This window comes from Cavia porcellus, unplaced genomic scaffold (genome assembly GCF_034190915.1).
Source record: "Cavia porcellus strain 051 isolate PalLab524CR breed Dunkin Hartley unplaced genomic scaffold, mCavPor4.1 scaffold_1, whole genome shotgun sequence".
Lineage (NCBI taxonomy): Eukaryota > Metazoa > Chordata > Mammalia > Rodentia > Caviidae > Cavia > Cavia porcellus.
Window position 1 is genome coordinate 211216299 of NW_026947484.1, and position 288358 is coordinate 211504656.

Below are 288358 nucleotides of genomic sequence, written 5' to 3' on the forward strand. Positions count from 1 at the left end.
ATCCCTGCATTCCTGGGATGAATCCCACTTGGTCATGGTGTATAATCTTCTTGATGATTCGCTGCATTCTGCTTGCCAAACTTTTATTGAGAATTTTTGCATTTATGTTCATTAGGAAGATTGGCCTGTAGTTCTCTTTTTTGGTGGGGTCTTTCTCAGGTTTTGGTATTAAAGTAATGTTTGCTTTCAGGAATGAGTTAGGGAGAACTGTTTCCCTTTCAATTTCATTGAAGAGTTTGAGGAGTGTCAGCATTAAATCTTCTTTGAATTTCTTGTAGAATTCCACAGTGAATTTTCTGGGTCTGGGATCTTCTTTGTAGATAAGGGCTTAATTGAATTTTCAATTTCATTGATAGAAATTCAGTTATTCAGCAGTTTTACATCTTCTTCACCCAGCTTTGGTAATTTATATGTTTCTAGGAATCTGTCCATTTCTTCTGTTATCAAACCTATGAGAGTAGAGGTTTTTGAAATAGGTATTGATGATCTTCTGTATTTCCACAGAGTCTGTAGTAATTTCACCCTTTTCATTCCTTATTGCATGAATTTGAGTTTTTTTCTTTCCTTTTTTAAAAATAAGGTTGGCTAGGGGCTTATCAATTTTATTTATTCTTTCAAAGAACCAACTTTGTGATTCATTGATTCTTTGTATTGTTTTCTCAGTCTCTTTTGCATTGATTTCTACTCTGACCTTTATAATTTCCTCCCTTCTTTTGGCTTTGGTCTTGACTTGCTCTTCTTTTTCTAGATGTTTGAGGTGTAGCGTCAGGTTGTTTATTTGTATTCATTTTGTTTTCCTGATGTGGGAGTTCACTGCAATAAATTTTCCTCTGAGGACTGCTTTCATTGTGTCCCACAGGTTCTGCTAAGATATGTTTGTATTTTTGTTTGCCTGCAAATATTGTTTAATTTCTTCTTTAATTTCCTCTGTGACCCACTGATTTCTCAGGAATGTATTATTCAATTTCTATGTGTTTGTGGGGTTTTTGCAGTTTCTTTTGTCATTAATTTCTAGTTTCGTGGTGCTATGATCTGATAACATGCATGGGATAATTTCAATTCTTTTGCATTTACTTAAGCATGTTCTGTGGCTAGTACATGATCTATTTTAGAGAACATTCTATGTGCTGCTGAGAAGGATGTATATTATTCTGATGTTGTTGGATGGAACACTCTGTATACATCTACTAAGTCCATTTGTTCACAGGTGTGATTCAGTTCTGTTATTTCTTTGCTGATTTTCTGTCTAGTTGATCTGTCCCTTTATGTCAATGGCATGTTAAGGTCTCCTGTTATAATTATGTTATTGCTTATTCAATTTTTCATTTCTGTTAATATTCGTTTTGTATAGCTGGGTGTTTCCAAATTTGGTGTATAGATATTTAAGATTGTTATCTCTTCCTCTTGAAGTTTTTTTCTAACTAGTATGTAGTGACCTTCCTTATCTCTTTGGATCATTCTTGGCTTGAAGTTCACATTGTCTGCAAATAGAACAGCTTCCCCTGTTTTTTTGTGGGATCTTGTTGCTTGGAGTATTGTTTTCCATCCTTTGCATTTCAGTCTATGAGCTTCCTTTTGGGTTAGATGGGTTTCCTGTATACAGCATATGGTTGGATGTTGTTTCTTGATCTATTCTGCCAGTTTGATTCTTTTAATTGTTGAATTGAGGCCATTTACATTAATGGTTATAACTGATATATATTGGTTTACTTTTGACATGTTCCCTTTCTGCTCTTGATTCTTTACCTTTCCACTCTGTTTAATTGTTTACCTTGCTTAGTGGTTTTTTCCTATGTCTGTCTAGAATGTCTTTCAGTATTCTTTGCAGAGTTGGTTTGGTGGTCATGAAGTTCTTTAGCTGTTCTTTGTAGTGGAAGTTGATAGAACTGTGGGGGACTGGCGGCAGCTGAAAAGATGAGAAGTATGAAATATAAATGACCTTTATTTTGAGAATGTGGGGAGAGACACCCCCATCCCCTGGGGCGCGGCATCCCCCCCATCTCTCCGTGGAACACGTGGAGTGGAGGCATATAAGTAGCCTCCGCTTGCGGTGGAACCTAAGGGGGCATTAAGAATGCACGGGTAAGGGGCTGGGGATTTAGCTCAGCGGCATAAGCGCCTGCCTTGCAAGCAGGCAGTCGTGAGTTCGATCCCTGGTACCGATAAAAACGAAAAAGACAAAAAAACAAAAAGTTCTGAATTCTGTTCTACACTGAATTCTGCACTGAGCAAGAGAATCACAAGACTTCATCTCAAAGTAGAAGTAAATAAGTTGAGGATGTGGCTCAGTGGTAGAGTGCTCTTGGTTCGATTCCCAGTACCACAATCCAATCAGTCAATCAATTGTCAAAGTTGGCCCAAAAGAATAGGTAATTTAAATATACCATTATAATTTTTTATTGTAAAATATAATTAAGCCTCTTCATTTTAGAGGCAAATAAGCTTTACAACTGAGCTAAACCTAACCTTTAAACAGTAGGTGACTCTAGTGCCATTTAAAGTATGTCAGACTCCTCCCCACAAAAGCGTGCAGAGCTGAGTAGCAGGAGCAGAGCTCCGGCCCCCCACCCCATGCACACAGCGGGTCTCCACCAGACACGGCCCCTGATGCGTGTCTGTGACTGCACACCAGCTCCAAGCGGTTTCTGCATTTTGCTTCCCCACAGTATAGAGCAGCAGAGATGAAGATTAATCAACTGACCTGATTCTAGAAGAGGATAATGCTCGAGAAGAGATGGGAGAAATGAGATCCCAGGACTGGGGACATTAAATCCAACAGCCTATTCAAACCTCCAACCTGCAAGTTACATACAGCAGAGCCCAGAGGGTCTTGTTCCCCATCTACCAACGGGAGGGAGGACGTGCTTTGGCATGGACAGAATCATGTCTGGGGGAAGGAACAGAGGGGACCTTGAGTAGCGAAGGCACATCGTAAACTCACACGCCCTAAACCCAGGCCTGGAAAATGGTCTCTGGCTGAATCCCAAGACTGCAGATCTAGGAAAGAAACCACTCCTTCACTGACGTGACTTTTTTTTTTTCTTTGACTCAATCTTTTTTGCTATTTCCATTTTGCATTAATTTTATCTTTCACTGAGTTTTGGTGGGGTGCCGGAGGGGGTTGTCTGCCCTTTTTTCCTCTTTAATTTCTTTTATCTCCTTTTCTCTTTTTTCCATTGCAATTTTTCTCTCTTCTTTCTTTCATTTCTTGTTTTTGCTCTTTTCTTTTTTTTCTTCTTTATTATTTCTTGCAACTTTTCTCTCTTACTGTTAATTTCCTTTTATTCCTCAATGAAAAATCCTCTCACTTTCCTCTTTCTCATATGCCAAAGATAAATTTTTCAAATTTTGGTTTTTTCATTTACTGGTTTTCTACCTTCCTCAGCCTTTACTAGCATAGCTATAAAGCTTTGTGAATCTAAATAGCTAAATTTACACTATTGCTGTTTGACACTATTCTATTGTTAGTAAAGGTAATGCTCCATTTAGTGACTATTTACAGTATGTAAATAGTCAATATTTGATTTCTCTTAGTGTTCCTACGACAGTTATAGATCTCTCTTCTATGGTTAAAGGTGGTACTTTATTGGTCCTTAGAGTTTGTCAGTATTCAGTTTGTATTTGATTCTGTAATTCGTGCTGATTTTAATACCACAACTAAGGTAAACATAGCTGTTGCTATTGATTAGTTTTCCTGAGATGCCAATGTCTGAATTGCCTGGAATCATTAACAATACTGTGGTCCATTCCTGAAAATTGAATAATTGGACAAATATGCTGTAACTTCCCATTCAAGTAAAGGAAAGTGGTGAGAAGATGGGACAGAGGCAAAGGCTAATAGTTATACCCAAAAGCCAGCACCAAAAAGCAGACATTAACTAAGAGATCTCCATGGTAGAAGCAAAGCTTTCCACTACAATCTACAATCCATTACAAAACCAGACCAAGCCCAAATAACTGGCACCCAGCATCCTGGAAACTCGAGGTCAGTCCAAAACCAAAGAAAGAAATTATGAAGATCAGAGCAGAAATCAATGAAATTGCCTTTCAAAGAGTTGGTTCTTTGAAATAATAAACAAAATAGACAAACCCTTACCCCGTCTAACCAAAAAATAGACCCAAGTGAATGCAATTAGAAGTGAAAAAAGTACCAGTGCAGGCTGGGAGAAGCACCCTCCACATGCCTGCCACCGTCAGGGGAGTCTCGGTGTAGCCACGTGTGTCTGGAGAAGCCCACCCCATGCCCCACCATCTCCTGGAACCTAGGATGGGAGCAACCAGCATGCCTGGCCCATTCGCATACACCTTGGATGGGCAGCCAATGTGGGAAGTGTCTAGGACCCCAGAACCAGAGGAACCCAGGAAAATGTCAAGATGATGGAGCAAACGGCAATCTCAGACCTCCAGCCCACAGAGAACGTCTAGGACACATAGATATGGAATACATTAGAGGCCATAAACCTGAAATTTCTGTAAGAATAGCAACTGAAGTGAAGAAACAACTTCATGAGGCTGTAAAAGTAATCAGATCAGAAATAATATCTCAGGTAAAAGAAGAAATGATAAACATAATGAAAGAACTGCTGAGCATATCTAAAGCATAGATTTAAAAAAGATGAGCACAGGAAAATGATGGAAACCTTGAATGAGCAGTAGGAAAAGAATTACAATCCATGAAACAGATTCAAAGAGATTACCAGGAAATTTAAAACTCCATTGAAAGCTGGCAAAACTGCTTGAAAGAAACTGAAGAGAGACTTTCAGACCTTGAAGACAGAATTGTAACTGGCAATCATGAAAGGAAAGATCCTTAAAAATAACAAGGAGCCAGGAAATAATTCAATGACTGCAAGATGATGTAAAGAAAAATAATTTAAGACCAATAGGTGCCAGTGAAAAAGCGAGGGTCAGCATAATAACATCAAAAGACTCTTTATAAAGTAATAGTAGAAAACTTCCCAAGCATGGAAAAAGGACGTGACATACAGATAAGTGAGTTATATAGAACTCCAATTACCCATAACCAAAACAAATCTACATCCAGACATATAATAATCAAGATCCCAGAAACTCAGCACAAGAACACACTATTAGAGGCTATTAGAGAAAAGAAACAGATCATCTATAAGGGAAAAAGCATCACAGCATCATCAGAATCATGGCAGACTTGTCAACACAAACCATCAAGTCAAGAAGATCTTGGAGTGAAGCATTTCAAGTCCTGAAAGAAAACAACTTCCATCCCAGATTGATGTCTCCTGCAAAACTATCTCTCAAAATTAATGGAGAAACAAAACACTTCCATGACAAAGAACAACTGAAGGAATTGACATCCACCAAACCAACCCTACAAAGAGTGCTGAAGAGTATTCTAGAGAGAGATAAAGATGACCGTGATTCTAAGAATAGCAGCAGAGGGGGATCACTGAGCAGGGCAGGCAATTGAACAGATAGAAAAAGTGGTGGGCCAACAGCAGGCGGATAGCATGGTAGAGATGAGCTAGTGCATGTCAGTCAAAACCGTTACTGTAGGCAGACTCAATTCACCAGTAAAAAGAAACACAGGCAAAGTGAATCAGGAGACTGAATCCATCAATATTCTGTATACAAGAAACACATCTGACTCAAAAAGAAATTCATAGATTGAAGGTTGGAGAAGAAAACACAATGCTCCATGTGATGGGGACAGAGAAAAAAGCAGGGATAACTTACCCATAAATGACAGCTATTTTTAAGATAATAAGAAGCATTATGGTAGCCATTGTTGGTTTCCTATTACCTTATTTTGAGGTTCTGCAATCACTTTCATTGTTTTGTTTTGATTGGTTTTATTCTGTTTCATTTTGTTTGGTTTTATTCTATCTAAAATAAAATAAATAATTTTCTAAAGGGGGAAAAAAAAACGGGAAAAGTGGCCTGTGAGTTCTTTGCTCCAGGTTACAGCAGAGCTCCCGCTCTTCTGTCTACGTGCCCCACCCCCCCATGCTGATTTCAGATCACGGGAGGAGGACTTATTTACTGTCCATAACTAAGAATTTTAACTCCAGGGACCCAGTCAGTGGTCTAAGGGCCACCTGCATCAACGGGAGTGGACAGGGGTCAACCCAGCTACCCAGACACCGGAGGTTCTCAGGGGCAGGTTCTCCCTGCTCTCAGAAGACTGCCCGCGTCCTTCTGCAGAAAAGTAATAATACAACACCGAGATTTTGTCTTACCCCAGAAAGAATACATATCAGCAAGAAGTTAAAGAGCAACAAATGTGGGTGAGGCTGCAGGGAAAACAGAGCCCTCTACACTATTGGTGGGAATGGAAACTAGTACAGTACTTTGGAATCAGTGTGGAGGTTCCTCAAAAAACTAGAACAAAGAGTTCCATTTGACCAGCTATTTTTCTTCTGGAATCTTCCCCCCAAAAGTTAAAGACAGAGTACAGTGATACATGCATGCTTATGTTTATAGCAGCACAATTCATAATAACGAACTCTTGGAACTGGCCTGTATATTCATCAGTAGAGGAATGGATAAAGACAATGGGCTACTACCACTTTGCCATAAAGAAAAACTTGAGTGATTTGTGCAAAAATGGATGCACTTTGAGACTACAATGTTAAGTAAAATAAACCAGACACAAGTTCAAATATTGAATGCTTTCTGTTATATGAAAAACCCAACTATAAATAAAGAGCAAAATTAAAGATAGACAATAGGAATTATGAAGATAGATCTTTTTCAAGGAGGAAAGGATTGAAGAGATGGAGGGGACAGTAAAGAGAGGAAAGGGGATTAAAAAGAAATTAAATGTGTTATGGACGTGTACCAACTCCTTACAAGGAATAAGACAAGGTATTGCACACATGTACAAACCAATGATGAGGATCAAAGGATGAATGGAAGGGAAGAGAGGGAATGGAAAAATGAGAAATAAGATGTATTATATACATGTACCGATTCCCTTCAAACAATGTAAGCATGTACTAGAAATATGTACAATTAAAAAATCATGAATTATCTCAGATCATTTCAAATATGTAAAAGTCATTATTCATGAAAGTAATATAGTTTTATTAAACTTCATACAGTTAGAACCCCCATCCCCAACAGAGTGACCATAGTAGACCAGTCACACTTCTTTTTTTTTTTTTTTTTTTTGGTCTTTTTCATTTTTACCAGTACCAGGGATTGAACTCACAACCGCCTGCTTGCAAGGCAGGTGCTTATGCTGCTGAGCTAAATCCCCAACACCCAGTCACACTTCTGATGATTTTAAAAATCTAAATAAAATACAAAAAAATCAATTTTATTAGTGTCCCAAAAGGAATGGTACACCATCTTAGGATAGGCTGATTCCAATAACTCAAGACTGTTCAAATATAGCAAGCCTATCAATATAATTAATGGTTTTAATAAGCAAGAGAAAAATAGTAACATTTCTAATAAAAACAAAATTTTTTCTTAAATAAGATACTTTCTACTTACTAAAACTAATAGCAATCACTGTGCTAAAAGATGAATTTCTAGGCCATTGCTTTAAAAGCAAAAAGAGATGGAAACCTTGATATCATCACTACTAAACAGTATTTCAGAACTCCTAACTAGTGGAATAAAAGATGAAAAAATGAAATAATCAGTGCAAAGATTTTTAAATAAAGGACAATAGCTCCATGAAAACAGAAAATAGCTGCTCCTAGCTCATAAATTGTTTTTTGTTTGTCCTGAAAAGTACTTTTAGAAAACTTAAATCAACATTTAAATTAGGACACTTCATATAAGTATTCCATTTTTCTGGTTTCTTTTAAAGATGGGGAAATATAGCTACTTGGGGTTACATTCTCTGAAGACCCAAGAAAGATGGAAAGCAGGGAGCAGGAGGCAGGGAAGGAGAAGGGGGAGAGGGCAGAATGTGTTAAGGGGACGTTTCTCAGATATACCCTCTTCATTAATTGACATATGGCTCTCCTGCAACTGTGCTCTGCTTTTACAATTACCATAAAGCTAATGCATCAAAAGAATATCATAAAGGTCCAAACGTAGGCAAGTACACACCTGAACAAATTAGAGACCGGAACTGGAGGGCACCATATATAGGAACGTAATGCACCACAAAGATAGAATTTCAGCTTAACAGAGGAAAATAATTTATTTACAAAAGTGACCCAATGGGCTCACCATCTGGAAGAAATGCATGTCACATACAAAAATAAATTCCAGCTGGCTCCAGATTAAATGTAACAAAAATCAAATAAACCTTTTAGAAAATTTAAGTGAACAAGCAACCTTGGGATACAACGGGTATTTTTTTTCACTAGTTGATAAATTACATATTGTCCTTTTAGAAATAGTTGTTCAAGTTATAAAAGTAAAGGATACAAAGTGAACATTTAAACAGTGAGACAGTTCTGTTCAACTATCCAACAAAAACTTAGTAATATGTTTATCAATGCTACACACTTAAACATACATGCAGTTATATACTTTAGAGCACTTTCTTTTCCTCTCTTTTTTACAATAGTGATTACACATTTGGGGTTTTATTACCCTTACATTTCTTATTACTTTTTACACTAGAGATACAAAGTGATATTTATAAATATGATTCTTATTTATTTCACTAATGAGGATAGCCTCAAGTTGTCTCCATTTGCCTATGAAGGCCTCAAGATGATCCTTTTTATAGCTGAATAATAGTCCATTGTATAAAATACCACATCTTTTCATCCACTCTGCAGTTGATGGGCATCTTGGTTGTTTCCAAGATTTAGCTTTGTAAATCGTGCTGCTATGAACATGGGTGCACATACAACAGGTATTTTTAAATAAGATAGAAAACTCAGATATAATAAATGAGAAGGTAGACATATCCTTCTTTATTTTTTTATTTTGAAAGTAGTAAAACACAATAGAACAAGACAGAATAAAGCCAACTGAAACCTTGTAGTGAAATTGGTACAGAACTTCACAGCAGGTTACAGGATAACAGTAATAGGTATCACAGTATATTTTGTTATCTTTACAATAGTTGTTCTTTCAATCACATATATCATAATAAAATGAAATACAGAACATTATAGAACTTATCAAAACAGAATATTGAATAGAGCAGTACCATTAATCAGAATAAAGCAAAACAGTAATAAAAATATGTGACTTCAAAGAGATGGTAGAATGAAATCCCCCTTATTTGCTATGGTCCACCTCTCAATAGATGCTCAGATTTCTGGTTCCCATTTGCTAACGGGGGAACAGGAGAAGGAGGGTAGGGGAAGTGGGATATTTGCCTCTAGGCCATGCACCAGTAGGTTCACTATTGCTTAGCAGGGAGGCAGGCTGGTTGCTTTGTTTCCCAGGGTCCTAAGTTCCAACATGGCACAGATCTCAGGAGACACTGGTGGTTCTCCCCCTGGAAGGGCTACAGTCTGCCACACCACAGCTGCTTACCAGGGAGGCGAGCTGCTTGCTTCAAAGGTAGACATATCTTACAATATACAATTTAACATTCTTATAAACCAAAAAAAAATCATTAGGAAAATTAGACAAAGATTTGGAAAATATTTGCAACACATGCATGCAGTTATTTGTTTAAATACTTTTTATGTGGTAGGTGATACCAGATGCACTGATGAATAAAATAAGAAATAGCCTTGCATTTGTGAGCTTATATTCTGGGGATAAGATGACACATGTGATTGAGAGCAGAGTCCTTACAAATGATAAACAAACAACCCAATAGAAACATAAGGAAATATAAATAGATAATTCTGAGAATTCCAAATAGCCATAAAGATACGAAATGATGCCTGTTGCATTATAACATGGACATACAGCATGTCTCTTTCCAAGTTGGTATGCAGTGACCTCGCAGTGGCGGTTTGAATGCAATAATGATGGGAATATTTACACTACAAATCAGTGTGTGGTTTTTTTATCCTGTCAATTGTCTAAATTTTTAAAACATGTCATAAAGAAAACTGTTGAAAATGCAGATTAAATTTGAAAGTGTGGCTGACCTGTGCCCATTATGTTATGAGTTGCAGAAAACATTAAGGAACTATTCTTCCAGAACTTGAAAACTATTATCCAATTTAGCAAGGAATTGATAAATGATTGAGGTTCCACTAGGTAATGCTGAAGCTGAAATTTCAGCTAGCAAGTATAATTTATACAGAGATGAGAAATAATTTAATAGTGAGATCACATTACACATTTAATGACAATACATTTATTGGGAAAGGAGTTAATGAATTGGAATGAAACACCATTTGTCAAATCATAGTTGAATTGCAATCATAGATTACATACGGATATGAGTTTGGCAAAAATCAGCAAAAATATTTAGTAAGATGTAACTGGCTACATGAAACTTATGATAGCTCTGCATACTGTTTGTATTTGTAAACTGTATATCTTGAATATCTATAGAATTTACAATAAATGCATATGTGAATATGCACATCATGTGTGTGAGGGGGCACACACACGTGTGCATGGCCTGTTTAAAATTTACCTACACTGCTTTTATCTATATCTCTTTCCCCAGAATTTATTTACTTGGTCAAGGAAAGTTTGCTCTGTCCTGGACATCTTCATGGTCTGCTAAAAATTCTGCTACTATAGTAAAGAAGAGATTGGATTTGGGGAAAGAACTTTCGTTTAAGAGGAAACTGAGATTCAGCAGAGAGGAGAATGAGACTTGGAAAACTGCATTAAACCAAGTGACTAGTGACTCCCTTAACATGATGAATCGGCCTCTGTGTACGAAACTTACCTACCAGACTTTAAAGCCTCTGAAGGCAGGAACTGTATATTACTACATTTCCTAACAGTATCTTCGTGTTTTCAGTAAGCAGCAGCTATTGGTTAAGTGAATTATCACAGGAGTGAACTGTGACTACATACATCAGTACTTAGGTAACATATGTCTTGTTTCTTTTTGACTGAAGCCATGTCTTCCATTAGGAACCAAGGACTTATTTAAATATTTATCCATTAAATTCTTGGACATAGTAAAACACCATAGAGTGTTTTGGCCACATATTGGCCTTATCTTTACCTTGGACTATGAAATCCATGTAGTTGTGAAACAATTCCTTCCTTGTTTTGGAATTTCCAGCCAAAATTTGCATAAATTGAGAATGCAAAGTTCATTGTTAAAACGCTTTCTATTTATTAGATGTTTAGTAGGTGCTGGCACTGAACCAAGTGTCTTACATTTATTATCATATTTAATTTCTATAGCAGTCTAGGGAGGAGTTATTATTCTTCCCACTCTATGAACAAGGAAGATGAAGCTTAAGACATTAAGTAGTGAAAAATTACAGCTATGAAGTGTCAGCATCCCTGGATTTCTAATTCTTAATCATTGCCTTTCCCTGGATTACTGGCTGTGCCAATTGTTGGAGGCAGCCATTAAATAAAACCTAACTTTATTTAGTAAGTCAGGCTTAAGGATGAGTTATTAAAAGACCTGACTTTAGAAACTAGCTCAGTGGTACAGGCCCTACATAAGTATGCTAGGCCTTGGGTTCAATCCCCAGCACTGCAAAAATGTTCAAAGTATTAAATTTTTTTAATTTAAAAGCTTAATTCTAACTCCTTTATGAACACTAGACTCTTTCCTTATTTCCTCACCTTGTTAGTCAGACTTAAAGATGAAAATTTAGGAATCAAGTTTTTAAACTAGGTACTTGTAACAGAATCAGTAGTAAACACCACTTCTGCCAGGTGTTTTGGTTTGGTTTTGTGGTTTAGATTATAGATGACTTGGATTTGCCCCTGTCAAATTGAAAAAAACAGAGAATTTTCTTGTTTGCTGAAGCCAGTTTCCATATATATATATTTGCTTTTTTTTTTTTTTAGACAATATCTCACTATGTAGGTCATGCTGGACTTAAACTTACCACTCAGTCCAGCCTGGCCTCAATCTTTTTAAAAATTCCTACTTTGTCAGGCCCAAAACACATGTCTAAACTCATGCATTTACATTCCTTTCATCCAAATTTTTACTCAAACATAATTAAAGGTATACAAAAGAGAACTAAAGGGAGAAACCATGAATAAGCTAGAGAATTTGATGACATTCTGAAAAGAAAAAGTAAGAAGACCTTATTTTCAGGTAAAAACCCCAAATGCATGCACATTTAAAAAATGTGGCAGAATTAAGTGAGAAATAATGGAGAAAAAAGAAAAGAAGGAAGGAAGAAATGAGATTAAAAATGTCAGAGCTGAAAAGACTTTGTTAGGAAGCTAAGCTCCACCTATGCAACATAACTTCTAGAATGTGATATAGTATAGCAAAATACTGCTTTGATGCTTGAACAGATTTCTTTGAGCATTATTATAGCATCTCTAAAGATTCAGCAGAATTTGGGCACACCGAGAATATTACTTAACAAGCCACAATATGAAAACATTGTTAGAAGTTTTCTGATTTTTAGAGTCAGAGAAATCATGGAAGATTTAATTATAGTTGTAGAACAGAATGCACAATTTATAACCCCATGTAATAGAAAAAGTCACGCTGTAACTGACATAGGTTAGGAAGAGAGCAGAGTAGGAAAAAGTATTAATATTAATGCCACATTACTAAATAAGGGGAATCAAAACATATTGTCTGGGCTGGGGATGTAGCTCAGTGGCATAAGCACCTGCCTTGCAAGCAGGCAGTTGTGAGTTTGATCCCTGGTACCGATAAAAATAAATAAATAATAAATAAAAAACATATTGTCTAAAGTTGACTGTATAAGAGCTAATGTGTAGACTGAGGATATCTTGCAGGTTCCAGAGACCCCATGGCCTGTGGTAAGTGCTCAGCGGACTCTTCCCAAAGCCCAGACTGTTCGGTACCCTCCAGGCTTCCGGGTGCAGTGAAGTGGATAAGTGGGTTTGAGGCATCTACATCTGTCTCCCCATCCCGGCTGTGCTTGGAGAACTGTGGAGCTTCCAACAAGCAGGGGGGCGCACAGTGTCCCTGAAGCCCAGCTTATCTGGAACTACGGAGTTCTAAACAGGCAGAAGAGGGCCATTGGTTCTACAGGCCCAGTAGCTTGGAGTAACAGGGTGCCAGAGTCTCAGGAGCTGCGAACATAGAAGGGGATTACCAACAGACCTTGAAGAAGCTTTCAAATAACACTTGAAACACAGAAATATAGGACAATGACAAAACAAAAGACCAAATTACAACCTCAAACCTCCAGGCCATCTCAAGAAACCCTAGGAACAATGTATATAGAAGAAAATATATGCCATCCACCTCAAATATCAGACACAATAGCTACTGAAATTAACAAGCAACTCCAGGAAGCTTTAAAGAAATTCAAACTCGAAATAATCTCCCAGGTAAAAGAAGAAATGATAAAAGAAATGAAAGAGATTCTGAATATATCTAAAGAAAATACAGTTAAAAAATTGGAGGAACTAAACAAAAAGAATCCCTAGATGAGCAATATAAGAAACAAACAGAATACATAATGCAGATGCACAGAGCTATACAGGAAATAAAAAACTCCACTGAAAGTTGTAAAAACCGCCTCAATCAAAGTGAAGATAGAATTTCAGACCTTGAAGACAGGATTGCAGCTAGTGAACAGGAAAAGAAAGATCTTTTAAAAATAACAAGGAATCAGGAAACAACAATTCAACAACTGCAAGATGATGCAAAGAAAAATAACATAAGAATGATAGGGATTAATGAAAAAGAAGGAGACAACATAAAGGATGTCAAGAGGATATTTAGAGAAGCAATAGCTGAAAATTTCCCAAGCATGAGATCAGAAACTGACATCAGGATCAGTGAAGCATATAGAACTCCAAATAGTCATAACCAAAATAAAACTACACCCAGACATATAATAATCACCATCCCAGAAATCCAACACAAGAATACATTATTAAAAGCTGTCAGAGTGAAAAGACAGATCACTTATAAAGGAAAACATATCAGAATCACAGCAGACTTCTCAGCACAAACAATAAAGTCAAGAAGAGCATGGAGTGAAGTATTCCAGATCCTAAAGCAAAATGATTTCCAACCTAGACTGATGTATCCTGCAAAACTATCATTCAAAATTGATGGTGAAATACAATACTTCCATGACAAAGAACAGCTGAAGAACTTCATGAACACCAAACCAACCCTGCAAAAAATATTGAAACACAGTTTAGATACACAAAGGAAAAAACCACTAAGCAAAGCAGATAATTAAACAGAACAGAAAGATAAAGATGCAACAGCAGAGAGATAACATGTCAACAATAAACCAGCATTTAACAGTAATAACCATTAATGTAAATGGTCTCAATGCACCAATCAAAAGAAACAGACTAGCAGAATGGATCAAGAAACAAAATCCAACCATATGCTGTTTACAGGAAACCCATCTAACCCAGAAGGATACTCACAGACTGAAAGTCAAAGGATGGAAAACAATACTTCATGCAGCAGGAACCCAAAAAAAAGCAGGAGTAGCCATTCTGTTTGCAGACAACGTGAACTTTAAACCAACAATGACCATAAAGGACAAAGAAGGTCACAACATACTCGTTAGGGGAAAACTCCAAGAGGAAGAGATAGCTATCTTCAATATATATGCACCAAACTCCAGAGCACCCAGTTATATAAAACAACTATTAACAGAAATGAAAACTCAAATTATCAGTAACACAATTATAACAGGAGACTTTAATACGCCATTGACACCAACGGACAGATCAGCCAGACAGAAAATGAGCAAAGAAATAACAGAACTGAATCACACCTGTGAACAAATGGATTTGATAGACATATACAGAATGTTCCACCCAACAACATCAGAATACACATTCTTCTCAGCAGTACATGGATCATTCTCTAAAATAGACCATATATTAGCTCACAGAACATATTTAAACAAAAGCAAAAGAGTTGAAATCATCCCTTCCATGTTATCGGATCATAGCGCTCTGAAATTAGAAATTAATGATAAAAGATACTGCAAAAATCCCACAAACACATGGAAACTGAATAACACACTCTTGAGTAATCAGTGGGTCACAGAAGAAATTAAAGAAGAAATTAAACAATACCTAAAAGAAAATGAAAACGCACATACAACTTACTGGAATTTGTGGGACGCAATGAAAGCCGTCCTCAGAGGAAAATTTATTGCACTGAGTTTCCACATCAGGAAATCAGAACGAATACAAATAAATAACTTGATACTACACCTCAAACAGCTAGAAAAAGAAGAGCAAGTCAAGCCCAAAGCCAAAAGAAGGGAGGAAATTATAAAAATCAGAGCAGAAATCAATGCAATAGAGACTAAAAAAACAATCCAAAGAATCAATGAATCAAAGAGTTGGTTCTTTGAAAGAATAAATAAAATCGATAAGCCCCTGGCCAACCTTATTTTAAAAAGGGAAGAAAAAGCTCAAACTCATGCGATAAGAAATGAAAAAGGTGAAATCACTACAGACCCAATAGAAATACAGAAGATCATCAACACCTATTTTGAAAACCTCTACTCTCAAAGGTTTGATAACACAGAAGAAATAGACAGATTCTTAGAAACATATGAAGTACCAAAGCTAGATCAAGAGGATGTAAAACTGTTGAATAACCCAATCCCTGTTAATGAAATTGAAAATGTAATTAAGTCCTTACCTACAAAGAAGAGCCCAGGCCCAGATGGATTCACTACAGAATTCTACAAGAAATACAAAGAAGACCTAATGCCAACACTCCTCAAACTATTCAATGAAATTGAAAGGGAAGCAATCCTTCCTAAGTCATTCCTGGAAGCAAATATTACTCTAGTACCAAAACCTGAGAAAGACCCAACTAAAAAAGGGAACTATAGTCCAATGTCCCTAATGAGCACAGATGCAAAAATCCTCAATAAAATATTGGCAAATAGGATGCAGCAAATCATCAAGAAGATTATACATCATAACCAAGTGGGATTCATCCCAGGAATGCAAGGATGGTTCAACATACGTAAATCAATAAATGTAATCCACCATATCAATAAAGCCAAAAGTAAGAATCACATGATCATTTCTATAGATGCAGAAAAAACCTTCGATAAGGTCCAACATTCATTCATGATAAGAACTTTACAGAAAATTGGAATAGATGGTCTTTACCTCAATATAATAAAGGCTGTCTATGACAAACCAACAGCCAGTATCATACTAAATGGCCAAAAATTGAAAGCCTTTACTTTAAAATCAGGCACAAGACAAGGATATCCTTTATCACCACTCCTATTTAATATAGTAGTGGAAGTACTAGCGAGGGCAATTAGGCAAGAAAGAGAAATAAAAGGGGTAAAGATAGGAAAAGAAGAAGTTAAATTATCATTGTTTGCAGATGACATTATACTATACATAGAAGACCCCCTAAACTCCATTAAAAGACTCTTAGATACAATAAATAAATTCAGTAGTGTAGCTGGATACAAAATCAATACTCAGAAATCAATAGCATTCCTATACACAAACAACAAAATCACAGAGAGGGAAATAAGCGAAACCACACTCTTCATATTAGCAAGCAAAAAAATGAAATATTTAGGAATTACTCTTACAGAAGAAGTGAAAGACCTATACAAGGAAAATTATAATACACTGAAAAAAGAAATTGAAGATGATCTCAGAAAATGGAAAAACATCCCTTGCTCGTGGATAGGAAGAACAAACATTATGAAAATGCCCATTCTCCCAAAACTGTTATACAGATTCAATGCAATCCCAATAAAAATACCATCAACATACCTTATAGATCTAGAGAAATCACTCCTAAAATTCATCTAGAACCAGAAGAGACCTAGAATAACAAAGGCAATTCTAAGCAGCAAAGGCAATGCAGGAGGCATCACAATCCCTGACTTGAAGTTATACTACAAAGAAACAGTAGTAAAATCAACATGGTATTGGAATCAAAACAGAGCCGAAGATCAATGGAATAGATTAGAAGATACAACCACAACTACAAACACACTCAACCACCTTATCTTTGATAAAGGAGCCAAGCAGGTTCACTGGAAGAACAACAGTCTCTTGAATAAATGGTGCTGGAAAAACTGGCTCTCCATTTGCCAAAAACTAAAGCTAGACCCATGTCTATCATCATGTACTAAATTAAAATCTAAATGGGTCAAAGATCTGAGTATTAAAACAGAAACACTAAATCTATTGGAAGACAAATTGGGTAGAAACCTTGAAGACATAGGAGTAAGTAGAGAATTCATGAACAGGACTCAAACCACACGGGAAATACTTCCCAGAATCAATAACTAGGACCACCTCTTATTAAAATGTTTCTGCATGTCAAAAGAAATCTCAAGCATAGTGAAAAGAAAACCCACAAATTGGGAAAAGATTGTAGTGAACTCTCTCTCAGACAAGGGACTCTTGTCTAAAACATATAAAGAATTAAAAAAACTCAGACCCCCAAAATTCAAAGATCCAATCCAAAAATGGGCATCTAAGATGAATACACACCTCTCAGATGAAGAAATACAAATGGCAAATAAATACATGAAAAAATGTTCATCATCATTGGTCATTAGAGAAATGCAAATTAAAACCACACTGAGATTTCATCTCACTCCTGAAAGAATGGCCAGGATCAAGAAAACCAACAACAACAAATGCTGGAGAGGCTGTGGGGAAAAAGGAACTCTCCTACACTGTTGGTGGGAGTGTAGACCGGTACAACCTTTGTGGAGGTCAGTCTGGAGATTTCTCAAAAAGCTGGGATTGGAAGTCCCATTTATTCCAGCTATTTCACTTCTAGGCATATTCCCAGAAGAACTGAAAGCATCATACCACAGTAATATATGTGCACCTATGTTTATAGCAGCACAATTTGTAATCGCCAGATCTTGGAAACAACCCAAGTGTCCATCAACTGAGGAATGGATAATAAAGTTGTGGTATTTCTATACAATGGAGTATTACTCAGCTATAAAGAAGGATCACATTGAGATATTTATCAATAAATGGGCACAGCTTGAAACCATACTCATAAGTGAAATAAATCAATCTCACATGTGTGAATACCAAAGTTTCCCTAATGTAAGTAATGATTCAAATATATAAAATATGTGGTAATCATGATTCCCCATTATGTGGCCTTGAAGTCTTATAAAGTTTTCACTTATTAATTGGAAAGGCTTTATTCTGGGCTTCTTGATATGGAAATATTTGAAGCTATAGTATATGAAGTTTTATTCAAATATTTCAAGGAAAAAGACAGACACTATGGTAACTACTATTAAGTCGGGTTATTTGGTGGTGAAGCACTAGGTTGCTGAAACAGTCATGCTTTGACCTGTATTGTTATATTGTTATGTCCTATTTTATCTCAATCTCTCCCTTATTCATTAAAAAAATTATTTAGTTATTTTTATGGTATTTTTTAATTAAGGGAAAAATTTTAAAAATTAGGATATAAAATAGTAACTTTTTTTGATTTCCTCTTAACTTGTTTTGAAGTCCTGTAATACTCCCACTATCTTGTTTTGACTGATTAGACTCTGTTCCATTCTGTATGATAGTATCAAGTTTGAGGGTATAGGCAACTACTTTGAAGGCAACAAGATTCACTAAGATGCCCATTCTGGTTTGACTATTGTCTCCTTTGGAAGTCCTGTAATGTTTACAATGCTTAAGTTTTATTGGTCTTGTTCTCTACTGTTTTGTTCAACTTTATAATACCTAATGAGATAGACAATTCTTTTTAAGGAAACAAGAGACATTATGGTAACCATTGTTGATAACCTTGTACTCTGTTTTTCACATCATGTGCTATGTCTATCCTTGGTTTTGACTGACAGCTTTGTTTTGCCATATTTGACTTTATTCTCTCCCAAAAAAAGTAATAAGAACTAGACAGTAATAAAACCCAAAATGTGTACATTTTGTTGCAAAAAAGAGAAGGAAAAAAAGTGCTCTAAAAGCTACAACAGCAAGTGTGTTTAGGGGTGTTAAATAGCTGACCATATTAATGTTTTTGGTTGGATCATTGAACACAACTGTTTGCAGTCTCACTGTTTGAATGTCCACTTTGTGTGCTTTGATACTGTGACTTGAGCAACTATCTCTAAGATGATAATATGTAATCTATTAACTGGTGATTTCTTACTGTTTTTTTTTTTGTTTTGTTTTTTCTCTTTTTCCTTTTAAATAAAATTTAAAAAAAAAGAGCTACTGTGTAAATAAGAGCTAGTGTGTATTATATTAAATTTTAGAGGCAATCAGAAGAACCAATAATAAAAATATAACCAACAAAGTTTGAGAGCAGAAGAGAGATGATGAGTCAACATAAGTTAGCTAAATTCCTCATTTTTCATAGCAAAAATTCAACAGAGATCTAAACTTTACTAAGTCTAGAAATAAAGTCAGCACCAAGAAGTCATTAGCATTCCTGTACATAAACAACAAACTCACTGAGAGAGAAATTAGGGAAACAACACCCTTCACAATAGTATCCAAAAAAGTGAAATACTTAGGAATCTATCCAGTAAAGGAAGTAAAAGATCTATACATTGAAAATTACAATATTCTGAAAATGGAGATTGAAGAAGATATCAGAAAGTGGAAAGATATCCCTTGCTCATGGCGAGGAAAAAGCAACATAGTGAAAACTGCCTCCCTGAAGTTTTGTTGAAGTTTTCTTTTCTTCGTCTTTTTTAAAATCTTGTGCTTGAAACAAAATGAATTTGGACTTCCGGGAGAATATGGCGGATAGATAACAGCAGCTATGTAGGCTCTCTGAGATAACCAGCTTAGAATCCAGAAATGGTGCGGTGTGAGGAGTCCTAAGCAAGGGGAGATATACCCTGATGACCCAGGAATGAACTGAGCTGAGAGAAACCAACTGGCAATGCAATCTCAATGCTATGACCGGAACAGATAAAATCTCAGCACCGAAGCTGGAACCCATGCCTCTGGAAACTGCAATTTGAATTTCCTGCCTCCACTGCTGCATCTGAATTGGCACAGCAGGGAGAGAGGCACAAAAGCTCTGAGAGCAGGAATCCGAGAACGGAGTTGAGAGTGGGACTGGCGGGGAGCCCTGCATCGACCTGCGGTGAGTGAGAGGAACAGGGACCCTTCCATAGACTAGGAGGCTCCAACAAAGGACATTCTGGGATCAGACAGACTAGCTGGAACAGGACCCTGCAGTGACTTTAGTCACATATTCCCCTCTCAAGCGGGATTGGAGGGGAGCGCCTGACCTGGGTGAAGCCGCAGACTAAGACCCAGTAGGCTAGCCCAAACCAGGTCCCAGTGCCTGGTGGTACACCCTAGCAGTGAAGCCTTCAGTAGGTTGACCTGGAGGGGCAGGCCCAGCAGAGGTAGTCCAGGTCTGTGTCTCCCTAGTACACTGCAGTGGGTAGGAACACCTAGCCGGTGGATTCAAACGAACTGTAACCAACAAAGAAAAAAACTGGGCCTCCTATATACGCCTGTATGGAAGGAACAAAAAATATGAGAAGAGGAGGCAACAAGAAAGGGTCTTCAGCCCCCAATCCTGAGAACACTGATCCAGGAAAGGTAAATGCAAAGGAGAATGAGGACAGAAAACATGCAATATCAGACACAGCACTAATAGACATAAAGCAATATCTCCAGAGCCTCATAGACAAGTTCAAAAGTGAAGTATTTAACCAAGTAAAGCAAGATATAAGTAGAATAGTTAGAGAAATGCTAAGCACCACCCAAGAAAAAACAGATGGTGGAAGGGAGAAAAAAGGGGAGAATTGTTTGATGGAGAAAATAGAGAAAACATAGAATACGTGAACCAGGTTCAAAGAGATTACCAGGAAACTAAAAACTCTATTGAAAGCTGGCATAACACCTTGAAAGAAACTAAGGATAGATTATCTGAAGTGGAAGACAGATTTGTAATGTGGGAGAATGAAATGAAAAACTTCTTAAAAATAACAAGGAAACAAATGGCAATAATACAAAGGCTAGAAGATGATAAGAGGATCTATAACTTAAGAATTAAGAATGTAAAGGAAGAAGTAGGGACACAAACAAATGAACTACAAAGCCTATTCACAGAAATAATCCAGGAGAATTTCCCTAATTGAGCAAAAGGTAAAGATACTCAGGTGTATGAAGCATACAGGACCCCAGCCATCTACAACCCAAACAGAGCTATACCCAGGCATATAATAATCAAAATTCCAGAAGTCCAATATAAGAACAGAATATTAAAATCCATCAGAGACAAGAAGCAGATCACTTACAAAAGAACACCCATCAGAATTACAGCAGACTTCTCAGCACAAACCATCAAATCATGAAGAATGTGGGGGGAAATAATTCAAGCTTTGAAAGATAATAACCTCCAACCAAGATTGATATATCCTGCACAACTGTCCCTAGAAATTAATGGAGAAACAAGGTGCTTCCAGGATAAAGAGGAACTAGGGGAATTTGCAATCACCAATTCAACTCTACAGAGAATACTGCAGGACATTCTAAAAAAGGAAAATACCAAGATTCCAGAAACAGTGGCAGAGAAGCCACAATGAATGGAGCAGAAAGCGAAATAAAGAAGACAAACTGACAACTAATGACAGAAAAAGAGCTCAACAGAAATGAGGCAGAGAAGGTTGGATGGTAGGGACAGCTATTTTGGAGAAAACAAGACATTATAATAGCTAGTGCTGATTTAATATCATCTTGTTTTGAACTCCCATCAAGCTTTTGTTCTTCTGTCTCCATCAGTCTTAACATGTTGTATCTTATTAGATATTATTATATGTGATAATATAAACAAAAACTTTTATAGACAAGGAGATTATAGAAACCATTGTTCATTTTATGTTAGGTGGTTCTAAATACCCTGTAATACTGTCATTCTCTTGAATGGTTTTACATTATCGTGTTGTGTTTGATGCTACGGTATATGAAGTTATACTCAAAGATTTAAGGAAAGAGACACTATGGTAACAACTTTTATGTCGGAATATCTTGTGGTCAAACACTATTTTGCTTAAATGGTTGTGTTTTGACTTGTGCTGTTTTGTTGTTATGTCCTCTTTTATCTCAATCTCCTTTTTTATTATTCACTTTTTTATTTTTATCTTTTTAATTAAGGGAAAAATAAATAAAAAATGGCAGGATATATTATAGAAACCCACTTTGATTTCCTATTAACTTAATTTGAAACCCTGTATTGCTTTCACCATCTTGTTTTGACTGATTTTCCTCTATTCTGTTTTGCTTGACAGTACCGAGTTTGAGAGTACAGGCAATAACTGTGAAGACAATAAGATTCACTATGACACCCATTCTGGTTTGACTATTACCTTCTTTTGAAGTCCCATAATGTCTCCAATGTTTTGGTTTTATTGGTTTTGTTCTTTACTGTTTTGTTCAATTTTATTATAACTGATGATATAAGCAATTCTTTTTAAGGTAGCAAGAGGCATTATGGTAACCATTGATGATCACCTTGTATTCTGTTTTTACATTATGTATTATGTCCATTCTTTTGATTTGACTGACTCTGTTTTGTTATGTCACATTTGGTTTTATTCTCTTCAAAAAAAAGTAATAAGAACTGTGGGAGTAATAAAACCCAAAATATGTAATTGTCATTGCAAAAAAGAGAGGAAAAGAAAGTGCTCTAAAGGATATAACTGCGTGTATATTTAAGTGTGTATAATAGATGACCATATTACTGAGTTTTGTTGGATCATTGAACAAACTGTTTGCAGTCTCACTGTTTGAATGTCCACTTTATATGCTTTTTTTTACTTGCACAAAGCACAGTTCCAAACTTTATATGCTTTAATTTTGTAACTTGAACAACTATTTCTAAGATGACAATATGTAATCTATTAACTAGTGATTTCCTACTGTTTTTTTCTGAAATTCTGTATAACTTGTACCCTTTTTCTGTTTTTTTTTTCTTTTTCTCCTTAAATAAAAATTTTTTAAAAAAAAGAAAAAGATATAAAATGAATTTGGGGCTGGGGATTTAGCTCAGCGGCAAAAGCACCTGCCTTGCAAGCAGGCAGTCGTGAGTTCGATCCCAGGCACCAATTAAAAAAAAAAAGAAATAAAATGAATTTGGGGGGAAAAAAGAAAGAAAGAAAACAGCCACATTCCCAAAACTGTTATATAGATTTAATGCAATCCCAGTGAAAATACCATTAGGATATCTCACAGATCTAGAGAAATCATTCCTAAAATTCATTTGAAATCAGAAGAGGGCTAGAAAGGTGATCCTGGGAAACAAAAGCAAGGCAAGAGGCATCACAATCCCTGCCTTGAAATTATACTACCATGCTGATAAAACCAGCATGGTACTGGAATAAAAACAGACCTGAGGATCTGTGTAACAGATTAGAAGATGCAGACACAACTCAAAACACACTCAGCCAACTCATTTTGACAAAGGGGCCAAATATGTTCACTGGAAGAAAGATAGCCTCTTTAATAAATCGTGTTGGAAAAACTGGCTCTCCACATGCCAAAGACAAAAACTAAACACATGTCTAACATCATGCACCAAAGTCAAAACTAAAGTTAAAAAAAGACCTAAATATTAAAACAGAAACACTAAATCTACTGGAAGACAAAATAGGTAGAAATCTTGAAGACACAGGGATAGGCAGAGAATTCATAAATAAAACCCAAACTTCATGGGAAGTACTTCAGAGAATCAACAACTGGAGCTTCATTAAAAAGTTTTTGCACATTGAAAGAAATCACTAACAGTAAAAAAAAAAAAACACAGAATGGGAAAGAATTTTAGCCAACTATCTCTCAAGAATTCTATCTAGAACATACAAAGGACTTCTATGTAGAACATACAAAGAATTGAAAAACATCAAGCTTCCCAAATTCAAAGACCCAACCAAAAATAGGCATCTGAGGTGAATATGCATTTCTCAGATGAAGAAGTACAAATGGTGAATAAATATATGAAAAAAATTTTCAGGATCACTGTTCATTCAAGAGATACAAATTAAAACAACGCTGAGATTCTATCTCATTCCAGAAATAATGGCTATCATCAAGAAATCGACCAATAACAAACGCTGTTGGGTAAGGAACCCTTCTCCACTGTTGGGGGGAGTGTAGACTGGTGCAATCCACTGCAAAAATCAGTGTGGAGAATCCTCAGAAAACTAGGATTACAGGTCTTACTCGACCCAGCTATTCTCCTTCTGGGTATTTTCCCAGATGAATTAAAAACATTATACTACAGTGACATATGTACATCCATGTTTATAGCAGCACAATTAATAGTAGCCAAATCTTGGAAACAATTGAAATACCCATCAATTAAGAAACGGATAAAAAAGATGTGATATTTTGATATAATGGAGTACTATTCAGCTGTAAGGAAGGGTAAACTCTAGGCTTTTCTAGAGAAATGGATACACCATGAGACCATAACTATAAGTGAAATAAATCAGACTTGCATGTGTAAACATCATATTGTCTCCCTAGTATAAGAAACTGAAAGAGTAAATAAGATCCAAAATCTACAATAGGTAATGTAAAATAAGACGACACTTCTGAAAAGGAAAGAACAACTAGGATGAGAAAGGGAAAAGGAAAAAAAAAATATATATATATATATATGATAGCTAAGATAATTATACTACTAATTTCTATTAAAAAGAATAGTTTGTGCTTATATTGTTTGATCAATTTTTCATGCCTATATCTTGTAATCTGAGCAACTACTTGAAAATAACAAATGCAGTGTATTAACCATTGTTAATCTCCTATTATTTTGTTTTGAAATTCTCTTATCATTTTTATCATTTTTTCTCTACAAAATAAAATTCTAAAAAGAAATGATTAGTATATTTTTCTGAATGATCATGGGAACCAACAGGAGAACAAAAATAGATACTTTTTCATCTACTAGAGAGAAAAGCTATATATATTTTTCAAAGATATATATAAATATGTATGTATATGTATGTGTATATATAAAACAAGGAGATATATGTGTGTGTGTGTGTGTGTGTGTGTGTGTGTGTGTGTGTGTATCAGACAAGAAAGGAAAGGATGTTCATGGTAGCTCTATGCTATAATACTGAAGAATTGAAACATCCATTGTATTTCAATATTAATTATCATGTAGTCACACTGGGAATTTAACAAAGTAACATGGATATATACACACTGGCATAGAAAGATATCCAAGAAATTGGGCTGGGGATTTAGCTCAGCGGCATAAGCGCCTGCCTTGCAAGCAGGCAGTCGTGAGTTTGATCCCTGGTACCGATAAAAAGGAAAAAGACAAAAAAAAAAAAGATATCCAAGAAATATTGTTAAGTAAGAAAATCAAGCAGTCGGATAACAAATATGACCATTGTATAAAACAAAAGCCAAAACAAGCTTACCTTCAAAAATTACACAATACTTGGAGAAAACCAACCACTGTTAGTGATGTTTTCCTCTGAGGAAAGGTATGTAACCAAGGCGATGATCAAAAGAGACTGTAGCTTTATCTGTATGATTGGAAATTTTTCCAAGGAAGTGTGCATGGTTTGTGCCACCTAAAACTGGTCATTTTCAAGTGGTCACTAGAGGGACAAAGAAGCAGGACACACAGCTTTTTCATTAAAGCCACTCTATGAAATATTAATTTCTTTTTTTTTTTTTTTACTGTGTGTATGAGTTACTTGAAAGTAATAATTTTAGACAACAACAAAAGTCAATGTTTGCACTCCTGGAGTTGCAAAAAAACTTCACAGAGCAATGTGGCTGCAGGCAATTCTGTAAGCCCAAAGGTTGCCCTCCCACCAGTCTCATAAATGATTGTTATTTACGATCACTCTGTGACATAGATGTGTACAGCTATTTACCATTTCTGCTGGGACGATGGATGTTCACATTCATATGAGACAAAAACAAATCAAGATTCAACCAGACAGGCTGTTGTGGGCTTGGGGATTAGAAGAGCAAAATAAAAATAAAAAACAAACCCGGCATCACATTCCAGTAAATCACTTCTTCTTTCTGTCTTGTTCTTAAGGAAGAATTCAACAACCTCATCTGGGTTGCAGACATTTTTATGTACTCACCCCTGAGTTTTAAAAAGCATGAACAAAATATTTGGCAGAAGTAGCCTCTGAACGGGAAACATAATTATAATCATGGTGAATTTCTTTGTTTAAGGCTCAGCAGTATGGAGTATATATTTCACTTCAGCAACGACTGCCTTTTTTTCTTACAGAACAGGTTTTTTAGCAATCTTTCAGAAGATTTCTGAATTTTACCAAATACCATAGATTTTACTTCTTAATTTCAAGTGAAATCATTTCAACATTAAGGAGATGAGAGTATATTTCTTTCCATTTTTATTCAGATCCTGACCTTCCAGAAGCTTCTTTCTGCCTGCATCTCACCATTTTATTCTTCCTCAACCTTGAGAACCAGGCTGACTTTAACTCCCTTCTTACACTGCTTGTGTTTTAGGGATGATTCGCGAGAGGGGAAAGAAACTTAGGCTTTCTAAGCAAATCCTGCAGATTTTGGTTCAGAAGGCAATTTTGAGCTTTTTTTTTTTTTAACATAAGAAATTAATGTTAGCGAGTGCCATTTTAATCATGGACTTTGTTCATGGCAATATTATTTAAATCTTCCATGTCCCAGTGAGGGTCAATTTTGTTACCACCATTTTTAAGCAGATGTAACAGAGATGAGAGAGATTAGGAATTGTACCGTAGGAGAGGAATCAAACCATCCTCCCTTCCAGACCTTAAACAAGACTGTCCTGGTCCAGTTATCTAAAGGGATATCTTTATTAAAATGGCTCCTGGGTCTGTTCTTATGAAAGCAACTTTATGTAGTTTAGTAAATGTCCAAGGACTTTGATGAAATCACTTGATGAATCTCTTTGAAGTGGCCAGCATCTTTGAGATATATTTGCAGTGATACCTGCTTTTCAACTGCAGAAACAGTGTTCTGCCTTTGTTCTGAATCATAGGTTAGGTTCTGAATCCTAACTTCCATTTCTACCTAGGGAATCAGATTTAAAGTGGACAACTGCCACTCAAAGATAGGCCCCCACGTGTGTCTCCTTAGCACACTCCTGTCCGAACCACTTGTCTTCCACCTGACGTTTGCACCAGGAAACTCTCCCTACCCAGAACCAAGCGAGAAGATGAAGAATTCAAAGCTCAACAACGACGTGAGCAGAACACTGCATGATGCTCCTGTCCTTCCTTATGCCACAACGCAATCAATCCATGCAGTCCCTGACATTACATCCCTTCCTGCTCGGACCACGCAGTGAAGGGCTCAGAGCTTGTTTGACCATCACAACAAGCCTGAATTTCTCCATTCATTTTCCCATCTGCCCATCCCATTAACTAAGCAGCACTGTTCCTGTGCATTCTCAACCTGCCCTACGAGCCGAGCCATCTTCCCTTCCCAGGCTGAACTGTATTCATTCTCTGCCTCGTTCCCATTGGTCCAAGACAGCTGCATCTTCCGCAGTGAGCTAACTGATAAACCAATCCATGCAATCCTCAAAAGTCGAGAATGGGATCCCTCTTCCCCTCTCAAATAAAGCTCACATCATTGTACCAAGTCTAAAAATATCCAAAGCAAACAAGAAGAATTACACATGTATAACATTTCCCCTGCTTTATTTTTCTAATTTATCATGAACATCTTGCATCAATAAATTTTCTGTGCTGCATCTTCAAAATTTGGAGATGCTTCCCTGTCTTCCCACAGTGGGGCACTTAAGCTCTCTTCAGTTAATATAGTGAGCCTCTATCTTAAACCTGTACACACAAGGCATGATTTTTTAGCATAAGGAAACCCATAATGGTCAACAGGGAGGAAAGCCCAAAGGTCTGTTGATAGCATTACTTTCTGTGTATGCCGAGGTGGGGGTCACCTTCCTTTTGCAGTATCTGTTGTCTGTGTTTTGCGGTTGTCACTCTGAAGTCCCTTCATAAGAAATGGACTTAGGGAAAGAGTTTGAGAGCTAGTGAGCGTGACATTTGTTTCTTAAAATTCACTTTTATTATCTATATACCTCTTCTTATCAGCTTAAGTAAGAGTGGTAAAATTTAACTAAAATTTTTATGGCCAATTCATGAGTATTCTTTCTGAATAATAGAAAGGCAATTGAGTTTCTACATTAAACTTGGTGTTTGTAGGGCCAGCAGTTGATTGGTTGCTTTTTCTTCCTTTGATTTCACTGCCCTTTATTCTCAGTTACAGAAGGTCAGAAAAGGTAGCGATTGTCCTTTACCTCTAGGATTATATTGGTGGATTACAGGCATCATCATGATGATGAGTTCATTGATAACATAAGAATTTAATGAGTGAGCACTGACTTTACCTAAACCACTCATTAATGGGCAAAATATTCAAGTCCAGAAACAACACCACAGAACAGAGGAACGGGTCAGTTGAACTGGAGTCTTCTTTTCCCAGAGGAAACACAGAGACTCAGCTTTCCCCGTCTCTGTGTCCACTTTGCTCTTTCTATTTCCACAAAGGATAGATGCTACACACTTTTGATAATCGTAAGTGTAAATAAGGACCAAAGTGTAGGGCCAGGGATTTAGCTCGGTGGCATAAGCACGTGCTTGGCAAGAGCGAGGTTGTGAGTTCAAACCAGAGTACCAAAAAAAAAGAACAAAAGGGATTAAAATGTATAACAGATATTGTGAAATAGGAAGAAAATGTTCAAATGGGAGGGGAAACTAGGGAAGGAGGAGGAGAAAGGAAGGAAGGGAAAGAAAAAAATGATGAGAAAAGAAAGAAAAAATAGAAACAAAGCTTTTGTAAACAAGAAAGGGAAGAGGGGTAAAGGAAGGGAAGAAGAATGGGGAAAAAGGAATCAAGTTATATCATACACAGGTACCAATTCTGTATAATGAATGTGACTATTACGTATCCCTAAAATATACCAGTAAACTTAATAAAAACAAATTTTTGACCATTAAAAAGCCAGGGATTAAGTCAGAATTGAGGCAAGGGTTAACAAATCTTCTCTTAGACACAAGAAGATGGAAGACTTTGCCTCCAAATCTCACAGACAGGGATGGTACACTATCTGTCACTTTGATAGGTCCAGCATCAGGTTATATAGTGCCGCTCAAAGGAGTATCAGAGAGCCTGCTGGACAATCAGGTGAGTTATCACAGAAGGCACATATATTCTGCGTTGGAAAGATGGAGGAGCTTTCCTTGTGACCAGAATCAAACACTTTTCCAGCAAAAGATTTCTGAAGGCAACTAAACACTACCCAGAGGCACCTGCCAGGTTCTTAGCTATCCCTACAACAGTATCAGCCATTCTAGATTATAGTCCGATCATAAAATTTTGGTCTGTACTCTAAAGTGTGAGTTGCTTTTATTAAAAGTCTACTTTCTTTAGTGAGGCATAGACAATGGTGTGAATGGGAGGTAATCATAGATTTGGGGAAAATAGGAGAGTTCCCATGTTATGTGGCTGGGGAGGAGCAGAAAGAGTTCACTCTGCCTCCCATCAGCTGAGCCCACTGCTTGCACTAAAGAACCTTCCTTCCACTGAGATGTAAGATCTTGCTGACTTCCAACCTCTCCAGTTATGATAGGGTTGCAAAATCAGTTAACATTGTAGAAAGACTTTATCATAACATTCATTTTATATTTTATAATATTCATTTTATTTTTTAATTAGTGTAATATTTTTCCCAATGAAATCTTACCTAGATGTCCAATATGCAAAAAGCACAGTGGCTCTTGTTGAAGCAGAAGTAGGGAGCTAGGATTAGCTTGATTAGCTCTAAGAAAATAATAGTTAATTGCATAGTTTTAAATGAAACATGAATTAAACGTTTCCAGGGTCTCTTGAAAACTCCTGTAGAGCCTCAGGATTCCTCAGTATAGTTTGGATAACTAAAAACCAAAGAATGAGACGCTAGGTGCATCTCAGTGTAATGCAGTAGGAAGGAGGATAGGACTCTATGACGTGTACACACAACAACAAAAATGAATCTACTCAAGCCTCCAGTTCTAAAGCGTCTAATTCCTGGAATTAGGAATACAGGAATAAGTTAAATTATACCACGAGGAAGCAACCAAATGCAAAATGTGGGAAATTCTGTAAGATAAGTAATCTGATTCGTTCTGCAAGTAACGTGGAAAAGTACAGGGAGTGGGGAAACTGTTAGATTTTTAAAATCTTACAACCATAACAAAAGAACTCAATTTAAAAATGAAAAAAAGAAGCCAGGCACAGTGGCAGTGCTGTAATCCCAGCACTCTGGAGGTTAAGGCAAGAGGATTGCCATGAGTTCAAGGCCAGCCTGAGCTATCGAGTGAGTTCATGGTCAGTCTGAACTATATAGAAACAAACTATCTGAAAAGAAAAATGGGAAAAAGACTTGAATACACGTATCTAAAATAAGATATGCGAATGGCCAAGAAGTACATGAAAAGATGCTCAATAATCATTAGTCATTGGAGAAATCTAAATCAAAACCCCAATGAAGTACCACGTCATACCAAAGAGGGTGACTATAATCAGAAATACAGAATGCTAGAGAAAATTTGGATAAATTAAAAGACCCAAATTGCTGGCAGGTATATAAAATGGTACAATCCCTGTGGAAAATGATTTGATGGTTCTTAAAAAAGGAAAAGAATCAAGTTATATTATGTGCTAGTACAAATTCCCTGTAACAAATGTGATCATTATATGTACATAAAATGTACCAATAATTTTAACAAATAATTAGTGTCTATTTTGAAAAGTTAAACATAAGATTATATTATGGCTCAGCAATTGTACTTCTGGGCATATCACCCCAAGTAACTGGAAACTGGCCGATAAATGAATGCATAGATGTGAGTATATACCCACAGTTAGCAGTGTACCCTAACTTCTGTTAAACACATGATGCCTACAAGCTTTCCCTTAGCAGAACTCTCTACTGGTCTCTTGACCACAAACATCAAGAATTACTCACAGTAGGGGTTAGGGATTTAGCTCAGTGGCATAAGCACCTGCCTTGCAAGCAGGTGGTCGTGAGTTCGATCCCCGGTACCGATAAAAAAGAATTATTCACGGTGCAATAGATTGGAGGTGTGTTTGGAGGGTGCATGTGTCAAAGGCTTGGTTAGCAGCCTGTGGTGCTATAGGGAGGTCATGGAACCTTCAGGAGGCGGGGCTCAGGGAGCGAAACTAGGTTACTGAAGGTGTGCACTCTCCCTCTCCCCCGCTCCTTCCTGACCACCATGAGGTAGGCAGCTTTGCTCCCCTGCGTGTCTCACCCCCACAACCATATCTCACCACAGGCCCAAAATTTAATGGTGCAATCACCATGGACTAAAACTGTGAGCCAGAATAAACCTTTGCTTTGCATATTGTTTATCTCAGTTTTTGTTTTGTTCTATGTTTCTGCTGACAGAATGCTAACATGTAATGCTGCTCTAACTGGGAAAACCTCAAAAAATATTTTTCTTAACCACTAGACAAAAGTGCCTCACCATTAGAGCCTAGTACTGCAAAGGAGTAATAGCTTTGTTTCACAAGTAACGGAAATTAGAGGGTTCTCCTTGTTTCTTTTCTCTTCATTAAAAAAAAAATACGAAATGCTACCCACCAGAAGAAAACCTCTGTTAACATTTTTTTCTGTCTTTCCAGATCCCATTTACAAAGATGTTATGGAATACCATTGTGTGAATATGCTATAAATGACTTTTTAAAATCTCTATTTAGGTAGTTGCCTGCTACAAAAATCCTGGGTGAACATCTCTATCTGAACACCTGTGACTAGTCACTGAAGAGATTTCCATAAGTGAAGTTCCTATGAGAGGTCAAAGGAGTGCACAGTTAAAGTTTGGTAGAACTGCTTAATGTTCATAGTAATGTGCACTGCTCCTGCCACCTGAGTCACCACATCCTGCCCAACATGAATGCCAGCATTCACTTCGGTCTGTGACAATGAATCCTTCGTGATATCTTCCACGCTCTCCAGGCCTTTGCATCTTGGTCTGTGCCTGAAAGGCTCTGGGACACCAGCTGCTTCCTCCCTGATACTAAGGAACAAATCGACCACAGGACCGAGCTTCCTGGCTCTCAAAGCGGCAGCTGGAAGAACACAGACAGTCCAAGCCTCTTCTCCATCCCGCTGCTTAGTGTTCTGGATTTCCATTGCAATGCCATGCTTCCAGCCTTGGAAAATAGTCACTCAAATTTTCTGTTTCATCACAAGCAATTGAAAGCTCATTTATCATTGCTTCTATTTGGGCTGTATTATTTTTTTTGTTAGTTTTTTTGGTACTGGGGATCGAACTCACAACCTTGCAGTTACCAGGTGAGTGCTTACGCCAACTGATCTAAACCCCCGGCCTTTGTTTGGTCTGTATTAAACAAAGCTTTCCTGCACCGCTATTCTGCAATTAATGCCTTTTTTTTTTTTTTTTTTTTTTTTTTTTTTTTTTTTGTATAGTGTGAGCTTTACTAAGCATCCCTGAGTGAGAAAGGGATTCTAGTTTATTTGGGTTCCTTTCAATTATGGTTTCCTGGGCTGGGGATTTAGCTCAGCAGCATAAGCACCCACCTTGCAAGCAGGCAGTTGTGAGCTCGATCCCTGGTACCGATTAAAAAAAAAAAAAAAACTACTCAGTGGCTGCCTGACACGTAAGAAACACATCACCACAGGTAACTCTGCTTTTATTCCTTAAAAGATTCTATTGCATTGATAGTCATTGGCAAGGCTACTTCTGGGGATGTTCTGTCCCAGAAAACACCTGAGTTTTAAGCCTTTGATCAATCCTCTCTACTACTCCTCCCTCATACATGGGGCAGTTAAGAAGTTAGGAAAACATACAAAGAGAAATTCTGGGGACCAGTATGTCTGCCAGCTTAAGTTGCCTTTGCGAACACATACAAATTCCTGGTCCTGTTTTCTCGGTGGAAAACAAGCCGGTACAGACTGTTTTGGGCGGCACTGTGAGAACACTCTCTCTGTCTTCCAGGCCTCTCCTCCTGAACACAAGTCCCTCAGATAGTCCACTGGTCCAGGTCGTGTTCCTAGCCAATCCACTGATCTATGAAATGAAGATGTTTTACTCCCTTTGACGAAGACTGGCTGTGAAAGGCAAGCTTTTTAGAAGGGTTACAGAGGGCTATGGATTTTTTGCTGGTTGTAAATCAAGCTGTTGATAAAAAGCAATGAGCTTTCCCGGAAGGTGCATTTTAAAGTAGCCCTGACCCAGGACACAGTGAATATACAGCACATTAAATAAGAGGCAGTGGTCACCTGGGCTACAGCCGGGTGGCTCCAGTTATTTTTAAAAGTTGTATATTGAAGACTACAGGGAGTTCTTTTCAATTATCTTTCAGAGGGAGCACTTCAATTCCTGGGCACAAGAAGCAGCTGGGGGAGCGTGTGGCCAGCAGAGGATTTCCCTCCTCCTGCTTTGCTTTCAATTCGCACCCACTCTCCCCCAGAAAGGAAAAACCAGTGGCTTAAGGTTATGCTACCTGGCTTTCTTAAACACATGTCTCATTCAAATGAGTATAAAAATCTCGTACATACACCCCAGAGGAACGCTGATGGTGTGCACACATGTAGGACCTAGAAATCACTGCTTCCTGCATATCCCATCAGCCTGGGAGATTTTATCCAGTTTTACTTGTAAATGTTTTATTACGAGGGATACTTTTATTTGCCAAATATCTTCAAATACTTAAACTGATCTTTTTCAAACTACACAGATCTCCCACAAGTGAACAACAGGGATCCCAGACGATCAAGAAATGCCATATCCCTAACGTTGACTGGTCTGAGCTCATTCTCCTGTTCTCCTATGCACCTCGTTTGTATTCAAAGTCCTACCCAAGGCTCTGGGCATCATTTGTGCGTTAGTGTGAATCGACGTCACTCTCTTGCTTCTCTGGAGCCATTTGTAGATAAACTTTGCCATATTTGCAATAATGTGGGGTTTACTAAGCAGCTGTGAATGATAGAAAGAAATTGTTTGATTTTTATTCCTTCCATGTGTTATTTCCTGCAGCAGCACCGTCTGACACATAGTAGCCAAACTCAGAAAGAACCCCTCACCATAGGTAACTCGCTTTTCTTTCTTAAAAGATTCAGCTGGATTCATAGGTGTTGGCAAGGATTTAGTCTATTAGTATGGACAGGTGGTGAAAGGCTTCTGATTGAGGAGCATTTCTTCACAATGGGAGAGTGAATTCACGAAAGTCCCAAGCCTCCCTGTATCCAGAGCCCACATAGACCACTGAATCAACCTCTCCCAGTGTATATCTGGGGACTTATACTGCAGAGTTCTCCAGATGCACATCCACATTTGTAAGCGGCCAACTAGCCTTACCTTCCTTTGTTGTTTCCTCACTCTTCTGGGAAAAAAAAATCCTCTCTTATTATCTCACCATATTTTAATAGTTCTTCATACTGTAAATCTTAACTTCTCATTGAAAAACCCAAACATTTTCCAGGTTCCTTTGCTGCTAAGATGCCTGTATGTGACTTTGATTCCAAAAGAGTTATCTAAGTAAACAGCCTGAGCACTGGTGTCCATTGTCACCAGCACTGATGACTAGCGGGACAGTTGTCAGTGGTGGCTGCAGGTTGTAGGTTATGGCAAAGGCTATGTTGTTCTGGGATACATATTGGCACAGCTCCCTCATCAGCCCAGTTCAGCCCTGTGGTTCTAGGTGTTATCCTAAGTGCTCAGTCAAGAGTACTGAGTCTCAGTCTTACGTATGCTTTGGACTTCAATGAAAATCCATGGATACTATCGCACACAATCTAATTTGTGTAGCAAACTCTGGTGATTCCAATTGATAGCCAGGTTTGGGAATCTTTGAACCTGAACCTCTCTCTGCCTCTTTCCTTCCAACAATAGTTTAATAAGTTTTTCTCAGTTAAAATAGCGAGAGTGCATTCTGCTGACCATACAGATTCCTGAGGTCCTTTCCAACTATGAGAGTGGATTTTATCATATTTTGTCTTTTTAAATTGTTGGAGGCATACCAAACCAATTCAGTGGGGGAAGAACAGTCTCTTTAAGAAATAGTGCTACAACCACTGAATAACCACACGTAAAAAATGACGTTGGACCCACCTTGCACCATATACAAAAATGAATACAAGATAAATTATGTATAAAAGCTAAAATTATGAAACATTTAGAAGAAAGCATAGATTTTCTTGGCCTAGGATTTGCCAGTGGTTTCTTACGTATGACTTCAAAAGCATAAGCAGAAGAAAAAAGTAGGTAAATTATAACTAAACACAATTCTTTTTTTTTCAGATTTTTAAAAAAATTTTATTTAAAAGGAAAAAGAGAAAAAACAAAACAAAACAAAGTGGTGTAAAGGTACAAGTAATACAGAACTACAAAAAAAAAAACAGTAAAAAAATCACCAGTTAATAGATTACATATTATCATCTTAGAGATAGTTGCTCAAATCACAGTATCAAAGCATACAAAGTGGACATTCAAACAGAGAGACTGCAAACAGTTGTGTTCAATGATCCAACCTAAAACATTAATATGGTCAGCTATTTAACACCCTTAAACACACTTGCTGTTGTATCCTTTAGAGCTCTTTTTTTCCCTCTCTTTTTTTACAACAAAATTTACACATTTTGGGCTAAACACAATTCTTAATAGCCAAGTCTTGGAAACAGCCCACATGCCCATCAACTGATGAATCAATAAGGAACATGTGGGTTTTTTGTACATTGGAGCACTACTCTGCCAATAAAGAAAGAAAAGTTTGAGACGTTTCTCAGTAAATAGATGTACCTTGAGACCATACTCTTAAATGAAATAAACCAGACAGACACATGTGTAAATACTGCATTATTTTTCTGGTGTGTACCAGTGAGATCTGATTGTAATAAATAAAATACTGGAAATTTTTAAAAATAAAATGTGGCATATTCATACAATGGAATATAATTCACCAATGAAAGAGAATGAATTGCTATTATTTGCTACAATGTGGACAAATTCTAAAACATTACACTTAGTGAAAGAAGCTAGTCACAAAGGACTACACGGTGAATGAATTCACTCATATGCAATGTCTAGAATTGGCAAATCCAGAGAGAGAAAGTAGCTGCCTGGAACTGAGCAGCTCATGGGGAAAGAGACAGTGACTACCGATGAATACAAGGTTTTTCTTTGAGGTGATGAAAACGTTCTAAAATTGATTTGAGTTGTAGTTGTACAGCTTCATGAACATAAGAAAACTTCATTGTATTGAATTGCATACTTCAAAGTTATGATATGATACATAAATTACAGATCAATAAAGCTGCAATTAAAATTGTGGAGGAATTCCAAACCTCAGCCTCTAGCAGAAGAAATATTTTTTATTTTGAAGAGAATAAAAGCAAAAGAAATAAAACAGAATACAGATAATCAAAACAAAACAAGGAACATAATACAAAACTTCAGAATAAGACAAAAGGAAACCAACAGTGGCTACCATGATGCCTCTTGTTTCAAAATAGCTTCCTGCACAATAAAATCAAACAAAGCAGAACAGAATAAAACCAATCAAAACAAAACAATGAAAGCAATACAGGACATCAAAACAAGACAACAGGAATACAATAGTGAGTCCTATAATGCATCTTGTTACCTTCAAAGTAGCTGCTTATACCATCAGACACAATAAAATAAAAAAAAACAAAATAGAATAAAATCAATCAAAAGAAAACAAAGCAATATAGGGCTTCAAAACACCATAATAGGAAATCAATAATGGCTACTATAATAATTTTATTTTTTAAATACCTTTCCAGGTCATCAAATATGAAAAAATCAATCAAAACAAAACATGATAAAACCAAACTAAACAGAACAATGAAAACAATACAGGGTTTCAAAACAGGATATAGATTAACAATGTCACTGCTTTCCCCTCTAGACATCTCTTCCCCTTTCACCTTCGCAACTTCTATTGTGCATTTTGGATCCACTAATTGCTTTAGCTTTTATACTAGGGCGACACCACGATGTTCACCCATGTGACTGAACCATTTCACCCATGAGCATGATCTCATGTTTCATCCATTTAACTGCAAGAGCCTCGAGATTATCTTCCTTTATAGCTGAGTAGCTTCCCATTGTATAGAAATGCCGTTTCTTTCTTATCCATCCTGCAGTTAATGGGCAAGCTATCCCTACTTTTTTTCTGATTCCCTGTCACATAGAGCATGGTTTTCTCTCTTTTGACTTTTAGTCTATGAATTTCCCTTTGAGTTAAATGTGTTTCTTGTATAAAGTATATTGACTGATCTTGTCCACTCTGCCCGTGTTTCTTTTTACTGGTGAATTGAGGCCATCTAGCTTAATGGTTATGGCCAGAATGCCCTGACTCATCTCTGCCATACTACTTTCCTGCCATTGGCTCCCTACTCTTCCCCTCCATTCAATTGTCTGTCCCACTCGGTGATCCCTCTCTGCCGCTGTTTTTGGAACCATGGTCTATTTTATCTCACTCTAAAATATCCTTCAATATTCTTTGTAGGGTTGGTTTGGCAGTCATGAATTCCTTCAGATTTTCTTTGTCATTAAAGCATCTTGTTTCTCCATTAATTTTGGAAAATAGTTTTTCAGGGTACGTCAATCTGGGTTGGAAGTTATTTTCTTTCAGGATTTGAAACACTTCACTCCAAGTTCTTCTTGACTTGATGGTTTGTGTTGAGAAGCCTGTTGTGATTCTGATGAGTTTTCCTTTATAGATGATCTGTTTCTTTCCCCTAACAGCTTTTAGTACTCTATGCTTGTGTTGAATTTCTGGAATCTTGATTTTGTTATGTCTGAGTGTAGATTTATTTTGGTTATGGGTTCTGGAGTTCTATATGCCTCTTTGTCTGTATGTCACATCCTTTTCCCAAGTTGGGGAAGTTTTCTGCCATTACTTCTGTAAATAGAATGTTAATGTCATTTGTGTTGCCTCCTGCTTTTTCACTGACACCTATTATTCTTAAATTGTTTTGCTTTGCATCATCTTGCAGTCATTGAATTATTATTTCCTCATTCCTTGTTATTCTTAAGAGATCTTTCCTTTCATGATTGCAAGCTGCACACCCTTGAAGGTCTGAAAATCTCTCTTCAGTTTCTTCCAAGCAGTTTTGTCAGCTTTCGGTGGAGCTTTTAATCTCCTGGATATCTCTTTGAATCTGTTTCATGCATTCTAAATCTCTCTTATATTGTTCATTCATGGTTTCCCTCATTTACCTACGTTCCTCTATGTTTTTAAGTATGTCTTCTTTAGAGATGCAAAGCAATTCTTTTATTATGCTTTTCATTTCTTCCTTTACCTGAGATAATATTTCTGTTCTAATTTCTTTTATAGCCTCATGAAGTTGTATCTTACTTCCGTTGCTATCACTTCTAAAACTTCAGGTGTGCAACTTCCAATCTCTTCTGTGTTTTCATCCCCTGGACTTGCTCTGCTTGAGTCCAGGGTCTGCCTTTTGTTTCTCTGTCTTGACATTGTCTTGGGTTCTTCCAAATAAGTGGGAAGTCAGGTCCCAGGCACTTCCCCTGTTGGCTACAATTTGTCCAGAGTGTGGCTGTTTGGTTCTCCTGGGTTCTTTTGGTCAGTGTTGCTTCCTGGCTCCAGAGGAGAAGACACGTGGTACTTGGTCTCTAGGATGAACTCGCCACACTGGCTTCCTGGCATGTACTCAGCTGTGCTTGTTGGAGGAGGAACTTGGGGCCTTCATGTCACTGAGGATGGCTGTGGTGCTTTTCAGGACAGCCCTGGTCTTTGTTGTGTGACTTCTCAGCTCCAGTGTAGAACCCTCAACCTACCAGCATAGCTCCTTCACCCTGCTGGCATAGACTTTCTAGCTTCCACTGCTGACCTTTGGACCTTCCCAGCATGGATCCACAAAAGAGATTAGCATGAGTTCTCATGGGCTCTAGACCTCTAATTGGACTCATGTCATGAGCTGTGGGTTTTCACCTGCATTCATGTGGCACATTGCTGTGGGATTCAGGTCCTTGGCTAAATATTCTATGTTAGTGTTGTGGGTAGATTTCCTGCATTTTCTTGTGTTAATTCTGGGTGACCATCATAAAACAATATTATAAACTCCATGTCCTGATTCTAATTGTTCTCCTCACAACTCCTAACTACAACAGATGTTATAGTACATGTCAGTATTCCACTATTTTAATGGCCAAGTAGTATTCCATTCTATGAGTATACCACATTTCCTTTCCATTTATCAGTTGATGGACATTCATTTGGTCACTTCCTTTTGGCTATTGCAAATACTGTTGCTCTGAGCACTGATGAACAACTTTTGTTAGAATACCTGTTTTCAGTTCTTTTAAGTATATATGTAGGAGTAGAATAGCTAGATCATAAGATAATTGTGTTTAACTTTTTGAGAAAGAGCCGATTTTTTTCCACAGTGATTATACCAGTTTACATTCTCAATAGTTTTGCCAAAACTTATTTATTTTAATAGTAATTATAGCCATCCTAGTGGTGCAAAGCAGTATCTCATTGTCGTTCTGATTTCCATTTCCCTAATGACAGTGTGCACTTTTCACACATTTGCCAATCATTTTCATACTTTCTTTTAAGAAATGTCTCTGTGGTCCCATTTTGGTAATGAACTGTTTTTCATTTTGTTGTTGAGTTGTAAAAGTACTTCATATATTGTACATACTAGAATGACTTTCAAATATTTTCCTCTATTCTGTTGGCTACCTTTTAATCATTGGTGATGTCCTTTGAAACACAAAGTTTTAAATTTTGAGGATGCACAATGTATCTGTTGTTCCTCTTATTTGTGCTTTTGCTGTCATATGTAAAATTCTACTGCTAAATCTAGTGTCATGATGATTTACACCTATGCTTCATTCTAACAATTTTATAGTTTTAACTCTTATGTGCAGGTCTTTAATCTATTTTGGGTTCATTTTTGTAAATGATTCAAAGTAGGGGCCCACATGGTAGAACTTAGATGGCTGAACAAGAAAGCAATTTGCCTACCTTCCTGGTAAGTGCTCCTGGCGCGAGCCAGGAGGAGAATCAGTCAGCATCTCCCATGAGCCTATTGGCGTGCAGGCTGAGAATCAAACATCCCTTCCCCCACCACCAACACCACCACCCCTGTTTGCAACTGGGGGTAGAGGGCTGAGCATCTCTTGGGAGGATGACCATATACAATATAGGAAATATGGGGGATTTTCTTCTATCTCTGTTTGAAGGCAAATGTTTTTACTGTTTTGCTTTGTTATAATTAATTGTTTGCTCTATTCAATATTCTCTTTCAATTGGTTTTATAATGTTCTGTTTTGGTTTGATTTCACTATATCTAATTGAATGGACAACTATTGTGAAGATAACGAGATATATTATGGAACCTACTACTGTTATCCTGGTATCACAGTATCCTGTACCAATTTCACTGCATTGTCTTGATAGGCTTTGTTCTGTCTTGTTCTGTTGTATGTTCACTTCCTTCAAAATAAAATTAAAAATAAAAAACAAAGTAGGAGCCCAATTTTATTCTTTTGGATTTGGCTATCCTTTTGTTCCAGCATCATTTGTGGAAGAAAATTACTTTTCTACTTTATGCATGAGAGGAGTGGTTTAAACCTGGGATGCACAGTCATGGTGACAGTGCTGGCTGTTGACTCCAGAGACCACTATAGAGAGACACAGCAGGGAGGGGAGCAGCAGAAATGGAGGACTGCACTAATTGACAGTGAGTGCAGAGGTCTTAATCCTCAGGAGAGATTGGCCAGGAGCCATCTTGAAGATGGGCCAGCTGGGCTCAGAACCCAGAACTGCTGCCAGCTCCATCTAGCAGATCCCAGCTGGGCTCAGACTCTCGGAAATTGCTTGGGCAGTGGCAAGTGCAATGGTTGGGTCTCTGGGAAGACCTGCTGAGATTATCCACTACCCCACCAAAAAGCTACTGCTGGGTTGCTAGAATAGATCAGCACAATTCAGAACTCTCTCCACAGGCTGTCTACTAGTAAAACTAAGAGAATCCTGGAAGTGAACTGTTTGTCTTTCTTCCTTTTTTCTTTTGATTTTTTTCTCTTTTCCTTCATTGTTTTTACATGAGTGTAAACATGGCTCCTAGCTTCTTTGTGGTTGTGGTTCTCTTCTGTTCTTCCTTTTATCTCTTCCATCTTTCTTTTCCTTCAGTTTTCTGCACCTGTTTCCCAAAGTTGACATGATCCCCTTTGTCTTCCAACCTTACTTTTAATCTCTTCCTCTTCTTCCACTTCTCTATTTTCTCCTTAATCCATTTTAAATTTTAAACTTCAAGGGCAAACTCGACACATTAAAGACTTACATACTGCATATAATTTTCTGATTTCTTTTACATTTTGTTTTATAATCACACATCTAGTTCATATGGTAAAAAGTGGCAAGTTAATGGTTAGCTTGCAGTTTGTCATTTTCTGGACTGCATTTGATGCTATTGGTACCACTATAGCCAAAATTGACATAATTATTCTAAACAGCTGTTGGTCCTGGTATTCCAGGACTGAGATTGATCAAGGGTCACAGAAAATACTGTGGTACATTGGCAAAGAATCAGGGATGAGGCCAAATAAGCAAAAACTTCTCATCTCCAACAAACTGAAGAGGTAAAATCTTCCAACAGATTCAAAACCCAAAAACCAGTTATACCTGCAAGATACCTCAGAGAAGTAGTCATCATGTAAGGGTCCTAAATACTACCAATAAAGCAATCCATCATAGGCAATCTACAAACATCACCCCAGTAATTAAAATTTAAAAAGAAAGAAAAAAAATGAGAAAACACTTAAGTAAAATACGACCCCAGACATCCAGTTAACCAAAGGCAAATCCAAGGAACAGTGAGGTGGGATAGTTCCAAAGCCCCCCACTAGGTCTCTTTGAAGTGGTAACAACAAAGCAATTGAATGTCAAATATGAAATCAGAAATAATTTCTCAGATAACTACAGAGATTACCTAAATATACACCATGCTGAGCAACTTTAAAGCAGACACAAACAACAACAACCAAAAAAAAGATAAGCTTAAGAAAATTACAGAAGCTTGGTATAGGAAAGAAATGGAATCCATAAAGCAGGTTCAAGAAGATATCCAGGAAACTAAAACTCCACTGAAAGTATTCAAAACAGGTTAGGCCACTGTGAGGACAGGATCTCAGATACTGAAGGCAGGCTTGCAGTTAGTGACCAGAAAAAGAAAGATTTCTCACAAATAGCAAAGAACCACAATAAATAAATCCAGAAACTGCTAAATGAGACAAAGAACAATAACTTAGGATTAATTGGAGTCAGTGGAAAGGCAGGAGAGTCCACAAATGACATTAAAAATTGTTCACAGACATCATGGTGGAAAACTTTCCTGGTAGAGAAAAAGAATTTGACATACAAATAAGTGAAGCATAAAGAACTCCAATTAGAAATGATCAAAAAAATCTACATCCAGGAATATCATAGTCAAGATTCCAGAAATTCAACAGAAGAATAGAATCTTAAAAGCTGCTAGAGAAAAAAAATCACCTAAAAAGGAAAGCCAATCAGAATCACATCGACTTCTCAGCACAAACTCTCAAGTTAAGGAGAACTTGGAGTGAGGACAGGATCTCGGATACTGAAGGCAGGCTTGCAGTTAGTGACCAGAAAAAGAAAGATTTCTCACAAATAGCAAAGAACCACAATAAATAAATCCAGAAACTGCTAAATGAGACAAAGAACAATAACTTAGGATTAATTGGAGTCAGTGAAAAGGCAGGAGAGTCCACAAATGACACTAAAAATTGTTTACAGACATCATGGTGGAAAACTTTCCTGGTAGAGAAAAAGAATTTGACATACAAATAAGTGAAGCATAAAGAACTCCAATTAGAAATGATCAAAAAATCTACATCCAGGAATATCATAGTCAAGATTCCAGAAATTCAACAGAAGAATAGAATCTTAAAAGCTGCTAGAGAAAAAAAATCACCTAAAAAGGAAAGCCAATCAGAATCACATCGACTTCTCAGCACAAACTCTCAAGTTAAGGAGAACTTGGAGTGAGGACTCCAAGTACTAAAGGAAAACAACTTTCAACCCATACTGATGTACCCTGCAAAAGTATCTTTCAAAACTGACAGAGAAATAAGACACTTCCACTACAAAAATACCTAAGGAAATTTATGACCACCCAACCAGCACTCCAAAATGTTCTGAAGGACATTCTAGAAAAAGATAAAAAGGACTACAGATATGTGAACCCCAACAGAAGTAATTCATCGGGGAAGGCAAATAATTGAAGAGAAAAAAGGGTGAGACAAAAACAGAAAAGTAACATGACAAGGATAAATCGATGCATATCAGTTATGACCATCAATATTTTTTTTGTGGTTTTTTTTTGTTGTTGTTTTTTTTTGTTGTTGTTTTTTTTCATTTTTATCGGTACCAGGGATCGAACTCACGACTGCCTGCTTTCAAGGCAGGCGCTTATGCCACTGAGCTAAATCCCCAGCCCCTATGACCATCAATATTAATGGTCTCAGTTCACCAATCATAAGACACACACTGGCAGAATGGATCAAGAAGCAAGATACAACAGTATGCTGCATACAAGAAACACATTTATTTCAAAAAGAAATTCATAGACTGAGAGTCAAAGGATGGAAAACAATACTCCATGTAACAGGAACCCAGAAAAAAGCAGGAACAGTTATTTTATTTGCACACAAAGTTAATTCCAAGCCAAGACTGAGTAATAGAAATAAATAAGGCCACTACATCCTCATAAAGGAAACAATTCAAGAGGAAGAGATAACAATCATAAATATATATGCAACAAATACCAGTGCACTCAACTATACAAAATAATTACTAAAGGACATGAAAAGTCAAATAAACCCTAATACAATTTTATTGGGAAACCTCAATAACCCACTATCACAAAAAGATTAACTAGACAAAAAAATCAACAACTAAACATTAGAACTAAGTCAAACTTTTGAACAAACAGACTTAGTAGGTGCCTATACAGTGTTCCACTCCACGAAGTCAGAATAAATATTCTTCTTAGCTACACATGGGATGTTTTCCAAAATAGACCATATACTGGCTCATAGAACATGCTTAAGTAAATACAAAGCAACTGAAATTACTCCATGCGTACTATCAGACCACAGTGCAATGAAACTGGAAATCCATGCTAAAGGAAACCACAAAAATTTCATAAACACATGGAAACTAAATAGCATCCTACTGAACAACAAATGTGTCAGAGATGAAACTAAAGAAGAAACTAGACAGAAGAAACTAAAGATGAAACTAAAGAAGAAACTAGTTTTTATAGTTGAATGATAGTGACAATACAACATACTAGAACTTATGGGACACAATGAAAACAATCTTAAGAAATTTATAGCAGACATCTGGGAGAACATGGCAGACAGATAGCAGCAGCTACGGAGGCTCTCTGAAACACCCAGCTTAGAATTCAGGCATGGTGCTGAGTAAGGAATCATAAGCAAGAGGAGATATGCCCCGGTGACCCAAGAACAAACTGGGCTGAGAGAAACCAACTGGGAATGCAATCCTGGTGCTATAACAGGAACAGATAAAGCCTCAGTGTGGAAGCTGGAGCCCGTGCCATTGGAAGCCGCGATTTGGGTTTCCCGCCACCGCCACTGCGTCTGCTTCGGCTCGGCAGGGAGAGAGACGCACGGAAGCTCTGAGAACGGGAATCGGTGAATGGAGTTGAGAGCGGGACGGGCTGGGAGCCATGCATCCACCTCCGGTGAGTGAGGGAAAACTGGGACTCTCCCATGGTCTAGGAAACTCCAACAGAGGACATTCTGGGACTGGGCAGACTTGCGGGAACAGGGGGCTGCAGTGACTTCAGTCACGTATCCCCCTCTCAAGCGGGATTGGTGAGCAGTGCCTAGCCCATGTGACGCTGCTGGCTGAGACCCAGTAGGCTGGCACAGCCCAGGTCCCAGCTCCTGAAGGTAGATTGACCTGGAGGGGTGGGCCCTGCATAGGCTACCTGGTCTGCAACTTCCTGGTGCGCTGCGGTGGGTGGGAACACCTAGCTGGCGCAATTCAATCAGACTGTGGCTGACAGGGAAGGAAGCTGGGCCTCCTATATACGCTTGCATATATAAGGAACAAAGAATATGGGAAGAGGCAGCAACAAGAAAGGGTCCTCGGCCCCCAATCCTGAGAAAGAGACAACAGCAGACACAGCACCAATAGACATAAAGCGCTATCTCGAGAGCCTCATAGACAAGTTCAGGAATGAAGTTATTAATGACCTAAAGGTAGACATAAGCAGAATAGTTAGAGAAATGCTAAGTACCACCCAAGAAAAAACAGATGGTGGAATGGAAGAACAGAAAAAGAGGGGAGAATTGTTTGATGGAGAAAATAGAGAAAGCATAGAATACGTGAAGCAGGTTCAAAGAGACTACCAGGAAACTAAAAAGTCTATCGAAAACTGGCATAATAGCTTGAAAGAAACTAAGGACAGATTTTCTGAACTGAAGGGCAGATTTGTAATATGGGAGCATGAAATGAAAAACTTTTTAAAAATAACAAAGAAACAAACAGCAATAATACAAAGAATAGAAGATGATAAGAGGGTCTATAACTTAAGAATTAAGAACATAAAAGGAGAAGTAGGAACACAAACAAATGAACTACAAAAGCTACTCACAGAAATAATCCAGGAGAATTTTCCTAATTTAGCAAAAGGTAAAGATACTCAGTTATATGAAGCATACAGGACCCCAGCCACCTACAACCCAAACAGAGCTACACCCGGGCATTTAATAATTAAAATTCCAGAAATCCAATACAAGAACAGAATACTATAAGCCATCAGAGACAAGAACAGATCACTTACAAGGGAACACCCATCAGTATTACAGCAGACTTCTCGGCACAAACCATCAAATCACGAAGAGCGTGGGGGGAAATAATTCAAGCTTTGAAAGATAATAATCTCCAGCCAAGATTGATATATTCTGCACAACTATCCCTGGAAATTGATGGAAAAACAAGGTGCTTCCAGGATAAAGAGGAACTAGGGGAATATGCAACCACCAATTCAACTCTACAGAGAATACTGCAAGATATTCTAAAAAAAAAGAAAAATATGAAAAATCCAGAAGTAGCTGCAGAGAGGCCACAATGAATGGAGCAGAAAACAAAATGAAGAAGACAAACTGACAACTAATGACAGAAAAAGAGCTCAACAGACATGAGGCAGAGAAGACTGGATGATAGGAACAGCTATTTTGGAGAAAATGACGTCTTAAGAGGTAATACTGATTTAGTATCATCTTGTTTTGAAGTCTCATCAAGCTTTTGTTCTTCTGTCTCCATTGGTCTAAACAGGTGGTATCTTATTGGATTTTATTATATATGATAGTATAAGCAAAATACTCTCCTTTATAGACAAGGAGATTATGCAGAAACCATTGTTCATTTTCTGTTAGTTGATTCTAAATACCCTGTAATACTGTCATTCTCTTAAATGGTTTTACATTGTTTTGATATATTTGATGCTACAGTATACGAAGTTATACTCAAAGATTTCAAGGAAAGAGACAATATGGTAACTATTTTTATGTCGGCATAATCTTGTGGTGAAACACTATTTTGCTTAAATGGTTATGTTTTGATCTGCGCTGATTTGCTCTTATACCATCTTTTATCTCAATCTCCATTTTATTATTTACTTTTTTATCCTTTTAATTAAGGGAAAAATAAATTTAAAAATAGCAGGATATATTATAGTAACCCACTTTGACTTTTCATTATCTTGATTTAAAGCCCTGTATTGCTCTCACCATCTTGTTTTGACTGATATTCCTCTATTCTGTTTTGCTGGATAGTACCAGGTTCAAAAGTTTAGGCAACAGCTGTGGAGATAGTGGGATTCATTATGACGCTCATTCTGGTTGACTATTATCTACTTCTGAAGACATATAATGTCTCCAGTGTTTTGGTTTTGTTGGTTTTGTTCTTTACTGTTTTGTTCAAATTTTATTATAACTAATGATATAGGCAATTCTATTAGAGATAGCGGGAGGCATTATGGTAACCATTGTTGATCACCTAGCATTATGCTTTTACATTATCTATTACATCCACCCTTTTGATTTGACTGACTGTTCTGTTATGTCACATTTGGTTCTACTCTCTTCCAAAAAAGTAGTAAGAACTGTGGGAGCAACAAAACCCAAAGTGTGTAATTGTCATTGTACAAAAGAGAGGAAAAGAAAGTGCTCTAAACGATATAACTGCATGTATATTTAAGTGTATAAGATAGATAATGATATTACTGAGTTTTGTTGGATCATTGAACATAACTGTTTGCAGTCTCACTGTTGGAATGTCCACTTTATCAGCTTTAATTTTGTAACTTGAACAATTATTTCTAAGATGACAAAATGTAATCCATTAACTAGTGATTTCCTACTGTTTATTTTTTTCTGTAAATCTGTATAACTTGTACCCTTTCTCTGCTTTTTTTTCTTTTTCTCCTTAAATAAAATTTAAAAAAAAAAGAAATTTCTAGCAGTACATACCCAAATCAGGAAAACACAGCAAGCACATATAAACAACTCAATGGTAAACCTCAACTTCTAGAAAAAGAAAAGCACATTAAGCCAAGAGTTCATACAAGGGAGGAAATTACAAAGATCAAAGTGGAAATTAACACACTGGAGACTAAAAAATAGCACAAAGAATCAATGAATCAAAGATATTGTTCTTTGGAAGATTAAATAAAATTGACAAATCCTTAGCCTTCCTTATCAAAAAAGGGAAGAAAAGACCTAAATCCATGCAAGTAGGGATGAAAAGGGTGAACTCTCAGTAGACTTTGCATAAGCCATCTATATCTACTTTAAAAACTTGTATTCTAATAAGATGGAAAATACAGAAGAAATAAACTTCTAAATACATCTGAATTACTAAAGCTGAATCAAGAAGATAAAAAAAATTTAAATAACCCAATATCAATAAATGAAATTGAAGATGTAATGTAAAACATATCAACAAAGAAAATCCCAGGCCCAGGATTCACTGCTTAATTCTACAAGAAATTTAGAGAAGTCAACAGTACTATTTCTAAAACTTTTTAATGAAACTGAAAGAGAAGCAATACTTCAAATTTGTTGCTGGAAGCAAGCATTACTCTGATTCCAAAACCAGAGAAGGACTCAATTAAGACAGAATTACAGGTCAATCTCCCTAATGAACAATGATGAAAAAATCCTCAGTAAGATACTGGCAGACAGACTGCAGCTAATCGTCAAGAAGATTGTACACCATGATCAAGTAGGACTCATCCCAGGGGATGCAGGGACGATTCAACCTATGTAAATCCATAAATGTAATACACCATATGAACAGAGCCAAGGACAAAAATCATATGATCATCTCAATAGATGCATAAAAAGCTTTTGACAAAGTCAAGCACCCACTCATGATTTTAAAAAAAAACCCTACATCGGAATAAATTGGAATAGATGATCTTTTTCTCAATCTGATAAAAACCATCTACAACAAAGCAAAAGCCAACTTCATACTACATGGACAAAACCTAAAAACTATCCCTCTAAAATCAGAAACAAGACAAAGATGTCCATTGTCTCCACTCTTATTCATAGTGCTAGAAACTTTAGCTGGAGCACTTAGACAAGAAAAAGAAGCAAAAGGAATAAAGACAGAAAAAGAAGAAGTTAAACTATCATTATTTGCAGATGACATGATTCCCTACATAGAAAACACCAAAATACTACTAGGTTTAATAACCAAATTCAATAATGTAGCTGGATACAAAGTCAACACTCAAAAAAGCAATGACCTTCCTGTACATGAATATCAAACTCACTGACAGAGGAAGCAGGAAAGCAATACCTTTTAAAATAGCATCCAAAAAAATGAAATACCTAGAAGTCAATCTAACACAGGATTAAAAGACCTCTGTTGAAAACTACACTACTCTAAAAAAGGAGATTTAAGAGGATATTAGAAAACAGAGAGATATCCTGTGGTCTCGGAAAGGAAAAACCAATATAGTGAAACTGGCCACACTTCCAAAACTTTTATAAAGATTCAGTGCAATTCCAATCAAAATTCCAATAGCATATCTCACAGAATTAGAGAAAACAATCCTAAAATTCATCTGAAACAAGAGAGACCTAGAATAGCAAAGGCAAGCCTGGGCAACAAAGACAAGATGGGTGGCATCACAATCCCTGACTTGAAATTATACTATAAAACCACAAAGCTACTGTGTTAAAAACAGTGTGGCACAGGCAAAAAAAAAAAAAAAACAGACCAAAGATTGATGGAGCAGATTAGAAGATATAGAAACAACTGCAGACACACTCAGCCACCTTATCTTTGACAAAGGTGCCAAACACGTTCACTGGAAGAAAAATAGACTCTTTAATGAATGGTGCTGGAAAAATTGGCTCTACACATACCAAAAACTAAAACTAGACCTGTCTCTTTCACTATGCATTAAGCTAAAATCAGAATGAGAACCAGGAATTTAGCTTAGTGGCATAAGTGCCTGCCTGGCAAGTAGAAGGTCGTGACTTCAATCCCTAGTACCAAAAATAAATAAATAAATAAAAATAAAAATGGATCAAAGATCCTAATATTAAAACAGAAATATTAAATCTGCTGCAAGATAAAATAGGTAAAACTCTTGAAGACACTGGTATAGTCAGACTTTATGACTAAAACCTGGATCACACAGGAACTATCACAACAAATCAACAACTGGGATCTCATCCTACTGAAAAGCTTTTGCACAGCAAAAGGAACCACCAACAGAATGACGAGCAACCCTCAACATGGGAGAAAATGTTTGCCAGCTGTATCCCAGACAAAGGATTAGTATTGAGAACATATAAAGAACTCAAAAAAATCAGTCCTCTCAGATTTAAAGACCCCATCCAAAAATAGGTATCTGAGATGAATACACAGTTCTCATATGAAGAAATACGGACAGCAAATAAATATGTGAAAAACTGTTCAACATCACTGGTCATTCGAGAAATACAAATTAAAACAACACTGAGATTCTACCTCACCCCTCAAAGAATAGCTATTATCAAAAAATCAAACAATAACAAATGTTGGAGGGACTGTGGGGAAAAAAATGCTTTTCCACTGTTGGTGGGAGTTTAGACTGGTATAACCACTCTGGAAATCAGTGTGGAGATTCCTCAAAAAACTAGGACTAGAGGTTCCATTTGATCAAGCTTTTTTTCCTTCTGGGTATTTTCCCAAAAGAATTAAAAACATCATACCACAGCAATATACATATACATATATATATATACATATACATATATATATATGCACGCATGTTTATAGCCCCACAATGTGTAATAGCTAGATTTTGGAAACAACATAAATACCCATCAACTGAAGAATGGATATAAAAGATGTGATATTTTTATACAATGGAGTAATACTCAGCCATGAGGAAGGATGACCTGAAGACTTTTATAGGTAAATGGGTGCAACTTGATACCGTACTCATACATGAAATAAATCAGGCACATATGTGTAAATATTGTCTTGTCTCACTAGTGTGAGCAGCTGAAAGAAATAACATATGTATATGTATATAAAAATAGTTAAGATAGTTATACTACTGATTTCTCTGAGTTCATTGATGAGAAAGATTTGTGCTGGTATTGTTCAGACAATTGAATGCAGATGTCTTGTGCTCTGGTGAATGATTTGGGGATGACAATGTATGATGCATGTATCATTGTTGTCCCTGGATTGACATGTTTTAAATTTCATTTTCTTTTTTTTCCTTTCTTTGAAATAAAATGGATTTTTTAAAAAATCACATCATTTTTACTTAACTCATACAGTTGTGTAACAACCACTGTCATTCAATTTTAGAACACTTTCATCATAGGAAACTTTTTAATGTTAAATTTCTTTTTAATCTTCTTTCCACTCTCATGATTTTTAATTTTACTTGAATTGCGTTTTAACCACTATCCAGCTGTTACATATATGTATAACTTTAAAATTCTCATAAGAATCCATAACATTTTGAATATGTTTTTTGCCTTTACCTTCAGACTGTTGAGACTGAAAAAGAGAAGAGAGGAATTTTGTTCTAGAGTGGAGGTCAGGTGTCAAGAGGATGAATTTGGAAGTATAGGGGATACCCTAGAAAGTGTCACAGAGGGGACACCGAGGACATGACAGAAGCCCATTTTCCCCAGAAGTCTGAAACAGGGGCAGGCGCCTCGTGCCCAACCTCTTCTAGCCAGAAATCTTTTGTGAGTCAGTCTTTGGGGGACAAAGTGTTCAAATATCAGACATCTTCTCTTCCCCCTGCCCCCATCTAAGATGGCACATGGTCCAGCAGAGCCAGGCTATAGCTTAAATGACTGCCAGCAGTGGAAGTCTTACTGGGACCCCTAAGCTGTCCTTTGGCTCTTTGCTGGTCTTGCTGACTAGACCAGATATTTTCATGGCACAATACTCTTGTCTGACTGTCATGGTTAGCATACTCGCAGTCATAATGGACCTCCTGGTCCCATCCATGTATCCGTGGTCTAGATAGCCTTACCCCCGAGCTGTCTGCATCATCCCCTTTCTTCTCCAGTCTACAGGTTCCCCGCCCTCTTGCCTCTCTCCATTTCCCAAAATGCCAGCATTGGTGTTCTCTGGGTCCCTCGCTCTAGGAAAGCAAGGATTGGGGAGATGTGTCTTTTGCATTATGAAAGAAGCAGTATGGTGTGAGTCCTTCAGATTTTGTCATTGAGGTGAAAAATAATTTGGAAATGTTTCTCTTTTGATGACATCAGGGTTTTACCACGAATTCCTTCCTGGAGGGGTAAAAAAGCTAAATAAACACTTTTTTAAAATATAGGTATTTGTCATTCTCTGAAGCTCTGGTAGTGCAGTTCCAATTCCCTCTGTACACTCTCTCTGTCACACACGCTCCACACATGAAGGGCCAGCAGTGCCTGGCTTGCAGCTGCACCCCAGCTCCTAGCACAGTGCCTGGCTAGGTGGATGGACACCCATCCCGGGATAGTTCCGAGTGGCTGGGAAGGCCATCGGGCTGCTACTAAAACAGTACAAAACCAAGCAGGCACGAGGTTCCCACCACCGTGTTTGTGTTTCCTTGTGCCACTGTTTTCTGAGTCTAGTATTAACTTTGATCTGATAACTAAATCCTACTATGTAAGGCTGACGCGGCTCATTCCTCAATCTTCACCCTCACCAGACAGAACTGCTATACAGATAATTCAGAATATCAGATACAGTTGTATCTAAATGCACATCTGTGTTAGGCTGAGGGATTTCTGACCTTACGGTTAATGTCATCGTACAGCCCAGGCTGACCGCAAACCTGCGATCCTCCTACCTCAGTCTCCACTCCCAGCTCCTGAGGTTCATTCTAACCAGCCACACTTAGTCTTTAAACTACATGTTCTTATGACTATTGCTGCTGCCTAGAGAGTAATTTCCTCCTCGACTCTGTAGAGTGTTTTCAAAGTGTCTATTCTGAAAATAATGTGAATTTATTACAGAAAACTTGAAAATTGCTTGTGACAAGAATTTTCGTTTTTGCTGAGAGGGATAATGGAGGTATGCAAATTTGGAGAAGTGAATTGCTCTTTATTAACAGAGGGAGAGAAGTGTGAGGGCTGGGCTGGGAAGCCGTAACCTAGCCATGCGGTTGCTGCCCACAAGGACAGTGAAGGGGAAAACTGTCTTGGCTTGGGGCTGGGCATGGTGACGCATGCTTGTAATCCCAGCACTTAGAAGGCTGAGGCAAGAAAATCACCGTGAGTTTGAGGCCAGCATGGGCTACATAGTGGGTCTAAGGCCAGCCTGAACTGCATGGTGAAAACTTGTCTCAAAAAAAAAAAAAGCTAAATTTTGGAAACAACCCAGATGAGAGAGGAGGCACAGCTGAAGGAAATATACAAGAATCTGGGGATTGCATAGTGTAAAATCTCCATCGCTCTTCAGTACAAAGCAACACTTGCTCCTTATGGGAAAAGAGGTATTGAATCTCATTTAATGATAGACTCAAGGCTACAGCAGTCTTTTTTAAAATTAACTTTATTCTAGGTACTCTTTTGATATATATATAATGATCACATTGATTATAAGGACTTTTTTTTTTTTTTTTTTTTTTTGAGACAGGGTCTCGCTATGCAGTTCAGGCTGGCCTTGAACTCACTTTGTAGTCCAGGCTGGTCTCAAACTCACAACAATCCTCCTGCCTCAGCCTCCCAAGTGCTGGGATTACAGGCGTGAGCCACCACGCCTGGCTTTATCACAGGACTTTGTACCTGTACATGATATGTCTTGATTCTTTTTTTTTTTCTCCATTCTCCTCCCTTCCCTTCAACCTTGCTTCCTTGTTTACAAAAGTTTGATTTCCATTTTTCTTTCTATTCTCTTTTTTTTCTTTTCCCTTCCTTTCTTACCCTTCTGCTTCCCCTCCCTTCTTTCCCTTTCCATTTGAACATTTTCTTTGTATTTCCCAATATTTACCATCCATTTTGATCTTTATTTACACTCTCGGTTTCTCACACCACAGAAACAATGGAATATTTGCACATTTGTATCCAATTTATTTCACTTAAAAGTATATAGTGCACTCGTTTACCTAAAAATGTCTCAAATTTATCTTTCTTCATGGCAAAATAGTACTCCATTATATATAAAAACCATTCATCTATTGATGGGCATCTGGGCTGTTTCCAAAATTTAGCTATAACTTGTGCTTCCATCACCATGGGTGTGCATATATCACTGTGATATGAGGGTTTTAACTCTTTCAGGAAAACACCAAGAAGGGAAATAGCTGGGTCAAATGAAACCTCTAGTTTTAGTTTTTTGAGGAATCTCCATTCTGATTTCTGTATTGGTTGTACAAATTTACACTTCCACTATGAATGGAAAAGGATTCTGTTTTCCCCAAAATCCCTACAGCATTTGTTATAGGTTGATTTCTTGATAACAGTCATTCTTTCCGGAGTGAGATGGAATCTCAGTGTTAATTTGCATTTCTCTAGTGACCATTGATGTTGAAACTTTTTTCATACATTTATTTGCTGTCTGTACTTCTTCATCTGAAAAGCCCTATACATTTCAGATGCCCATTTTTAATTGGGTCTTTAAATTTGGGGTGTCTGATTTTATTTTTAGTTCTGTATATATTTAGATATTAATCCTTTGAGCAGCCGTAGATAAAAATATTTTTCCATTCTGTGAGTTGTGCTTTCACTCTGTTAGTGGTTTCTTTTACTATGCTAAAGCTTTTTAATAAGATGAGATCCAAGTTGTTGATTGTTTGTAGTATTTCCTGTGTGGTCACGGTTTCATTCATACAGTCTTTGCCTGCACCTATGTCTTCCGGAGTTTTACCTGTATTTTATCTTCCAGCAGATTAAGTTTTTCCACTTTAATATTTAGATCTTTGATCCATTTCAATTTCAGTTTAGTACATGGTGAGCGACATGGGTTTAGTTCATCTTCAGTGTGTGGAAAGTCAGTTTTCCCAGCACCATTTATTCACAGGATTTCTTCCAGTGAAGGTGTTTGATCCCATTGTCAAAGTTAAGGTAGCTGAGTGTTTTTGGAATTGTTTCTGCAGTTTCTATTCTGTCCCACTGGTTTGGGGTGTTTTGTTTTTCTGTTTGTTGGTTTGGTTTGATTTGGTTTGGTTTTTGCTACTACCATGCTGTTTTTATAACAGTAGCTTTGTAGAATAATTTCAAATCAGGGATTATGATGTCCTGTACCTTGCTTTTGTTGCCCAGAATTACTTTTGCTATTATAGGTCTCTTCTGGTTCCACATGAATTTTAGGATTGTTTTCTCTAGTTCTGTAAGGTATGATATTGATGCCTTGATTGGGATTGTATTAAATCTAGGTAACAATTTTGGAAGTATGGCCAATTTCGCTCTATTGGCTCTGCCTATCCAAGAACAGGGGCTATCTTTACATTTTCTGATACCATATTCATCTCCTTTTTCAGAGTACTGTAGTTTTCAACATAAAGATCTTTTAATCCTTTGTTAGATAGATTCCTAAGCATTTCATTTTTCTTGGTATTATTGTGAAAAGTGTTGTTTCCTTAATTTCTCTTTCAGTAAGTTTGTTATTTGGGTACAAGAATGCTAGTGATTTTTGAGTGTTGACTTTGAATCCTGCTATATTACTGAATTTGCTTATTAAACCTAGGCGTCTTTTGGTGGAGTTTTTGGGGGTCTTCTATGTCAAGTATCCTGTCATCAGCAAATAATGATAATTTAACTTTTTCCTTTCCTATCGTTATTCCTTTTGTTTCTTTTTAAATTTGTTTTCATTTTGAAGGTAGTGAAATACAACAGAACAAGACAGAACATAGCCAATTGAGACAGTGCAGTGAAATTGTTACAGAACATCACATCAGTTTACCAGGATAAGAGTAATAGGTACCATAGTACATCTTGTTATCTTCACAATAGCCGTTCTTTCAATCAGGCATAACAAAATCAAACCAATACAGAACATTATAGAACTTATCAAAACAGAATATTGAATAGAGCAATACAATTAATCAGAACAAAGCAAAACAGTGATAACAATATTTGCCTTCAAAGAGATGGTAGAAGAAAATCTCCCTTATTTGCTATATTGCATAAGGTCAACCTCCCAAGAGATGCTCAGAACTCTGGCTCCCGTTTGCTAACAGGAGAGGGAGGGTGGATGGGATGTTTGATTCTCAGCCCGAGCACTGGTAGGCTCACGGCCGCCTACCAGGAAGGCGAGCTGGTCGCTTGGTTTCCCAGAGCCCTAAATTCCAGCATGGCATAGATCTCAGGAGACGCCTGGTATCCTTTTTATTTCTTTCTCTTTTCTAACTGCTCTGGCTAATGTTTCCAGAACTATATTGAATAAGAGCGGTGATAGTGGGCATCCTGCGCCAGAGCCTTTGAATCAGCCCCAGGAACTAACACTAGCCCAGGGAAAAGTCCAAAATTGAGAAAAGATAAATGCTGTATAGTTCTACCTCACAGAAATCATCAATTTTAACCTGATATATGTTTCTTTTCTTGTATTATGTATCTATGTGTTGTGGTGAGTGTATATAGAAAATAAAGCTTGGATTGCACTATATAAATGATTCTCTATTCTGTACTTATCTCCTAACATTAAATCATAACTATTGAATGCTATTAATATTCTTTCAAAAATGATTTTTCCTTTTTAGCAGTGACAGTACTGGGGATTGAACCCAAGGCCTTCACGCTAGCTAGATCCTATATTTTTATTTTTCACTTTGAGACAGGTTCCTGTTAATCATTAAATTGCCCAGCGTAGGCTCAAATTTGTGGTCCTCCTGCCTCAATCTCCCAGAGTACTAGGATTATAGACCTGCACCACTAGGCCTGGCTCAAAAACATGATATTTAATGTGTGCATAATAACTCACTCTGTTAGTCATGAGTATAACAAAAACCTAGAACAAATTTACAAAAGAAAACAGTTTTACTTCGGCTCACTATTCCAAGATTATAAGGATGCTTTTCTCTGATTTCCTCTAATAATTCACTGCTTACTACTTCACATTTAAATCTGTAATTCACTTGGAATGTTTGCACATCACATGAGGTAGGGATCCAGGTGTGGTTTATTGTAAAGATTGTCAGTTCACCCAACAGCACTCAATGAAAAGATATCTCCTACCCTCCATTCTATATGTTTGTTCCCCCCACATAAACCTGGTGACCACATACAACTTGTGATTCTGCTTCTGGACTCTCCGTCCTGTTATTAATAGGTTTTTGTGTTCTTATGCCAGTGTCTCAGTGTGCTGGTTACTATGATATCTCAAGGTCTAAGTCCTTCGGCTTGTTCTTCAACTCCTTTTCCTTATCACTGTGTGAGAATTCCTTACTGGCAAGCATATTCATCTTTGCCTTTCACTTGTGTTGTATTTTTTCTTTTTGTCATTTGGCTTTTGATTTCTTTAATACTCACTTTGGCAGCACACATACTAAAACTGATTTATTTAGTTTCTCTTGCCATAGAAAATATTAAATTCTTACAAAATGAGGTCTACTGATATTTTATTATTTTGGTGACTCCCGTTATTTTTATGCATAGGAAAATTTTCCCTAATCCCCATGAAGTTTAATTGTAATGCTTGTAGTCACAATTTAGAGAATGTGTGAGTACATGAACATAAATATCTTTCACTATAAGGTAATTGAAAATCCTACTATAAAATAGTAAGGAAGTTGGGGTTTGCGTTCAAAAGCAAGAGGAGAATCAGTCCTGAATGAAATTTTGAAAATGTGAATTCTTACAAAATGATTTCTTACTCTCCTGAATCCCTAATAGAAAATAATATCCTTGCTATTTCATTTCATTCGTGTGGGCAGCGTGGGGCTGTGGTGTTAGGGTTAGAAGTTAGGGAGCTTGTATTTCAAAGTCTAGAGGCCAGCTCACCACCTTCACCCTGCTCTGCAAGTTACCGGTCCTCAGAAGAAACCCACTGGGACCAAACTGTGCCAATCACAGGAGTTGCCAGGCTGAGTTTGCTGCTGGCCAAGCTGAGTTTTATAAATATGCCTGACCAATGCGGCAGTGAGGTTTCCGCTCACAGAATTCCTTGTTTATTGTCTCCTCTGGAAGTGAGGTTGGGGAAGATAGTAGTTTGGTTACTTAATTTCTTTTTGACAAAGCCAAATCCTTGCAGGATTATTAACAGGCAGGACAGAAGCCCAACTGAAGACAGGGAAATGTCGTTTTCATTCTAGTTTTATTTTGATTCAGTGTTTGGGGTTTTTTGTTGTTGTTGCTGTTGTTTTTGGTTTTTTGCAAGAGAAAAAAAAAAAGAATAAAACCCCTTTTGGCACTGTGTGTGTTGTGCTTAGTTCAAGGCCAAAGAGAGTTTCATGGGAAAGTTTGCTGGGTGTCATAAAACCATTTTTTTCCTTGATCCATAGTTTTTAAAAACAAAACATTAACTGAAATAAAATCTCCCATAACTCCAGATAGAGATAGATAGATAGATTTTTAAAAAGGAAAGAAGAAAGAATAGGAAAGAAAATTAAGCTTAATGAGTCACTTGCTTTAATATGAAAGTTTTCATAATTTAATCTTTCCCTAAAACTAATGCATAGGATTCATTGCAGCTATAAAACATTAAAAACTTTGGCTTTTCAGTCACTTAACTTCCTGTTCAGATGTCTTCAGAGGAAAATCAATGGCACTGAAATCTTTTGAAAAACTAAAAGATGACTGTCTCCTTTGGCTCTACTCTTTGACACTAAATTCCTAGCTTTCAAAAAACCTAAGATAAGCCAGTTTGGACGACAGCAGAACATTTTTTCTTCTCCTTGAAATTATGTTACATTATGTTCATGTATTCACATACAATCTCATATTTGAGGTTAATTGCAATAAACAGCAGCCTTTGTAGATTTTTATTTTAATGGTGCAAGGGATCTCTGCTGCCCTCAGATGACTCCTCTACCCACCAGAACCTGGGAGTTCTACTGCAGCTTCATCTTTTCATGAGGTTTTCCTAGGGTAAAATGCAAATAGTGTCAATGGTTGATAGTAATCATACATTATCCCTAAATAAAGTGCTTTCCCAGGCCTTCTCTTCAGAGATAGGTTTAACAGGAGAAAGCCACGTGCTCTACTGGGACCCAGGCTCGATTGAGGGGCAGGAGGAGGCAGACACAGAGCCGGTTCAGAGCCTGTGACATAACTAGAAAGATACAGCCACTAAGAAAACATTCTTTTGTTTTATACTTCCTGTCTTCTTCCAACAAGATGTGTGGATAATTCTCAGCAGCGATCTGTGGGACGAAGGAGAGAGAGTTGTATTTTAGAAGGGGGAAGACTGTGTTATGGGAGATGAGGAAGCGTGATCTGGTTGGGCATGCACGTAGGGTCCTAGGGTCCAGGATGTCATGCCATGCCTCGTCAGGAGAGGAAACCCAGGGCTCCAGAGACCTGGACCTGGTCACTCAGTTCATCCCAGAGCTCAGCAGAAGGTTAAGGGCTGAGACCACTTTGTCTTAGAACCTAGACAGAAGTACCACTCACAGCACTTCTGACATTGCAAGAGCAATCTTCATTACATCTCAGTTTCTATGAAACAATGGATGCGCTATTTTTAAAAATTGACTTCCAATCAAGTCTGTCTTGGAGAAATCAAGATGACAAGATAGCTTCATACAAGATTAAAAGATTTTAGTTAAATATATGCTAAATAAGAAGTAAATACATTTAGTCTTCTCTTGAAAACAATATTAAGAAACACTTCAAGGCTTTCTTTCCAAAACTCTGAAATAATGACTTTTAAAAAGGTGAATTATGAGTATACAGCTACTGTAGTTTTTTGCGTGTAAGTTTGAAAAGTCTCTGGGCCTATATGAAATGCATAGAAAAACACAATGATTTGTATATGGCAGCAATCCACGTGGAATTAATCGATCAAGTACCTATATCGATTCCATCCCCCCCCCCCTTCCTCTGCAGCGTGTTTCTGAAGTAAAATGAGACCATTCCCAGAGGCTCAAATTCCTAAGAGTCAAATCAAGCAGAACGATAGAAAGGGGTGTATAAACCTCTGGTGTTTTAGATCTTTAACCTCAGTTGTTTTATGACCACTTCCTTTGGGTTCCACCTGATTTCTTTGAGGGACTGGAACTGCCTGGTTTGGTTTTTTGTTGTTGTTGTTGTGGTTATCAGGAATCGAACTCAGGATCTCATGCTTGCCAGGCGTTGCTATGCTGCTGAACTGTATCACTGGCCCTGTTTTTATTTTTAACAAGATTAATTTAGTTTAAAAGTACTATAACTCCTAAAGCTCGCACCCTCTGCTAAAGAAGCAAAGTCAAAACAAAAGCCCAAGTAACTTTTCAAAGGACTCAAATGTGAAGAGGAAACCTGATCTTGGCTCACACTCAAGCAAGCAGAGAAAATGTGCCCTTCCTCTGTCTTCCTTGAAAATCCTCCTCTATCCCTTGCCTCCATCCATCATTGCAAGATAAGAGATGGGCAGCAAATGGGCAAAGGACAAAAAGAAACAGACACAACACGTATTTCATTGTACAATGAATATCACACGTTCACAGAGGGCTTTTTAGTCTGAGACTGATCTCAGAGTTCACTGGAGATTCCTGTCCTCAGCACCCTCAGCTGAGATGGGGACTTCCTTCACCCCTCACAAATGCCTTGAAAAATTTGTGATGTACAATTCCTTCCTGGGCTATCAAGAAGTGGTTGAAAATGTTAATATCTTTATATAAAGCAAAGGTATTTAGACAACTTAGTGACAAACGCAGGCTAGGATTCAATCGCCATTTAGGCCAAATGTCACTAAATTTGCTCTGCAGAGTCCAGTCGTTGCTGCTAGTGAACTCACCTCTGCAGTCTGGAATCAACCGCAGATGATCCATACCTGGGCTGGCATGGAGGTGTATGGATAAAACTTCACCTACATAGATTATAAAGATGGGGCAGTTCTGGGTTTAACGTAAGAATTATACTTTGTGAGCCCCAATTTAGGCTGTACTAATAATAATAAATTTAAAATAATAAATACATAGCAATAATAAATGCTTACCTCACTTAATTATCACAAAGACCCCATGAAGTAAATACTATTATTTAAAGATGACATTCAAAGTAATTAACTAGTTATATGTCCAATCAATCAGAACATAAATATAGATATATAGTGGTTCACAATCAAACAACTGTGCCACCCCAGAGTTACAGATTTAAAAGAGGGGAATAAATTGCCTTCCATTATGTAAACCATAACTAGGAGAGCTGGGTTTCCATGCTTGTGATCTGCCTCCAGAGCCCACATTCTTAGCCACTTGATCCGTGCGTCCGTAGACCAGAGAGACTTTGCTTCAGTCGCATGCTGTTTACCACCAGCACAAGAACGAACTGCTTATAACACTTCTAAAAACATTCCTAACACAGGTGAGCTATGGTAGTTTAGAACTATTTCAACATGTTAATGTTTAGCATTGAAAATAAATTGACAGGAAATGTGAATTTCTTTGGCTGGGCTCTAAATCTTTTCCCTTTTTATTTCTTTCTTTATTATTTATTTATTTGCTCTTTTTAGAGCAATGGCAAGCAAAAACACTGAAACAGCCAGGATTTGGAGGCAGATTTATTTACGTTGATGGGCACTGATTTTGATCATTCCCAGAATATCAGGCCCTGATCTCTGGTGGTCTGGAACTTATATTGGATAAGCAAGCAGGAAGTACAGAGGCAGAATGGCTTGTCAGCTAGAGATTGGTATCTATCGTGTGTGTCACAATATCCAGCTGTGCATCACAGTGACAGCCATTTCTAAGAGACAGAAGCAACCAGAACTTGAATAGGAACTATCACCTGGGCAACTGAAGCATACTGATGGTGGGATGGAGGGGAGCATTTCCTGCCACATTAAGACCGAGTCTTGCTATGCAGTTCAAATTGGCCTTAAATTTATTTCGTAGTCCAGGCAGGCCGGCCTCAGACTCACAGTGATTCTCCTGCCTCAGCCTCCTGAGTGCCAGGATTTTAGGCATGTGCCACACACCCAGAGTTTTCCCCTTTTCTTATCCCTATGGTTTATTCTGATACTTTCTTCTCGGTTCAGGTGTTGCTCACGTCTTCTCCTTTTTCTTTTCTTTTCTTTTTTTTTTTTTGGTTTGGTCTGTTGTTGTTTGTAGTACTAAAGGCCTTCCCACCAAGCTACATTTCTAGCATATATATATATATATATATATATATATATATATATATATACAGAGAGAGAGAGATAGACAGACAGACAGAGACAGAGAGACAGGGAGACAGAGACAGAGAGAGAGAGAGAGACAGGCAGACAGACAGAGAGACACAAAGAGAGAAAGAGCTTCTTACTAAGTTACCCAGGCTGGCTTGAACTTCCAATCCTCCTGCCTCAGCCTCCTAGAGTACTGCAATTTCAAGTGTGTGCCACCATGCCCACCTTAGGTGCCTCCTCATTGTGAGATCTCCTGATCACCAGTAGATTAATAAAATGGCACATTTCCTAACTCTTTTGTTGTGCTTGATTTTTCTCCATAGCACTTAAGCCATTTGATTCAGAATGATTTTAATTGCTTTATTGTTTATCTTCCTTAGTTAGAATGTGAGCTCCACAAAGTTAAGGACTTTGTCTTGTTAGCCAGTGTATCCTGAACCCTTAGAGTAGCATTTGTTAGAAGATTGAATGAATACTGTTTACGTGATACAATAATAAAAGTGCTGGGTTTACAATCAGAAGTGGGTTAGAGTCCCAATTCTGCCACTTATTAGCTGGGTGATGTTGGACAGGTAACCAGGTAAAGCCTCAGAGGCTGCAGCAAAACCATCAGATGGGTGCCAGGGCAGGCATCCAGGGTACCCACAGTGCAGACAGTGCTGATGCTCAGTGGACAGAGGGATGGCATGGTCTGTTTGAAGTATTGCAAAGACTGTACAAGAGCAAGGGCTGGGGCAGAAAGATCAATTCAAAGGTCACTGTAATAATTCAGGTGGTAGATAAATGGTGGCCAGGTTCGTCACAATGAAAGTGGTGAGAGATTGTTGCATTCTGGATATACTTTAAAAACACAACCAATGATTTGGCTGTAGAATATAAAGGAAGAATCAGAGTGACACTGGCATCTAGGGGGAGGACTATGGGGGAAAAAAGTTGTGGGGTGGAGAGAGCAAGAATTTTGTTCTAGCCCAATTAATTTGGAAAAGCCTAACAGACGTCCAAGTAGAGATGTCAAGTTGATAATTGGGTAAAAGATTCTGGTATTTATGGGAGGGGCATGCAGTGGAAGAAGGGATTGGGCACTAGTACTTTTTTTTTTTTAACTAAACAATCTCAAGCATTTTAATAACGCTGTAAAGTTAACCTAAGCAGAGAAAAATTTTAACAACTCCATCTCCTCACCATCAGATAGGCAATCATTCGTCGTGTTTTGCACATTAGGAAGCACCCAGTGTTTATGAGGGAAAAGTCATCCCTGATCCTGTGACATGTGTCACAGTGCTGCAGTCTCTGCCAACACAACTCAAGCATCTAAATCTTGGCAATTCATTATTACATAAATTTTCTTCTGTATTATTTCAACTTAGAAAACACATAAAACTTACCTTTTTTCACTCAGCCTTACAAGGGCTGTTTAGAAATGTCTGGTCAAATCTGCAACACAGAAACAACCAAAAGAACTTTCTAGCAAAGAATTAATTATAAAGTACTCTTTGGACTTTTCTCAAACAGAGAAGCAATGGGCACTAATATTTTTTATAAACATACTGAGTATGTAGACGGGGAAGACAAGGAGAAATCATAAAGAAATAGAATAGGAACCATCTAAGAAAGAAACCAGACAAGTGGGATATCCTTAAAATCATGTACAAAATGTTTCAAGAAGGTAGCAAAGCCAACTATGTCAGATACTATAGTAAGGCAAGTAAATAAGGACTCAGGCATGATCACCGAGGGCTGGGGATACGGTTCAGTGGCACAGCACCTGCCTGGCAAACACTGATTCCCAGTACCAAAGAGAGAGAGGGTGGGGGAGAATGATCACCAAACTTAGCAAAATGAAGACCAATGTTTTTCTTAACAATCCCTCTTCTGGTAGATTTAGGAAATTTTATACTTATGGACACTAATTCATACTAAAATGTCTACTAATTAAATAGCAGCTTGCACATCACAGTCCACACGAAGTTTTCGGTGCTGCTGTATCTTGCCCAGGCATCACCTGTAACTCAGGACACAGAACAAGGCCATCTGACCCTGCCAGTCCTGCAGGCGCTACAAACCTGGCGGACTCTTCTATGAGATCTAATGGACAAGGACTCTTTCAACCTGATTACCAAGGAGACGGGGTACTTCAGACACTCGCAGGAACAAAGCCGAAGCAAGGCAGTAGAGAACTAAAGAGAAATAGGGCAAATCAAAGCAGACACAAAGAACACAGAGCGCCCTCCTCTGTTTTCGCTTGAGAAAATGCCAACTCTTCCCTACGACAAAACCAAACGAATGTTTAACCAACATAATGCTTTAAAGATGAACACATTTGAATTTTGCCAGACTTGAAATAAAGGGTATTCAAAGACTTAAGCTGTCCATTGAGAGAGCTGCTGCTGAAGTCCAGATTCATGTCTTCCAGATGTTTCCTCCTGTCCTCCAGGGTCATTTCCTTTTCTCTGACCTGGAATCTGTGGCTCAGTTACTCATGAATCTAGCTAGAAGCATCCACGGCTGACCAAGAGCATTCTACAAGCCACACTAAAGCATTAATGCTCTCCCACCACCGCAGTCTACAGGCAAGGGCCATAAAGTCTGCTGAAGAACAAGAATGAAATCAGGGTACATTCAGAACCTAGTGCAGCACATATGGAGGGTGATGTCCAGGGCTCCTCCTCCCCGCTCTTCTCTCACTTCCTCCTTTCTCCTCCATCTGCATGGTGGATTCTGATGGGGCAGCATTCGGTGGGAGATACATAGGGCTCCCTGCAAAACCAAGACATCTTCACAGGCTGTGTCCTCCCACCCAGTTCATCAGAATGAGAGACAAGATTGGAGCCTAGAACTAAAACTCTAAGGGGCAATACAGAGGAAGTTTCCTAAAGCAGAGGTTCTCAATCTGGGGGCTACTTGTTCTATTGACTGAATGTTTGTACCCTTCCAGAGTTCATAACTTGAAGCCCTGTTCTCCAACATAATGGTATTCGGAAGCAGGGACTTCAGAAAGTAAGCACAATTTAGCGTATTAGATTAGATTAGAATTCAACACTTATCATGGCATTTAGTAACTCAGAAGAAACCTCTCTTTGTCTGTCTCTGTGTGTCTCTCTGTCTCTGTGTGCCTCTGACTCTCTCTCCATCTCTCTGCCTCTGTGTTTCTCCATCTCTCTGTCTCTCTTGTCTGTCTGTCTCTGTCTCCCCTCCCCCATTTGGAGGAACAACGGAATGTCAGAGTGTTAGGCGTCTGCAAATCAAGACGAAGTCCTCAGTATATACCAAATCTGACAGCATCTTCATCTTGGACTTCCCAGTTCCTAGAACTATGAGGAACAAGTGTGTTATGGCTTATATCTAAACTGTCCCCCAAAGCCTCATGCTTCATATGTGGGCTTTTGGAAGGTGATGGGATCATGGGAGTTTACTAGTCATCAGTGGCCCACTAGTGAGTTTACAACTAAATGTAATGCTGGGAGGTAAAGCTTGTTGGAGGAGGTGGGTCGCTGGGGTTGTGACCTAGACGGGTCTCGCTCACTTTCTCTCCCTTTCTCCTTTGATCGCTCTGCTTCCTGATGCCATGCCATAAGCTCTTTCTCCTCAGCCATGCCCCTCTGCCAGGCCACCAGAAGCTTCTACAAACTGTGAACCAAATAAACCTTTCCTCCTTAGGGTTATGGGTGTTGAGTATTGTGGTTCAGCAAGAAGAAAGTAAGACAAAATGCTTGCTGGTAAGTCACTCAGTCCATGGCATTTTGTCATAGCAGCCCAAGCTGATTCAAGGCACTGTGAATAGCTTGAAGGGTTTAAAGCACTTGTACATTACTAAAAATTATATTTTTCAGCAAAAGGGCCAAAATTCTCATCATAGATTCAGAGAATCAAATCTATGATCGTCAAAAAATTTATAGATCACTAATTTAGAGTAACCCTTATATTTTTATTCTGTAAGAACCTTCTGGACTGGAGAATCATGGTTTTATTTCCTTTCCTACCTAAAGATATAATCAACATGTAGCTGTTCGGTATTGTTAATATCTACCTAAGAAAATTTGTTATCTACAATAAAAAGAATTCAGCTTGTTTACAGACTGAATAATGTAAAATGCTAAGCATTCACCTGTGCTCTGCCCCCTATAAGCTTTTACTCATATCAGCCTTAGATCCCAGGAAGACAAAATCTTCGAGCCTAACCTCAAATCTGCTTTTCTCTCCACCCCTATTCTCATATTTAATGCACCCCAAAGCTAAACATATGTTAGTGATGGCTCAGTGGGGAGAGTGTCTTATTGCATGGCACAGGCGAGTGCAAATTTGGAGCAAAATGTAATCTGAATGGGGTGCAGAATGTGTAGGCTGTACAGCAAAAGTCCAGTGGATAGTGCATTATTGCAAGACTGAGGGGAAAGATCTTCATAAAAATAGATCAAGAAAAACGTGACTCAGCAGAGATGAACCTTGAAATATTTATGCTAAGTGAAAAAAACCCACTAAAGACCATATAATGTATGATTCCATTTATATGAAATGTCAAGAATAGTCAAATTCATAGAAAGTGAATTCATGGCTGCCGGGCGCTGGAGGAGGAGGGAGATGAGGGTGACTGCTAATGGGTGTAAAGGTGCCTTCGGGGGTGAGGAAAAGGTATTGGAATCAGCAGAGACGGTTACGTGAATATACTGAAAACCACAGGAGTGAACACTTAAGGGTCGATTTTATCACATATGAATTATATCTCAATTAAAGAAGAAGAAAAAAGAAACGTGACTAAAAAAAAAAAAAAAAAAAAAAAAGGACTCATTACATTTAGGGCCAAATAGCCAAATCTAATGGTACATACTCGTAATTGCAGAACTTAGGAGGCTAAGGCAGGAGGATTGCCACAAGTTCGAGGCCAGCCTGGGCTACACAGTGAGTTCAAGGCCAACCTGAAACAGATAGCAAGACCCTGTCTCAAAAAAAAAATTACAGCTGAGTACCTTATTTGGCAATTAATTTGTGGGTATAGTGGTGAGATAATACTATGCATAGTTTTATGCTGTTTAACCTCTAACACCACCCACTTCCAGCCAATGGGTATCATTTCTTGGCTTTTCTGTTTATAAGAGTAATACACATGGCAGGTCTCAGGGCCTATTTCAAGGTGCAGGGTGTCCCAAACAAAAACTGGATAAGACACACAGAAAAGGCAGTATACATTTACTGAAAGTAGAAAAAAAGCATATTCTACAGAATACCAGTAATAAGGCTCACACTGACCCTGAGGATAAAATAAAAGAGGTCTTTTGTCAGTAAAACCTTGGTTTGTGAGCATATGCTGGAAACATGCTTGCAATCCAAAGCACTTGTATGTCAACATGAATTTCCCCAAAAGAAATAACGAAAACTCAGATGATTTGTTCCACAATCCAAAAAATTCATATAAAAATGATTGCAACAATGTAATATAACACAAAATAATACAGAAAATACAAAATATAAAGAAAAATAAACAAATTAACCTGCAATTATCTCTGAAAACCATTGTTTAAAAAAATAAAATCATGGTAGCTGTGAGAGAAACAAAAGAGAGAAGGGTTATAGTGTAAGAGGACTTTCACTGTCACTAACAAAATCACTGCTATTTATTGGCTCAATGAAATCTTTCTCTTTTCATGCGATTTTAACAAAGAACTGTTCAATGACACTTTCTTTTGCCTCCTTTTGAGGATTTTGCAGAAATGTGACACTGCGTTGCTGTTAGATTCCTTTCTCACAGAGCCTTGTTTGGGTAGTGGTTTTATAGAATTTTGTACTATTCCCCACATTTTACACATCTCCCTAGTCCTCTTTGAAGCAAGGAATTCCTCCACCTTTTTTTCCTCTTCCTCTGCAGATGTAATCTCTTCTATAAGCACTTGCTGTTGGGGAAGGATGATCCACAACCCCTGAGTGAGAGTGGGAGAAGGAGATAGAGAAGGAGGGACAAGGGGAGAGGAGAAGGGGAGGGAGAGAACAGAAGAAAGAGAAGGAGGAGAAAAGGGGGGGAGAGGAGAGAGGGGGAGGGGGAGGAGGAGAGAAGAGAGGAGAGAAGAGGAGAGGAGAGGAGAGGAGAGGAGAGGAGAGGAGAGGAGAGCAGAGCAGAGAGGAAAAAATTGCTTTTGTGATAATGTGACATTGGGCATCACATACAACCCATATTGCAAGATGTCACTTGTTTATCAAGTTCAAGTTTATTATCAATGTTTGCTTATCTTGCAAAACAAGTTACTTGCAATCCAAAGTTTTACTACACATGGATGGATCTCCATTTCAGGCAAACAAAGCATTGGGACATTTGTGCTATCAAAAACTCACTTGTGGGGGGGGAGGGCAGCCAGGGAGCAGTGTAAGGAATCTGGCAAGCGCAAGGTAGTGAGTTCGATCCCAGATACAAAAAACAAAAAACAAACAAACAAACAAAAAGCTTACTTGGCCTCATACCAGATGTGAATGAAGGATCAAAAAAGTGCCTTTTGATTGGTCATGTCTACATGTAAATGAAAGACTGAAAATAGCGTCTTCCAATTGGTCCTGAGAACAGCAGGAGACTCAAATGAAGGTTGAAAACATTCTTTTTTGATTGACCCACAGGACTTGGAAGCTGTAATCTGATATCATTTTGAGTTCTGTGTTCCACGGCCTCTCTTTTTTGGAAACATCTCGCCCAATCTGTTAGCCAGGGTTTTTATGATCTTGACCCATTCCATCTATAGTCTGTGGTCCAATTTACCTTAATCTCCTATGTACTTTTTAAAAATCAGAAAATAAGAGATAATATAACTTAAAGACTCCTTCTTTGGTGGAATTCTTCAAGTGTATTTTGTCCAGTTTATTTTTTTCTGTCTATGTAACAAGGAAAATATTTTTGAACTGTATTAATGTTACTTTCCTTTTTTGCACTTCCTTGGAAGTCACCTTTTTTCTAGATGACAAGGGTTCTTAGAGCAGGAATCCCAAGAGTGAGGGGCGAAGCCATTGTTCAATCTTACTTCGAAAATAAGATTTTTGTTAAGTAAGAATTTTGAAAGTCAGACTTTGAGGACAGAGAAACAGAGAAGAGAGAAAGTAATTTTTAATGATTTGATATTTCACTTTAACATAAGAAGCAATGGAGCCAAAGAATTAAATCATAGAGTTTTCCTAAAAGCCAGAAACAGAAATTTGGAGTGTACTTTCAGGACATGCTTTGGGGATTGCAGTCTGGCTCAAGGGATTATAGGGAAAAGAAAAATGTGAAGCAAAAGGAAAATGAGATAGACAAATATATTGTGACCACGCTGAGGACTAAGTTTCTGGAGGGGAAAGGCTTGTTGGACAGGTCAAGGGGTAAACTCAAAAGGAAAAGCAGCCTTTGCTCTGCTGCTCAGAAAAAAAACCTGGAAGGAGACACAATTTAGGAAGATTCCGCTCTACAACAAGGATAGCATGCAACAGAGTGACAGTGGGGACAGACCCTGGGGGCAGAACAGCAATCTAGCTACCCCGTCTTCACTGTGAGGCACAAGGGACCGGTGTGGGGTGTCTAGAAATTAGCCGAGCCTCAGGTGGGAAGCGGATGACACATGTGGGCCACAGGCGGGGCTGGCTGTGGAGACCACCCTCACTCACACTGCTCACTGTCCCCCGGTGACCTTCAGAGGAGAAGGAGGAGATGCAGGGGAGAAACCACCTGGGTAGGAAGACCGAACTTTGAATTGACTGAATATTTACCCCATAGAGACTACTTGAAATGAAAAGACTGTTAGATCAACAGAGATTGTTTAATATGGAGGAGGTAATCTTAACTGGAAGGGTTTAGAAATTAGAACCATTTCTAAGAAATTAGATCGATTAAGGGAAGAAGCCACATATTCTGGCTCTTGAGTAGAGAAGTAAAGAATTTATGTCTCTATTATAAATCTTACACATGTTTTTAGCAAAATAAAGTGAATAAAAATTTATATAAATATTTTCAGCATACATGCACACTTGTACAATCTGAATTTTTTTCACTTTATGATATTGTTTAAAGTTTCTGTTTTACTTCTTCCCAACAAGGCTCTAAAAACCTGGAGGACGCGGAATGTGTTTTATCCCTCTTTGTATGTTTCTCTGAATCAGCCTCAGTGCCGAGCACAAAGCAGACATCCAAAACACTGCTGGCTGGCTCCCTACCCATACACAGTTCCAACCAACAAGCAAGCCAGCAACACAGAAGACCTTGAAGCAAGCAGGAGGCAGTTTGGAAGAAAAGGCCAATGATACGAGGAGACCATTAAGCAGACCCCTGAATTCGTGTCCTAAGCAGGCGCTGACTTAGACAAGTCACTCTTTACTACATCCATGTCATAAGACACAAAGAAATCCATTGGAAGTCACTCAAAAGAGAACGCAAAACAGTCAATTAAAGTGTTGACAAATGACTCGCAGTTAGAATACAAGTGCTGGGGCAGGCTTTCTTTGCACCTCTCTCCCTGCTTAACTCTCCTTCCAAATGTGTTGCTGCAGCAGCCCCCTCCCACCCCAAACACCGGGGCGCTCTCCCATTGCAGCAACCCAGTCACTGTCTCCCAGTAAACGCTTGTTTTTAAAGAACAACCAAAAGATTTTAGTTAGCTGACCTGTGAGTCTTTCCTGGACATAAATAGAGAAAGGTTACTTAGAGATGGAAAAACAAATCAGGACAGGTTTTCATTCCAACAATGATTAAAATCTTTAAGCCCTTTCACTTAACCAATTAGCAGGTCTCATCAGTCTTGATTGAAAACAAAGAAAGATGGGATTTTCTCTGCACACCTGTAAACTTCCTGGGTTTTTTTAGTATGTGTGTACAGTACCTGATAAATACATCATTATGGAAATTTGCTACATACACACATCACATCTTGATCACTTGTGACTTCCCCTCCGCTGCCCTCTTCCAGCCACCAGATCCCATTCCCATCTGCAGTGCCACCTCCCACTTCCTGTCGCCCGTCTTTCACAGATATTCCCTGTTTAATGACCCACCTGTTTCGCACATACAACCAGGGCACGTTGTTCAGACTTATAAACCGTCACTTGGAGTTACCCATCCTTTGGAGTTACGACCTGCTTTTTGTGTGTGTGTTTTGGTACAGTTTGTACATACTATTTCTAAAACCCAATGTCTTTTTTTGTACACTGCACCTTATTTATACAGTTGTAATTTTTGCTTATTTTACCACACAAAACAATATAGGTTTTTTGGGTGTGTTTTTGTTTGTTTGTTTTGGTCTTTTTGAAACAAGGTTTCACCATGCAGTTCAGGCTACCCTTGAACTCACTTTGTAGGCCAGGCTCACAGCAATCCTCCGCCTCAGCCTCCTGAGTGCTGGGATTACAGGTATGCACCACCAAGCCTGATCTACAATACTATAGTTTTATGTACTGTTATACATTACAATACTGCATGTAAGAGTTACGCAAATAAAAGCAAAGTGATCATTTTGGAGTTTCCTTTGATTATTTTGTGGTTCTGAATATTATAATGTATACCATATACAACTCCTCATTTAACAGACTTCATTTAATGACCTAGTTGCAGGAAAGTTACTCGGTTATTAAATGAGGAAGGTCTATATTTGTACTATATATTATTTATACTTTGTGTTCCTCCTATGAGAGAAATCACAAGCTATTTAACCTTCTGTGTCTGATTTCACTTAGTATTATGAACTCAAGATGCATCCATTTTCCTACAAATGACTGAGACTTATCTTTCCTTATGGCTGAGTAGTACTCCATTGTGAATATATACCACATTTTATTTATTCACTCATCTGTTATGGCATATAGACCATTTCCAAGATTTAGCTATTATAGTTGTGCTGCTATAAATGGGTATATCCACATATCACTGTAATAGGATGCCTTTTTTTTGTACCAGGAATTGAATTCAGGACCTTGCACTTGCCAGGCAGGTTCTGTGCCACTGAGCTGTATCCCGGGGCCTATATGATGTTTTTAACTCTTTGTTTATTTGTCTGTTTTTGGTGCCAGGGATTGAACTCACAACCTTGTGCTTACCAGGCAGGCACTTGTGCCACTGAGCTAAATCCCCAGTCCAATGTCTTTAACGCCTTGGGAAGATGCGTGGCAGGGAAATGGCTGGGTCACATGAAATTTTTAGTTTTTTTTGTTTTTGGTTTTTGAAGCATCTTCATACTGGTTACCATAGTTGTTATATTAGGCTATATTTCTAACAAAGTAGAGTTCCTTTTCCCCTACAACCTCTCCAGTATTCATTTTTTGAATTCTTAATGATAGCCATCCCTTCTGGGGTAAAATTGACATTTAGTAGTCTTACTCTATGGCATTAAACAAGCTGTGTAAAACACAGTAACCCTTGATTCCTGACCAGGAGGCCTTTCGTATCATGTTTTGTGATATGTGGAATACGGTTTTAGGGCCATCGTACAACCCAGTCTAACTTGCACAGTCTGAATAATTTGGTTGTTGTATTTTTAATCAAATTCCAGTAGCATCCAGTATTTGAGCAGATCTCTGAGAAGTATCTTTTTAGGAATGTTGCTGGGGATCAAACCCACAGGCCTCAAGCATGCTAAATAACCATTCTATCGCCGAACTATACTCCCCACTCCGAAAATCATCTGCTTAAAAATCAAAAATACTTCTTTCAGTGAACAATTATTCATCCACTTAGGAAGCATTAAGTGAGCATTTGCCCTGTGCCAGGGTCTGCACTAGGCCCCTGGATACAAAAAAAGAATCTAGCGCAGATTAGTAGGGGAAACTGACGCGTCAAGACCCTGATCTGCATTGGGGCGGAGCAGTAATAAAGATCCGTCCGCACAGAAGAGGGACGTGACTCAGCTTGGATGCTGCAGCAGTTTCATGGAGAAGGAACATTCTCACTCATGGCTTCATTCCCCAGTTGCCACACGCTTTCTACGGCTGATAGCGTCCCAAGTACTGCGAACACAGCAGTGAGCAAAGCACAGGAAAATCACATCCCCGAATGGACAGTAAACAAGATAAGCAAGTATATTACTAGTGATAAGTGCCAAGAAAGGAAACTTAAACAGGCAGTGTGCATGTGATATCGCAGTTAACAAGGTCTCGGAAACCTCACTAAGGTGACTCTTGGGCCTAGGGTGTAGCTCAACCAACACGCCTGAGGCCTTGAGTCTGATCACTGCCATGGCGGGGTGGGGTGAGTCTTAATACCTGCGCACTGGGAGAGCAAGGCGGGGAACAGGAGGGATGAGATGACAGAGGAACAGCAAACTCAAAAGCCCCGAAGCAAAGTCCACGGTCTGGTTTAAAGTGAGTGAAGAGCAGCGACGAGGGAGAACCTCAGAAGGCTGGGAGCCACGAAGGACAGTCATGCGTCACACATACCGTGTCACCCTGGTCTTGCCTGTGGTCTGTTGGCAACTCATTACATCTTTTACGACGGGAAAGGTGGTGGCCTTACAGAGCTACGGTAATGGGAGTGAACCGGGTATATTCTGAGCATCAGGGTTTTTTTTGAGACAGGGTCTTGCTCTGCAGTTCAGGTTAGCCTTGGACTCACTTTGTAGCCCAGCTCTTGGTTCTTTTTTTCTTTTTTCTTTTTTGGTTCTTAGAATTTAACTCAGAACCTTACACTTGCTAGGCAGGCACTGGGGCACTGAACTATATCCCCAGCCCTTCTGAGTAGCTTTTGAAAGCACAGCCAACATGATCTATGGGGAGTCTGAATGTAGACTGTGATACGAAGAAAGGAGTAAGAAAATCACCAAGTTTCTTGGCCTAACCAAACGCAAAGGTCAAACTGTCATCCACTGAAATAGAGCAAACTAGCAAAACTAGGATAATATCTTAGACTGTGTAGTTCACAACATCTCCAACCACTCAAATCCACCATCATAGCATGAAAGCAGCCACAGACAACACCCGTGTTATTCAGGATTCTCCAAAGCAGCAGAGTTAATAGGAGATCTATTAAACGGAGGATTGGCTCCTACAATTACAGACATTGAAAAATCTCACCATTTGCCATCTGCAAGCTAGAGCCCCAGGAAACCAGGGGTATAGTTCCAGTCCAACCAGAAGGCCCAACAACCAGAGGAGCTAGTGGTATAAGTTCCACCTAGAGCCTATGAGCCTAAGGAGGAGAGCTATGTCCAGTGGCAGAAGGAGACAGACGTCCCAGCTCAAGCAGAGAACGCATTTTCCCTTCCTCCGCCTTTTTGTTCTATTCAGACTCTTAATAAGTTGATTGTCATTGTCATTGTCATTGATACACTTGTCTTCTTTATTCAATCTACAAATTAAAATGCTAAATCTCTTTCCAAAGATCCTCATGGACATACCCAGAAATAACACAATCTGGCACCCCTTGCTCGTCAAGTTAACACACAAAAGTAACCATAGTAACACCTAAATGAACAAGAGGGATTGTGTTCAAATAAACATTTGAGGCTACTGGAAACTGAGTTTAATATAACTTTCACATGTTACAAGTATTGCACATTTTTCAATGATTTTTTAAAATGTAAACATCATTCTTAAGAGCCAGATGTGGCTCTATAATCCTAGCACTTGAGGACTCTAATCCTAGCACTTGGGAGACTAAGAAGGAGGATAGCTAGCTTAAGGTTGGTCTGTGCTGCACACCAAATTCAAGTCCAGCCTGGACTATAGCAAGAAGCCGTTTCAAAAACAAAAAAAAACAAACAAAAAAATTCTTAACTTTCAGGTGATACAAAAAATGGGCAACAAGCTAGATCTGACCCACAAGCTATGGTGTGCTGACTTCTGAGCGCTAATAAAAGGTGAATTAGGGTGCAGTGGAAAATAAAGTTTCAAAAGTGGTCAAAGTGTAAGTAATGGGGTATGAAATATTAGGTATCTGAAATGCACTCAGGAACCGGTAGACACTGGTACTGGTTTGATATGACATGTTATAGTGAACTAGAAACTTGAAGGAAGTGAGATTTATAATCAAAACTTGGATGACAGTCACAGGACTTAGCAATAGCTAAGCCCATAGACAGAAAAGGATAAATAGAGCCTTACTTGAAACAGGATGGGAGACTCCACAGTTACCAGCAAGACATTCTACGTGTTAGGTTCTATAAAAATTGTATACATGAATGACTTTAATTTTACAAAACATGCATGAAAATGCTTCATGGTTTTAGCATGGTTCATTTATAGCCCATGAACTAAGATCTTAAATCACTAAAACAGAAGATCCTACAGAGCAAATAAACTTTATTTCTATAATATAGGAGTCTCTTCAGTTATACGAAAGGTCGTCTAGCCACATATAATGGTGCACCATTGTTTGAGGGTTTTGTTTTGTTTTGTTAGTTTTTTGAGACAGGGTCTCTCTATGTAATTTAGGCTGGCCTGGAATTCACTATATAGCCCAGGCTGGCCTGGAATTCATGGTGATCCTCCTGCCTCAGCCTGCCTGCTGAGTACTGTGATTACAGACCTGCATCACCATACCAGGCCTGTTTGAGTTTAAAGTGCTCACTGTAGGAAGCCCTATAATTGGCTGCCACCTTATATCTGCAGGCCGCACCACCTTAACATCTGTAGGCTGCACCACCTTAACTCCCTCTAGGAGTTAAGTTTGGTAGTTAAGCAGCTCCTGGCCTACCTAGCTTGTTTGATCTTTATTCAGGGATTATGTTAATCAGCCCACCTTATGAGCCTGCACCCCAGAAATTTGAATTGACCTATAACCCTCGGTCTTGCCACTGTTGCTAAGTTACCTGCTGCCGTCTCAGAACCCAAATCCCTCCTCCTCAATACCCTATATATTTGTTACTCCTTCCTTGAATAAATGAGACTTGATTGGACTTCCTCATCTTGTCTCCATCCTTTGTGTCTCTTGTCCCCTCTTCATCCCCACTCCCCCTCTAGAGTCTCCGTGGACTTACCCACAGGCCGGGTCAGCTCACAGCATACTCTGAATTACTAGGCAGATGGCAGGCTCCCTCCAAGGCAGAAGTTTGGGTTTGCTTCCTGGTTTTGATTTGTTTGTTTGCTCTTTACCTGCCAGTTTGTGCTAACCATTTCGATGATCTTAGCCCAAGTCCTTCACTCTTTGAGGCTCCATACTTCTTATTTCTTAATGGAACTAATAATATACAGTAGTTACGCATTTGGAAGTTGTGGAATAAATAATTTACATTTTGGGCTCCTTCCGTTGATTTTAGTTTAAGCAAACACACACACACACACACACACACACACACACACACACACACACACTTACCGTTAGCCTGGCATTATGGTTTAGATGGTAAATGGTTTCCTAATGAACATGTGTTGAAGGTGTGGTCCCAGGCCTGTGGCCCTGTTGGCAGATGGCGGAGCTGCTAGCAGGTGGAGCCTAGGGAAGGCAGCTGGATGGCTGAGGGCTTGCCTCTCAGGGCATGCTGGGGGCCTGGGTGCCCTGTTGCTCTCTGTGCCTCCTGGCCACTGTGAAGTGAACACATGCCCTCTGCCTTGTATTCTCACCGTGACACTGTGTCAGAGCAACAGGGCCAAGTGCCTGTGGACCGAACCTCTGAAACCGTGAGCCAAATTAAACCTTTCCTCCTCTAAGTCAATTTAGCGCAGGTGTTTGTCATAGTAATGAAACCCAGCACACCTGGCCTGTGTGAGTCTCTAATTATTACTTATTTTTGAAGTGCTGGGGATCAAACCCAGAGCGTGCTAGGCAAAAACTTTATCCCTGAGCTCCAGCTTTAGCCCTTCATGATCATTATTTTAAAATCAAGTTTATCTTATTCCATTACAGTTATAAGACACACTCATTTAAAAAACAATGAAAAGGAGAAGTGGTCAATGGGGCAGAAAAACACCTCCACATTCCAAGAAAATTTTGAAGTATTTTTGTCCTTGTATAATTACTTTCACATTTTAAACTTCCAAATTCTTTGCCACCACAAAATTTTAACTCTCAGTCTACCATAAAAATAATTTGAACACTCCAGAACATGTTAATATTATATGAAACATTTTCTTCCTTAGTACACAAAGCAAACCTCATAGTCCATCAACAATATATGCTTATGGATGCACTCTTGTGGATGTGCTTTAGAACTGCTTGTTAGATGCTTAAAAATAAAAACCAGTGTTCCATTTTTAAAGAACAGCTGGCTGTGACTCCTCAGCAGTTTTTGCATTATGGTCCCTTCTGATTCTTAGCTGTAATTAATACACTGGAAAGATTTTATGAGACTAAATTAACAATGCAGGCACAGTTGTATGATAAAAGTCTATTTTGTTATTCATCGTGTCTCTATTTTCAAAGTTGTAACTTTCTCAAAGAGGGGATCAGACATAGATCCAATTATACTATATGACAAGTATAAAACTTCTTTTTAACCTAAATAAAAATATTGTCAAGAATCATGTAACAGGGTGTGATGGCACATGCCTGCTATCCCAGCACACTCCAAAGGCTGAGGCAGGAGGATTGCCATAGTTCAAGGCCACCTTGAACTACATAACAGGAACTTGTCTTTAAAAAGAAAAGTCATCCAACAGCCAATAGCCTACAAATGAACTATAAGGAATATTTGACAAAAATTTTAAACCAGCATGATTGTGCTTCTTAAAAAATATTTAAAAGGAGACAGAGCCCTGATAATGAATTGACAAATGGCTGGTGGGCATGTCCTAGCTGTGTCCTAGCGTGTCTTCATTCTGTTCACACAGTAACATCACTGTTGTCACGGGGAAGGTACATCTAGTTCACAATTTCTGCGCCCGTTGTTTGCTCATGTTCACCAGAAAACCCTTTCAAGATGTTTCCTTAAAATCAGGGTGCTGGGACTTGGGGGACCAACCAAGAAACTCACCAGCCAGCCTTCCTGGTAAGCTGCACAAACTGCTCGAGGTCCAGGGAGAGAATGGTCGGACAGAGTCTACAGGCGGGCGGGCTGAGAATCAAACACCATCCATACACCACCTCACCCCAACTCCCACCGCGCTTTAGCAACCAGATGGATCCAAGGTCAGCCTGAGTTGATAGCAACTAAGGCACTAAAGCAACTAAATGCTTGTATTGTTTGGTTGATTATGCTGACCTGGGGCCAGAGGTCTGAGTATCTCTTGAGAGGATGACAGTACGCAATATAGCAAATATGGGGGATTTCCTTCTATCTTGTCTTTGAAGGCAAATATTATTTTCACTGTTTTTGCTTTGTTCTGATTAATTGTTTTTGCTTTATTCAGTATTCTGTTTTGATTGGTTTTACAGTGTTTTGGTTTTGGTTTGCTCTTACTATACCTGATGGAATGGACAACTACTGTGAAGACAACAAGATATACTATGGTAGCTATTATTGTTTTCCTAGTTGAAGTTCAGTACCAATTCTGCTGCATTGTTTTGATTGGCTTTGTTCTGTCTTGCTTTGTTGGATTTTATTATCTTTAAAATACAAAAAAAGGACTTCTGGGAGAACATGGCGGACAGATAACAGCAACTACCGGAGGCTCTCTGAAAGACTCGGCTCAGAAGCCAGGAATGGTGCGGACTAAGGAGACATAAGCAGGTGGAGATATGCTCTGCTGATTCAGGAACGAACTGGGCTGAGAGAAACCAACTTGGAATGCAGTCCTGGCGCTAAAACAGGAACAGAAAAGCCTCGGTGTGGAGGCTGGACCCCACGCCATTGTAAGCCGCGATTTGGGTTTCCGCCGCGCGGCGGCTGGCTGCCTCTACAGTGGCTCGGCAAGGAGAGAGACGCACAGAAGCTCTGAGAACGGCAATCTGCGAACGGCAGGGAGGCGTGCACTGACTTGTGGTTAGGTGAGTGAGAGAAACTGACACTCTACCACAGTTTGACTCCAGCAGAGGACTTTCTGGGCCCGAGCAGTCCTGCGGGAGCAGGGCGCGGTGGCAACTCCAGCCGCACATCCCCCTGTCGGGCGGGATTGGTGAAAAGTGCCTGGCCTGCGTGATGCTGCTGGCGGACCTGGTAGGCTGTCCCAACCCAGATCCCAGAGCCTGACAGTGGCCAGGAGGGGAGACGTGTAGGCTGCCTGGTCCGTAACTCCCTGGTGCGCAGCGGTGAGCGGGAACACCTAACTGGCGCAATTCGATCAGGCTGTGGCTGACTGGGAGAGAAGCTGGGCCTCTTATATAAGCTTGCATATATAAGGAACAGAGAAGAAGAGGCAGCATGGGAAGAGGCAGCAACAAGAAAGGCTCCTCGGCCCCCAATTCTGAGAATCAGGCAATAGCAGACACCGCACCAATACACATAAGGCGCCATATAGAGAGCCTCATAGACCAATTCAGGAATGAAGTTATCAACGACCTGAAGCTAGAAGTATGCAGAATAGTTAGAGAAATGCTAAGTACCACCCAAGAAAAAACAGGTGGTGGAATGGAAGAACAGAAAAAAAGGGGAGAATTGTTTGATGGAGAAAACAGAGAAAGCATAGAATATGTGAAGCAGGTTCAAAGGGACTACCAAGATACTAAGAAGTCTATCGAAGACTGGCATAACAGCTTGAAAGAAACTAAGGACAGACTATCTGAACTGGAGGGCAGACTTGTAATATGGGAGAATGAAATGAAAAACTTCTTAAAAATAACAAAGAAACAAACAGCAATAATACAAAGACAAGAAGATGATAAGATGATCCATAACTTAAGGATTAAGAACATAAAAGAAGAAGTAGGGACACAAACAAGTGAATTACAAAAGCTACTCACAGAAATAATCCAGGAGAATTTTCCTAATTTAGCAAAAGGTAAAGATACTCAGATGTATGAGGCATACAGGACCCCAGCTACCTACAATCCAAACAGAGCAACACCCAGGCATATAATAATAAAAATTCCAGAAATTCAATACAAGAACAGAATATTAAAAGCTGTCAGAGACAAGAAACAGACCACTTACAAGGGAACACCCATCAGAATTACAGCAGATTTCTCTGCACAAACCATCAAATCACGAAGAGCGTGGGGGGAAATAATTCAAGCTTTGAAAGATAATAATCTCCAGCCAAGATTGAGATATCCTGCACAACTGTCCCTGGAAATTGATGGAAAAACAAGGTGCTTCCAGGATAAAGAGGAACTGGGGGAATTTGCAACCACCAATTCAACTCTACAGAGAGTATTGCAGGATATTCTAAAAAAAGAAAAATACAAAGAATCCAGAAATAATGGCAGAGAGGCCACAACGAATGGAGCAGAGAACAAAATGAAGAAGACAAACTGACAGCTACTGACAGAAAAAGAGCTCAACAGAAATGAGGCAGAGAAGATTGGATGATAGGAACAGCTATTTTGGAGAAAATGACATCTTAATAGGTAATACTGATTTAGTATCATCTTGTTTTGAAGTCTCATCTAGCTTTTGTCCTTCTGTCTCCAATGGTCTAAATAGGCTGTATCTTATTGGATTTTATTATGTACGATAGTATAAGCAAAAACCTTTTAAAGACAAGGAGATTATACAGAAACCATTGTTCATTTTCTGTTAGTCGATTCTAAATACTCTGTAATGCTGTCATTCTCTTGAATGGTTTTACATTGTTTTGATATACTTAATGCTACAGTACGAAGTTGTACTCAAGGATTTCAAAGAAAGAGACAATATGGTAACTACTTTTAGGTTAGGATTATCTGGTGGTGAAACACTATTCTGCTTAAATGGTTATATTTTGATCTGCGCTGTTTCGTTGTTATGCCCTCTTTTATCTCAATCTCCACTCCATTATTTACTTTTTTATCTTTATCCTTTTAATTAAAGGAAAAAAATAGCAGGATATATTATAGTAACCCACTTTGACTTTTCATTACCTTGAATTAAAGCCCTGTATTACTCTCACCATCTGGTTTTTAACTGATGTTCCCCTATTCTGTTTTGCTGGATAGTATCAGGTTCGAAAGTTTAGGCATCAGCTGTGAAGATAATGAGATTCATTATGACGCCCATTCTTGTTGACTTTTATCTACTTTTGAAGACCTACAATGTCTCCAATGTTTTGGTTTTGTCGGTTTTATTCTTTACTGTTTTGTTCAATTGTATTATAACTAACGATATAGGCAATTCTATTAGAGATAGCGGGAGGCATTATGGTAACCATTGTTGATCACCTTGTATTATGTTTTTACATTATCTATTATGTCCACCCTTTTGACTTGACCGATTCTGTTCTGTTAGGTCACATTTGGTTTTACTCTCTTCCAAAAAAGTAGTAAGAACCGTGGGAGCAATGAAACCCAAAATGTGTAATAGTCATGGTACAAAAGAGAGGAAAAGAAAGTGCTCCAAACTATATAACTGCATGTATATTTAAGTGTATAAGATAGAAAATGATATCACAGAGTTTTATTGGATCAATGAACAGAACTGTTTGCAGTATCATTGATGGAATGTCCACTTTTGTTGGGAGCCACCACATTGCCGAGCCGCCGCATATAGCGATCATGCGGCCTGTGGTAAAGAGTAAAGCCTCAGTTAGATTACCCCTCCCATCGAGTGTGCTAAGATGGCGCTTATCTCCTGCTTCCTGCTTGGTAAACAACCCGCCCTGTAAGATCTCCTGCTTCACAACCCGCCCTGTAAGATAGTCTGCCTAGCAACAACTGATGTTAGCCAATCAGCCCGCATCGCGCGCTTTGAACTGATTGGCCACTGTAACCCTATAAAAGTGAGTGCCTCTCCCGCCACGAGAAAAGAAGCAGAAGAAGCACGCAAGGAGCCGCGGAGAGCGGACCGGTAGAGGCTTCGGGACAGACTGTAGGAAGAAGCACGCAAGGAGCCGCGGAGAGCGGACCAGTAGAGGCTTCGGGACAGACTGTAGGGAGAAGCACGCAAGGAGCCGCGGGGAGCGGACCAACAGAGGCTTCAGCCGGGAGGATTCCCGGGGCAGGCTGTACGGAGAAGGAAAATAAAAGAAAAGGTTGTCCACTGCCAGACTTTGTTGTGTGTCCTTCCTGCCGGCCGGGAGTGACACCGACATCTGGTGGCCCGTACGGGGAGCTGATCACCCCCGAGACGTGGCAGTGGACAATGCTCCAACGCAGAGCTGCAAGACAGGTGAGTAGAGGATAAACCTGGGCCCTGGGTGGCGCGCACCTACAGGGTTTGTAGACTCCTCTCAGGCTCACGCGTAAGTGGCGGATTCCTTGGGCCTCACGCGGTGAGTAACATATTAAAAAATGGGAAACATGCTAGGTAGCGGCACTAAGAGTGAGGGTGGTTGCGGGGAAAGCTCTCAAGAGCTTACAAAAGTACGCAGGGTATTTGAGCAGGCCCAGTCAGGGAGCTCCCGAGAGGGTCCGTCAAGGGGAACAAAGATGCTAAGGAGGAGGACGGGGCTCAAGCCTCGGAGTCGTCTGACTCCGAGGACGAGGGAAGGTTGAATGGTGAGGAGGCCAAAGAGACCAGCTGTCAGGGGCCTAAGTCGCTTGATGGGGAGACGCAAGGCTCTTTCGCTGCGTTGCGCCACGAATTGCGCTCCGCTCAGCTAGGCTTATGAAAAAGCAGAGAGCTTCTGAGCGCCCCCTGGCAGGGGAGGGAGACAGAACCTTCTGCTCCGCCCTGGAACTCGTTCCCGGAAGTGGTCCCTCGCCGCGATGCCGCCGCATGGGAACTCCCCCCTCTTCCGTCAGTACAGGAAATAACGCACAGGCCGCCATTTTCTGTTCAGCCACGGCCGCCATCTTACAATGCTCCGCCACCGGCGGAACGTTATTTCCACAGACAGCTGTGGCATGGGGGTCGTGTGTCTAATGAAGACCACCCGTTCCCAGGGATAGATAGCGGCCCCTATGGGATATATCCTGTACAGATGGCCATGGGTCAGGGACGTAATGTGTGGGAACCCTTTGAAATAAAGCAGATTAGAGAACTTAAAAATGCAGTTACAACCTTTGGGCCGACTGCGCCTTACACCATTGCCATGCTGGAGAACCTGTCTTCTGGGCCCCTCACCCCCGCGGACTGGACTCAGCTGGCAAAGGCGTGTCTGCCCTCGGGTAGTTACCTGGATTGGCGAGCCTGGTACGCCGAGTTCGCTGCCGAACAGGCGGAAAGAAACGCTAACCGAGGGAACCGGGGGTGGAATAGAGACATGCTTATGGGGGAAGGCCAACACGCTGATAATCAGGCTCAGTTCCCTGGTGCAGTTTATGAGCAGATCAATACCATTGGGCTTCGCGCCTGGAAGCAGGTGAGTGGTGCCGGAACGGCATCCTTGTGCCTTTCTAAAATAGTCCAGGGCACAACAGAGCCATTCGTTGATTTTTACCTTACTAACACCAATCGAGCGAGCCCGTGCCTTCCATGATAAGTTTCATGTCAATGCCAGGACACTAGCAAACCATTTCCATGTTCCCAGAGCAGATGCATGAGATATCGTGCGACTATGTGACTCCTGTGCCACATACAAACCTGCCATACCAATGGGAGTAAACCCTCGAGGTTTGATCCCTGGTGATGTTTGGCAGATGGACATCACACATATACAGGAGTTTGGGACTCTTAAATATGTTCATGTTTCCACAGACACCTGTTCTCACGTCATATTTGCAACAGCAGAAACAGGTGAAAAAGTGTCTAATGTGATCAATCATTGCCTGGCGGCTTGGGCCACATGGGGCAAACCAAAAATATTAAAGACTGATAATGGACCAGCCTATATAGGCAAAGCCTTCAATGAGTTCTGCAAAATGATGGAGGTTCAATTAAAACATGGTATCCCATACAATCCCCAAGGTCAAGGAATCATCGAAAGAGCCCATAGAAGTCTCAAAGCAATTCTAGCTAAACAAAAAGGGGGAGTAGGCCAAGGCCTGGCCCCACAGGCATGATTATCCATGGCACTATTCACACACAATTTTTTAAATTTAAATAATGATAATTGCTCCCCAGCTGTGGAGCACTGCAACCCTTCCCCCAACCATAAAGGGTGGGTTAAATGGAAAGATGTCCTAACAGGACAATGGATGGGCCCGGATCCGGTAATCAGCTGGAGCCGAGGCGCGGTTTGTGTTTTCCCACAGGAACCGGGACGAGAACCACTGTGGGTACCGGAGAGACTGACACGGGCGACAAAGCCCTCGACTGAAGATCAGACCTGCCCTACCGGAGATCCATCACAGACCAACCAACAAGATGAATAGAAATAGCGGTAGCCCGAAATGGACAAGAAGATCCTCAGGCATATGCATGGCTCGCTCGCCTAGCCTACGACCGAGTCTAGGGACGGTGAGCTTCCCACACTCCTCCTCTAAAAAATTATGATATAGCAGGGTAGATGAGTCAATGACGGGTAAGAGCATGCCTCCCCAGCATGACTCAACCTAAGACAGGCCCTACCCCATACCGCACGAAAGCCGCTGAATTACTAGGTTCCGCCCAAACCAAATGTCGCCCCGGGGGGATCATGCGGAGCGACATGAGTGTATGCCTGTGTGCATCCAGGTTCCGTCCGGTTCCTTCCTGGCCCTGGAAAAAGGACGAGGGCCTCGGGGCCTCGGCAGACTCGGGGACGGCCGACCCGGGCCGACGCCTAGAGCCCTTGGTGGGCCTCCTATCAGGGCATAGGCCTCTACACTCAATTCAGGACGGGCTGCGATGCGTAGACTTATTTAAAATAAAAAAGGGGGAGATGTTGGGAGCCACCACATTGCCGAGCCGCCGCATATAGCGATCATGCGGCCTGTGGTAAAGAGTAAAGCCTCAGTTAGATTACCCCTCCCATCGAGTGTGCTAAGATGGCGCTTATCTCCTGCTTCCTGCTTGGTAAACAACCCGCCCTGTAAGATCTCCTGCTTCACAACCCGCCCTGTAAGATAGTCTGCCTAGCAACAACTGATGTTAGCCAATCAGCCCGCATCGCGCGCTTTGAACTGATTGGCCACTGTAACCCTATAAAAGTGAGTGCCTCTCCCGCCACGAGAAAAGAAGCAGAAGAAGCACGCAAGGAGCCGCGGAGAGCGGACCGGTAGAGGCTTCGGGACAGACTGTAGGAAGAAGCACGCAAGGAGCCGCGGAGAGCGGACCAGTAGAGGCTTCGGGACAGACTGTAGGGAGAAGCACGCAAGGAGCCGCGGGGAGCGGACCAACAGAGGCTTCGGCCAGGAGGATTCCCGGGGCAGGCTGTACGGAGAAGGAAAATAAAAGAAAAGGTTGTCCACTGCCAGACTTTGTTGTGTGTCCTTCCTGCCGGCCGGGAGTGACACCGACACACTTTACAAGCTTTAATTTTGTGACTTGAACAATTATTTCTAAGATGACAATATGTAATCCATTAACTAGTGATTTCCTACTGTTCATTTTTTTTCCTGTAAATCTGTATAACTTGTACCCTTTCCCTGCTTTTTTTTTTTCTTTTCTCCTTAAATAAAATTTAAAAAAAATAAATAAAATAAAATAAAATACAAAAAAAGAAATTAGTTTCATATGTGCAGGCCATGTTAACATTGATCATTTACTACTGAACTGGGGTCAGTATTCATTGTCAGAGTCCAGAACACTTCCGTGAAAGGCAGTTTGCGATAAAGGAGAGAGACTGGGACTTCTAATTCTATTGAATATTTTTTTTAGCTCTCTGTGTCCCTTAGTGATTCCCTTACTAAATAAACTTCCAGTTGCTCATGCATAGAATGAAGATAGTAATAACTGCTATGCCGACCTCCCAGAGTCATTGTGAGGAACAAACAAGATAATACAGCCAGGTGTGGTGGTGCATACATGTAATCTCAGCACTCAGGAGGCTAAAGTAGGAGGATCTCTACAAGTTCAAGGCCAGCCTGGGCTGCATAGTGAGACCCTGTCTCAAAAATCAAAAAAATAGGGCGGTGTGGCAGACTGCGGCCCTTCCAGGGGGAGAACCACCAGCAGCTCCTGAGATCCGCGCCATGTTGGAACTTAGGACGCTGTGAAACCAAACAACCAGCCTGCCTCCCTGCTAAGCAATAGTGAACCTACTGATCCACAGCCTAGAGTCAAATATCCCACTTCCCCTACTCTCCTTCTCCTGTCCAACCCACCCCCATTAGCAAATGGGAAGCAGAAATCTGAGTGTCTCCTGGGAGGTTGACCAGCAAATAAGGGGGATTTCCTTCTTACCATTTCTTTGAAGGCAAATATTTTTATTACTGTTTTGCTCTATTCTGATTAATTGTACTACTCTATTCAATATTCTGTTGTGATAAGTTCTATAATGTTCTGTATTTCATCTCATTTTGATATATGTGATTGAAAGAACAACTATTATAAAGATAACGAAATATACTGTGATACCTATTACTGTTATCCCGGTAACCTGCTGTGAAGTTCTGTGCCAATTTCACTGTACGATCTTAGTTGACTTTATTCTGTCTTGTTCTGTTGTATTTTACCACTTTCAAAATAAAATTTAAAAAAATTTTTTTAAATAGGGCTGGATATATAGCTCAGCAGTGTAAGTGCCTGCCTGGCAAGCACAAGGCCCTGAGTTTTATTCCTGATACAAAAAAAATAATGTTAAGTGACAAGTGCTTTATAAACTTTAATGTTCTAAGTAACAATCAAGCACTTTTGTTGTGATGAAATATAGTTTTCTGTATTAACCATTTTTAGGCATACAGTTCAGTGGTATTGTATACTATCATGTTGTAATGCAACCATCACCACAAACCATCTCCAGAAAATCTTCCTGTTCCCAAACCGAAACTCTGAACCCATTAAGCAGTAGCATCCTGTTTTCCCCTGCCCTGTCCCGGGAACCACCTTTTTACTTTCTGTATCTAAGAACTGGACCACTTTCATTGCTCGTATACGTGGAATGACACATGCAGCATTGTCCTTTTCTGTCTGACTTATTTCAGTTATCACACCATTTTCACAGTTCATCTACAGGTAGCAGATGACAGAATTTCCTTTATTTTTATTTTTAAAGTTTTGAAAACACTATGTTGCCCAGGCTGGCATTAAACTCCAGGTTCAAGCAATCTTGCTTCAGCTTCTCCAGTAGCTGGGTTCTAGGAGAGAATTTTCTTTTTTTAAGACTGAAAAATATTCAGTTGAATACCACATTTATTTTTTCATTCAGCTGTCAGTGGACACTACGGTTGTTTTCACCTTTGGGTCACTATGAATAATGCTGCTGTAGACACTGGTGCACAAATACCTGCTCAAGTCTCTGTCTTCAGTTCTTCTGTGTACTTACCCAGTAGTAGAATTGCTAGGTAATATAGTAATTCTCATGTTTAGTATTTCAAGGAATTTCCCAAACTGTTTTCCATGGCAACTGCACAATTTTATTTTATTTTCTCTCAATCTCTACCAATATCTTGATTTAAACATTTTTAATTTTATTAATACACGTTTGCAGTTCACAATTGTCTTGGGGAGTGGTTATGTGCGCAGATCACGGTGCAGTTATTTAACTGCACCATTTTAAATCCCCATCAGCAGTGCTCAAGATTTTAGCTTTCCACCCCGTCGCCAACACTTGTTATTTTCTATCTCTATGTTGGTTTTAATAACAGCCACTCTAAGGGTTGTGCAGCACCTCATTGTATTGTTATTTCTTTTCCCTAAAGATACAAGCTGGTGAGCATCCTTTCAAAGTCCTTTGCTTATTTTTAAATTGGGCTTGTTGCTGTTGTTGATGTTCTTTACATTTTCTAGACATTAATCTGTTGTCAGACACATGAATTGTAAATATTTTTTCCCATTTTATGGGTTGCCAAGTACTTATTTTTACTCTGTAGTTAGGTCCTATGAAAATACACTCAACCCTTCATCATGGAGCTTTAAGAGCCGAGAACACCACACAAGCATGTGCGCGGGGACACACACACCCCTGTATAAAAATTATATCATAATTTAAAGACCACATGTAACATTTTCATTTGCAAAATTTTAAGTTGTGAGAAAAAAATACTGCAAATTTTCCCTATTCATAATAGATCTCAGTAAGATACAGTCATGCACGGCATAAAGACTGTTGGTCCGAGACAGACCACATATGCAACAGCGTCACATCACCTAGCAATCTTAGTTTCCTAAGTATGCTCGACGATGTTTGCATAATGACAAAATTGCCTGACAACACATTCCTTAGAATTTATACCCGTTGTTAAGCGACAACTATATTTAATTTATTAACAAGCTAGAAAGAGGCTTGTTTCACATATACAATAATTAGAAAAATTAGCAGATGTGACAGAAGAAAGCTAAAGCTGTACATGCCTGAGGGGAAAATATAAAGCCACCTTTTTACAATAGCATTCATTGGTTGTGTCTTGCAATTCACCTTTCACAAAGGAAAAGCCAACAAGCCATATTACAGGAGAGAATAACTGCCTTCTTCAGAGGTCAACCATTAAACAGTATAGGTGTAAATAACATTGCAAATAGAGAGTACCTATGGGCTTTGCATTGTTTATTTTATAAACTTGATGGGCTTCACTCTGGGTTAGGCACTAGAGACCAAAAATTAAGTGACCATAGTTCCTTCCTTTCATAAGAGCTCTTACTCCTGTTGTAAAAAAGTGATCGCATAAACAGACAACTACAATAAATACAGTGTGGAGCTGCAAGGAGTGTTTTCTTTATGGATAATCCACAGCCAACTGCTGTGAGGAATTCCTCAATAACTAAAAGTCCATTGCTGACATGTAGGGGCTCAGGAAATGCAGTATCAATAGTAAACCTTAGGAAATGTTGATTACTATTACTAGATTCTAAGTTCTTTTAGTATTTAGATAGGGTACATAAACCACATGAGATTTTTGTGTCAAATTTTGAAAAATTTGTCATTTTTAAAATAATGTATTCTCAAGGTCAGGGATTAGCTCAGTGGCACAGGACCTGCCTGGCAAGCACAAGGTCATGAGTTCAATTCCCAGTACAAAAAAAAAAACCCCTAAAAGTAATGTATCCTTATAGGAAATGCAAACAATACAGAACTCCTTAGAGGTAACCACTATTAACAGGTCACTGTATTCTCTTTCATCTAAGGTGCTGCTGACTGTAAGGTGCATTTTAAATTCAAGTTGTACTAAAAAAAGAGAAAAGGGGATTTTATGTTAACATTAAATAATCACACACAGAGGTTAAATATCATGTGGCTCCTCTTACACAAGAAACCCAAAGTGTAAATAATTTAAAGAGCAAAATAAGAGCGAGACAATAGGAAACACGAGGTCGACAATTTGCAGATGGGCAGGAGATCTGAGGTTGGAGGGGGAGGGGAAAGAGGGAGGGGAGGGGGAAATAAAAAGGACTAAGCTGTCATGTGTACACGAACTGACTGCCTCTAGGGAATGTATTCGTCAGGTATTGCTATACTACATACTAATACATGCTAATAAAAAGTGCATTCTTAAACTTAAAATTTTTAAAAAGTATTTTAGTAAGCATCTGCAGTCTTGGATCTACGTGAGCAGAAAACATGGAAAACAAGGTGGACCTGAGCAAACTAGAGGAAAATTATGTGATTAAAAGAGAATGGATTATCTGATTAAAAGAACGATATTCGTGTGCATACTAATGTTTCATTCTTCTAGGTGAACTTCTAGGTATATTGAGCTAAGGCAACCATTCCCAAAAGCTCTGGCTCTTAGAAGATGCTGTTTATATTCCCTGAATTGAACATAGTACCATAGGAATAGGTAAAGAACTATGTCCCACACTCTTTGGAAAACTTTTTCTGTGTTGCTCAAACAAAACTTTGCCTAGGAGGAGATAAATCTCTAGTTTTTGAAACCTTGGTCTATATGTATATATTTGTCCTGCATAGCTGATACAAGCATAAAAGAGCATATGGCTTTCTAAAATTCATTGCCCTGTCTTTAATTTCTATACTAAAACCCAAAGGTTTTAAGAAGCAAAAAGTGTTGGAATGCAATCTGACAAACAGGTTATTTTGTCTCAGAAAGTTTGAGGAGGCATCATGGCACCCCAGTGTCAGGAAGGCCCCTGTGTGTGTAGGTACGTAGGCTCCATGCTGAGTTCTACCACTAATTAGATGTGTAATTTGAGATAAATCACTTAACCTCTCTATACCTATCCCTCTCATCTCTAATTACCCTATCTAGCCCACAAGTTATTAGGAAGATCAAAAGAAATTGTAAATACAGAAGGCTTCAAAAGTGTAGCACATGCATATTATAAAGTATTATCGTGTTAATACTTACATTTGTTATTGGTCTGCAAGGCCACTCTTAGACTTTAACAAGAAGAGACTATGCTCTGAGTCTTATATTTCAAAGGGCTCTGTAAATCAAAATACACAGACACAAATTTAAAAACACCTGTTAACATATACCTAGGAGATATGGCCTCAGCTCTGATAATAGCATTGACATCCTTTGGAGTGATTGAAAGATTATATACAATATATTTTGGATCATCTTGACTAAACACACATCAAATTTGACTTTATAGACATTCTCAATTAACAATGGATGTGCCATTAAAAAAACTGTTATAGCAGTTAGATTTAATTTAGACAAGATAGTGAGTTGTATCAGGAGAGTAAAGAGAAGCAGCAGTGGATTCTTATAAGTAGATAAGGAATTGTGATCTCTAATGGTAAATACTTTGGATTTGTGTGAACCACAGTTATTTGGTATGGACTCTCTCTTTTTATTAATAGTGTTAACAAAGGCACACAGAAGGTATGGACTGGTCTAGAATTGAACTCAGGGCCTCATGCTTGGCAGATAGGTGCGGCACCGCTGAGCTACATCCCTGCCCCTCAAAAGAAATTAGAAGAAGCTGAACTACATAGTGCTAAAACTTTTGTTTTCTTTTATGATACACATCCCAATATTGAAAAGAACTGAAAAAAATTTAAGCTGTGGGTAGATACTGCTGTACAGGCTGGTGACAAGAAATCTATAGAATATAATTCATATGATAAAATTTTTCTCATAGGTTAAAATTTATATTTTCTCTGGTAATTATCATTATTACATCCTCATAAAAAGGTCTGAACATGATACATAAAATTGATACTCTACTATCTACATTTGTAAATGTATGAAATTTTCCATGATAAAACGTTAAGCAAAAATCTAGGGAATACATAGAGGAGGAAAAATATTTTCCTGTATTTTTGGAGGTTCTGAAACTGAGACCTGCAAAGTAAACTGACAATAGATACATGAACAGAAGAAAAGGCATATAAATCTTATTTGTTGTTAATCATTCTGTTGCTAAATTCTCAGTAGGTAGTCCAGGCCGGCCTCCAATGCACTATGTGTCTCAGTTTGGCCTCAAATTTGAGATCCCTCTGCCTCAGCCTCCTGAGTGCTGGGATGGCAGGTGTTCACCAGCATTCCCAACTGATACTTTTATGTGCACAGAGGACATCATAGGAAAAAAGTAAAGAACTAAAGTGCTTAAAGCCTGGGTTTTCTATACCATTTAACAAAGGGTGATGAATTGTGGAGAGAGAAGACAATGGAAAAGGGCTTCTAAAAGCAGTAACTGTGGCCATGGGAGGGGCAATCCTGGCAGGAAGGATGACTTCACTACAGTCAGTGCAGACCTAACTCAGTGCTGGCTTTCTGTCTCCAGGGATAACACTTGTTCAGGAGGATAAAAGCTTCTTTTGTGCAATATCTGCTACTTTTGTTTTCCAATTCTGGGGATCAAACCCAGGTCCTCATGCATACTAGACAAACAATCTACCACTGAATTATAGCCACAGTCCCTAAACTGCCTTCAGCTCAAAATAACGTTGTGTCAAAGTAGCATGTTTCGGGATGATTTATTCTGATTCCCTTCAAGTACAGTATTTGAGTGAAGTTGTTTATTTTGCTATTTTATTGTGCCCAGAGCACAAATTACATGAAGATCTAATTAACATAATTATTTTGCTGTAAAAAGAAAATGTAAATGCAATATTTTATGCAATAAACATAGCAATTTATGAATTATGGAATTACATATTTATTTCTTAAATATCACAAATCCATCAATAGAACACTCAAATGCACAATAAAGTCCACTCTTAGCTACATGAAAATCATTTTGCACATCTCAAAAAATATTATCAAAACAACAGCATATCTGACAATTTGTCAAAGAAGGTGGATATTTAATAGTATGATAGCTTGATATATAATTTTAGATGATTTAAACCTGTTCTGTGTAGCCTTCTTATTTGTACACTTGTCCTGGGTACTGCAAACATCAGTGACACAATTGTTCTCAGAATTTCTCTTTTATTTTTAATTTTAACAACTAAAAATGTTTTGATGAGGACCCTTAGAATAATTTTTATCCCATTTACAATCTTGTAATATTTTAGGAAATTGCTCTATAAATTTACTAAATATCAGAAATGGGGCTCAGATATTTCAGCATTTTATGCTCAGCAGAAAGTATGTATCATATATTAATGTCGAGCTGGGCATGGTAGCACATGCCTATGATGATCTCAGCACTCAGGAGACTGAGGCAAGAGAATCTATGCAAGTTCAAGGCCAGCCTGAACTGTGTAGTGAAACTCTGTCTCTAAAAGACAAAAAAAAAACTAAAAAAAAAAAATATATATATATATGACTGTGTTGAAATCCTGTTTCCAAAAACAACCATCCTCTCATTAGTAAAAATAGGAATAGATGGGGTCAAATTATAATTCTTTCATGGAAGCTGGTCATTAAGGACACTTTTGTGGAGAGTTCTGTTTAAAACCCCAGGCTCTTGCACAACACAAATATTAGGCCTTACTGTCCTTACTGTACAGAGAGAATTTGAGATCCTTTATATCTATATGATGAAGACATTTAACTTCATATTTCCTTTGTATTTCATCCCCAAACTAGAATGTCCAAAGCGATAAGGTGATCATGTAACTTAATGTCAGACAACAGACAACCAACAATTTGTTTTGCATAAACAATTCATATATAAAGTCCTTCTGCTACATATAACTCAGATCTCCAAGACCAGCAACATTTTCTGACTTGTACAAAAACTGTTCAGTAAAGCACACTAATGCCACATTTCTTCAGTTCCAAGATAATTTTGATGATAGGACTGACCAAAAATGAAGTAATTGCTTTTTAAGGAGAAAAAAAGAAAAAGACTATAAGGTTAATTTCACAAACATTGAAATGTGGAAAAAAAGTGTGTATGTCTTCAAATTAAGAAAAATGTTCCCTAAGTGTTCTTTAGAATTCGGAGAGCTCTTATTCTCTAGAGAGGCCCTAGAGAGTGAGAGGAAAGTCCTGTGGGTCACTCTGCTGGGAAAGCCCAAGGGCCCTCGGGTCTGGACAGAGTTCAGTCAAGCACAGGCCATGGAGGGAAGGACCGAAGGGTAAAGGGGCTTTCACAGCAGCCACCGGTCCCACGGGGGCGGTGAATAAAGAGATTTTACCTCGCAGAACTCACCTCTGTCTGGTTCTGACTCCAAATACCAGAAGTCTACACGAGATTATTCAAGTGGCCCACACTTGTGAAACCTGTTCTTATAGCTCATTTTCAAAATCTAGCCACCAGGCAAAGCACAGGATCTTTCTGTTAGCTTTCTTAAAAAATCGGGCTGTGTTCTACCTCCCTGAACATTTTAAATTATATTTAATTTCTTTTGAGTGTGGCGTTAAAATATTTTTAATTCTATGTGGTAGAAAAATACAAAATGTTTTGAGGCTAAACACTGAAGGGCGTAGTCATCAGGTGTGACTGTGTTTAGGCGGTAATTGACGCCTTCCCTGTGATGGAGCAATCCATTTCCATCAGAGTAGAAAAATAATTAAACAAAAAGCAGATTCCCTACATACACGTCAGATGAGCTCTTTGTAGCCAGGAATGAGGTATTACATGGAGTTTACTGAGCACCTGGTGTTTAGTTCAGGAGCTTCACTCTGTAAACACCAATAACTAGCGTAAGTCTGAACAATTATAACGGGCACTTTCATATAATAACTTCATCCTTATTTTCTGAAGAATAAACAACACAAAATTGTAAGCAATCTGTGGCTAAACAAGTAAATAAATACCTGTTGAGAGTTTGGGAATAGAGACAGTGTTTAAAGATGGAGGACAAAAAAAGTGGACATTTGAATCCTCTTGGCAGTCTGGATTGTCATCACCACTTTCACAGATGAAGTGGATACAAACTGCTGTGCCTCGCTTTCAACTCTTATCCCAAGGTGGATTACCACTGGGTTGTGAAACACTGGTGTGTTTATGTCATTCTATTTCTTAAGCTCTGGGGAAGCCTTGTTTATTGAGCACCTAATATGTTCCCCTCATTATGCTGGGCATCGTGGAAACAAAAATGACCAAGCCTAAGTCTCTACTCTCAGAAGCTGTCCTGTGGTGGGGGAGGAGAGGAGTCCAGGGCTGGCGTCAGACAGGAAAACCACTCACTAGGCTTCTGTGTATTGATTCGAGGTGAGTAACCCCACGCAGCATTACTCAAGTCAGCCTGTGGCGTGCGTCCTGTTTTCTTTAGGGGGGAAGTGAGGTGGAAGTTGCTAGGGTTATTTCCAAAAGATGAAATATATTAACAAAAGATGAGAAATATAAAATAAAAAGTGGCCTTTATTCTGAGAACACAGAGAGAGATGACCGGCACCCCCACCGCTGGTGTCCGGCGATCTCTCAGGCGGACACGTGGCGTGGGGGCCTGTAAATAGCCTCGGTTTGGGGTGGAACCTAAGGCGGGCATTAGGGATGCACAGGTAGCCCATTGGTCCTAGGTTTGGTGCCATATGTAAATTTCCAGGGGCGGGAAGATGGCATCACAGGTAACTCCCTAGGGGCAGGGGAGATGGGGCTTCCTGCTTCCGGTTGAGGTTTTCCTGGCTACAGAATCCTGTCTGGGCCAAAACCCTTTCATATCCCGTCTTATGATTATTATTATGAAAAGGGGTGAAGATTTCTCTCTTTAACTACTTCCTGCTGGAAAAGGGCGCTGTACTGGAGCCTAGGGGAGTCGATGGGATGAAGGTTGATGCCCAGGTAGACGCTGCTGCCAGGTGTTTTAGCCAGGACAACTTCACTGGTGAATGCACGTATGTCAGACTGGAAAAACAAAGAGACAAGATGTTATGAGGAGACATGGCACTGTCATATTTAAGGACCCAGGTGAGGTAGAGGGAAAGGTGCCTTTGATTTAGACATATCATTCTATCAGGACCATGTTGAGGTAGAAACATTTCCACGGTAAGGCAGAATTCTGACAATTAAATGTGGGGTTAGGAGGAGTGGAGTTATGAGAGGTGATTACTCCCCCATCTGAAAGCATAAAAGTTAAGATGGTATGTGGGAAGCCGCCTATGATGGCGCCCATTTCCTGCTTCCGGGTTCTTCCCGGCCTGAACAAGCCCGCCAAATTGTCATGTCTGCCCAGTCACCCGTGACGCTAGCCTATCAGCTTGTTAGACGCGCTTCTCTGTGATTGGATACTGCTTCCCCTTATAAGAGGCTGTTCCTGCCCCCAACGGGCGGAAGAGGAACTAACGTTGAGGGTGGCGAACCTTGTTAGGTCCGGTTCGCTGTACGCAATAAACTTTGAGAGCTGATCCTGCTCGAGTTTGGTCTCCTGTCTCCCGTGGCTCCGGTCAATGGTAGGTTGGTAAGGCTTGTCTCTGGTATGCATAATGTTGGAGTCTGTAGGCAATACTGTTAGAGTCCTGCCATAAAAATGATCATTAATAGAATGTAAGAAATTAGAAACCAAAGTGGGTAACAAAACATGACTTAGCCTGTTAACTGTGGCTGCAAGGCCTTTGTGAGACGGAGACGGGTAGGCGACAGAAGATGAGATGACCACTCAGAATGATCACATTTAGGGCTGGGAGGGCACCTTTTAGCCTGAGTGATGTGAAACCAGAATGGCAGTCTAGCAACTTTGATTTAGGCATGGGTCGCTGTAACCTGGTTGTAGTCCTTGGAATGATTTGCTGTAACAGAACTTTAGCAAGTATGAGAAAGGCTTTTATGTATCCTGAAAAAGTATAAACCAAGTGAGAAGACTGGAAACTGCACAAAATAGGCCCTGTTTGTAATGTAAATGGCATAGGTTGACCATCAATACCCTGTCATAGAGATTGAGGACTTAATATAGCAGCCTAAATACTCAGGAAGAACTCTGTATACATGGCCTCTATGTCCACAAATATAGAGAATGTCTTACCTGAGACTTTAGTGCGACTTGGAATCTGAGACAGACACCTTAAAGGGGCTGTTGTTGCCCTGAACCCCCTCAGTCTTCAGCAGCGATTTTCTGTCGGTGACGAATCTGGCAGTGTCGACATTTCCTATGAGGGCTAGAACTTAGGATGACTTACCCACTCTCTGGTGGCTAGGACAGTCCAGTAGCCCTGGAGTAAGGTCTCAAAGAATGCCAGGAAGGGGCATTTTCTTGTCCAATGTCTTCTGCTACATTTGAGCATGGTCCATGGAGGGGGCAGGCAGCTCCACCTTGTGTAGGTTTACCTGTCTCAGAACTCCAAGTGTCACAAGTGTTAAAAGTATAAAAAAACATATTAAGAACTCTATAAGGTTTGAAGGTCAAGTTTTGCCTTTTTGTTTGGGATTTGGACTACAGTAGAATTAAGTAAGTATGCAGGAGTTTAATATTGGCATTTTGGATTAGAGAGCAGGCTTTATCTGGATGGCATATCACTTTTTTTTATAGGGTGACACATAGAATTAACCAAAAAGCTTTAATCTGCCCAAAAAGGCTTTAATGGAAACATTTTTCAGTAAAGGTATAGCAATCTGATGAATAAATCTATCAAAACTGATCTAATACTGTCAAATTCTGAACACATTTACTTTTAAAGTTGTTATTTGCAGTAGTATAAACCAAGACAAATAAAATAAAACTTTGAAGAAAACCCTTGTCTTGAAGTAGAGCTAGTGATTCCCAGCAAAAAGGAATTTATAACCTTAGTTGTTAAACAGGAGAATGGTGAAGGCTTTGATTGATAAACAAGGCTGGTAAAATTATCAGGTGGCCAATAACCTTGATTAAATGGTTTGAGAATTGTAATAAAAAAAAAAAAGCATCTTTTGAGCAGAGCTGAATTGTAAAAAAGCATGCCTGAGCAGAGCCGCTGAGCTGCTGTTTCGCGACACTGCAGCAGAGCACACCCAGCAGGTGGGGCAAGCGCTGGGACGTAGCATGCAGGGGTGGGCTGGGACTGCCCCCGAAACGTGTAAGATGGCGGCGGTGATGACGACGGCGCATGGGGGAGGGAGGGGCTGGGACGGCGCATGGGGGAGGGGCTGGGAGGCGGCCTGACACAGTGAGCAAAGCTGGAACTGCTTGCAGGGTGCGAGGATTAGAAAGCCAATTTAGGAACACAGCTGGGTTTTTATTAGCCTCCTGGACCTGTTTTAAAAGTTTGTTATAGTTAGTATGCTTGTCCTGCTCTGGCACAGCTATAGGCCCAGGGTCATTACCAGCGGTGTTTACCTCATGTCTGTGATCAGCTTCTTTTTGAGCTGCTTGCCACAGCTGATTCCGTTCTTGTGAGCTGAGAGAGGTATTTAGAATCCCATAAACATCCTTAAAATGTAAATCATAACAATTAGTAATGAATTCAAATTGCCTGATATAATTCTGTGGGTCAACAGAAAAGCTACCTAATTGATGGGTAATCTGGGATAGATCAGAAAGGGAAAAAGGCACATGGATGTTAACAAGTTCCTTGGGGCCAGCTTGCTCCCGAAGCGGTAGCAGAGCCTGAGGAGATTTCGGAGCAGAGGGCCATTGAGCAGCCATCCTTCCAGTAGGCGCATGTGAGCAATCATCTGTAGAGCGGCTACAGAGCTGCTGCTGGCCACCCTGGGAAACACAAACAGATGGCATCTCACTGTGTGCCTTGCAGTGAGAAAATTGCTGTCGGCAGCTCAATGAAGCATCATGTGCACTGCAACAGGGCAGCTGTTGCAGTTCACAAGAGGAGCCACAAGGAGGCGCCCATTGACAGTGAGGTCCTGGGAATGTGGCGGTGCCCTGTCACATGACCCAAAACATGGCGGCGCCCTGTCGCCATGTGGCCCTCCTGAACATGGCGGCGCCATGCCATGTGGCAGAGGGTTGCAACATGGCGACTGTTCCCAGCGCAAGCTGGAACAATCATGCGGCCTGCTGAAAGGACATAGCGACCGAGACCTAGTATGGTGGGTGGGCGGTGAGAATGCTGTAGGGGATAGAGAATTCTCAGGAGAAGAAGTTGGAGACTGCGAGGAAGCGCTAACAGAGGGATCAGAGCCGCTGGGAGAGTTATGGATCCCAGGAGAAGGAGGGGGAGAGGATGGAACATCGGGAGATAACTTCGACACAGAGGGATTAGAGCTGCTGGGAGAGTTATGGGTCCCGGAAGGTGGAGAGGGAGATGATCGAACAGCAGGAGGTATCTGCGACGGAGAGGGATTAGAGCTGCTGAGAGAATCAAGCATAGGGGGAGGGGAGAGCGGTCCGGCGGGAGGTAACGGCAGGGAATGAGTTTGGTGGTAGGCGGTGGCCGGGAAAACAACGGAGGGCAGGACGGAAAAGTTTGCGGCGCGGTAGAGTTAGCTAAAAGTATCTCAGTGGGAGCACAAGACTTAATGAGAGATGGGCGTGTTCTCAGAACAAGAAAGGCCTGGACATAAGGGAGTTCTAATAACTTGTTGCCAGCTTGACAAAAATCATACAAGTTCCTGAGAATGCAGGGGTCAAACGTTCCTTGTTGGGGTCAAGGCTTGCCGATAAGCAGGTAGGTTGGCCAGACCTCCTGGCAGTAAAAAGTTAGTTGTTTAGTTTTTATGGTACCTTTAATTTTTAGAGTACGTAAATTGGAAATTAGGCATTGTAAAGGCATCTTTTGGGAGTTAGAAAATATGTTCCCCATGACTGATTCAGGCAAGAAAAAAAACCGGAGGTCCAGAACAAGTCGTCACTTATTTGTGGCACCACGCAGCGGCTACGGTTCCAAAAACTCGTAAATTCCAGTCGTCACTGAGAGATTTAGGAGTGGAGCCTGCGTGGGATCAGTAACAGTTTTGCCCTTGAAAGCGCAAGGCTTTAAGGGAAGTGAGGCGTTCTTTCAGTGTGGGCGGTCCCAAAAATCCCTGCTTTGGGCTATCCGAACCCAAAGAACGTGAGAGATTTTGTGGACGCAGGTTTGCCCAGAAAGAACCCTGCCCTGGGAGGTCCTAAGGACGTGAAAATGCACAGACCCACGCAGACGGGGAGAACAGTTGACTGGGGCTGCCCAGTACCAAAAGTTCCCCGGGGAGTGCTCACCTGAAATCAATCTGGCCGATGCGGAGTGCAGGCGGCTGGCGACAGGAACGTCTTGGGAGAGGAAAAACCTCAGGATTAATCCAGGATGTTATCTGGTTATCGGCTAGGAGACTCAACTGAGTGTGTCCCAGGAGTCAATCGCCTGCCGATCGAGTCATGGCACCAAATGCTAGGGTTATTTCCAAAAGATGAAAAATATTAACAAAAGATGAGAAATATAAAATAAAAAGCGGCCTTTATTCTGAGAACACGGAGAGAGATGACCGGCACCCCCATCGCTGGCGTCCGGCGATCTCTCTGGCGGACACGTGGCGTGGGGGCCTGTAAATAGCCTTGGTTTGGGGTGGAACCTAAGGCGGGCATTAGGGATACACAGGTAGCCCATTGGTCCTAGGTTTGGCGCCATATGTAAATTTCCAGGGGCGGGAAGATGGTGTCACAGGTAACTTCCTAGGGGCAGGGGAGATGGGGCTTCCTGCTTCCGGTTGAGGTTTTCCTGACTACAGAATCCTGTCTGGGCCAAAACCCTTTCAGTAGTGGTGTACAGGAAGACTTCCCCATAAAGAACAGACCAGAATTTAACATCTTAACCAATGGATATAGCCAGATGAAATGAGGCAAAGGAGTGTGGAAGAGGCTTTTTGGCGAACGGGATGAAATAAAATTGGCAATGACTGGTGACTCATCAAGTGGGGGCTGGGGCAGAAAGAAAAGAAAATCACTTAGGTGGGCAGAGGAGAGCTGCACAGAGCCAGGCAGGAGTCCACACGAGGTTTTAATGAGCTCTTTCTCCTGTCGGCTCTGCTTTGGGGACTGTCCCTGCCCTTTGTTGGGTGATCCTCTGCCCTATAGCATAGCTAGCCTTCCTCTTGGTTTGGCATGTTGGTAACCTGCCATCTGCCAGCCCCCTCCCTGCCTCCCTGACCCTGGCATTCATTCTTGTTGAACTCCTTTGGTCAATGCTTTTTTGCTGCTTGTTTGGTTGATGTTACACATACTTAACACCCAAGTCATTAAACTTACTTTTATACTCACTGATCTTTCTTTGCTAGAAAGGCCATGATTACTTGAAATAAGAGCTCTTAGATTTTTTAAAAAATGATTTCCAAAGAAGTAGCCAAGAGCTGAAGGCTAAGAGCCAAGAAAGCCAGTAATACTGATAATAGCTATTAAAGCATATATTTTCTGGTTGCCTACTTCATGCAATAGCCTGCCTTCTCTCACCGGTAGAACAGTAGCTTGACTGCCCTTTGGGGAAATCACTCCTCCCTATGTAGCTTATTCCCTGCTTACCCAGAAGCCGAACCATTCCATGGTTAGTTGTCACCATCACATTCCATCTTCTTCATCCTTGCCACCATGCTGGGGACTGAAGCCAGGGCCTCACATATACTAGGCAAGGCTCTACTACTAAGCTACACTTCCAGTTTCCTCTAGCATTCTTCAAACTTTATTTTGAGATGGAGTATCAGTAAGTTGCCTAGAATGGCCTCTTGGAACTTTTAATCCTCCTGCCTCAAACTTCTGAGTAGCAGAGATTACGGGCATGCAACACCATGCTCAATACATTCTATTTTCTTCTGCACGGCTTTTGATTCCAGGTGCCAGAGCAGGATACTTGCTGGAATCCTAGGACCAGGTAATCCTAGAAGTCAGACAAGGGAGCATGCATCTCTTTGGAGCTGTTGGCAGCCATCTTGTGATCACGAGGGTTGCTAACTGTGGGATAAAGCTGACACTGGAGTAGGGTGGAAAGGTAAAAAATAATTGAGTCCTTAGTGACACACTGGAATTGCTAATGACAGCTTAGAGAACCTGAACTAACCCAAAATTCTGTCCTAGTTCTGGGCCATTCTGTTTCATACATCAATACATTCTCTTATTGTTTAAGCCAGTTTGTTATTTTTTGTTATTTGCAGCATAAAATGTCCAATGCTATAACAACTACTACTTGTTGAGTGACTATTATGTGCCAGGTATTGTAATGGGTATTGCACAAAGACTAATTCTCACAACCTAGCCAGGTATGGTGGTGCATACCTGTAATCCCAGCACTCTGGAAGACTGAAGCGAGATTACCCAGCCTACACAATTTAGAGACTTAGGGAAAGCCTGTCACAAAATAAAAAATAAAAAGGCTGAGCATGGAGCTCAGTGAAAAGCCCTAAATACCACCAAAAACCAAAATGAAACTAGTTCTTTTAGTACATATTTTTATTTCATACATATATATGAATATATACAATATATATGCTATCTGTATTTTATTTCATATAAAATTCCCATTTTAGTCATTTAGTTAAGTACATAATTCTATGTCATTAAGTATATTCACAATGTTGTGGAACCAGCACTATGATTTCCTACAATCATTACGATTTCCAACCATATTTTGATATGGATCCTTTTTCCTAAAAAGGAAGATTCCTCAGAGAGTTCATTACCCAAGTCAGACCACCAGTTAGTGTTGCAGTCAGGATTTAAAACAAGTTTTCTCAACTACAAAACCTGTGTTTTTCTACTTCATTATAGTGCCAAATTAAATTATCAAGCAAAGAAACAGAACATCTTAGTGAAGCTACTAAGCTCCGGGCCCTCAACAGGAAGATGAAGCGCTCAAAGGGAAAGGGGGCAGTGAACAGAAATCAAGATCTGAGCATTAGAAAGGGGCTCAGTCCTGGAGACATCACGAGTATCTGCTTGGATGACCCTACTCTGGCTTGCAAACAATCCTTACCCTGCCCCCCTCTCCAAAGGATCCTGACCTAAAGGCTAATAACTATATTTTAAAACAAAAATACCCTCAATTTCATCAGAAGCATTCATTAACATAAGAAAGTTGATGTGTATCAGGAGGCAGACGCATCCTGTGGGGAGCCAGGCGCAGTGAGCCAGGCGGGTGTGTCTTGAATGACTGGGGAGCTCCAGCTCCTTCTCCAGGATTTCAGGTGGTGCCACCCAGCCACATCACAAATTTCTGCACTAAAGGCTATCCACCTTGATGAGTATCTCTTAACTGTTTACTTTTTAAAGTAAGGGTTTTTAATGGAGGCTATTAGAATACTAAGCAGGTGTTTAATCTGTTGATCTCTTGTTTTTGAGTCTGACTCCTTTCCTTTGTGATCTTAGGTAAGAGGTAGCTTGAAGGGTTTTACTTACACAAACAGATCAGTTTTCTAATTTTCAATTTCCAAAAGTAAAAGTTTCTGCATGTTGGAGGTTCTCTTGAAATGCTGGGGAGGAGGGCAGGTGGACAATGGACTGGGTAAGACACTCCATGCCTTCATACCTCAAAACCTGCACCTCCGCCCAAGCCCCTTTTCCAGCTGTGTTCTAAAAGAGATACATTTTCTAAAAATTATTTTATATATAAATCTTCATGTCTGTCTTTATTCACTTATTGCCCATTGAACAGAAATGAAGTGAGCAGGAATGCGTGGAACCAGTGTCATTTGACATGGTTGGCTCGTGCGTAAGGCTTATCACCCTTGGTCTCTAGAGAGCAAATGCCTATCATGTGTTTGAGTAGTTCAGTAACACACGATTTTTTTTTTTTTTTAAACAGAAAAGCGGACTTCTCCCTCCTCGTCTTAGTTCATATCCTTACGCTCCTTTCCACACCTGCCTCTCCGTCAGTGGCCTCTCTTTCCAGGAGGCTCAGGGCAGAGGAGGGCAGGGCCATGCTGTGCAGCAGGTAGCAGGGGACAGAGGACAGGGTGGAAAGAGGCTGAGAAAGGACCAGGTCAGGTCACATGGGGGCCTTGGGAAAGGAGTCATCTGGCACCTCTTCAAACCAGTATTCTTTAAATAACTAAGGACAAAAAACAATACAATTGCTGTTAGCATAGAAGGTATAGCTCCTTAGGGTCAAAATAAGAATTTATTACATGCGTTGACTATAACATTGTTTTCACTTCTTTGGAATTGTCTTTCACAGCTTTTCATCACTTATAACTTGAATGGCAATAGTTATTCACTTACCAAGCCTAGAGGTAAATTATAGTTGCAAAATCTTGCTCAAGTTATATTTACAAATTCTTGTCTTAAAAAACTGGTTTTTAATGTCATAAAAAGTTCCAACATTTCAAAGTTCTTGTGCTTCATTTTTCTTTTAGGAATTTCTTAATAATGCAACCTCTTATAAGACATGTCCATGGCTTTAAAAGCTAGAAAATAATAATCTGTCCTCAAAAATAGTGTTTGGTTTAAATTTCAAACCAGCTGGCCACAGTGATGCATGCCTGTAAGCCTAGCACTTGGAAGGCTGAAGCAGGAGAACTGCTAAGTTCCAGGCCAGCTTGGGCTATGAAGTGAGTTCAAAGTCAGCCTTAAGTACACCATAGCTTTCTCAAAAAGAACAAACAAATAAAAAAAAAAAAAAACCCTCAAATCCAAACCCTTCCAGCCGCCTTCTCCCAGTCAGCTCAGTATGTCTCCAGTGAAATCCTCAATCTCAATACCATTTTATTAGTAGACAGACAAATGGCCAAATTTAAAGTAAAGTTTGGATCATAGCTGGGTAGAATGGGGAGTCAAAATGAGGCCTCTTACTTTTCTAAGTAAACCTTGGGACCCCCCCAGGGGCTGGAGGTTTAGCTCAGCAGCATAAGCGCCTGCCTTGCAAGCAGGCAGTCGTGAGTTCAATCCCTGGTACCAACAAAAAGGAAAAAGACACACACACACACACACAAAAAAAAAAAAAAACCTTGGGACCCCTCGAGTGTGCCAAAACGTAAGTCAGACCAGAGATTAGAAACCACTAAAGTACAGAGGTACCAATTCCTAAGCACAAGTCCATCTGACAAGGCCAGCTGCCAGCGTGAGGCTGGCCTATTAGAACATGAAGTTAGAAATAGAGGGCAGAAGAGGAAAACAGAGACTTTTCAAGAAAACTAATCCAACACCCCCTACCTCTTGATTTGCTCCCACCGGCAGGAAATGTGCAAACCAGCCTGCCGTTCCTAGCAGTAGGAAATTAAAAACAGGCAGTAGGGCCTGCAGGGAAAAAACATGTATGAATACCGAATAGTTTCCCTAATGTAAGTAATGATTCAAATATATAAAAATGTGATAATCATGATTCCCCATTATGTGGCCTTGAAGCCTTATAAAATTTTCACTTATTAATTAGAAAGGCTTTACTCTGGGCTTTTTGATATGGAAATATTTGAAGCTATAGTATATGAAGTTTTATCCAAATATTTTAAGGAAAAAGACAGACACTATGGTAACTACTATTCTTTAAAAAAAAATTATTTAGCTATTTCTTATGTTTATTTTAATTAAGGGAAAAACTTAAAAAATTAGGATATATAGTAGTAACTCTTTTTGATCTCCTATTAACTTGTTTTGAAGTCCTGTAATACTCCCAAGATCTTGTTTTGACTGATTAGACTCTGTTCCATTCTGTGCGATAGTAGCAAGTTTGAAGGTATAGGCAACTAATTTGAAGGCAATAAGATTCACAAAGATGCCCATTCTGGTTTGACTATTGTCTCCTTTGGAAGTCCTGTAATGTTCACAATGCCTAAGTTTTATTGGTCTTGTTCTCCACTGTTTTGTCCGGCTTTATAATATCTAATGAGATGGACAATTCCTTTTAAGGAAACAAGAGACAATGTTGATAACCATTGTTGATGACCTTGTACTCTGTTCTACATCATGTGCTATGTCTATCCTTGGTTTGGACTTACAGCTTTGTTTTGCCATATTTGACTTTATTCTCTCCCCCCCAAGAGAGTAATGAGAACTGAGGAGTAATAAAATCCAAAATGTATAAATTTTGTTATAAAAAAGAGAGGGAGGGGAAAAAAAAAAAGAGCTCTAACGGATATAACAACAAGTGTGTTTAGGGATGTTAAATAGCTGACTATATTAATGTTTTTGGATCATTGAACACAGCTGTTTGCAGTCTCTCCAGTTTGAATGTCTACTTTGTATTCTTTGATACTGTGATTTGAGCAACTATTTCCAAGATGATATTATGTAATCTATTAACAGGTGATTTCTTACTGTTATGTTTTTTTTTTGTAGTTATGTATTATGTGTAACCTTACACTGCTTTGTTTTGTTTTGTGTTTTTCTCTTTTTCCTCTTAAATAAAAAAAAAAAAAAAAAAAAAACATGAGTGCCTTGCAATATTATGTTCCCTCCCTCCAGTGAAATGTCACCAGTGTCTCTGATCAGACTAATCAATGCTTCCAAGTAGAAGATCTCATAAGAGGGCAGAGAAATGGACAGAAGCTTAGGTGGAAGTTTTCTCCCTCATAAGATCTGGCAGAAATGCAGAAAGAGGTGCTGAATAATTCCTTAACATCCAAGCCGCATTATTTTGTCTTTATCAACTGGGTCTAATAATCAAATACTTGTTCAATGAAGACTGTTCATCTAAGAGATTAGCAGCTAATTCAGTTATTACATTTGATCTTGACTGTAACTTCCTGAGACCACTGAGACACAAACTGTGTTGTTCTTCCCAAGATTCTCTGTAATGCATTAGAGCGATGGGGTCATTAAATAATGTAACTTCAAGGCCACAGTGTACCCTAGGCCAAATATTCACTCTCTAGTCTGTCTGAAATCACATCTATTCCTATTGCCCAAAATTGGTCAACAGGGAAGCTTACTTTTAAAGGGCCAAATGAAACAACAAAGAATAGCAGAAAGCTGAACAAAGTGAATCCCTTCACATTATTAAATTTCCAAGGTAATTCAAGTCCAAAACAAATTCCTCTATGTTGTAAACTAAATTCCCAAAATCTTAAAACTTGGTATTCTTTTCTGTAGTTTCTTGATTTTTTTCATCCAGTGTCTTCTCCCTCAAACACCTACGGTTTTGGGGTCCTTGGGCTACCACATCATCTTCTACTACAGCAGATTCAGAGCAGCAGAAAATGCTCAGCCCAAACAGTATACTTCAGTTAGTTAGTTGCCCAGGTAATAGTTCCTGTTCTAGTTCCAGCTGTTCTTACCTCTTAGAAACAGCGGGTCACTGTGATGCACACTGTATAAACCAGTTCCCAGTTGACAAACCATTCTGCCTGTATACTTCCTGCTTGCTTGCCTCGTATAAGCCCCAGACCACCAGCGATTGGGGCTTGATAGTATAAGAATGATCCCAATCAGTGCCTGTTGATGATAAATCTGCCTCCAAATCCTGGGTGTTTGTCATTACATCTGAAATGCTGGCCAGAAAGACTGACTGTGCTAACCTCTTTGGTCATGGCCCTCGTGTATGGAGCAAGGACTTCTCCAATTCCAGACGGGAAGGAATGTCCTTAAGATTTCTCAAGTCCCCTTGGAAGTCTGGAGGATGACTGGCTCCCCCGTCAAATGGCTCAGATCAGACCCCAAAGGGTGGAGGACACAATCTGTCTGTCTGCCTGCCCTGCCTACTTGCCTGCCTGATTCTGGTAAGACCCTTGGGCATCCCAGTTACTCAAGTCTTTCAATCCTGCTCAGTTAAAACAGAAGAGCTTGATCAAATCTTGTTGGTTAAAGCTATCCTCAAGGGAAGGGGGGTTGGAATGTTTAGCCTCTAAGTACTTGCTTGTTGGAAGCAGCTAAGTGGAGTGCCCCAGGCAAACAGGTGTTCCAGCCCCAAGAACACAGGCATGAGAGGCCAGCTAGTTAAGCAAAGGGTGTCATGTGTCATATCTATAAACACATAGCTATAGTTGCAGTTCCTTTCCTCCCATCTGGAGAGAGGGCTCCACACGACCTCAGCTTTCTATATATTGTCTTTATTTCTCCATTCTCTCCCCACCCTTCTCCCCAGGAACTCTGAGACTTATGCAGGATGTGGCACCAGCTGAATGATGTTATGAGAGGCATGGACAGCATAAGCAATAGGCTGCTCTGTCTGTGCACCAAGACTGGGAAGCACTGGTCATGGTAGCTGACTGGGCCCTCACCTGCAGTTCCGTGGCACTCAACATATGGCATAATGGAGGCCTCGAACCCTCCTTAGCTAGGTTGTGCCTAAGTCCCCATGAGGGGCATGATCAGGTGGGCATATGAATGGTCTCTCTTGAGAGGTACCTCCTTTGTTTGTTGTGCCATCATTCAAGGATACACAACACACATGTGGGGAGCCAGAAATAGGAATTAGTCAAAAACTGACTCCAGGAAACAAAGCTTTTATGGAGTTCAAAATGAAACCAAACCACTCCCTGCATCTAAAAGAAAAAAAAAAAAAAAAAAGGAAAAAGAGGTCCATTCTTCTTGAGAAGTCTACCCTGGCATCCTTGTAGGCTGCTATGGTTGCTACCAACCCCTATAGCTTCACTCCCCACTCCAAACTCTTCCGCTTTCAGCCAACTGAACTGGTTCCAGCTATCCATTGCCTACATTCTGCCACAGAGCCCTCCCTCCAAAGCCTTCTGCTTACACACCAATCCTGGTCAGATAGCATCTAATGCCCACCGAGATGACTATAAACAATTTCTTCTGAGTTCTGTATTTTGACTGAGAAAAATTGGACTGTCACCCCTGACAAATAAGTTGCATCCTTTTGGGCCTGAATGGACAGGACAGATCAAGCTCTATCAAATTGGGCCCCTGAGAGGCCACAGTCATCACAGAAGTTGGAGGCAAAGCTGTGACTTTTCTGGTAGACAATAGAATGGAAGGACTTTTTGCCCTCAAAAGTTCCGTCTGTTAAAAAAGTTACCATAACCAGGACAACTGGGACTCTTGCCTCTCACCTCTCACTCTTTTTTCCAGGCACAAACTTACAGCCTTGGAGGATATCTCCTTTGAACCAAGCCAGTTAGCATCCCTCTAGTTTAACCTTGCACTTTCGACCTTGACTGTTCCCTGAGACAAGGATGATACTCGCATCAGCCTAAGACAGGTAACAGCAACACTGAAGTTCTAAAAACTCTCCTCCCAGAGGTATGGGCTAAAGACTTACCTCCAGGCTCAGCGGCACAGCATCTGCCTGGTAAGCAAGAGGTAGTGAGTTCAATTCCCAATACCAAAAAACAAAACAAAAACAAATTCATGAATATCTTTGGGCCAGGGATTTATCTCAGTGGTGTAAGCATTTGCCTGGAAAGTGCAAGGTCATGAGTTTGATCCCTGGTACCAAAAAAAAAAAAAAAAAAAAAAAAAAAAAGACTTGCTTCCAGCCTGGAGATCAACCATGCCACCTAACCATGACACACACTGCTGTCAGCAGTCACAGAAAACACAAACAGTCATCCAGTCACACATCAGCCTGGCAGACTATTAACTACTTTGAACAAGATCTCTATGCCATCAATAATGGAGCCATCATGTTAAATTCTGCAATTCCCAACCCATACACCCTTTTTGCCACAAGGGTTTAGGAACTCCCCCACTATTTTCAACATGGCTCTGACACAGATTTGGCTGCTCTGAGATAGCCTGTTTCTCTCTTCCTTCCAGCACCACAATTCTGTTACTGTAAATCCATCCTGGGGAAACTCTCTGCTATACCAAACAGTACCCCATGCTGCAAGAGACTCAGCTAAAAATTCAACCACACATCCAGAGCTTTCAAAATCACAAGATGTTTACAGATTGTCAAACTGCTGAAATATATCTCTCCTGCCTATAAAGCCAATTCAAGATCTCCAAGCTCCAATGCCATCTAGATTGTCCTCTGTATACACTGCCTCAGTCTTTTTGCTACCCACTGCCTGCTGGTACACCTATATGGACCTAAAGAATGTCTTATTCTGCCTTTGGTTGGCTTCTTTCAGCCAGACCCTCTGTGCAAACACCTCAGTCCTGGACCCAAAAGCCAACTCCTAAATGCAACCTCCCAGAGGTTCAAAACTTATTTCTTTTTTGCTGTACTTTTGATAGATGACACCTAAGCTGCCTGCTAGAAAGGCATAAAAGTTCTGCTACAATATCTGGCAAAAACTGTTTATAAGAAACTAACTCTGAAAATTTCTTAGATTGGCTTCTATAAAATCTGGATCCTTAAGTTCACAAAAATAATGATGCTTATTATAACTGTCAGGCCCTGGGGGTGCCCACTGGCCTACCTATGCAAATACTAGGATTTGGTTGACAAAGTCGCCTCCCCTCTTTGCCTCAGTACTCTAAAGCCACTGTCCTTCTGATCAAGAAAACTGATGAGCTCAGTCAAGAAGCCCGAGACCTAACTGTCCAGGTGCTACATGCTATACTGGGATGAACTGTTCTAAAAAATGAAATCCCTGAGAGATACTGAGTGCACCCTTTTACGGACGGAAATAGCTCTATTAAGAATGAAGTTCAATAGGCTAGATATGCTGTGGTCACCTTGGACAAAACCATTTAGGCCAAAACTCTCCTACAGGGATGATCTGCACAACGAATGATTCCTGATATTATTTGGAAACCTGCCACAAATGATGCAAAATAATCTGGTCCAGAGGCCTAAGCCTCCTCCAGGGATCCAACTGCCTGAAATATCAATCCCAGTTAGAAAGTTTACCCACATCAGAGCCACATCTTTCCCCACCATTTATTCTACAAGCTCAAGTCACAACACTGGCACCTGTACCCCTATAGTCAGCTTGGGCTTCAGCATCTGTGTCACTGGTCCTGACTTCATGCAGGGATGCTCCCCTTTTAAATATATATAGATCTATTACACAGAAATAAAACATAACCCTATAGAAACATCTTGTAACCAGTGAAACGACCAGCTATATCTAGACATTCCTGCAATCATATGCAACCCAGGTACATATTAACCACCTCTACGTTTCAGAAATCCAGCCTTAGATCTGCTGGAAAATTTACCTGGACAGTTCCTCTGAGGTTCACTTTAAAGAGACAACACACTCAAAGCCCTGCACTGGTCACTCTGAATGCAAACCAGTCCACACAGCGCTGAAGCTGGAGGACACGATTCACAAGACTGCTCCACACCTATTCCCTTGAGTTTTGTGTCTTTTCAGGTTATTCACTCTAGTCCTTGCTTCCCTGCTCCCGACAGAGATGGTTTTTGTTAACTGACATGGAATCTGTTTACCCCAGTCCTTACCCACTCTCTACTGTGTTTTTTGCCTTACACTCTATGGACAGTTGCCCCCCAAAAATAGAACAATCAAACACTTGTAACTCCCTTGCCAGAGTAACGTTATAGAACAAAGAGGCCTAAATCATGTCTCTTCCTAAAACACAACTCAGGAAAAAACCGTAATAAGACAATATGGGGGACTTGGGCTAGCACCACTAACAAACCCTAACGTTACTGCTTCTAGTTGGGCCTTGTCTCAGAAGATCACATGTAATATGCCCAGCAAAGAGTTGCAGAAGAAACTAAAAGAGGAAAAGTAGCAGAAAATGAATTCCCCCAGCCAGTATACTTCAGTTTGTTAGCTGCCCCAGTAATGTTCCTGTTCCAATTCTAGTTGCTTCTGTGTCTTAGAAATGGCTAGTCACTATGATGCCCATCATATAAACCAGTCTCCATCTGACAAGCCATGCTGCCCCAGTACTTCCTGTTTATCTCATATAAGCCCTAGATCACCAGATATTAGGGTCTGATATTCTAGGAATGATACTGATCAGTGCCCACCAATATAAATAAACATGCCTCCAACTCTTGGGTGTCATTTTGGTGTTTCTGCTTGCCACTGCACCAGCAATGAGGTTACCTTTCAGTAACTTCAAAACTGAAATATCCTATAAATGTAGTACCAGACATGATTCTTGTAGTAACAGCATTTTGCTAGAATCTAAAATATGGAAATTGTTGCTATCATGTATGGTGGCCCATATCTGTAGTCCCAGCACTCAGGATGCTGAGGAAGGAGGACAGCCATGACTTCAAGGCCAGCCTGGATGACATAGTGAACTCAAGGCCAGCCTGACCTACACAGCAAGACCCTGTCCTCAACTAAATATAGAAAGAAAGAAAGAAAAAAGGTTGGGTTGGTATTACCTATCAAATATTGTATCAGACCCAGTGTTCTCTGGAGGAAAAGGAGAAACACAGAGGGAACAAAAGATGAAGAAAGAACATCTTGGTTTCTGCTTTGCTGACATGCCAATTTGAACATGTCTGTTTTCCAACTACTACTTGTGATTTTAAATTCACTTGGGATAAACTTCTCATCAAGCAGTGAACTGTGAGACTACACTGTCAGGCAGGACATGGCTGACTTTCTGTAAAACATGCCCCTCCACTCGTTTTTCCTCCCTAGAGACTTACATTTTTTCATCCATCTCACCCCATCTGAAGCTACAACTGCAAGTCCAGTTGGTCTAAGAGTGATCTCCTCAACCTTGCCAGAGGATAATTCAACAACAGGCATAGGGCCTGATCTATTCCAGAGACCCAAGGAGTTTGCAGGGGAAGGATCTCCATTAATGTATCCACCATTCCCAAGCCTTCCTTTTCTCAGTATCCTTTCCACATTCTGAATAGTTCTTTTACTATTTCCCTTTTGATTTTGGTGTTTCAGGCCTAGAATCACAATACTGAATTGATCCTGAGTTCCGTCCAAGAACACAGAACATAGCTGACCCTTCCATGTGTGAGCTCAGCACTTCACACTTAAAACAGGCAACCCTGCAGTATCTGCTTATGAATGCTTTATTCTAGGATTTGTCCATCCCCAGTAGGAACCCAAGACTTAAAAAAACAAAACAAAACAGGGTCTTACTATTTAGTTCAAACTGCTCTTGAATTTACTACATGGCTGAGACAGGCCCTGAACATTGTGGCTCTCCTCCTGCCTCAGTCTCCTGAGTACTGGAATCAGGTGTATGCCACCAAGCCCAACCCCAAGACTTTTTAAACTTATAGCATGGAGGCTGTCTCTATTTCCTATTCTAGAACTCAACACATCTATCAATGCTTCTCCCAAGTGTATCTTAGCCAGATAATCGCCTACCATAGATTCCTGAGTCTGAAGGTGCTATGGATGCTTTTGAAGGCCGTCACCTCAGGAGCATAATGGGAGCAAATGTGTTTTCTGGTATGTGCTCTTCCTCTTAGTTTTGAGATTCCCTGGCCCCTAAGAAACTTGTGTGCCTGGAGTGATGGTACAGGCCTAGAACACCAGTACAGTGCAGCCTGAGGCAAGAACACTGCCACAAGTTCAAGGTCAGTCTAGACTACATAGTAAGACCCTGTCAAAAAAAAAAAAAAGAAAGATAGAAAGGAGGGAAGGAAGTTGTGCTGCCATCTACATTACTTTCTGCCTCTTCTTCTTTTTCTAATGCCTATTACATTTTGTTCTATACTTTACTGCATTCAAGGAGGCCCAAATGAGTATTTAAATTTTAACCTGCTACCTTCTTAAGGAGGTCCAATTCTGCCCCTAACATAAATAAACCTTCAACTGGAGCCTTTTTTTCCCCTAGGTCTGCCAATGCATTTGTTGCTCGTATCTACCACAAGGCTCTCAGTTGAGGATTGCTTGAGCAGATAAATCCTGTACAGGTCTCTCCCATCAGCTCACATCTAATTGGCAGCAATTATTCTGACTCCTTCCGTAGTAGCTGTATTTCCTGTACCTTGTTTTAAAAATCTACCACCACTCATTTTCTAGGCACACTCCCTTACAAATGCATACCTGCTTCCCTATGTACAATATCTATGGAACCTTGAAAGTCTTCAAGTCTTCAACACTGCAACCAGCAGAGGCAATAAAAATGGCTAACAGCTTACTAAATCCTTACTATGCATCAAGCCCTGTTTTAAGCAATCCATAGTATTAATAATCATGACAATTGCATAAAATAACTATAATGACTCCATTTTACAGATACAGAAATAAGCACAAATTAAAGAATTTGCCCAGATAAGTGGCAGAGTTCCCCCTCGGTCATTCACGCTCACATCTGCTGACATTTTTGTCCCCTACCAGAATTTCTATAATCCTAGGCTTTTATTATTTCAGCCCAGTATTCTCTCAACATTTTAGAAATTGGGTTCTCCTTTTAAAAAGCAAAAGATTTCCAATCGTCTATCATAACCCACCCTAAATATGGAACCTAATTAATCTCTTTTTAATAGTACTATGTCTGGCCAGGCCTGGTGGTGCATGCCTACAATCCTAGCACTTGGGAGGCTGAGGCAGGAGGGTCACTGCAAGTTCCAGGCCACCCTGAATTACATAGCAAGTCCCTGTCGCAAAAATATACAAACAAACAAAAAACAGTGCTATATATTATTCCAAAGGGAAAAGGTATTAAAGTTAGATTCTACACTTCTCTAAAGATAACTGCTATTATGAGTATCATTTGAGTATGCTTACCAGGTTTTTCCTCATATACATTAAATTTAAATCCTTAATTCCAAGTTAATTTTCACTACCTGATAAAATATTATCTTAGCATGCACTAAAGAATGAATTTTTTCAGCCTGGTGAGATAAACCATTCATACTCTAACATGGATATTTTAAACAGAGCTGGTTATTCCTGCAGGGAAACCATATTCAGATCACACTAATTTCTTAAATGACATAAAAGGAATGAACAGTGGTGAGCTATCTTATGTAACTGAATGAGTGCTGATGGCCTGGGAGTTGACAGAATGATAGAGGAAAGGGAAACTCAACCTTTGAAATGGCAAAAATTGTAATTTAAAAATCACAGTAAATATCACCTGCCAGGAATTAAAATGATTAAAGTTTATTTTTGCATACTCCTATTGTGATAGGTTTTATAAACAAATAATTTTAAATACACTAACCTGTTAAACACTATTAATTAGTTGGGGAAAACAAACATAAATGTTCTTGAAGAGAGAGCAAACCCTGAGGGAATGCAGTCCTCTGAAATTATGCTAAGTGCTAGTGAAATAAATCTGGAATACTATTACCTCAAATATAAAATCTTTAAAAATTTTTTTCTTGTATTCTATCATATATAATTTTCATGAGCACTAATTCACATGCTTGGTGGATAAAATGCTTAGCAATATTTTGAGTCACCAGAAGAATTAGGGGTGTAGAATACCTGTGAATGGAAATAAATAGATTGACAGACAGTAGCTTTGCTACTAAATAATAATGGGATTTCATTTTGTCATCTCACTTTTGGACTTTAGTTTCCCAGTCTGTAAAATACAGAAATGAGATTAAATGAGCTCCAAAGCCCATCTTAAAAATTCTCAGGTTCCCCAATTTCATGTTAAGATGGCTTTGAATACTTTTGTACAAACAAGACTATCATTTAACCCTGAGCTAAATTAAAAATACGTAGGAACCAGTGACATGAGAATAGCATAATATTTGTCTAAATATCTCCCAATAGATCCATTCGTTAAGCTAGTTTCTCTCCTGCACTTCATCAGCCTTCATAGCTTTAAGAAAGGAGACAAAGCAAATGGTGACTCAACAGTAAATACAGCCCTGGGGCTGGGGATTTAGCTCAGTGGCATAAGCACCTGCCTTGCAAGCAGGCGGTCGTGAGTTCGATCCCTGATACCGATAAAATAAAAAAAAATAAATTAAAAAAAAGAGTAAATACAGCCATAAGGAAAGCTCTTGACACATAAGGAGAAAAACCTACCCCCTGTATTCCTGGAGGATAATGGAAAGAAGAGGACAGAGGAGAGGTAATGAGACTCAGGTGATTACTTTCCATCCCCTTGCAGGGTGGAAAGTAAAACTGGAGGCACATAGTTGATATATTCACATAAATACAAGGAAACTCAAGAAACCCGCGGCTCAGAGTTTGCTTCTCTGGGCATGCTTGTGAAAAGTCAAGATCTCTAGGAGCTGTGCTTTCAGCTGGACAACATGTTTACAAGGACACAGGTGTAGAAAAGAACATTAGAGAAGGGAAGTGGCCTGTAAAACCAAAACAAGGCTCCTGGCATATCAAGGCCCAATAGGATATTCAGGAAATCCAGAAGTGCCTGTATCTCTGAGAAGAGGCAGAGGATAAACAGAGAAGTTTCAGAAAGTGGATAAATGGTCCCATTGGGCCAGTACAAAGAAGTTGTACTATGGGAGGATAAATGCTTTGGTATGGACATCAGCAAAAGGAAACTGTGGTACTTCAAAAGAATAGAAACGATCTGTTCTACTCTTGAGGCTCATAGACCTGCTATTAGAGCATACCCTCTGTCATGCCAGAATACCACCTGAGGACTGGCACATGCCAGTGGCTCACATGCCTTTCCTTGCTCATACGACAGTATGAGCCACCCTATCCTTTCCGTCTGCTCCCAGCACACTGGCCATTGTGAATTAAAAAAGGTTTCTAATCTCAAGATACTTTAATCTATCAGAAATTTGTCATTACAGTACAAGAAGTGCTATGTTACTGCCACAGGCTGGAGAATCATAGATTTAGAAATCTAGGATATGACACTTTCTAGATATTTTATATATATATTTTATAAACACATTACATATATTACATATAATATAGGAGTAAGAAGACAAGCAAATAAAATCTAAAGACAAAAATTTACTTGACTATGTAGTTTTAGAATTAAAAATTACAGAAAATAAACAACTGTTTTAATTGCACATCCCAATTAGTGTAAGTAAAACTCTGCCACATCAAAATACAAACCGTTTATGCCCAAGATTTTGCCTTTTGTTTTATTGCTATTTCTCACAGCGGCTTGCATACATGGAATGAACCAATTATTATTGGCTGAAGAAGAAAGTAAGTTTTAGGAAAAATCAAAATTATAGACACTAAGTACCGTACCATGAAATTTTCTTTTACTAGTACTTTTTCTATATTTATATGAACTAAATATAAAATTTTATTCATTGGTACCTAGCTAACAACCATAAAAATCTTGAGTTTTTCAAGCTATTTTATAACTGTCCTCCAGTATGTTTTCTGTTGTTGTTTTGTTTGGTTGGGTTTTGTTTTTGAGTCATGGTCTAGCCCAGGCTGGCCTCAAACTTGGCAATCCTCCTGCCTGAGTCTTCAAGAGTGCTGCGATTACAGGTGTGTGGCACCAAGCCTGACCCTCTGTTTTTGAACATCAAACAGATCCAGGTCTCACCATCTTTGGGCCAGAAAGGGCATCTCAATATCACAGAACTTTTAAAAATTGCATTATATAGTGCAAAATATAGGGGGGGGGGAAGACACTACATCTAGAAAGATGAGGAATTTGCCTAGATTCAAATCTGGGACTCAAACTACACAATACTGCTTCACATCTCCTCTCTCTCCTATGTCCCTTCAAAATACACATTTTTTCCCATCCCAGTTAATCGCTTTTCTGTCTCAAACCTAGACAACAACTGATGAAGCCCAAGTGAGAGAAAAGTCATAGAAAGATCTGAAAACAAAATCCAGAAAACCGCTAGTTATACCACGTGCAAAAAAGAAAGGAAGGAAGAAAGACTTGAGTAAGTATATTTTCAGTCAACATAACAGCACCTAGGGAATGAAACGAATTCTCCTTGGGGAGATATGCTCAAGGGACCAGCTACAGGTAGCAATGGCAGCCCCTCTTGGGGGGGGGGTCTTTTCCTTTGAGTTTAAGGAATTAAAACAAAAACAAAGCACACACACAAGTCAGAATCACAACCCCAACACAATTACTTTTCTCCTTCTCTCATATATTATCTTCCCGAAGATACACTGGTAACTTCTCCAAAAAGCAGAGCAAATGATCAAAGGTCAAAATCTCCCGAAGGTTTAGATGACTGCGATTTAAGAACCGACTCTAAACTCACCAAACTCAAAGCTCCGTAAAATAGATCTTGCGATTTGCTAAATACTACTATACCTGGGCTAAAGGGCACAGGATCTCTAGCGCTCCCTACAGCTCAGATTTTGAAACTACCTACCACAGAAAATCCGAGTTAGCAAAGATTGGCTTCCGCGCTCCACTTTTTTTCCGCTTAAAAAATCGGGTGAAGGTTGGAGTGGGTGGGGAAAGCTGAAAGGGCAAAACGAAGGATTGATCACTACTCCCCATTACATCAGAAGCCCCCGCCCTTTCCTCCAAGAACCTCCCCTCCCGGAGTCGTCGCCACGCACTGGCGCTCCCTTCGCCTACCCCCAGCTCTATTATATGCCCTGGTACCTCCCCATTATCACCCGCCCCGCCACACTCCCTCTCTTTCCCCTCCGCGGCAAGGGAGGGAGGAAACCAGAGCGAAGAAACAGGGCGTTAAAGACTGCGCGACAAGAGCAGAGACGCCATTGGCCCGCAGGCTGTGTGGGCGCTCCCCATTGGCCTCCATGCCGGAGTCCCGCCCTCCAGGCCCGCCCCCATGCCGCCACTCCCCTCCCTCCCTGCCCTCCCTGCCCCCCCCCCGCGCCCCCGGCCAGCCCAGCGGCGGGGAGGGACCCACTGGACGAGCGCGGAGCCTCCGGCGGCGTCCATGGCTCCTCCTGCCACGGAGCAGCAGCCGAGGCGGCGGCGACGGCGCTAAGGAGGCGGAGGGAAGGCTCCTTTAAGGAGGAGGCACAACGACGCCTCTTTCCCCTATCTCCTCCCTTCACACTCATTTCCCTGTCGCCGAGGAGAGGGGGAGGAGAGCGGAGCGGCGGAGGGGAGAGAAAATTCCTCGCAGGAACCTCTTTGAGGGGGTGTGGGGGGCAGGGGAAGAAAGAGCTGGGCGCTCCGCTCCCCGCGCCGCGCTCCGCTCCTCGCCCAAGACGCCGCGCGGGCCCGGGGCGGACGCCCGCCCTCCTCCCCCGGCCTCGGCCTCCCTCCCTCTCGGACTCGGGGTCTCCGGCTCCGGCCCTAGTTCCCTCCCTCCTCGCCGGTCCGGCCCCGATCTCGCCGCGCGCTCCCGCCTGACTGTGTCCCTCCGCCGCCGCCGCCACCTCAGCCCGGCAAATGAACTCCGTGCGAGCCGCCAACCGGAGACCCAGGCGAGTGTCGCGGCCGCGCCCGGTGCAGCCCCCGCAGCAGCCCCCGCAGCAGCCACCGCCGCAGCCGCCCCAGCAGCCGCCGCCGCCCCAGCAGCAGCCGCCGCCGCCGCCGCAGCAGCAGCCCCCGCCGCCGCCGCCGCCGCCGCCGCCACCGCCGCAGGAACGGAACAACGCGGCCGAGCGGGGTAAGGCCGCGGGTCCCCAGGGTGGAGAGACGCGGGGGAAGGAAGGGGGACGGGGACGTTGGCCCGCGGTGCCGCAGCATCGGCCCGGCAGGAAGCGCCGCGGCTCCGGCCCCGCTCAGGCCGCGCTTTGTCTGTTCCGGGCCGGCGCCTCCTCCCGCCCCGCCCGGCTCCCGGCTCCCGGCTCCCGGCTCCTCGCGGGCCCACGGGGCTGTGGGCCGGGGAGGCCGCGGAGGGATCGCCAGCCCTCGGGTGGCGGGGGCGGCCAGGAGCTCGTTGACCCGCGCTCGGGGGTGGGGGGGGAGGGACCGGGACCGGGACCGGGACATGGGCGGCCGGGGGCGGTCGGGAACTTGCTCCCTACCTCTCCCGGTCACGGGGTAGGGCAGCGGCGACTCCCCTCCCACCCACGACGCTCGCTGCGCAGTTGCCCCTTAGTTACAGAGCCCCCGGGAACGACCCGTTAAATCCAAACCTCCGAATAAATAAGTACAGAAGCCATCGGCCATTTCGGGCCCCCTCCCTCGCGTGCCGTGCGGTTACCTTCCGCCCCCCGCCACCCCCGCGACACCTCCCTGCCCTCGTGGGGTTGGAACACCCGTTCCCCAGAACCGGCCCCTGGGGATTGTGTGTGTGAGCGCGCGCGCGCGTGTTTGTGACCAAGGCCTAGTGAAATGTGTCATTTGGACCCAACTGTGTAGCACTGTCTGGTAACCACCATTGTCTAAGGGCTGAGGCTCCCCGGGGTTGGATTCCTGCTTTAGCAAAAATAATATTCAGTTATACTTGAATGATACGATTGTTTTGAGAGGTTTGTGAGATGGAGGTGTTGCACCTTGATCTCCAAACAACTATTCTCTATATTAATTAGCTGCTTGTTGTGGAGGTGGAGGTTAGTACCTTATTTTTTGTGTATGATTGTTGTTCTAAGGAGAATTGTTAGGAGACATTTTGCGTGCTTTAGTTAGCGGATTAAGGTTAATTTTACATGCGTTGGTTGTCACGCCTCCTTTTATGAAGGGGATTTGAGTTTAAATGTATTTTTAAAATTATACATTCTTTCCTTACAGACTGTTTCATTGTTGTACTTGATCAAAATATTTGACGAAGATGTTAATCTGAAAATAGTTCAAAGGGTTTGCATTAGTCACTGTAAGTCTGAGAAAGCAGTTTTGCTGTATGTTGCTTGAAAGAAGCTGATGTTTCAAGCTTGTCTTGTGCAACATAATTGGTAAATAGGTTTTAATGATTCCATGATACGTTTGCCTATTTAGGGTTTTTTTTTTTTTTTTTTTTAAATGTGTAGTCTCACCATTTCCTTTTCTATATTGCATATTAGAGTTCTGGGGTTCTATTTAAATAATGCTAGTCTTTTTCTAAAATTGGCACTGTATATTCTAGAGTTCACAGTTTTTTGAGAAAATAATAACACAAAGTTGAAATGCTAGTATTATTAAGGATTCTGTTGCTACTGTAAGCTTTTTTAAGATGTACTGATTTGTTAATATTAGCACTGAATAAAATGTGCCAGCTAAACCTAATTTCTTCTCATTGTGTATTTTTAAATATCTATTCTGCATCTCCATTTCACAGTTTATGTATTATTTCTGACTTAGTTGAAGTAATTCTTGGACAGTTTTTTTTTCTTCACTTACTCAAAATTGTTAGCTACCAAAGTTTATTTCTACATATATTTGAAGTGACTAGTTTATTGGCAGCCACATGCCCGTGTCAATTTTCTTTTTGTTGCTGTTCATAAACTGACAAAGATGTTCATGAATCAGAATTTCAGAGTGTAGCTAAGCAAATGGTGAATGAAGTGCACTGTAGGATTGTTGCTTTGCTATCTATAGCTAGCAGGAGTCGTTCTAGAGGTTCAGTGTTGGCACAGAGGGGAAAACAACTTGCTGATTAGCCTTCAGGGAAAACAGTGTAAGTCTTTCAGAGGGCAAGTAAATGGTATCAAAATGAGTAAAACATTAAGATGAATTAGACTAAAAAATTTTGCTAGCCTTATGTAAAAACATCATCCTTTGAAAATTTGGCATTTTAATTACTTTTTTAAATGTGCAGTTCATATAATCAGAAATTAGCTAAGAAGAACATTTTTATCTTAAGTTTTATGGAGCATACAGTGTCATTTTTTTCTAGTTTGGAAAAGAAATTTTCCTTTTTTTTAACCCTTTTATTAACTCTTGATAAATATGTTGCAACTTTAATTTGTCTTGGGCAGTATTACATAATGGGTTAGGCAGTTTCCAGGTAAGGAATCAGAGTGAGACTCCTGTTTTAAGAGGTTAGTTCAATCTATAAAGTCACTTATTTCATATAAAGATGCACTTTAAGCTTTTTAGTGATAATAATAATCATAACAGTTTTCCAAACAAAAATTCTGCTAAGCTAGTTTTTAGAACCTTCATCTATAGGTTGATTGGAATAAAAATTTCCTTGATAACAGTATATTTACCTGTATGCATGTATATGTGCACACACATGCGCATCTTTTTCTCTTATACATAATGGCCAATGTTTGATGAGAAAGAAACAACCTTGTAGAGTGAAATGTTAGACCTACTCAGAGCCTCCCTGGAGGAAGATCTCTTATAGAACACTGGAAATGGTGGCCTGGGGATTCATGTAATATTCTTTTCACTCTTTTTATCTGAAATGGTCCATTGTTGTTATTTGTGGTTGTGGTTTTGTTTTTGTTTTTGTTTTTGTTTTTGTTTTTGTTTTTTGAGTGTTTGGTTTGGTACTGAAGTGGAACTCAGGAACTTTACACTAATCTACATCTCCAGCCCTTTTTATTTTTAATATTCGAGAAAGAGGCCTGCTGTCAGTAAGTTGCCCTGTCTGGGCTTGAACTTGAGATCCTCCTGGCCCAGTCTCAGTACTAGGATTACAGGTGTGTTCCACAACTCCCAGCTCCTAGCCCTTCTGTATGTTTTCATTTCGGACTTAATGTCACTAAGTTGACCAGGCTGGCCTTGATTTGTAGTCCTGCCTCAGCCTTGCAGAGGGTAAGGATTCTGGACTTGCTCTGGGGATATAGCTCAGCGGTACAAGCACCTGCCTGGCAAGTGCAAGGTCCTGAGTTCAATTCCCAGTACCCCCACCCGTGTGTGCGCGCGCGCGCGCACACACACACACACACACACACGCACGCACGCACGCACGCACACACACACACACACACATACACAAAGCCAGTATCAATCATGCTTCTCGGCCTGACTGTTCCACTGTTTATGACAATATTATTCACTAGCTTTTTGCATCTTATATTCCCAAATTTGGGATTTCAGTAGACATTTCAGGCTAATGAAAAATGATTTGTGTTCCATACAGTCATATTACACATGTAGTAAGTGTGTAATATATATAGTGTGTGTGTATATATATATATATATATATATATCTCATATTCAGTCATCAGTTGAAGGACACTTAAGTTATTTTCATTTCTTAGTCATTGACAATACAATCTATGACTTAGTGAAACTGAAAGTAGTATGGAGTTGGGTTTTTAATATCTGTTTTATTTGTACATTTTGTGTTTTTTAATTGTCACATAAAAATTGTACATATTTATGGGGTACTGTATGATGTTTCAGTACAGGTAGATATCGTGTAATGTTCAGTTTAGGGTAAGCTTACCTGTCTTCTCGAGTATTTATCATTGGTAAGTAGTAAAAAGATTTAAAGTTCTGGCTTTAGTTTTGTGCAGTACTAAAGATTGAACCTGAGGTGTCATGTGTGGTAGGCAAGTGTTCCTCTAAGCTGCATCCCATTCCATTTAACTTTTTTAATTATGAGAAGCTAAGTTGCCCAAGCCGGCCTTGAACTTTGGATCTTCCTGCCTTGGCCTTCAAAGTAGCTGGTATTAGAGATGTGCATTGCCACACCTGGCTCTTTTAACGTTTTGAAATATATTTTACTGTTTTCTTTAGTTACCTTACTGTGCGACAAAACACCAGAACTTAATGCTCCTGACAACTATTAGTACTGTTAACTAGTCTTTCCCTATTCCTCCCTTCCCCAGCTCTTCCCAGCTTCTAGTACACATTACCCTATTCTCAACTTCTGTGAGTTCAACTTTTTTAGATTGCACATAAGAGTGAGAGCTTATAGTATTTGTCTTTCTGTGCCTGGCTTATTTTAATTAACATAATAATGTATAGTTTCTACGTTGTGACAAAATATTGATTCCATCCTTTTCAGGGCTGAACAGTATTTTATCATTCATATAAATGTGTATATATTACACATATACATTTATATATTATATATTATATATACTATATAGTATATATTACACATGTAATATGTGTGTAATATATAGTATATGTATATATGTGTCTCACATTCAGTCATTAGTTGAAGGACACTTATTTCCATTTCTTAGCCATTTTAGTGCTGTGTTAAACATGGGATATAAATGTCTTTTTTTTTTTTTTTTTATAAATGTCTTTTCAACATACTGATTTCAGGGACTAGAGATTTAGTTCAGCAGCATAAGTGCCTGCCTGGCAAGTACAAGGTCATAAGTTTGATCCCTGGTACCAAAATAAAATTTAGGAAGAAAACATACTGATCTCATTTTCTTCGGTTTTATGTTTTGTTTTAAAATTCTAAAAGAATTTAGCTTTTTTAGTTTGTTCTGCTAAATTTACCTTCTTTGTTTTTGAACTCTGTACCCTTTCTGGAAATACACATGGGGAAAACTGTTAAGTGTACAGAGAGGTGCTGTATATTCTGATAAGTAGTTTTTAACTGTGAAAATTAATTTCTTTGAATAGGTATTAAATGTACATAATTTAAAATTAGAAAGTCTTATATCTGCCTCCAGCTACCAAATTCTTTTACATAAACAGTCATTATTATTAGTTTCTTGTTTGTTGTACTTCAATAAAAGATGAAATTTGAATACTAAAACTAACCGTTACATGGGAGTTTTTGAAATTAAGTGTAATTTTTTTATAAGTACTAAGGAAAACATGGTTCTGTTAGAAGCGGTGAGAATTTAGTGATATAATTCAAGAAATGTAATGAGTTCCATATATTCTTATATTTTACTATGACTTTATAGTTGAAACAGTTTGAGTTTAATTTCCTAATTGTAGGATTTCTAAAAATATCACCTGTGACTCTAGAATCTGGTTTTGGTTTTTGTTTTTAATTTGAACTTGTTGGAATAATTCAGTACATAGTATTAGTTAAACTATTCCTGATGGCCTGAGGCAGGAGGATCATTTCAGCCCAGCTTGGGCAATATAGCAGAACCCTGTCTTGAACCAACACGGTATTTCTGATGGAGCTTTATATTAATATTTATGTGGTAACCAGAACACTCCTTAGTGTTCTAGTCAGGTATGCTCTAGTTATGTGTACTAGTTATACCTTCCGGGGGATTGTTTGAGCTCGTGAGATTTTACCAGCATAGAGAAAGGAATAAGGAACTTTTTTACTGCTCACACAATACAGAACCTCAGCAACCTTAGCAGGTACAAGAATTTTGAGCAACATGATTTTTCCTGTTGTAGGAATTAAATGCTGGAGGGCACTACTCTCCCCCATATGGTGTGGGTTAATCTTCAAATCATATCTTACAAAAAAAGTGTCAATTGATTTTCTTTCCCTGTGGAAAGTCAGTTTTTTAAACTTAGAAAATATTTGCGAGATACAAATGGGCTAATAGCAGTGCTAATGTAGAAACAATGAGGCTGATAGCCATGCTTCTTTGGTTGCTTTTATCTTTTTTTACTTGAAATTCTGTGAGCCTATGGAAAGGCCAACTAACTTGGAAACCTGTCAGAGAAGGTAACGTACCCATAGATCCTGACCTGTTAACGAGGATTCCTCCCTTCCTTAAATTGGCAGAATTGAAATATAGTGTAGCAGTCCTTTAGTATCTTTAGGGGAGTCAATCTCAGATCCCCCTGGATGTTGGAATCCCCCTTAGATGCTCAAGTCCCTTACATAAAATCACAGATCAGTAGCATAACATTTACATATAGCCTGCACAGATGCTCCCATACACACTGTAAATCACCTTGAGATCATTTATAATACCTAATACAAGGTAAATATTGTATAAGGAATTGTTATACTGCATTGTTTAGAAAATATTGGGGAAAGTTTGTACATGTTCAGTAGTTTTTTTCCCTCAACATTTTTAATCCGTGGATGATGGTTGAATCCAGGGACATGGAGCCCATACACAGAGGCTGACTCTGTTTTCTCAGTTTTCCTCCTATATGTCTTGACTTTGAAAATAACCAATCTGCAAAGAGTTATTTCAGTGTGGGATGTCATACTATCTGCCTATTTGCCCCTAATGTTTCTCTTACTTTGTGTCTTTCTCATCTGTCTCTGAAGTACAGTATTACTGAGTTTTTTTGTTTTGTTTGTTTTTTTATCTTTTTGAGACATGGTTTTGCTCTGCAGTTCAGGCTGGCCTTGAGCTCACTTTGTAACCCAGGCTGGTCTCAAACTCCCAACAATCCTCCTGCCTCAGCCTCCCAAGTGTTGGGATTGCAGGCATGCACCACCACACCCTGCTGGAAATGAAGTTATTTCAAAAAAGAGATTCACTCAGCTATATATAAAACTAAACTTAAGATTTAAAATGTGTTTGAGTTATCAGAGTTTCTGGCATACCCCAAAATGCTTGCTCTAAACTTACATTTCATACATGGTGGCACTCACCTGTAGTCTCTGTACTTTAAAGACTGAGGCAAGAGGATTGCTACAAGTTTGAGACCAACCAAACTACATAGTGAGTTTAACCAGCTACATAGTGAGTTCAAAACTTCTTCTCAGAAAACCTAATAAGCAAACTGAGACTGATTGTAATTGTTAATGAGTAATCTTACCTTTGATGAGTTGAAGTATTGTTTGAAAAAAGGACTGAGGAAATAAAAGAAATAGGTATTTGGAATAATATACATTAATACTGTTTCTGTTATATACTAAAATCTGGGCCAGGCACCCTTTCTCATATAATACCTCTTTTAGCAAGTTTGCAAAGTGATTTTATCATGCGTTTTGTTTTGTTTTAAGATAGTCTCACTATATAGTTCAGGCTGGCCTTGAACTCAGTATGGAGCCAGTGTTGCCTCACATTCCGATTGAGTGCTGAGAGTATAGGAATATACTACCATGCTAGGCTCATGTGTTTTTAAACAGATGAGTAAACCGAGGCTCACAGTTAACATCAAGGGAAGAGCCATAAGAAGTAGCAGGAAAGAATATCAATTTTCATAACCTCCAGTGTTTCCATAAACAAGGAGCGACACCAAAATACATTCAGCAGAAAGCCTCCATCACTGTCAGAGGAGAAAATATTCTAGCATTTACCGATGTGTCCTCTATTCTATATCATCTGTCTTTTGGAGATAGGCAGATCAATTTGATGACATTGATATTTTTTCTAAGTAGTGGGGATTGAACCCAGGGCCTTTGCACTGATCTGCTGTCCAGCACTTTTTTTTGTGTCATTTTGAGACTAAATTGGGTGAAGGATTGTGGGTTACATCACCGTGCCTGGATATGCTACTGAGTTGAATCATCGGGCTCCACATTTTCCAAGTCTGATCATAATTGTGCTTCTCATGTAGATGTGTCTCAAAAGAGACTGCACTGATTGACCAGCATGTTTTTTCCAGTGTATTGATGAGATCATTAAGCACTTACTATACAAAGAAGGGTAGACTTCCCCTGAATTACTCATAAGTTATGAATAAAGAATGTTGTCATTTTTTCTCATGCTCACAAATGGAGTGTTTTAGGAGGAGAGAAATGATAGTATGAGACTTCAATCGTAATGGTTAAATACCCTTTCCTTACCAGTGTTTTCTATGTTTATTATATGTATGGCTTTGGAGTTTGTGTATATTTAGCTAGCATATGTGCTTAAACTTAATCCATAAAAAATAGAGAAGTGAAACTAACTTCCTTTACATTTATTTTGGTTTTAGGCAACTTCCAAAAGTATTTATTTTACTTTGAAAACAAATGTATTAATTGCTTTTTTTTTTTGGTGGTAGTGGTACGGGGGATTGAACTCAAGGCCTTGCACATGCTAGGCAGGGCTTCTATTGCTGAGCTACATCCCCAGCATTTCATTTTAAAATGAAAAATAAGATGGTATTTTTTAAGTATAGATTTGTAAATATGTTTGTATGTTAATTCTTACTCTCCTAATTTCTGAAAATCCTGTTGTCAAGTGTTCTTCCATTCTAACACGTAAAACATTAGCACATTGTGAAGTTATGTTCAAAAGGGAATAATATACTAAAAGCTATTTTCTCACTTCGTGACTAAACGTTAAATACCATTAAGACATGCTTAGACATTACATGAGAGAAAAGGACGGAAATGGCATTAGAACTCAAGCTTTAAATTGTTTTTCTGAAAATAATGATTGTAGTTTCACTATTTTCCTCTAATGAACAGCAAGGCTGATTTTTCCAGGTGATTGAGTTGGGTTGCACCAAAGTCTTCGTTGAAAGATTAGGGGTTTGTTTTGTTTTAGTAATAGAGAATGAACACAGAGCCTTTGCACTGAGCTGCATCCTTTTTTAATTTTTTCTTTTGAGATAGGGTCTTGCTAAGTTGTGCAGACTGGGCTTCAACTTGGGTTGGGATCATTTTACCTCAGCCTTCCAGTGTTGCCACTGTCCCTCTTCTTTAGTGAGGAATTATATTAATGGGCCACTAAGGAAGCTCAGCCTTTGGCATTAGTTTCTTTAGTACCATTAATATATAGCCACCTGATATGAGACAGATTAATCTTTGGTGTTTTGCCAGTTCTGCTAAGGTGTAGATGCTTTCTTGCTTATATTTAGGGAATGCATATGAAACTCCTATTTTCTATCCCCAAGCATTGACTTTGTATCTTGAATCCATAGTAGCGCATATAGCATAGTGTATATAATAAAAACATTTCGCTTTGTGGGAACGTAGAGTAAGAGGAACAAGCTTGTAACTGTTTTCATCCACCTGTTATATTTTGAGAAGACTACATGTGGTGATTAGTGTTGTAAATATGTCACTAGAAATGTTCTTTGCACCCAACTAATCATATTCTTTTAGGAGAAAAAGTACAGGCTTTAAGGAGAATTAAAACTGAATAGAATTAAACAAAAAAAGGAGTCTTTCCAGGCTTTCATCATTGCATTGATGAAAGATAAAAAAAGTCTTGTTTGAATGAAAGAAAAAGGAATAGAGGCTGGGGATTTAGCTCAGTGGCGCAAGCACCTGCTTGGCATGTTTGAGAACATGAGTTCAATCCCCGGTACCAAAAAAGAAAGAAAGAGGAATAGAAATAAGGCACAATATTTTGGAACTTAATATTTTTCAGAGTGATCTTAAAGGAAGTCATGGAACATTTTTCTCTTTTTCATATAAGGTCAAATATATATTAAAAGTGGACACAGAAATTCATAGTTATATATGTGAATTGTAGATGCCTTGGTAATCCACTGAGAGACATTTACATTTTTAAGCACTTGATCATGGTTATGTCTCAAATTCTGTAATTTTTGGCCCAGTTAAAAGAGATAAGGTATCCTCATTTGCCCTCCTTAAATATTCCACGTGGGCCTTTTAGTTGCCTTGCTGGGGATGTTTCACTCCCAGACTCAGGCTCAGATTTGCAGAAGTAGAATAAAAGTGAATATTTAAATTTTCAGTAAGTAAATTTTAAAAAGATAAGTGAAGTGATGTTTCTTTTTGTTTTTCTTTTTCTCTTTTTCCAAAAGAGGTGTACATATTGGCGCATGCCTATACTCCTAGAACTTGGGAGACTGAGCCAGGAGAATCAGAAGTTCGAGGCCAACTGTGGACTACATAGTGAGTTCAAGCCCAGCCTGAACTACTTAATGAGACCTTGTCTCAAAAACAAAAATGAAACAAAAGCTTTTAATTGAAATAAGTGAACAAATCATTGGCATACAGCTTGGTTTCTTTTCATAAAATGAACATAGCCATGAGTCCAGTGGAACTGGACTTGATGGAGAACTACCGTTATCTAAAGGTTCCCTTTTAGAGTTCTCCTAGTTACTATTCCCAACTCTGACAGCTTTGATTAGATGTACCTGTTTTTGAACTTTATGTAAATGTAATTACCCAAATTGCTCCCTATGTACCTGGCTTCTTTCCCTTAGTATTTGTGAGTTTTGTCTACATTGTTGCTTGTAGCATTAGTTTGTTCATTCTTTTTGCAGCTTAATATTAAATTATTAGTACTGTATACAGTTCAGCCATTCTACCACTGATAGATTTAGACTTGTGTGTGTCTTTAGTACACACTGCACACTTCCTTTTGGATTGTATTATCTCAACATACACAATTGCTTGTATTTCCCAAAAGCTGAACTTCAGTTGCTTTATACAAAATGGAAGGTAAGACAACTTTAAGACAGGGGAGGGCTGGGGATTTAGCTCAGTGGTTTAAGCACTTCCTTGGTAAGCACAAGGTTGTGAGTTCGTCCTTGGTACCAAAAACAAGCAAACCAAAAAAAAAAAAAAAAATAGAAGACACAGGAACATGACCTCTCATAATTACGTTGTTAAAGCAATGACTGGAAAAGATGATTCAGTTTCAGATGTTACTGCCCCAACACCCGGCCCCCATGTCTGCTCTTTTACCCTTTAATAGTTTAGTCTTGGGACTGTTCATCCACAAAGAGCAGTGGAGCACACTGCCATGTTCTTTTCCATTTCCATTTTTGCAGATAGCCACATTGTATTCAAACCTGCTGAGCTATGGCACAGACATGCTATTATAAACTTTACTTTTAAGAGATAAAGTCTCACTATGATGCCCATTCTGTCCTTGAACTGTTGGACAGAAGCAGTCCTGCCACAGTCTCCTGAGTTGCTGGGACAAGTACAGGCTACTGTACCTAGCTTACATACCAAAAATTTTATAGACGGCTTTTACGCTTTTAAACTTTGGAAGAATGACTTTAGTCATTTTTATTTATTTTATTTTTGCAAACAATACAATATGTATTTTTTTCAAAAGTCAGAAAGCTTATCAACTTAGTATATTTAAAGTTTCCCCAAAGATCGCAGGGTTTCAGTTATTTCATTTGTTTCTGGTTTTCTGTTTATGCTTGATTACCCTTTATTACACTATGGCTTTATTTTAAAGTTGTGGAACTTTCACAGAAAATTTGAGGTCCATTCCTGATATATATGGGAGGAAGATGAAAAAATATCTTAGCCAGTACCCTTGTAAGCTCTTCAAGTGAGCTCTGGTGCTAAGGTGCTATAAATCTGGCATGTAAACCTGTACTCCCTCGTAAACAGGTGTCCCCTGAGGCTTGAGAGATGAGGCTCTGTTCTGAAGAAACTGCTTGCTTGAAATTGATCGTTTGGTAGCTTTAGATACCAAAAGAAGAAGGTCTCATTAATTTTGTAATTGCTCTTTCAGCACTTGCCAGTCCAGTGGTAATGTTTGATCTTTTTTGTCCACAATAAGAAATGTAGAGAAAACAGCTATCTTTTTCATATTTATTTTATTTTTTACACAACCACATTCAGTTAAGTGTTTACACTTAAGTTTGAAGAAAAGGAGCCTGAGCTGATTTAGAGTGGCTTCCTGCCCCCTTCATTTACTCCTCCCCCGGAGTAATTTCTAGTGGCCTTTTGAATAAGATGATTCCTTACATGCTCTGAAGTTTTTTTCTGTGTCATTGGAGTTACCTAGTATAAATCAGTAAGGTTTGAATTTGTTGGCTATCACTGCATAGTTCTTGATTTAATAAAAATTGAAGCTAAGTTTAAGTAAAATTTGAGATAAGGATGATTTACAAATAAGATTCTGTTTTTATTGTCTTCCATTTTGTGCTCATTTTTTACTTATGCCTTTTTTCCTAACAAGAAAATATCAGATGTTTCATTGATTTGATCAGCAATTTATTTCCTAAGTTAGCTCATATTTTTCTACTTACACCAAATATATATATATTTTCAAAGAAGGAGATAGACAGATACAAACTTAACTATCTCCCGTTGAACATAAGTAACTGGAGTTTTTGTAACTTTAATCCTTAGACTCTTGGCAAGACCACAATCTGTTCGCTTTCTGTAAAATGTTACGATGACTGTGACCTCCCTACTGTTCCATTATCTGCCCTACGTTTTAATCGTTTACTGAATTATCTTTGTGCTGCACATCAAAAATTGTTTAAGCCCAAGAGTTAAACTAAGTTTTAGCATTTTTATGAATATGATTAAAGAAACATGCCTAGCTGAGGAAATCCCTGTGGAGCTGAGGTCACTTACAGATATAAGGTTCCTCTTAGCATCTGTAATCTTACATACACAGTAGTCATAACTCTCAGAGTTCCTTTATGAATCTTACTGTCTCCATTGTGACATTTTACAGGGAACCTTGTTCTCTAGTTTGGTGTTACTTGATTAGAGAACCTCTTTGCTAAATCCCTAGAGATGAAAAACTGGAGCTGGAGATTTGCAGGGAAAAATCTTGACCAGGACTTGTAGAGTCAGACATTTTATGGAGCTAGAAAAACGTTAACAGACCAAACTGTAGATGTGGAGAAATGTCTGAGCATTTTTCATGGGATGTTAGGTAACATCTTGTTGCTTTTAAAGTTTTTTAAGTTTTCAAAAATGTGGAATCTAGAGGGTAGGAAGCTTTGTGACTTGATCTTGGAAATAATTTTCTGGTATGACAACAGAAGGAAAAATAGAAAAAAATAGAAGCTTCTACACAGCAAAGGGTTCACCTATGGGAGAACCTATGGGAGAAAATATTTGCAAATGCTGTATCTTACGAGTTTTCTAAAATATGTAAGGAACTCCTACAACTCAGTAGCAGAAAATGAGTAACTATAGAGCTGAGGTTGTACATCAGTGGTAGAGCTTCAGCATGTGCAAGGCCCTACCTTCAGTCTCCAGTACAAAAACAAATCAGCCAAGTATGGTATAATCCCAACACCCAGGAGGCTAAGGCAGAAGGATCACTGCAAGTTTGAGACCTGGTCTCAAAAAAATAAAAATAGGATAAAGACTGGAGTAATTTCTCCAAAGAAGAAACACAGAAAGTTATTGCAGCATATGATTCTTTTTGTATTAATTGTAATAGTATATGTATACAAATAATATTTTCCTTATATGCCTGGCTGAATGATAGAAGAGTTAAGTATAGGGCCGGGTGTAAGCCCAGCATTTGGGAGGCTGAGGCAGGAGGATTGTTGTGAATTCAAGACCAGCCTAGGCTACAGTGTGAGCTCAAGGCCAGCCTGAACTGGGTAGAGAGACCCTGTCTCAAAAAGACAAAAAAAAAAAAAAAAAAAAAAAGGAGTGATGTATAGTGTGTAAATGAACTGGCTAGAAAGACAAGAGAAATTTGTTATTGATCACAACAGCTAGCTTTTCTCTGGGATACTCTGGTGGTACAGACTATGTCTGTTAGAAAATTTTGTGTTGTACTTACTTTCTTTTTCAAAAACTGGGTCAAATTCTAAACAAATTACTGTCATTTTATGCTAAGGGAAACTGTTTCATCATTATCAGTCTTAAAAAAAACCACACCCCTTGCTTTCTAAAGTATTTTAGGATGTTTTGAATTGTGGTACCTAATGTATTTGGGGGATAAATAAGAACCATTTTCAAAAACTTTGAAAGGTAAATCTAGTTACTAGAGTTTGAACTGCCTCTGTTTCGTACTCACTTTATGAGTACCATCTGACCATCTTATAGGCGGTATTTAAATTTAAATCAAGAGAAAATAAATATTTTTCTATTAGTAAGTACACTAAAAACCTTCAGGAAGAATTCTGAAATAATTCTGGTTTGGTTTAAAGTAGAGGCTACAGGCTGGGGCTATAACTCAGAAGTGGAACAACTGCCTAGCAGTGCAAGGTCCTGATTGTGATCTGGTACACACAGCCCCCAAAATAAAATAGGGGCTGCCCTTTCAGGGAGAATCAGTAAGAGGAGATTCTAAAGCTGGCCATGGTCACACATACCTGTAACCTCAGCACTCTGGGAGGCTAAGGCAGGACAGTCAAAAGTTGCCGGCTTAGGCAGCTGAGGACTTTGGTGAGACCTTGTCTCACACAATTGGAAAAAAAGAAAAATGCTGGGGGTGTAGCTCTCTGGGTTTAGCTTTCAGAACCACAAAAACAAGCAAAAAAGGGATAGATTTTATTATTTTCTTTTAATCTTTTTGAGACAGTTTTGCTATGTGGCTCAGGCTTGCCTTGAGCTCACTTTGTAGTCCACGCTGGCCTTGAACTTGGAACCATTCTCCTGCCTCAGCCTCCCCAGTGCTGGAATTATAGATGTGTACCACCCCACCTGGCAAAAAGGGTAGATTTTAGACAATGATGAACATACATTTGACAGAGTTCTCTGAAACAGTAATTCTTTGGTATCCAAGGGAGAAACAAGAGGAACCAAGATTTAAATAGAGCTTTTAATCTTTTTATACAGCAGTCATTGGTATTGTATCAGTTAAGGGGGTTAAGTGTATTGCAGGAAACTATAACTTTTAAAAATAATGCTGTATGCAGAGAGACCCTTAATAAATAATTGTTTCTGTTTTCCTTCAGCTTTTTTTTCTGGATATCAGTCATCATTGGACATATTAAATATCTTTATAGATAATAAAATTGAGTGAGATTAAGTAATTAAAAAATAAGAATAAGAATCAAATTAATTTGAGTAGCCTGTTTAAAAAATAAACTTTAGTTTATATGGAAACAAACAAAAGAATAAACTGTTAGAAATCTGAAGCCAGGGGCTGGGGATTTAGCTCAGCGGCATAAGCGTGAGTTCGATCCCTGGTACCAATAAAAAGGAAAAAGACCAAAAAAAAAAAAAAAAAAAAAAATCTGAAGCCAGAACAGTATGTAGCTAATATAGCTGAGATCTTTCAGTGCTAACAAATGGCTGGCTGCAGCCCGCATGTCCTAGGTTCGGCACCACTGCAAAAAGTGTGGTATACGTGGGCGTGGATGTGTGTGTAAACTCATGATATTATGAAGATTTGAAATTGCCGAGGATTTAGCTCAGTGGCACAAGCACCTGCCTGACAAGTGCAAGGTCTTGAGTTTGATCCCCACCCAGGAGTAGGGGGAAAAAAGTTGTCTCTTATGAACTTTTAAATGCTACTTTAAAGAGGAACAAAGCTTAGGGTGGCTTAATCTTTCATGTGGTTGAAAGTAATTGTTAAAAATAGTTATCTTCTGTGTGCCAAAAAGATAGAGAAAATAAATTATTAGATTGGGTTCAGTTGATATGAGTACTTTCTTATTCGGTAAGTGACAGAAACGGGTGAGTAATACTATAGTTTGTTTCTTATTTTTTGATTTTTTAAAATGGTGCTGGGACTGAACATGCTAGGTAAGCACTCTTATCACTGAGCTACATCCCCAGGACTTGTTCTTTTTTAGCTGTTACTGCAGTAGTTAGAAAAAAAGGAATTATATTCTGTATATGGTGAACCGTGTTGTTGATGGATTCATGTAATGATTCCCAATGGAACTGACTTCAGGTACTTAAAAACTTCCCCAAGTTGAATTCAGGTATCCATTTATGATGGAATTTACCTTTCAATAAATGATATTGACAGTATTGATTATTCATTTGGAAAAACAGTTCATTCCCTTTCTTACTCAGTACCCAAGAATGCGTTCCAAATGACTAAAGAGATCAGTATCTTTAAAAATTACAAAAGAATTAGAACCTTGACAAAGCCAAAGAAAAATTCCATTAAAAAAACATAAGAACTTGATAAATTGAAAGTCTATGCAATGGGGTGCTGGGGATTTAGCTCAGCGGCATAAGCGCCTGCCTTGCAAGCAGGCAGTCATGAGTTCAATCCCCGGTACTGATAAAAAGGAAAAAGACAAAAAACAAAACAAAACAATCTCAAAAAAAAAACCAAAAAACGAAAGTCTATGCAATGAAAGGCACTATAGGGGCTGGGGATTTAGCTCAGCGGCATAAGCGCCTGCCTTGCAAGCAGGCAGTTGTGAGTTCAATCCCTGGTACCGATAAAAAAGAAAAAGACAGGAAAAAAGAAAAAGAAAAGAAAGGCACTATAAAAAGTTAAGGCAGATGACAAGCTGAAGAAAAATAATTTGCATCCTATTAACATGAGTTTTATTTTTAAAATTTTAGACAAAAAATATTAGAATTGAATTTTCTTGTTTTTAAACTAGGGATTGGGGCCTTTAATATGCTAGGCAAGCACTCTACCGTAGAGCTGCATCCCTCTCGTGTCTGAACTCTTTTTTTAAAGAACACCTTTTGTCCCATTCTTTACTTTCAACCTTCTTAAAAACAAGCAGTCATGACTTTGATACAAATCTGTTCATCTCACTACAATCTGTTGTACTTTTTTTCATTGGAGGGAGGAGTTAATAGTAATTGAACCCAGGGCTTTTGCACTGAATTACAGCGTCAGGTTGGCCTCAGATTCATTCTTTCTGTGTCACCCTTCCAGAGTGCTAGGATACAGTCATCTGCCCCTGCACCTGCCTAAGCTCCATCTTTTAGTATTTTTGTAAATAAATGTGCGCTTGTAAACTTTTTGTGTATAGAAGTTTTGTGGTTGTTGCTATGGGAAATTCAGAACTTCGCTTCAGGGTGTTTGTGTTTCTGAAGGCTAGATGAGAACATGGGATAGTCTTAAAAGATACTTAATGTGTAAGTGCCAAATGATTAGTACAGATCATGAGTGCTTGACATTCTAGAATTCTTAAGTCAGTACTAAATGAATTAAGGAAAAATTAAAGGAGAAAATCATTTGGGTTTATTTGTGTGTCTTTTGTTTATTTTTGAATTTTTAATGTGCATATATAACTATCATTTAAATCACATTGTATGTATTAAAGATTAATGAGTGAATGCATAAAATACTTCAATGTAGAGGGATAACTAGTCTTAGGGTTAACATGACTTGGAAAGACTGTACAGAGAAAGTAGATACAGTTTAAGAACCGTATCTTAAAGAATGAGCATACCATGAAGAGAGGAAAGTGGAGAGAAAAGATATTCTTAGTAAAAGTAAATGGGCTAAAAGGCGTGTACGAGTCATTAGCATGACAGAACTTTTTACCCTGTTATCTGTTCATCTCTGAACTCTTTACATTGAAATCTCTCTTCGAGATTTTACCACCACGGAACAATCTAAATACTTTAGCCAAGAATTCAGTCATCCACACTTTTTTTAAAAAACATGATTCTTGCTCAGCCTAATCCACACATTGTTGCTGAGTGAGCTGCACACAACTGCTGCTTTTTTTTGACACTGTTGTAGAACTGTGAACTGAGCACTTCAGTATCTAATAATATTTAATCATTGCCTGTACATGATTATGCCTTACCTACATGACGTTTTAATTATATGTTACGTTCACCAATAACCATAATCTCACGTGAAGATTTTCTAAGATACTTCAAGGAAAAACAGACTATTGTTACATGAAAAGGATCACTAATCGCACTGCAGTTGTATGTTTGGGAAGCCAGGGGAAATAATGAGCCATATATTATACTGCACACTTATAAAACATTTTTGAAAACTCAGTAAAAGCATTTAAAATTTGAAAAGAAGCAGTAGTTGAATAAACTAGAAAAAACGAGAAATTTCTTTGACTTGTATAAGTAAATATATAGAAGTACGTAGAAATTACATATGGTACGAGAATCATACTGATTGTATACTTTTATGTTCTCCCTTATTTAACGTGTTATTTTCCTACTATAAATAGATCTGCATATATATTCTTTGAAAACAGTTCTCAGTGGGTGCATAATTCACAAATATATGGAGGTTAAGTTTTTAGTCATAGGCTAGTGGAAACCATCAGAAAGGTGCTATGAATTTCAGGATTCAGATTCTCCACTCTCTAAAGGTAACAATAGGTTAAACATACATATAGTTAATAGTCTTTTTAAAATGAATGCATTTCAACAAGTCTATCTTTCTCCTCTAGAAATTACAGGAAAAGAATAAGAAAAAAAATGCCTTACCCTTCCTTTGCAGTGAATTAAAAGATTGTTTATCAAAGTTTACCAAAGCATCTGAGAAGGGCATTCTGTCCGCTTACTTACTGCAAGTGAATGTTGCACTGTGAAAATCAAAAGCTCAGTCTCATTTGTAATGGGAAGATCAGTGGCAGAAATACCTAATTTGATTTAGGAAACAGTGGAAAGTAGAGTTGTATAAAACCATACTGGTGCACCCCAAACTGGGTTTTTCTGTATTCCCTATAGCAGGGGTGGTGAACCTATGGCATGTGCGCTTTTATCGTTGAAAGTTCTAAAGGGTTTGCCATAGAAGCCCTATAGCACCAAAGGAATAGAGTTTTGGGCTGTGAAATCTGTAATTTCTTCCCTTTCCATCTTTATCATTCAGGATAATCCAGATTATTTGCAATGAAAATAATAAAAGAAGCTAAACGAAAAGATAAAGTGGCAGCAAAACTTGGCAAAGGATATAAATTAGAAAAATACTTCTACAGAGTAGATGAAAATTATGATGTAGCATTTTACCATATATTTTTTAGAGATGGAAAAATTATAAAAAGTTGTACAAGGAAAATCACAGGCAAAAATGCAGGACTAAAGAAAAAGAGATGGCAGAGTAACAGGAAGAGACGAAATGTGAGTTAAGAGAGCTTGTGGAAGAAGTAGAAAAAGAAAACAAAAAACTCACAGAAATACAGATGAAATTGGAAGAAGCACCAGGAGCCCAGGAAAGCAATAAATGGATACAGAGTTTAAAATTAAAATTAATAACAATCTGGAAAATAGAAATTTTTAAAACTTTAGAAAAACGATAGAAAATACATATATTTTCCAACACCTATAAAATTGAAATCTCTATAGAAGATGATCATAAAAGTATAAGCAAACAAATGATTGAAGATACAGTTGCCAGCCCTATGGGAGGCTGAGGCAGGAGAGTGGCAAGTTTGAAACTAGCCTGAACAACTTAAAAACTTAGGCCCTGTTTCAAAATTTACAAAAGTAAAAAAGGGCTTTGCGATTATAATGTATAAACAAAAATGCAAAAATACACAGGAAAAACTAATTCCTCCATCAGCATGTTCATTAAAAAGAAAAAAAATGCTTTCTATTTAGTGATTAAAAAAAAAAAATCTCTAAGCCAGGTGCACACCTGTAACCTTGCACTGGGGAGGCTGAGGCAGCAGGCTTGACTTGAGTTCAAGGACAGCCTGGACTACATACAGCATTCAGGACAAACCTAAACTATAAAGTAAGACCCTGTCGGGGCTGGGGATTCAGCTCAGCAGCATAAGCACCTGCCTTGCAAGCAGGCAGTCGTGAGTTCGATCCCTGGTACCGATAAAAAGGAAAAAGAAAAAACAAAGTAAGACCCTGTCTCAAAAAAACAGAAAAAAGCAAAGATAATTTTGCTTAGTGGACAAAATCATGCCTTCTGGTACTGTGTTATGTTATGGTTCCATTTCTGCAGGATTGAAAGTATAATTATGTTGTCATTTAAGTGAACCCATAGTCTGTGAAATGTAAATAATAGAACAGTTTTTAAATGTGTATTTAAAATCCTCCAGGAAATAAAAGAAGGAATAATGGCCATAAAAGAGAATCAAAATTAAGTGGGTGTCTGTGCAAATCATATCCTGTCTAGTAGACTAATCATATCATGAGATGTACTATTCTGAACATAGCAAAAGAATTAGTGGTTAGGAACAGAGTATTAAATCTACCAAAATATAGCAAGAGAAAGTGGAAAACTTTTTTTTTGAGTACCAGGGATCAAACTCAGGACCTCACATTTGGCAGACAAGCACTTATGCCACTGAGCTAAATCCCCAGCTCCAAGAAAGTTATTGAGAGATTCAGACATAAGTCAGATGTCAAAGAAATTTTAGAATAGTAAAGTATTATGGAAACAATATTCAATGACATAATTAAAACTTTCAGATTTGAAATTTTCATACTCAACTGTTCCAGATTGAACTTATTTGTCATATTGAAATTGCATGTGCTGAACAGTTGCTAAATAGGATATATTTTTAAAAATCTTCTAAATATTTAGTAGTGAGATTGCAAAACAAAAGATACTTAAAATGAGGAGAAGACCACAGTATCTACACCAAAGCATCAATTAAACTGACAACATATTTACTAGAATAATCTTTAAGAAGAGAATGGATTCCTCTTTCCTGAAAATGTTGCTGATGTACTGTTTACCTAGACCTCTATACCCATTTAAACTGTTAACTATCAGCAAGAATGAGACCTGTTGTAGTTAGGGGTTGCAAGGAGCACAAATATATGCATATATATTTTATGATGGTCACCCAGAGTAAATACAAGACAGTGTAGTAAATCTGTCCATGACACTAAAGACCTAGAAAATCCAGCCAAGGGCCTGGATCCCACAGCAGTGTTCTACATGAGTCCAACTGAAGACCTAAAGCCTGTGACAATGCCTCCCACGAGTCCAACTAGAGGTCCACAGCCCACGACAATGACTCATGCAAGTCTGTTTTACGGATCTGCACTGGGAAGGCCCAGAGGTCAGCGGTGGAAGCTAGAAAGTCTATGCTAGCGGGATAAAGGATCTGTGCCAGTAGGTTGAGGATTCTGCAGTAGAGTCAAAAAGCGATACTCAAAATAAGGACCAGGGCTGCCCTGAAAAGTACTACAGCCATCCTTAGTGACAATGAGATCCTGAGCTCCTGCGACAATGAGAACAGTTGAGTACATGTCAGGAATCCAGCAAGACAAGCTTCTCGAGGAGATCAAACAGCACACATCTTCCCCTTCAGAGCCAGGAAGCGATGCAGAAGGACGAGAGCTTTTCCAAAGTGAACAACAACCGTTCTCGGCCGCAAGATTCCAAACTGCTTCTGTGAAAATGACTAAATTCACACGGGGAAGCCAGCTATGACAAGCTCCTACAGGAGAACCAACAGTTCCAAACAACACCACTTAGTAGATAACCCACAATGCCACACTTTCCTCTGCATGTCTCTTTTTATGCTGACAACTTTCCTCAGGCGGACCATCTACACTCAGCACCCTGCTGATTTAATTCAACTGATGTTAAGTTGACCACCAGCTTTTAATCCATAACAGAACCCAAAGTAAGGATATACACAAAATTAAAAAATCATCACTTACCAGAGCTTGATTCAAGAATGAAAGAATGTATTCTATCAGAACAGTAAGCTTGAAAAAGAAAAACTACAGTGTGAACGAAGAATCGTTAAAATATGTTAAGTGAACTACTTTTGCAAATATATAATTTTTAAAGTTGAATCAATATCTTAAACAACAACAAAGTGAAAGAAGGTACAGCTAAACAGTTCATTAAGTCAAGAATGTGTTTTTCTGATTCACAAGAAGTACAGAGATGCTAACTTTAGAGTATCTTACAAAAGCAAATGCTCTTCTTGTGATTCTTATATGCACACTCCCTGAATGAAGTCTTAGCATATTCCCTACTAGCTGTGTAACAGTAACAAGTTACTTCACCTTCCCATGTCTCAACTTCCTTATCTGTAAATGGGATGACTGTCATACCTTCTCAAATGAGGAAGAATAAGTGAAATACCTATAAAGCCATTAGAACCCTACTTAAGTCATATGAGTACTCAATACTTGTTTGCCACTACTGCAAAAAGAATAAAAATAGAAATCTATATATCCCAGACCATCAGAACTAAAATAAAGGGAATGAAGAGAACTTAACCCTTAGTAGCACACCATCTGGGTTGGCTGAGTAATTTAAATTTCAGGGTTTTTTGTATAGCTGTGTGTGGTACTGGTAATTGAACCTAGGGCTTCCACCCTGACCTACCCCTTCAGCATACCACTAAATTGTCCAAACTGGGCTTGATTTACAATCTTCCTGCCTTATCCTTCCAGAATTCTGGGTTTACACTGCATGTACTTCTGTATCTGACTTTAGCTCTCTTTTTTGAACAGTTTTAAGAGTTCATACTGTCTTGGTTATTTTTCTATCACTGCCAGAAAAAAATACCTACACTCAAAGTGAAAGAGGGAAAGTTTTATTTAGCTCAAAGTTTTATCTAGTTTGTATAGATTTCAGTGCCAAGGTGCCAGGGCAAGGTGGCTTCCCAGAGAACAGTTCATGGTGGGCAGAAAGTAGCAAAGTAGCGAGGGGCAGAAAGTAGCAAAGTAGCGAGGGGAAGACAAGCCTCTTTCTGTGCCTTATACTGTGTCCATTCTAACAGGATTAGAGTGGTCCCAATCCATTCAGTGGACGGATCCAGTGATCACCCCCCCTTAATCCTAGCATTGTGCCGTTGAGTCAGTCACACAATAGATTCATCCACCTCTGAAAAAGCCCCACCTATAATTGCATAAGGGTTTGGAGGGACATCTAAACACAAATCATAACAGTATTTATTACTCTTGTTATTTATTAGAGATCTTCCAGAGAATTAATGAGAAAGTTTACTTTGTAAAAATAATTCTGTCTTGCAGTTACCGTCAAACATATAAGCTAAATACATTATCAAATCTTAATGATCTTACTCTTCTGCATGTTGAATTATTTTGCTATTGTTGGAATTTTTTTTTTAGCAATCACCAATTATTTCATACTGTGCTAAAATAATGTAAAGATGATAGTTTCTTAGAAGGAAGATACAATAGTGAAGTAGTCATTTTGCAATTTTCTCATTGGCATTACTCAAATATTGTATATTCCTTCAAGAAGATAAAGAATTTGGGAGTCATATGGATCACTAGACAAATGCAAACAGAAGTTGCACTCTAGACGAGAGTTGTCATATACTAGCCTCTTGCCACATTAGTATTTAAAGTTAATAAAATTTAAAATTCATTCCTTAATCACACAACATTTCAAGTGGTTATGTAGATTGAATATTAGTGTCAGTTATATCTGTGTCATTCCTCATTGTGGCTACTGTGTTCGACTCCACACCTAACATTTCATCATTATAAAGTTTTGTAGAGTATAGCTGCTTTTAGACTTTATGCTGGATATTGCTGCTCTGTACTCTAATATTGAAAGTAAAATTGGTCATATAGCCAGGCATGATGGCACATGCCTGTAATCTCAACACTCAAGAGAGTGAAGCAGGAAGCCTGAATTACATAGAGAGACCCTGTCTCAAAAAAATAAAGATTTGTTAAGGCTCACAAAATCAATTACAGGACAACCTCTCTTCCCGCACCCTATGCAACTAGGCATTTAACTCCTCACTTTGAAGGCAGGATGCTGAAACTTACTGTAGATGTTTTATTAGATACAGATGAAAGACTTCACACCTAAAATAGTGATTAAATGGAAAACATATATATCAAATGTTGAGAATTCCAGTACCTTACCCTTTTTTCCGTATTATGTACTGTCTTTTAGATGTATGTCTTTCAGGATGACTTTAGAAAGTATTCTCTATAAATAAAACTATAGATTTACCAGTATTTACATTGAAAATTGTATTGCTACTTACAGAATTAGTCCAAAGTAGCTGTTCTCAAACTTTTTAACTTCAGGACTCCTTTAAAAGTTCTTAAGACATCTCTACTAGCTTTTTTTTTGAATGAGCTGTAGCTGTCAATATTTACTATAGTGTGAGAACACAAAGGTTAAATATTACTTTATGCTGTATGTTAACATGGCATACTTTCAATGAAAAATAACCCTTCCCACAAAAAGAATAGCAGGGCCAGGAATTTAGCTTAGTGCCTGGTAAGCACAAGGTTGTATGTTCAGTCCCTGGTTCTGGTGGAGGGTGGTATGTAGAAAAAAAATAACACTGTGTTTTTCTCCGTGTATGAATCTAATTCCAACTTAACAGAGATTGACTGAATTTAAATTTTTTTATTTCTTCATTTGGTCTATTGAGGTACCTCATATCATGGGTGTAGCCTTAGAAAAACCATGTATTTGGTAGTAAGAGTGAAAAAGGCAGTGTGTCAAATATCTGTTAATAATAAAATAGTTTTGATCTTAATAGTCTCTGAAAATCATCCCTTGACTCCTAGAAATTCATGGTTGCTATAACACATGCTCTACATTGAAGCCCACTAGTCATAAACCACCAGAGAATTTCTAAACAGCATTTAGTGATTAACTGTAATACATGAATGGACAGCTGGAGATAATCAGATACTTGAGGAATACTAACATGAAAGTGAAAACAGTAAGATAGAAGAAGAAAATACCTTGGAAGAAGTAGAGGAGAGGTTTTGTACATGTCCCAATTCTCCACCCACTACTGCAAACATGTATTAATAATTATTTTTAAATAAAGGAAGAAGCAGAAAGGGTACAGGGAAAAAGAAACTCAGATTCAGAACTGGAAATTTTAAATAAGGAACATCAAAGAGCAAAAATGAGGTCTCCCTAACTAAAAAAATACAATTAGTGGCCAGGCGTGGTGGCACATGCCTGAATTTCTGCACTTAGACTAAGGCAGGAGGATTGCTGTGAGTTTGAGGGCAGCCTGGGCTTACATAGTGAGGTCAAGCCAGTCTGAACTGCATAGCAAGGCCCTGTCTCAAAACACACAAATAAAAAGAAGGTAAGAAATGTGGGTTATTGACAGATTCTTTTTGTAATGAGTGGAGAAGGACTTTATATGTAAAACTTCAAAAGCACATTGCTGTGTAAAAAGGGGAATCAGTTTGTTTACATCAGAACTAAGAAATTCGGTGTGTTGAAGGGACATCATGATGGAATGGGAGAAAATATTTGTAAAATGTAAAAACTAATAATGAATTTAACATCTGGAAAATTCAGAGAGCTCATGAAAATCAAAAGGAGAAAAAATATTAACCCAATATGAAAATACACAGATTCTGAAGAGGGAGTTCATAGGAAGAGAAGCTTCAGAGCTAATAACCCTATGAAGACATATTCAAAATCATTCAGTTTAGGGAAAACTGAACACATTGGTTATATCTCTTTGTAACAGATCACCCTCACAATATCTTGAAGCAGTAAATATTTATTGTCTCATAGATGCTAGGGATCAGGAATCTGATAGGCACTTAGCTGTACCAAAGACTTGGTGTCAGAGGCACTGGTAGGTTGCAGTCATTTGAAGGTTTGACTAGGCCAGGAACATGTACTTCCTAGATGGCTCAGTCAGCTGTGCTGATCAGAGACCTTAGTTCCCTGCTGGTTGTTGGCAGAAGATCTTAGTCCTTTAATGTGTGTACCTATTCACAGAGCCGCTTGAGTGGATACGTAAGGCTGCTTCTGATGACATGGTATCTACCTTTTTCCGTAGCAAGTGTTCTAAGGGAGCAAGCAGGAAGCAACTATGGCTTTTGTTTGTTTGTTTGTACCAGGGATCTAACCCACAACTGCGCGCTTGCAAGGCAGGCACTTACACTGCTGAGCTAAGTCCCCAGCCCCCACTGTGCCTTTTATGACCTACTTTCACAAATTGTGCATTGTAACTTCCTATTTAGGACAAGCGAGTCACCAAGGCCAGACATTCATAAGGGGAGGAGAGCATCATTTTTTACCTCATGAAGGGGGAAGATATTTGTGTCTATAAAAATTATTAGAGTTTCTAAAACTCCTATACTGGTTAATGTCAGGTGTTTATAAGAATGTAGACTCTCAGGCATTCTGGACCTCAGTTTAGTTCTCAAGTGTTTGAATGCCCTATATCCCAGTAATTTTATTTCTAGAGAGATGCTTAATGTAAGAGTTTCACAAGGGGACGTGGTTATTCATTGACATCTTATTTGCAGTGGCAGTAAGTTGGAGGCAGTCTAATTATCCCATGTGTCAATCTGAGTGTGCAGTGTATTAGTTTCTTAGGGCTGACGTAACAAAGTACCACAAACTGGGAGCTTAAAGCAGCAGTAATTTGTTCTTTCACAGTTCTGAAGGGATGGATGGAACACACATTTCTGTCCAAAATTAGAGTAACAGCACCACCATTCTTAAATCCTTCAAGAATTTGGGTAGAATCCAAATTTGGATACAATCTTGCCTGTTCTTAGATTATAGTTGTGGGTGGTGGTTATTAATCTTTGGCATCCTTGTCTTGTAACAGTATCACTCCAGTCTCTGCCTCATTGTCATATGGTGCTCTCACTGGGTATCTTTTGTGTTTTTGTGTCTTTAACTCATGACCTTGAGCTTGCCAGGCAAGAACTGTGCCACTGAGCTATATTCCCTGCCCCCATGTTATTTTTTTTACAAAGACATCAGTCCTATTGATTAGAATTCACTAAGTGATTTCATCTTAACTTGACTGCATTTACAAATGCCCTATTTCCAAATAATGTCCCATTCACAGGTACCAGAAGTTAGAATGTTGACGTGTGTTTTTGTTTTAGTTTTTGAGATGGAATCTTGCTATCTTGTCTAAGCCAGACTTGAACTCCTGGATTCCAGGGATACTCGCACCTACAATGTGTCTTTTTGAAGGATGTACTTTGTCATAAGACACATGCTCTGTTATGTCCCAATCAGAAGCAACTGATTAGATGTTCAAATAGTACATAGCAAAAAGTATAAGAAACACGATAAGAAGAAAGTAATAGTAAGAAAAGAAAGTAGTATTATAACATATAAATTAAAAATCTCTGTTATATAGGTCTCCAGAGAAACAGAACCAACAAGGAGGTAAATACATATATATTTTTCTTTTTGGAGACATAAACATTATTTAATGTTATCATAGTGACCACCAGAAGAACTGAAAAGCAGAAATGGTAATGGGGATCTTTTTTTTTTTTTTTTTTTTTTTTGTGTGTGTGTGTGTGTGTGTGGTTTTCATTTTTATCGGTACTGGGGATTGAACTCACGACTGCCTGCTTGCAGGGTAGGTGCTTATGCCGCTGAGCTAAATCCCCAGCCCCTGGTAATGGGGATCTTGAGGAAGATGAAGCAGGAATCTGATGTTTCATGTTACACGTTTTGTTTTTTGGAGGGTTTTTTTTGTAAATATGTATATTAATAAATATGTTTACTATGAGAAATTGATTCATGCAAAATTAAGAAATTCTGCGGCATCCACATTCTACAGGGTAGGCTGCTAGGCTTTGAGACCCAGGAAAGCTAATGTTGCAGATGAACTCTGAAGCAGAAGGCTAGAGACTTCTGATGCTTGAGGCAGTTATTTTTTTTGTTGTATTCAGGTCTTCAATTTATCAGGTAAGACCCACTCACTAGCAACCTGTTTACTTAAGAGTTCACTGATGTAAATTTTAACCTCCTCCAAAAACCCTCTCCAGTTGATATAAAAATAACCACACAGGTATGCCTCCTTGCAACTTGGAACCCATAGGCATCTCTTTAAACCTTACTTAATCTCCAAAGTAAAAAGTACGGGGCAGAGGATGTAGCTGAGTAGTAGAACACATGTTGAGCATTTTTGAGGCCCTCAGTTCATTCACCGGTATCCCTTCCTCTCCTCCTCAAATAGCAGTCACCCTTGTACCTAACATAACACAGTGTAGTACATCTTAGCAGTGTATAATTGAAAGTATATTAACCTTTTCCCCAGAAAAGGATATAGAAGGCCCTTGGATTGATGGTTACTTTTCTCGATACATTGTAACTTAAGTGCTAAAGTTACCAGTACTTATATACAGTGATAAGACAGCTGATGTACATCCTGTTACCTGATAAAGAGGTTAAGAGAAGGAAGAACAAAAACATTTGCTCTATAATGTGTACACACATGTTCATAACAAACTAGGGAGAAAATACTCATGATAGTTACAGTCTTTTTTTTTAACTACTCGTGGTTAAAGGTTTTCATAACTACCTTCTTGTGCTACCCATTCAGTATTTGTTTCAGCAAACTCTTCAGCTGGTCCTGGTTCTTTTGGTGGTAGAAAAACACAAACTTGCCTTCCCGAAGGGTCTGGGCAGTAGTCCTGCCTGATCTGGGTTATAGGTTTCCATTGACTCTAATCATTATATGGTAACACTAAGAGATGACCTGATGAATCTGTTGTATTCCAGGTATTCTTTTCCTGTGTTGTGGAGTAGCAGTCCAGTTTCCCTTTGGTGGCCTCAATTGAGCAACTCCAACCAGCTTACTAACCCTCTTTACATTTTGATTTAGAAACAGAGGGATTCAAAATAGCCAAGTGACAGTGTTAATTTTCAGTTTAGTAGAATTTTGCATCTCCTGGTATAAGCATTCTTTCTTTGGGAACTAATGCCTCTGGGCTAGCAGAGCATAAACTCAGGGACAAGAAGCAAAAAAAATTTTTAGTGGTTCTCTTGGTATGATGAAAGATACCATTACCATATCCATCTCGTGATTTCTGGGTTTTTGCATCCTGGTTATGGAAGAAGGTACCATATATTGGACACTGATTCAGAGACTATCTATTGACTTGGGGAACCTTGCTTCAGTTCTATAAGCTACTACAGCCTTAAAAAAAAAAAAAAGACCTTTTCAAGGGCTACAGATACTAGCTCTGTAAAAGAGCAATTACCTAGAATGTGCAGGGTGCTAAGTTCCACTCCAGCACTGCAAAAACCACAAATATTCCACTATTCTATGAAGCTGTCTACCTCATAGAATACTTCAGGATGGTAGAAACATGGTAAGATCAATGAACTCCATGAGCATAGGCTCATTGCTGCCTTTCATTTGTGTACTATGTATATGTGACAGTACAGTGTGGTGTGTATGACAGTAGAAACAAATGCTGCCTTTCCATGATGGAAGTAGTTTGGTGTAATCAGTCTTCCACCCTAAGGAATGATGGTGTCACAGACTAGTAAGCATTGGTTTCTGCTGCTCCCAATTGATCACTCAGTAGCCATAACCAAATCAGCATTGGCAAATGGAAGTCCAGATATTGTTGAGCCCAGACCTAATCTCCATCCCTATGCCATCGTGGTTACTTTTTTATGAACCTATTGGCCAGTGAGGGGTGGCTGGAGATCAGTCGCTGACTGATACCCACAGAATAGATCATCTGCGTCCATTTTAATATTAAAGTCTTCCCATTGATGTCACTCTTCGGTGGAACATACATACTGTATCTTGTTTTTTGCTCACTCACAGAGACCCATTTACCTCTTCCCTAAATTTCTTCTGTCACTCATCCTCAATTATGTTCTTCCATGTCCCTGACCATCCAGGCAAACCATTGGCCGTAGCTCATAGATTGGTATATAATCACACATCTGGCCCTTTCTCCTCCTGAGGAAAATAAACAATCAAGTAAATTGCTTGGCATTCTGCCCACTGAGAGAATTTCCCTTCTGGGATGTCCAGAGTAGGTCTGTAATCCTGTAGTTGTCAGCCTTAGGTGATCCCTCTGAATTTTAGAGAACTGCCTATAAACCAGGCCTGTCTTTGTCAACCAGTTTTAGGAAGCTCCCCGTGTAGACACATGTGCAGGCTTGGAGGAGAAGTATGGTGTGGCAAGGTAAAGGACCACACTGGTGTTTAGAGCTCTTGTTCATCTCAGTTCCTTTCGCTTTAAGGGCCTTCTTAGAACCCAGTCTTATATCCACTGTCACTTGATAGAATGCTGTTGCTTATGCCTAGCTTTATGATTTGATTGTTCCCATGACACCCAATTCATAGTGGACAGCTCGAGTTGCATGGTAAAGTGATGGCCCATGGTTAAATGTTTAGTCTCTATTAAAGGCCCCGTAGCAGACCATTAGTTTTTCTCTTTACCCAAAGAGAGTAGCGAGACTCTGTTCTAAAATCCTAAAGGCCTATGCTGCAACTAAGTTCCAGATATCTGTCAAAGACCAGCAACAAAGACCAGCAAAGTGTCTGCTGGTGACACTTAAAGCACCATTGGTTCTGCTGGATGAGATAGCCCAAGTGACAGAGCAGTTTTGTGGCAGCTTAGACCTACTGCAGAGCTAGAGAGTCAGCATGCCCTATTCCACGGGAGCCCTGGAAACGTTACTGGGATGAAAGACCCCTGAAGTTATTGTGAGACTTACTTTCCACATTCTGCCATAAAAATGTCTTAGTGGTCTAGAGTAGTTGGTAATTCTCGCTTACAAAGGTCCAGTAAGCCTAACATCATGAATATAATAAAACCATTGAGATAGAAAAGAGAAAGGCTGTCAAAGTCCTTCATCACGTCATATAAAAAAATCATGTTTCACAATAAAATACCTTAAACATTTTGTAATACTACTTTTGAATAGGGAGAATAATAAAAATAGAAAATGACAATTTAAAATATAGGATCAATTGATTTTTGCAGTACTGGGAATTGAACTCAGAAGCTTCACACTGAACTGCATCCCTAATCCTTTTTTGTTTATTTGGGTGGTTTTGTTTTTTGAGAAAGGGTCTCTATGTACTGGAGGCTGACCTTGAATTCACAGGCTGGCTGGGTTACAGACCAAGCTCACTGTGATCCTCCTGCCTCAGCCTCCCAAGTGCTAGCATTATAGGTGTGTACCCAGCTCTTTTTATGAGACAAGATCTCACTGAGTTTCCAAGGCTGGACTCGTACATGAAATACATTGTTAATGCCTCAGCCTCCCAGTACAAATAGAACTGTTAGATAGGTGAAGAAATCTTGACAATCTTGTTAAAAGGCCCACATTGTAGCATATTACAGACATTTCAGTATATCTAGGAAGAGAAGAACCTAAAAACTTCCAGAGAGCTTATGTAATAGTGGCACACAGATTTTGGTTTGATTTGGTTTTGTTTTTAACATGATAGACTGTCAAATACCACTTGCATAAATTCCAAGATGGTAGAGATTGGCCAGGGATTAGTACTACATAGGGATCATGCGGATCGTAAATTGCAGTTCTCTGCATCCCCCACCATGTTTTAGTATTTCACTTCACTCATTTTCTTTGCCTGTGATCTTTAAGGGCATTTAAATATGCAACCCTTGCTAGCTTTGGATCTCATATTTAATTCAAATACTTCAGTAACACTAGGAATAAATTAACAGGGTTTTTTGTTTGTTTGATGTCTTGATCTTGAGCTCGGTAGGCTCAGGTGATCCTTCCACCTGATCCTTCTGAGCTGTTTTGTTGTTTTTTTTTTTTTTAATTTTTAGTTTTTTGGGGTTTTGGGGGAGGGTACCTCAAATTTGTGTTAGTATTGCCATCTGTATCCCCTTGGTAATGTACTGTCTTTAGGAGATATTCTTACATATGTTAGTATATATCCATGTCTAAATAGATACCAATATTAAGACACATAATTAAACTTAAATGCTAAGGTTTTAGTTTAGAAAAAACAACTCGTACATTAACATCCTTTGTCTTAAAAGCTAATAATAAAGGGCTGGGGATTTAGCTCAGTGGCATAAGCGCCTGCCTTGCAAGCAGGCAGTCGTGAGTTCGATCCCTGGTACCGATAAAAAGGAAAAAGACCAAAAAAAAAAAGCTAATAATAAGTGTGTGTCACCTTGCTCAGTGAGTCTGGTAATTTTATAAGAAAAATTTTGTGAATTAAGTCAAGTTTAAGATCCTAATTTTTTTTTTTTTTTTTTTTTTTTTTTTTTTGTCTTTTTGAGACAGGGTCTCACAGTGCAGTTCAGGCTGGCTTTGAGCTCACTTTGTAGCCCAGGCTGGTCTCGAACTTGCAACGATCCTCCTACCTCAGCCTCCTGAGTGCTGGGATTATAGGCATGAGCCACCATGCCCGGCTCAAAATCCTAACTTTGTGAAATAATATGATTACAGAATTAATAATTTCTTAAATCTGTTTTGCTAAAAACATATCCTTCAAATATGTCATTGATTGGACCTTGGGGCTAGTCACTTAAACTACTTATTCAGTATTTTTGGCTCTTCTCCTTCTGGCACCCCTGGATCCCCAATCATTGGACCATGTAAACAATCCTAACCAAAGAGTTGTGAATGGAAATAAGTTTGTCATTTTTAGGCCAGTCATTGTAACTGCCAGTGCGAGACATTCCAGATTTCTCCTCTCTGCTGTTCCAACTACAGTGTTTAAGCACATGGAATTCATGAGCCTAAGTTCTACAGGAAGATGATTCTACACAGCAGAGCTGTTCCCTAACTCATGATAAACCACTAAAATGGGTAAGAAATAAATACTGATTGTTCTGTCTTTTTGAGTCAGTTTTACTATGCTGTTCAGGTTGACCTTGAACTCACAGCAGTCCTCCTGCTACAGCCTCATGAGTGCTGGGCTTACAGCCATGTACCACCATGCCTGGCCCTGGTTGTTTTAACCTAGAGATTTTTGGTGTTTATTACTGCAGTTTAACCTTCCCTGTCCAATACCATTTTTCATTAATAAAGTAAAAAAAAAATAATAAAGTGAAACAGCTAATTAAAGGGAGTAGTGCTAAATATCACCTGAAGTCTGGGAACCCCTAGAAGGTGTTAAACTCTTACGAATTGTAAGCATCATTACAAGCCTTAATTCTTAGAAACTGCAATGCTGTTTGAGAGTATATACAATAGAAACCAGAGATCACGGAACATTTTGCAGAAACAACACGCTGTTACGAAAATTTACAGAGGATAACTCCCTGTTAGAGTGGTGGGGCTGTGGTAGGTTTTTCTGAGTGATAGAGAACTAAAAGTTTGTTTATATTTTTGTTTTTCAGTATCTGGGTTAGAACCTAGGCCCTTCTCACTGAGCAACAGCAGCAGTAGCAGCAGCCATTGTTTATCTTTTAAATTCTGAAACAGTGTTTCACTGAGTTACCCATGCTAGGCTGGAACTCACTGTTTTCCTGCCTCAGCCTCCCAGAGTGTTGGGACTGCAGGCTTTTACCATCATGTTCAGCTATGAAGCAAAAAGTTTTAAGGATTTACGATACAATTTTAGAGTTGCAAGAATCTTTAGATACAATCTCTTATTTTATAGATGTTACATGTTATAAAAAACATTTGAATTACTCACTTTCTATATTAAAATAAGTTGTTAAAATGTCATTTGGGCTGGTGTAGTGTGCACATCTGTAGTCCCAGCACTCAGGAGGCTGAGGTAGGATTACTGTGAGTTTGAGGCCAACCTGAACCGCATAGTGAAACTGTCTCAAGGAAGGAAGATACCATTATGATGTTTCTCAGCTATTCTTAGCTTTTTGCTCATACTTATACTTTTTATTATCCTCTTCTCTTTCTCTTTCATGTTTAATTCTCACAATAACCCTGCGAAATAGATGTTTTTGTTGGGTATGGTGGCACACACCTGTAATCCCTGTAAGCACTTGGGAGGCTGGGGCAGGAGGATCTCCATGAGTTCAAGACCAGCCAGAACTACACAGTAAGACACTGTCTTAAAAAAGTAAAAAGCCTTGTTTTTCTCCCATTTTTTACTTGCAGAGAACAAGATTAAGAAATGTGCCCAGAATCACATTGCTAAGTAAAAGAGCTGGTATTCAACCAAATTCTGTTGACTGTAATAGCCATATTGTTTCCACTAATACCTTAAATGTAATGAAGATTTTTATGCAAATGTAGAAAATGTTTTTACTTTTCGTGACTCTTAATTGAAATTATATTTGACAGACTGATAGAAAACCCCAAACAGCAATTGTTTCACAGAGAAGTACACCTGTTGTAAAAGTTAGCATGATGGTGAACCTGTGACATGCATGCCACAGCCAGCTGTTTGTTATCGTTGAAAGTTCTGAAAGGTTCGCCATTACTGGGCTAAAGTGAGGCATCTGGGGTTGGTATAAAGGTTCCGCTATGGCATTAGGAATCTAGGCTTCTGTTAATCCACTCTCCATAAACAGGAGTTTTTTATTCAAACTGTCTGTTCATGCTTGGATTTCTAACCTAGCAGAGAGCAGAAAGAATGAAGGAGAGCAGCCTTCCTTGGAGGATGTTCCAGAGGTCACTTGGGATACTTCTGTGTATGTCCTGTTAGCCAGCACCTGGTCAGATGGCCAGCGCAGTAAGAGGCTGAGGGATTTTGGCTTTTTCTACATGTTCTTCTCGAACCCCACTAAAAATATGAGATCTATCACAGGAGTGAATAGATTTGGTATGATAGCAGTTTTTGTTACAACAGTACCATCGGGTGTTGTTCACATTGCTTGAACCTGCTGTGAGCTGCCCAGGCAAGGGATCTAGTGTGTGCACTCCTTATGAAAATCTAATGTCTGAAAAATAAAGTAAAATAAATTTTAAAAAAAAGAAGAAAATCTAATGCCTGATAGGCCAGTGTGATGGTACACGCCTGTGATCCCAGCACTTGGGAGGCTGAGGCAGGAGGATCACTGAGTTCCAGGCCAGCCTGGGCTACAAAGGGAGTTCAAGGCCAGCATGAACTGCATAGTGAAACCCTGTCTCAAAAAGACAAAAGCAAAATCTAATACGTGACAATCTGAGGTGGAGCTGAGGCAGTCATATTAATGCTAGAAATTGTAATTATTGTATATTGCAAACGTATACAGTAGTACTTTTTAAAAAAAGGCTTCTAGAAACCCCACCACACTCCATCCATGGAAAAATTGTCTTTCACAGCATTTGGTCCTGCTGTCTAAAGGAAGGGAACACTGAGGTAAAAGAATACTCTGGTATTTTTACACACATCAAAGAAAAGTCTGATAAAGTGTTAAGTTGATGTTTTACTTTTAAATGTTGGCAGAATAAGTGAAAAAAAGTAGATTCATTTGAGATCTGAAAAGTAGATATAAATTTCAAGACTACTTCTGTCACCTGTGTGTCAGAGCGCCTAACTCAGGCAGGCGTGGAGCCCCCTTATGGAAGGGCCGGGAGGTTTACCCTGGCGGCATAAGCGCCTGCATGGCAAGCCTGAGGTTGTGAGTTGGATCCCCAGTACCAAAAAAAAAGAAGATGATCAGGAGTTCCAGAGCTATATGGCAAGTCCTGCAGAGACAAAATAAGATCAAAACCCTAACTTACATGTCTGTTGTTGCCCTGAAGTGTCAGTTGGTAATTCGCCTAACTTCTGCAAACTTCTGTGCATCTTGGTAGAAGCCACTATTGTTTTTATATAACAGGTAGTTTATTAACTTAATGAATAAGAACATTTAGGCTAGATTTTATTTAATTATCATGGTTATGTTGGTCTTACAAACTAAAGATTAGTAGAGTCACATGGCTTTATATATGTGACCAAATTGCTAACTTTTAAAGTGAGTAAATTTAAAATTCCAGTAAATATGCCATTTTGTAAAATATCACATTCTATTGAAGCAAACCATATATATGCCTTACTTAGATTTGTCTTTGTGCTCTAGTGGGAGATTTTATATCCTTCAAAAGTAACCAATACCTTTGAAAATTTTTATACTGCAACAACAAATTACTAGATTTGATGAGAACTATAAGGAAGTTTTTTTTTGTTTTTTGTTTTTGATACCAGGGATCGAACTCACCACCTTGTGCTTACCAGGCACTTATGCTGCTGAGCTAAATCCTTGGCCCTATAGGGAAGTTTTGAAACAAAGTTAATAGCTTTTACTTATGTACTTTTTTACATTAGTAGCTATTTATAGACCTTTGTTTAGAGCAATTTATTAACTGTACTTATGATTTGGTTGCAGATTTCACTTATTTTATATAATGCTATTTCAGAGCCATGTTAAATGAGCTATTCAAGTAGAAACTAAACTTTGTTTTTATCTAATCCTCCAATAGCCTTAAAGTAGAACATTTTTGTTTTGTTTTCATTGTATTGTGTGGTATTAGAAATTAAACCCAGAGCCTTGAGCATGCTAGGCAAGCACGCTACCACTGATTTTACTTTTTACTCTGAGACAGGGTCTCACTAAGTTCCCCAGTTAGCCTCAGATTCAGAATCCTCATACCTCAGCCTCCTAAGCACCTACAATCAGAGGTGTACAGGCAGAACAGAACATCTGTAAATCTGCTAGTGATGATTACAAATAAAAATTAAAATATAGAATTCTAATTTAATAATTACTTCATTAGCTTTTTCTGTGAAAGCAAGAGACTGTAGAATTTTTAACTCAAGGCTGCTCATCTTAGCTAATTTAACAATGGTTTGATTTTATTTTCTATATTGAAATGGATGTGACTGCAAGGGAAGGCATTTAAAGCTAATACAGGAATTTTAGGCTAATTGTAGTCTGTCTGTCACCATTATTAAGTTATATTCATCTGAATGGCACTGTGTGATAATCATTATTGAAGAAAGATGCAGAGCAAGAATTGTGTAGTATACAAAATTTGAGATTTGTAAATTCTTATGATAAAAAGTTTTCCGTGTAGATAGGTTTAGATTTTTATTTTCACTTTTCTTTCCCACTCCACAGCACTCCACTTTAGTTAGTTCCTCGTGAATTTCACATTGTTACATATCTAGTTCAAGGACTTTCAGCTCCTGTGTATGTATAGTAAGCAGTGAAGCTTTTTGAAAATCAAGATATTTTTGATGCAATTTAGGTCTGACTTGGACTAGATTAAATGTAAGAAAACAATTCTCACGTGATGAGAAATTTTGTCTCTGATTTTCTGCTGCTGTTTTAGCTACATATTTCTTGGTATATCAGCATGGACCTTAGGCTAGTTCTCCTGCAGGATCTGGGATTCCTGTGTACCATAATGCAACATTTGAGTTCTTGATCAGTTGTACCAGGAGAAAAGAGAACCCCCTCCCTTTTCTGTGCACACAAACACACACACACACACACACACACACTAACCGTGTTTTGGTGAGGGCAGGGCCAAACTGTCTTGGGCTTGTCTATCTTTGAAGGGTATGAAATGACCCTAAATGGCCCTTGCTAATCATATGGGGTGAATGAATGTGAAGCCATTTATAACACCTACTCTACAGGAAGTATGGATATGTATGCTTTCACAAAGCCTGCAGGCAGTTAATTCAGTATTCTATACCACTAAATTTGAGACCTCTACTATCCTCCCCAATTGAAGACTTGAAAATAGGAAGGGAGAAAACTGTTGTCACCTTATTTTCCAGTGGAACAAAGTTCTGCCATTTGTTTTAACTTGCCTTCAGCCTATCGTTGCTGAAGAGGCTAAAGTTTTGGTTACCTTTGGGTTAAGGCTCCAAGGAAAATTAATTCCCCCATTTAGCCAGCCATGTAAAATAAATACAGCTGATTTTAATGTCCTAGCAGTTGGAGATCCATCCTTTGTGTGCTTTTTGGCAAATGAGACAACTACCACTCAGGGTATACTGATGAAAAGAAGTATTTTAAGTTTTTGCAATATTGTATCCAACAGTTCCATTTATCTTAACACTTACAAAAACAAAAATAGGGCCGGGGATTTAGCTCAGTTGCATAAGTGCCTGCCTGGCAAGCGCAAGGTTGTGAGTTTGATCCCCAGTACCAAAAAATAAAAACTTCAGAGCAGAGCAGCATAACATAGTTGTAAAGGTATATGGTGCTTTATTCTTGGACAAATCTTTCAAACTTCCATTTAGTGCTCATTTACTCATGTTAAAAACTAGAGAGGGGGGCTGGGGATTTAGCTCAGCGGCATTAGCACCTGCCTTGCAGGCAGTGGTGAGTTCGATCCCTGGTACTGATAAAAATGAACAAAAAAACTAGAAGGGGCTGGGCATGATGGCGCACACCTGTAATCTCAGCTCTGAGGAGGCTAAGAGGATCACCATGAGTTCAAGGCCAGCCCAAACTGCATAGGGAGATCTTGTCTCAACCCCCTCCCTACCAAAAAAAAAATGGAGATAGGAAGTTTTATTTGTTGGAGAATAGAGAACTCTATAGTGTTATGAACAACTAGAAAAGGTGACACATAATATGCCAGAAAAGGAGAAGGCTATTAATGTAATAAAGATGTAGTAAAGCTTTCTTTAGCTGTTTGTATACAAGAGATTAGAGTGGAATCGTTCGTGAGGTCTCTTCCATATGAATGTATAAAAATGTAGATTCCCTCTCTGTAAATCAAGTGCTGCTTTTAAATCTTGCTAAATTGTCTTCCCCTTCCTTTCAGGCCCAATCTGTATAAAATTAGTTTAATCTTAACCCATATACATATTATCATAAAAGCAAACCACTGACTGTGGCACAAATTGTTTGTAAACTCCAATTATTATTGTTTTTTCATTTTAATATTTTGAACTTTGAATGACTGCGTATGTTTTATTTTGGTAATGTTCTTTCTTCTACATCTTAGAATCTAGAAAGGAGAAAAACATTTCCAAAAAAAGAAAAAAGAACATTCCGTGGACAGTAGTTTCAAGTTACCCATATTGCACATCAGTTTCTGTTTGTGCCATCAAGAGTTTAAATAAGTGTTGCTATGAATTCTTTTAATTTTGTAGATGGTAGTATTTTTTATAGACTAGCGAGTCCTTTCTAAGAAGTATAAATTTGTAATAAAACCCAGAGTACTTGCAGTCAGTCAGTTAAGGTTTTTAGATGCAGCTGTGTTGGTTTTTATTAAGTATTTGTGCTTTACTAGAAAACTAGTGTTATTGAAATCAATGAAAGTAACACTTGAAAACTATGATAATTTGTAATTTTGTTTTTACTTTATGTTCTTCAATTCTAATACAGTACAAAGGATTTTTTTCCTTTAGTTTCAGTTATTGATAGTGACCCCAAGCCAATGTTTTTGGATGGTATTTTGGCGCCATCTGCTGTTATGTAACATGGTAGACCAAGTACTGTGGTAAAATTTGTAGGTAGTAAATTCAAATATGTATTACTGTCTTGTCCAGATGAACACAAAAATTTAATTTTTTTGAGACAGGGTCTCACAACGTAGTACAGGCTAACCTTGAACTCAGGCAGTCCTCCTGCCTCAGCCTCCCCACTGCTAGGATTACAGGTATACGCCACCGTGCCCAGCTAAAAACTGAATTTTTAAAATTGCAGTATCTGCCTTACAACTTTATATTCCCAGCTGCCAAGGTCATCATCTTGTAATTTTGGTAGTTCGTATGTAATAGTACTGTCGTCTCTGCTACTCTTACATCTTTATTCAATTCTTTTGAATTCCTGAAGACTTCCTTCTCTAGCTATAGTGTGCCTCTTCCATGACACAGGCTCATGATACCAGTTCCCTGGATTCTTTACTAACCTCTGCTATTCTGTTTTTTAATGTCATTTCTCTTTGAATACCTAGTTTCTTATTCTTCATGGTGTGTCTGTATCTTACCCCAGCCCCTATCTTAGTCTTCTATAAGATCTCAGCCTGTAATTCTAAACTACATTTACTTTTTAAAAGGCTTTTCTATAGCTGCTTATATAAATTACTTGCATTCAAGTGTAGCATCTTATTTTATATTCATAGTCTTTGTCTCATCTGTTTCTGTGTCTAGTGTAGCAACGTGTGTTTGGGAATATAAAAATACTGTTTTCATTATTTCTATGTATGTCTTTCCTCTTCAAATAAATGGGGTGTTCTTTGTTAATTGGAGTGGGTTTTTAAATCTTCAGAAAATAAATATGCATGCACTGTAGTGTGCAGACTTGGAAATGTTTCCTTAGTGTGTGAAGGAATCAGTTCAGAGCAGTGAATGTTGAGATGAATTTCCGTAAACTAAACGGATACCTCTTTTGGTCACTAATAGCTTATCCCATTTAAACCTTGTCCAGTAATTTCTGCAGTAGTGGTCTACTTATCTCTCTACCCATCTCGTTATATAACTTTAACTCATTCTAAATTTTTATAAAAATTCTATTCAGGTTTTTTCAACTTAGATGATATAGTATGTAGTCAACAGCCTCTTCTGTATGATGAGGACATTATGTTTTGTTTTTTGTATTTTTTTTTTCAATTCTGGAAACATCTCTAGACATTATGGTTTTACCACTATATTGGTTAAGTTCTACATCTTTATTATCAAGATGGACAAAGTATAATATCCTAGTGATGAAGTTTTCTTCAGTGATCTGTGTGTACATTTTCATTTTAGAAATTTAAAATACAATACTTACCTTGTTAATATGGATGGATATGTTACCTCCTTAGTTCCTGAGTATGTGCTAGAATTGTGTATCTTTCTGAAGTAGCTAATACCGTTATTTTCCCTGGGCCACTCAAAAGGGATCATTGTTAACTGTGATGATGGGTTTTTTTAATAGATAGCACTTGTTGCTTTTAGTGTGAGTTGTTCCAAGCTCCCTGTTAATTGACTACCATCTTTTCCCAAATTAGTTCATTCCTGGAGTCCTATTCAAATCTGAACCTGCTTTAAATTGTTTGTCTTCCTGGGGTATAGTTAAGTGGCATAGCACCTGCCTGGCAAGCATGAGATTGTGAGTTCAATTCCTGGTACAAAAAAAAAGAAACCCAGGGGCTGGGGATTTAGCTCAGCGGCGTAAGCGCCTGCCTTGCAAGCAGGCAGTCGTGAGTTCGATCCCTGGTACCGATAAAAAGGAAAAAGACCAAAAAAAAAGTTAAAAAAAAAAAACCCACAACTCTTTGTCTTGAGACTTAACCTTGGTTGCTTTTCTGAGATGACTCTTAATTGGCTGATCCTGTCTTCCTGTTTTTATATTTACTTCTTTTTGTTTTATTGACTACGTCCTGAAGTAACTTCCTAAAAAAGATGATATAGGAGAATAACTTTGTATGCCAGAGAGTGGTTGTCTTCCAGTTTTAATGAAGAGATTTGACCCACTGCTGTTGACCTATGATGGGTGCTGTTGTTTGAGATCCGTGTGTCACTGTTCTCCTGTGCTGTACTCAGATTTTCAGAGTTGAATGGTTTTCCACAGTTGTGAGGAAATTTGACAGCTGCTACTCTGCTGAAGGTCTGTCCCCTACTTTACCAGCAGTACCTTCTTTCACGTCGCTTCATCAGCAGCATTCTTTTATTTTTGTATCTTACATAAGTCTCTGAATTTGCTCATGCACTAGTCCACATCCTGTTTTCTTTATTGTAGTGCTTTATAACTTCTTGTTTTCCTACTAATAATGTAAGGAATTTTGGACTTAAAATGAATCTGTCTTAATCTGGCATTTCCCTTCATGTTTTTTTCTTTCCATTTTCTTTTTGTTGTTGTTGTTGTTGTTGTTGTTTGTTTTGGGGGTTTTTTTGGTACTGCAAATCAAACTCAGGACCTTGTACTTGTCAGCAGGTACAGCGCCACAGAGCTGTATCCCCAGCAAGTTTTTATTTTTCAGAGTTTGAAATTGAAATGTACTAAGAAAGCAGTTTGAATAATTGGATTTCTAACAATGCTATTTTAGTGATTTCACTATACCAGAATGTGATTCTTGTTTTTATGTTGTTTCCTAGGTAATAGGAGTGTGTATGTGTGAGTCTGTCTGTAGCTGTCCAGTAGTTAATGGCAATGGCAGGGTTAAATGAGTGAGCCAGAATGTTTTTGCTGTGTTTTGGTTTTTTCCTGTTCCCACCACCCTGATCCAGGCCTTCTGGTGGTTGCTGTTGGGGAAAGAACCTTCTTGTTGCACCCTTATTTCCTGTATTACACATATTGCTGGCTTAGTCTTCTGTTAACAAAATTTTTGATAAATGTTAACACTTAAGGAAGACTTTCAGTTTTCCCTCTCTCTTTTCCTTTCAGTAACAATAATAACCAATCCTTTTACCTTGGCAAAGATTTTTCATGAGGCTCCTGTGGTTTTCATAAGTGTAATCCTGCTCCAACACATTCTGGGAACTATATTACTGCAAATTCTTACTCTTCCCCACCTTACTGAATCAAAAATTACAGAGGTGGAGCCCAGCAATCTGGCTTTCCAAAGTTGTCATTTAATTCTCTTGATCTGCTGGCCCGGTCTCCCTTCATTTTGCAGGTGAAGAAGTGAGATCTAGAAAAATTACTTGTTCAAGCAAAGTCATACAACTAAGTAGAATTTTCTGATGTTTCACAAGTTGTATTGGAAAAGACTCAGAAATGAGAAAGTTGTAAAAGGCCTTAAAGAGAGTGTGAAGTTTGACTGGACACTGAATGATAACATTTTTTAAAAAGATGATTGTTCTACAAAGGAATCCTGTAGTGAATTGAGACAGATACAAATGTGTATGAGACCCAGATGTAGTGGTGTACACTTGTACTTGCAGTACTTTGAGAGCTGAGACAGGAGGATCACAAATTCAAGTTCCACCTAGGCAGTTTAATAAAACCTCTCAATTTTTTTTTTTTTTTGTCTTTTTCGTTTTTATCGGTACCAGGGATCAAACTCATGACTGCCTGCTTGCAAGGCACTTATGCCGCTGAGCTAAATCCCCAGCCCCAAACCTCTCAATTTTTAAAAAGGAACTAGAGGTGTACCTCATTGGTAGAGCAACCTTGGGTGTGACCACCAATATCACTAAATTCTTATGTTTGTGTAAATGTAAAAATCTATAATATGCCTTAGGAACACAATAGGCAAGTTGAACAGATAACCAGTTCTTCCTTTTTTTAAGAGTACAGCAATATATAAAATAACTTTTACCGTGCCTGGTAGGTTTATAAAGTGTTATTTGCACATTATTGTTGGCTAGTGTTACTGATTTGTTTTTATGTGTTGATTTGTTTGAGTTTTGTGTGTGTGTTTGGATTTTTTGTTTTGTTTCATTTTGTTTTTGAGACCCCTACGGTCTCACTGTGTAGTTCAGGCTGGCCTTGGACTCACTATGTAGCCCAGGTTGGCCTCAAACTCAAGGTGATCCACCTGTCTCAGCCTCCCAAATGCTGGGGTCACAGGCCTATGCCGCTACAACTGGCTAGAACAGAATTTTTAAGATTGGATTCCTGGGTCAAATTCCAGTCATCACTTGCTATTTGATTTCCAAAAAGTTAATCTCTCCTAAACCTCAGTTTTCATATTTATATAAAATGGGAATAATAATATTAACCATATAGGTTGGTAGTAGGATTAAACAAGAAAAGTATGCTGTTTGAAAGTATGCCTGTTTGAAAATAAGTACTTTTGGGCTGGAGATATATTATGCTTAGTGGCACAGTGGCTGCCTGGCAAGAGGAAAGTTGTGAGTTCAATTCCCAGTACCCAAAAAAAGAAAAAGAAAATAAGTACTTCTGATGTCTGTTAGGCAGTCACGGTAACACAAGTCTGTCATCCCAGCACTCAGGATGACTTTCATAGTCATTTGTAAAAATGAAAAATCAAAGCACCTAATTGTTTTTCTAAGAGTAGGAAATGTTAATGAAAAGAATCTTCTGAGGGACAGAAGGGGACTCAGAATGTGGGTTGGCCATCAACACGACTTCTCAAAGGTATTCATTGAGCAAAGCCATGACATGCGGCAGGCTGAAGATGAGAATTAATAAAATTACAAGTAATATTGCTCTAGTGGCAGATCATTAGATGGGTGTGAGGTGGGACAAAACTGTGGCCAACCAGTGAGTATACAACAAGTAGAGCCACTAGGGTAATAATGATTAAATGGCAGGCACACATGGCATGAATGAGGACTTTCCTGGAAGGGGCGGTTAAGGAGCTTTGGTCCTCCACCAAGGTAATGGACGCCTACTTAGAACATCAGTACTGCAGTTCATCCCTAGGAAGTGTGTGGCTGAGAAGCCTGGCCCTCGGTGAATGCACCTCCAGCCACAGTTGTCCTCTGCATTAACCTCTGTAGGCAGCCCTGCCTGACTGCCTTCAATATTTTTACCTAACTTAGCAATCTGTAATATCCTCCTCTGAAGAACTACCCCTAACTGCTGTGAGGGGACAAGAATGGAAGTCCAGTCTGGCTACTTCCAACTGAACAAGGTTGTAGTTGTGATTGGCAGTCAGAGACACCAGGTATTTTTGTCTTAGGTAGATGTACAGTTTTAAATGTGTACATCTACCCAAGGCCACTGAAACTGTTAAAGTGTGCATGGGCCAAATAATAAAATCAATGGGATAATTATGAATATAGCCAACAAGGTTTTCCACCAGGAGGAGCCAGTTACAGCTTTCCATAAAGAGGATAAGGAGACAGTCCCAGGAATTTTAGATACGATATGTCATTAACCTATCATCTGATATCTTGAACAGCTATTGAGATAATAGCAGAAAGATCAGGAATGTACACACAGCATTCAGCTTTTATAATTGCACAAGTATCCCCTTGTGCTACTGTTACAAAGTCTAACGCCATGTGACTTTGGAGGAAGGCCTGCCTCGTTAATTTTATTTCCTTCAGGAGAAGAGGGACCAGCCACAGTGTCGTTCAGGCCCATTGAGTTTACGTGAGGCCTCCACGTGTTGCATGACATCCTTTAAGCCGAGGGAAGGGATAAAGATAGACACCACATGATCCTGCCAGTGAAATGTACTTCTGGACCACATCAATGCTATAGTTGGGACAAGTTAGCAAGTTTGTCAGTACTTTTGACACTTCTGCTTTGTAACCATGTAAGTCCCATTGTGTGTCTTCTTATTCATCCAGTGAGTAGCAAGGGCCACAAATTGCTTCCATGGGACCAGTGAGTGCCCTTGGATGGGGCTTCCCATCTAATTCTGGTGCAAACCAGTCTTCAGCCTATAAAGTTATTGTGTGTATACATTGTTCAAGAGTGTCCATTCCAAGTAAGTAGTAGCGTTAGGCCAATAGGAATAATTTTTCTTTCCCCTATATAAGGGGGACTTTCTACTAAAATGTCCTATAATAAGGGTTAACCATAGATAATCATCCCTATCTGAAAGTAGTCATCTCAATATCTGTGGTTGTTGACTCAGGAGAAGATAGGACCCTTACTTTTATTTAATAGGGGTCCTACCAGAGCCTTTAAAGAGGCTTCAGTGGCATTGTTAGAAAAATTTCCATTATATCCAGGATTGTTAAGAGTATAGTTTATAGGCCTCTGAGCTACCTTGTAATGGTGAGCTAAACTGTGAACCATTGAACTCTTTTGTGACTCACCAGTTAGTCTTGTAGTTCATTCCAGTCATCTTGAAGAGTCGGGGATATACCCACCATGGAAGTCCAGAGGTACTGGACAAGGTGAGCAGGCCACATACCCAGCAAGATGTTTGTTGTAATGACTCTGCAAGTTCTTTAGCCCACTTTAGAAAGAAATTGCATTTTCTTTAAGTAGTAAAGTGATTAGAGGAAGAGCTAAGAGGAACATCTTAGATTACTTGTCTGAAGACTGTTTTTTTCTTGAACAAGAATTTTAAGTCTTCTGTAGGTTTGCAAGAGTATTCTGAGGATGGTTGCTCACACTGTGCGACAGTCTCTGGTTCCCAGGACTGGAGTCAGGTGTGTGTCCAGGAGTCCAGGCCTACTGCCTTGACAGCTGATGGAGTTGACAGGATCACAGTGTATGGTCCTTGGCAAGTTGGTCCTCTATCCAATTATCTCAATGAAAGGCCTCCAGATAATGTAGGGGAATGAAATTCCCAACCTACTAGATGCCCAGCATGCCAAGTTCACATTCTCTAAAATTGAGGACTGAATTCTAGGAACAACAGAGTATAAGAGTAGGAAGAATTTATTGAGAGAAAGAACACTTATAAGAGGGACAGAAGGGGCACAGAAGCTGGGCGTGGTGGCACATGCCTGTAATCCTAACACTCAGGAGGCTGAGGCAGGAAGATCACTGCAAATTCAAGACCAATCTGGGCTACAAAGTGAACTCAAGGCCAATCTGAACTACATGGTGAGACCCTGTCTCTAAAAGACCAAAGGCGGGGGAGGGGGCAGAAAGTGGCTAGGCACCCAGTACCTAGTTTTAAGTTAAATAATTAATAGCGAAAACTAGAAATTTTTAAATATTATTAGTGATTGATAAGATTTTGAATTATTTTGTTTTCTTGTTCAGATTTTCTAAGTGAATATACTTCTGTATTAGAAAAAAAGATGCATACTTTAAAACTCACAGGCTTGTTTTTGTTTTGGATACAGGTTTTTGTTACGTAGTTCAGACTGCCCTCGAACTCACTATGTGGTCAGGCTGGCCTCATACTCAAAGTGATCCTTCTGCTTCAGCCTCCAAAGTGCTGGAATTATAGGCATGCGCCTCCATGCCCAGCCTGAAATAATTTTATAGTCTTCCACAATGACTACCTGTGCTTTAAGGGACACAGTGGGTTTTTGTTTTGTTCTTTACTTAATACTGTTTTTTTGCTTTTCAAGAACCATCTTAAATACCTATCATGAGTAGTATTTTATAAAATGACATTACTTCTGCCCTGGAGAGTGTTTAGAAGATTAAATTAAATACAATTTTTAAAGCTTCTAGCTGGGATTTGAAACATTTTATGTGCAGTTTCCTAATTTTCATTGTTCTGTCTGTTATAATAATGGCTAACATTAGCATGTTTTCTCTGCCAGGTAGTATATTGCTGCTATTACTTAATCATTGCAGTAATTTTATTAGGTAGGTACCATGTCTCCATTTATGAACTGCAAATCAGGAGTGAGGTTAAGGAATTTATAGCTAGGTGTGGTGGCACTTGCCTGTGATCCCAGCACTCTTGGGAGGCTGAGGCAGAAGGAGCACAAGGTCTAGGCCAGTGGAACCGTGTCTCAGAAGAAAAGTGTGTGAAGCTCTGGAGCTTGACAGTCTTGAGTTCAGATTGTGTCTTTGCTGCTGAATGTTGTGAGCAAATTACTTAACCTTCTGTACCTGGTTTCCTCACTGTGAAACAGGAAGCATAAGGTGTTCCTCAGAGCTAATGGGAGGACTCACTGAGTGCACGCAGTGTAAAACACTTGTAACAGTAGTGCCTGTACATAACACATTTCCAGCAAACGGCCAGGACACTGTGTTGGTAATGATCCAATTGTTTCACCTACAGTCACTGTTGCCAGCATTTGTACTGATTATGTAATAAACATTAAAGACACCCAAATTACTGTATAGTGAAAAATAACATTTTACATAGAGTGGCTTTAAAGTTTCACTACTTTCTCCTAGGTTTCTAACCTTTATCATTTCAGTAGGTCTTGAGTGCCCATCAATAAAACTGACTACACATCTTTCCTGTTGTTCTGTAAAAATATTACTAGAAATCACATTGCAGTCCAGGCAGTTACAGTTTTAACTGTGAGACAAAGAAAAAGAATTGTAAGACCTCGTGCCTCCCCACACCGTCTAGTGCACCTCTCTTTTTCTTTTCTTTCTTTCACTCATTCATTCTTTCAATAAATAGTTGTTTCTTAGTGTAATTAACAAAGGTTAATATGGGTTAAAGTTGGAAATATTTAAAATTGATGAGAGTTACTAACTTTAAAAATAACTTTTTCAGCAAGGGATATAACTCAGCAGCACGGTGCCTGCGTGGCAAGTACAAGGTCGTGAGTTTGATTCCTGGTATCTAAATAAATAACTTTTTCTTATTCACTGAAATAGAAAAGAATGTTGTACTCATGAACTTTGACACTTAGGAAATAATGAATATGCAAAACTGTATGAACAAATGTGAAAATAAAAGAATTTCTAAATGTTTAACTTGAGGAATGGTGTTACTATCTTGGGGGAGTTGTTTGGTTTTGGTTTTTCTGTGACAGGGTTTCACTCTAGCTCACGCTGGCCTTGATCTCACAGTGATCCTCCTGCCTCAACCTCCTGAGGGATGAGATTACAGGCATGCACCACCATGCCTGGCTAATGTGCCATTTTAGAAAGAGACTATTTTACACTCCTTTTTCCGAAAGCCATGGGGGGTGGATGTCTTTGGGGTAGCAGAATGTTACATATATTAGAAAAGAATAAAAATAAGGGCCGGGGATTGGGGCTGAGGATTTAGCTCAGCGGCATAAGCACCTGCCTGGCAAGCAGGCGTTCGTGAGTTCAATCCCCGGTACCAATAAAAAGAGAAAAAAGACAAAAAAAAATAATAATAATAATAATAAGGGCCGGGGATTTAGCTCAGCATCGTAAGCACTTAGGTTGTGAGTTTGATCCCTGGTACAAAAAAAATAGAATAAAAATAAGCTATTTCCAAGGGAGTTAACCCTTAAATTAGTAGTTGTGAAAAAATTCAGAGATTTTATTTTTCATCGAGCTGAAGCTGTGAAATTTTGTCAGTTCTGGGATGCACAGACTTTTTACATGCAGTATTGATAATTTTGACATTGATATAAATCATTTTATGATTTATGACTTTCTGATGGCACATCTTGCATGAAATATCAAAATTGTGCCATGTGTAAGTGATGATGATCTATGCTTTTTGACTATTTTGTTCCTACTGTAATGTGTTTTCAGAGTGACAGAGTTTTGTAATTTTTGTCTCCAACCAGAGGACACTAGCCTGAGATCGATGTAAGTGGTAACTTGGTTCACAAACTTGGTTCTTTCTGCAGTTCTGGTTGCAAACCAAATTGGACAAGAACCAAATCAGATTCAATGTTAGGTTCAGTATTAACATGATAGTGAAATTTAATTCAATTCTCATCCAGTTTGACTGGCAACCAGAATCATGGAGAGAAATGAGTTAGTGAACCAAGGCACCATTATATTTAGGTTTATGTTGAGCATCTCTACGTGAATGTCCACAGATCCTTTAAAACTCAAAATCTAAACCTTAATTGATTTCTTTTCATTCTCTTGTTCTTAGCCTATAGAGCTCCTTGCCTTAGGTACATGGCTCCACTATCCGCTAGATTGCCCAAATCTTTCTTTCTTTCTTTCTTTTTTGAGACAAAGTCTCACCTTGTAGTGCAAGCTGACCTTGAACTCATTTTGTAGCCCAGATTGGCCTCAAACTTGCTACAATCCTCCTGCCTTGGTTTCCTGACTGCTGACTGGGATTACAGGCATGCGCCACAACACCCACCCCCAAATCAAGGTTATTCCTTGACTCCAACCTTTTCTCTATCCCACCTGTGTGTCGTCATCAAATTTTATGGACTTTGCTTTATAAATACATCTCAGATTTGTTTCTTTTTATTACCACAGTTCAAGTCCCCTTAGTCTCTCTGTGTACTGCTGCCCTAGCTTCATAGCTGGTCTTCACCACCAGTGCTGTCCATTTGCAGGTGATTTTAGTTGTTGATTGATCTTCCTAAAACAAGTTAAAATATATCATTTTATTTTCTGAAACCCTTCAACAGCTATTTATTGTTTCCAAGGTAAAATCTTAAGTTTAGAGGTTTAATAATAGCAGCAGTATTTGACCTTAGCTACATAGTACAGCCAAATGTGTAGATGTGTATATACTTGAATATATTTATGAAAGTGTAACGTACCAATATCCTGGATAATTAATTTTTTCTAATGTGTAACTATAAAATACCAGAAGCATCTGAATACAGCAAGTCAGGCTTTTAAAAAACAAGTTCTAAATACTGATTTACTTTTACCTTCCCTACCTTAATTTAAGTTTTAAATAAAATGTTTAAAGAATACTTAAATTTTGTCCTGAGTTCAGTTTATTCATAAATTGTTTTAATTGGAGAAAAGCTGTGATCATTCCCAACTGTGTTAGAAACAGTTGTCAAGTGTGGTTCTGTGCACAGTGAGACTGGGAGCTGTTTCTAAAGACACAGTTGTTATAGCATAGATTTGCTTGGGTTTCCAGTATGATCTGTATTTATGGGTAAGTAACTTTGGAATGTGTGTGTAGGAGTGTATGTTAAATTGTATAAACTGTTCTCTAATTTTGTTAGTTTATAACATAAATGCATAGACTTTAAATTGAAGCCAATCAGTAGTATAGTTTTTGCAGATCTTTAAGATAGCTAAAAACATATGTTAAAATCAAGATATTCTGCTAGCCTCAGAGTGAAGAGACACAAGATTCTTACTTGAATTCTAAAATAAATTTTCTTTTTTAAAATTTTAAACTGGGCCAGAGATTTAGCTCAGCATTATAAGCACCTACCTGGTAAGCATGAGATCTTGAGTTCAATCCCTGATACAAAAAAAAATTTTTAAACTGGTATAAATTTTCAGTGCTATTTAATACTAAAGATTTCCCAAACAGTTTTTTACTTTTTAAAAAGCATCTTCACTAGGAGCCTTTACTTACCCTGTGGTTCATGTTAATATGGAAGATTCTAGTGTATTTAAAGAATTTATAGTATTTGTGGTAAAATCTAAAAAGTTAAAAATTATACATTTTGATGTTATGTATATGTATACCCTTTTTTGGAGGCAGGGTCTTGCTATGTAGTTCAGGCTGACCTCAAATTTGCAGCAGTCCCCCTGCCTCAGTTTCCCGAGACCTGGGATTATAGGCATGCACCACAGCACCTGGTTTACAGTTCTTTTAAAATTGCATGGTATTGGAGCAATATGAAGAGGAGTGAGAAGAGACCACTGGACAGACCAAAGCCGTGCACCACTGCCTCCCACTCGACCATCTGTGTCTCACCGCCATCACCACCATTCCCAAGAGAGAGGTTGGGAGAAGATAAAAGCCACAGCAAAGGAAAGCCACAGGGATCTGCAGGTTGTCTGTTAACCTGCTCCTCCAAAGTTAGAGCTCAAGCCTGAAAAGGCCCTGCAACGAAGGGAAAGAACATGCCCACAAGGAAAGGCGCCTGCCAGCAAGGATGGGAATAACCTGCAGAAAATGGGGAGGCCAGAACACACCCGCACACACAGCAGGAGATGCTGGGCATGCCAGAAGAAGTGTGTCCATGTTTGATAACGAACTACTGGTGACTATATAGTTTGAAATACTATTTTTTTTATAAAAATACAGAATTTTGTTTTACTTTTTTTAAGCTATGTTGTTAGCACACAGAACATTCATGGTTGTTGTAGGGGAAGGAGCACATGTCAGTAATACAGTGTCTCCACTGTATTGATGTGGGGAAAACATTTTTCCTTGCTAGTTTTGAGAGACTTCCTAGCTCTCAGGAAGAGTGATTCCCTGACATTGACACATGTGGCCACCATGGCACAGATGCCTATGGAATGGGGAAACTCCTGGCTCATTTTTATGTTATCGTTCCTTCTCTGCCATCAGCATAGGCTTACCTCCCTTAAGCCCAAAGACCTACTGGGACCTGGTTCCCCAAAATTGATGTTACCAGTATATCAGGCAGTCTGATGCCAGTGACATTGAGTGGTGTCCCACAGGAGCAAAGACGTCCTTTCTAGATTGTGAATCTTCATGTTGATAATTCTGTCTGCCATTTTCATTTCATTGCCTGAAAATCATGGTCAGTTTGTGAAAAGTTGTTAAATAACATGCTAACAGTGTAATTTTGATCCTCCCTGTATCATCTTGCCCTATTCAGGGCATCAAATGATGACTTCATTGGATTTTATAGTGGCTTTCTAATTTTTGGACATCCATCCAAGAAGGGAATTTGAAAGTTGTTGTACAACTGTTAACGGCTGTATGTCTATGCCTGCCTGAAATACCATGATTTTTTATGAAAAGTATCTTTAATAAAGGTGGATACAGATTGACTTGAAAAAAACTTAGTTTCACAGTAGTAACATCCTTTAACTGGTGAAATTTTAATGAAAAATATGTATGTGGCATGTATAGACATAGATGATTACTTTGTGCAGTTAGGGTAACCCTATAGCGTGTGTAGATGTGGAGCACTTAACATATGGCTAGTCTGGATTGAAGTATGATTTCAGAGAAAAAGTGTGAGCCAGGCACATTGGCACACACCTGTAATCCCAGCACTCAGGAAACTGGGGCAGGAGGATCACCGTGAATTTGAAGCCAACTTGGACTACATACTGAGTTCAAGGGCAGCCTGAACTACATAGCAATATTCTGTCTCCAAAAAAAGAGAGAGAAAGACTATGAAAAAATGTAAAACATCTTATTAAAGTTTTATGTAAACACTGAAATGTGTTTTGTTTTTATGTAGTTACTAGAAAAGTTCAGATGGGGCTGGGGATTTATTTAGCTCAGCAGCATAAGCGCCTGCCTTGCAAGCAGGAAGTCATGAGTTCAATCCCTGGTACTGATAAAAACGAAAAAGACAAAAAAAAATTTTTTAAAAATAGAAAAGTTCAGATTACATAAATGGATCACATTTTCTGCTGACATACATGGGGTGGAACATTTCTTCTGAAAATTGGGTTTCTATAAGTTGTAACTTGAACATTGGTCATATTGGGAGTTATTTTTTACTAGTCTAGGGTTACAACTTAACGTGTAACTATTGTAATTTTACAATTAGATACGTAAGCTAAAAATTGAAAAATTATTTTGAGATCTTGTTTTAGACTTCTTATTAGCAGAAAACTGTAATCCTTCATGGTTTCATAGTCCTTGAATTGGAGCCAGTTTGACAGCTGCTGTGGATCATTGGTATTGGCCTTATTCATGGTGTCAATTTGTGTACCAGGTCTATCTTGGAGAAAACTTCTCCATAATTTGAGGAGGGAACCAAAAATAATAAGCACATGTGTAAATGAGTTTGTGGATTTGGAGACAGAAATTCAGGCAGTACCTGTCTGACTTTATTTTCTTTGCAGAAATAGGACAATAGGTTCATCACAGCTCCCTACTAATAATGGCTTTTGGAAAAACCTGAATGACACTTAGTGATTTCTTACTGGGCATAGAGCTAAACACTAAAGAAGACTATAGAGAAAGACCTTTGATCTCAACTTGATTTTGTTAGGATATGACAGAACCAGTGTAAACAAAACATAAGGCAACTAAAGAATGATAGTAAGAAATATGTGGTACATGTTCACTTCCACAGAGTTAGAAGAGGAAGAGAACAGCAATGACTAGAATTTTGTTTTTAAGCTTTCTCCTTTGCATCTTATCACAATAGTAGCCAGATGGTCTTTCCTTATGTATCTTTTGGCAATGTACCTGCTTCTCAGAATAGTCGATGGTAATTAGTTATGAGAACTATAGGTAACTTTAGCACAGATTCCTTACCTCAGCAGAGAATGTAATAATGTACTTTTAGAATTGAGCTTTGAATGCTTTGTAATAGGGCAATATTTATAAATGAGACATTAATGATTCTGTGGTACACATTTCAAATCATGTAGCTTCTTGCATTTGTTTACTGTAAATTTAAAGTTCCAATTGAACTAGCCAACATACCTTCTCATTCCTGTTGCCTTTCATTGTTAATATTTGCTGTGTTGATGGTGAGGCAGAAAGAACTCACTGATGGGATGGGGTGGGTATCAGTGATAAACAGGTGAAGCTCAGTGGGGAAAGGAGATGTATAGGATAAAAGTTTGAGAATGTGCCTTTGAGTACTACAGAAATTGACTGGCAGCATGGCAGACCAAGCTGATAGATACGTTATCTCTATATGCAGAAACACTGAAAGTGTATTAAAACAAAATGTGTAACTAAATTCTGAGGAAGGAAAGAAGATTAAATTCACAAGTATCAGAAATGAGAGAAGTCAGAAAAGTAAATGGGATCTGGTGCTATTCTGTGAAAGCACAAGGGCCTTTTGATCTCCAGTATAGAGTATATCCTTTGGGATCTGGGTAGAATTTTAGTGTGCATATGGGAATAGGACATGTGCCCTTGGGACTTTGCAAAATAGAACTTACAAAGAGCCCAGGCACATGAGTCTAGAAATGTAAAGTAAGTGAAGAGACAAAAGAAGAAAATAAGAATAATGTCATAACAAGCCAATTTAAAAAAGAGAATCATGTTCATTTTTAGAAATTCACACACAGAAATGGGCACCAAATATGTTGTTTCAGATTAGATAGATAGCCTTGGTTGAAAAAGAAAGATCATCTAACACAAAATGATTAAGAAGAACCAAATCTAAAAGGTAAATTATACAGAAGTAGAGTGTTGAAAAAATACAGAACTGAAAAAACTGCTTGGCTAAGACAAAACAAAACAAAAAGCTGATCTGAAAGTCCTTTTATCCAAAAAAGGCAAAATACTGTTACCAGACAAAAACAAATTTTTAAGGCAAAAAGCATAATTACAGAAAGGCAATTATATAATGATATGTAAAATCTTTTACCAGGAAGAAATAATCTTGAATCTGTGTGTCCAAATAACATTTTAAAACCCTGTGAAACAGCTGGCTGTAGTAGTACATGCCTGCAATCCCAGCACTCAGGAGGCTGAGGCAGGAGTATCATCATGAGTTTGAGACTACACTAGGCTACAGACGGGCCCTGTATCCAAAAAAAAAAAAAAATGTACGCTTACAAGCTAAAAATAGACTACCTAGAGACATCATGGGAAGTGTTAACACTTTTTTTTCAGAAGGCAACAGAAATCAGATCACCATGCCCAACAAAAGGAAAGGTGTAGACTATTTGAATAACACAGTTTAAAAACTTGACTTTTACATATGTTAAACTGTGCTCTACATATGTTAAACTGTGCTCTAAAAAGTAGGGTGACACATGCCTGTAATCCCAGTACTCCGTAGGCTGAGGCAGGAGTATTGTTGCTAGTTCAGGGTCAGCCTGGGCTACAAGGTGAATTCAAAGCCAGCCTGAACTGCATAGCAAAACCCTGTCTCAAAAAAAAAAAAAAAAAATAGATTTTTTTTTTTTAAGCATACATGGAACATTTATAGAAGTTGACCGTATATTGGACCACAGAAACATGACTCTATGAATACGTAAGCATCTGTATCATACAGGCTACATTTTCTGACTCCAGTGCAGTACATAGAAAACTTAGTTGTCCAAGTTTCATTTGAAAGTAATGTTTAAAAGAATATCTGGCACCAAGGATATATAGTTCAGTGGTACAATGCCTGCCTGGCAAGTGCAAGGTCCTGAGTTTGATTTCCAGTAATAATAAATAAATGATTTAATGAATATCTAGAATATCTGAAATAATATCTAGAATACTTATTGAACATTGAATATGACCAAGACACATTGCTGAGGATTTTGCATATGTTACTCAGATCCTTTCAGCAGCCTGCTGGTTATAAACGACTATAGTAGTCCTCTACCTTTACCTGCAGTTTGGTTTTTCATAGTTTTAGCTATTAAAGGGAAACTGTAGTCCAAAAATACTAAGTAAAATATTCGTGAACTAAACAGATCATAAGTTTTCAATTGCATGCCTTTCTGAATAGTATAATATTTTACACCATTCAGCTGTCTCAAGTTGTAAATCATTCATTTGTCCGGCATGTCCAACTGAATATGCTGCCCACCTGTTAGTCAGTTAGTAGTTGCCTTGGATTAACTGTCATCATATCACAGAGCTTGCATTCAAGTAACCCTAATTTACTTAATGATGTTCCCATAGAGTAACGATGCTGGCAGTTCGAAAATGGGTGCTGGTGTTGAGACAAGGTCTTGCTATGTAGTCTAGGCTGGCCTCAAACTCCTTCCTGCCTCAGCCTCCCAAGTGCTGGAATTACAAGCCTGTGCTGCCACACCACCACACCACAGCACACCACACCCTGTTTGCTTGTTTGTTTTGAGATAGGATCTCACTGTGTAGTCCAGGCTATCCTTGAATTCATCACGTAACCCATGGTAACTCATATGTTTGAACTTGAACTCACATGTTTTTTTAAAGTGAAAATTTAAAGAAAAATCAATCATATGCTAAAGTTAGATTTATGCTACAAACAAATCTTTCTGTGAAACTGTGGGGAAAAAAATCTGTTGTTTGGCTCTTATAGCTCAATCTGCAAAAGATGTATGTGTGTGTATAACTTACTAGGTTTTTTTTTTTTTAGGTTTGTCTTGGTTGGTTTTTTGAAAAATGTCTTACTATGTATCCCAAGCTGACCTTCAATTCACAATCCTCCTGCCTCCGCCTACCAAGTTCTGGTATTCCAAATATGTATTAGCACACCTGGCTCAATATGCTAGGTATTGAAAAAGAGCAAACATACAGAATAGTTAAAAGAATAAAACAATATTTCCCTAGGCTTTTTTCTTTTCTTTCTTTTTTTTTTTCTTTTTCTTTTTCTTTTTGGTCTTTCTTGAGATAGTGTATCACTGCACTTCACACAGGTCTTGAACTCACTTGGTAGCCCAAGCTAGCTTCAAACTCCCAGTGATCCTCCTGCCTCAGCCTCCAGAGTGGTGGGATTACAGGAATGTGTCACCATGTCATGTCCGTCCTCCTCCAAACCTTTTAAGAGATGTTAGCATGTTACCCTGTCACATCCTAATACTTCAGTATATGCTTCCTACAAAAAAAGTTCCTCTTGGGCTGGGGATATGGTTCAGTGTCACGAATATCTGCCTGGCAAGCATGAGGTCTTGAGTTTGGTTCCTGTATCTTTTTTTTTTTTTTTTTTTTCTTTCAGTACTGGAGGTAGAACTCATAACCTCGGACTTGCCAGACAGGTTCTTGTGCCGCTGAGCCATGTCTCCAGCCATGAAAGAAGTTTCACAACAACCATACTATAACTATTAAAATTGGAATATTAATACTGATTTATCTTGTAATCTCTAGGTCCCATTCCAGTTTCACTAGTTTTCTGAATAGCATCCTTTCTGCAAAACTGCAGTTCAGTACCACATGTTACATACAGCTGTTACATCTCCTTAATATCTCCCCTGATCCCAGACACCTTCAGTTCCTCAGACCTTCCTTGCCTTTCATGATTTTGAAACTTTGATAGTTAGATAATTTTATTTTATAGAACAAATTAAAACATTTGATTTTAATGTTTCTTCGTGATTCAATTCAGACTATGCGTCTTTGTCAGGAATAAGCATAGAAGGGCTGTGATTTATGTACACTCTAAGGTGGCACACAATTTCAGTTTGCCTATTAATGATGGTGTTCACTTGGAGCTCTTGGCTGAAAGACCCTGTGTGAATGGCATCTCTACTGTAGAGTTACTGTTCCTTTTTCCTTTTGAAAATATTTTGCAAAAAGGGGAGTAACTTTAAAAATCTTGTTCATCTTGAGACTTCGAATGCACTCATTTATTTATGTTAACAGATGTTTTAGTAGTTATTTTATGGGTAATCCTTTTACTTTCACTTATTTTTATACTTCAGCATAATTTTGCCAAGTGTGTTTTTAACCTGACTAGTATGTTCTTCTGTCATGTCTTCACTGTTCTTTGAGCACTTTCTTTTTTCTTCTTTTAAGAGTAAGAAGAATAGGGGCTGGGGATTCAGCTCAGCGGCATAAGCGCCTGCCTTGAAAGCAGGCAGTCGTGAGTTCAATCCCCAGTACCGATTAAAAGGAAAAAGACAAAAAAAGAAAGAGTAAGAAGAATTTATTGGAAGAAAGAAAGCTTCTGTCTGAGCAGGACAGAAGGGAGCCTAGAAAGTGGGCTGCCCCTTTGAGCACTTTCTTAATTTGTGCTACAAAGTATTCAGTGTTTTGCACATGCCTCCCCCAGCCCTGGAGTCAGCCATTTCTCCAACTATTTCTCCTTTTATAGAAAATGTTATTCAGAAGCCAGGGTCCATTTGCAGGTCATGCTCATTGCTTTGCCCATGTTCATTGCTCTCAGTCTTTGTCAGTGAAGAAAAGTAGGGAATGTGAGCACACGTGTCCATACAGATCCAAATACTTGTCTCTGTGTTTGGAAACCATTTGTTTATACTGTATCTCTGATATTTCCAGTTCTAGTCTAACACCAAGGGTTTATTCTTGGTTTCTCTTTTTAATCTCTTCAATTTTGTAGAAATCTTAGATTTCTTTCCTATGGTATTTAGTTTGCTACAGTTTAGTTGTATTTCTTCCCTCTTACTCCAGATTTGAAATTTTAAGAAAGTTTACAACATCCATAGATGTTTTATAAGAAGTGGTTGACACTTTTCTCATTGTTTCGGTTTATAACAGATGATGATGTACCTGCAGATATGGTTGCAGAAGAATCAGGTCCTGGTGCACAAAACAGTCCTTACCAACTTCGCAGAAAAACTCTTTTGCCGAAGAGAACAGCGTGTCCTGCAAAGAGCAATATGGAAGTAAGTTAATTGCAATTTTTTTTGTACAATAAATGAAAGCATTTTTAAGAAACAGAAAAGTTGTCATTTTTTTAGAAAGTAATGATGTGTGATAAAAGTATTTACTTACTTGCTGATGATACTAGACATTGAACTCACAAAGTGCTGAACTGTATCCCCAGCCTCTTTATTTTATTTTGAGACAGGGTATCACTAAGATGCCCAAGATAACTGAATTTACTTGCTATCCTCCTGCCTCATCTACCCTAAAAGCTGAGATAACAGGCCTGCACTGCCACATCTGACTATATTTTTGTTGTTGTTGCTGTTGTTGTTGTTGTTAATTTTGAAGGGCGCCTCAACTTCAACTACCGAAAACTTTGGTCATCGAGCAAAACGTGCAAGAGTATCTGGAAAATCGCAAGATTTATCAGGTATTTCCTATGGGAATATTCAGGGAATGGGATAAAAAATTTTAAAAACTTGTTTGATGCCGGGCGTGGTGGCGCATGCCTGTAATCCCAGCACTTGGGAGGCTGTGAAGCAGGAGGATCATTGCAAGTTCAAGACCAGCCTGGGCTTCAAAGTGAGCTCCAGGCCAGCTTGAACTGCAGAGTGAAACCCTGTCTTAAAAAGACAAAAAACAAAAACTTGTTTAATACCAGGAAATTAAATTAGATGTATTTGAGCATTACATTTGAGATTGACAAAGTAACATTAAATATACATTAAAACTCTGATCTCTCCCCTCTTTACCTTATTAAAAAAGTTGAAAAGGTTTTTCAGATAACACACACCTAAAAGAAAGATACTTAAGTCAAAATGTATATTATCTTTGAAAATTAATTGCTTCTTATAGAATGATTGCCATCAAAAAATAAAAGCTCATTAAATAAAATAAAAACATTGTTGTTTAAGTAACGAGAAAGTCATTACTAACATGTTAAATAAGTTGTTTACGTTCTGTTTGTTAATCTCTTTTATTTTAGCAGCACCTGCTGAACAGTATCTTCAGGAAAAACTACCAGATGAAGTTGTTCTAAAAATCTTCTCTTATTTGCTGGAGCAGGATCTTTGTAGAGCAGCTTGTGTGTGTAAACGCTTTAGTGAACTTGCTAATGACCCAATTTTGTGGTAAGTGAAAACCAATTCCATATTACTTTAAGGTATATGATTTGTAGCCCAAAATGCTGACTATAGTAAGGGTGTTGAAGTATGACTTGGGGGGGCTGGGGATTTAGCTCAGTGGCATAAGCACCTGCCTTGCAAGCAGGCAGTCGTGAGTTCGATCCCTGGTACCGATAAAAACGAAAAAGACAAAAAAAAAAAAAAAAATGAAGTATGACTTGGTAGTTGGTAGTTACAAATAAGTAGAACAAGATTAAAATGCTTTGAATTCCAAGTTACCTGTTTGCCACAAATGTGGGTTGAGTCCAGACAGTATTTATAAAGTAGGAAGTGAAATATTTTTTGTAGTATTTATCTTTAGTAACTGAGAGGTTATAAAAAATGTTTTCATTTGTTTTGTAGAAAAAGTTAAGTGTAATTTAAAATAGCTAACAAATTAAGCCTGGGTTGGGGGGTTGTTTGTTTTTTGCCTTTTTTGAGACATGGTCTCACTATGCAGTTCAGGCTGGCCTTGAGCTCACTTTGTAGCCCAGCCTGGCCTTGAACTTGTAGTGATCCTTCTGCCTCAGCCTCCTGAGTGCTGGGATTACAAGTATATGCCACCATATCCAGCCTAAACCTGGTATTTTATGCACAACTTAAAATACACATTCCCTTTGGCCCAGTAATTTTACTTCTACAATCTTTTTGATTTTTTCCAGACAGTATAGTTAATAGGAAGGATGTCTAATTTGAGGATTGAAGACAGTCTCTAATAGTGATTTTTATTAGAAGTGTTTTTGGAAAGTAGGGGATGTCACAATGCTAGAGTCAAATCCAGGGCTTGTAAAGCAAGTGCTGTACCATTGAATTATACCCAGCCTAAAGAAGTTTTTTTAATAAAACAGAAAAAATGCTATATTGTAAAGAAAAGAGCAGGGTATAAAATTCAATAAGCTAAATAATTATGCAAATGAGTATCATTACATAAAAGGGATGGAAGGAAATATTCTAAACTGCTAATAGTACATATATTGAGACTGTATGCCAAGCCAGGCATAGAGAATCTATACCTGTAATCTCAGCAGTCAGGAGACTGAGGCAGGAGAACCTCCACGAGTTCAAGACCAGCCTGAACTTCATAGCAAGACCCTGTTCTGAAAAACCACAGAGAGAAAAAGGAAAAAAGAACTAATGTTATCTCTTCTCTGTATTTTTCTATATTTTACCATTTATAAGTGTTTTATTATACTTTACATTTAAAAGAGAAAAGATATGTTTAGAAAAGAGAACTGAGAATGAAGAACAGAAAAGGAAGAAAATATTTTGCATTGTACAAGAAAAGAGTATGGTACTTGGTAGGATGTAAATGTACTAGAGATACAGAAAGAATTAAATTTAAAATATTTTACTGAAAAATGTAAATAAATGCCTGACGTTTTTAAAGTAGGGATGGATTTTTCTCCTGAGTAAACTTTTTAAGACATTTCTGCTTTTTTATTCATTGGGGTAGACTAAATTTAAAACTTTTTTAAAATTAACTTTAAGGATATTTTACAAAGAACTTTTTAATTCCTTTTTCCCTTCAGGAAACGATTATACATGGAAGTATTTGAATATACCCGCCCTATGATGCATCCTGAACCTGGTAAATTCTATCAGATTAATCCAGAGGAATATGAACACCCAAACCCTTGGAAAGAGAGTTTCCAGCAATTGGTATGAAATACAGATTTTTTTATTAAGAACAAAAGAATGAAACCAAAAACAAATACAAAAAAATAATAAAGATCAGAAAACACAATCCCTTATCAAAGTGTCAACATCATTTCATATAGATTAACATTTTGATTCTTACATTTCTATAAAACTAAAGACTCAGAATAGTCTATAAACAGTTTTAATAAAGAAACAAAATTAGAGTTCCAAGCCTCCCCAACCCCACAACTTAGCACAAAGTTACACCAATTGTGACAAAACGGCATTGATATCAAAATAGACAAACCACCAAAGTATCAACATAAAGTCCCAAAATAAATACCCACATACAGACATTTGATTTCTGGCAAAAGCAATTAAGTGGAGAAAGGATTGTACCCTCAATACATAGACTGAAACAACTGGATAGCCACATGCAAAAAGTCCAAACCTTATAGCATATCAAAAATTTCTTTAAAAATATTATTTTAAAATACTAATTTATAATATAGATAAATGCTCTTCAAAAAATGAAATTTAAGCTGGGTGTGGTGATACACACCTGTAATCTCAGCCCTGCAGAGGCTGAGGGAAGAGGATTACTACAGGTTGTGGGCCAGCCTGGCTACCTAGTGACTTCAAGGCCAGGCTGAACTAGGCCATGAGACTTGATCTCCTTCATAAATAAGTAAGTAAAACTAAAAATAAAGTTTTAAAGGTAAGCCAGAGAACATTTATCAGCCAGAAAAATACTGAGTCCTCTTTACTATGGGGATGCCTTTGTTCATGAACTTAATTTGTTCTACAATTTTGGAAAAGGTGGCCGTGTTTGTGTTACAAATATGACTGATGAAGTGTTTGTCATGCAATTCAGAATCATGAACAAAAACAAAATCTGCCAAACACTCTGTTTGCAGATCACATTGTTTGCAAACAGAAATGTTTATGAACCAAAGTACCACTGTATAATCCAGTATCAGTAAATGTCAGTAGCTTGAGAGCAATTAAGATTTCAGTAGGTTTGTTTGAACTTATATTTAAGTTACTAGCTTTTAGTGTTGTTTTAAAACCCCACATTTTGGGGGCCAGGATACAGCTCAGCAGCAAAGCACCTGCCTGGTAAGCACAAGGTCCTGAGTTCAGTTTCTGATATACACACTCCCCCCAAAACCCCCACATTTATCTTACATTTATTATGAGGTTCTCAGCTAGGGGTGATTTTGCTCTTTCAAATACGAGGTCATTTGGCAAGTGTCCTAAAATGCTGCTGTCTGTCCCTGTGAGGAACAGCAGGCTGCTGCTGCTGTCCCTCTGGCTGAGGGCGGTGCTAAGTTTCTTCTAGTGCACATCACAATCACCACCACAAAGAAATGTTCGTCCCAAACAGTAATAGTGAGAAAGAGAAACTTGGCCTTTTTACTAGATATTTCCAAGTTACAGAATATTCTGTATTATACTGTAACAGAAAATTAGTTGAAATAGGTTCTTTTTAAATACTTAATGAAGCCAGGCATGGTGGCACACACCTGTAATTCCAGCACTCAGGAGGCTGAGGCAGGAGAATTATTACAAATTGAAGACCAGCCTGGGCTACAAAGTGAGCTCAAGGACAGCCTGAACTGCAGGTGAGACCCTGCCTCAAAAACAAAAAAAGTACATGTCATTATATATATATATATATATACAATGAAAGTTGTACTGTGGTGCATCGTTCTAGAATATAATGTTTACATTAGTGTTTGGTTTTGTTTTGTTTTTGACATTTTAGTATAAAGGTGCACATGTAAAGCCAGGATTTGCTGAACATTTCTACAGTAACCCTGCAAGATATAAAGGAAGAGAAAATATGTTGGTATGTATTTTTATGACCTACATGGCACTCTTTCAGGCCAGGTGGAATTGCACATACCTGTAAGCCCATGTTTTGGGAGGCTGAAGCAGAAAGATTGAAAATTCAAGGCCAGCCTGAATTTTACACAGAGACAACTTGTCTCAAAAAACAGTGTGTGTGTGTGTGTGTGTGTTCAATTCAATACTAACGCTTTAATTCTTTTCTAGTATTATGATACTATTGAAGATGCTCTTGGTGGGGTGCAGGAAGCTCATTTTGATGGACTAATCTTTGTTCATTCTGGAATATATACTGATGAATGGATATATATTGAATCTCCAATCACCATGATTGGTGCAGGTATTTTGAAATGCTCTGTCATTACAATTTTAACATTCATACTGTTTAATTACATATTGGATTTTTTAAAATGCGAGTGACTTAAAATCTAATTGAACTTGGTTAATACTTTAATGATAAGAAAGAGTGGGAAAAAAAAATTAAAAAAGAATAGAAGCCAAGTGTGGTGGCCACACCTGTAATCCCACCAGTTGGGAGACCAAAGCAGGAGGGTCACTGTGAGTTTCAGGCCGGCCTGAAGTGCAGTGAGACTCTGTCTTAGAAAAAAGAAAAGATATCCCAGCACTCGGAAGGCTGAGGTGGGAGGATAGTTGCGAGTTCGAGACCAGCCTGGGCTACAAAGTGAGCTCAAGGCCAGCCTGAACTGCATAGCGAGACCCCGTCTCAAAAAGACAAAAGAAAAAAAAAAAGAAGAAAAGAACAGAAATGAAGATACTTTCTGAAGTAAATGAAAGCATAAAGATTTCAGCAATTATAGATGTATATATTGCTTCATATTAGTACTTTATCTAATTGCTTATAGTTTTTTTAATTAAACAAAACTTTTAGGGCCTAGGATGTAGCTCAGTGGCGCAGTGCCTGCCTGGCAAGCATGAGGCCCTAAATTCAATTCCTCCCAGGACCACAAAAACAAAGAAACCATTTTTTAGTATGACCTTGTCTTTAATGTTAATAGTATTCATGTCAAATTATATTACTGTGCATAGATTTGAGTACAGCAGTAATCAGATAATATCTCCACCAAATGAGTACTTACTGCAAAGGCTGATGAAACATATTAACTGATAAAATGAATATTAGTCCTACTATTAATTCTGATGTTATTAACAAGTTCCCTCTCCATAGACATACCTATCTGTTGGAATGAAATAAAGGTAATATGCCTTGTAATATCTTCTCCACAGCACCTGGAAAAGTAGCAGACAAGGTTATAATTGAAAACACTAGAGATTCAACCTTTGTTTTTATGGAAGGTTCTGAAGATGCTTATGTTGGATATATGACAATAAGGGTAAGGAATTTTAAGATTTAAAATGTATATATTGAAATCATTAAGACAGTAGTTGTTTATTTCAAATAAAATTTCTATTTTTCAGTTTAACCCTGATGACAAATCTGCTCAACACCACAATGCACACCATTGCTTAGAGATTACAGTAAATTGTAGCCCTATTATTGATCACTGTATCATCCGGAGTACATGTACAGGTTAGCGGTTGCATTGCCTTTTATGATAAAATCAAGTCACCATCTTGTTACCCAATAGGATTTTTAATTAAAAAATAATAATTTTTCTTATAGTTGGTTCTGCAGTATGTGTTAGTGGTCAAGGAGCATGTCCCACTATCAAGCATTGTAACATCAGTGACTGTGAAAATGTTGGACTCTATATAACAGACCATGCACAGGTATTGTTTAACTTGTGTTTTTTTTTCTTCCTTAATTTTTTAAAAAACTCTACTAATGTTTGTTTCTGATTGTTGTAGGGAATATATGAAGATAATGAAATTTCCAATAATGCTTTAGCTGGTATTTGGGTTAAAAATCATGGAAACCCAATTATTAGACGGAATCATATTCATCATGGACGTGACGTCGGTGTATTCACATTTGATCATGGCATGGTAAGAATATTTATTCCTAATAGAAAAACCGACTTCTGTGTTATTTAAATTTCAAATATATTTTAGCATTATTTTCTCATCAGATTATCTGAATTGAAGAGTATAGTTGTAAAACCAAGTGGAACATATTTTAAAATTAGTATGTAATATTCATTACATGAATTCATATATTAAGTGTTATATCCAGGTAAATCTAGTTATGATAGAGACCTTAAGAAATTGAGGGGAGCAAGGTCAAACCTGGTAGTTCTTTTTTTTTTGTCTTTTTGAGACAGGGTCTCACTGTGTAGTTCAGGCTGGCCTTGAGCTCACTTTGTAGCCTAAGCTGGTCTCAAACTTGTAACACTTCTCCTGCCTCAGCCTCTTGAGTGCTGGGATTACAGGTGTGAGCCACCATGCCCAGCTGAATCTAGTAGTTCTCAAATGTAAATACACATAAAATCATCTACAAGCTGAACTTCACATACATAGCGCCTTTATTTTGCTGTACTAGAGATTGAACCTTGACAAGCTCTCTACCACTGAGCTACACCCTACCCTTTTCAGTTTTATTTTTTGAAATAGGATCTTGTTGAATTTAAATTCTCCTGCCTTACCCTGCTAATTAGTTGGAAGTTGTAAGCATGTGCCATTAAGCCTGGCTTAGCTGGGGAGGGTTGTTTTATTTTTTGTATGTTTTTGTGGGAGAGGATGGGTTTTTGCTTGTTTGAGACAGTCTCACTACATAATTTAGGCTGGCCTGGAACTTGAGGTAACCTTTGTGCTTCAGCCTCTCAAGTGCTGGGGTAACAGCTGTGTGCTGTAACACCCAGCTAAGCCTGCCATTTTTTAAATGAAAATTGCTATTTCTGGACCACAGGTGGAGCTCAACTGCACAAGTGCCTGCCTAGCAAGTGTGAGGTTATGAGTTTCATCCCTGATACCAAAAAAAAAAAAAAAAAAAAAAATCGCTATTTCCTTTTTTTTCTTTCTTTCTTCTAAGTTTTATTATTTTTTGCTTTGGTGGTAGTGGTACTGGGGATTAAACTCAGGTACATAGCTGGGGGTGTGATGGCACACAGCTGTAATCCCACACACGGGGGATTAAAAACTTGAGGCCAGGCCTTTACTCTATAGCAAGATGCTATCTGAAAACAAACCAAAAAAATCAGGGCCATTGCTTTGAACCAACTTTCTGGCCTTTTTTTTTTGAGACAGGACTCCTGTTTAATCAGAATTTCCAAGGACCCAAAAATAAGAATTTTCAATAAGCACCATAAAAGAGTTTAACATAAATTGTCTATAAAACTCCTTTTTAGGAATAAATGTTTCATTATTAGACTTCTGTTTAAACTGTCAGAACTTTAACAAGACATACAGTGATACAATATCATTTTTAAAACTGTTAGGCAACTGTTAATGCTCGCATGCTGCTCAGTGATACTTTGTTTTAGATACTACTGCTATGTAGTTTTATAGTTTTCCAGAGAACTTTTTGAGCTCTCTAGAGCCGCTATTTTAGATAGTATTCTTGGATGTCTGTTCAGATATTTATTTCATTTTATTGTCCAATACAGCATCGGCAGTGTTTTTGTTCAGGCATCAGAGAGATGCAAGAGACAGTGGTAATTGTAATGTAATAGCAAGTAGGGTTATGGTGAGGTTTTGTTGCCATTAAGTTATGCCATTAACTTACCAGTCTAGGAACATTGGGTGTGAATATACAGATACTGGCACAAAAAATGTTTGTCATTGCTTGTACCTGGAATCATAATTCAGGTCTCAACTGAACTAAACCATGGAGAGTAGCCTTTTATCAAGTGCTATTTAGAGGTACACAAATACTGTCATTTTATACCAGTAACTAACTCGTCATATTAGCCAGTTATGATACACATCTAACTTGAAAAGATTTCATTTTTCTTACAACTCAGACTTATACCTGTAAATAGGAAAACAAAATAGAAAAATTTCTACTTTCTCTTTGCTGATTAGAATCTTCCTGTGTAGAGGGGCTCTTCTTCCAAGAATTGAAGGAGTGTGGGAATTAGAGAAATCTACCTGTGGAGACCTCCAGAGTCTCTCAAGACTGCTCGGACCCCTAAATTGGCTACAGACCCAAAACTCTTGTTTTGTAATCAAATTGTGTGCTGTTACTTTAATGCCTGTGTTGTCTTTAGGCTGTACCCCAGAATTATGTCAATTTGAGATACTGTATTTACACTGTGTCATTCGCAAATCATTTGAGATACAAAGCTAATCTTATCCTGAGTAGAGGTTCCTTGTTTTTGAAAAATCTGTGATAATGATCACTTATCTAAAGTTCAACTAAAGTTCAACATAGTAATTTATTCCTTGTCACACATAGCTTAGCTTATATTTTACAGATTTGGGATTATAGAAATGACAGCATTTTTTTTGCACAGTGGCACACAACTGTAATTCCAGGTTCCTGGGAGGCTGAGATGGGAGAATTAAAAGTCCAGGGCCAGCTGAGCAACATAGTAAGACCCAAATAAAAAAGGTCTAGGGGGCTCAGTGCAAGAGCCATCCTCTACCCCCAGACTCAACTCCCAGTACTACGGTAAATGAATGATTAGGAATAATTGTTCAGCATTATCAGATTTTCTGTCAGTGTTTATAGCTTCCCAGTTATCTTCTGTTTACTGTTTATTCATTGTTAGTTTTGCAGTGTTAGTTTTGAAAATACAACTGAAACATGATAGCACCAAACTGCTATAATAGTTTTAAAGCTGAATTCAGCCTGTGGCAGGGAGGGATTCCCTGTGTTACTTGTGATAACACACTGTCCTGCATTCCCTTCACCTTACTTCTGTTAGGCTTCTGAAGATGGGTGGCATAAGTTTGTTAACACTTTCTGTTTTCATCTTTATTTTTGTGGTGCTAAATGTCTAGAGGTGCTAGAGGTCTCATCGGGGCCTCGCACACACTGACCTGTGTGCACCACTATCAGCCCCTGGAAGCATAAGTTTTAGATGAATTTGTGGTTTCCTTTCTTCAGATACACATTTGTGCCCATTTTATTTCTGTAAAGATATTACGGTGGTGGAGGCATTTCCTTTCCTGTGGCCCATTTATACTGTCTATATTAGTATGCTTTCTGTTGCTAGTAACAGCTACTCAAATGGGTAAGTTACAAAGAAAGGAGGGTTATTCTCATTCATGATTCTGTGCATGGTGCTGGCCTTATAAGTAGAATCTCAAGGTGGCCCTGGGCATTATATTGAAATAGACAAGGTATATGATATCTCCTGTGGTTTCTTCTTATAGTACTGTGTGTATTCAATCATGGAGGCTTGACTTTGGAGCCTTCTCTAATCCTAATTAGCTCTCAGAGGGCCTACTACCTCTAAACACTGTTGATAGATTAAGTTTCCACCCTGCTAGTTTTTTGTTATTTTCATTGTATGTTCCTTTTTGTTTGCTTTTTGTGGTGTTGGAGGATCAAACCCCAGGGCCTTGTGCATGCTAGACAAGTACCATGCCACTGAACTGCAGTCCCATCCTGTTTTGCTGAGACATTTATGGGACAGCCAAGGTTTATTTTGTTTAATGCCTTAAGCCTTTTGTTGAAGGTAGATATATGTGTGTATATATATTCATTAAGTAATGGTATTTACCTGTATTTATTGAATAGCGGTTTTCCTATTTTTCTTTATTGTCTTTGTACTCAGACTAGGTTCATAATTGTGTTGTACTGAAACATTCATTCTTGAACATTTCTAGTACTTAATTTTGAGGTGTGCATTACAAAGTTTTGCAAATAGAATTTCTTTTTGCAAAGTAACCTTTACCTACGGGTTTAATTTCTGAATTTTTCAGGGTTACTTTGAAAGTTGCAACATACACAGAAACAGGATAGCAGGTTTTGAAGTCAAAGCCTATGCTAACCCCACAGTGGTGCGATGTGAAATTCACCATGGGCAGACTGGAGGAATATATGTCCATGAAAAAGGAAGAGGACAGTTCATAGAGAATAAAATCTATGCAAACAACTTTGCAGGTGTATGGATTACCTCAAATAGTGACCCAACGATAAGGTATTTATACACAATTATGGATGGAAATCACTTCTTCACTTTCTTTGTTTTGATTTGGTTTAGTTTTTTGAGAAGGTCTCACTATATAGTTCAGGCTGGCCTCAAATCCACTATGTGTTCTAGGCTGGCCCTTGAATTGTGGTGACCCTCCTGCCTCAGATTTCTGGGAAACTGAGTGAGGCAGGATAATTAAAAGTTTGAACCCAGCCTGCCCAATTTAGTGAGACCCTGTCTCAAAATGAAAAACAAGAATGGGCTGGGAATGTAATGAAAGTGTGAAAGCCCCGGGCTCCATCCCTGGTACCATTAAATGAAGATGGGGAGTCAGAGGACTGAGCTTTAGGTTTTTTGGTTTTGGTTTGGTTTGTTTTTTGAGGCAGGTCTCACTATACTGTGCAGCTTAATCTTTGAACCTGAAGCAGTCCTACTGCCTCAGCTTCCTACATGCTAGCACTACAGGCATGTGCCACCACAGCAAACCCAAACTGTATTATTGTAAAGGACTACAGTGGGCTGGGTTTCACTGAATTACTTTGTCTTTTTTTACTGAGTCAGCTGATAGAAAAACTGAGCAAACTATCTCAAAGATTCTTGGTAAACGAAGACTTAAAAAAGTGGAACTCCAAGCTGTCACTTTGCCTGATAGTTCCATCTCTGGTTAAAAAAGCAAACCTAGTATGAGAGGCATTGGCTTATATAGTAGTATTGCTCTCTTTTGGGGGGTTTTGTTGTTGTTGTTGTTATTTTGGTTTGGTTTGATTTTGTTTCGTTTTGTTTTGTTTTGTTTGAGGTAGGCAGGGTTTTTCTATATATTTCAGACTGGCCTTAAACTCAATGTGTAGCCTAAAATGGCCCTGAACTCATACTCTGCCTTCTGCCTCAGCTTCCCAAGTGCTGGGATTATAGGTGTGTGTCATCACACCCAGCAGCTGTGTTACATTTTAATCAAGAGCATAGGATTACTTTTAATTGTCAAATTTTATTTCCATCCTGATCAGCAAAAACAGTTCTGAATATTTGAAGGGAAATTTTTAAGATTGCTATTAAGAATGTAGCTCAGTGCTGGAGTACCATTTGTGAAGTCCTGAATTGTATATTTGTGTGTGTGTCTGTGTGTGTATAACATTGTTTAAAAAAAAATAGGAACACTATTTTGTTTCAAATGATTGGTGACTTTTCCAAAGCCAGTTAGAACTAAAAGAGAATATAGAAATCATCTAGTAAGAGGTTCCTCATTTTGCAGATTATTTAATAAACTGAGCCTATAAAAGCTATATTTGTCACATGCCAAATGGTTTTACAGTTGTATAAAACTTCGTTACACAGATGCTTTTTTTATTGTACTGTTTCACATAATTGTAGGGGGAATTCTATATTCAATGGAAATCAAGGAGGAGTTTACATCTTTGGTGATGGACGAGGCCTTATTGAAGGAAATGACATTTATGGTAAGCATGTTGTTTTGTTCTGAAACATTAGCTTGTCTTCTTGGTACGTATTGGCAAAATAGATCATTTTGAAGCATCTAAGTGAGAGAACTGATGTAATTTCTTTATATTCTCCATAAAGATGATTCTGTGATACATATTCACTTAACAAAGTATTAGGCTTTATGCCAGAAACCAGAGAAAAAGGTAAGTAAGACCTTAGTCTTAAGGAATATCTATGTACAACTTCTTAGATACACTCCATTACTTAACAATTAATAAATTGTTTCTTTGGCAGTGTAATACACTTTGAGCTCACTAGGAAAAGAAAATTAAAACTTTAGAAGCACTAATTCAGCACTTATTAGGCATCTCTGTGTTAAAAAATCAATATATTTCTAGGCTTTCTCTTCTGCCAACTTACCTGCTTTGTTAGTGCCAGGCATTATTTTGAGTACTTTGTCTGAATTAAGTCAGTATTCACAGTAATTCTATGAAGTACATTATTAAATATTTCCACTTGCTGATCAGAACACAGACACACAAAGAGGTATAAATATCTTACAGTCACCTAGAAACTAAGTGGAAATCCTGGCATTCAGTTCTGGGCACCTTGGTCCCAAGGCTGTCTTCGTGGACACCACACTGTACTGCCTACAACCCTTCTGCATCTGTGTACACTCTCGTTCCCTTAGTTTGTCTTGCAATTCTCATTAAAATTCTAATGCAAAAATTTTTACCACTGTCTGATATAAAATTCTTACTGTGCCCACTAGACTTTAGGATTTGACATTGCGACTTTTGTTCTTAAACAGGGAATGCATTAGCAGGAATTCAGATTAGGACGAACAGTTGTCCAATAGTTCGACACAACAAAATCCATGATGGCCAACATGGTGGGATTTATGTGGTAAGTTAATGAATCCAGTTACGTTAAATTCATGCATCAAAGCCAGAGGACAAAAAAAAGTGTTTTAGGTATTATATCCATTTTCAGGTGGGCCATAGTCAACATCTTAAGTATGAATTTGTAACTATCTTTAATATTTAGACAATAAATAAGGCTCTTTATTCTTATCAGTGTATGAATGACTTCTAATTTAATATGTGTAGTTTGTAAAATGTAATCAGCAACTGACTAAATTTGGAAATAATAGACATGCCTTTTTATTAAAGTATTAATCACTGACAGTGTATGATAAACTCCTAACAAGGCATTGGCAGTCTGCATTATATGTGTGTTATATTGGAGATTTTGCCAGTGTCACTACTGTGTAAATTTTTGGACTTCATGGATATCACAAGTCCTGAAAATAGTAGTCTTGATTTTTATTTTCCAAAAAAACCACTTTTATTTGATTTTATGTTGAAAAGTAAGTACCTTTCAAAACTTTAAGCTATGTATTAGTCCTATGTCATCTTCTTTTTTCATGGTTATTGTTTTTGATTTTTTTTTGTTTTGTTTTTTAATTTTTTTATAATGAGTATCTGAAAATTACCCTAATATCAGAAAGTACAGGAAATATTAGCAAGACGCTTGTGTAACACTAGGTGTACCTGCCTTTATTGTCTTCTCTTATTTCTTTTTATTTAATTACTAAAGACTAGGAATTGAACCCTGGTCCTTCACCCAGAGCTGCTTCCCAAACCATCCCGCCCCTTTGTTTTGTTTTGTTTTGTTTTGTTTGTCCATTTGTTTTTTTTTGGAATCAGGCTCTCGCTGTGTAATTCAGGCCAGATTTGAACTCACTTTGTAGCCCAGGCTGGCCCCAAACTCTGAGCAAGCCTCCTGCCTCAATCCAAATTCAATGCTGGGATGACAGATGTGAGCTACAATGCCTGGCCCACCTTTTTTAATTTTCCAGACAGGGTTTCACTGAATTACTCAGGCTGGACTCAAACATGTAATTCTCCTGCCTCAGCCTCCCAGAGTGCTCAAATTATAGGCATATGCCACCATGTCTGGTTCTAAGTGAGACTTTTAATTTTACTCAGAGGTAGCTAGTTGTAGCTAATATGGTTTGAATCTGAAATGTCCCCCAAAAGACTCCTATATTTGGAGGTCGGGTTTTTGTAAGGTGATTCGATTATGGGAGCACTATATTCATTTAGTAAACTAATTCTGACAGCTAAAAGTGCTGATAGAACATGGTGCCTCATGAGTACTGGCAGGTCTCTGGGTTGTGACCTGGAAGGGCATGTATCGTTCCCTTGCTCCATCCTTCGAGGTCTGCTTTCAGGCTGCCAGAGCAGGTGCAGATATCCTCTGTCCAAGCCTCTCTACCATGCCTTTTCTGCTTTGGAACTAGCTGGCTACAGACTGAAGCCTCTAAAAAAAGCCTCTTCTTTAAATTGTGGCTGTTGGATATGAAAAAAATGATAAGAAAATCACTAAGACAATGAATCATGTCTTAAATTTTCTGCTGAGAGTAAAAATTTGCTAACATGAGACCTTATCATTTTGAAGCAATTTTACCAGTAAATTTATATTACTGCTCAATAGTACTAAATTAGAGGTCCTCAGTTTGTTACACATCTTAGAATCCAAAGGTTCATTTGCAAAGAAAACCACATTCTTTACTCTTAGGACAATATAAAATTTTACAACTTTAAATTCAGATAGATAGTACATAAAATGAATGTTGTCAGGAATAGAGGTGTAGCTCAGTGATAAGCATATTAACATATAAAGCCAAGGTTCAAACCCCCCCCCCAGTATATCCCCAAAACTATCTTGTTATTCAACTTTAAAACAAAGCAAATTTAAATTGTTTTCGTTACTATCTTTAAATTGAGGAACAGCTGGGTGTAGTTAGTTGTGCATGCCTGTAACCCCAGCACTCTGGAAGCTAAAACAGGAGGATTGCCTTGAGTTCAAGGCCAGCCTGTACTACATAGTGAGACCCTGTCTTAAAAAAAAAAAAAAAATCAGGGTAACTGTAGGTCTGGAAAAGTTGGGAATCAATAACTCCACTTTTCAGTTAAGGAAACCAAGGCACAGAAAATTGCCCAGGTTAAACAGGTCCAGGGATGGAGTCAGGGCCCAGCCTCCTCCGTCTGTGTTCTGTCCCACTGCTCACTGGTTTTTGTTTTTAAATTCGTTATGCCATAAAGAAACAAGGTATAAAAAGCAAATTATAAAAGTTCAGCCGGGCATAGTGGCACATCCCTGTAATCCCAGCACTTGTGAGGCTAAGGCAGGGGGATTGCTGCAAATTCAAGGCCAGCTTGGGCTTCATAGTGAGACTTGTTTCCAAAAAAAATGAAAAGATGTGTAAGTCAGATGAAACACTTAGCCTGTCTGTCTGGTATAAGCTGTATTTCAACAGAATAAAACAATATTGGAGGAAAAGTCTTTAAAAAATTGAGGAACAAGTAAACTTATTTTAACGAAGTTATATATTATAACCATTGAAACTTCTATTTAGCATGAAAAAGGACAAGGTGTAATAGAAGAGAATGAAGTTTATAGTAATACTCTGGCTGGAGTTTGGGTGACAACTGGCAGCACTCCAGTACTGAGAAGAAACCGGATACACAGTGGCAAGCAGGTAGGATTGTGAGACTTGGGTGGGAAGCACTGCTTATAAACACAGGCTACTGAGAAAAATCTTTTTTTAAATTTTAGGTTGGTGTTTATTTTTATGACAATGGACATGGAGTGCTAGAGGACAATGATATCTATAATCACATGTATTCAGGAGTTCAAATAAGGTAACTGTTTTCACATTGGCTTGCTTTTGGGACTTACATATATGTGGATCATGTAGAAGGACTTTAGCAACTGTTTAAAGACTGGTCTTTATCTGCATATATTATATATATATAATTTTTATTTATATATATTTCACAGTCTTACTAGTAAAATGAGGACTTACGTTGTCTGAATACAGCTTTTCTTCATCTAGGTGAGGGCAGGAGCCAGTAACATAGGCCATAAAATCTTCTTTCCACTACTCCTCTGTCCACCGTGAGAGTCACATCAGCTGTATTTTGCTCTATGCCTGACATGCCACTGGCGCTCAGTAAAATGGGAGCTTCTGTTTTTATGCTGATACCTTTTATAGACATCTTAAGTTTTTGGAACTCTAGTGGTCTTGATCAAATATATAACTTAACCCTTTATTTTACACGTGAAAGGAGACTACATAACAAGATAATAGGTCAGTCTAACCACCTTCATTTAGCTTTCATGCATGGAGGCTCTATGATGATGTAAATCTACAGCAGAATGCTGTGAGGTATTTTTCTGTGTATAAATTTAAGTAGATGAAATCCAGCCATCATCTTTCCTGATATACTTCTGAAAGAAACTTCAAGGGCTCATTATATACTTAATTCTTACCATGATTAATGTAGATCTTTCTGGTTATCTTTTGTGATACATTTCTTAGAGGATCATCAAGTGCTCCATTATATAGTTAATTTTTACCATGATTAATGTAGCTTTTCCTGATTACTTCATGTTACATGGAATATGGAAGTAAAAGCAATGTAAACAATATTATTTTCTGTCTTATCCATAGGACTGGAAGCAATCCCAAAATCAGACGTAACAAAATTTGGGGAGGACAGAATGGTGGAATTCTTGTTTATAATTCTGGTATGTTCAGTCATTCATGGTTTGTTTTGTTTTGTTTTTTTCTATTAATGTTTGGAGCTGGGTGTGATAGCACATGCCCCCAGCATTCTGAGAGGTTGAAGCAGGAAGATCACAAATTCAATCCTGCCTGGACAATTTAGTGAGACTGTCTCAAAAATGCAAATAGGCTGAAAAGTATAGTTCAGGGCAAAGGCCTTGGGCTCAGTCCCCAGGACTGCAAAAAATATTAAGTAAAAACTCTTAGAAGGGCTGGGATATAGCTCAGTGTGCAGGCCCCTGGGTCCAGTGTGCAGTATGCCAAAAAGTAAAATGAGAAACACTTTTTTTTGTTGTTGTTGTTGTTGTTGTTGTTCCTAACTGCACTACAGAGAGAAACACTTTCTAAATAACACTTAAAATTTTTGCATTTATAGGTCTAGGCTGTATAGAAGACAATGAAATATTTGACAATGCAATGGCTGGAGTGTGGATTAAGACAGACAGTAACCCTACACTAAGAAGAAATAAAATCCATGATGGAAGAGATGGTGGCATCTGTATATTTAATGGGGGTCGAGGTATTGTTGTTAATTTTGCATTAGTGAAAAACCCAATTTTCCATTATTCTTCTATATCATTAATGATTAATGATATTGTCAACTAGTGTATTATAAATGAACAAAACTCAGTCTTTTCTTCACAAATCTTGAGATGGTTTAGTGCCTAGAGTTAAAGGCGACAAATGTTTACAGCACTTTTCCTTTTGTAGCCACCTTGACTCTGCCAGTTGTCAGTGAAAATTTTTTTAAGGTAGCAAAATTTTACATCCTGGCTCTGGATCTTTTATTATTGTGAGCAGAGATACAGTGAACTTTAAAGCAAGTTGCAGAACTAAGTATGAGAAAATTAGTATGTAAATTGGTATGTTTATCGTAAATAGGTATTGCTTTTTTAACTTTTATATTTGTTAGAGAATGGAATTAACAAAGCCAAATCGTGCCTGATTTGATATCTGTAAAGGTCAGCTGACTGCATTGAGGCAGAAGTTCCAGTGCTGGTTGCTTGCAAATACATCATATTCAGAGATTGGAGGAGACTGCTGAATGCCTAACTGAAACTATGCCAAAATGTCAGTATTGTACATCATCTTATGTGGAAGGATAGCCATATGTACCAAGACTTAGTGAACCAAATTTACTGATGCAGCCAAGCAGTAATGAGCCTGTTACTGAGATTTCCAAGTTTAGACTCCAATATAATTGAATAAAGTAACATCTCTGTGATAGATAACCATCTTTACAAAATAGGAAACATAGAAAGGTTGGTTTTAGTGGCAAGGTGTTTGAGAAAAGGTTTTTGTAGTAAAATCACTCTTGAGCTGTCTTAAAAAATGAATAGGCATTCTTACTGGTTAAGGGGTGGGGACTGTAATTATTTTCACTCTGATATGCTCTGTAAATCCTGATTGAACACTTCTGTACCAACCACTGTGATAGAGATGCTAAAGAAACTGGCAAATAAAACAGTACTATTTTCCATAAAATTCACAGTCTAATGGAGTGGCACATTGTAAACAAAGTCTCAAAGAGGCAAAGTGGTTTACTAAAGCAAGAGGTACTGGTAAGTTGAGGCTGGAGAAGATGCAGGGCTCAAATCACAAGTTTTCTACACACAGGAAGGAGATTGGTCCCTCAGTAGTAGTATTGGAGGTTATAGTAGAAATACACAAATAGAAGTAGTCTTGGAATCACCTAGGCAAGAAATAATAAGCCTGAACTAAGTGATTGTATAAAAGGAGGGGCACATATTATTGATCCTTTAAAAATGGGCGGCTGTAGGGCGTGCTGGTACATGAACACCTGTAATCCCAGTACTCAGGAGGCTGAGGCCAACCTAGGCTACAGTAATGAAGAACAGCCTGAATTACATAGCAGCACCCTGTCTCAGAAAGAAAGGGGGTAGAGAGTAGATGCTGGGACTGGTGCTCCAGAAACAGAATACATGTTTAATATCTATTGGGCCCGTGTTCAGTCTTTTGCACTGGACCCCCACCCCCACCAAACAAAAAGGGTATATGGGGGATGAGAGTAAAGTAGGACTCAGCGTTCTGAATGAGGGACTGCTAGGTGTGCCTTTGTACCTGTGATACAGAATGTGTAAAACACTAGGTCAGTTCCAAGCATACCAAATCCAGTGTCATCTTTGTAACATCCAAATTGTATAATTACATTAAGCAAAGAAAGAGACTTAACAATCAGCAGCCTCGGATGTAATATTTGTAACCACGGAAAGATCATTTCAGAGAAACTGCCCCCATGGCATCTAGGGGGAAAGGATTTAGAGATACAGTATTTCAGTACTGTGGAATACCAGACAGGTCATATGTCTACAAAAATAGACATGTCTCATACCTTCAGGGAGCAGAGAAACATCAGTATGCAACTAATTATAATTCACTGTGTATAACTAGGTCTTATGGGCATAGTATTAGCTAGTATTTCAGTGCTGTGCTTTTGTGTCCACTGAGTCATAAGAACCCTATGTATTAGGTACCGTTACGCTCATCTTACAGATAAGGAAACAAGACGGTAAGTAACCTGCCTAGTCATATAGCTAGTAAGTGGTCGAAGTAATTCAAGGCCTGAAAAGTATTGATGGGGGGGGCGGGGATACTACACACACTGTTTTACTGCCAGAAAATGGAGTGGTACCAAAAACTTTCCAGAGGAAGAGACAGGAGAAGAGTATAGGACATTCCAAGAAATAATGTAAATCAAAGGTGCTAGGGACAAAAATGTGTAACATACGTAGCAGCTGGTAGTACTGTAACAAGGGGATAGGTAATGTAGTGAAACAAGTATACGCGGAGGACTATTTTCTCAAAGGCTTTTCAACAGCAAGCTGAGTCTCAACTACTCAAAAGGTAGTTAGATAAGCAGAGAAAGGACATACTAGATTTGTAAAAGAAACTAAACTGAGCATAGTGGCATGGCACACACCTGGCAAGCCCAGCACTAGGGAGACAAAAGCAGGAGGATCACCATGTGTTCATGGCCACCCTGAATGACATTCCAAGGCCCTGTTTGAAAAAGTTGTTAGAAAATGGTAAACTGCCACACATAAAAGGAGACTAAAGGAAATTAGTGAGAATCATCATTGATAGTAGAAATAAGGGCTTGAGCCGGGCATGGTGGCACACGTCTTGTTAACGGGAGACTGAGACAGGATGATTGTCAAGAGTTTAAGAGCAGCCTGGGCTACAAAGTGAGCCCAAGGCCAGCCTGTACTACATATGGAGACCATCTTCAACAACAACAAAAAAAAGGCCTGCTTTCAACTGGAGCCAAAATGTTTCTAGAAATGATAATTCACTTAGCCAGTAACTTTATTACTCAGTGATGCACAAATGTGGAGTTTTGCCTACTGGTATGCAACAAGTCTGGTTAAGAATGGTAAACCTACTGTTTTTCTCTAAAGGGCAGCCAAGGATTTGTGCTTTACTTTGATTTGGTTTGGGAGGAAGTAGCCATTTTGATTATAAAACCTTTTAGTTTCTGTGAGTCCATTTGTATTTAAATTTAATCTAAAGTTAACTGTTATGTAGTTGGCCTTATAAAATGAAAAAAAAAGTAATGAAAATTCATTTTTCTAAAAAACATTGAAAATTTTAATTCACAGTTTTGAGACTCAGCTATGTATGGAGATACTGAGGATGAGTACTGAGTAAATTTATATGGTGTCTGCTTGAGTGAACTTCAGGCTCACTGGTTAGAGTGCACCTGTCATTTTTGGTTTTCTTTTGATTGGAAAAATTTTCTTTTGTTTGGGAAAGAAAAAGCCCTATGAATTTACAAAGTAGTTAAAGAAAACCTACAACCCCAAAAAACAAGAAAAACTGTATGCATTAGTCTTGATCTAAGAACATATTTTATTATAGGTCTTCTTGAAGAAAATGATATTTTCAGGAATGCTCAAGCAGGTGTTCTCATCAGCACTAATAGCCATCCAGTCTTAAGAAAAAACAGAATATTTGATGGATTTGCTGCAGGTTTGTATTTTTGGCATATTTATTGTTCTATAGTTTTTATATATATACAATGTATTCTGATAGTGAATAAATTGTGCCACCAAAGTAGCCAGACGCCTGTTAAGTCTCGAGAGCATCTATTCTGAGTTCTAGATTCTTTCACCCTAGGGTCAATCTCTTAAGAAACAGTACCAGGCCCAGGATTTAGCACTTGCCTGATTGAGAGGTCGTAAATTCAATCCCCAAGACCAAAAAAAGCAACTATCCGTAGTACTGATGAAACTACCTAGTGCAGGCTTCTACTACTAGTAGGAATACAAATAAACTCAAGGCCCTCTCACCTCAGAAGCCCATTTTTAAAATAAATGTATTGATAAATGAAATCCAAGTATGAGCAGTTACATTTTTACAAATGAAAAAACCAAGATACTTGGCTCCTTTCCTGCTTACCATGTAAATACCTGTTACCTGATTTTTCTAAGCACTGTTTCCTTCAACTTTCAAACTTCAGTAGTGCAGCGTTGGACTATCAGTGATGCCAATATTTGCATTTTACCCTATACACATTAAGAGGGTTAATGTACTTATATGCAAGAACCAGCTCGGTACATTTGCTAATTTTGCGTTTCTATTTAAGAAACAATATGAAGTGATGATGCACCTCCTTGTTTGTAAATTTTACTTTAGGTATTGAAATTACAAATCATGCAACTGCAACGTTAGAAGGCAATCAGATTTTTAACAACCGATTTGGAGGCTTATTTTTAGCATCTGGTGTTAATGTGACAATGAAAGGTATGTTGGAGTACATTCTACCTATAAATACGTGACTGCCATAGAAAGATAGATCAGAAGCCATCGTTTTAGTCGATTCCTTAAAGAGAAATTATTTTGAAAGAAACTTTGTTCTGCTGTTGGAATATCTTACATAAAGAAAATCCATTTCTATTCTTAACAGAGTTCCTATAATTACATCATTGGATAACTGTTTAAAGCTGATAATTACTTGTCTGTTTAATCCTGTAATCTTTAGTTCTTGTCATTTAGGTTTTTGACTTATCTTTCTTTTATTACAGATAATAAAATAATGAACAATCAAGATGCCATAGAAAAGGCTGTCAGTAGAGGCCAGTGTTTATATAAAATATCAAGTTATACCAGCTATCCCATGCATGATTTCTACAGGTATATTTCTCAATTCTTTATAGACCTAGAAGGGGGAAAATAATGATTTCAAGTTGAAAATTGCTACTTTTTGTTACATACTGGCCACACCAAGCCCTAAACAAAGACACTAAATACAGAAAAACCTGGTATAAGATTGGTACTCAAAATATGAATGTTTTAACATTTTCTTGAGGGTCAGTGAATAGCTATCATAAAGTGCTATGTCCTAGTTACTGTAAGTTGTGGCTCTTCTTTCCTCCAAATCAACCCAGAAAGACTGGATAAGAGCTGAGGATTTTATTTAACAAGTTACACATCATGGTCTCCTCATAAAGACATGAATTTCACTCACTGTAGTTTAGTTCTCCCTTTTAACTCTCTTTTCTTATTTAAGCCAAAGGTCATAGGTTAATAATGACATAAACATACAACTGACATGGTCAACAAATTAACATGAAATTTTGCTTTTTAGATGTCACACTTGCAACACCACAGATCGAAATGCCATATGTGTGAACTGCATTAAGAAGTGCCATCAGGGACATGATGTAGAATTTATTAGACATGATAGGTATGTAGCACTTACTGATATGTTGCCAATTATTTTCTCCTTGCTTTTCCTAATTTTTGGGTTTTTATTCCGCTTTAGGTTTTTCTGTGACTGTGGTGCTGGAACACTGTCTAACCCTTGTACATTAGCTGGTGAGCCTACACATGATACAGATACACTATATGACTCTGCTCCACCTATAGAATCTAATACATTGCAGCACAACTGAATCCTTCCCTAAAGAGAAAGTCCTGCCATTCTAACATCATAAGTTAAAACATTTTTTTGGAAGAAGATTTAAAGTATTTGCCCATGCTACAGGAAGAGACTGTTTTAAAAATGGATACAAGGTCAGTTGACACTATGAAGCTCAAGCTACCAAAAAGAAAGTGGCAATATATTGACTCAGGATCTCAAAGCTGGGTGTTTTAGCATTACTGTGTAAAGACTTTTGGAGGGACAGAAGTGAAATAAGCTGCAATTTTGTATAGATACCAACTTCTGAAAAGCTGGTGTTTTTACAGCTAGCATTGAATGCAGTCCCACTTGCAGTAGTAATCTCCAGTAGACAGCAGCTTTGCGCTGCCTTTACGGACATGGGTACCATTGCTTTTTGTAATATGGTAAAATGTGAGCTAGCACTTCTGCGTTTCTTTTGATTTTTTTAACATGTATTCAGATTGAGAAATATGATTTTAATGCTTTAATCTCATGTAGTTTGTTTTTAATTTCAAGCAAAATCTTATTGTACTTGAATGTGCCCTGTTTTGTTAGCACACCTAGACTTGCTGTAACTGTACTCATGTCCCAGTATGTACGTTCTTTCTATGAAAGAGAAAACACTAATCTTAAATTATATCCAGCAATGTTTCTGGTATCCTTTAAGAAAAGTTAAGACTTATTATTTCCTTCCCTTCCCTGTGCAGCATTCAAAATCACCCCTAGAAAAAGTGAGTGTTTTAATGAGACTTCCTAGGAAGGGATACACTGTAAAACAAAAGTATTCTTGTAACTCAGTTTTGTGAAAGGTAAAAACTACTATGTTTTAAAGTACACTTTAGAAAGTCTCTTCAAAACAGTCCTGTATTTGAACTCTGTTCATAGTTTTCTTTTGAACAGTTTAGACAAAATGCTGGAAATTAATACAATTTCCTGCATTAAGCTGAGACCAGTATATACAGCCCTATACAGTTTCATAGCTCCCCTACCCCTTTATGTGTATTGGTGACAGTGGGTATAAACAGCCTGAAAGTGTATGCATGTACCATAACATCTAGACTTAATATATTGTGGAGTATTCAATAACCATTATGTAGAAGGTAGGTAAGAATTAAAAGGGTTTAATTTCCTAGAAAGAAAATGGAAAAAATGGTCATTTTTTAAAAATAAAGTTTATTAGATCATAATGTTGTCTGAAGTCACCACCTTTGTCAAAAGTCAACACAAAGCTTCCAGTGGTAGTCTATAATTACTTAATCAAAGTCAGCAACTTATGGAGTGCTTCAGCATCTATAGACGACCTTTCACTAGCCAGGCAGACTTCCCTTAAAATAAAAAAATAAAAAAATTTTAAACTCTTTATCAGTGCATCTTCCCTCTCCCTTTAGTTTTTTTCCAGGAAACTTAGTAAGGCCAAATAATGCAGTGAAACTATACCCAAATATACTTACCGAAATAGTCGTAGTGACTGATTCATCTTCTCAAATTCTCTTGCTTTTCTATGTCCCTTTTGAATAACTTCTTCTGGGAGATGAGCAAGTCTTGCTGCATTAAAGCCATAGCTCTTAGGACAAGCTCCTTGAACAAATTTATAAAGGAAGGTAATAGTCTCCTGACTGGGATCCTCACATTCATTTTCTACCATGCATGCCTTAAAGAAAGAATAATACTTTATTAGTTTTGTGGTTGATTCCCTTAAAGTGAACATTTTTTGAATAAACAATTTGGACATACCATATGTCCTAGGCGCACAGCAACGTTCTTAGAATAATCCTCTACTAATGAATGGTAGTGGGTAGAAAACAATGTGCGACACCTTATGGTCTCAGCAAGTTCTTTAACAACTGCACTTGCTATTGCTGTCCCGTCAAATGTGGCAGTACCTCTTCCTGTGGAAGTGAAGTATACATAGACTTTATGTTATACAATTTGGACACCTCAAAGGAATATAAAAATGGGAGGGGTTCTAAAGTATCAGTTAGGATATCCAAAAGTATCCTGGTTTATGGCCCTGTAAGAGAAACTAGCTCCTGGAGGAACAATTTTACGAAAGAATACTGTTTCAGTTCCAAAACTTCCTATTAGTGAGCTGGTAAGTATGTTGGCCCCATTGTTACACTAAGTTTAATAAGGCTAAGAAATTTAAAGCCTTAATGATTAGGATGGCTATTCATCTGTTCTGTGCAATATCGTAATAAATGGGTAAGTGTACAAAATATAATGGGGAAATCAAAAATCTGTCACACTAAACCTTTTATCTCCCAACTATTGGTCTGGCACAGTAAAGCATTCATTCCCTAAAGGTGTTCTTACTCTCACATACCCTTTCAGCTAAGTTTCTGGACAAACAGTTCTTTTCTACTAATAATTTTTTAAAGACGGTCTTCAAATAAAAATTTGGTCTTACCTAATTCATCCACAAGCACCAGAGAATGTGCTGTTGCATGCCTAAGTATGCTGGCGGTTTCACTCAATTCAACAAAAAATGTACTTTCACCTAAAGGGAGGGAAATCAGACAGCAAATGATCATTTTTAAAACCATCTCATGGCTGATACCCCTTTTATGTCATAAAAATCTATCATGAGTAAGTCAGTCTCTGGAGCAAAACTGGCTTTGCATAACAACTTTAAATGGCTCACGGCAATAGACAGATGTTTGTCTTTTATCACTTCCAAGTTTTGTCAAAGCAATGGACAGTTAGGGAGCAAACAACTCACCAGACATTATTCTATCTGAGGCACCAAGTCTAGTAAACACTCTATCAACTGGTGTGAGCCTGCACATTTCCGCAGGGACGTAACAGCCCATCTGGGCCATTACAGCCAACAGGCCAGCCTGTGAACACAGGAAAAAGTTTACTATGCACATAACATACAAAGAAGCCTTACATGTGAGTCAGGTACTCTGGAAAAAACTTCACAGTCCTACTTATTCTACATTGGCTGTTCTTTATACACATCTGCCAAAATGGACAGAAGTTAAGCCTAACTTAGCTTTACAGCATCAGAGCCCTACTACAACAGTCCCATCCCTATCTAGACAGTAAGTAGAACCTGCTTAAGACTACTAACACCCAAATTAAGTGGCACGTTCACAAAAGGGAAGATAAACATGCATCAAAAAAAGACCCATGTCTTCGCAGAAAGCCATCCCCAATAATCACTACTGTTCATTTTGCTTCCCTATCTGAACAAGTCTGCATGAGTTTTTTAGCTACAGATGATAAATGGAGAACTGGGGTCCAAGTGAAAGAGGTTGGCTTATCAGCATGTGCAAGTTCCCAAATTTAGTCCTTAGGACCAAAAATAAACAATGGACAAACTGGCAAAATTTCATTTCCGATGCTTTAAATAAACCTCCCTTCTGAATTCCATCAAGTCAAAGAGCCTCTCCGCCTGAAACTTACCCACTAGTTAACATTAAGATTATATTACCTGTCTTATGAGTGTAGACTTGCCCCCCATATTTGGTCCAGTAACAAGCACACAATAGGCTCTGCCGTCTTCCTGTTGTTCTTCACAGCCTATGAGGATGTCATTAGGAATAAAATCATCCCCAAAAAAAGTCTTTGTGATACAGGGGTGTCGTGATCCTCTAAGCTCTAAGAAAGGTGGATTGTGTTCTCCTGGTAACAGAAGTGCTGGGCGACACATAGGACCATCACCCCCTTGACTGTAGTTAGCAAGGCACAGTAAGACATCTGTCAAAGAAAAGATAAAAAACGCTTCATTTTGGGGCTCTTCTGTTTTTATGTGTTGGGGTGTGTTTTGTTTAAGACAGGGTCTTCTTGCTGTGTAGCCTAGGCTGGCCTTGTGCTTGGAACCATCCCCACCTTAGCCTCCCAGCTTCTGGATTACAGGTACACACCACCAGTCCCAGCTAGGGACTTCCTGACAAGCACAAACCCAACTTCCCTGAGCAGCTTTCCAGAATACATTGCTCTTAGGGGAGGCCATGTGACATCTTTACCATTAATCACCCAATGTGTAACATGCTTTTTCATTTAAAATAACATCACCCTAGGTATCTTACACGACTCTATTATAACATTAGCAGCTGAAAAATAGCTTCACCCAAGGAAGTTAGCCTTTAACATCTACTCCAAAAGATTGTGACAGGAAACAACTTTAATATACAGCAAAGAAATATTTCTTACCTGACAGAATCCTGGGGAATCTGAGAGGTAAGAGTTAGCATACCAGTATTAAACTTGGAATCAAGTTCAAACCATACTGAGGAAGGATTTGTAACTATGTTAAGTACCAGATGCAGCACACACTAAAACTCCATTAGTTAGCTGTGTTCATACTAGAACTTTTTGTTGCAAATATGGGTACTGGGATGGTGGTGGAATAAGCTTGAGGCCCTGAGTTGGACACCAAATACCACCCAAACCCCGCCCCCCCCCAAAAAAAAACAACCACATATACACACAAAGCTCAAGACACATACTGGCCATAATATTTAAAGAAAAAACTAAGGCATGCTATTAGCATGAAAAGGCTACACATACACAGATGTATAGCGCAGCACTGTATAAAGCTTGCTGTAGACCATTAATCCCAGCACTCAGCAGACAGGCAGGAGAATCAACCTGAACCCAGGAGCTCAAGAGAATCCTGGACAACATAAATAAGACCCCTGTCTCAAAATTATTCACAATCAGGCTAGATATGGGGACCACACCTATAATCCCAGCACTTGAGAGGGTGAGGCAGGAGAATCACCACAAGTTAGAAGCCATCACCATCAGCTACATACTGAATTCCAAGCCAGCCTGGACTACATAACAAGACCGTATCTCAAAAAAATGTTTTTTTGGGGGCCAGGGATTTAGCTCAGCAGCATAAACACCTGCCCAGCAAGTGCAAGGTCATGACTTTGATTCCAGTACCAAAAAAAAAAAAAAGTTGTTTAAAAATCAAAGCTTGTCATTTACCAGTCTTTTCTGCAGTGATTCAATACTAAAAATCTAAAAGCAGTAATTAAAGGAATCTTCAAACCAGGAATGGACATCCATAATCCTATGGGGCGGGATGCCAAGGATCGAACTTACTACCTTGTGTGTGCCAGGCAGGCAACTCAGGCCACTAAGCTAATCTCCAACCCAATTTTAGCATTCATGACAGACTTACAAATTTGAACCCTGAGCAACTTTGTGAGACCCTGTGACTCAGAAGATATTTTCAAAGAGCTGGAATATAACTCACTGTGAAGACCCTGAGTTCAATCTCCTACAGTAAGTACTAAGTGAACACCACTTTCACTGCTGTGGGCAACCTTACTTCTGTGCCTGAGGAAGCAAGCACATACGTGCCAATACCTTGGCACCTACTTTGTGGTTTATAGAGACATATCACTAGGTCAGAGTATGTTACTAAGTAGAGCCTTAAGAACAAGCTTGTTAGGGCTTACCCAACACCGCGATGCACTCAACAGCACATTGCCAGTCCTTGTAATTTTTGTCAAAGTTATAGAACAGTCGCCGCATGCAGTCCTTCAGTGACACATCTCTACGTTCCTCAGCATTTATCAGGTTAGCCAACTTCTTCTCAATAGTTTTGGTCCAGTATCGTTTACAGCCCTTTTTGGTAGACTTCAGTTCATATTCTTCTGGTAAATTATGGATGGTGAAATTCTCTGGAATTTCTAACTGGTAACGGTTTCTACCAATCCCCCAGTAGACTATAGTCCTACAGCCAATTCGACTGCGCTGTTTGTCTAGGTACTCTAGGAGGCTCTGTTCATTTTCTCTTATGTCAGCAAGAGCTTGATCATAATCAGAATCAAATCCTGCTTTGGGAGTTATCAGTCCAGTCCTTCGAGCCTTTTCATGGTCAAAGGCTGTATCCCATCGATTCAGTTCTGTAGTCAAATCAGGAAAGCGTCCTTCAGGATTTTTGATCTGAAGAGTAACTACTTGCTTAAGAATTTTAGACTTAAAACCATCAACAACTTCTTCCATAATCTCTATAATTTTACACATTACTTTGAAGCCTTCTAGGGCTGAAAGAAAATCAATGATCTTTTTCTTGCTGTATGTAGTTTCCTCATACATTATAGCTCTACTATCAGGGTGGTTCTGGCTCTTTAGAGGAGAACCAACATTATGAATTTTACTCAATAACCTCTCAAGATCTGGAAGCTTTTTTAGAAGGTCTGTAACTTCAGAGATTTTGTCAGGCACATCCATGAGATCTTCCACTGCATCTAAGCGATCATTGATAGCAAAAGGACTACAGAGTGGGGCACAAAGCCACTGCTTTAGGAGCCGCTTACCAAAGGGAGTATAGCAAGTATCAATCCTCTCTAACAGGGTCCCTTCAGTAGAACCATTGGTCCCATTCAGAAAAATCTCTAAATTGTTTAATGTCACTGCATCTAGCACCATTCGTTGATTGGCTTTAGTAAAAATAGCACCAGGTCTTACACTGACCATGTCAGAATCCAAAGGTATGTATTCTTCAAAATTAGCCATTGATAAAAGCTCCTGATCAATAAGGCATTTTTTGAGGTAGAAGACACAACCACCTAGAGCAGAGAGAGCCAGTTCACTGTTCTCTCCTGGTGTCAACCCAATGGAATCGGACTCTGAGGTCATACCTTTAAGCACCGAGGGTAACATCACCCCAGTGTCCTCATTTAGCTTTTCAGTAAAGTACCCTTCTTCAAGAAGAGTTCGCAAAGTCTTGGCTGCATCCCAAAATTGGGAGCCTGGTATCAGACCTTCCTGAAGAGAAGAGGATAATGTTCCTTTCAGAATTGTCTTAGTTTCCACTGAGAGATTTCCTTTCTCAAACAAGACTTGTACTGGAGGATAGTGTGCCACAAGAGTCCTAAATCTTGAACAATGGCGATCGTCTGAAAACTGACCTATGAAAAACTTTCCCAGTGAAGTGTCAACAAAGCACACACCATATAGTCGAACGTGGCCAGAAGAATCTTCTTTTTCTTTGAGGCTAAGAAGATATTTACTATAGTTCTCAGAAGGGTCACCTTCAAGCACACTATAGGTCTGTGTACCCTTGGTAATGATCCTACAAATCTCTCTCCGCACCACCTTGTCATACTTAGATATATGTGCCATCTTTCTGCACCGTGCCTCCATCATTTCCGGTGTTTCAGTTTGTTCCACTCGTGCTACTTTATAGCCTTTCTGCACAAGGGAATCAGAGTATCGGCCAAATGCTATTTCAGGAAAACCAGAATGGGCCCAGTTGCCTTTCATAAATACCAGCCCCAGTTCACTGACTCCAACAAGAGCATCCATATGGTACAGTTCATAAAATTTCCCTACTTTATAAAAGATGACAAGATCAAAGTTCTGAGACTTAATCTGCCACCACTTCCTCATACCAGGAGTACACGAATTAAGGAAATCTTCAGGCACATAAAGTGTGGATGGATCAAAATCAGGGTGATCAGGGCGCCTCCTGTGCTCATCTCTTCTCTTTTCCTTCTTCAGCCATTCTAAAGTTTCATGATACCAGACAGTCGGGCCACAACTGTCATCACCTCCTCCACTACCTTGGGCTTGAGATTCAGAATTTTGAGGGACAGAGAAAGCACTCGAAGTATTTTTGGTCTCTGATAAAATGCCAGTCGCTCGCTTGGTAACTGAAGGTGTTTCCTTCCTTGAACTATTCTTTTTAAAACCAATCTTTCCAATTCCCATTTTCTTCCGCTTTGGAGCAGCTTTGACAGGGCTGTCCAAGCCTTCGCTCTCACTGTCCCCAGCTCCACTGCTTATCTCATCACTGCTTCCTTCCTCCTTAGTGTCTGGCTTGAATTCCACATCAGAGCCACCAATGTCACTCTCAGAGTCTGACATGACCCTTCTTTTTTTTACTTGACGACTACTTCTCCTAGATCCTTGCATCTTAGGCCGCACTTCTTCTTCACTCTCAATTTCATTATCTTCTTCACTCTTCTCTGATGCATAAGTTGCACCTACCTGCCAGACAAGAAAAGCTTTTTTAAAAACAAGCCACTGGCTCACTGCTGCGCAAGGACCTAGGTCCCACCCCTCACACCACAAAAAAATACGAGTAACAATTTGAAAAGTTGAGAAAGTACTGTGGAGAATGTGTTAGTATGCTGCAACTCGCACACTTCCAGACATGAGGAACTGCTTAGTTTCAGTTCCCCTAATATTAAACCAGTGTGGCACTACAGGATTAAATGCATCCAGGGGAGCTCTAGACTGTAAGGAAGTTAAGACCACTAGCTCGGTCATCATTAATAATCACAGCACGAAGTAACTAAACTTCCCTCACAAGCCTTACGTCTCTTTCTCTAAATTCTCCAGTTTAAGAAAGCATTAACAATCAACCCTGGCTCTAGTGCTTTTTCTTCCACAAACCAACTGCATCATCATCAGCATAGCAGACTGACCTATCATGGACTACATGTATAAAACAGTATTGGGCTAACTGATCTTTCCAGTTATCTATCACTCAGTTATAAATATGATTTATGTCACAATCTCTGATCTCACCTTTAAGATTAAAATACTTGTGTGTTAACTTGCCAATTAGCTCTCATCTATAAGAAAAAAAGGCCATACATAAAATCAAACTACAAAACTATTTTGGACTCAACTTGTTTTAAATGAATTATTTGTTCATTTCTTTAATAGGTTTTAAATGAATGACATTTGAAACCAATTTTATATCTCTAGGTTACCTAGTATCTACTCTAGCTGGGCATGGTGGCACATACCTATAATCCCAGCCCTTGGGAGCCTGAGGCAGGAGGATTGCCACATTCAAGGCCAGCCTGGGCTACATAGAGGGAGCCGGTCTCAAGAAAACCAAAAAACAGCCTGTAATCCCAGCAGCTGGGAGGCTGAGGCAGGATCATTACAAGTTTGAGTAGCCTGAGCTATAAAGTGAGCTCAAGGCCAACCTGAATTGCATAGCACTGTCTCAAAAAAAAAAAAGAAAGAAAAAAATATTGGGGATATAGTTCATGGATGTTCAAGGCCTTGGGTTCACAAAAATCATCATCTATTACCCTACAATCATAAGCATAAGCATAAACTTAGATAACTTCCAAGGCATGCTTACACTCTCATATACAAGCCTATACAGCCTCAACAACCAATCCATGTGTTTACTGTACTACCTAAAACTAATTCTTACCAAACTAGTACTACTACCTTTTACAGCGAATGTCTTACCCTGCCAGCAGGCTTAAGAATGTAAGTTAAAGTACAATAGCTTTGGAATTCAACCAGCCTAACCTAACCTTCAGTCCAAAAGCAAGTGCAGGTACGCACACTACAATTACACATGTGACAGACAAGATTATCACCTTGGTTTATCCCTCTCCCCTGCTGTTTCCCCATCATTCCTAACAGAAATAAAAACTTAAATGCAATGTCCCACCTCCATCTCTTCTTCTGGCTCTGAGGGCTCATCACACACTGCCAACTCCAGTCTTTCAGTCTTGTTTTTATTTAAGGCTTCATCTGCACGTTGCATTGCTCTGAGTATCTCAGGCTTTGAACTATAAAAGTGACCTCCCTTCTGGGCGTCCTTAGATTTTGAACCTAGAAATATATACATATACATATATATATATATATAAAATAAGAGGTAGCCAGATAGCTGGCTTAGTCTATATTTGCCCTAATGATGAAGAATGACAGCAATAAGTACAATTTCTAATGTCCATTATTTTTTATCCTTAGAGACAGATCAGTAAAGCCCACAGGAAAGACTTCTCATGAATAAACTACTAATGAAACCAGAATCACCAATTTTACCTCCCTAAAGTTGTCCTAACGGTTAGGTCACCCCCAACACTTACTTAAGTATCTCTTCTAATGACTTGGGAGCATGGCCCTAAACAGGTATGGCACACCTCATACCTCAAGTAAAGCAGTAATTGTTTTGGGAGCATTTTTGAAAGTTCCTGTCCCAAAGAAGTTAGAGCAGACATTTTAATATAATGAAAAATCTACTGGGGCTTACCATTTAGAGAGGATAACCTAACTCAGACTAAAAAGATTTTTACAAAACAATGGTACCCAATGCAACTTTAAAGGCCTCTGCTTTAAAGAAAGACTCAATTATTTTATATAAAATTCATTTCAAGGGGGCTGGGGATTTAGCTCAGTAGCATAAGCGCCTGCCTTGTAAGCAGGCAGTCTTGAGTTCGATCCCCAGTACCGATAAAAAGGAAAAAAGACAAAAAAAAATTCATTTCAAGCCAAATGTAGAGGCACACACCTATAACCCCAGCATTCTAGGAGGCTGAGTGAGGCAGGATCACAAGTTTGAGCACAAAGGGCAACTTGACAAGACCCGCCCTCAAAATTAAACCAAACAAGGGCAGGTGATGTAGCTCAGCAGAGGCCTTCTGCTCAATTCCTAGGTACCATAATCAGTCAGATGCTTGCTGTTTTTTCATCCAAGCCTCCCAAGATTAACATGCATGTACTGCAACAATTGGGTTTTTTTGTTCATTGCTTTTAAATTAGGTACTGAGGATCAAACATAGAACCTTGTGCACTTGTGAGGCAAGATCTCTAAAACCACAAAGCTTTACCTCTAATTGAGTTTGTTTTTTTGAGAGGGATTTTGGAGACAAGGCTGCTTAGGCTGGCCTTGAACTGGAGATCCTCCACTCAGCCTGTCGAGTAACTGTTATAATTGGAAATTTGAAAACACAAACCAAGGCTAGAGGCACAGCTTAATCACATTGCTCTCACAGTATATTCTCAAGAGGCTTTGGATTCAATCTCCAGCACCAAAATGAAAGGGAGGGAGGGACAAACAGACGGACCAAAAAAAAAAAAAAAAAAAGAAAGAAAGAAACTGTACACAAACATAAATGTAAACATTTTCTTGATCTCTTTCGAGAAAGTTTCTTTAAAAGCTCAAAATTAACTCCTGATTTATCACCTGATGCAATGATTTCATGACAGCATTTTATGTATATCTATCAGAAAATCTTAACTTCCACTAGTCAAAATTATATAGCAGGTCAGTAGACCGAACAAATAGCCCAATTTTTTCCAAACTCTATCGGCTTCTTCAGTCCCCTTACACCCTGCAGGATAAGCACACCAACCAAGAAGTTATGATGCCCAAAGGTTTCTAGGGAACTGATCCTATTCTGTTTCTACAACATGGAACTCAACAACAGTCCTTATGCACTAATTGAGGGTGAGGGTAAAGACAGTTGCCTCTGACCACAACTGTGCATCCTCTGCATGTGATTGTAGACTCAGGGGCACACACACCTTGCCCAAGTGAGGCAAAGGGGCAGGCCTATTGATGTCTGGGGTACAATGAAGATAGCCCTGGGAGGAGAAGGTCGTGGTTCAGAACTCTGTGATGACACTCAACTGAGATGACCTCAAAGTGACGCTTTTGGAGACAAGGAGATGTGCATCTGTGTCACAAGGAATCTCAATGATAACATGCTATGTATCCTGCTCACATAGCTTTGGCTCCTTCAAGATGAGAACAGTTTTAATTTACCCTTCATGTCTGAATTTTGTATTGTGGCTATTAATTCCAATTAAGAGATATTTTCCCTTTAGTTGTTTTAAGTCAAAGGACAGAAAAACTCCATAAAACAAACTAGCTAAATAAAAGCCAACTGTATTTTACTATTTTACCTTTCACAACTGCCACTCTCGCAACTTACTGGAGTCCAGTGCATTTCAAGTGCAGTGCCCGCCCTCTCCCTCCTCCTTCCCATCCACTGCCAAGACTCTTGCTCTTACCTGTGTAGGGTTTTAGCAGCCTTTTGCTAACCCAGCCCCTTGTTGGGCTGTCATCAAAAAACTGTACATGAACCCGAACTGACTTCCCTTTCTCACGGATGCATGTTCCATCAAAGGGGTGGTTGTAAACCAGGCAAGGCCACCAGGGGTAGCCCTCCATCTTGGCCCAGACCAAATCACCTGGTGAGAAGTCACAGGAACTGTTGCCAAAAGGAAATACATAACTTGGTTAATAGCTGGTTAAATTATTCCCAAGACAATTAACTACAAATAATTCTAGGGGAATGTTAAGATTCCTTTGAAATCTTCTGGCATTAAAATTTGAGAATGGAAATTAATAATTTTTCTCATGTCACATGTTAGATGGTCAAGTAACCCGAAATGTAAGGAAACGGATATGATGCCTTTTTTAAATAAAAATTCTAGTATTAAAAGTGAGAAACTTGGGGGCTAGGGATTTAGCTCAGTGGCATAAGCGCCTGCCTTGCAAGTAGGCAGTCGTGAGTTCGATCCCCAGTACCGATAAAAGGAAAAAGACAAAAAAAAAAAAAAAAAAGTGAGAAACTAGGGGCCGAGAGTTTAGCTCGCCTGCACAAACGCCTGCCTGGCAAGCGTGAGGTATTGAGTTCAATCCCCACCCCACCCCCAAAATTACAAAAAGTGAGCAACTATTTCTCAGACTCATTCAAGTTTAAAAATGAAAAACTAGGGGGCTGGAGGTTTAGCTCAGCGGCATAAGCGCCTGTCTTGTAAGCAGGCAGTCGTGAGTTCAATCCCCTGTACCAATAAAAAGGAAAAAGACTTAAAAAAAAAAAAAAAAAAGAACACTAAGCCAGCATTTAGGAGGCTGAGGCAGGAGGATCACAGTTCAAGGCCAGCCTGGGCTATTTAATGAGTTCAAGGCCAGCCTGAACTACATGGTCTCAACAAAACAAAATATCTAAGAAACTGACAGGGTAATGTTCAGCAAGGAAACAGGCATGTTTATTGGATATACTTCCCAAATTAGTGAGCCACACCCACAACTGACATATGTTGTATCAGAAACTGGATCTACCCACAGTATTAACATAAAGCACACTGATTTATATAACTTGCCAATCATATTATCTAATTCAACACATTGCTTAGAATCTCTTTCCAGGTAAACTCCTGTTACAAACTCTTCAAAAGATTCCTCATGTAATACACCACCATCCCCCACAACAAGCTAGTTTTATGAAAAACTTAACAATGCATGTTTGAGACCAAAAAAAAAAAAAAAAAGAGGGCTGGAGATTTAGCTCAGCGGCATAAGCACCTGCCTAGCAAGGAGGCAGTCGTGAGTTCGATCCCTGGTACCGATAAAAACGAAAAAGACAAAAAAAAAATGCATGTTTGATGTATCAAAATTAGTAAATACATATGCCTCAAAAATTCAGTCTTCATAAAAATGGAGTTAGCTACTATAGGGTTTTTTTTTTTGAAAAAGGAAAAATTCTAGCTAACAAACTGAAGAACCCCTAAGTGATAAAGAAGTCATAAATAGCTGACAATCTCTGCTATATACAAGATTTTCTAGGCTTGCTTAAAGGTTTTCACTAAGTAACTGCAAAATTAAGCACATTACGTACAAGAGACAGTTTTTAAAATAACTGAAGCCAAAAAGCCATGCATAGTGGTGCACGTCTGTAATTCCAGCATCAGGCTAAGGCAAAAGAACTGTCAGCCAGAGATACTTAGAGTTCCAAGACAGCCTAAACTACAAGACTACAAAAAAAAAAAAAAAACTACAGCACTAGACATACAGCTCCATAAGTGGTAGAACACCCCCACCTAGGATGTGCAAGGTCCCCGGGTTTGACCCCAGTATTGTAAGACAGACAGACAAAGAAAGAAAAGAAAAGAAAAGAAAAGAAAAGAAAAGAAAAAAGAAAAAGGAGGGGAAGGGAGTACAGAAAGTTTCAGATTACAATATTAAGAGAAAGTCAGGTGTGGTGGTGCATGCCAATGATCCCAACACTCAGGAGGCTGAGACAGGAGGATCAATGGAGCTCAGGGCCAACCTGAGTTACACAGTGAATTACAGAGACCGTCTCAAAAAATAAAAGCAAACAGAACATTAAAAGAGAAACAGGAACGGGATGGTTTCAGCATCCACTGATCTCCGAGGCCTTTACAGTTCAGTTCAGTCTATAGCAACCTGTCCTGGTTTATAAATGCTCCCTCAGGCCCTACGCCATCTTCAAAAGGAAGCTGTGCTACACAACTCCAACCTCTAACCGGCTGTGCTTCCTCCTAGTTTATCCACAAAGGAGACAAAAACAAAGCTGTGACTGCTGTGGAATGCTATGCTCATCAAGCAGGCTTTCTTCACTTAGGTCATTTAGCTACATAGCCATAAAGCCCATCACTTTTATTACCTGAAAAAAGAAGCCAAGTTTTTAGAATTTTCCTTCCTGCTCCTAAATAAGTCACTTTTGCCTATGTTAAGAAACTAGGGCTAGCGATTTAGCTCAGTGGCATAAGCGCCTGCCTGGCAAGCGCAAAGTTGAGTTTGACACCCCGGCACCAATAAATAAATAAATAAATAAATAAATAAAATGCAACTTAACTTTAAAAAAAAAAAAACTAACAGTTCACTGGGTCTGGTGGCACAAACCTGTAATCCCAGCACTCAGTTTTAATTAATGTCATCTGAGCCAAGTTTATATCTCTAGGTTACCTAACATCTATGCTACCTGGGCATGGAGGCATACACCTGTAATCCCAGCACTTGGGGAGACTGAGGCAGATGAACTGCCACATTTAAGGTTAGTCTGGGCTACATAGAGGGAGCTGGTCTCAAAACCAAAAAGCAACTTGTAATCCCAGCACTCGGGAAGCTGAGGCAGGAGGGTTGTTGTGAGTTTGAGAGCAGCCTTGGCTACAAAGTGAGTTCAAGGCCAGCCAGAATTGCATAGTGAGACCCTGCCTCAAAAAGAAAAAAAAGAAAGAAAAAGAAAGGAAAGTAAGAATTCTCAAACTGAAATCTGCAGTAACTCCTTAAAGATTGTCCCAAACTGAGCAAATTTATGTCAATGAACGTGTTCAAACTGTTGGCCAGATTTCGATTCAGAAGAAAACAGTGAGGGCACCCACTGGATCAAGCCTGGCTGCCCTACTTAATGGCAAGTATATTCCTTAGGAAATGGAGATTCCAGTGAAATATGAGGACATTCTTCCCTTATGTACTGAAATTACTCAATGCCTCTAAGATAATCCGTGAGACCAATATGGACTTAAATTCATAGTGTTCTTGGTTTGTCGAATCGAAGCTCTTGCAGTGCAAACTCAGGTACTGAAGGTAGTCTCAAACAGCTATGTCCTTAACTCCAGTATCATCAAGGATTACAAACTCTCAAGAATGAAGTTATTACAGGAGAGACAGACCAGCATGCACACCTTGAGGCTCGGATCATAACTCAGTGTACACCACTAACCTAGCATGCGCAGAGCCCCAACACCCACCTCACCCCCCACTCCAGAAAACTGCACATTTTGCACATCTGAGTTATGCTGCCTAGGTTGAGCTAAGACTACAGATGCTGTACACATGACACTCAGCATCAATATATATCTTGTTATTTACTTTGCAATATTCTACAATACTGAAGACTGAACCCAAGGCCTCTAGCTGAACTACATCTCTAGTCCTTTTTTTAAGTAGGGATCTAAACTGGTCTAAGGTGGGGTCAAACTTTTAATCCTCCTGCCTCAGTCTCCCTCAGTATGTACCGCCATGTCTGCTGCTTGCCCAGCAAAGAATACACACCTTGAAGGTATGCTTCTTAAACCAAATGAATTCTATTTTGCCTGTCATGAGGCAACCAAAATTGTAGGAATCTCAGATGGCACTACAGCTCCCAGAAAAACCTAAGTCTTAAAAACTTCCTTTGTATTGAAGATCTTTTGTTTTCTCTGAACAGGATCTCACTGGCTGGCCTTGAACTTGCAAGCAATTCTCCTGTCTCAACCTCCTTAATGCTACGGTTATATAGTCCTGTGCTATGACACCCAGCCTGTAATAATTCTTTTAATTTCTTTTTTAATTAAAATGATCAGGCCAACTTACCAAACGATGTAGAACAATGTGGAGGCCCTGAGTTCAATGGTGGGGAGAATAAAATACTGGCAGAAACACAACTGTTCAAACAGAAATCTTTGCTTTCCAATTATCGCCTTGCCTTAAAAATAGCCCTTCACAAGAGGCTGGGGATTTAGCTCAGTGGCATAAGCGCCTGCCTTGCAAGCAGGCAGTCGTGAGTTCGATCCCCGGTACCGATAAAAAGGAAAAAGACAAAAAAAAAAAAAAAAATAGCCCTTCACTTAGAAAAATTCACACATAACATGTTTCTCTTCTGTTAAAAAACAGGGTAAACTGGGCAAGACATGCCTGCTTGTAATCCTGCTACTCAGTAGACAGAGGCAGAAAGAGCACAAGTTCAGTTGGGTACCAGCAAAAGGTACCCAACAAGACCGTATCTCAAATTAAAAACAGAAAAAAATTAAAGCCAGATATAGTAGCACATGCCTGTAATCTCAGCATTTGGGAAGATGGGGTAGGAGACTCTCAATGAGTTTCAGGTCCGCCTAAACTACATAGTGAGACCTAGTCTCAAAGAACCAAAACTAAGGCCAGGCATGGCAGTGCACACCTATACTCCCAGCACTTGGGAAGCGGAGGCTGAAGAACCTAGGAAGACAGCTCCAAGCTGAGCCTTGCCTGGGCTACATAGTAAATTCAAGGCTAGCCTGAGCTGCACAGTAAGACCCTCAGAAAACAATAAAAAAGTCAAGGGAAAGGGCCAGAGTATAGCTCAGTGGTAGAATACCTGTGTAGTACACATGAGGCCCTCATTCCCAGTACCACAAACAACATATCACAAAAGGTCTGTGTGCCAGGTGAGGTAAATCAAACCTGTAATCCTAGCACTTAAGACAGGTCGAAGGACTGCAAATTCAAGCCCAGCCTCGGCAATTTATTATAACTAGTCCAACAGTCTCAAAAATAAAAAGTAAAAAGGAACTAGCAATGTAACTCAGTGAAGGTTGTAGGTTACACACAATCCACCAAAGCAAAACAAAGGCTAAGTTTCTTTCTCTTACAATAACTATCATCACAATTAAATGTGATACTCCCTGGAGTAACACTATAAATGATAATAGAAAGTCTCGGGAAAAGTACCTACAACTAGAGCAGATGGGTTTGGTTGTTTTGTTTTTGGTTTGAGACAGGGTCTCACCTACATGGTTCAGCCTGGCCTTTAACTCACTATGTAGCCCATGCTAACCTTAAACTCATGGAGGTCTTCCTGCCTTAGCCTGTGCCTGCTAGAATTACAGATTTACATCGCCATGCCCAGCAATTATCTTTATTTGATTTTGTTTTTTGAGATGAAGTTTTGCTATGCAGTTCAGGCTGGCATCTACCACCACACCCAGCCAGTTACCTTTGAAGCTTTTAAAATTTTTAAAAAACCTGTCAGCCCATCGTGGTGGTACACACCTGCAATCTGGAATCTGAGGCAGAAGATCACCCTAGGTTCAAGGCCAGCCTGTGGTACATAATGACATAGTGAATTCAAGTTCAGCCTAACTACATGAGACCCTGTCTCAAAAAAAAAAAAAAAAAAAACCTATATGCCTCTGTCTATGAATGGAATCAGAAATGTATATGAAAAATGAACTAGCCAAGATTTACTTAGAAGCCAGATTTAGGCAATCACTTTGGCAGCACATACACTAAAATTGGAACCATACAAAGATCAGTATGCCTGGCCTCTGTGCAAAGGTAACAAGCAAATTCACGAAGCACTCCATATTTTTTATAGAATCTCTAGGAAAGTCAGGGTCCTCAGCAACCCACTTGGGACCCCTTCTGTTTCTCATACAGAAGCTTGCTTTCTCTCAATAAATATATTCTGCTCTTAAAAGAAAAAAAACGAAGCCAGATTTAGTTGGCACGAAACCTTGCTCATGGCACAGTTATGATCTTAATGAACTACAGAAAAATAAAGTATTAAGAAGCACGCTTGCCTGAGTGTGGTGATGCACACTTATAATCCCAGCCCTGGAGAAACTGAGGCAGAAAAATCACCATGATTTCAAGGCCAACCTCAACTACAATACATAGCAAGACTCTTGTCTTAAAAAAACAAAAAAGTAAAAGGAAGCAAGCGCCCAGGTTACATGTATGTCCTCTACTTTTCTCTTTAGCCATTTACTGTACTTCAAATTAATTTTCCCAACTCCTCCCTCACTCTCATCTCTCACAATCATGGCCAGTTCCTGATTACCTTGGGTGGGGTGGGCACCTTCTCAAGGCCTCTACCCATTTTCTCCATCCCCAACTACCATCTAAGTCCTCACACCTCATCCAATCTAATTGATGTCCTTAAAGACAACACAACCAGAGGAATTAAAACATTTTAATATTTCTTCTCTGCATTTTACAAATAAAATCTACAGAAGCATTAACCATAAAGAAAAAGATCAATCAACTATTGTAACTCAAAACTTCTGTTCATCAAGATGCCTCAAACTAAATGAGAACTGGAGATGAAAGACAAAATATACATCATACTTAACTGACAACTAAAAAACTCAACACTTTAAAACAAAAAAAATGTATATGATGAGCATTAAAAGATGCTCATTCTGGTTTTCTGTTGAGTTTTGGGTTTTTCTGAGACAAGTTCTCACTTTCTCACTCTACTTCAGCTGGCCTTGAACTCACTATGTAGCCCAGGCTGGCCTCAAACCTATAGGGACTCTCTTGCCTCAAATGCTGGGTACAGGTGCATGAGTGCCACCATGTCCAGCGAAGATGCTCATTTTAAAGCTTTCAATTCTCAGAACAAGCTCAATTTTCCATGGGCCTAATAACTGTTATTCCTGCTAACCTTCTCCAAGACTCCCTCCCCTCATTGTTACACCCAAAATGTGAAGATTCAGACTCTTCCTCAACCAACCTCCCACTCCCATCTCCACCCTAATCTAACTAACCCCACTCACAGGTCCTGGTCTCAGTTTACAGAGAGCCAAACGCCTGCCAAGTGGTGGTGAACTGATGTGCTACAGCAGGCTATTATTATCAAAAGTTCTAAAAAGCTTGCCTTCACTGACCTAGCCTAATCCATACCTTCTTTCCCCAAAATACAGAGCTCACACAATCTGTTTGTACTCTAAAACTGCCTCTTTGCTTGTTTGTTACTGTTTTAACAGGACCTACAAATGCCCAATACTGGAGAGCAACTCAGTACAGGAACTTTCTTTTCTTTTGTCTTTTTTGGGGTACTGGGGATCAAACTCACAACCTCACTTTTTCCAGGCAGCTAAATCCCCAGTTCTTTTTTGTTTTGTTTTTTCAGACAGGGTCTTGCAGTTCAGGTTGGCTTTGAACTCACTATTGTTTGTAGCCCAGGCTGGCTTCAACTCCTGGCAATCTCCTGTCTCCCCTCGAAAGTGCTGGGATTACAGAGAATGTTTGTCAAAAGAAATCTTTAGAAACCTAGTAACAAATGCCCATTTTTTAATACTCACTGTAGAGTTTCTCTCCACAGAACATCTAGTGCACTGGCAGCGAACCTATGGTATATGTGCCGCAGCTGACACGCAGAGCCCTCCTCTGTCCTGTTCTGTTGTCAGCATGGGAGGCCAGTCAGCCCAGCCAAGGTTGGACCCATTACCAGCCCACACACAACAGCAATCACATTAACTGTCCAAAAAAACACACTGAATGCAAACTTTTACCTTTCAGCAAAGTTCTTTATATCACTAAGGTGTTCTTATGTGCGTACTTCAAAACAAAAAATGTTTCCCTAAACTAACACCTCAGTATTCACGTTTAACTGAAAGATTGGCTCTCTACAATACATATGTAGGATTTGGGTTGCAGTATGGGTATGCAGTCTCTACAAAGTTCACCTCTGAAAGATTCACCATTACTAACCCAGTATACAACAATCTTGAAGTCAGACCCTAAGAAGCAAATGCTATTCAGTGTGTAAACAACAGGTAAAGGGAGGACTGCTACCAGTTCGAGGCCAGCCTGGGCTCCTAAGGAGTTCAAGGCCAGCTTAGACTACACAGCAAGACCCTGTCTCAAAAACACAAAAACAATTATGTAATGAACAATCTTTAAAAAAATGGCATTCCTTTTGTTTGGATGCCAGGAATAATCAATTTATGCTCAAGTAAAATTATTACAACACAACATGCATTTCTGTTACTGCAGATGATGGCTGTTTCCCACAAGCAGATTCTGCAAACAAATGTTCTTCAGTGCTGGGGATCCAGTTAGAGCCTTACATGTTAGACAAATACTTTACCACCTATCTACTTCCCTAGCCCACAACTATACATTTAAACTGCCAGAAAGGGTCGCTTACAAGAGTACAACCACAGGGTTAATCACTTGCAGTGGGAGAGGGGAATCTGATTTCGATCCCTGCACACACACACACCCCCACACACACTTAAAACGATGAAAAGACCTGAGAAACCAGGAATGGTAGGAAGGTGAAGCACAGACTCCCAAGTCAAAAGACCAGCCTGAGCAACTTAATGACACCCTGCCTCAAAAAAGGAAAAAAAAACAAAAAAGAAAGTAAAAAGTGGGAAGAAATTAGAGAGAAGGAAGGAAGGAAGGAAAGGCAGGAGCTGCAGCTTGAAGCTCCAGGGCTTTGGTTTCAATCCCCAGTACTACAGGAGAGGCGGGGCTAAGAATTCCTGCAGGACTTTTGGACACTGGGAACCACTAACTAGCTTTCTAGTCATCAGTTATTTTTCCTGGGTTTCTTTCTTACATCTTCATTCGTTCTTAAGATTACCAGTCCATGTTTCGCCTAACAGTTGCTCCTATACAGTAAAAGCGAGCTTTTTAAATGCCTACTGTTGCCCCAGTTCAAGGCCAGTCAAACCCCAGAAGAGCAAAGAATTACCCCAAAAGCTAGGAAGCCACTTCTCGACAGGATTCCCTACAGTTCTGTCCCCTACATCCTTCCCCTGGGCCAAATCAGGGTCCTTTCAAGGTTTACAATCAACTACGGGAGAAAAAAATTCTGTGCCCCACCCGCTTATGGAATCTTGCATTTAAACTACAGTATTTCAAAACTCAGCATTGTTTCACACCAAACGAACTTCCACGTGCCCCAACACAGCTTCTGGCTGTTTTCATCCTGGAGCACCCACACCCACCAGCGCCAGTATCCCGCCAGATCCCAACCTCTTGGCGCTCCACTCCCCACCCCCGCCGCCTCACAACGCTCAGTCTGCCAATCACGCCTCGGGACGCGGCCTGACACGCCCCAGTCCCCTCGCCCATCCGCAGCAAGCTGAACCCCAAGGCAAAGTTCCCGCTCCGCTGGAGTAAAGTCATTCCCCCAGACTTACAGTCCCCAGCCCCGCCCCTGGGCGCCCTAACAGCGCCCCGCTGCCGGGCGCCTTTCCGCTCCCCGCCCCCGTCCCGTCTCCCGCGCCTCCAGCCTCCCCAGCCCCCGCCCGCGCAGAGCGTCCGCACCACCTCCGCGCAGACGCCGCCAGTGCCTCACGCAGCCCGCCTTCGTGAGCCTGATCTGCACCGTGGGCGTCCCTCCACGGGCCCGCACCAGCCCTCTCCGCGCAGTTACCTAGCGGAGGCCGCAGGAGCTGTCGACCGCCGCAGCCCTCCGTTCAGGTTCTTGCCCTCGGGCGGCGACACGGAGGCCGCCGTAGGCTGGGGCCCAGGCCCAGCGTCTCTCCGGGCCGCATCGCCGCCAGAGACAGGGGAGGCCCCGCGGGCCGCGCCGCTGCCGCCTTCGCGCGAGGACCTAGCTGGGCCCTTGTTGGCATTGTTTAACGCCGGAGACTTGGGGAAGAAGCTGTACAGAGTACTCTGTCGCGACATAGCAACAGTCGGCAAAACCCAACCGTTCGGTCGGGCCGAACACCCAAAGACGCCGCATACACCGCGCGCGACTCCTGCTGGCGGGAAACTGGGGGGAGAGAGGGCGCGCCGTCCGAGGACCCAGGCCCAGCGGCCAATGGGGAGGCACAGTGGCTACGTGGGAAAGGAGGGGCTGGCACGGCGGAGCGCTCGTTCTGTAGGCCACGCCCCTGGACGCGCGGCAACGTGCGGGGAGGGGCCAGCGCGCCACAGCGAGTGCTGTGTGGGCCCCGCCCCCGCGTTTGTGGAGATGCAGGCGGGGAGGGGAGAAGAGGAATGACTGGGGGCAGCTGGGAAGGAGCTTCGAATCCGTAGGAAACAGATGGAGGAAGTGAGGGTGTGGTGAGGCGACGTCCGGCCCCTAACCTAAGAAGAGCACCCAAAATTAGTCAACTGTCTACCACGCCTCGCGTACAACTTGAATTCTCCGGGCGTTGCACGTAGTAGGCGCTTGTAAATGCTAAATGCACGCTAAGCTTCAGCGCGTTGTGCGATCTATTAAAAACCCGCATCTGTGGGCTGGGGCAAGCTCAAGGGTGCGCGCCTGCCTAGCATGCACGGTGCCCTGGGCCCCATCCCCAGCATCAAAACAAAAATCTTGGAGGGACACATAGCATTCCTTTCCCAACCACTGAACTAAGCAACAGATTGAATCTTCTCAGTCTCGGAAGATCTGCTTCAGGTTCACTCTTTGTAATCCTTTGGCCCAGGGGTTGGGTTGGGTTGCGTAGAATTGGATTGGGTTTCTTGAGACAGTCTTCTATGTAGTTCAGACTGGCCTAGAACTGTGTAGTCCACACAGATTTCTAATTTGTAGTGTCCTCAACCTCAGCCTCCTGAGTTCTGGGATTACAGGCGTGTACCACCATGCCTTGGCTCCCGGGCGTGGTTTTTTGGTTTCTTTCCTTGTTTTTGAGACAGGGTCTCCTGAAGTAGTTCAGGCTTATCTTAAAGTCAATACGGATGTCCCCAGGCTGGCCTGAAATTCGTAGCTATCCTGTGTCAGCCTCCTAAATGCTGGTACCATGAGTATGCACCACCATGCCCAGCCCCAGATATATTTTAAATAGCAGGATTTTTCAGGGTCGCAACAGAGTTTTAACGGTTGTAAGAGGATGCGAGGATTAAAAGTTCCTATTCAAATTCAAGGAAAAACTTGGAAGGCTGGCCTTTGAATGCTTTTGGTTTTTTTTTTTTTTTTTTTTTTTCTTTCTCCTTTTTATGGGTACCGGGGATCGAACTCACGACTGCCTGCTTGCAAGGCAGGTGGTTATGCCGCTGAGCTAAATCCCCAGCCCCACTGTTTTTGTTTTTTGAGACAGGATCTCAATACATAGTTCAGTCTGGCCTTTGGCTCACTTTGAAGCCAGGCTAGTTTTGAATTTGCAAATGATTCTCCTGCCTCAGCCCTCCTAAATGCCCTTTGAATTATTTTTGGTGCTTAAAACTATTCCAGAAAAACAATACAGTTGCGCAGGCCTATAATCCCAGGGCTCAGGCTGAAGTTGAGCAGGAATAGGCCCTGAGTTTAAGGTTAGGCGAGACTGTGTAGTGAAACCTGGTCTCAGCAACCCTCGTTTGCAAGAAAAAAAAAAAATCTTCCCCAAGGAAAAAACAAAAACCCTCCCAAGAATCCCTGCAGTTTCCAATATAAGGAAATCTTTGAAAAAAGTAACTTTCTGTATTTGTTAACTCATGAATGGTGGTGTTTTTTGATTTGGGGGTGGGTTTGTTTTGTTTTGTTTTTTGGTACCAAGAATTAGACTCATTACCTTGTGCTTGCCAGGCAGGTGCTTATGCTGCTGAGCTGTAGCCCTGGCCCTGATTTCTTTTTTTGAGACAGGGTCTCACTCTGTAGCTCGGGCTGGCTTCAAACTGTTGGCAGTCTTCTTGCCTCTGCCTCCTGAAAGTTGGGATCACAGGCATGTACTAGAGTTTCCTGGCGCAATAGAGAAGCGAAAAGTAAAAAAAAAGAAAGAAAAGAAAAGAACAGGTTTATTGAGGTCGTGGAAAGGAGCACACAACCCATGGTGGTTGGTCTGTCTCCTACGACTGGATACAGAGAGGCAGAGAGTTACATGACCTCTGATCGCAAATGGTGCATGGGGCCGGCATTGATGATGTGTGAGGAAATGATTGGAATTCTCTTTGCACGCAAACAGGGAGGGAGTTGCAATTAGTGCTGAAGAATAAGAAGGACGTAGTAAGCGTTCCCACTTTGGCCTTCTGCCACGTTAGACCACCGCCATAACTACAATAATTTATACTAGAACAAGAACCTTTCAGCATGTACTACCATGCCCAGCCTGGCATAAAGTTTAAAATAACCTTCATATCAACTCCAGAACATGCATGACTTCTTACTGGTCAACTGTCAGTGAAGTCTATGAGAAACATCCAACGGTAGCTTCCAAAATGTGGCCCAAAGTGCAAACCCCTACACACTATGGAAGCAAGATCACAAGGGTTGGATATCTCCCAGTCGGCAAGTGGGACCAAAGTGCCCTTCTTCAGCTACCCCAAAAGTCTGGCCTCTAATGAGGTGGTATACTACATGCTGTTAGGAAATATTTGCAAAAGTATTTTATTTGGAATCAAGAATTTACTTAAATTATGACCATTGTTAAATTCCTATCATCTTGCTTTGAAAACCTGTACTGTTATTGTTTAGGGTTTGTTGTTTGTCTCTTTTGCTTTTTGTTTTTCTTTTCTGTGTCTCCTTTTCTCTTAAATAAAAATAAATATTTAAGAATTATTTCAGTATTCACTTAATTTTATTCTTCAAGTTTGCCAACAGATTTATGAATGTGTGAGTGGGAGGATCTTAGAATGTAAGCAGAATAAACTGCTTGGTTTTATTTTAAAGGGCAAACTTGAGCCGGGGGTTTAGCTCAGCGGCACAAGTGTCTCCTTGGCAAATGTGAGGTCATGAGTTCGATCTCCAGTACAAAAAAGAGGGGGGGGGGCAAACATATTACTGTTCAATAAAAAATAAGACAGACAATCAGTGGGACCTTTAATTAGTGGGGCATAAACCTGGCTCCAGCAGACCCAACACTTACTTTCCGACTGTAGATTTATACTTTAGCTTAGCAGCCAGTTGTGCATCTCAGTACCTTCCGTGAGGGATGCAGGAAGCAATCTATGTGTTTACCCATTTGGTATGGTGATCATAAATGGGGTTCGGACCCACCTTTATGTACCAACTAACTGCTTTGTGTATGTTTACCCAAAAATGACAGAGGGTCCAATAGACCCACACCACTCCAGGATTTATTATCAAAAAATAATTGTTTTGATTTTTCTGGTAAAAATAGCACCGTTTACTACACTGGCACGTGAAAAATCAGATTTGCAAGTTTGGAGGAAGTCAAAAGTGAATCATAAGGTTATTCATGTACGAATGATGAAGATGATCCATTATGGTAAAATACTTGCTTTTATAATACAGTGATGTGGGTAAATGAGGAGGAAGAGGAGGATGACAACTTTGTCACTGGCCAAAGTTCCTGTGACAGTGAAATGGAGCAAGAATCAACTGATATAGGCTGGGGCAGGAGGATCCTTGTGAGTTCGAGACCAGCCTGGGCTACAAGGTAAGTTCAAGGCCAGCCTGAACTGCATAGAGAGACTCTGTCTCAAAAAAAAAAAAAAAAAAAAGAATCAACTGATACACACACCAAGACTGTAGACCTACATGATTCAGATAATAAAAAACACAGCAATATGAGTACATATCTGACTAGTAGAAATATTACAAAACGACCACACAACCAAATGGAGCAGTGCAATGTCAGAACTAGATCCCAAAATGTAATGAAGGTCTTGGGAGGAATGAAATGGATTTGACAGAATAGCATCACTGCCATTCAACGTCAGAAATTATAGCCAATAAAATGCCGTAAGACACTGTGAAATATACAAAAGCCAAAATGCAAGTAAAACGTTCTGTATGCATCAGCAGCCATATTCAAAAACTTATTGATTGCCAGGGATTTACTCTTGGCATAAGCACCCGTCTGGCAAGCATGAGGTTCTAAGTTCAATTCCCGGTACCAAAAGTGCATTTATTATGATACCTCATTAGCTAAATTAAAAGCATTCATAGGTCTGCGGTACTTAGCACAGATTTCTCATGGTGATCTTATGAGGGATGGAAATATAGCTCAGTGGCACAAACACCTGCCTGGCAAGTGCAAGATCCTGAGTTTGATTCCAAGTACAAAGAAAAAAAAAAACTTATGGAAAAGCAGTGGGTCAAACTATGTCATAAAAATGTATCCGCTTGTAGTTGCAAAGACTTAATATACTTGCAGTTTAAACATTTATCCTGGAACTCAGCCGTCAGGTCCTTATCTGTATAGTAATAACCACATGATGTTGGGAACAGACTTGTTGCTCCTGTCTCCCAAACTAATTGGAATGTGACATTCAATAATTGATTTATTGGTTTCCAATTGATGTTAAATGTGCTAACTGCACAAGTTGACTGAGCAGGAACTGTTTATTCCTGTTATGCAGGAATAAACCAAATATTCTAAGTGAAATGTTGCAATTTCAAAACAGAGAATTGCATGGTACAATCTTTGAATTTCAGAAATTCAAACAAATACAACACTGGCCTCATATATGACAAAGAAAAGCAAGCTGGTCCTGCTGATGTGAACACTGCACCACAATGGAAATATTGTCAGGGAAACCTCGACTAAATGGAAGCCTGATTCAGAAATCTTCAACAACAAAATTGAATGTCAAGTAGATGTTGTTGATGAGCTATACAGCAACTATGATGTCACTTGAAAACACAAAGCACTGGCCAATAGTTGTGTTTTACTCAGTCCTAAATATGTGTGGCATAAATAGTTTAATAGTCTACAAAGAAAATAACAAGTGCAAAATATCACAGAACAATTTTCTTTGAGCATTGGGACTGGAGCTCACAAGAGATCATTTACAGCAAAGGAAAAACAAAATGTTTCTGCCCAGGAAACCACACAAAAAAATTGTGGCATACACTGGTAAGTTGACAGGTACATAGGCATGTGCAGCATCATAAAAACCTACTGTGACAACAGAGAAAAAAAGATCTAAACTGTGCCCTACAAACTACAGGAAGCCAGACATAGTGGCACACATCTACAGTCTCAGTACTGGAGAGGCTAATGCAGGAGGATTGCCTTGAGTTTGAGGCCAGTGTGGGCTACATAGTGACTTCAGAGTCAGCCTAAACTACAGCAAGATCCTGTCTCAAAAGAAACCACAAAAAAAAAAAAAAAGAAAGGAAGGAAGGAAAAAAAGGAAAACAAAGCACATGCTATCAGTGTAAGAAATATTTATGTATGGAGAATGCAGTTGCCTTGTGTGAAGACTGCCTTGGGTGTGACAGTTGAAGCAAAGCTTGTTTCTGTGGTAGAGTTCTATTGGTATTTTCACTGTAATGCTTATAGGAATTTATTTCTGATGTTATCGTTTAGGTTTTGTAAGGACGTACACAGCTGAAGTGAAAATGTTGATATCTTCTAAACGCACAATACATGTTAAGAATTTAATAATTTGAGCTGGGGATTTAGCTCAGCAGTGTAAACACTTGCCTTGTAAGCATGTGGTCATGAGTTCAATCCCCAGGACAAAAAAAAAAAAGAATTTAACAATTTATTTTATTGGGTTGGGGATTTAGGTCAGTGGCATAAGCACCTGCCTGGCAAGCCCAAGGCCATCAGTTTGATCCCTGGAACCAAAAAAAAAAAGTTATTTTATTTTCCTGCTAACTACACACTGTATAAAATAACAAGAACCTTCTGACAAAACAGTATGACCTCTGAGATGTCAAGTATCCCCTACAAAAAGCCCAGGGAAGGAAAAGCCACATGCTGTCAGTGTAAGCGGTACGTAGATGTGAAACACGCTGTTGTCATGCGTGCAGATGCCTTAGGTGGAGTCATAGAAGCAAAGATTATTTTTTTGTAGAGTGCTATTGGTATTTTCATTGTAATTCATATGGAAGTTTATTTCTGATGTTCTTTTTTAGACTTTGTATATCAAAAACCAGTTGATGTTAAAAGTTTTGATGCCTTATAATAATAAAAATTCCAGAAATTCAATACAAGAACAGAATATTAAAAGCTGTCAGAGACAAGAAACAGACCACTTACAAGGGAGCACCCATCAGAATTACAGCAGATTTCTCTGCACAAACCATCAAATCACGAAGACTGTGGGGGGAAATAATTCAAGCTTTGAAAGATAATAATCTCCAGCCAAGATTGAGATATCCTGCACAACTGTCCCTGGAAATTGATGGAAAAACAAAGTGCTTCCAGGATAAAGAGGAACTGGGGGAATTTGCAACCACCAATTCAACTCTACAGAGAGTATTGCAGGATATTCTAAAAAAAGAAAAATACAAAGAGTCCTGAAATAATGGAGGCCACAACGAATGAAGCAGAGAACAAAGTGCAGAAGACAAACTGACAGCTACTGACAGAATAAGAGCTCAACAGAAATGAGGCAGAGAAGATTGGATGATAGGAACAGCTATTTTGGAGAAAAAGACATCTTAATAGGTAATACTGATTTAGTATCATCTTGTTTTGAAGTCTCATCTAGCTTTTGTCCTTCTGTCTCCAATGGTCCAAATAGGTTGTATCTTACTGGATTTTATTATGTACGATAGTATAAGCAAAAACCTTTTAAAGACAAGGAGATTATACAGAAACCATTGTTCATTTTCTGTTAGTCGATTCTAAATACTCTGTAATGCTGTCATTCTCTTAAATGGTTTTACATTGTTTTGATATACTTAATCCTGCAGTATACGAAGTTGTACTCAAGGATTTCAAGGAAAGAGATAATATGGTAACTACTTTTAGGTCAGGATTACCTGGTGGTGAAACACTATTCTGCTTAAATGGTTATGTTTTGATCTGTGCTGTTTCGTTGTTATGCCCTCTTTTATCTCAATCTCCACTCCATTATTTACTTTTTTATTTTTATCCTTTTAATTAAAGGAAAAAAATAGCAGGATATATTATAGTAACCCACTTTGACTTTCCATTACCTCGATTTAAAGCCCTGTATTACTCTCACCATCTGGTTTTTAACTGATGTTCCCCTATTCTGTTTTGCTGGATAGTATCAGGTTCGAAAATTTAGGCGTCAGCTGTGAAGATAATGAGATTCATTATAACGCCCATTCTCGTTGACTTTTATCTATTTTTGAAGACCTACAATGTCTCCAATGTTTTGGTTTTGTCGGTTTTATTCTTTACTGTCTTGTTCAATTGTATTGTAACTAACGATATAGGCAATTCTATTAGAGATAGCGGGAGGCATTATGGTAACCATTGTTGATCACCTTGTATTATGTTTTCACATTATCTATTATGTCCACCCTTTTGACTTGACCGATTCTGTTCTGTTATGTCACATTTGGTTTTACTCTCTTCCAAAAAAGTAATAAGAACCATGGGAGCAATGAAACCCAAAATGTGTAATTGTTATTGTACAAAAGAGAGGAAAAGAAAGTGCTCTATACTATATAACTGCATGTATATTTAAGTGTATAAGATAGAAAATGATATCACAGAGTTTTATTGGATCATTGAACAGAACTGTTTGCAGTATCATTGATGGAATGTCCACTTTACAAGCTTTAATTTTGTGACTTGAACAATTATTTCTAAGATGACAATATGTAATCCATTAACTAGTGATTTCCTATTGTTCATTTTTTTTCTGCAAATCTGTATAACTTGTACCCTTTCTCTGCTTTTTTTTCTTTTCTCCTTAAATAAAATTAAAAAAAAAAAAGTTTTGATGCCTTTTTATAAACACTCAATAAATCTTAAGAACTCAATACTTTATTTTTGTGTTTTATTTCATGTTAAGTACTTACTGTTTAACATAATAAAGCTCATAAAATTAATAATTCATTAGTACAAATATTTTAAGTTTTCGGATACATCCATGTTTATCTGCCTTGATATCAAAATTAGTCTTCTGCTCCAAGGGTTCTTTCTGTCCCATGATGGGCTCAACTTTCCTGAGCCAAAGCTCCTTTTTTAAGATGAACACTATAACATTGCATTCAACTAAACCAGAAGGAATTAAAATTTTGGACTCTAAAAAGGTCAAATTTTGGCCAATCCCTACAGTTCAACCCAATACAATGTCATTGAGAGAATCCATTGAAATGGGACATTTGGAGACCACACCACCTGCATAAACAAACATTATCTTCAACTCCTTGGTCTCCCCAGAAACCCACTTATTCTTCCTATAGAAGCCCTTTTCCCTCTTTATTTTATCTCTGTTAAAAATGATATTTTTAGCCCCAAATTTTAACATCCTGGCTTTCTGGATCGCATTTCTTCCTATGAACTCTTGTGCACAGATGTGAATATCAGTCTATGTAGGGCTGGAGTGTAGCTCAGAGGTACAGCACTTGCTTGGCATTGGAAAAGCCTTAGGTTCCACCCTCAGCAATGAGCACACATGCACACACACATACACACACACAAGCATAAATTTTTCTCTTGCTAAATTCTCTTTGATCTGCAGTGCCCAATCAACAGACACATTCCGTTACTATTTATGACTTATTTAAGATAAGAATGGGGGCAAAGCCCAGCTGAGTGCATGGAGAGGAGGTGGCTTCTCCCTGCCAGGCAAAGAGGTAGCTGTATAAGTTGAAAGACAACAGCTGTGGAATCTGTGGCTCTGGTGAGATTGAAATCACAGGAGGCCCAGAAACCAATGCCCAGCCCTAGTTTACTGGCATCAAAATATTTGAATTCTTACACTATCTCAGGTAGAATGAGTTGTGTCCTGGCCACATAAGGAGGCTTTGCTCAGATGATCTTGGACTTCAAGTTAAGGTCTAAAAACACCAGCTATGAAAGCAACGTAAGTGTGCTGGGTGTCAAACCCAGAACATTGTGCATACTAGAATTTTATAGATCTGACCGCATCTGTTAAGTTCTCATACTCAGAGGAGGAGCTAATGTCAACTCATCATGTAATGCTCAATTTATACAATAAATTATAAGCCTGGGGGGAAAAAGAAAGGGGAAGGGTTTAAAGTAAAATATGGAGGGTTTTTTTTTTTTTTTGAGGTAGGATCTTGTGATGTTTCTCAGGCTGGTCTCAAATTCCTAGGCTCAAGAGATCCTCTGTCTCATTCTTCCGAGTAGTTGGAACTGTAGACACTATAGGCATAGGCCCTTTTTTTCTTTCTTTTTTCATTTATGTATATGTGAACTTAAATTCTCTCAAGACTACTTAAAAGTCCTGCAGAGTCAAGGGCAGGGTACATGCCTATAATGCCAGCACTTAGGAGGCTGAGGCAGGACGATTCTGTACAGGCCCACCTGTACAATTTAGCATGGCCTTGTTTGGAAATAAAAATTTTTAAAAGGTTGGAGGAGACCAGGCGTGGTGACGAATACCTGCAATCTCAGCACTTGGAAGGCTGAGGCAGGAGGATCACTGCGAGTTCGAGGCAAACTTGAACTACATACTGAAACCCTGTCTCAGACCAAAAAAAAAATTTTTTTTTACTTTTTTTTTTTTTGTCTTTTTCTTTTTTATGGGTACCAGGGATTGAACTCAAGACTGCCTGCTTGCAAAATAAAAAATTTTTAAGGTAAGCTGTATTTTCCAGCTTCTTCTTGCGGAGAGCAGAACCTTCCACCTCCAGTCCTAGTGCCTAGGAGACATCAATGTTTCCTGGATCCTTTGTGTGCCAAAACTGGGCTAAATTTGCATATTTCCTGGCTTTTGTTCTACTTCTGCTGTGAGGCACTATAGCTGCCTTGGGCAATTGGCCAAAATGTAAATACACTTGTTTTTCCATTTTTAGGGGCTTTTTTCTGTACTCTTGATGGCCTGCCAGAGAAGAAATCCAAACTGTCTGCACCCAGCTTTAGGCTGTTGATGGAGCCCAACCAGCAACGGGTAAGGATTGAGCCAAAGGGCATTGCGAGTCCTCAGCCCAGCGCCTGGCACACCTTGAACAACTAACTGATCAGCCGGTGAAAGAAAGCAACAGTGGTTTCTAGAAAAACAGCACCACTCTCTGCCTCTGCCCAGAGAGAAATAGGCTGGCCCAACGGATTGAACCAAGGTCAAGGTCAAGGCTGAGGCCAGCTGGGGAATGTCTGCAAGGCCCTATCCCAGACCAAACAGCAGGCTCACTAGAGACAAGCCTAGAGCCTGCTACAGTCAGTCTGGGCACTGCAGGGAGGAGAGCCCACAGTGTGGGAGCTAGGGGGCCTGTCTCCAAGCCTCGGGAAACAAGCTGCTGGGGGCTGAGGGGAGAGAAGGTTTTAAGGAATCTACCACCAAGCAGTGTTTTGTAAGCCTGGAGCTAAACTGTATGAGGTCAAATCTGTGAAGTGGAGCCAAGTCCCTTTCTCAGAGAGGATGAAGTAGTTTCATGTGGATGCGGTATCCAAAGCCCCTTAACTAAAGCTGTTCACCAAGGCAGACGGGGCTACTGTCACAGTCACCTAGATACTAGGCAAGACTCAGGGGTCTCTACGGGGCTACTGTCACAGTCACCTAGATACTAGGCAAGACTCAGGGGTCTCTACCATGCTGCCGGGAACAGCTGTTTGTGCAGAGCCAAAGAACAAAGCTGCGAGATCTCTGGGCCTGAGAAAACAGCACCCTTCTTGCTGCTTGGTAGCTGCCGCTTGTCCTTGGGAGAAATAGTGCTATATGACTTTTTTTTTTTTTTTTTTTTTTTTTGTCTTTTTCCTTTTTTATCGGTACCGGGGATCGAACTCACAACTACCTGCTTGCAAGGCAGACACTTACGCCGCTGAGCTAAATCCCCAGCCCCGCTATCTGACTTTCTAACTGGCCTTGTCTGTTGGCCCAGCTGAAGCGATGGCAGGACATGTTTTGAATGTCTCCGTTCTGAAGTTTACTGTCTGTGCTCAGAAGAAAGGAAGGGAGACCCTGCTGGCAGCAGCTGATAGGAGAGGACGCCTACAGGCTGCTCATGGCTGGGTAGCCAGGAGGGCATTTCTGTTGTCCAGAGCCAGCGAGGTGGAACTGCCAGGTCCCTTTCTCACACGCAGCGTGAATAGGCTGGCGCTGCCGTAAGGCGCACCTCAGTCTCAGATCCGATCTAGGGCTTCAGTCATCGCTTCCCCACTGAGTCCGCCCAGCCCTCCCTTCCCTCGGCACCTGGCTTCAAGCCTTGTGACCTCCTGGACAGCTCACAGAGGCCTGGTGGACCATTTGAACTCAAGCCTTGCACTTCTAATCTGCTAATTGGGCCCTGACTGCTGTCTGTCTCATATAGTTGGCAGGGGGGTTGGCTTTGAGCTGGGCAACAATTTAAAAACTACTTTTGTGTGCCAGGTGTGGTGGTTCACTTGTGTGATCCCAGCACTTGGGAGGCTGAGGGGGGTGAATTGTTTGCAAGTTTGAGACCAGCCTGAGCTACCAAGTGAGCCCAAGGCCAGCCTGAACTGCATAATGACATCCTATCTCAAAAAGACAAACAAAAAACAAAGAAGTAAAACTACTTTTGTGAACAAACACCATTTTTTTAATTGGGCTTCAAGATGTTCAATGAGTGAGCAAGAACAGAGTAAATTTGGTCTCTCAATCTTCACTTCGTATCTATCTCCTATTTTTTGTTTTGTTCCGGGAATCAAACTCATAACCTTGCATTTGCCAGGCAGGTGCTTGTGCCGCTGAGCTAAATCCTCAGCTTCTGTTTCCTGTTATCTGCTTAAATTTTGGGTCAGATTCCCCTTTGAGGCACATTCATCGCTTCCCCACTGAGTCTGCCCAGCCCTCCTTGCCCTCCGCACCTTCATGGGTTGCTTGTCTAAAAACTGCCAATCAAAATTAGCCCTAGATTTAACCGACCTCATTCCCCTTCAAGAAAGAGGACACGCTGAACAAGGCACCAAGATAATCCCGGTGCTTGGAAAGCTGAGGCAAGAGAGGATTGCCACAAATTCAAGGGCAGCTTGGGCTATACCATGAGACCCTTTCTCTCAAAAAAAAAAAAAAAAAAAAAAAAAAAAAGGGAAAGAGAAAAAAAGAAGCCCAGTAAAACAGAGTGACACATGCTTGTAATTTCAGCACTGTTAAAAGGCTTAGGCAGGAAGAGCACAAATTCAAGACCAGTTTGGCAACTTAGCAGCTCAGCAAGACCCTGTAGCTCAGTGGGTTCAATACCCAGTACATGAAAAAAAAATCCCTGGCAGGTCAGTGGAAGTTGCAGCCCAGCTGTAAACAGAGCACCAATAAGCCGCTGGCTGGGTCAGACCAGCAGCTCTCCAGCTGCACGGCTCACACTGAGCTGGGCCATTTGTTCAGTTCACAACGAGCCAAGAATGTTTGAAGTACTGACTCTGAGACTCCCAGTCAGAGGCCTGATTAGTAAAAAGATTAATTCAAACTGAAGCTATTTTAACAGATGCAGAAAGAAATCTTCAGAGATCCCTACATATCTGATTAAAAACAGAAATTCTGATAAATGAGGACCACCATAAATCCCCTGTGAGCAGCTGCCACTTCTGGGAGAGGAGCTGTTTTCTGTCCCTGGAGGAGCCTCCTGGCTGTGAGGAAGCCAGAGGTCAGCTGTGTAATCTAACAGTGAAACAGCCACAGACTTTTTAGCTGCAGTTCATACCTTCTTCTTCTCCTCCTCCTCCTCTTCTTCCTCCTCTTCCTCCTCCTCCTTCTTTTTTATTTATTTATTTAATTTTTTTTTTTTTTTGTCTTTTTCGTTTTTATTGGTACCGGGGATTGAACTCATGACTGCCTGCTTGCAAGGCAGGCGCTTATGCCGCTGAGCTAAATCCCCAGCCCACCTCCTTCTTTTTTTGACAGCCTTGAGACGTAGTTCAGTCAGGCCTTAAATTCACTATGTAGCCCAGGCTGGTATTGGACTCGTAGCTATTGTGATAGCTCAGACTCTGGAATAAAACCCAAGGAAGCAAGAAATTAAAATTTGGGGAGCAAAGGCTTTATTTTAGGCCAGGCCTGGCGTCACAGTCTCCAGGAGCCAATTTGGAGACCATGCACCTCACAGCTAAAAGCAGTGACTTATAAAGCTAAAAACCACAGGAATGCTGTTACTATTGACACAGTTACATTGCAGCTGGCAGCTGGGCCTTATAGAACTTTCTGTAATTTCCTGAGGTTGATCATTTTTTAAAGAACAGCAAGTACTTCTTTTGTGAAGAACAGCACAATTAGCGCAATTTATGACGGGCCACCGGGTAGAGAAAGGGGTTGCCAGGAACTGATACCTCAGGCCCTTTTTTATGGCCTTTCAGGAAATTGAAACTTAACCTAGTTAGATGTGAAGGGGGAGCAGCACAGCGCTTACAGAACAGGCAACAGGGCGCAGCACTAAGGGCTTAGGTAACAGCTATCCTCCTGCCTCAGACTCCAAAGTGCTGAGATTACAGATGTATGCCACCATGCTTGGACCCAATTTTGTCCTTTTAAAAGCTCATTTACTGGGGCTGGGGATTTAGCTCAGCAGCATAAGTGCCTGCCTTGCAAGCAGGCACTTGTGAGTTCGGTCCCTGGTACCGATAAAAACAAAAAAGACAAAAAACAAAAAACAAAAAAAAAACTCATTTACCTTTCCTCAAAAAAAAAAAACCCACAAACAAACAAAAAAGCAAAGCCCTATGGATTGTTCCCATAGGCATCTTTTCTTCTCTCTCCAATTTCTCTACCAAATCAAGCGCAGAATGCCCAAATTTTTTTGGTCACCCCTTTGAATTACTAAAGATGTTGGTTCAAATCCTCTCCCTCCACTGGAATGTCCCAGTGGGTCCACCATGCCAGTGTGCTGATTTGAATATAGCATGAACTTTGCTACACGGCCACCCAGGGCAAAGCCATCTTCTATATAGAACCCTTTCCCGTCCTCCTTGCGATCCAGGAAGGTTTATAATTATAATCCCAAGGAAAAGTTATTGGAATTCTAGTGAGTTAATTCCAACCTATCACTTCCAGTGCAACCCATAGTGAGAATAAATACACTGAGACATATATACAAGTTATGGGGAGCCAAGGAATCCTAAGTCCAGCCAAGATGGTGGTTCACTGAAACAAAGGCCACAACCCAGAGCCCAATCTGGTTATTAATTTCCCATGAGGGAAGTAGCTTGGGGATGAGTGACAGTGAGCTTGGGGATGAGTGACAGTGGCAGTGGCTGAAATACGACAGCTGTGACTGCCCTGAGCTGGGCTAGGTAGGAGGTGAGAAATGCGGAGGGAAATTTGCATAACAACTGAGATACTAGCTAATGTTCTGGAGTCAGTGCTTCAGCTCTGATGCACAATCCTTTTTGCCCTGGGAAGTCACAGCCTGTTTTTTTTTTTTGTTTTTTTTTTTTGTCTTTTTCCTTTTTATCGGTACTGGGGATCGAACTCACAACTGCCTGCTTGCAAGGCAGGCGCTTATGCCGCTGAGCTAAATCCCCAGCCCCACACAGCCTGTTTCTTTCTTTCTTTCTTTCTTTTTTTTGTTTGTTTGTTTGTTTTTTGTCTTTTTTCCTTTTTATCCGTACTGGGGATCGAACTCACGACTGCCTGCTTGCAAGGCAGGTGCTTATGCCACTGAGCTAAATCCCCAGCCCCGCACAGCCTGTTTCTTAATGCTGGGTCCCAGACAGCAGAGGACATCTCTCCATCCATCTAGCTCAACCACGCATTTGGGGAGTCACTGGGTAGGATAACACTGACTTGTGGTTTGCTTCAGAGATGACCCATCAGCTCCTCAGCCAGCTCCATTTACATTGCTTAAAGCCAATTAAAGTGACAAAGAAATAGCCCAGCCAGCTCTGTGCATATCAATACATGGAGACAGGGCCAAGTTTATCCGAAGTGGAGACAGTTGCTCTTCTTTCCAAGGAGAGTCAAGGAGAGTGGTCTCTGTGGTTCCCCACAGTTTTCAACCTGACATCAGTCCCATTTGCTCCAAGGAGTCTGAGCACAGCCAAAGCCTAATGTCTTCTGAGGGCCAGAGGAGAACAGCCTTCCTAGAAGGCAGCAGTAAACACAGTTTTATAACTCAGTGCAGACCGTCCCTGAAGATCTGCAAGGTGCTAAATGGGCCAAGGAAAGGATGTTGTTATTGTTGTTTATTTTGGTTTTTTGATACAGAGCTTGCTATGTAGCCTAGGCTGGCCTGGAACACATAGTGATCTCCTGCTTCAGCCTTCGGAGTGCTGGGGCTGAGACATGTGTCACCATATTAAGAAAGAACGTTCCTTAAGTAATCACATTTGCTGCCTAGACCCTTTTCCCAAACCCTCTAACCCTCATAAAAACCCTAATCTCATTTGGGGGGGTTGGTGCAAGGCTGTCATGTAATCCCAGTACTCAGGAGACTGAGACAGGAGGATCATCCCCAGTTTGAGGACAGCCTGGATTATGTAGTAAGTTTAAGCCAAGATGAACTGCACAGCAATATATACATATATATTCAAGACTGTTGTCTTACTGGACACCCTCACCAACACACTCCATCGAAGTTTAGCTGCTTCTGCCACCCTCCTCTGCACGACCCAGTCTCAAAAGTCTTCCTTCCAGGAACTCCAGAGGCATCACTACAGCTGCCTGATTATCTCACGGGCATCATGAATTCACACATTCCAAGCTGTCCTCCTCCAAGCTGTCCTGTCTTCCAAGGTTTTTCCATCTGTTATGGCTCAGGTTTAGGCATCCCCTCAAAGCGTCATGCAGTCAGAGGTGGGGCTTTTCACAGGTGGCTGGATTGAGAGTGTGTGACGCTGGGACTGATTCACAGTACAGTGCTAGGGTTAAGGATGCTGCAGCCTGGGTGTGAGCACTGCCTACCCGAAAGGGTAAGATATAAATGGCTATAAGTGAATCAGATCTAAGGGACAGAAAGAGGGTTGTTGCTTGTTGCTTGTAGCTTGCTGCTTACTGGTTGCTTGCTTTGCTGCCTTCTGCCTGCCATGAAGTGTTTCTCCTCTGTGATGCCCCTCTGCCATACTACCTTGCCTTGGAGCCAGCTGACTATGGACTGAAACCTCACAAACTTACAAGCCAAATAAAACTTTTCTCCTTTGCGTGTTGAGTAATTTTTCTCAGCAATGAGAAAAATAACTAAGATATTAATTTTATTTAAGCGATAATTTTTTTTTAAGTTAAGTCTCCCTAAATCGCTACATTGCCCAGGCTGGGCTTGAACTTGTGTTCTCCTGTCTCAGCTTGTGCACCACCACACCTACCCTGCAAGTGGTATTGTGAGAGCAAAAGAAACTCCATTTTGTTTTTTTAAACTACCTTTCAACCAGTAGTTAAACTTTAGATGAACTTTAACCCTACTTTCTTGGAATAGCCCCCTCCCTAGTTAACCATAAAACCCACAAAGGAAGAAACAAGCAGTTTCAGAGCATAAAGGCCAGATAACCTATGGTCACATACTGAATGACAAACAAGCCAGAAGTCTGGAGAGGGGTCTTGTGACATTCCAACAAAATGATGTGGTGTGCTGTAGTCTCCGGAGCAACTAGGAGATGTTGTGACCCACCTTAGAATGTATTTAAGATAATGTAAAACAAAAACTCAGCTGCCTAGTTGTCCTACTGCCCGCCAGTTATTTCAAGTAAATTCACTTGTTTCTCGATTCTCCGTCTCTCGTGAGTGAATTTCTTGCTTTTGCCATAACAGTATCTCTTTATTCACCAACTTAGCCTCTTCCCTTGCAGTGTTATGGTGCCCTCCTCCCCCATGCTCATGGCCTGCTGACTCACCCCAGACTTCACTGGGCCAAGCAGGCCTGAAGCTGATAGCTATGGAACTCCACTGCCTGGGGCAAGTCCACCTGTCCCATGGCCTTGAGACTCAGAGCTTAGCCCCTAGTGTGGGGGAAGGGCTGAGTGTGCAGGGCGGAAGGTGGCTACAGCCAGCGGACCCTCAGATGTGCAAGGGAGGTCACCAAAATCCGCAGGCCACCTACCTGACCCACAGCAGACTGTGGCTACTCTAGCCAGCAGCTGTGCCCAGAATAAACCTGTGGCCAGCCAGGGGACTTCTGGGCATTATTGAGGCTACTGTGTGTCTTTGTTTATGCTGCTGTAACAGAAAACTCAAGAGTAAGTGAGTTACAAAGAGCAGACATTCGTGTCCCAAATCTGAGGCCCCCAAAGATTGCACCCATCAAGGGTCAAGGATGCACCTGGAACTATGCACCTTCAGGAGGCACAAAGGTGGGATTCACAGGGGAGGTTGGGAGGGGGGGTGCAAGAAGGCACCACTCGCCTTTGTCAACCCTTTCAGAACAGCAGCCCATACACGAAGCTTATGATCTGAACATCCCCAGTACCGTGCCACATGAATTATGGAAGGGATCCATTCAAAACTCACAACTACAATTTTGTTTTGTTTTGCAGTGCTAAGATGGAACCTAGGATATTCCAGCAAAGCTATAATCGCATGGTGTGTGTGTGTGTGTGTGTGTGTGTGTGTGTGTGTATGTGTGTGTGTGTGTGTGTTTGAGACAGGGTCTTGCTATCCTTGACCCAGGTTGGCCTCAAACTCATGGCAAACCTCTTGCCTCAGCCTCCTGAGTACTGGGACTACAAACCTGTGTGTCAGGCTGACCCAGATGAAACCCTGTCAGCAAACAACATGAATCCACTACTGGGTCATTCTGTCCTCAGTACACAGAGAAGAAGGCCAAAAAGATGAGACCAGCGCAGCACATGCAATCTCCCCAGTGCCAAAGGGCCTGATATCATCTCCACAGTGCACCTCGATCACTGGCATCCTACCTCCCAAATTCCTGTAGAGAACAGCTCCCTCCCTAAACCCTATAAAACTCTGCCTCTCCTTTGGTGGTGGTGGGTCTGACATCTTCCACAATCTCAGCTCATCTGCAAAGGGACAAAATGAAACTAGCCTCAACCAGTCTGGTAGATGACCACAGCCTCCTGCATATAAAGCCAGTTCAATGTCTCTAAGCTGCCAATGCCACCGTGATTGACTTCCACACGCACTGCCTCAGTCTTCCGCCACCCACAGCCTATTGGTACCTGCCTGGACCTAAACAGTACCTTCTTCTGCTATTAATCTGCTCCTATCAGTCAGCCCCTCTTTGCCTTTAGATGGAAACTTCCCAGCTCAGGACTCAAAAGTCAGCTGACCTGGTCTCAACCTCCCAGAGGTTCAAAAACTTGTTTACCTCTTTTTAAAAAACCCTCATAGCTGATCTCACTAGTTTCCCAGCAAAAAATATCACTGCACTTAATGACACCCAAGCTGCCTGCTGTAAAGGCACAAAAGCTGCAACGTCTGGCAGAAATTGGTTATAAGAAACACTGAAAATTTCATGAAGGGCTGGGGATTTAGTGAGCTCAGCAGCATAAGTGCCTGCCTTGCAAGTGAATGGTCATGAGTTTGATCCCCACTACAAAAAAAAAACCCTTTTTTGGGGGGAGGGGGAGCTGCTGGCTTTTGTAAAATCTGGATTCTCAAGTTCATGAAAACAATGATGCTTACTGAGACTGTCAGCCCCTGGCAGTACCCAGTGACCTACCTGTGCAAATACTTGGATCTGGTCACTAAAGGCTATCTCCTTTTTGCCTCTGTGCTCTAATAGCACCGTCCTTCTAATCAAAAGACTGACAAGCTCACCCGTAGGCCGAGATGTAACTGTCCAGGTGCCACATGCTATACTGGCCCTACTTTTATGCAAAAATCCTTGCCTGACTCCTCTTTGTGGCTCAATCCTGTCATGTACCTGCCAAACAACATGGGCCCACAAGACTATGACTGCCTGGCACTAGCTGATAAACTGTTCTTGAACTGACCAGACTTAAAAATGAACCCCCTGACAGATGCTGAGTACACCCTATTTGCAGATGGAAGTAGTTCTACTGGGAATGGAGTTGGGCACTCTGGATATGCTGTGATCACTTTGAATGAAGTTATTTTGGCCAGAGTTCTCCTGCCAGAAACCTGCTACAAATGACACCAAACCTGAGCTCCAAACAATCCAGTCCAGAGGTCTAAACCCCCTCTAGGAAACTGATTGACTGAAACATTAACCCCAACCAGAAAAAACTTTATCTGGAACTCCCAGAAGATCCATCTTAATCAGAACCATTTAATCAGAACCATCTTGATCAGAACCTGCCCCCACTTGTGTGTTCTGTAAAGCTCAAGCCACAGTGCTGGCATCGGTCCCCCTTCAGCCAGCTCAGGCTTCAGCACGTGTGTCACTGGCCCTGACCTCCCCACAAATATCTTTTTGTGCTCATCGGCACCTACTCAGGCTGGCCCAAGACATTCTCTGCCCAGACTGAGAAGACAATAAAAGCTTGTAGGGTCCTGCTGTGAAAAACCATCCCTAGATATGAACTATCCTTGATTATTGATGATGACAATAGACCTGCATTTATAGCAGAGGTAACTCAGAAACTAGATTACGTAAAACTACACACTGCAACAGGCCAAAAGTTCTCAAGAAGTCCCCTACAGGAGCAGCTTAAAACCAGTTCAGCTACAGAATGAACCAACCTGTTGTCATGGTTTATGACAGTGGCCCCCAAGCCTCATGCAATTATGCGTTTGTGATTGGGTTACTGTTTAGTGCTCAGATTGGTGGTGTGAGTGCTATACCCACCCAGGGGTGGAGCCAGCATATCATATGAAGACAGAAAAATAGTGTCTCTCTCTCTCGTGCTGGTTTCCATGTTGCTGATTGCAGCTGCCATAAACTGCAGCCCTATCATGCCACTCTGCCTTGGAGCCAACTGAGTATAGACCAAAACCTCCAATAACTATAAAAAATAAACCTTTCCTTCCCTAACTTTGGGCATCAGGTATTTTGTTTCAGCAACAAATAAAAAATAACTAAGACACTTGTAGACACGTCTTACATATATACAAAATTCAAGTGCATATTAACTATCTCTACAAATTTCAGAAATCCAGCTTTAGATTCATAATTTCAGCATTCAGGAGAATTTACCTGAACCATCTAGATAGCTCCTCTGAGGTTCACTCTGAAGAGACAAGGAACTCAAAGCCTTGTTCTGGTCATTCCAGATGCTGACCAGTCCACACATGGCTGAAGCCTGAGGATGCCTTTCACAGGATTGCCTTGTATCTCAATGCAGAACTTCCCTTGATTTTTTTGCCTTTTCAGGCTGCTTACTCCAGTCCTTACTTTGGCTTAGCTCTATGGATGATTGCACTGAGAGAATAAAAAATAACCATTAAGGCCCTTACAATCAATAAAGGAACATTAGAAATGTTCCTGATCTCCTAGATCAGATTAACTTCTCCATTCCCTTGTCAGAGTCAACCTAGGGAGAAATTCTATACTATGGAAAATAAATGACAAACTATAGGGAAAATTTTCAGTCTTGGGCACATTGGCTAGTGTCCATTCTAGGACCACTGATAGTCCTAATGTTATTGCTTCTAGTTGGACCTTAGCTCAAAATATACATGTAACATGCCCAACAAAGATCTGCCAGGGAAACTAACAGAGAGGAGAAATGTAACAGGAAAATGGCATATTTCAGTTTCTTACTTATCCAGAAACTCTAGGAATAATAGCTCCTGATACAAGCTCCTGTTGCTTCTTCCTTAGAAAGGGCTGGTCACTGTGATGCATATTGTAAGAACCAATAACAGACAGCCAAGTACGCTTCTCTGTACTTCCCTTTTCAACCCCATAAAAACCTCTCTCCCTGGGCCTTCAGGGACTGACATTTTGAGGAATAATTGCTTCCCTGTCAGTGCCTGCCAATGTTAAATAAATCTATATCCAAATCATGGGTGTTGTTTTAATGTTTCTGCTTGCTACAGCATTAACTCCAGCAAGTTTCTCTTTCTTTCTTTTTCTGTCTTTTTGAGACAGAGTTTCACTATGTGGTTCAGGCTGGCTCTGGACTCACTTTGTAGGTCAGGCTGGTTTCAAACTCAAAGCAGTCCTCCTGCCTCAGCTTCCTGAGTGCCAGGATTACAGGCATGTACTACCACACCAGGCCTCTAGCGTGTGTTTCATTTTTTTTTGAAAGAATAGAAAGTTTATTGAGAGAGAGAGAGAGAGAGAGACAGAGAGAAAGGGAGAGACAAGCTTCTATCTAAAAGAGATGGATGGGCATAGCATTTGTTTACAAAAGCACAAGGTACTATTGACTCCAACCAAAAAAGAAAAAAAAAAATCTTGCCTGTAAAATGTCTCAGCAAAGAAACATCATCTTCCTATATTCTCACTTCAACTTATCATCATTTTAACAAAACCATATGCAAAAAGAAGACAAAGCAAGGGGCTGGGGTTTTAGCTCAGTGGCATAAGCGCTTGCCTTGCAAGCAGGCAGTCGTGAGTTCGATCCCCGGTACCGATAAAAAGGAAAAAGACAAAAAAGAAGGAAGACAAAGCATAATGTTTAAGGCATAATCAATATACAAACAAGGAGGACAATTTTCAATTACCTAAAGGAGGCACAATCTAGAATCTATGAAACAGAAGCAAACTCTTACCTCCTTTCAATGATCTCAGTGGGGGGCTGGAGGTTTAGCTCAGCGGCATAAGCGCCTGCCTTGCAAGCAGGCAGTCATGAGTTCGATCCACGGTACTGATAAAAAACAAAAAAGACAAAAAAAACCACCACAAACAAACAATGATCTCAGTGGGACCTCCAAATGATAATTCTAAATGAAACAAGAACATTATAACTCTCACTCTGCTAGATGTCAGGTAAGCAGAGTTTGTGTTCCCCAAAATCAGAGAATGAATTCTAAAGAACAAAGTGAAGAGGTTAAGAGTAGGAAAACTAGCCAGATGTAGTGGCACATACTTATAACCCCAGCACTCAGGTGGCTGAGGCAGGAGAATCATTAAAAGTTCAAGGTCAACCTGACCTGTCTCAAAAAAAAAAAAAAAAAAGAGAGAGAGTAGGAAAGCTTTATTAGGAGAGCCACTTCCTGAGAGATAGGATAGAGCCCAAGTGGGTTAGCAATGAGTCCACTTCTCAAAGGAAGTTTTATAGAGCAAAATCACAAGGTGGGTACAATGTGGGACAAAACTATGATCAACCAATCACATTACAAGAACAGTCTCTTAGGTAATAAGCAAGTCCATGACTTGCTTCATGTTCCAAGTGTAAATGGAAAGAACAGGACCTTTTTTGGAAGAAATGAATCAGGAGGTCCTGGTTGCCCACCTGGGTGACTGGTGCCTATCTAGACTTTATTGGACCAGGTAATAATGATTATAGTATATTGTTTCTCCCTGAGGGAGGTTTGCAATTGGAGTCATTCCATCTTTATTTTGAGGCCCAGCCTTTAGCAAATGTGCCTCTAGCCACAGTTGCAATGTGTTTTTATCTTTGACATTGACTCCCTGGAGGGGCTAGCCCTGTCTGACTGCCTGTAATATTTCTACCTAATTTAGCTGCTATAATAAAGTCCCAGGCACTGCCATGCCTGACTACCATTGCTTCCTTCTTGAAGCCTGCAGGAGTATCTGACATTGAATTGTCTTTTATCACTTGACAGTTTATTCCAAGCATTTACATACTGACTATCCTGAGCATTGCTTGGACAGGATTCATTTTAACCAGTCAATTCTTGTACTCAATAAATTTAGTACAATTGTTGTTTTCATATTTACTGATATATTATCTTATAAAAATATGCAATTTTTGGTTGTCCTGTATTTAAATAACTGGTAAGTGGTTAAGAGGTCACCCAGTTAGCTCAATGGATGTCCATGCTATCCTGACCGGCAGACTAATCCCAGGAGAGGCCTTCATTCCTTCACACTCCCAGGTGCTGCCCACTCTCCAGGGGAGGAGACAGCACAGGAGGGTGGCCTGTCTCCCCACCCTCGGGCTAGGTCCCCTCTCCAACCCACAGCAAAGAGGTTAGGCTGTAGCTCTCACCACCATTCCTCCCCTTCCCCTTCCCTTTTTAAATTTTATTTTGTTTTTTGAGAAAAGGTCTCCCTGGGTACTTCAAACTCCCTAAACAACCTGGCTGGCCTTGCAGTCCTCCTGCCTCAGCTTCTCCATGCTGGGACTACAGTTAGGTACCGCAGCACTCAGCTCTTCCCTTTCCCTGGCTGCTCCCTGTGACTCAGAGAGGATTCCTAATGGGTCAGGAGGAAAAAAGGGCAGGCCAGATGGCCTCGGCAGGGTTCATTGTCCCTCAGACTGCAGTACGGCAAGATCAAGCTGGTTCTCTTCAGGAGGAGCCTTGCCCTCCAGAGGGCAGGACTGGCAGTGGGGTGGGACCAGCTGGGCTAGTACTGCCCCAGACAGTCCCCTCAGCCTGGAAGCCAGGAGCCAAGGCAGGAGCCAGGTCCCAACCCTGAAATCAGCCACATCCTCTTAGTCAGCCTCCTCCCCAGAATGCAGAGCAGCAGGAGAAACCCCTCCGGGTGCGGTGGGTGGACAGCATGGCCACCCCAACCTGCAGGCAGTGTGGGCCTGTGAGCCACCCTCCCCCACACTCTCTCTGAGTAAGAGTCCCCTTGATTGAGTCCCAGGTACAGGAAGGTGGAGAAGGGATGTGAAGGGGCAGATGGGCACCACATGGGGTCCCCAGAGTATAGCCCTACACAGAACCCACAAGGAGTGCTCTGGCCTGGTAGGAAAGGCCGGAAAGGCCTTGAATGCCAAGTCCACAGAGTGTGTCAGAAAGACCACCTGGGTCTGGGTAGAAGGGGGCTCCTGGGAAGTCATCTGCATCCCTAGTGGATGCTGCCTGCCAAGTCTGGGAGAACAAGCTAACTGTGCCTTTCCTACAGCCAAGCCTCGTCAGCACCCTCTGCTCTGTGTGGTGATTCACATCCTCAGCTGCCCCAAGGAAGCAGCATCCACAGGGGTCAAGTCTGCAACTGTGGGGGCTCAGGACATGGCACCCCTAAGTACAGCAGCTTGACACTGCTGAGAAGCCACTCATCACTTGGCAGAACATGTTCTGAGAAAGGTGTCACTGGGCTCTGTGCCACCCCAGGGATACAGGAGGAATGGGACACTCATCCTGCTCAATGTCAGATGTGCCAAGCTCGTGTACCCTGAAATAGAAATTCCACAGGAAAAAGGAAGGTAAGGATAAGAAGGTTTTATTGGGGAACCGGGACAACTCCTGAGAGACAGGAGGGGTGCTGAGTGGTTTGCCACCAAGGTGCCTTGTCAAGGTGATTTATACAGCAAAGTCACAATGTGGGTACAATGTAGGTCAAACTACAGTCATCCTATAGGATCGCAAGTGTAACTGCTTAGCTAATACTGACCCAATAGGGAAGCAGGAACATAGCAAGGGCATAGCAAGGGCATTATCCTGGGCATATCTTTGACTTCTAAAACAGGAACATTTTAGGAAGGGATCATTCCCTGAGTTCTGGTCACCCATTCATGTCTGATGCATATGTGCATTTAATGGACTGGGAGGAACCAGCTACAGCAAATAGCAACCTCAAGTTTCCATTCATTCCTTAGGGAAGTACGCTAGTCTGGCCACTTTATCTGGTGACTTTATCTGTTTTTTTGTTTTGTTTTGAGACAAGGTTTTGCTATATAGTTCAGCCTGACTTCGAAATCACTTTGTAGCCTAGGCTGGCCTCAAACTCACAGCGATCCTCCGGTTTTAGCCTCCTGAGTTCTGGGATCCCAGTGTTGGAATCACATCCTCAGCTTGTGATTTTATCTTGGGGCCTCTTCTGCTGCACCGCCAGCCACATTTCTGATGCCTTTTCCTTGAGCCCAGGCCCCCTCTGACTGTGTATTCTTTCTATCTGATTTAGCTGCCTGTGAGATGGGGGGCCACAGATGGTGCTCAGGCACATTAAGACTGTGACACAATCTCATGGGACCTTGGCTGTTCACTCTCACTGGCTGAGTTCAGGAAGTCACAGGAGCAGGCTGATTGCTCCAACCTGTCCCACCTTCTTCCTGTGCCTTGCTTCTCCAGAAGAAGGTCAGAGAAACTGGAACCCAGGACGATCCCCTCTGTCGTCCTCCCTCTCCAGAGAGCCTGCCCATACCCAGGGAAAAAAGGTTACTCAGAAACCCAGGAGGGAGGCCGAGCTGTCAGACCCGCTGCCGCTCAGCCGGCACTATCACATCAACTCCCTTCTTGTCCCCCATTCTTCCATGGCTGCTGGCTCGTCACCAAGCCTGTGCATAAGACATCCCATCATGAGCCAAGAAAATCACACAAGACTTTGGTTAGAGCTTGAGATGCTTTTTCTTTTTTTTTTCTGTGTGTGTGTGTGGTACTGGGAATTGAACCCATGGCTTTTACACTGAGCTATGTCTCCAGCCCTTGGAAAACTTTTAAAATTTATTTATTTATTTGTGGTTGTTTGTTTGTTTGAGACAGAGTCTGTAAGGAAAAGTCCAAAGGACATCTTCCCATAAGTTCTGACCTTTCCCGCATTCTCGTAGCCTGCTGTGATAGATTGACTAATGGTCAATTTGGAACGCCCTGCTGAACTGAACCAGCCCAGTTCTGGGTGTGGAAGGCCCACCTGAGGATTGTTGCCAGCAGCATAAAAGGAGAACTGGAGCGGAAGGTGATATATTGTTGATTCTCCTGGGGAAGTTTGTGGTACTGGATTTCCTGATGTGAACTCAGTTGTCAGAGGAGCTCATGTCCTCGCTGTCTCCGAGGATGGCTGTGGTTCTCTTTGGGGAAGCTCTGGGCCTTACTTAGAGCATTGTGTTCTGATTCCAGTACAGACCCCTCAGCCTGCTGGCACAGATCTTTTATCTTGCTGGCACAGACTTTCTAGTGTTATAGCCTAGTTCTAACCAATGCGCCTCCTTCCTGTTCTGTATGTGCCGTTTCAATAGAGATTAAAATTCCATTTTGAGTAAAGACTTAAGTTTCAGCCCCTTGTAAATCCCCCCTCCCCTCCCCATCCTTTTTAGGTTAAGTCTCCATTTCCCATAAAAGCCTTAAGTTTCATTTTCTTGTAATCCCCCCCACCCCCTTCAGCCTATCTGTAATAAAATGAGCTGTTCCTTAAAAAACGTTTAACCACAAGGAAATTACAGGAGATACCAAGAAGCCCAGATGCTATCAAACTGTGTCAAAGTTTGCAACATTCCTGTGTTTTTTTTCGGCTTTAAAAACCCAACCCTTTAGTTGTAAGGCATGCAGTCTTCCATATTGGCTCCCCGAGGCTGCATTGCCAGGCCTGGCCTAAAATAAAGCCTTTGCTCCTTAAATTTTAATTTCTTGCTTCCTTGGATTTTATTCTGGGGTCCGAGCTATCACAATTCTTTTTTTTACATTTTTTTTTCTTTTTCCTTTTTTATCGGTACCGGGGATCAAACTCACGACCTCCTGATTGCAAGGCAGGTGCTTATGCCGCTGAGCTAAATCCCCAGCCCCCTAAGGATTTTTTTATTACATTTTTTTTCTGCTATCACAATTCTTGACACAGACATGCATGAGACATTATTATAGGCTCTCGGCCTCTGGCTGGACTCACGCAGGACATTGCCGTGGGATCCTGGCCCTCAGCTGGATTCTTTAGGTCTCTAGTGTGTGGATAGATCACTTACACTCTTCTTCATCTTGACTTTTTGGATGAATATTATAAACTAATCATATAAATTATGTGTCCTATATTAAATCTATTGCCTTACAACACCTGGTAACAATACCCCTAATTAACTGGCTGGTTCCTGTTCATAGAACAGACCATGGTAGAGCAAGAGGCCCTCAGCTCCAGAAAAGGGAACCATATGCAAACATGAAACAGACCAGTGACCACAAAGATAGACAGATCACGGGCTAAGATAGACGACCTGATCCCAGAATAGTTCCCTGCTTCCTCCTTCGTTGCTACCCCTAACCCACATCTTCCTCTGCAACTTCAGAACCAGTGACCCCCCCCCCTTAGGTCTTTATCTCATTAAAGCCCGACCTTCTGAGAGTCTTCCTTTCCTCTTCATTTCTTACAGAGTCTCCTGTAAAGTCCAGGCTGGCTTTGAACTGTTATGTAGCCCAGACTGAGCTACCAGCGGTCAGCTGATGCCACATACATCAAGGCAAGCCTGAACTACAAAGCAATATCTTGTATCAAAAACAATGACAAACACAAAACAAATGAAAAACCAAGACAGCCAGTTCAGCTGGGCATGGTGGCACATGTCTGTACTCCCAGCACCCTAGGCCGGTGAAGCAGGAGGATCTCAAATTTGAGCCCACCTGCCTGTGGTGGTGGTGCATGCCTGTAATTCCAACACTCTAGAAGCTGAGGCAGGAAGATCACCTCGCATGCAAGGCCAGCCTGAACTGCAGAGCAAAACTCTGTTTCAAAAAGAAAAAAGAAAAAAAAAAAAAAAACGAAACAAAAGCCCCCAAAACAAAAACAAAACCAGCCCATCCCACCTATTTCACAGAGATCCTGCCTCAAAATAAAAATTAACAAAAAATAATTTATAGGAAGGGAGAGTGCTGAGGATGTGACTCAAGGTGAAGACCCAGGGTTCAATCGCCAGTACAAAAAAAATAGGTGGATCGGGTGGGCGGGGAGAACGACCAAATGGCAGCAGCTTGGTCTGTAGCCCTGGAAGATTTAGGGGCCTGAGGCCGCTTGAGGAGGCAGAGTGGCCACAGGGGCGGACTGATTGAACCTTCTCGCTTGAGAACCTGGCCTGCCTGGGGGAGGGAAAGGATGGGGAGTCAGACCAAGGCGAAAGCTGGGATCAAACCCAGTTGCTAAACTTCACGGGCTGGGGCTGCAGGGAACTGTGCGACCACCAGGGGGCAGCCCCGCCGAGCCCTCAAACCCCTTTGGCGTGGAATCTCTCAGACTTGCAGCCTGCCTGGTGGAAGGAGGGGTGTGGCATGTGCCACCGCATACACAGTTAATTCCAGGTCTCTGGTACACAGAGAACACTCTGTTCCGCGTCCAGCAACTCTATTTTGGGCTATTATTTTTGCTTTATTGAGACGGGGGTACCTCACCCCTCACTATGTAGTTCTTGTTTATCTTGAACTCACAATGTAGCCCAGGCTGGCCTTGAACTTGCTGCCACCCTCCTGCTCTGCCTTCTGAGTGCTGGGGTTACAGGTGTACACCACCATGCCCGGCTATTGCAACCCTGTTTTTTTTTTGTTTGTTTGTTTGTTTTTTGCAATCCTATTTTGACAAAAACTCTGCTCAGGCACCTCTGCAGCAGGACCTGCTTTGGGCTGCTGTGTGATGCTGCCCCGTCCAGGCTCCGTAGGAGTCCTGCTGTCATCTGAGCAGGACACTTCCACCCCAACCTCTGATCAGTAGCTGATCAGGTTCCTGGTCAGGGACACCATCGATGCCCCCTGTCCACGACCCATGTATGGCCCTTAAACCCACCTTCTAGTCCTTGGGTAGACAGAGCCTGCAGGGAGCGTCCTGAGCTATGTTTCTGTAAAGGAAAGTATGAATGTAAGGGAAATTTAAAAACTTATAAGCCTGCCATTATATTCAAGGATGAGAAAAGGCAGGGCAGCCTGTTTCCATAATCAAGAGAGTGTTAAAGCTCGGCCTTGGCATTCCAACGCCAGCTGCAGCATGTAAGATACGTGTGCCTCAGACAAAAGTGCACCTTGTTATACAAACCCATTCCAAGGTTTCAGGGAGGTATCACCCAGAGACAGCTCGGTCAGTCTAAGACAGTGACTGATTCTTCCCACTCACCGTAGCCTTGATCTTTTTTACTATCAGATAGAGAGCCCCCAATGAACCTGCCTGAGCCAAACCTGCCTAACAACTTATGACAAGACAATATATAACCAACTGAAGAAAATCCTGTTATGAGTACCTCCTTTCACTTTTTTATACTTCCTGTTAACAATACATATAAGTGTTTTATTGGCCCCAAGATGGGGCTGATGATTTGAAACTGAGATCCGCCTTAATCTGCTGGCATAAATAAGATTGTTTGCCTGCTAAGTTCCTTGGTGCTAAGCGTCTTCCATCTGGCTTGGTCCCGCTTTTCTGCAACATTTGTGTTCCCATCATCACACACACACCCTCTTGCTTTCTCACTTCGGGGGAGATCAGCTTTCCCGGGCCACACTGACAACAAGAGGCCAGGAGCTGAGTCCAGTCTCCTGTGGGTAGAACAGGGAGAGGGTGAGAGAAGAGAACACTTCTAACCAGGTCCAGAGTCTGCAGATAATCCAAATAATATAAGGGAACTATTGTAACTCCCACCAGGATAGATAGATGTCCAATGTGCCAACTTTATGCTCCCCAAAATCAAAAAGTGCGTTCTACAGAACAGCAGAGGTTTAGAGCAGGAACTATTTACTGAGGGAAAAATATCTTCTGTTTGAGAGGCAGAAGGGGGTCTGGGAAGGGGGCTGTCACAAGTCTGCTTCTCGAAGTTTTATAGAGCAAAATCATGAGGTGGATATGAAACCATGAGGTGGGTGTACGGGGACAAAACTATGCTCAACCAATAAGATGACAAGTACAGTTGCTCAGGTAATGTTCATCCAATGGGGAAGCAGGTCACATGGCAAGTAGGCATCGGGAAAGAACAAGGACCTTTCCTTAAAGGGGTGAGTCAAGGTCTTGGTCTCCCATCCGGGCATTTTGAATATCACTCAGGACTGTTTATCCCTGGGGAGACAGGTGTGGTCACTTCATCTTTGTCTTGAGGCCTGGCCTTCAATGAATGCACCTCCATTCATAGCTGCGCTGTGTTCTCATCTTCTGCACTGAATCCTGCAGGGGCCCATCGCTGTCTAACGGCCTGTAATATTTTTCCCTAACTTAGCTGCGTACAATAAAGGAATAGTAAGAGGTGCTTTGCCCTCTGTTCTCCTGAGGGCAGTTCTGAGCCCTTTCCGGAGAGATTTATCTGCTAGGTCCAGATTCCAGCCCCAGTTCCAGCACCACAAAGAACCAAACTAAAGCCTGCCTGATCACCTGTAATTTGTTCCGGAGGAACTTTATTGTTTGGACTTGCTCAGCTTCCAAAGGTAAGCATTTCCCAATTATCACTTGTTCTTTGAGCCCCCCCAAATCACTTTCTTCCCTTCTAAAATTGGCCACATTCTCTATTTTCCTCTCCTGATGAAGAGGCTACTTAACCTTCAACCCTCTGGGGTTTATTTATTTATCTAGGGGGGGGGTTACTGGAAATTGAACTCAGGCTTGCTTGCCAGGCAGGTGCTGTGCCACTGAGATAAACCCTTTGCCCCTTGTTTACTTTTAAAGGTGGACTTTTAATAACTTATCACTAGGTTAAATCATGTAGATACAAAGCGTTTGGAAGTTTCTGAAAGGCATTCCTGTTGAGTGTTTATTTATTTGTTTTGTTTATTTATTTATTTTTGAGACAGGGTCTTGCTATGTAGTCCAGACTGACCTCTAACTCACAGTGATCAGAATGAATGAAATAGGTGATTTCTTTTCTCTAACAGCTTAATATTCTGTTCTTGAGTAGAATTTCTGGACTCTTGACTGTTATATGCCTTAGGGTAGACTTTTTTTTTATCGTGGCTAATTGAAGTTCTATATGCTGTACTTATCTGTATGTCAAAATCCTTCCTTCTGTTTGGGAAGTTTTCTGCCATTATATCTGTGAACAGGTTTTTATCTTCTCTGTGTTCTCTCCTGCTTTTTCATTGGCTCCTGAATATCTGTTTGAATCTGTTGCATGGACTCCATTTCTTTTCTACGCTGGGCCTTCATGGTTCCCGGCACTTTCCTAGGATCCTCTATTTTTTCATTTGTACCTCCATCTTTCATTATGGTCACCATTTCTGTAGTCATCCCAGAAAGTATTTCTGATGAGATCTTTTCAAGGGCCTCATTCATCTGCTGTGTTACTTCCTCATTACCACTTCAGAGAATCCAAGTGGGGGCTTTTGAATTGTTCCACCTCATCGCCCCCTGCATTTGTCTTTGTTGAGCTGGAAGTCTGGGATTTGCATATTGCTTAAGTGTCTTTTCATTTCTTTTTTTTTTTTCGTTCTTTTTTTTAGTTTAATTCCTGGGTTGATGCTCATAAATTGCTTATGGCTAGTAGCTTTATTTTTTTTATTTTTTTATCGGTACCAGGGATCGAACTCACAGCTGCCTGCTTGCAAGGCAGGTGCTTATGCCACTGAGCTAAATCTCCAGCCCCAGCTAGTGGCTTTATTAATAATATTTAGAACCTCAAGAAATGACTGCTTTCCAGAGATGTCTTGCAGGTAGAGCTGGCTTTTGGGTTCGGAGTCTGTTGCAAAATCATACTTCTTCAGTTTATTGAGGATGAGAGGTTGCCCTCTGTTTGGCCTAGCCCCTGACTCTTTGGCATTGGCCTATTGCACTGTTTAAAACTTTGGCTTTCTCAGCATTGGCATACCAGGACAAACAACTGATTAGAACAATTATGTCATCTTGGCTAATGTAGTACAATCAGCACAACAATAGAATCAAACACAGTCTAGAAAATGACAAACTATGGTAAGTATTAATTTACCACCTTTAACCACGTGAACCAGACTTGTGGTTATATAACAATGTCTAAACCAATTGTATACAGTAAATATGCCCTCAGTATGGTGATTTTACCACCCAGGGAAAAAGTTTACAAAGAGTTAAGGAAAAAAAATAGAGAAATAGAGGACAAAGAAAAAATTAGAAGCAAGACTGGAGGACAAAGAAAGATTACACAAACTTTGGGAAACTGGTGAAGCACACAGGAGGGGAAGCAAGAAGGAAGAAATGAAAACAAGAACAAACAATGTTTACACTCATATAAAAACAAAAACAATCAAGAAAAAAGAAACAAAGAAACAAAAACAAGAAAATAAGAAAAAAATGTCCACTTCCAGGTGTGTCCCTGCTGTTTCTGGTAGACACGGTGGGCGGACAGAGTCTAGGTCTGAGCTGATTAATCTCAGCAAGCAAGCAGTAGCTTTTTGGCGGGATAATGGGTAATTCCAGCAAACCTGCACCTTTAGCTTCACTGAAGTTCGGGCTGGTTTCTGGCTGTGAGGCTGGAACCTGATTTGCTCAGCCAGCAGCTTCCGTGCGCCTCCTGCTGGCTTGACCTCCTGCCAACTTGAACTTGAGCTCCCACTTGCCCTGACACTGGGAGTCACTAGGTGGAGCCACCTGTTGCTCTGAGTTCTGAGCTCAGTTGTCCTCCTTCCAAGATGGCTACCAGTCCCCTCTCCTGGAAGAGGTCTGAGTCAAAATAACTAACCAGTCCCTGAAATCTGCTGCTGTGTCCACTGGTGCACTTCTTTGTGGAGGCCCCTGGAGTCACCGGTAGTCACTGGGCATCTACTGGTTAAGCCACCCCTCCCATGCAGTGAGTTAGGCTCAGGAAGCAAGTATCATTTACCAGCCCCTTTTATTACTGAAGTCTCTCTTCATTCTCCCTGTGGGCTTCAGTTCCCATTTCGGTTCTCCTGTAACCCTTTCTGGGTCACAGGGACTCCCTTATCTCCTCTTTTCCATGTTGCTATATTCCAGCATCTGGACACCAAATCTCAGAGAGGGTGTTCTTCTGCTGTTCACCACTCTGCCATCTTTCTGGAAGCCCCAAAGTTATTTTTCAAAATTGATGGGAAAAAAAATCCTTAGCCAATCCTATCCAAAAGAAAAAAAAAAAAGGAAAGAAAAGATTCAAGCCCATGCAATTAGGAATGAAAAGGGTAAAATCACAATAGATCCTACAGAAATCCAGATCACCAATACATACTTCAAGAACTTGTAATAAGACGGAAAACACAGAAGAAATGAATAGACTCCTAGATACATATGAACTTCCAAAGCTGAATCAAGAAGATACAAATTTTTAAGTACACCAGTATCAGTCAATAAAATTGAAGATGTAATTAAAAACCTACTGACAAAGAAAATCCAAGGCCCTGATGGACTTAATGCTGAACTCTACAAGAAGTTTGGAGAAGAAACTGGGCATGGTGGTGGACCCCTATTATCCCAGCACTCAGGAGACTGAGGCAGGAGGATTCCTGTGGAGAACAAAAATAAATAAATAAATAAATTGGAGAAGATCTAATACTGCTACTTCTCAAGCTCTTTAATGAAATTCATTTGTTTGTTTGTTTTTTGCCTTTTTGAGACAGGGTCTTGCTATGCAGCTCAGGCTGGCTGTGAACTCACTTTGTAGCCCAGGCTGGTCTTGAACTTGCAATGATCCTCCTGCCTCAACCTCCTGAGTGAGGGCTCAGGAATTACAGGCATGCACCACCACACCTGGCTCTTTAATGAAGTTAAAAGGGAAGCAATACTCCCAAATTCATTTCTGGAAGCAAGCATTACCCTGATACCAAAATCAGAGAAGGATCCAACCAAAAAAGACAACTATAGGCCAATCTCCCTATTAAACAAAAATGCAAAAACCCTCAGTAAGATACTAGCAAACAGAATGCAGCAAATCATCAAAAAGATTATGTACCATGACCAAGCAGGATTCATCTGAGGGATGCAGGGATGGTTCAACATACATGAATCAACAAATGTAATACACCATATCAACAGAGCCAAGAACAAAAACCACATGGTCATCTCAATAGATGCAGAAAAAGCATTTGACAAAGTCCAATACCTGTTCATAATTTAAAAAAACCTGCAAAAGTTCAAATAGATGGTTTTTATCTCGATCTGAAAAGAGCCTTCTATGACAAACCAATAACCTATATCATACTAAGTGGATAAAAAGTGAAAGCTTTCACTCTAAAATCAGGAACAAGATAAGGTTATCCACTGTCACCACTCTTAATATAGTTTTAAAAGTATTAGCTAGAGCAATTAGATAAGAAACAGAAAGAAAAGGAATAAGGGTAGAAAAAGAAGTTAAATTATCATTATTTGTGAATGATACTATACATAGAGGATCCCAAAAACTCCACCAAAAGGCTTTTGGATTTAATAACTAAACCCAGTCACACTGTCGGATACAAAGTGACCATTCAAAAATCAATAGCAAAAAAAAAAAAAAATCCGTAGCAGCCAGGCATGATGGCACACACCTGTAATTACAGCACTCAGGTGGCTAAGGCAAGAGGATCATATGAGTTCAGAGCTAGCCTGGGGTACAAAGTGAATTCAAGGGTAGCCTGAACTGTGTATTGAAACCCTGTCTCAAAAAAGAAAGGAAAGAAAGAAGAAAAGAAAAAAAAATACATCAACCAATAGCAAATTCTGGCAGGAATGTGAGAGGAAAAAAAAATGTTCTCCACCATTGGTGGGAGTGTAGACTGCTACAACCACTATGGAAATCAGTGTGGCAGTTCCTCAAAAAACTTAGCAGAAGTTCCATTCAACTCAGTTATTTCCTTTCTAGGTATCTTCCTGAAAGAATTAAAAGCATCACACCACTGTGATATATGCACATAGATGTTTATAACTGTGCAGTTCAGAATAGCTAAAGCTTGGAAGTAGCCCATAACCTATTAACTGATGAATGGGTAAAGTTTGAGACATTTTTAGGTAAATGGATGCACCTTGAGACCCTACTTGTAAGTGAAATAAATTTGACACGTGCATTTAAATACCACATTGTTTCTCTTGTGTGAGAAAATGGAAGTGTTAATAGGGAGCAACATAGAAGATAGACATAGGAAAATGGGAAGAAAATGTTCAAATGTGGGAGTGGTGTTGGAGACCACTATGAAGCAGCTCTGTGCAAGATTTAAATTTTACTAATTGGCTTTCTATGTTTATCTGTGAGTCTATGCTAGGCCTTGTCCCCTTGCCTGGCAATGATAGATGATTCATAGCAAGTGAACCTCTATGAATCACTGGTCCTGGCTGAGGTCTGTAGTGGCCTGTGAGGCCAGAGATACCTCAGAGGGCAAGATAAGGCCACAGCTGCAGACACTTGCCTCAAACATCAATTAAGTAGATAGAGACTGCAGCTGCAGGAATTATTCCTACTGGCTCACACCTGCCATGTCTTCATGATAAGACAGTGCTACTGAATTGACTTGATTCATTACTTGGAGACATCCTTGAAGTGACTCCCAAGGTCCTGCTCATTGCCTGTGCTTTCCTCAGTTTCCCTGCCCCTTGTTGATGGACCTAATAAATATGGGTAGTCCAGAGAAGTCTTTGTCTTAGCCTTCAGAGTCTCAAGCTTAGCTAAAGGGCTATGACCTCCTGGAGCCCTAACCTCTGCCATTCACTCATTAGGGAGATCGGGATGTAGGTCAGGATCCTGTTATAACCTAAGTCCTAACTGCTGTGCCGCGTTGCCTGTTCTGTAAAGCGCCATGATGCTCCCCCTCCCCTTCCCCCTTCACATCTAACTAGGTTAAGTTTCAATTTCCTGAAAGGCCATAAAAAGGCCTGAGGTATCAGTTCCTGGCAACCCCCTTCCCTACCCGGTGGCCTGTCATAAATTCCACTAATTGTGCTAATTGTGCTGTTCTTTACAAAAGAAGTGCTTGCTATTCTTTTTTTTTTTTTTTTTTTTGGTCTTTTTCATTTTTATCGGTACCAGGGATCGAACTCATGACCGCCTGCTTGTAAGGCAGGTACTTATGCTGCTGAGCTAAATCCCCAGCCCCGTGCTTGCTGTTCTTTAAGAAATGATTAACCTCAGAAAATTACAGAAAGTTCTGTAAGGTCCAGCTGCCAGCTGCAATCTAACTGTGTCAATAATAACAGCATTCCTGTGGTTTTTTTGCTTTATAAGTCACTGCCTTTAGCTGTGAGGTACGCAGTCTCCAAATTGGCTCCTGGAGACTGTGATGCCAGGCCTGGCCTAAAATAAAGCCTTTGCATCCCAAATTTTAATTTCTTTTTTGTCTTTTTCCTTTTTATTGGTACCGGGGATCGAACTCACGACTGCCTGCTCGCAAGGCAGGCGCTTCTGCCACTGAGCTAAATCCCCAGCCCCTAAATTTTAATTTCTTGCTTCCTTGGGTTTTATTCCGGGGTCTGAGCTATCACATTTTGGGGCTCATCCGGGATGGGAGCAAGACCCAGACTCATTTCTGAACATTTAAAAGTAAGTACTCTGGAGGGTTTGTTTGGGCCACCGTCAGTTTGTACTCTTGGGGAGGGGACGCCCTCAATTTGGGATGCGGGGACCTCCCGAGGACAGAGTCAATTGGTTTTTGGGATAGTTTTCGGGATGAACTTCATCCATTTCTGACTCTGCCCTGGGTGGGGAACCGCTCCGTTGGTTAATTTGTTAATTCCTCCAGATCCCAAAATTTGACCAATTTTTGAGCAAAGGCCAATTTTCTGCAGCTTGTCTTGTCTTGTAGGTCTGTTTGTGTGTCCATTTGTTCTAATTGTTCTCCTTTTGGTTACTCCAAATCTAACAGAACATTCTCTCCTAGGAACCCCTTCTATGAGACCAAAACAAACAAAGGGGTTTAGATATTTTGTACTTTAGAATTGTCTGCCTGTTTGAATTTGTTAGTAACTTAGGGGCTCACTGCCCATTTCTGTTGCAGGATCCATATGGCTTATTAAACTCAAGGTTCATAATAGAAAATTATTTCCTTTAGCTCAACAAACTGTGCACGAAGCAACCTTTGTTTGTGTCTTTAATGTTGTGGCATCTTGTTTAATGTTTTAGTCCTCAATTGATTACTTGCAACCTCGGCATGCCTTTTAAAAAAGAATATTTTCTTTCTGGTTAAAATGTAAACATATGTGCACATATATATGTATATTTAAGATTTTTAAGAGTCATATCAACTTTAGCAAGTAAAAACCAGGTCATAATATATTTGAGCCAGTTAAAAGTTACAGTTTTTTAAAAAATACAGCATTTTTATGTGGTAAAAAGACATAAAATAATTAAATATGTTTTAGACTACTATAAAGTGACTTGAAGGGTTTTGTTGAGAGTTTTAATGTTGTCTGAGAAGCGAGAGGAAAGGTACTTGACTGGTAATAGTAAGAAAAAGAGGGACAAAGAAAGTGGTTTTGTCTTCAAGTAAAAACGTCTGGCTGTGCCAGAATGTGGAAGAAGATAAAAGCTCAACTTGAGGGTATATTGTAAGTTGTAGAAAGCTCAAGAGGATGTGAGTTTTATTTGTCTTGGTTTATAGTACTGCAACTAACAGGTTTGACAAGAAGTAAATGTGTTCAGAATTTGACAGTATTAGATCAGTTTTGGTAGATTTATTTATAAGATTGGTAAACCTTTGCTGCAAAATGTTTCCATTAAAATGAGATTATAGGTGATACTAGAGATAAGATACAAGTTCTTGCATGTGCTGTGAACATCTGGGAGATTATGCAGCACAATTTTGTTACCTATGAAAAAGTCCTTTTTGTTAAAAATGTAATTTCAGTAAAATGATGGCCTGCCACATGACACCCTGGGACAAAAAGCAGTGTGCCATCCAGATAAAGCCTGCTCTCTGATCCGGAATGCCAAAACCATGTTCTCCTTTTGTCCCACCCTGATTGAAAAACCAGAGGTAAGGAGGTTCCACCCAGTATCACCAGTTGTTCTCTTTGCAACTCATTCGGCCACACATGTTAGATAAAAATTGCAAAGGTCTGAGAGATTTGAAAAAATGCCCCTCAGCCAGTTAATAGAGATAACACAAAGGTTTTTGAGAACTGAGAGCATTTACAAGAAGCTACCAACAAAAATATAACCAAGGTGTTAGAATTGCTCTATGAGAGAGAATTTTCAAAAAAAAAAAAAAAAAACAGAGGAGAGTTTCTAGGGGCGGTTGAATACTGTAGGCTAAATTTTACTGAAAAGCTCAACTCTATACGACTCCTGTAAGGGAGAAACTCAAAACTCACTGAACTGGACTGATAAATGTGAACGGGCCTTCCAGCAGCTCAAGGGGGCCTTGACAGAAGCCCCAGCCCTGGGACTCCCTGACATTACCAAGCTGTTCACCTTGTTCATAGATAAACTCAAAGGCATTGCCAAAGGAGTCCTAACCCAGGACATTGGCTCTTGAAAGAGGCTTATAGCTTACCTCTCCAAAAGACTTGATCCAGTGACAGGAGGATGCCCCCCTCCCCGCCTGAGAATCCTAGCTGCTGTGACAATGTTACTTAAAGAGGCTAAAAAACTCACTTTTGGACAGAATATTTTTGCAGTGACCTCCCACAGTTTAGAGACTCTTATCAAAACCTCTCCCAAAAAATGGCTTTTCAAATGCTAGAATTTCACACTATCAGGCCCTGCTCCTAGACCCAGAGTCAGTAGTTTTCAAGACTTCTTCATCTTTAAACCCAGCCACCCTTATGCCTGATGATGACCTGGAGGAACAAAGGACACCTCTCCGTGAGTGTGCTGATATCCTCAAACTGCAGCAGAATCTATGGGCTGATCTTACCAACCAGCCTTTGGGAAGTGCCGACAACTATTTCACCAATGGAAGCAGCTTCATCCAGAATGGCAAAAGAGTGGCCAGGGCAGCAGCAACCACCAAAAAGGAGGTACACTGGGTTAAGCGGTTGGAGTCTGGCACCTCTGCCCAAAAGGTGGAGCTCATTGCTTTGACTGAGGCACTAAAACTAGCCATGGAAAAGAGGGTAAACATCTATACTGACAGTAGATATGCTTTTGCTACTGTACATGTACATGGAGCCATCTATCAGGAGCGAGGTCTCTTAACCTCAGCTGGGACTAAGATTAAAAGTGCTCCACAGATTCTAGACTTGCTGGCAGCTGTCTGGCTACCTCAACGAGTTGCTATTATTCATTGCAAGGCTCATCAGACAGGAGATGACCCTGTCACCTTAGGAAACAGTTTAGCAGATCAAGCCACTCGAAAAATAGCAACCACATCAGAGGGGCCAACCAAGGAAGAACTGCTCTGATGCTAGTCCCTCTGACCTTGTCAGAACCAGTCTACACAAAGAAAGACCTACAGTTAGCATCTCAACTTGGAGCAAAGTCCCCCACCCCAGGAGGCTGGTACCAGTTATCTGATAAACAAGTGCTGTTACCGGAGGCACTAGGGCGGGAGCTGTTACACTGGGCTTGCCAGATTACCCATTTAGAGAAAACTAAACTTGCGGAATTGTTCAGAACTCGATTTTTTATTCCAAAACTGCAAACTGACCGCCTCTTTGAGCTCCAGATGCCCACAGTGCTTGTTAGTCAACTCAGCCAAGAGCTCTATGCTGGAGACCACCCAACATCGAGGAATTGTTCCAGGAGAACATTGGGAAGTAGACTTCACAGACATGGTAAAGCCTGGTTTACAGGGGCACTGCTATCTCTTGGTATTAATAGACACCTTCACTGGCTGGGTAGAGGCTTTCCCTACTAAGTCCGAGTCAGGCTTAGTGGTAGTTAAAAAGCTATTGCATGAGATCATACCTCGATTTGGCCTCCCACTATCAATGGGGTCTGATAATGGCCTGGCTTTCATAGCCCAAGTCACCCAAAAGTTAGCCCAGGCATTAAAGATTAATTGGAAAATTCCACTGTGCCTATCAGCCACAAAGCTCAGGGCAAGTAGAATGTATGAACCAAACTCTCAAGGACATTTTAGCTAAGCTGTCTTTAGAAACTGGCGATAATTGAGTGAGCCTTCTTCCCTTTGCACTGTTAAGAGCTAGATGTACCCCATATGTTTCTGGAATTTCCCCTTTGAAGCTATGTTTGGGAGGCCCCCACCATTGGTCCCAAGATTGTCAGAAGATAAACTAGCTGAAATAACTAATCAAGATCTCATTAAGTCCCGGCTGACTCTCCAATCCGTGTTGACTTCAATCCACCAGCTGTTTAGACAAAAACACCCAGATCTGCCTTCAGAGATGCCCCTCAAAGCGCTGATCGAGCCGGGGACTCCAGTCTTGGTGCGATGTCACCACCAAACCCGCTGGGAAGGACCTTTCACCGTGATGTTCAGCACTCCCACCACCATCAAGGTAGCAGGAAAGACTGCATGGATTCACCATACCCACGGCAAACCACTGGAAGAACAGACAGCGAAGAGTGTTCTCAATGGACTATACAGCAGACTGGTAACCCCTTAAAGTTAAAATTGACTAAAACATAGTTAGATTATGCCAGTCATGAACTGTTTTAGCTTGCTTGCTTTGATTTTAATAACATTGATGCCAACCTTGCATGGCGGCTTTGGTCCCCCTGTAAGCAAAGAACAATTGTTAAGATCTTTGTATGGGAGCCCTTGTGATTGCGGAGGGGGCTATATTACTAAAGGGAAAGATACCAACTGGGGGAAATTATACATACAGTAGGAAACAAGGATCGAGATCCTTCCCACACAAATGATAAATTGTATGCATACAGTCTTTGGACAGATTGTGGGGACAAGTTAGCATTCCTTGTTGCTATACCCTCAGTTACAGGGGGTTTGACTCAAAGGTGGATGTGTATGTTAAAGCCCCGCGTGATACCTAACAAAGGCAGCCAGCCAGGGCCATGCCCTCAGAACTGTTCTTAGTATTCAGAAATGCATTCCTCCTGCTATGACTCTGTACAAAAATATATAGGCATAGATATCATACTTACTTCACTGCTGAGCTTATGAGGACATGAGCTGGAAGTGTTGGAGGTGATTGGTCCACCAGTCCGACAGTAACAGGAAGTTCAAAGTATGCCCAAGCCTCATGTCTCGGCACAGTTGGTAAATCAGTGTGCTAGAGTAGGGTGGCCCCTATACATGTGTCTGATGGGGGCAGCCAGGAAGATAAGATCAGAGAACTCATGGTTGAGGAACGAGTCAAGCAGCTAATAAAAGTAATGTTTGCCCAGATACATTACCACCCCTTGATGTTGCCTAAATCACGGGGACTTGATCTGGATGCTCAAACTTCTGATATTCTAGAGGGCACTCATAAAGCCTTAAATGCTTCCAACCCAATTTTGGCTGACGCAGGGCACAGGGCTCCCCCATGCCCCTTGCGATCCTCACCATGTTTTTCTGACCACGCTGGAGGAACAAGATTACTTAAATTGTAGTGCTGGTCCCCGCTTTAGAGTACAACCAGTAGGCTTCAAGGACTCTGTCTGCAAGGAGGTTTTCATAATGATTCTCCAACATTGACATGGTGTTCATTGCATTTACTAATTGTAGTTCCATAGTTAACCGGACTACCTCCCTTTATCCCGCCGAAGGACAAGTATTTATTTGTGGAGGAAATATGGCCTATACTTTCCTTCCAACTAACTGGACAGGGATATGTGTAACAGCTGTCCTGTTGCCTGATATAGAGATCCTACCCGGGGATGAGCCTGTCCCCATTCCTAGTTTAGATTACATTACAGACTGCTCAAAGAGAGCAATTCAATTTATCCCTTTATTGGTAGGCCTAAAAATATCAAGAGTCTTAGGTATGGGGGCAGCAGGAGTAGGGGTTTCTGTCCAACTTTCCAACCAGATTGTTAGTGATGTACAGACATTATCTAGTACTATTCAGGTCATTCAAGACCAAATAGACTCGTTGGCTAAAATAGCTCTCCAAAATCACAGAGGGCTAGACCGCCTATTAGCCGAAAAAGGACTGTGTTTGTCCTTGGGAGAACAATGCTGTCTATATGCTAATAAGTCTGGAGTGGTAAAACAAAATTTAAGAGAACTCCAGAAAGGCATACAAGAAAAGAAAAGACTGAGGCGAAAAACTCCAGGTTGGACAGAACAAATGTTCTCCCTCCCTCCATGGATGACTAACATAATAGCGACCATAGCCGGTCTTCTTGTTATGACTCTAGTGTTAGTTACTTTAGGTCCCTGCATAGTAAATAAGCTGACTACATATATCAGGTGTCAGATGCAGAACATAAAATTAATGATGGTTAAACAACAAACATACGAACTTGTCCCCAGAAACCTTTAATCAGTTTTTGATCTATTAGGCCAAGGATTTAGCCTAAAGCCACAACATCAGAGGGGCGTGTTATAACCTAAGCCCTTACTGTTGTGCCCAATCATTAATTGCGCTAATTGTGCTGTTCTTTACAAAAGAAGTGCTTGCTGTTATTTAAGAAATGATTAACCTCAGGAAATTACAGAAAGTTCTGTAAGGTCCAGCTGCCAGCTGCAATCTAATTGTGTCAATAGTAACAGCATTCCTGTGGTTTTTTGCTTTATAAGTCACTGCCTTTAGCTGTGAGGTGCGCAGTCTCCAAATTGGCTCCTGGAGACTGTGACGCCAGGCCTGGCCTAAAATAAATCCTTTGCTCCCCAGATTTTAATTTCTTGCTTCCTTGGGTTTTATTCCGGGGTCCGAGCTATCACAGATCCAATAGAGTGGAACAATCAAGAGGGAGGGGGAAAGGAAAGAAGGAACACAAAAAGAATAAAAGGAAAAATGGAGACAAAGCTTTTGTGAATAAGGAGGGGAAGAGGAGTTGAAGGGAGGAGAGGGGAATGAGGAAACAAGAAGCAAGATGTATCATGTACAAAACCCCTGTAACGAATGTGATCAGTATGCATATCTAAAATGTGCCAATAATTTTTAATGCAAAAAAAAAAAAAAAGATCAGAACCTTAGGAGTTAGGTGAGAAAATCTCTGTATTCCCACAAAACCAGAACTCCTCTTCCCTAGGGCAGGTCATGGAAACGTGAGCCTTCGGCAAGCCATAAAACCTACAAAACTTGCTCTCCCCACTCCCTTCTTCCTGAAAGCCCTGATTCTGGAAGGTCGAGTTCTTACAGACAGCTAAGTTAGATAGGAATACATAAGCAGGCAGAGAGGGATTGAGCCTTCAGAGGAGCCTTCAGGGGAGATGCACTGAGGCTGGCGGTGCATCTGAAGCCAACCAGGGCTGGGGATGGAGACTGGCTCGCCCTGGCCCAGACAGTCCAGAGAAGACACACAGGTGGGTGACCACAATGTCCTGACCGATAGGCCCAGCTCTTCCCAGGAATGCCTTCGTTCTTTGCACAGTTATAGATAAGCTACAGGTAATGATCCCTACGGGATCCCCTTGCTTCCCTACTGGGTTGGTATTAGCTAAGCACCTATACCTATAACCCCGCAGGTTGATTGTGGCTTGACTCATAATTACCCGAGTTGTCATTTTGTGTATAAACTACCCCTGGACAATGAGCCTTGGTGGCCACCTACTTTCTTGAATGCGTTCTTCAGGATGGGGAGACAGCTGACTTCAGCAGGTTGGGAGTTGCTTCCCATGACTCCATCTGGTGCTTGGGAGGGAGGGAGGCTACGGAGATGGGCAGGAAGCATCTGAACTCATGGACCTCAAGGTCTGAGCATGGCAATCAGGTCAGGCCTCTCTGGCCTTTTATGTCGCTACACACACGGTTACTCATCCTTCACCATTATAAAGACAAATTAATGACACAGTTTCCACTAAGTCTTTGGGCCTTCATTTTTCTTTTCCTTTTTTTCTCTTGTCTTCTCTTATTATTGTGACAAGGTCTTGCCATGTAGCCCAGGCAGGCCTCGAACTCAGGCTCCCCAGTGCTGGGATTACAGATACGCACCATCATGCTAAGCCGAGTCATTTGTGAAGACTCTAGCATTCTAAAAAATTTGAATTAAGCGCATGTCTTATGCTTCTCTCTTCTGGAAGCATCTCCAGCTGTAGAGAGGCCACGCGTTGAGGTAGGGGAGGGAACACATCGCACCTTCCCTGCCCCTGCAGTGTGGGATCAAGGTCAGCAGCCCAGGACAGCTCCAGGAGAGCCATGCATCCCTCCTGTTCTTTCTCTCCTGCAGCGCTGCCCAGGAGCCCAGGAGCCCAGCACGCAGGAGGTGTCTGCAGCTGGCTGACAGGGTGATGTGTTGAGCTCGTGTGCAGCCTCGAGTCCTCTTGGTCTGTGTGTGACCTCCACCTCCCTGGGACTGCTGGACTGGAGGCAGGGAAGAGGACGGAGACCCCCCCCCCCATGTCTTAAAAGCAGGACTAGGATTTACAGAGACAAAAGACACCATGTGCCCGTTGGAGGCAGGACAAGGCAAACCTGTGCATAGAGCCAGGCCTCACTGGCCGGCAGGTGGCACCAGAGAAACCCAATGGACAAGCCCTGTGAACCATCTGTCCCTTACTGGATGCCCAGTCCTTTTCCTAAACCTTGCAGCTTTTCTGAAAGTTTTCTGTTCTTTGTCAAAGTTGCCATATAAGCTGGAAATCAAAACTCAGCGAGGTGGTGCACATCTGTAACCCCAGCTCTGGGGTGGGTGAGGCAGGAGGATCATCTTTAAACGCAGGTCAGCCCAAATTACAGAGTGAGACTGTTTCTCACTTCCCCTAATCTCTGATGGCATTGTCCTTCAGGTCCAGTTTCACAATCTATGAGCCTTGAGTGGGTCAAAATAATGAGATAGAGACTATCATATTGCTTTTGATATAGGGGAATGAAACTGCCAACCTTAGATGTCCCAGGATGAATTTGTGTTCTCTACAATCTAAATCTTAAGAACAATGGAGGTTAACAGCAGAATATATTTATTGAGAGAAAGAAAGCTTCTATCTGAGAAAGAGACAGCAGGGGTCCCAAGTGAGTTGCCAAAGACTGTCTTTTCTAGGGAATTTTATACAGGAAAATCAAGAGGTGAGACGGATCCAAATGGGGAAAACATGGCTAAGACCTGATTGTTCAGGTAAAATTGACCAAATCAGGGACAAATGGGAAATCGATTCTCCTAACAAGCATACATGCTTAAAGAGCAGAGACTTCCAGTAGAACAACAGTCCCTGATGTTCATACTTAGGGTGTGGCTGCATTTATTTTGCTTTCAGTCTTGAAGTCTGGACCACAGCTAGAGGTGTCTGTCTCCTCCAAGGCTGCAAGGTATCTATCTGGTCCTCTGCTCTGGCTGCCCCCAGGGCCCAGCCCTTTCTGACTGCCTGGCTGGAATACCTCTAACTCACTCAGCTGCCTGTAACACTCTAGGAAAACAGTGGGTTGTTTCCAGATACACAATTCAATTCTGGATTCTCCAGAGGGAAGACAGTGTGAAGAGTTTTTCCTCTATTTCCTGGAAATATTCTGGTTTCTTTTACCATTAATTTTACAGATAAAGGAACAGAACAGACAAACTTCTAAGCCCGTGGAGAGTTTTGCTGTGACAGGGTCCTCGTCCTCATCCTCTGTCAGGACAGGAAGATGACAGAGAGAATGGTCGGAAACGCTGCACATTTGAAAACTCTCAGGACCAGACCGGGGTGCAGACCTGTAACCCCAGCTACTTAGGAGACTGAAACAGGAAGCTTCCAACTTCAAAGCCAGCGTAGGCCCGGTAGCAAGCCGCTGTCTCTGAATAAAAAGGCCTGAGGAGGGAGGTGGCAGCAGACCTCTTGCCCTGGGCCACCCCCAGCACTGAGGGTGTGGAGGGATGCTTTGATTCCCCCGCTTTTGCTTCCATCTGTAATTGCACCCCCACTCCCCCACTGTGGTTTTCCGGCAGGTCTCAGCCATGAAGAAGGAAAACAAAGGAATCCGAACGGGGGTGCAGCAGGCTGTGGGCGGGGCGGCGGGGGTCACCTCTGGAGGGAGCCAAGGTGACCCGCAAATGAGTTGCAGCAGCTCGCTCCTTCCTTCTGTAATTCAGCCTGCAATATTGCCTGGGTGTGCAGGAATCGCCTTCAGAGGCTTGTAAAGCACCCCTGAAGAGATTAGAATGAGTTGCCAGGGCGTTCCCAGGCTTAACGATAGCTCAGTAAGGAAGCAAACACAAACGCGGCTGGGGAGGAGATAATGACTTCCTGCGCGGGTTCCCTCGAGGCATGGATGGGACCTGCAGAGGCCCAGGAGCTTCTCCTGCAGCCTGGGGCTTCTCCCCCACCCGCAGGGTCCCTGCCTTGGTCCCCGCCTTGCATCTCATGCTCAATTTGCATAGAAAAAGCCCCGTGTTTTTTTTTTTTTTTAAACAAACTATTAATAAAAGACTACAGCGAAGCACAATGGCTGGATTTTCAGTCTTTTTCTTTTTCTTGCTTTTCTTTGGTGGATTCTGGGGGAATGAACCCAGGGCTGCAACCCCAGCCTTATCTGTTTGTTTGATTAGAGACAGGGTCTGGCTAAATTACCCAGGCTGGGCTCAAATTTCAGATACTCCTGCTTCAACCTCCCAGAATCCTAGAATTACAGGCATGTGCCACCATGCTTGGCTTCAATTCTCTCTTTTCTTTTTCGGGGTTTTTTCTTTTCTTTTTTTTTCTTTTTCTTTTTTTTTTTTTTTTTTGAGATAGGGTCTCGCTGTATAGTGCAAGCTGACCTCTAATGGGAAACAACCCTTCTGCCTTAACCTCCTGAATACTGAGATTAGAGATGTGTGCCACCACTGAATTCTCTTCTCTTATATTTAATTAGGTCAAATTTCAAACTTTTAACTCCAAATAGCCCTACACTGATATAGGGGAACGAAACTCCCAACCTACTCTATGTCCAGTACAAGTTTGTGTCCCCTGAAATCGAAGAATAAATTTTAGGAACAACAGCAGTTAAGAGCAGAATATACTTATTGAGAGAAAGAAAGCTTCTGTCAGGGACAGAAGGGATCCCAAGACAGCCTGAGTCTGTCTTTTCTAGGGACTTTTATAGATAAAATCATGGGGTGAGATGGGTTCAAGGTGGGGAAAAATGACAACTTAGTAAGGTGGGCATAAGGTCTATGGTCAACCAATAAGATTACTGCTCAGGTAAGATTGATTAAATCAGGAACAAATAGTGGAGCGAGTCAGGTAGTAAGCAGGCATGCTTAACAGCGGTGACTCTTCCTGTAGTGGGGTGGGATGCTGACTTCCGACTTCTTCAGGGTCGTAGAGAAGTATTTGGACTGTGGATCCTTAGGATGTGGTTGTATTTGCTCTGCCTTTTGTCTTGAGATCTGGCTCATGGCAGGAGGTGTTTGTCTTTTTCAAGGCTGCAAAGTATCTAAACTTCTGCTCTGGCTCCTTTGACGGCCCTGCCCTGTCTGACTGCCTATAATATTTCTAACTCAGCTGCCTATAACAACATGAACACAAAGTTTAGGTGAACTATTGTTATTTTTAGTAGTAATCCTCATATTTTTTGGTCTTTTGGGACTGGGTCTTGCCATGTAGCCCAGGCTGGCTTTGAGTCAGATGGATATATATATATATATATATATATATATATATATATATATATAATGGGTACCGGGGATCGAACTCACGACCACCTGCTTGCAAGGCAGGTACTTATGCTGCTGAGCTAAATCCCCAGGCCCTAGATGGATTTTTATATGCTATTGATATAGTGGAATGAAAAGCCCAACCTGCTGGTTGTCCAAAACGCCCAGTTTGTGTTCTTTAAAACTGAAGAATGAATTCTAGAGCCAATGGAGGTTAAGAGTAGGAAACCTTTACTGAGAAAAAGAGAACTTCTGTCTGAAGGACAGAGGAGGCCCAGAAAGTGAGTTGCCCCCTAACCCCAAGTCTCAAGGATATTTTATAGTACAAAGCCGAGAGTTGAGGTGGGTTAAAGGTGGGACAGAACTATAATCAGTCAATATGATTACAAGTATAGTTGCTTAGGTAATATTAATCCAATGGCAAATCATAGGACGGGTATGAGGTGGGACAACACTATAGTCAACCAATAAGGTCACAAGTATAGTCACTAGGTAATTGATTAAATGGGGATCAAATAGAGAAACAAGTCACATAGCCAGCACACAGGGGCAGACAAGGACTTAGAAGGGGTGGGTTAAGGAAGTTTGGTCCTCCACCCCAAAGTGATTGATGCCTATTTAGAATATCAATCATCACTATTCATCCCTAGGGGAAGTGTTCGGGTGAGTAGTTCTTCTTTTTTTTGAAGCCTGGCCTTGAGCAAGTGTGCCTCTGTGTGGCTGTCTTCCTGTTGATAAAGGAATTGAAAAATATCTCAAAGAGAAATACTTCCTGTCTGGAGATAAAACACTACTCACTCATTTTTCTGTCTACATAGCAGGGAACTCCTGCTGAAGCCAGACCTGTAGATGTCTCAGCAGCCTTATTTTTTATTTATTCTATTTTGAGCTCACTTATTGAAGCAATCTCTATTGGCAGGCATTATTCTACCAATATCTTTTTTTTTTTTTAGCAGTTTAATGTGTTTTTCTCTCCTTATTGCAATAGAAATGAGCACATTCCTCTCTTAGATTAATCTGGAACCTGGAGCCAGGGAGGTAGGGGAGGGGCACCATCCTCCTAAATGGTTTCTGGGTTGATCTGAAATGTCTTAACTCAAAACGGGATGCAGCTCAGTCTTCCCTGGTGCTTGCTTAGTGCCGCAAAACAACAAACACTCCCAAACCAGGCATGTGTGAGTCAGATGGCCCTGATTTTTCTTTTCTTTTTTTTTTTTTTGGCCCTGACATTTTCAGTACAACCAGGCTTCCGTAGTCTGGGGTGTGAGGGCCACAGAACTCTTCCCAGAGCCACTTGTCACTCTCTTGGTCCCTCCTCTTTGGACAAAAGCACAACTGTACACTAAGAACTTCTGTAGGATTTGGGCTTGTGCTGGAATATTTTGGAAACTATGAAGGTAAAAATCCTTGCAAATATAGGAAAAAGCAAGCCATACAGGGTCCCGCAAAAGAGAAGCCAGTTCACCCCTCCCATGAGCCTACCTTTGTGTGGGCTGAGAATCAAGAACACCACCCCACCCCAATCCCCTAAGCATCTGTCTGGTTTGGAAGACAGGCTGAGTTGATAGCAACCAAGGTACAAAGATAACTAAATAATTGTATTGTTTGATTGACTTTGCAGGCCTAAGGCTGGTAGTCTGATTGTCTATTAGTAGGATAATAGCATACAATATAGCAAATATGGAGGATTTCTTTCTGTCTTGTTTTTGAAACCTAATATTGTTCTTACTGTTTAGGTTTGCTCCAATGTATTGTTTTGTTTTATTTAATGTTTGTTTTGATTGGTTTATTTGATTTTACTATGTCTGATGGTACGAACAACTACTGTGAACTATAGATATTATGGTAGTCATTGTAGATTTCTTATTATCCTGTTTTGAAGTGAATACTTTCATTGTTTTTCTTTTCTTTTTGATTGGCTTTATTCTGTTTTATTTTGTTAGGTTTTATTCCTTTTAAAAAATAAATAAAATTAAAAAATAAATAAAATACATAGGAAAAGAATATGTAGCATTGAAGTAGACAGATCACACCCTCTGGCTGTCAAATTGCTGTGGGACAAATAAAAGCCATCCTTTAAGAAGCCCTGAGGCTCTGCGACTCTGAGACTTCACTATTAGACAATTTGTGGCCCACAGGGAAGCAGTTTGCTCTGAGGAGAATTCCCTAAAGGACCCAGATCCACCAAGCCCTACGCTATGGGTATCACAGGCTAATGGAGGAGAACAAAGCCCAGGTCACAGGAGAGATGGCTGGGTACGGTGGCATCCACTTGTAATCCTGGCACTCAGGAGGCTCAGACAGGAGGATCACTTGTAAGTGCAAGGTCTGCCTGGACTATATAGCTAGATTCTGTCTTTAAAAAACCAAAAGCTTTAACAAACACTGAGGAGAGGTGCAAGCTTTGCTTGTCCAGCAGTTCTGGGGTCATGCACAGAGCCTGGCTCTACCCTTGGGGGCTGCCCCATTGGTCTTTCACCACCAGCCACATTGTGTGGCTCAAAAAGTACATTTTCTACAGGGCATGATTTTTGAGAGGGAGCAGTTAAAGTGAAAGAGCACAGTATATCTATATATTGATCTTCCAGGAGGCTCAGCAATGTGATAAACTGGCTGTTATGTGGCTTAGAAGTCCAAGAAGGGTCCTCAGAAGAAAAACCTCGGTAGTTGTGGGTTTAGCAGGCGTGTGGAAAGGAGAAAGACTGAGACAGGTAAAGGCAACACAAGTGCTAGCTACATTTATTAGGGGCTCAGTGCATGCTGAGCAGTGATTCTTGTTTTGTTTTACTGTCCTGGAGCCCAAAGCCAAGGCTGTGCACGCAGGGCAAATGCTCTACCCTGAGCCACAACCCAGCTCCTATTCAGTTTTTGTTTCTGGTAATTTGGTTTTTTGAGACAGGGTCTTGATAAGTAGTTCAGGCTGCCTTGAACTCCCTAGATAGCATAGGCTGGCTTTGAACTCTTGGCAGTCTGCCTGCCTCAGCCCAAGAGTGTTGGACGATGTCATGCCCAGCTCCTGTTCTGTTTTACATGCTTGAATGGAACCTCAGAGAAATCCTGTGGAACAGGTACTCCATTTCCTCTACTTTACAGGTCAGAAAATGGAGGCACAGGGAAGTCAAGTAACTCCCCCAAGTTCTAGTAAACATGGGAGGTGTGATATAAAGGAAAGAAACTCCCAATCTACGAGGTGTCCAGTATGAGTTCTTAGTCTCTAAAATTGAAGAATGAATTTTAGGAACAATGGAGGTTAAGAGTGATAGAACTGTGGAGGACCAGCAGCGGCTGAAAAGATAAGTATGAAATATAAATGATCTTTATTTTGCTCGGGATTTAGCTCAGTGGCATAAGCGCCTGCCTTGCAAGCAGGCAGTCATGAGTTCAATCCCTGGTACCGATAAAAATGAAAAAGCCCAAAATAAATAAATAAATAAAAGAGAGAACCGCAAAAGACATCCTGTTTGAAAAAAATTTAAAAAAAAAATCTTTATTTTGAGAATGTGGGGAGAGACACCTCCAACCCCCTGGGGCGTGGCATCTCCACCCTGGTGTCTGGGATCTCTCCGTGGAACACGTGGAGTGAGGCACATAAGTAGCCTCATTTTGGGGTGGAGCCTGAGGGGGCATTAGGGATGCACAGGTAGCCCATTGGTCTTTGTTTGGCGCCATAGGTAAATTCCTAGGGGAGGGGGAGTGTGATAGCTTGGACTCTGGTATAAAATCCAAGGAAGCAAGAGACTGAAATTTGGGGAGCAAAGGCTTTATTTAGGCCAGGCCTGGTGACGAGTCTCTGGGAGCCAATTTGGAGACTGTGTGCCAGAGACTGAAGGAAGGGGATTTAAAAAGCAGGAGAGAGGGGGGAGGAAAAACAAAGAAACCCACAGAGCCATCAAGCTGTTTACTCAAGTCTGGAAACTGTAAAGCTGTCCACTTAGTTCTGACAACATCGGGAGCCTTTGGTGCCTTTCAAGTTACTCCCATCCTGCAGATAAGCATTATCTTGGAATAGCATATCTGCAATACCATTTGGAGAAGAAAGTAGAAAGTTAATTATCTCAGGACAGCTCGTTATTGCTAACAGGTGTGAAGGGGTCCAAAGTTACAAGAAGCTGAAACTTAAGTTTTTACAAGGCTTTGAAACTTAACCCTTTTGATGCATACAGAACAAAAGGAGAGCATTGGTTAGGGTTGAGCCATAACATTTTTCTGTAATTTCTTTGAAGCTAAGCATTTCTTACCACCACCGGGTAGGGAAAGGGGGAAGGCAGTGCGGGCCGCATTACAGAACAGAAAATATGGCGAGATTACATTTCTTGGAGAGAGCAAGGTCAGGTAAGGGTTGTGCTAACAAGCAAGTCTCCCTGCATACAAGCAAGTTACTTCAAACAAGTTTAAATCAGGGAAACATCTAGGAGTAATTAACAACTCCTGTTAGCTTATCTTAGCACCACATCTGTTATTTGTAGAGGGCAACAATGGTTAACATATCAATTAGGTAAGGTTTTACAATTCTTTACAGAGAAGAGCATTGATTAACATATCAATTAGGTCACCAAGAGGGAGAAGGAAAACACACAATGAAGCTATTTTTCTTAGAGTACAACAGGGAGATGGAGCTCCTTGGCTTTACCTGCTACAGTGTCCTGTCTGGGCCAAAACTCTTTCAAAGAGCAGAGCATATTATTGACAGAAGGAAAGATCCTGTTTGAGACAGACAGACAGACAGAAGGGGTCTGTAGTGGGTTGCCAAGGATCCTGCCTTTTCCTGGGGTTTTTATAGAGCAAAACCACATGGTGAAGTAGGTCTAAAGGCGGGGGAAAATGGGAACTAGCAAGGAGGGCATGAGGAGGCACAGAGCTATGGTCCACCAATAAGATTATGAATGTAATTGCTCAGGTAAAGTTGATTAAATCGGGATTAAATAGGGAGGTGAATCATAGCAAGTGGGCATGAACACAGAATAGGGTCTTTGCTGGTAGGAGGTTGGGTTAGTGGCTCTTTTAAGCTTCCTCAAGGTAACTGATACCTATTTAGAGTATCAACCCCTGATGTTATGCTTAGGGTGTGTTTGCATTTGTTTTGACTTTAGTCTTTTTTTTTTTTGGTACCAGGGATTGAACTCATGACCTTGCGTTTGCCTAGCAGGCACTTAAGCCACTGAGCTAAACCCCCAGCCCTTGACTTTAGTCTTGAGATCCAGCGCACAGCAGAGATGTCTGGGCTTCTGCCCTGGCTCCCTCGAGGGCCCAGCCCTGTCTGATTGCCTACAATATTTCTAATTAACTCAGCTGCCTATAACAGTAGGAGCTAAGCCTGAGTAGTCTGATGCCAGAGTCTAGTCTAGGCTTTCACGTCTTAAACACACACACACACACACTTTCTCTCTCTCTCTACCTGTGTCTGACCACAGCCGCCTGTGAGCACACAGTCTCTCAGAAAAAAAAAATACAGGGTGTGAGAGCTGGTTATAAAATGTGCACGTAAAGAGCATAAAAGGGGAAAATGGAAATTAAGCTTTTGTAAATAAGGAGGGGAGGAGAACGAAGGGAGTGGAGAAGAATGAAAAAGAAGCAAGATATATCACGTACAGGTACAAATTTCTTATGATGAATGTGATCACTGTGTATATCTAAACGGTAGCAATAAAAAGTAATAAAACAAAAAGTATGCACAGTGTGCACCCCTGCATTGAGCCAGGAGGGTGCAGCGAGTTTGAGGCTAGCCACAGCTCCACAGCAACACCTCGTCTCATACAAACAAGAAGAATCTCAGTTTATGCCTCACTTGAAAACAACCATACCTCCACATTTGAAATCTCTCAAAATGGATTATAGAAGCAAATATAAAACCTTGAACTATAAACTTTTAGGAGAAAATATTTGTGAACTTGGGTTGAAATTTCTTAGATATGACACCAAAAACATAGCCTGTAAAAGAAAAAAATAATAATTTGGCTCAAATCAATAACTGCGGGGCTGGGGATTTGGCTCAGCGGCATAAGCACCTGCCTTGCAAGCAGGCAGTCGTGAGTTTGATCCCTGGTACCGATAAAAAGGAAAAAGACAAAAAAAATACTTATCAAATCAATAACTGCCACTTGTAAAACCACCACTCTGGGAGGCTGAGGCAGGAGGATCACAAGTTTAATCTATTTAGTGATATCCTGACTCAAAATACAAACTAAAAAGGACTGGGGATATATCTCTGTTAGAAGGTGCTGGTTTCAATCCTCAGTACCATACACACATAAAAAGACATTATTAAAAGAAAGAAAATACTGGGGTTGGGGATTTAGCTCAGTGGCTAAGTGCCTGCCTTGCAAGCAGGCAGTCATAAGTTCGATCCCTAGTACCGATAAAAAGGAAAAAGACAAAAAAAAAAAAAAAAAAAAAAAAGAAAAAGAAAAAGAATGAAAATATCACAAGCTGGCAGAAAACTTCTGCCACATATATATCTGACTCAAGACTTGAGTCTAGAATATATAAAGAATCTATAATGCTGAAATAATAAAAAGGTGAAGCCTATTTTAAAAATAAGTAATGTGGCCAGGTATGGTGGCCTATGCCTGTAATCCCAATCCTTGCGAGGCTGAGGCAGGAGGATTGCTGTGAGTTTGAGGTCAGCCTCAGCTACATAGATAATTCAAAGTCAGCTTGAAACATATAGCGAGACCCTGTCTCAAAAAACCAAATAAATAAAAATAGAAATTGTGCGTTTTAAAATATCCTTACCAAAAGACAGCATATACATGAGAGCGAAGTACACACAAAAACTTTTAACATAGTTATTACAGAAATGTAAATTTAAGCCCCAGTGAGATACTGAACTGCTATCTGTGTACCAGAATGGCTTAAAAAATGAAACAAGCTCAAGTTCTGGCGAGAATGCAAAGCAACTGGACGACTCCGACACTGCTGTAAGAATGCAGAAACAGACAGCCTCTCTGGAAGACAGTTTGGCAGTTCCACATGAAGTTACACATCCACCATACAGCCCAGAAATCCCACTCGTAGGTATCTCCCCAAGAGAAACGCATATCTATGTTTATAGCAGCTTGATTCATAATTGCCAGAAACTGGGAGCAACCCAGATGTCCCTCAACTAGAGCATAAATAATATGTGGTGCATCCAGACAGGGAAATGTTATTCAGCAATAAAAAAGAATGAACCACTGAAGTACAGAACTACACGACTGAACCTGGGTCTCATGTTCCCGAAAGAAGCGGGACTCAAGGCTCCATTCCGTGTGCGCCCATTTGTGTGACTTTAAGGAGAAGATGAGGCAGCAGGGAGGAAACTCAGGCCAGTGGTCGCCAGGGCAGGGCTAGGGGAAGGCTGGCTGCCAAGAGGCAGGGGAATGTTTTGAGGTTGATGGCATCGTTTTGATGCCTTAACTGTGGTGAGCAACTGTGGCCCAAACTCCCAACACTAGAAAGAGTGAGTCTCACTGTATGTAAATTGCACCTTAATTTTTTAAAATGGAAGTAAAAGCAAACAAAAAGGGACACTGAAGCAGAGTGTGGAGCACTGATTGAGCAAGGTGGCTTCTGAGCCAAAGGGCCTTTCTGAGTGTGTCTGGTGTCCTGAAAACTCCACCACATTTCCAGGCCAAAGAAACCTTCTAAACTCAAGACTCTTTGCTTCCTGATGATCAGTAGTTTGAAATCTGCTTGGAGAAAGTGCAGAGGGCAACACAGAACATGTAGGAGCCTGGGACAGAGTCAGCAGTCAGGGCGCCTGACCCTGCCTTCTGTCTCCAAAAGGATAGCAGCGCCCTTGGGATAAAGCCCCTGCCCTTCTGGGGTTTCTCCAGTATATTCTTTTTGTTCAGTTTTTCAGATGGGGTCATGCTGTGTGGCCCAGGCTGGCCTCACACTAACAGCCCTCCTGCCTCAGCCTCCCGAGTGGTGTGTGCCACCGTGCTTGGCTTCACAGTGCTATGTACCCTTCTGGTTCCTTTGGGTGAAACTTCCCTTTTCCAAGTGGCCTGGGGAGCTGCCAGTCATGATGACCTTGTACCCTACAGCCACCCAGAGACTGACACTTGAGCCAGGGAGATGTAGCCAAGCAAACCTCTCCTTTCCTCAGTCACTGGGACTCATGATGAGAGCACACCTGACTCACGTGATGCTGGCAAGGCTGAACAGGGTCCTCCTGGAATCCTCTACACAGATGCCGGGAGGGAGTTTCCTCTCTGCTGTGAGGTGTTGAGTTGGGGATATTTGGGACCAAGGGTCCTGCGCAGAGCAAAAGTAGGGAGGGTATCCACAGGGCCCAACACTAAGGAGAAGGCCAGGCCCCAAACATGCAGTGGGCGTCTGGAGCCCAGTCATGCAGGAACCCAGGACCACCCTGGCCTTTCCACTACTAAGCTGTCAGGGACTTGACCTAGCCCCCAATTTCCCAACAGGAGTTATGACAAAGGCTTAAATAAAAAGAGGCAATGGAATATAGTTTTGTGGGGAATCCAGGAAGGTCAGAGCTCTCTGGAAGCTAAGACCCTGAGTTTTCCAGGTCAGTCATATGTATTGGGTTTCCCCAGATTGGGGGTGTGGGAAGAGGAGGGTACCTCTGAAATAAAAGCCCATGAAAATGACCAGGCCTTGAGATGCCAAGGCAGTGAATCTTGCCGTTTAAGAAAACTGTTTGATCTCTAAAACTGGCAGCTTTATCGCCCTGGGCTGGAAGTCTCTGCTGCACTGGCTGTGTTGTCTTGTCTGCAGAGACTGTGAATATGCGTTTTGCCAACACACCGGATGTCCCTATGTGGTGAACAGCTTAACCTGAACCAGGAGGCCCCTTTTCTTTGGGCTCCTTTGGGGTTGTTCTTCATGGTTATTGTTGTACTCTAAGAAAATAGCTTCGTTATATGTGTATTATAGCAAACCTGCAAATGTGGCTTACTAAATGTGTTTTTTTTATCCTTTTTCCCTAACTGATATGTTAAGTGACCTAACTGATATGTTGAGCAATACTCTCCTCTGTAAAGAATTGCAAGAATCTCACCTAATTGATATGTTAACCATTGTCGCCCTCTCCAAACTACAGAAGTTGTGCTAAAACAAGCTAACAAGGGTTGTTAATCACTGTTAGGCGCCTCTATTCTCTGCTAAAGAGCTAAAGAAAACTAGAATGGCCCATTTATTTACACTTGTTTAAAGTAACCTGCTTGTGTGCAGAGAGATTTGCGTATGAGTTTAACCCTTCACCCTGACCTTGACACATAACCGCCGTTTTCTGTTCTGTATGGCGCCTTGTTGCCTCCCTCTCCCCTCACCTATCTATCTAGGCCATAAAGAATTTGGGTTTCTGGTGACCTCTTCCCGACCCGGTGATGATCTGTCATAAAATGAGCCTGCCCCAAATTTTAAGAACTGTTTAGCTTCAAAGAAATTACCGGGAAATACTATGGCCCAAACCCCAATTGGTGCTTTCCTTTTGTTCTGTATGCATCAAATGAGTTAGATATCAGATCTTTGTAAAACTTAAGTTTCAGCTTCTTGTAACTCTTGACCCCTTCGCACCCACTAGCGAAAACGAGCTGTCCTGGGATAATTAACTGTCCACTTTCTTCTCCAAATATTGCTGCAGATGTGCCACTCTGAGATAATGTCAGTCTGTAGGATGGGAGTAATTTGAGAAACACCAGGAACTCCCGAGATTGTCAGAGCTAAGTGGACAGCAATAGTTTCCAGACTCGGGTCAACAAGTTTGATGGCTCTGCAGGTTTCTTTGTTTCTCCCCCCACCCTTTTCCTCCAGCCTCTTTTTAAAGTCCTCCCTTCAGTCTCTGGGACACAGTCTCCAAATTGGCTCCCGGAGACTGGTCGCCAGGCCTGGAAATAAAGCCTTTGCCACCTAAATTTTCGGTCTCTTGCCTCCTTGGATTTTATACCGGGGCCCAAGTTATAACAGTTATGTGCCGTGTCCAGTGCAGCTCTTGAAATTCTGGAGGGAAGATGGTGGGGGATGAAGAAATGAAGAAAAGAATCAGAAAGCGAGGTCAGGTGGAGGCCCTCTCCTGATGGGAGAAAGGACCTCCCAACTGCAGCAGGATCTCTTAGGCAGTCCACATCAGAGGCTGTTTGCAGGGGACTTGAAGGGGAGGGTGAGATCTGAACAGGAGGAATGTCCAATTGTCAAAACACATCATGCCTTGGGGGTTCATGGGGACCAAGAGAGGAGCTGTCCCAAGACGGGAGGCCAACGCACTTTATATGTCAGCCCCGTGAGCTGCATACTCTTCTCATGGCGTCCTCCCAAACTCATGAGAAGCAGTGACCTTGTCCTGGATCCCCGCACTACAGACACCTTCACCCCCAATACTTGCACACTGCTGAGTTCCATGCAGATGAGTTCAGCCAGCAGGAAAGGACAAAGAACCCCTATTTTTTTCTCTCCTCCCTCCTTTCAGTACTGGGGATTAAACTCAGGACCTTTGCACTAACTACTCCTTAGCCCTTTTTAAAATGTTTTGTTTTTGAGACAGGGTCTTACTGAGTCCCTAAATTGTCCAGGTTGAATTTGACCTTCTGATCCTCTTGCCTCAGTCTCCCAGAGTGCTGGGATTACAATCGTGTGAGCCACTGCACTTAACTAGAACACCTGCTTTGTTCAGGCCCTGGGATACAAAGCTGAGAAGACATAGCCCTGGCCAGAGGAACTCAAGCTCAAGCCCAGACAGATCTGCCAGTGACCAGCAAAAGGAGCCTCAGATGGAGGTTACTTAATACAAGAAGCTGTGAGAACATAGCACCTAGCACTTTCCCCAGCTGAAGACCAAGTAGGGCTTCTTGGACTCCTGAGCTGACCCTGGCAGGGTCACCTAGGTCAAAGAGGGTCGGCGGTGGCTTGGCTTTGTGTGGGCAGCAGAGGAGGTTGAGCCAAGACCTGCAGCGAGGAGCCTTGCTGTGTGAGAGCCCAGCCCCTCGGTGACACTGTGCCTCCCTCCCCGGGCTGCCGGACTGTCTGCTCCCAGGCTGTCCCTTACGTAGCCCGTAGCCATGAAGCACTTCAAATATGCACAGCACATCTCAGAAACTGAGCTACGTTTAATTTAACTAAAATTTAAATTTAGCTGAGATATGGAAACAACCTAAATGTTCATTGATGGATGAATGGGCAGAGAAAATGTGGTGTATATTTACAATAGAATATTACCCGGCCTGAAAAGAAGAAGAAAATCCTGCTATGTGGGCCAACGTGGGTGAACCTGGAGGACATTATGCTAAGTAAGTGAATCAAGCCAGTCACAAAAACACAAGTGCTGTGTGATTCTACTTACATAAGGTACTTAGAGCAGTGTGAGCAGTGATGGGACGTTGACTCGCAGATGCCAGGGGCTGGGAGGAGGCGCGTGGGGGTGTATTGTCTGAGGGGTGTAGATTTTCCATTTTACAAGACAGAAAGAGCTGTGAGGATGGGCAGTGTGGGCGGCTGCCCCCAGGATGACTGTATTCTGTACTGCTCAACTGTGTGCCGAAGTGGTAAAAACAGCCATTTCTGTCGGGGAATTTTTCCATAGTAAAAGACTGGAGCGTCACCTGTGCTGGGGGATACCGTAGGGGACAGTGCTGGTGGCAGCGAGGTCACTGCATGGGATGGTGAGACAGCAGGCAGCTTGGGAAAGGCCCAAGGAGGCTGTGTGAAGGACACTGGACTTAAAGCAGTGGGCACAGGGAGTCTTGAGGGTTTAACACTAAAGAGCACAGGGCCTCCAGCCCCCTGGGCAGAGGGAGACAGAGGCAGAGGAGCAGCTGCAGCTGGACGCAGAAGCTCCAAGGGCCCGGGAGAAGGGATGGGTTTAGGGAAGGCTGGGTTCTGGGGTGGAGGGCCCTGGGCAGGTGTTCATCCCAGGCAGAGAGCTGGAGATGGGGGGGTCCCAGAGCAGCTCCAGACACCAGGCCCCACCTGTCCTTTGGCAAGGGCAGGCAGTGCGGTGGACTCTGCTGCTGTTTCTGTGAACTGGCAGCTCCACGGCTCTGAAAACTCCCGAGTCACATTGCAAACACTGACACTGATTTCCACAGCCCCAGTGCCGGAGTGGGGAGGCTCCCAAAGGACGGAGAGACAGTGTCAAGTCTTTGGTAGTTCAGAGAATGTTTGAATGACTGAGTAAAGTCTCAGCATCCCTGAGAACCTGGAGGCTCCTGCACTGCGTCTGAGTGGGTTGTTGGGGTGGGAGCGGCTGTCTCTCTTAGGGTCACCTGACACAGGGCTAGGGGTTTCAATGTGGCAAATGGGAGGCTCAAGCTCAAGTTTTTTGTTGTTTTGGTTTGGTTTGGTTTTGGTTTTTGAGACAGGGTCTCGCTCTGTAGTCCAGGCTGGCCTTGAACTGCCTCAAACTCTTGGAGATCCTCCTGCCTCTACCTCGCTTGTGCTGGGATCACACATGTGTTACCACATATGTCTTTTTTTAACATAGTCTTACTCTGTAGCCCAGGCTGACCTGGAACTTGAGATCCTCCTGCCTCAGTCTCTTAAGTGCTGGGGTTATAGGCATGTGCCACTATGCCTGGTCAGGGACCCTTTTCTTTCATATCTTCAACTACTTTGTTTTTGTTCATTCTTTTTCATTTTACAAACCTGACATCTAACAGATGTTCAGTATCTCTTTTAAAACAATCAGGCTGTCAGGGCTGGTCGTGAGTTCAATCCCCGGTAGCAGTAAAAAACAAAAAAACAATCAGGCTGTCACAGATTCCTCACAACAGGCCACTCTGCTTCCTCCAGGGTGCTCTTTCCTCTTTGGCTCTGCCCACGGGCACTCTGCAGAGCCAGTTTCTCTCTCATTCTTCATTTTTACTTTTTTCAAATAAACTTTGCCACTGTTAAAAAAAATCAAAGTTGCTCAGATATAACTTACAAACAAAATGTACATTAAAAATGCATAGCTTACAAACATATAGTTTAGGAATTGTGACAAATGCATATTCCTGTATAATCACACCTCATTCTGTTATAGAACTTTCTCGTCACCCTACAAAGTGGTGGGCTGTAATAATCTGCAGGACTGTCCCTTTCCCAGGCATCGTCCTATATTAGTCATCTACTTCAGTTTTGTCTGGTTTACAATTTCATAGAAATGCCATCACACAATATGATCTCTTTTATGTTTACCTTTTTTTTTCCATTGATATAGTGTTTTTGAAATTTATTCATGTAATTGCAAAGGATTAGCTCTTTAAAAAATTGGGAGCTGGGCGTGGCAGTGCACACCTGTAATCCCAGCACTCAGGAAGCTGAGATAAGCATTGCCATGAGTTTGAGGCCAGTTTGGGCTATACAGTGAGTTCAAGGCCAGCCTGGACTACATAGCGAGACCCAGTCTCAAAAATTGAAGTAAATTAAATAAATAAAATAAAACATCATTTGATGCTAGGTAGAATTCCACCTCGAATCCACAGCCACCTTCACTCAGGTATGCAGTTTTGTTGTGTCAGGCAGAGAGCTAAAGGGCAGGACCACTTCATTCCTTTCAGACCTGGTTTTATGCGTCACTGAGGTGGGTTCTTGGTCAGTGAAAGGGTTTTGGCCCAGACAGGACACTGTAGCCAGGAAAGCCTCAACCAGAACCAGGAAGCCCCAATCTCCCCCGCCCCTAAGAATTTGCCTATGACGCTGTCTTCCCTGCCCCTGAGAATTTGCCTATGGCACAAAACCTAGGACCAATGGGCTACCCGTGCATCCCTGATGCCCCCTTAGGTTCCACCCCAAACCGAGGCTACTTACATATCCCCCACGCCAGGTGTCCACTGGAGAGATCACCAGATGTCAGCGGTGGGGGGTGCCGATCATCTCTCTCCGTGTTCTCAGAATAAAGGCTGCTTTTTGTTTTATACTCCTCATCTTTTGGAAATATTTTTCATCTTTTGGAAATAATCCTATCATTTGGTGCCGTGACTGGATCGGCAGGTGATTGACCCCTGGACACACCCAGTTGAGTCCCCAGCCGATTCACAAACCAGATAACATCCCGGATTACTTCCTTGATTTTTCCTCTCCTGAGATGTCCTTGTCGCCAGCCGCCTGCACTCACCATCGGCCAGATTGATTTCAGGTGAGCACTCTCCAGGGAACTCTTGGCACTGGGCAGCCCCAGTCGACTGTTCTCCCCGCTCGTGTGGGTCTGTAGCATTTTCATGTCCTTAGGACAGCCCAGGGCAGGGTTCTTTCTGGGCAAACCTGTGTCCACACTCTAAAATCTCTCACGTTCTTTGGGTTCAGATAGCCCAAAGCAGAGATTTTTGGACTGCCCACACTGAAAGGATCACCTCACTTCCCTTAAAGCCTCGCGCTTTCATGGGCAAAACTGTTACTGACCCCATGTGGGCTCCACTCGTAAATTTCTCAGTGACGACTAGAATATATGAGTTTTTGGAACCTTAGCTGCTGTGTGGTGCCACAAATGAGTGACGACTTGTTCTCTGGACCACGGCTTATTTCTTGCCTGAATCAGTCATGGGAAGTGTATTTTCTAACTCCCAAAAGACACCTTTACAATGCCTAATTTCCAATTTACATACTCTTAAAATTAAAAGTACCATAAAAACTAAACAACTAACTTTTTACTGCTGGGAGGTCTGGCCAACCTACCCACTTAGTGTCAATCATTGGCCCAAGGAAGGAACATTTGACCCCTGCATTCTCAGAAGCTTGTATGATTTCTGTCAGGCAGGCGACAAGTTATTAGAACTCCCTTATATTCAGGCCTTTCTTATTCCTAGAACACGCCCGTCTCTCATTAAGTCTTGTGCTCCTGCTGAGATACTTTTAGCTAACTCTACTGCACTGCAAACTTTTCCATCCTGCCCTCAGGATTCGCTTGACGACATTTCTCCAGTGTTTTCCCGGCCGCCGCCTCCCTACCCCCAAAATGGTTCCTCGCCATTATCTCCTGCTGTGCAATCCTCTTCCCCTACGTCTCCCAGGACCCATAACTCTCCCAGCGGCTCTAATCCCTCTGTTAGTGCTTCCTCGCAGGCTCCGACTTCTTATTCTCCTGAGAATTCTCTATCCCCTACAGCATTCTCACCACCCACCCACCATGCTAGGTCTCGGTCACTATGTCCTTCCAGCAAGACGCATGACTGTTCCAGCTTGCGCCGGGAATGGTCACCATGTTACAACCCTCCGCCACGTGGCCGGGCGCCGCCATATTCACAGGGATCTCACTGTCAACAGGCGCCCCCTTGTGGTTCCTCTTGTGAACTGCAACAGCCGCCCTGTTGCAGTGCACATGATGCTTCATTGTGCTGCTGACAGCAATCCTCTCACTGCAAGGCACGCAGTGAGACGCCATCTGCCTGTGTTTCCCAGGGTGACCGGCAGCAGCTCTGTAGCCGCTCTACAGATGATTGCTCACACACGCCTACCAGACGGATGGATGCCCAATGGCCCTCTGCTCCAGAATCTTCTTCTCAGGCTCTGCTACCACTTTGGGAGCAAGCTGGCCCCCAGGCACTTGTTAACATCCATGTGCCTTTTTCCCTTTCTGATCTATCTCAGATTACCCATAAATTAAGTAGCTTCTCTGTTGACCCACAGAATTATATCAGGCAATTTGAATTTATTACTAATTGTTATAATTTACATTTTAAGGATGTTTATGTGATTCTAAATACCACTCTCAGCTCACAAGAGCAAAATCAGCTGTGGCAAGCAGCTCGAGAAGAAGCTGATCACAAATATAAGGTAAACACCACTGATACTGACCCTGGGTCTATAGCTGTGCCAGAGCAGGACAAGAATACTAACTATAACAAACTTTTAAAACAGGTCCAGGAGGCTAATAAAAACCCAGCTGTGTTCCTAAATTGGCTTTCTAATCTTCGTGCCCCAAGAGCAGTTCCAGCTTCGCACGCTGCGTTGGGCCACTTCCCAGCCCCTCCCCCATGCGCTGTCCCAGCCCCTCCCTCCCCATGCGCCATTGTCCCTGCCATCTTATGCATTTCTAGGGGCAATCCCAGCCTGCCCCTGCGCTCTATGTCCTGGCACTTGCCCCACCCCCACACTGGGCGTGCTCTGCTGGTGCGCCGAAAAACAGCAGCTCAGCAGCTCCGCTCAGGCATGCTTTTTTTACAATTCAGCTCCACTCAAAAGATGCTATTTTTTTTATCACAATTCTCAAACCATTTAATCAAGGTTACTGGCCACCTGATAATTTTACCAGCCTTGCTTATCAATCAAAGCCTTTTTTGTTAAATATGTAATTCCATGCAACACCTTAAAAGTGATATGCCATCCAGAAAAAGCCTGCTCTCTGATCTAAAATGCCAATATTAAACTCCTGCATACTTACTTAATTTTACTATAGTCCAAATCCCAAACAAAAAGGCAAAACTTGACCTTCAAACCTTAGAGAGGTTTTTATGGTTAATATAGTTTTTCATATTTTTAACATTTTTGACACTTGGAGTTCTGAGGCAGGTAAAACTACACAAGGTGGAGCTGTCTGGCCCCCCATGGATCATGCTCAAATGCAGAGAAGACATTGAGCAAGAAAATGCCCCATCCTGGCATTCTTTGAAACCTTACTCCAGGGCTGCTGGACTGTCCTAGCCACCAGAGAGTGGGTAAGCCATCCTAACTTCTAACCCTCACAGGAAATGTCAACACTGCCAGATTCATTGCTGAAAAAAATTGCTGCCGAAGACTGAGGGGGTTTAGGGCAACAATAGCCAGCGGTGGGGGGTGCCAGTCATCTCTCTCCGTGTTCTCAGAATAAAGGCCGCTTTTTGTTTTATACTTCTCATCTTTTGGAAATATTTTTCATCTTTTGGAAATAATCCTATCAGTCAGTTCAGACTGCTGGGCCAAAGTGCCAGAGACTGGGTGGCACATAAACAATGAAAATGTATCTTTCACAGTTCTTGAGCTGGAATTTCCATAACCCAAGTGCAGCAGATCTGGCCATGCCATTCAGGAGGGCTCTGCCTCCTGACTTCATTAGTGATGGACTGGAACCCACGTGAAGCCAGACCAGACATTCTGCTGCGGAAAAAGAAGCTTTGCTGGGCAGGGGTGGGCAGCCTTGCGGACCAAGACAGTCACCGTTTGGCTTGGGAAAAGGATTTTTAAGGGCTTTTTGGGGAGGAGGGTGCTCTACAGGTGAGCCAGGTGTGAGGAGCAGACTGTGACACTACCTGGGCAGGGTTGACTTTTGTGGTTGGAACAGTTCTGGGAAGTTTCTATTCTTGCAGCCCAAGCGTGCTCAGGCTCCGGTGACAGGCTGACCCTTTAATTACAAAGGTCCCAACCCTAATACCCGCTGTTACAGGGCAGAGGCTCCATGAATCAATTTTGAGGGGACATAAACATTGGTTCCTAACAATGGGTCTATATTTGATTTTTGGCCTTAGTGTTGGTGATGACCTCTGCTTTGTCTTGCAGCATGACCTTTCAAGCTTCCTGAAGGGACACCCAAGGTCCTTTGCCGCAGCAGCCACTGCCACTCTGTCAGGCCTCATAGGGTCCCAGGGAGCCTCAGGGAGTCTTACTGCCCATGCTCATGCCAAGGCCCACTCCACTTCCTCTCTTCCTCTCTTCCTGCCTTCAAAGCAATTCTGAGAGGGCTAGGGATTTAGCTCAGCAGCATAAGCACCTGCCTTGCAAGCAGGCAGTTGTGAATTTGATCCCTGGTACCGACAAAAAACAAACAAAACGACCTTGAGCTCTGTTCTCTTCTTCCACAGCTCAGCAAGAATGCACCCTACCTTTTTTCCTCTGTGGTACTGGGGACTGAATCCAGAGCTTTTAAACCGAGCTGCTGCCCCAGTCTTTTCCTGTGTTTTCTGGGGTTTTTTGTTTGTTTGTTTGTTTGTTTTATTTTTTAATTTTATGATAGGGTATTGCTAGTCATTAAGTTGCCCGGGCTGGGCTCGAACTTGTAATCCTTCTGTCTTAGCCTCCCAAAGTGCTGGAATTACAGGCATGGGCCATTATACCCTGCTGTCTCATTACAACTTCGACAAGTGTGTACATTATAAAAATCACCTAAATGAATAGGACCAAAAGGCTGCAGTGAAGTGGCCAGAAATCATGCTGTATCAAAAGTTGAACCAAGCAGAATCAGGCGGGTCGTGGTGTGTCTGCACTCCGCGGGGGCCGCAGGGGCCTAGAGCTGGGAGCTTGGAGACTGCCGTCGGCTCCCCAGCACCTAGATGCCTGCGGATCAGGGCATCCCAGAAGCGGCAGGCAGAGCAGGGCCTCAGGCTGCTCTGCAGAGCTGCACATGTCTGACATCTGAGTCAAATTCCCAAGGTGCCCACTCATCAGCAGCTTAACTCCCCTTGGGCCTCAGTTTCCTCATCTATGAAAAGAGATCACATCAACAGTTCGTTCTCATGGTGGGTTGGTCACCTGTCTGTCTCTCCTCCCTGACTTCTCCAGCCTCAGGACCTGACCAAACTGTTTAGCACAATCTGAGGTGGGGTCAGAATTTCCTCGCCTTAAACTCTCAGCCACCCCTTTACCCTCCAAGAGGAATTGTGCAGCCTCCCAGGTTCTACCTCAGAAATGTACTCTATGCACGCCTCTGCGATGGCGCTTACCACGTTATCTTCATCTTTTAAACTATTTTCTAAATTATTAAAGTGATGTGTTTGTGTAAAGCATTCAAGCAACGCAGAAAGCAAGTGAGAACAGTTCTCCCCTTTCCGCGCCACAGAGCTATCCCACAGAGAATCATTTTAATTTTCTTGTGTATCCTTCCAAGAAATATTCCATGCATGGGCAAGCAAGAGTACGCATGCATGCGCACGAACACACACACACACACACACACACACACCTCGCCTCACACTCTCTTTGTTTTTGTATGGTTGGACCTTGCCCCAGGAACTCTCCCATATATTGCTGTTTCTACTGCATGGTCCCGCGGTCTCTTCTATCTGGGATGTGGACAGACCACACTTCCAGCTCAGTACTGTCCTGCAGACTCCTGGTCTGCTGCAGTCACCATTGTCCCTGTCCCTTCTCATGCTGGCTTAGTGAAAGGTTTGGCCCAGACAGGACACTGTAGCCAGGAAAGCCACAACCGGAAGCAGGAAGCCCCATCTTGCCCTGCCCCTAGGAAGTTACCTGTGACGCCATCTTCCCGCCCCTGGGAATTTACATATGGTGCCAAACCTAGGACCAATGGGCTACCTGTGTATCCCTAATGCCCGCCTTAGGTTCCACCCCAAACCGAGGCTATTTACAGGCCCCCACGCCGCGTGTCCGCCGGAGAGATCGCCGGACGCCAGCGGTGGGGGTTGCCGGTCATCTCTCTCCGTGTTCTCAGAATAAAGGCCGCTTTTTATTTTATATTTCTCATCTTTTGTTAATATTTTTCATCTTTTGGAAATAACTCTATCATTTGGTGCCGTGACTCGGATTGGCAGGCAACTGACTCTTGGGCCACATACCCAGAGTCTTCTAGCCAATAACCAGATAACATCCTGGATTAATCCCGAGCTTTTTCCTCTCCCGAGACGTTCCTGTCGCCAGCCGCCTGCACTCCGCATCGGCCAGACTGATTTCAGGTGAGCACTCCCCGGGGAACTTTTTGCACTGGGCAGCCCCAGTGGAATGTTCTCCCCGTCTGCGTGGGTCTGTGCATTTTCACGTCCTTAGGACCGCCCAGGGCAGGGTTCTTTCTGGGCAAACCTGTGCCCACAAAATCTCTCACGTTCTTTGGGTTCGGATAGCCCAAAGCAGAGATTTTTGGGACCGCCCACACTGAAAGAATGCCTCACTTCCCTTAAAGCCTTGCGCTTTCACGGGCAAAACTGTTACTGACCCTACGTAGACTCCATTCGTAAATCTCTCAGTGACGACTGGAGTTTACGGTTTGGAACCGTAGCCGCTGCGTGGAACCACAAATAAGTGACGACTTTTTTCTGGACCTCCGGTTTTTTTTCTTGCCTGAATCAGTCATGGGGAACGTATTTTCTAACTCCCAAAAGACGCCTTTACGGTGCCTAATTTCCAATTTACGTACTCTAAAAATTAAAGGTACCATAAAAACTAAACAACTAACTTTTTACTGCCAGGAGGTCTGGCCAACCTACCCGCTTATCGGCAAGCCTTGGCCTCAGCAAGGAACATTTGACCCCTGCATTCTCAGGAACTTGTATGATTTTTGTCAAGCTGGCAACAAGTTATTAGAACTCCCTTATGTCCAAGCCTTTCTTATTCTGAGAACACGCCCATCTCTCATTAAGTCTTGTGCTCCCGCTGAGATACTTTTAGCTAACTCTACCGCGCCGCAAACTTTTCCGTCCTGCCCTCCAGTGTTTTTCCGGCCGCCGCCTGCCTACCACCAAACTCATTCCCTGCCGTTACCTCCGGCTGGGCCGCTCTCCCCTCCCCCTATGCCTGATTCTCTCAGCAGCTCTAATCCCTCTCTGTTGCAGATACCTCCCGCTGTGCGATCATCTCCCTCTCCACCTTCCGGGACCCATAACTCTCCCAGCAGCTCTAATCCCTCTGTGTCACAGTTATCTCCCGCTGTGCAATCCTCTCCCCCTCCGTCTCCAGGGACCCATAACTCTCCCAGCGGCTCTAATCTCTCTGTTAGTGCTTCCTCACAGTCTCCGACTTCTCCTGAGAATTCTGTATCCCCTACAGCATTCTCACCATCCGCCCACCATACTAGGTCTCGGTCGCTGTGTCCTTCCAGCAGGTCGCGTGATTGTTCCAGCTTGCGCGGGGAACAGTCGCCATGTTGCAACCCTCTGCCACGTGGCATGGCGCTGCCATGTTCCGGAGGGCCACATGGCGACAGGGCGCCACCATGTTCCCAGGCACCGCCATGTTTTGGGTCATGTGACAGGGCGCCGCCATGTTTCCAGGACCCTCACTGTCAACGGGAGTCTCCTTGTGGCTCTTCTTGTGAACTGCAACAGCCTCCCTGTTGCAGTGCACATGACGCTTCATTGTGCTGCCCACAGCAGTCCTCTGGCTGCAAGGCACACAATGAGACGCCATCTGCTCATGTTTCCCAGGGTGACCGGCAGCAGCTCTGTAGCCGTTCTACAGATGATTGCTCACATGCGCCTACCGGAAGGATGGCTGCTCAAAAGCCCTCTGCTCTGGAATCTCCTCAGGCTCTACTACTGCTTCAGGAGCAAGCTGGCCCCGAGGGACTTGTTAACATCCATGTGCCTTTTTCCCTTTCTGATCTATCTCAGATTACCCTTAAATTAGGTAGCCTCTCTGTTGACCCACAGAATTATATCAAGCAATTTAAATTTATTACTAATTGTTATGATTTACATTTTAAGGACGTTTATAATGACTCTGGGCCTATATCTGTGCCAGAGCAGGACAAGCATACTAACTATAACAAACTTTTAAAACAGGTCCAGGAGGCTAATCAAAACCCAGCTGTGTTCCTAAATTGGCTTTCTAATCCTCGCGCCCTGCAAGCAGTTCCAGCTTCGTGCACTGTGTCGGGCCGCCTCCCAGCCCCTCCCACATGTGCCGTCCCAGCCCCTCCCTCCCCCATGCGCCGTCGTCGCCGCTGCCACCTTACACGTTTCCGGGGGCAG

General features: G+C 40.5%; 3 protein-coding genes across 10 annotated transcripts; 1 reads left to right on the forward strand and 2 right to left on the reverse strand.

The window, feature by feature from the left end:
- Nucleotides 1-94265: 94265 nt before the first annotated feature.
- LOC106028372 (uncharacterized) lies at nucleotides 94266-118534 on the reverse strand. 6 transcript variants are annotated; one of them, XM_063229022.1, is made up of 3 exons: nucleotides 118431-118534; nucleotides 116738-116829; nucleotides 94266-99036 (listed from the first exon to the last, which is right to left on the reverse strand). In XM_063229022.1, exon 3 carries the CDS (start codon nucleotides 97561-97563, stop codon nucleotides 96646-96648), a length of 918 nt encoding a protein of 305 aa, XP_063085092.1. In that variant the 5' UTR covers nucleotides 97564-99036; nucleotides 116738-116829; nucleotides 118431-118534; the 3' UTR covers nucleotides 94266-96645. The 6 variants fall into 6 exon arrangements, 3 of the variants coding, with proteins under 3 accessions (XP_063085092.1, XP_063085081.1, XP_063085077.1); XM_063229011.1 differs by having other exon boundaries at nucleotides 94266-99154; XM_063229007.1 differs by having other exon boundaries at nucleotides 94266-102796.
- Nucleotides 117565-199339, forward strand: Fbxo11 (F-box protein 11). Of its 2 annotated transcripts, none has more exons than XM_063229001.1 (23): nucleotides 117565-117958; nucleotides 175413-175540; nucleotides 175872-175953; nucleotides 176509-176653; nucleotides 178216-178345; nucleotides 180093-180176; nucleotides 180383-180515; nucleotides 181421-181527; nucleotides 181613-181724; nucleotides 181818-181924; nucleotides 182003-182140; nucleotides 185963-186180; nucleotides 187543-187628; nucleotides 188423-188517; nucleotides 191036-191158; nucleotides 191236-191321; nucleotides 192134-192210; nucleotides 192624-192767; nucleotides 196127-196237; nucleotides 196904-197011; nucleotides 197293-197401; nucleotides 197856-197954; nucleotides 198033-199339. In XM_063229001.1, the coding sequence occupies exons 1-23, from the start codon at nucleotides 117739-117741 to the stop codon at nucleotides 198160-198162; spliced, it is 2772 nt and encodes a 923-aa protein (XP_063085071.1). In that variant the 5' UTR covers nucleotides 117565-117738; the 3' UTR covers nucleotides 198163-199339. The 2 variants fall into 2 exon arrangements, with proteins under 2 accessions (XP_063085071.1, XP_063085074.1); XM_063229004.1 differs by having other exon boundaries at nucleotides 176512-176653.
- On the reverse strand, nucleotides 199306-219935 carry Msh6 (mutS homolog 6). Of its 2 annotated transcripts, XM_003473077.5 has the most exons (10): nucleotides 219545-219930; nucleotides 209895-210094; nucleotides 207544-207707; nucleotides 203570-206108; nucleotides 201589-201854; nucleotides 200872-200989; nucleotides 200560-200649; nucleotides 199887-200041; nucleotides 199604-199803; nucleotides 199306-199477 (listed from the first exon to the last, which is right to left on the reverse strand). In XM_003473077.5, exons 1-10 carry the CDS (start codon nucleotides 219799-219801, stop codon nucleotides 199402-199404), a joined length of 4065 nt encoding a protein of 1354 aa, XP_003473125.2. In that variant the 5' UTR covers nucleotides 219802-219930; the 3' UTR covers nucleotides 199306-199401. The 2 variants fall into 2 exon arrangements, with proteins under 2 accessions (XP_003473125.2, XP_063085067.1); XM_063228997.1 differs by lacking the exon at nucleotides 199306-199477 and having other exon boundaries at nucleotides 199626-199790; nucleotides 219545-219935.
- Nucleotides 219936-288358: the final 68423 nt, after the last annotated feature.

Excerpts from the sequence above, each read along its gene's own strand:
- Msh6 (XM_003473077.5), bottom strand. The coding sequence starts at position 219,801 with ATGTCGCGACAGAGTACTCTGTACAGCTTCTTCCCCAAGTCTCCGGCG. Across the intron at positions 206,109-207,543 it reads AGCCAGAAGAAGAGATGGAG|GTAGGTGCAACTTATGCATC; the intron begins GTGGGACATTGC and ends CTTGTCTGGCAG. Across the intron at positions 200,042-200,559 it reads GGTGCTTGTGGATGAATTAG|GAAGAGGTACTGCCACATTT; the intron begins GTAAGACCAAAT and ends TCACTTCCACAG.
- Fbxo11 (XM_063229001.1), top strand. The coding sequence starts at position 117,739 with ATGAACTCCGTGCGAGCCGCCAACCGGAGACCCAGGCGAGTGTCGCGG. Across the intron at positions 181,725-181,817 it reads CATCCGGAGTACATGTACAG|TTGGTTCTGCAGTATGTGTT; the intron begins GTTAGCGGTTGC and ends TTTTTCTTATAG. Across the intron at positions 191,159-191,235 it reads GGATACACAGTGGCAAGCAG|GTTGGTGTTTATTTTTATGA; the intron begins GTAGGATTGTGA and ends TTTAAATTTTAG.
- LOC106028372 (XM_063229022.1), bottom strand. The coding sequence starts at position 97,563 with ATGCCATCTGTTTGTGTTTCCCAGGGTGGCCAGCAGCAGCTCTGTAGC.